Source organism: Lactuca virosa, chromosome 3 (genome assembly GCF_052849685.1).
Source record: "Lactuca virosa cultivar CGN04683 chromosome 3, Lactuca_virosa_CGN04683_v6, whole genome shotgun sequence".
NCBI classification, from domain to species: domain Eukaryota; kingdom Viridiplantae; phylum Streptophyta; class Magnoliopsida; order Asterales; family Asteraceae; genus Lactuca; species Lactuca virosa.
This window is the reverse complement of record NC_136428.1, coordinates 354,126,314-354,414,671: the sequence shown is the minus strand read 5'-3', so window position 1 is coordinate 354,414,671 and position 288,358 is coordinate 354,126,314.

The following is a 288,358-nucleotide window of genomic DNA, read 5'->3' as shown; positions in this document are numbered from 1 at the left end:
CTGAGTCTTTGTGACTTTTGTTCATAGTCATTACAAGAGGATCAATGCATATAAGTTTAGAACGAAACAAATTTATGTAAATGACAAGAATTTGGTATTCTTACATTTACGATAAGGATTTGGAATTGTGAAATGAGCATCATTGAAATGTTGTCAATTGATCTATTCCACAAAGAAAGGACCATAGGAAAACATAGTGTGCATGCTTGGAGCATGGCATAAGTATTGTTTTAATTCAAGTATTAAGTTCATAATTCGAAACATTATACAATGAATAATGCGTAATCAATATGCTGATTAAATAGAAGGTGTTTTATTTACTCTCAAAATTGTTTGGGGGCCATAAAGGATTAGTATTATTCTTGTGTTTCACTTTGCATGTTTTGAATTCCCGAATAACTAGGTTATTCAAACTCTCCACAGTCAATCATACTTAGGAAGTAGGTATCAATCAAGACTGTCATGAATTAGGCTTGTAGATGTCTAAGGTATTTAGACATAGAAAAAGTTGCTGCAACATTCATGAGTGCTCCTGGAATAAGATTCGAGTATTGGATTAAACCCACGCTCATTTGAATCACTTCGTTGATTTTATCACGAGTGATCATGAGACGATAATATCTTATATTCTTCAAACCTAGAGATATGAGTTGTTGACTATGAGTTGGTTGTACATTGATTGTACGAAAACGTATCAGTAACTTGATGTTATAAAACGTGCCTTTGTGTCTGATTCAACAAGTAGTTAGTACAGGCATATGAGTCGAAGTTTATCCATTCCTTTTGCCTTTGGAGGGATAAAAGCGATATTTGTCGGCCCCTCGATGATTTAGTGATGACAAACGTAAGTGCTCGGTCGGGCCTGGACTGATTTGATTTGTTCAAATAGCAAGTCGTCATAAATCAGAAATTGGGAAACAACAAATGGACAGAGAGAATGATTATAATCCATGTCTCAGTCCATATGATATCTAGAATGGAGGAATATATGATCACTTATCTAATGGACAAGTCGTTGACTAGGACAGAGTTCAACGACGGCTTTTAAGAGCTACGATTGCTAGTCGGGTTTTGGAGTCATACTTGCAATAATAGTTTTAGACTTATCCAAGTGGGAGACTATTGGATTAGATGTCTAAGCCCATAACTATTAATAGTATGTACTCGACCTGAGAGTAGCATGGTCCATTTGGGTTACATATCATCAGGACAATTTGTTAGGATAGACTCTTGAGAGAAGGTCATATATGATTTATTAATATATTATAAGTTCTAATATATTAATACGAAATCATATGTTTTAATTAGTATCAATCAAGAATTAATTTGGAATTAATTTAGTGATCAAAAGAGACTAATTAAATCTATGGGGACTAATTATGGTAATTAGTTATATTTCTATGTGTTGGGCTTATGATCCATGTTGGACCAAGTTTATGTATGGATACATAAAGAGTTGGGCCACATGAACCATGGATCATAACACCCATGGATATGGATTTGGGTTATACCCATGACCCTTGGAATCCTACATATAAATAGGTGAGTACATAGCCAAAAGGTGACTCATGATCTTGGAGTTCATATAGATGTTTTTTGGTGTATGAAGATTCTCTCTCAAATGTCTACCTTTGTCCATGATGTGTTGTGACTTTATTTGAGGCTTCCACGCTATTGGGGCTAAGCTCTTAAGGCCAAATACATGAAGACTTCAAGCTACATAAAAGGTTTGTTACCCTAACTAGTATCTTATATGGTTTATGTCAAATGCATGCTAGTTATAGGTTTAATGCCTTGGAAACCATTTGCATGTATAATTAGTGAAAACATATATCCAAGGTATTTAGGGTTGTATGTGCACCATAGGATGTTGTAGTATACAAAACCCATCAGTGGTATCAGAGCCTAGGCTTGGTTTGCAATTATACTTGATGCAAATTGCTGAAAAAATCGATTTTCTGGCTGTCTGGACTGTGGACTCGCCGAGTCCACTGATGGACTCGCCGAGTCCACGAACAAATTCATCCTACTCGTCGAGTAGGATCATACACTCGACGAGTAGGAGGCTCAGAGTGTAGATTTTCGACTTTTAAGGCTGGAATTGGTCTAGAATCCTTACCCTAAGCTGTTTTTGAACTTATAAACCTGTTTTTGATGTGGTAATGATCATTCTAATCCAATTCAAAAGATAATTGTCAAAAGTTTCATGTTTTGTATTAGTTTAATGGTTAGGCCAATTACATGAAAATTGTTTGATTTGAATTGTCTTGTTCATATGAGTTCAATATAGATCATAGTTTCCTTGACATGTTTGTTTGTTTATTAGATGATCTAAATGGCCTTTAATGGATTACATAACTTGTCCTCAAGTTATGGAAAACCAAAAGTTTATCTTTAAAAGAATTATTAAAGCCATAGGTTATAGGAACTTGAAGAGTCATTTTCTCATAAATAGTTTTATGAACTCCATAACTTGTCCTCAAGTTGTGGATGTTCAAAAGTCTCTTCATTAAAGTCTTTAAAACCCATATTAAACTCATATGTTATGCAATTGAAAAGTTTTTGAATTGTTCAAAACTTCCCCTCAAGTTTTGGAATTTGTAAAGTTTCCCCCCATGAATACTTTAATTCCAAGTTAAACCCTTAGGATTTTAAATGTTAAAATTCAACCCTTATACTATTATAATATTAATAATTAATATTTATATATATGTATAAGAACAAAGTCAGTCTTACCGTTAGTAGTCCTCATTCACGAAGCCGGTCTATAAGGGAGGTATAGGGTTACCGCCTATAAAATGACAGGTTAATGGGTGTCCACTCTCACCCACCGCTTCCTTGACTGGTGGAGGGCCGTTAGCCGAACGGGTGGGACAGGACTCTAATTCTCCCTTCATTAAAAGTATAATGATAAATCTAAAGTAACTAAACTTTATTAATTCCCAATCTTAGTTACTTTAGGAAAATGTGAATTTGGTGCTAACCCATGAAATTGCACTTTGCACCTTGTTAAATCGTTAGTAGAGCGTATGTGGTTAACCGAGACACTAATCTGGGACTGGCAGTGTGTGAAGAAGAGTAGCTCGATGTTAATCATAGATCAATGGATCGTGTGTGGTTAACCGACACATTGATTAGGTGGTTGTAACATTGGGTGTACCAAGTTAATTTGCATGGTTATTCACACCTTGTTTGTGATCCTTGGCATCACAGTCACAAACTTGAAGGGGTGTAATTATATAAAGTACATATGTAATTGTTTTACGTCATTATCATTATTATCCTCGAAAAAGGGGATAATTGCATATACAAACATTTTCATTAAAAAAACACGTACTCTCGTTGAACCTAACTAAGGATACACGAAAGTCCTGTTTCACAACCAGAATCTCCCGTAAGAGAGCGTGATACTTGTGAATAGATCTATACGGGTCTGATGATCCCACACCCTGACTGTTAGCTACAGTTAGACCAACAGGTTATGGGTGACAAATGTCATAAACGTTTCGACGCCTGAAGAAAGTCGAGCAGGCGAATTCATTTTTAGCACGGTTATGAGAACTCACATGGGGAAACGACTATACGTATATTTTACACGAAAACACATTTCTTCAAACGGTTTTATATATGAATAAAACTACATATTACTACTTTAAGTATGGAAAACACTGGTACATTTCGGTCTTGGAACATTTAAGTCTACAACTCTTTCCTATGGAAAAGATTGGATTTTCTGGAACAAACACCATCATTTTACAAGTGAACGACTTACATCTCATTTATTATAAACTATCAGATTTTCTGGAAACAAACACGATATCTTTTCACAGAAACGCATACTATTTTTCATACAAACTCTTATGAAGTCACCAACTTAATTGTTGACAGTTTTTCAAACAAATTGTATTCTCAGGGAATCAGTAAAACAGGTAACCACCAGCTTTTGAGGATGGGGTGTGTGACATCCCTATTTTTACGGCCAGAAAAGACCGATTTCGTTTATGCTTTTATAATAAAATCAGAGTAATCTTCCAAATAAAAGTGATGCAGAATTTGTTCCCAAAACAAAATATGATAAAATTTATCAAAGCATTTCTTAAAGAAATGTATTTTCATTTTTATTACAAAACCTCGGGATGTCATGTTCCGATACAGACTAAAAGCATAAACAGTACGATATAGGCCTTACAACATTTATTTACATCTACAGGCCTATAATCCAAAATCCCTCGTCATCATCCAACTATGCTCTTGTTCCACTACCTGTAATACAGAAAGCTGAGTGGGTCAGACTTGGGAGACTGGTGAGCACATAGGGCTTTCAACCCACAATAAATAAATTTATTAATTTTATCAACCAACAATAAATTTATTAATTTCATTAACCAATAATAACCCTGATTACCCATTCCTGTTATCCTCACTTTACGTCCCTAAACACCTATCATAATGGACCTAGCCTAAGGATTATTATCGGGATGGACACTACTGCTAAGGGGATTCCTCAGCCATATATGTCCGTAAGGCAACCATGAGGGGGATGGAGTACACTGGTGAAGACATCGTTCACAAACACCTACAGATTGTGAGTATGCTAACGTTCCACTGGACTGTCTAGAAAGGTCCGTGGTTGTCATATATACTCCACTAGATGACTGAAACAACAACAACATCGAGGCCTCTCATCATTTTATCACACATCAACTATTTCCTCTACCCATGTTTTACCCAACATATTTGTAGATAAAAAAAATACATATACAGTTTAAAACCTGTATAAAACATCCATTCAACACCTATCTCAAGTAAACAAACAATATATATACACAAAGCATGTATTTTATAAAAAATACTTCATATATATGTGTAAGATGAAAGTGACTATACAGTCACTTGATTTGACGATAATTGGACAACACTTCGTCCCTTAAAACAATCTTTTTCGATTCAACCAGGATGTTTTCACAAAAACCGGGCTCTACGCGGGCATAGTTCCGACTCGAATGTCACACCCCCAAACCGAAACGGCGGAAACGTTCGGGGGTGGAGGAAGTCATGTGTAGTATCACAACAATTGCATCACACTAATCTAAGTAAACACAACCATTACATTGAATATATACATGGTATATACATCTGTTTAATTCATACTTATATACATCAAAAGTAGCAAAAGATAAAGACGTGACTCTATGCGCTTCGTGTTCTCCAAAAGCCTGCATGGGTACCTATCTATTGATTACCTGAGAATACAAGTGGTTTTGAAAGAGTACCAGCATTAAGATGGTGAGTTCATAAGCATGTTTTTGTATTGAAAACCTGTTAATAAATCAATGAAGATGTTTGTGTGTTTCCAAGAAAATCCAATATTTTCTAACATGTGTGTTTTTGTTACGGTATCCCATAATGTATTAGTTCGTATGCCTTGTTACCACTAGATGTGTTGTATAATGTTGTTTTGAGTGAAAAACACTTTTACATGAAAACTCTGGCTATCACCAGTATATATAATAAGTTATGAAAACTCTGGAATCCTCCAATATGTATAGTAGTTCTATTACTTAAAAATAAAACTAATTGAAGTTGTTACCATTCATACATTAATCGTATTATTTAGTACCAAATTTATGAGTTGTTATAACCATACTTGACCATTGAATTGCCTGAACGACGTTCTTCAGGTGTCGGAATCGAAATGACTTTGTCACCCGTAGACCTGCCGGTCCTAATATAGCTAACAGCAAGGTGCGGGGTTGTCAATCCCGTATAGATCTATACACAAACTCACGTTCTCCCTCAAGGAGACTTTGGTTATAATCTCAGGACTTTTGTTAGTACTTAAATAATTACACGAATATGTTCGCTCATAAAATGTTGTACTAACAATTAGGTGTAGAATAAAATGAATCCCTTGAATTTAAATGACTGTTTATATGACTCAAAAACTATACCCTAAATAGTTTATATGTTCGCTCGTATTGAATCGGTGTTTCTTGCATTGATAAGATAATTGTTCATAAACTATACCTATCATAGTTTATTCGTTTTTTAATGTATTCAATTTGTGTTTTACGCAGAAACTCTACAATTATGTTGAAAACTTCCCTTATTCTCGACATTTTACAAAAGGGATAAATCGTCTAATTTTAATCCTGTTTAAATCCTATATATAAGTCATTAATTTTTATTTGTGTCTTGCTTGTATCCTCCCCCTAAGAACGTTAAAACAGTAAAAGTGTAGGGGTATGAACTCACCTTGAATGCGCGTCAATCGAAATTAGCGAATTGTAGCGACGATTCCCGGGTATGCGTACGCGCTAATAACGTTGCCCTAAAATAATCATATTTGACGTCGCATTTAAATTAATAATAATATTCATTCAAATATAAGACTAGATAATTATGTAATTAAGTGAAAGAGGACTTACAAATAAATTGGAATTATAAGGGATTTAATTGGAATTGTTGGAAAAATTGGGTTTATGGTTGAAAAAGGGGTTTACGGTTGGAGGCATGGAGTTTACGGTTGGCTCATATGGAATTATTAAGATTTGAAGGCCATATGAAGATTTGAAGGTGAATATTAATGTTCTTGGTGGATTGTTTGAAGATTTGAAGGAATAGGACCGTAAACACTTGAAGATTGAGAGAATTTGACACTGTTCACACTTGAAAATTGAGAGAATTTTGAGGGTGTTTACGGTTGAAAATGGGTGAAATGAATTAATCAGAGTGTAAACCCATATATATAGAAGGTTTTTACGGATGAAATGAGATTGGGCCTAATGTGTTTACGGTTGATTAATGGGCTTAATTTGGGTTTTTAGCCCAATAAGAGGGTGTTCACGGTTGAGTTTGACTATGAACTCCTTGTTTTCTTTTTGATTTTGACCGTAAACACACCATGGAATGACTTTTGGACCGTGAACCATCTTTGATCTTTGAAATTGGACCGTGAACTCCAATTTGGGAGTTAATGCTTGACCGAGAACTCATTTATTCCCTTAGTTATTTTAGGTGAAACTCATTTATTGGTTATATTTATGTTTTAAACCCCTAGTCTTTTAATTTATGTTTATTTATAACACTCTAAATTACCTTAGTTTTCAACCGATGCTTCTTTGTTAACACTTTAAACAAGCCTTTTAAACCTTGCATTATCTTGTATTAACTAGGTTTCGGACTTGTATTTGTTTGCATTAAACCTATTTTGTATATATATATAACACTCTAAATTAGCTTAGTTTTCAACCGATGCTTCTTTGTTAACACTTTAAACAAGCCTTTTAAACCTTGCATTATCTTGTATTAACTAGGTTTCGGACTTGTATTTGTTTGCATTAAACCTATTTTGTATATATATATATATATATATATATATATATATATATATATATATATATATATATATATATATGTATATATATATATATATATATATATATATATATATATATATATATATAGGTTTAAATAAACATGCACACTAGGCATTTAAAGATCTTATAGCAACAATTTAGACTTTTATTGATTCCGAAACAACAGGTTGTCACATCATCCCCCCGTTAGAGGGAATTTCGTCCCGAAATTCAAACATAGAATACGAATCATGGACTCGGAAAAGATGCGGATATTTTTGTTTCATCTGATCTTCGCGTTCCCAAGTGAATTCAGGTCCCCGCTTGGCATTCCAGCGGACCTTCACTATTGGTATGCGACTTTGTTTCGTTCGTTTGACTTCCCGATCCATGATTTCGACTGGTTCTTCCACGAAATTAAGGTTCTCGTTGATCACGATGTCATCAAGAGGGATCACAAGGGTTTCGTCGGATAAACACTTTTTAAGGTTCGATACATGGAAGACAGGATGAATGTTGCTAAGTTCTTGGGGTAAACGAAGTTTGTATGCTATGGGACCGATCCTAGCAAGGATCTCGAATGGTCCAATGTATCTCGGATTCAGCTTTCCACGCTTTCCAAAGCGTATCATGGCTTTCCAGGGTGATACCTTCAATAAAACTCGGTCACCAACCTGGAACTCCAAAGGTTTTCGTCTTTTATCGACATAGCTCTTTTGTCTATCTCTTGAAGCTTTTAATCGTTCTCGAATTTTCACGATCTTTTCTATAGTTTCTCGGATGATTTATGGGCCTGTGAGATTGCTGTCAGGGACTTGACCCTTAGCTAGTTGCGTGTCATCCACCTCAGCCGAGCACAGAGGGGATCTGCACTTACGGCCTTAGAGGGCTTCAAACGGCGCAACCTTGATGCTAGTCTGATAGCTGTTGTTGTAGGAGAACTCGACCAAGGGCAAATGGGTATCCCACGACTTGCCAAAGTCTATAACACATGCCCTTAACATATCTTCCAATGTCTGAATGGTTCTCTCACTCTGCCTGTCTGTCTGTGGATGGTAAGCTGTGCTCATATCTAGCTTAGTTCCAAGAGGCTTCTGCAATGACTGCCAAAATCTCGAGGTGAACCTGCTATCCCGATCTGAGATAATGTACACAGGCACACCATGCACACGAACTATCTCTTGGATGTAGATTCGTGTAAGTCTATCCATCTTGAATGTTTCTTTGATTGGCAGGAAGTGGGCGGATTTAGTCAGTCGATCGACAATTACCCAGATGGCATCGTACCCACTCGGAGACTTAGGTAACTTAGTGATGAAATCCATCGTAATCCTTTCCCACTTCCACTTAGGTATTTATGGCTGCTGAAGTACACCTGAGGGCTTCTGATATTCCACCTTCACCTTGGCGCAAGTGAGGCACTTGCCTACGAAGGTAGCGATCTCTGCTTTCATGTTTGGCCACCAATATAGCTTTTTGAGATCCAGATACATCTTATCCGAACCTGGGTGAACGGAGTATCTAGTCTTGTGAGCTTCGTTCATGACAACCTCCCTGTAACCACCAAACTTTGGGGTCCAGATCCCATTCATGAAATAATAAACTCCGTCTCCCTTGATCTCTAGGTTCTTTTCCATTCCCTTCAATGGTTCATCTGACATGTTCTCTGGTTTTAAGGCTTCCAGCTGAGCCTCTCTGATTTGAGCGGACAGATGGGAATGGATGGTCATTGTCAGTGCCTTCACTCTACGATCTGAATACTCTTTCCGGATGAGAGCATCTGCTACCACATTGGCCTTGCCGGGATGGTAGCGTATTTCACATTCATAATCACCGAGTAGCTCTACCCATCGCCGTTGCCTCATGTTCAACTCTTTCTGGTCCAAAATGTGTTGTAGGCTTTTATGGTTGGTGAAGATGGTGCACTTGGTTCCGTATAGATAATGTCTCCAAATTTTTAACGCAAAGACCACTGCTCCCAACTCCAAATCGTGAGTTGTATAATTGACTTCATGTGCTTTCTGTTGAAACATAAAAGTGACCCTCTTAAACTTGAAGAGATCCGAAGCCATCAACAAGATCCGTAGTCAAGCTCCACACCGCAATCAAGAACTGCATCCGCAGTTGAAGTCATCTATCTTAGTTTTAGTTTTATCTGTTTTATGTCATTACACTTCTTTGTCCAGTGTGCCTTGCATGGCAACCATTAGACAGATTCAACTTTGTAATCTTAGAGACTCTATAAATAGAGCTCTCTCTTACTGAATGAATATCATCGATCATTTTATCTCCATCTTGAAATATCGCATTCTCTCTTACTTTCTCATCTTAAAAGATCTTCAGATTCTAATATTAAGATCGTTATCTCTTCGGTGAAAGTCAATTTTGACTTAATCATTAAGTTTGATCTCATTTACTAACTTGGGTTGACTGCAAACCTTGTTAAGAATCAGCTTAAGTGTCTTCTTGATATAATAATTGTTGTCATTTATATTTTCTTATATTTCCGCATCTAATCATCTAACTATATAACTCTAACTTATTATTATTGTTGAGCTTTATGATCCACTGAGTTAAACTTCATTCCGCATTATTACTTGTTCTAACGTTTGTTCAAGTGTGTTACTCAAGTTTTTCTCTCAACAATTGGTATCAGAGCCAAAGTGGTTGCTTTTTAAACAAGAACTCTGATTTTTAAAAGGCCTTCTATACCACTGGAGCTCATTTCTTAAAAAAACGAAATCTTTTCAAAAACAAGGAAATATGGCACAAGCATTATCTCTCAATGTTTCCAACAGTCTTGGAGGTTTGAATAGAACTCCAATACTAGTGGCAAACGAATATCATCACTGGTCTCAAAGAATGGAGAGGTATCTGCGAAGACTTGGAAGAGATGTATGGAGATATGTAGAAGAAGGACCTCATGTCCCTGTTCTTACCCCAATTCAGAACAATGGCACTCAAGCTAGAGTGGGAGGAGGTCAACCAACCATAAATCATCCCACCAAAGATGATCTTGATAAGATGGAAAACGATGTTGTTGCTTTTTACGAGATATCTTGTGGAGTTGCTCCTGACAACTTCGACATCATCATAAATTTCAAGTCAACCAAAGAAATCTGGGATGCTCTCAAGAACTTGTATGAAGGTACAAAACAAGCTCAAGATAAGAAGCTTACAACCGCACTCAATGAATTCAACAACTTCAAAGCTCATGCTGGTGAAAGTCTGGAAGACTCCTTCAAGAGGTTCAACTTAATTGTCACAAAGCTATCAAATGCTAGCACCATCCGAAGTAACCATGAGACCAATCTTCAATTTCTCAATGGTTTTGGTAGACATTGGACTACGGCAAAGATGATAGTCCAAGGAGATAAAAAAATTCATTATTTATCTATTTACAAACTGTATGGTGAACTACAAGGAGAAGAATCAACCGTACTCAAATACTATGCTGACTTCGGTGGACCACTTGCTCTCGTAGAAAAAGCACCTCACACTCAATCTTATCCACCCTCGTATGACAACCCTCCGCAGTGATACGAAGCAAACTCAGAATATGATGATGAAGAAGAATTTCAAAATGTTGTTGCTCTAGTTAGTCAACAATTCAACAGACTACCACCCTCATCTTTTCGCAAAAATCAGCAGTTTACTAAACCTCCCATCAACCGCAACTTTAATCCTCAGAACACTCACGATATCCCAAAAATTGTGACAACCCGAAACTTCGTCCGTTTCCGTTACGCGATTTCCATTAATAAAAATTTGAATTCATTAACTTTTCCGTCAAACTTCTTGGTTTATAAAATAATCTAGTTATATATAATTAAATTATTTGCGAGTCGGAACCAAAAATCGCACGAGAACCCGAATATCTCGAAAAACCAAACATTTCCGGTCTAAGTGAGGTTACGACCGTAAACTAGTTTACGACCGTAAACGCGTTTACGGCCGTAAACCCGTTTACGGCCAGTAAAGAGTGGACCCCACCACCGACCACAAAACCCCTATAAATACGAGACGTCCACCTTCATTGGAACATTTCTGGCCAAACCTCTCTCCTTCTCTCTCTAAGAACCTTGACCGTAAACACCTAAAAACACCTTCAAATTTCGGGAAACATCGAGAAACACCGTTTGGAGTTACTTCGGAACGTCTGGAAACACTTATCTCTTCGAAATCAGCACAATCGTTCTTGAGTTTACGGTCCATCTTCAAAGACCGTAAACCCTGTTCTTGAGTTTACGGTCCAAGCCTTCAAAGACCGTAAACTCTGTTTTTGAGTTTACGGCCGTAAACTCACCAAGCCTTCAAAAACCGTAAACCCAGTTCACGGCTGTAAACCTTGTTTACGGTCGTAAACTGTCTGTCGACCGTAAACCCTTGTTCACGGCCGTAAACACCTTTTTAAGTGGTGCTTTTGGCTGAAAACCCACTTTCATCGATTCGATCAAGTCCCGGATTCCGTTAAGTGTCACGTGCAACAACTCGAGGATCTTCATTTCAGTCAACACTTTCACACAAGAACTGTGAGTTCATACCCCTACATTTTCTGTATTTTTAATGTTTTCAGGGGGGGAATACAAGCTAAACACAAATGTTTTCAAGAATATACATAAAACTTATGCAAATCTCATACTTTAAATCCCTTTTGTACTGTGTTGAGCAAAAGGTACGTTTTCACTAAAATTGCATAGTTTTCTGGACACGCTATTCACTATACATGCAAACTATAATCGGTATAGTTTGAGATTTTTCTAAAACATATCAAGTATAGAAAGTTTCACTACTGAATATGTGCACTAAGACCGAAACAGTTTACAAATTACATCGCTACTTATTCATGGTATTCATAACTGTAATTATCACTACCAACGGTATACATACGAATTTTCACTATGGTAGAACGCTACTACCCTACATGTAAACTAGATTGTACGATACTGTGAGGCGCTACTTCACTACTGTACCCTTATGTGTACAGGGATAAATACTACCACTGTATAACCAGAGTCTCCTGGAGGGAGAGCGTGAGATTTGTGAATAGATCTATTCGGGACTGACAATCCCACATTTGGACTGCTAGCTACAGTTAGGCGGGCATGCCTGAGATGTACAAATGTCATTTAACTCGACGCCTGAAGAACGTTGGAAAGGTCTCTAGTCATATCAAGCATGGTTATACGACTCACGATATGTATAAATCACCTTTAGTTTACAACTTAACACTCTTCAACATTTTTATTAACATTAAATATAACTAATACACACTACAACTGGAGAACTTTCAGGCTTTTCAAACCAAAACGAGCATACAATGGTTTCACGCACAAAATGCTATTACAACATGATTAGCATTAGCTAGTCACATAAAGTAATACTTTCTCATATCAATACAGTTTTCAGTGACAAACATTCATGGTTTTATACAGAATTGAAATCACTACTTTCTCACTAAAGAAAATATCAGATTTTCTTGGAATTATACAAATATTTTACGAACTCATCAACGATTTTCACTACAAATCACCGCTTATGAACTCACCAACTTTATGCTAATACTCCTTCAAACTGTTGTATTCTCAGGAAATCAGTAAACAGGTACTTGTTGGATTTTCGAGGAACTGGAGCAATAAGAGTTTTAAGTTTATACTATACAAAGCTATTAAATGTAATTCAAACAACGTTTCAAACTGATGTAAACATTTTTATTTTGGTATTCACTGTACTGGTTGTGTTGCTATGATTCCTATTATTCATTGGTTGTGATGGTACACATGACGTCCTCCGCCCCGAAACGTTTCCGTCATCAGTTTCGGGGTGTCACAGATTGGTATCAGAGCCCTTGTTTATAGCGAACTAGTATACCGAACCTTACGTGGTATACAACTATAAACAATAAGGGGCCTAAGTGCTCTACGCTAAAAGTATACTTTCAAAAATATATGTATTTTTATAAAAGTATACGAGCATGCATACATAACAAAGTTCGTGTCTCTAGTAGAACAAAACAAAAAGTATTTGGATGTTGGAACGCTGCGGTTAAACCTGGGCAGTTATGTGATCATGTCTAGGGTGAATATAGCCTGATCAACTATATTCAGTCGAGACATGACCAACATGTGCTTGGGAGTGACTGTGGTGTTACAGCAGGCCTAAAACTTACCAAAATCATCCCACATAAAATACTATAGGAGTATCTTCGCTAGAGCCAAACTCAGTATACAGATTCACTCTAAGTGTTGCTACCTCTTCTCCCTTAAGCGATAACTTACTTGCGTTAGTAACCTTTCCGTGCTTATCGCCCGGTAGTATACTTTTATTATCAGGATGAGATATATTTTGTTTTATATATATCTCGAGGACTTACCGTCCTCTTCTTCCTGACTGTTTTCTAAGAACGAGATCCCTCCTCGACCAACACCCATCAGAAGGAACGACGACACTCCGCCACCACCACCACCCCCTCAGTTCGACCCTGTCATGTTTCAGGCAACAGTTACAGCCGCTGTGACTGCAGCAATGACGCAAGTGAATGCTGGTAGGGCTGGAGGTGGAACCGACCCACAGAGACCAGGTGGAAGTCAGGGACATCAAAAAGAATGTTCCTACAAGGACTTCATGACTGCAAAACCCAAGTCCTTCGACGGAAATGGAGGTGTCATCGCCCTGACTCGATGGTTCGAGAAGATCGAATCCATCTTCGAAATTTGCGTTTGTTCTAAAGCAAACAAGGTGAAGTTCGCCGCGTGCACCTTCACCGACAGAGCCTTGACCTGGTGGAATGGTCGAGTCAAAACCCTAACCCTGCCAGTGGCTAACGCCATGGGTTGGGAAAGACTGAAGGAGCTCATGCTCGCGGAGTACTGCACGAGGGGCGAAGTGCAAAAGTTGGAACACGAGCTCTGGAACTTGAAGATGAAGGGTTCCGACATCGCTGCCTACACCGCGAGATTTTGTGATCTGGCTCTCATCTGTCCGGGAATGGTCACCCCGGAAAGCAAGAAAATCGAAAGGTACATCTGGGGACTGACACAACCAACAAAGGGGAATGTCTTGGCTGCTAGACCAATTACTTTTGAAAGCGCCAAGGATCTGGCACAGACTCTGATCGATCATGGAATCGATCTGGATGAGGTGGCAGCTGTCTCCGAGCCACAAAAGGAAAGCGGTGGGAAGAAGAAGAAGTTTGGTAACAAACGAAAGGGTCAGTCTTCGCAGGAGCCCTCCAAGAAACAACAAACAGTGGCAGTTCATGCTGTTACTGCTCCTGCTGCTGCTCCCACTGCTATTCCAACCACCCAATCTCCTACCGGTGGTTATGCTGGAAAACTACCCCGGTGCAACAAGTGTAACTTCCATCATCACGGACCCTGCCGTGAGTTGAGTTGCAACAGCTGTGGAAAGAAAGGACACAGAGCTCGATACTGCAAGGTGCCAACCCAACCAACCAACCAGGCTCCGGGAGCAGGCGCTGGTCAATCTTGTTATGGATGTGGAGAGGCTGGGCACTTCAGGAGAAACTGCCCCAAGGCAACAACTGGTGGCAATACAGGGAGAGTTCTGGTGATGGGCCAAGAGGAAGCAGTTGCTGATCCTACCGTTGTTACGGGTACGTTCCTCCTTGACAACTCTTATGCATGCATTCTCTTCGATTCTGGTGCGGAAATGAGTTTTGTTAGTCATACATTCAAACATCTAATCAAATGTAAATCCCAACCTCTAACCGAAACATTTACCGTCGAGATGGCTAACGGAAAGAAGGAGAGCACTAACGACATATTCATAGGATGTACTCTTACTCTATACAATTATTCGTTTCCCATCGACATTATGCCTGTGTCCATCAAGAGTTTCGACGTTATTATCGGCATGGAATGGTTAAGCTCCAATCATGCTGATATTCTTTGCTTCGAGAAGGCTATCCGCCTCAATCTTCCTTCTGGCGAAACCCTCATGATTTACGGAGATAAGCCTAGCTCAAACCTCCGTATCATTTCGTGCATCAAAGCTCAGAAGTATCTGCGGAAGGAGTGCCATGCATTCCTAGCTCATGTTGTCGACAAAACGCAAAAAGTTAGAGACCTTGAGAGCATCCCCGAAGTCTGTAACTTTCCTGACATTTTCCCCAAAGATCTCCCAGGAACCCCTCCCAAGCGCCAAGTCGAGTTTCGTATCGACTTGATCCCCGGAGCTACTCCTGTAGCTAAATCTCCTTACCGTTTAGCGCCAGCGGAAATGCAAGAATTATCCAGTCAGCTCAATGAGCTGATCAGCAAAGGATTCATAAGGCCGAGTTCCTCACCATGGGGAGCTCCGATCTTATTCGTGAAAAAGAAAGATGGATCCTTTCGGATGTGCATTGACTACCGAGAGCTGAATAAGCTTACCATCAAGAACCGATATCCCTTACCCAGAATCGACGATCTCTTCGACCAACTTCAGGGAGCCAGTTATTTCTCAAAGATAGATCTAAGATAAGGGTACCATCAGTTGCGAGTTCATGAGAATGATGTACCCAAAACAACATTCCAAACTCGCTATGGACACTACGAGTTTGTAGTAATGCCCTTTGGTCTAACCAACGCACCGACAGTATTCATGGACCTGATGAATCGGGTGTGCCGTCCTTTCTTAGACAAGTTTGTGATTGTGTTCATCGATGATATACTTGTATATTAACGGAGTGAGAATGATCATAAACAGCACTTAAGGCAGGTGTTGGAAACATTAACGGCAGAAAAACTATACGCGAAATTCTCGAAGTGCGAATTCTGGATCAGGAAGGTAAATTTCCTAGGAATACACGTTGACCCTTCCAAGGTCAAAGCGATTGAGAATTGGTCTGCACCAAAGACACCCACGGAAATCCGACAATTCTTGGGTCTCGTGGGCTATTACCGCAGGTTCATCCAGAACTTCTCCAGAATCGCTAAGCCTTTAACTACCCTGACAAAGAAGGGTATAACCTTCAGTTGGGAAGCCAAGCAAGACACTGCATTTCAAACATTGAAGCGGGCCCTGTGCAGCGCACCTATATTGTCCTTGCCCGAAGGGACGTAAGACTTTGTAGTTTATTGTGATGCATCCAATCAGGGCCTAGGGTGTGTGCTCATGCAGAGAGGAAAGGTCATCGCCTATGCCTCGAGGCAGTTGAAAACACACGAAGTCAATTACACAACTCACGATTTAGAATTGGGAGCAGTGGTCTTTGCGTTAAAGATCTGGAGACACTATCTCTATGGAACCAAGTGCACTATCCTCACCGACCATAAGAGCTTACAGCATATTCTTGATCAAAAGGAGTTAAACATGAGACAACGCTGATGGGTAGAGCTACTCAGTGACTACACGTGCGAACTTCGCTATCATCCCGGCAAGGCCAATGTGGTAGCGGATGCCCTCAGTCGAAAGGAGTATTCAGAGCGTAAGGTGAAGGCACTGACCATGACTATCAATTCCCATTTATCCGTGAAAATCAAGGAGGTTCAGCTGGAAGCCTTAAAACCAGAGAACATGTCGGGTGAAGCATTGAGAGGAATGGAAAAGAACCTAGAGATCAAGGGAGACGGAGTCTATTATTTCATGGACCGTATCTGGACCCCAAAGTTCGGTGGTTATAGAGAGGTTGTAATAAACGAAGCTCACAGGACGAAATACTCCGTTCACCCAGGGTCGGATAAGATGTACTTGGTGTTGGATTAATGTCTAAGTCCATAACTATAATTGGTAAGACTTGACCCGACCCGGCATGGTCCATTTGGGTTGCATGGCATCATGCATTTGGATAGACTATAATGAGAGAAATAACACTTAAGGTTGGTTAATATATTATAAGTTCTAATATATTAATAAGGTTATTTAATTAGTATTGATCAAGAATTAATTTGGAATTAATTAAGTGATCAAAAGGAGACTAATTAAATATATGGGTTGATTGTGTAAATCATTCATTCTTATATATGTGGGCTTGTGATCCAAGATTCCTTATGTTGGACTAAGTCCATGGGGTGACCCATGGATACTCCATGGAGGTTAAAATCCATGGAGCATAAGGAATGGGTAAAGTTATGAGTTACATGGTGTAACCCTAATAGCCACCATATAAAGGAATCCCATGGCTCAAGAAATCGGGCACTAATGGGTGAGTGTGAGGGCTAGACGATTTCAAGGAGTGTTCAAGTTTCTCTCAAGTTATTCCAAGTGTATTTGGTGTTGTGTGAACCATTTGAGGTGTCACACTTGGGGCACTAGGCACTCAAGCTTCATGAAGACATTCTACATCAAAGAGGTATGTATTCTATCTTGTTATATTTATTATTTTGTATGCTAGATTAGGATAATACCTTGGATGTTCATAATTGTATGTATAATAGTGAAAACATAGATCCAAGGTATTTAGGGTTGCATGTACACTTAGGAGTGTTAGAATGCTCATAACCCAACACTTGGATCTCAAACAACTCTATTGGTGGCCAAACATGAAATTAGAGATTGCTACCTTCGTGGGCAAGTGCCTGACTTGCGCCAAGGTGAAGGTCGAATATCAGAAGCCCTTAGGTCTACTTCAGCAGCCAAAAATACCTGAGTGGAAGTGGGAAGGGATAACCATGGATTTTATCACCAAGTTACCCAGATCTCCGAGTGGGCACGATGCCATCTAGGTAATTGTCGATCGGTTGACGAAGTCCGCCCACTTCCTGTCAATCAAAGAAAGCTTCAAGATGGAGAGAGTCACACGGATCTACCTTCAAGAGATAGTTCGCCTTCATGGTATACCTGCATCCATTATCTCCGATCGAGATAGCAGGTTTACATCGAGGTTCTGGCAGTCACTACAGAAAGCTCTTGGAACTAAATTGGATATGAGTACGGGTTATCATCCGCAGACTGATGGACAGAGTGAGAGAAGAATTAAGACATTGGAAGACATGTTGAGAGCCTGCGTCATCGATTTCGGCGCATCATGGGACACTCATCTTCCTTTGGTTGAATTTTCCTACAACAACATCAACCATACCAGCATCAAGGCTGCGCCGTTTGAAGCCCTCTATGGCTGTAAGTGCAGATCCCCTCTGTGCTCGGCTGAGGTGGGTGACACACAGCTAGCCAGGGGTCAAGTTCCTAACAGTACTCTCACTGGTCCTGAGATCATCCGAGAGACAACTGAAAAGATTGTGCAAATCCGAGAACGACTGAAAGCCTCACGAGATAGACAAAAGAGCTACGCCGATAAGAGACGAAAGCCCTTGGAGTTCTAGGTTGGTGACCGCGTCCTTCTGAAGGTCTCACCCTGGAAAGGCATGATACGCTTTGGGAAGCGTGGAAAGCTAAACCCAGGGTACATTGGACCGTTTGAGATCCTTGCTAGGATCGCTCTCGTAGCATACAAACTCCATTTACCGCGAGAGCTCAGCAACATCCACCCTGTTTTCCACGTATCGAACCTAAAGAAGTGTATGTCCGATGAGACACTTGTGATTCCTCTCGATGAGATTGAAATCAACAAGAACCTCAACTTCGTGGAAGAACCGGTCGAAATCATGGACAGAGAGTTCAAATGAACGAAACAAAGTCGCATCCCGATAGTGAAGGTTCGCTGGAATGCCAAGAGAGGACCTGAATTCACTTGGGAGCGCGAAGATCAGATGAAACAGAAATATCCTCATCTCTTTCCTAACCCATGATTTGTATTCTATGTTCGAATTTCGGGACGAAATTCCCTCTAACGGGGGGATGATGTGACAACCCGAAACTTCGTCCGTTTCCGTTACGCGATTTCCATTAATAAAAATTCGAATTCATTAACTTTTCCGTCAAACTTATTGGTTTACAAAATAATCTAGTTATATATAATTAAATTATTTGCGAGTCAGAACCAAAAATCGCGCGGGAACCCGAATATCTCGAAAAACCAAACATTTCCGGTCTAAGTGAGGTTACGACCGTAAACTAGTTTACGACCGTAAACTCGTTTACGGCCTTAAACTCGTTTACGGCCGTAAACCTATTTACGGCCAGTAAAGAGTGGACCCCACCACCGACCACAAAACCCCTATAAATACGAGACCTCCACCTTCATTGGAACATTTCTGGCCAAAAACTCTCTCCTTCTCTCTCTAACAACCTTGGCCGTAAACACCTAAAAACACCTTCAAATTTCGGGAAACATCGAGAAACACGGTTTGGAGTCACTTCGGAACGTCTGGAAATACTTATCTCTTCAAAATCAGCACCATCGTTCTTGAGTTTACGGTCCATCTTCAAAGACCGTAAACCCTGTTCTTGAGTTTATGGTCCAAGCCTTCAAAGACCGTAAACTCTGTTTTTGAGTTTACGACCGTAAACTCACCAAGCCTTCAAAAACCGTAAACCCCAGTTCACGGCTGTAAACCCTGTTTACGGTCGTAAACTGTCTGTCGATCGTAAACCCTTCTTCACGGCCGTAAACACCTTTTTAAGTGGTGCTTTTGGCTGAAAACCCACTTTCATCGATTCGATCAAGTCCCGGATTTTGTTAAGTGTCACGTGCAACAAATCGAGGATCTTCATTTCAGTCAGCGCTTTCACACAAGAACTGTGAGTTCATACCCCTACATTTTCTGTATTTTTAATGTTTTCAGGGGGGGAATACAAGCTAAACAAAAATGTTTTCAAGAATATACATAAAACTTATGCAAATCTCATACTTTAAATCCCTTTTGTACTGTGTTGAGCATTAGGGACGTTTTCACTAAAATTGCATAGTTTTCCGGACACGCTATTCACTATACATGCAAACTATAATCGGTATAGTTTGAGATTTTTCTAAAACATATCAAGTATAGAAACTTTCACTACTGAATATGTGCACTAAGACAGAAACAGTTTACAAATTACATCGCTACTTATTCATGGTATTCATAACTGTAATTATCACTACCAACGGTATACATACGGATTTTCACTGTGGTAGAACGCTACTACCCTACATGTAAACTAGATTGTACGATACTGTGAGGCGCTACTTCACTACTGTACCCTTAGGTGTACAGGGATAAACCCTACCACTTTATAACTAGAGTCTCCTGGAGGGAGAGCGTGAGATTTGTGAATAGATCAATTCGGGACTGACAATCCCACATCTGGACTGCTAGCTACAGTTAGGCGGGCACGCCTGAGATGTACAAATGTCATTTAACTCGACGCCTGAAGAACGTTGGAAAGGTCTCTAGTCATATCAAGCATGGTTATACGACTCACGATATGTATAAATCACCTTTAGTTTACAACTTAACACTCTTCAACAATTTTATTTACATTAAATAGAACTAATACACACTACAACTGGAGAACTTTCAGGCTTTTCAAACCGAAACGAGCATACAATGGTTTCACGCACGAAATGCTATTACATCATGATTAGCATTAGCTGGTCACATAAAGTAATACTTTCACATATCAATACAGTTTTCAGTGACAAACATTCATGGTTTTATACAGAATTGAAATCACTACTTTCTCACTAAAGAAAATATCGGATTTTCTTGGAATTATACAAATATTTTACGAACTCATCAACGATTTTCACTACAAATCACCGCTTATGAACTCACCAGCTTTATGCTGATACTCTTTCAAACTGCTTGTATTCTCAGGAAATCAGTAGACAGGTACTTGCTGGATTTTCGAGGAACTGGAGCAATAAGAGTTTTAAGTTTATACTATACAAAGCTATTAAATGTAATTCAAACAACGTTTCAAACTGATGTAAACATTTTTATTTTGGTATTCGCTGTACTTGTTGTGTTGCTATGATTGCTATTATCCATTGGTTGTGATGCTACACATGACGTCCTCAGCCCCGGAACATTTCCGTCATCGGTTTCGGGGTGTGACAAAAATCCTCATCCAGCACCGCAATCTTAAAACACTCAACCCAAAGAGGCACCGCATCCTATCAAGACAACTGTGTCCGGTACCTCAGCAGAAGAAAATTCTAATGTTGTAATTTGTCACTAGTGCAACAAGGAAAACCACTTTGCTAAAGATTGCAAAGCAAATATAGTAAAAGACAAAGCATTCTATCTCAGAATGGCTCAAGAAATGGAAGAAAAAGAGAAAGCAAGGGCATACGTAGCCCAAGTCAACAGAGACCATCAAGTGTGGTCATCCGGAGATGAGGATGAAGATATCAACAACGTCATGGGTAAAGGCAAAATCTGCATGATGGCAACTGCGGACGAAGATGGGTCAACCAAACTGGAAAATAGTTACTACTACATGGCAAAAGATGGAACTCTGAGCATTGTTGAGCAGGTAGAACTTATGATCCAAACTCTTAATTATAGCATGCATGATTGTCAACCTTTCCTTGACAACCTTAATGACACGTATGCTGCCGTCCTTTCAGACTATAACAAAGCCTTAGATGAGAAGAACATTGCGTCCCAAGAAATGTTTCATGTTAGAGGACGTCTAGAAGACAAAAGACTCAAAGTTTACATGCTAGAAAAAGACTTAGGATTAGAAAAGGATGCAAGAATGTTATGTGAAACTCAATTAGGCATAGCATTAGATCAGAGAGATTTAGCTCAAACTGAAATTGTATGTTTAAATATTTTAATAGAAAAATTGTTCAATGAAAGTGAAGCTATTGAAAATCTTGTGAATAATGGAACCGTAGATAACACCTATAATTGGGGTTGGTCCAATGCGTACTCCATCAAGGACTCATCACCCCGATTAAAAAAAGATCGTCCCTATGTTCCTTCGGACCGAGAGTTCCATTTCCCAGTCAATGACAAAACCTTTGCCGAGGACATCAAAACTCACTTTGGTCGAATTCATAATCTGAGTAACAATTGTGTTATTGAGGAAATTCTTCCTGAAATTTCGGGTCACTCAAGTGATCAAATTCCTATCTATGGCACAATTTATCCCAACTCTCAGACTTCATCCGTTGCTGATGAAGAAATTCTTATGGAATCCGAAGTTCACATGAACTTCCCATCACTGTCTTCAGACTGCAATACCACTCACTACAATTCTGAACAGCAGTCAGACCAATTTCCTCTGATCAAATGTCCCACAAAGAAAACAACTCAGACTTATGCTGCGGTAGTCCAATCTTCCTTACCGCAGCCCACAGTTAAGAGTTCAGTGACCATTCAGCCAATTCATCATGAGTTGCCTATAGAGAATTTCAAGTATGGTCAATGTTCCCAGAATCCTGAACTTTCTAGTTCAGATGAATCAAGTCCTCGTATTCAAAAGCAATCTAATGGATCTAAGAAACCGCAGTTGAATGTCAATGATTGTGGTTCTCCAAAAACTCAGGAAAAATGGCCTTCAAAGAGGAACTTCAATTTTGTGGTAAAAAGCGGGAAATCTTTTCAATAAACAAAAGACAAACCAAAATTTCAAAACCCAAGAGTCCAGAAAAACTTGTTTTCTCAAATAACTTTTCTAAAAACTCTTCAGTCAAGAAAACAAACAAAAAGGGATGTACAGTTTCTAAAACCTTTTCAAACGCCTCTGACACAATCCAAAAGAAAGTAAAGTCTTTTCGAAGCAATGGTTTTTAGATCTATTCCTCAGATGATCTAAAATAGAAAGGGATTTTACCAACTCCAACACATTTAAAGTCACATCCTAGGAAATCTACACGTACTCACACACGCTCAAATCGTACTTTTTCAAATTCCAAGAGCACCACTTTCAGATCTCACTCTTCTCGGACTGGTCAGAAAAATGTTCCCACACACTTCAGACCGCTGACCAAGCAGAATGTCAGGGTAAATGACAAAATTTTTTCATGTAAATATCATTGTCAAAAGGGATCATCTCAAGTCAAATCTCGCACTTTTCAAAAACCTCGTAACTTTTCTATACCTCACAACACTTCAAAAGTTCTCAAACATGCAGGACTAGGTCTCAAGATTGACGTAAAACCTGTCCCTACAACCTCGGTTCATGCATCTTTGAAAAACCCACCTGTCATCTCGGACTCCAAACTTGTTTGGGTGCCCAAACTAACCATGTAATTTTCAGGCAATGTGCAAGGAGGATCAAGAAGATGAGTGATTAATAGATAGTGACTGCTCCTTGCACATGACTGGAAGGTTAGAATACCCTCGGGATTTCAGGCCTATTTACAATGGTGGAAACGTCGCATTCGGCAACAATGCGAATGGAATAATCTGAGGTTACGGTGTGCTTACTACAGGAAACTTCTCTATTGAAAAGGTAGCATACGTAGAAGGTCTTAAACATAATCTCATCAGTGTATGCCAACTGTGTAAAGCATGCCACAGGGTTGAATTTGATAATGAATACTGCCAGATAATGACATGCGATAGAAGCACCTGTTTGATCAAATTCAAGTCTGAAAGGACCATGTATCCTTTGGAAGTTTCTCGGATCATTGGGAAACCACATTTGTGCTTTCTATCCAAAGCAGTATCCGAAGTCAGCTGGCTATGGCATCGAAAGCTAGCCCATCTTAACTTCAGATATATTAACAATCTGGTCACCGGAGAACTCGTCCGAGGTCTTCCCATTCTCAAATTCAATAATGATACTCTCTGCTCAGCCTGCGAATGTGGATAACAGTCAAACGCAAGCGATCCTATGGTGATTGATTCTTAAATTTCTGAACCACTGGAACTCTTACACATTGATCTTTGTGGCCCATCTACCGTAGCCAGTCCCCACCACAAAAAATACATACTGGTTATCGTTGATGACTTCACTCGTTTCACTTGGGTCTTCTTCCTGAGACTCAAATTAGAAACTCCGCAGGTGCTGATCAATTTTATCAAAGAAATCGAACTTCAAATCAAATTACCAGTGCGCCACATCCGAAGTGATAATGGAACCGAGTTCACTAATCATTTTCTAAACAGTTTCTTGGTTTCAAAAGGCATCAGTCACAATTTCTCAGCTCCTTACACCCCGTAGCAGAATAGAGTAGTAGAGAGAAGAAAACGAACTCTGGTAGAAGCAGCCAGATCTATGCTTAACTTCGCGAATCTTCCTCTCTATTTCTAGGCCGAAGTAGTGGCCACAACATGCTTTGTTCAAAACCAAAGCATTTTTTGCAAGCGTCTCAACAAAAATCTGTATGAGGGCCTTAACAACCGAAAGCCATATGTCAGATTCTTTCACATCTTTTGGTGTAGATGTTTTGTGATCAATAACAAGGATCACCTTAACAAATTTGCACCGAAGTCAAATGAAGGCATTTTCCTTGGCTACTCAACAAACAAGGTAGCCTATAGGGTTCTCATCAGACGCACGAGACTAATAGTTGAAAGCTTCGACGTTAAATTTGATGACTATTACGTCCGCAACACTGCTCCTTCAAATGAAACGAAAGCAATCCTGGAAGGTGATATCCCAGCCTCACTTCAACATTCACATCCGTATCAACACTTACAAACTCCCATCCAATTTGGTCCCAGTCATCAGCAACCAATCTTCTCCGCAACCCTCTCCCAAAAAGAAGACTCCTGTGCCTTCTCCTCAAAAAAGTCAAATTCACTCCACTCATCAGTCTCCTCCAAAACAACAAGAAGTTCAACAAACTCAAGATGTTCAACATCCCTCTTCATCGCATCATGAGACTCCCCATCACTTCAGAAACTTAGCCCTAACGATGTCATCCGAAAACTCCTACGACTCTTCTAAAAACCAAACAAAAGAAAGTTGACTGGAGAGCAGCTAAGTTAGCAGAAATGATTTGGAGAGATCATGGATTCGACATCACAATGGATGAATCCCTCATCCTTTCCTGGGTTAATCCCATTCGAAGATTACTTGATGACGACTACAAGCCCTATCTCACCTTTGAGGAACCCCCATCAGACGGTATTGGGTCATTCCCATCTCTCCCAATGCAAAGTTCATTACCGTCTTTGAATCGTTTTACCACAACCTTCCAGATGATCAGAGGTTGCCACTGGAGTTTGAAAGACTCAACAGATTCCATGCCAAGCATGGATCTGCAATCGAGAAAATCTGGTCGAACGACAGACCCACTGCAGTTAAGAACTACAAGCCCAAAAAATTTATGAAAGCATAATTCATCCAGTATACTCTCACTAGAAGAAATTCAGACTACATCTGAACCCAAGCTGATTTTCGTTGCATGAACCCGGAGGAAATCTTCCTGATTTCAAAGGTATTTCAGAACAAGTGTGAGAAGCATCCAAAGATGAAGACTGCATATGAAAGGGCCTATATCTTTCTAAAAGAGACTGTTTGTGACTTCGCAAAGATTGACGCGGACATCCACCCAACACTTTCTCAGAAGTTCAACCTTCCTCCTCTCAACCCAGCTCCGGTGCTGACTGAAGGTTTTCTAGAGCGATCCCTTGGAGCAACTAACTTCCCTGACCTTGGAGTCATTTTCAAACGGGAGAATGATGAAACCAAGTACTTCATCCCAATGATTGCAATGAATCGCTTAACCCGAAGGCAACCTGAAGTTACTCAAACTGCAGTGAACAAGTCAAAACACACAACTACAGAAGTTAAGTTTGAAATCTCCAGGAGGATTGTGTGGCTTAGTGAAGTCAGGAAGTTTTGGTGGATTCTCATCAATTCCTTAGACGCGACAAATGAAAGGAAAGTTGAAGATGTCACTTATGGGGAAATTGTTGAAACTTAAAAGTGACCCTCTTAAACTTGAAGAGATCCGAAGCCATCAACAAGATCCGCAGTCAAGCTCCACTCCGCAATCAAGAACTGTATTCGTAGTTGAAGTCATCTATCTTAGTTTTAGTTTTATCTGTTTTATGTCATTACACTTCTTTGTCCAGTGTGCCTTGCATGGCAACCATTAGACAGATTCAACTTTGTAATCTTAGAGACTCTATAAATAGAGCTCTCTCTTACTTAATGAATATCATCGATCATTTTATCTCCATCTTGAAATATCGCATTCTCTCTTACTTTCTCATCTTAAAAGATCTTCAGATTCTAATATTAAGATCGTTATCTCTTCGGTGAAAGTCAATTTTGACTTAATCATTAAGTTTGATCTCATTTACTAACTTGGGTTGACTGCAATCCTTGTTAAGAATCAGATTAAGTGTCTTCTTGATATAATAATTGTTGTCATTTATATTTTCTTATATTTCCGCATCTAATCATCTAACTATCTAACTCTAACTTATTATTATTGTTGAGCTTTATGATCCACTGAGTTAAACTTCATTCCGCATTATTACTTGTTCTAACGTTTGTTCAAGTGTGTTACTCAAGTTTTTCTCTCAACACTTTCAGTTGTCTCGAGGCATAAGCAATAACGTTTCCCCGCTGCATGAGCATACAGCGTAAGCCCTGATTAGACGCATCGCAGTAGACGACAAACTCCTCCGTCCCTTCAGGCAGAGACAGGATAGGTGCGCTGCATAGGGCCTGCTTCAATGTTTGGAATGCAGTGTCTTGAATTTCTCCCCAACTAAAGGTTACACCTTTCCGAGTCAGGGTGGTTAAAGGCTTAGCAATCCTGGAGAAATTCTGGATAAACCTGCGATAGTAGCCAGCGAGACCCAAGAATTGACGGATTTCTGTGGGTGTCTTCGGTGCTAACCAATTCTCAATCGCCTTGATTTTGGAAGGGTCCATGTGTATGCCTTCCTCACTAGCCACGTGACCAAGGAAAGTTACTTTTCTGATCTAGAATTCACACTTAGAGAATTTTTCATACAGTTTCTAGCACTAGCCTCAAGTTCTGTTTGTGATCTTCTTCACTCCGAGAGTAGACAAGTATATCATCAATGAATACTATCACAAACTTGTCTAAGAAGGGGCGACACACCCGATTCATCAGTTCCATGAATACCGCAGATGCGTTTGTCAAACCAAAGGGCATCACTACAAACTCATAGTGACCATACCGAGTCTGAAATGCTGTCTTAGGAACATCACTTTCATGGAATCGCAACTGATGGTACCCTAATCTCAGGTCTATCTTTGAGAAATAGCCAGCTCCTTGGAGCTAATAAAAGAGGTCGTTGATTCTGGGTAGGGGATAACAGCTTTTGATTGTAAGCTTGTTCAATTCATGATAAGCTATGCACATCCGAAAGGACCCATCTTTCTTTTTCACAAACAAGATCGGGGCTCCCCATGGTGAGGAACTTGGTCTTATGAATCCCTTGCTGAGTAGTTAATTAAGCTGGCTGGATAACTCTTGCATTTTTGTCGGCGCTAGACGATAAGGGGATTTAGCTACGGGGGTAGCTCCAGGGATTAAGTCGATTCGAAACTCGGGAGGGATTCTGGGAAGATCTTCGGGGAAGACATCAGGATAGTTGTAGAATTTGGGGATGCTCTCGAGATCTTTAACTTCCTGCATCTCATTAACGACATGGGCTAGGAATGCATGGCACTCAATTCGCATATATTTTTGGGCTTTGATGCATGAAATGATACGAAGATTTGAGCTGAGTTTATCACCATAGACTATGAGGGCTTCGCCCGAAGGTAAATTGAAGCGAATGGCTTTTTCATAACAAAGGATATCAGCATGATTGGGGCTCACCCAATCCATTCCGATGATGACATCAAAGCTTTTTATGGAAACTGGCATAAGGTCGATTGGAAAGGAATGGTCGTTAAGGGTAAGGGTACAGCCTGTAAATACGTCGTTAGTGCTCTCTTTCTTTCCGTTAGCCATCTCAACGGTAAATGTTTCGGTTAAAGGTTGGGATTTATGCTTGAGTATATGTTTAAATGCATGAATGACAAAACTTCTCTCCGCACGACTATCGAAAAGAATGCATGCATAAGAGTTGTCGAGGAGGAACTTACCGGTAACTACGGTGGGATCATCGACTGCTTCCTCCTGGCCCATTGCTAGAACCTTCCCTGTGTTGCCAGCAGTTTTTGCTTTCGGGCAATTCCTCTTGAAGTGCCCGGTTTCACCACAACCATAGCAGGCTTGGCTTACTCCAGCTCCAGCTCCAGAGGCCTGATAAGTTTTCTATACTGATCAAGAATTGGATATTTTCGAGCAAGATATATCTTAATCCTACAGCGATAACAGAGATCTACAATAAAGGTTTAGTATCGTAAACAAGGAATTGCAGGTCTTTCATTTGTGAGGATTAGTACTACATGTAACGACTATGTGCAGTGATATAGTGTTATAAAATACTCCTATAGTATTTTAACTACGTGCTTCATTAGTATTGAATTTGGTGAGTTTTAGACTTGTCGCGACACCACAGTCACTCCCAAACACATGTTGGTCATATCTCGGACGAATATAGTTAATCAGGTTATATTGGCCCCACATATGATTTCATAACTATTCAGGTTTAACTGTAGTACTCGACTCGTCCTAAATACTTTTATGTAGTTCTTAATATGTTACAGCTTCTTGTATGTATGTATACTTGTATACTGCTTGTAAAATTCATAAATTTTAAAAGTATACTTTTAGTTTCAGAGCGCTTCGGCTCCTCTAGTGTTTATAGTTCTATACCATGTAAGGTTCGGTATACTTAGTTCACTATAAACAATAGCTCTGATACCAATCTGTCACACCCCCAAACCTAAACGACAGAAACGTTCGGGGGTGGAGGACGTCATGTGTAGTATCACAACAATTGCATCACAGTAATCAAAGTAAACACAACCATTACATTGAATATATACATGGTATATACATCTGTTTAATTCATAATTATATACATCAAAAGTAGAAAAAGCTAAAGACGTGACTCTATGGGCTTCGTCTTCTCAAAAGCCTGCAGGGGTACCTGTCTACCGATTGCCTGAGAATACAAGCGGTTTTGAAAGAGTATCAACATTATGATGGTGACTTCATAGGCATGTTTTTGTAATGAAAACATGTTAATAAATCAGTAAAAATGTTTGTGTGTTTCCAAGAAAATCCAATATTTTCTAACATGTGTGTTTTTGTTATGGTATCCCATAATATATTAGTTCGTATGCCTGGTTACCACTAGATGTGTTGTATAATGTTGTTTTGAATGAAAAACCCTTTTGCATGAAAACTCTGGCTATCACCAGTATATATAGTAAGTTATGAAAACTCTGAAATCCTCCAATATGTATAGTAGTTCTATTACTTTAAAATAAAACTAATTGAAGTTATTACCATTCATACATTAATCGTATTATTTAGTACCAAATTTATGAGTTGTTATAACCATACTTGACCATTTAATTTCCTGAACGATGTTCTTCAGGTGTCGGAATCGAAATGACTTTGTGTTAGAAATATGGTTTTGTGGCACTTGGAAATCTGAGAATCGTGATAATCACTTTCAAATTGAAGTATCTGGGTGGTACTCCCAAATCCTCAATTGGATAAGACTCAGAGAAAATCAGAGAGAAAGAAAGAGAATGAGATGGTGTAATTTCGTGAGTACCAGAAAAAACTGACTAAAATTTGGTTATAAACCTTCCTTATCTGGAAAAACTATCAAAACTGTCATATAACAGTTTTTTATCAACAGTCAAACTATTATAAATCTGGGTTTTGTATAAGGATTAATGCTAAGTCAAAACCGGGTCAAATATTCAAAGTTTGGATTTTCGACGCTAGCCAGGGGCTGCCACCCCTTGGACCCCGCTCCCAGGGGCGCTGCCCCCGGACCCCTGTTCGTTCAGGGGCTTCGCCCCTAAATGACAGTATACTTTGATACTTGATCAAACTTAAACAAGTGTGTACTCCACACTTTCCTTACTTGTTTAATATTTATCAAGATCATTTTTAGTCAACAAAGTAATCCCATTACACTTAAATAACCTTGATGATAACAAATCACCAACAAACCTCCCCCATTTAAGTGTAATCTTGATTAACTTAAAATGAAACATAAAACCAACAAAACGGATGCATAAATGAAATATCGTGACGATTGAATTTCACATTAGTATATTATTCATTCCAAATATTTGAATATTAGGGTGTCACTAAGGATTGAACCCTTTCTATTCTAAGTAAATACATGAAGATAATATACACAACAGTTTACGTTCTCAAAGTTCTAACTTGACACTATATTTTACTAGCTTGTGTACCATCCTTCAATAAGCATATCAAAGTCAAGTCCCAACTTCTTGAAGCAGCTAAACTTCATGCTTATATAGGTAGTTCTTTTGTTCTTGCACCTGCAAATGCAATTTTTCAAAGAACTATTAAGAAATAAAATTTCAACCTCCTTAACTTGCAGTACTGAACACATACCTTGGGATGATAATAAAATGTGTTCCAATCTTCAAATATCAAGCTTTCCACATTGAATTCAGCATCTAATATTGCATTAGATGGGAATTGGGTATCTCAATATAAAAGATTTAAGTGGACTTTAAACCCATCCCTACAGCCGCCTTGTGCACAAGATTTCTTGCTAACCGTTTGGTTAGATGATCGGCTAAATTCAACTGAGTTCTTACAAACTCCACAGATATCACACCAGTCATGATGAGCTCACGAATCATGCTATGTCTAACACCTAAATGTCTAGGCTTTCCATTGTACACTTGACTATAAGCCTTAGCCAAGGTTGCAGCACTATCACATCTGATAGAAATGGTAGATATCGGTTTGGGCCATAAGGGAATTTCATAAATCAAATTCCTTAGCCACTCAGCTTCTTTACCAGCAGCAGACAAAGCAACAAACTCAGACTCCATGGTTGAGTTAGTAATACAAGTATGTTTCTTAGATGCCCAAGAAATGGCACCTCCTCCAAGAAGAAACACCCAACCACTAGTAGAGGAGTGATCCTCTAAGTTGTTAATCCAGCTGGCATCTGAATAACCTTCTAAAACAGAAGGATATCCACTATAAGTTAAACCATAATTCATGGTCCCTTTTAAGTACTTGAATACTCTACTCACAGCTTGCCAATGATGAGAACTAGGATTACTAGTATATCTACTAAGCCTTCCCACAGCATATGCTATATCAGGCCTAGTACTAGTCATGGCATACATTAGACAACCAATAGCCCTTGAGTATTCTAGTTGAGACACTGGAGATCCTTTATTAGGTAGAAGCTTAAGACTAGGATCTATAGGAGTGCTAACAGGAGAATGATTCTCAAAGTTAAACTTTTTCAATATCTTCTCAATATAATGAGATTGAGAAATTGAAATCCCATTGTTTCCTTTTCTAATTCTTATAACAAGAATTACCTCAGCCTCCCCCATGTCTTTCATATCAAAACTAGATGATAAGAATTTCTTGGTTTTATGAACTTCTTCTAAATCAGTACCAAAAATCAACATATCATCTACATATAAGCAAATCATGACTCCTTTACCAGAAGTATCAAATTTGCTATATACACACTTGTCAGCTTGGTTTAATGCAAAACCATTAGACAAGACAACATCATGAAACTTTTGATGCCATTGTTTTGGTGCTTGTTTCAAACCATATAATGATTTCTTCAACGTGCACACTTTGTGTTCATTTCCAGGCATCACAAACCCTTCAGGTTGGTTCATGTATATTTCCTCATCCAAGTCACCATTCAAGAATGTAGTTTTCACATCCATTTGGTGAATCACAAGATTATGTATAGCTGCAAGAGCTAATAAGAATCTAATAGTAGAAATTCTGGCAACAGGAGCATAAGTATCAAAGAAATCAATGCCTTCCTTTTGTCGAAAGCCTTGGATAACCAATCTGGCTTTATACTTATCAATTGTGCCATCCACCTAGATTTTCCTTTTGAGGATCCATTTACATCCTAATGCCTTGCAACCAGGAGGTAAATCAGACAATACCTAAGTATTGTTATGCATGATAGAATCAATCTCATCATGAATTGCTTCTTTCCAGAAATGAACATCCCTAGAATCCATAGCCTCACTGAAAGTCTTTGGATCCTCTTCAATATAAAAACAATATTGATGTTGAGAAATAGTCTCATTCCTTGTTCCTTCAACTAAATATAGTTGAAAATCAGATCCAAAAGACTTAGCTTTTCTAGCTCTCGTGCTTTTCCTAGGTTCAGGTACAAAACTTGCACCACCAGAAACATCTTCAGCTTGAGTAGTACTCTTGCTGGAAGATTGATGAATTATGTCCCTTGGTCTAGGTATAGATGTAAATCTTTCTTCATCAAAGATAGCATCTCTTGACTCTATCACTGTGTTTATAGACACAGAGTCATTAGATTCTAAAACGTAGAATCTATATGCTTTGGAATGCTCAGCATATCCAATAAAGATACAATCTATACCTCTCTCACCCAATGTTTTCCTCTTGGGTTGAGTGAGCCTTACAACTGCTCTGCAACCCCAAACTTTGAGATAACTCAAATTTGGTACCTTTTTACACCAAAGTTCATAAGGAGTATTCTTACTCCTTTTATTTGGAGTTCTATTCAAGATGTAACATGCAGTTAACATTGCCTCACCCCAAAAGCCTTCACTTAAACCAGAATATGACAACATGGAATTAACCATTTCTTTCAAAGTCCTATTCTTCTTTTCAGCTACACCATTTTGTTGTGGTGTATATGGAGCTGTGGTTTAATGTATGATTCCAGTTGATTCAAAATAAACTGGATCATAATACTCACCACCTCTATCAGTACGCAATACTTTTATTAATTCATTTTTATGAAGCTCAACTTGTTGTTTATAAATTTTAAATTTATCAAGTGCTTCATCCTTAGAATGTAGCAAATAGATATAACAATATCTAGATGCATCATCAATAAAAGTAATAACATACTTCTTGTTTCCAAGGGAAGGTGTTGCATGGAAATCACATAAATCACTATGTATAAGATCCAACACCTTGCTTTCCCTAACAACATCTTTGAAAGGTTGTCTAGTGATTTTAGTTAGCATGCATGTTGTACATTTTTCATTATTTTGCATATCAAAAGCAGGAATTAAACTCATTTTAGACATGTCTTTTAATCTATTGTAATGAATGTGTCCCAAACTAGCATGCCATAATTCAGATTTATGAAAATTATTGCTAGTACTACTAGAAGCCATGCAAACAGAATTATCACAAAAGGATAATTAATATTAAGCCTAATCATTCCATTACATATATAGCCAAATCCTATAAAAGAACCATGTATTGACAAGATATACTTGTCACTTTCTAACACTTGTTTTTACCCACAATTATTTAATACAATTTCAGCCACGAGATTCTTACGAATCCCTGGAACATATAAAACATTGTTCAAACACAAACATTTCCCAGAAGTAAAAGTAAGTAAAACAGATCCTATGCCCTTGATTGGTTCAGTTGTAACATTTCCCATCTTCACAACAGATCTATCTTCAATTGGTTGAAAGTCCTTGAACCAATATAGATCTTTGCAAACATGAATTGTTGCTCCCGAATCAACCCACCATGAAGATTTGAAGGTGAATATGAATGTTCTTGGTGGATTGTTTGAAGATTTGAAGGAATAGGACCGTAAACATTGAAAGATTGAGAGAATTTGACATTGTTCACACTTGAAAATTGAGAGAGTTTTGAGGGTGTTTACGGTTGAAAATGGGTTAAATGAATTAATCAGAGTGTAAACCCATATATAGGATGTGTTTACGGATGAAATGAGATTGGGTCTAAGGTGTTTACGGTGTATTAATGGGATTAATTTGGGTTTTTAGCCCCATAAGAGGGTGTTCACGGTTGAGTTTGACCGTGAACTCCTTGTTTTCTTTTTGATTTGACCGTAAACACACCATGAAATGACTTTAGACCGTGAACCATCTTTGATCTTTGAAATTGGACCGTGAACTCCAATTTGGGAGTTAGTGCTTGACCGAGAACTCATTTATTCCATTAATTATTTTGAGTGAAACTCATTTATTGGTTATATTTATGTTTTAAACCCCTAGTCTTTTAACTTATGTTTATTTATAACACTCTAAATTAGCTTAGTTTTCAACCCATGCTTCTTTGTTAACTCTTTAAACAAGCCTTTTAAACCTTGCATTATCTTGTATTAACAAAGTTTCGGACTTGTATTTGTTTTCATTAAACCTATTTTGTATATATATATATATATATATATATGTATATATATATATATATATATATATATATATATATATATAGACTTATATAGAGGTTTAAATAAACATGCACACTAGGCATTTAAAGATCTTATAGAAACAGTTTAGACTTTTATTGATTCCAAAACAATGGATTGTCACATCGAAAAACTCTTTTTCTTGGAGACTTCGGGCAATTTGGGGCTTTCTTATGATGTTAGGAAGGTATTTTAGGCTTGGGGTATTTATTGCAGCTTAAAAGAAAGAAAAAGGTGTAAAGGAGTAAAATTTGTAAGCAAAAAATCGGACTGCCTCACATTCTATTTATAGTGGACGAAGCCTTGCTTTATGCGGGGCGTAATCTTCATGTACGTGGGGCGTACTGCCTAGTTCAGCTCTTCGCTAGGCGTACCTACGCTGGGCGGAGGAGCGGGGATCATGACGCCTGATCGAATTCGGAGGCTTGGACTCATTACAGCTACGAACACGTGTGCACCATGCGAAGGAGTAGGCGACGTGGCCAATCTCAGACCATGAACAAGAGTACGCTGTGCATACTCCCCTAAATTTTATTTTTCAAACTTAAAAAATTTATAACTTTCGCATACGGGCTCCGTTTTCGACATTTTTTATATCCACGCGTAGGTATGACTTTGCTCTATGTGAGAACAAGATCGATGCGCGGGGACAAGGTTTGAAAACTCAAACCTTGAATGAATGCTTAAGATCAATGTCTGCTTACTAATAGATGTTCAAGTCAAGGCTGGAAAGACCAGTCAAGTCTTGGATAAAATGTTCAACAAACAATCAAGCCATTCAATGAAGAATAATAGTAAATGATCAAGGTAAAGCTAATAAATGAAGAACAAGAAGAATGTTTTGAATATGCTTAGAGTAAATGCTAAAAAGTGAGTAAAAGATCCGTAGACAGCCTTCCGGAGTTTATAACAGTAATTCGGAAAGGAAGGATTAATGAATCCGGGGGGCTGTTGAAGGTACACTTCAGTGTCAAGTTCACCGTTAATAAATGCACTCTTAACATCTATTTGGTAAACTTTGAAGCCTTTATGAGCTGCATAAGCAAGAAAGATTCTGATGACTTCAAGACGTGCAACAGGAGCAAAGGTTTCGTCGTAGTCGAGCCCTTCTATTTGAGTAAAACCTTTGGCCACCAGTCTTGCCTTATTCCGGATGATAACTAATTCATCATCAAGCTTGTTTCGGAATACCCCTCTTGTACCGACAATGGGATGATTCTGTGTCACACCCCAAAACAGGAATGGCGGAAACGTTCAGGGGTGGAGGACGTCATGTAAAGTATCATAACAGTGCAAAATAAACAACCAGCAACAACATCATCCATTGCATTAAAAGTAAAGTTTTAATACATGAGTGTTGTTTCATAGTAATAATACACCAAAATATGTAATCAAAATAAAAGACGAGTCTTGTCTGTGCTCCGTCTTCTCAAAACCTGGTCATCGTACCTGTCTACTGGTGACCTGAGAATACAAGTTATTTTGAAAGTGTAGATCAACATAAAGCTGGTGAATTCATAAGTATTATGGTGCCATTGATTTGAAAAGTTGTTATGAAAGACTTGTAAATATTTGATGAAACATTTAGTATAAGTGTGAAAACCCTAGAAAATTCCATATTTCCTACTAGTATAAAAAGTAGTCTTTTACCAAGACCCGAATGTTTTGAAAGTTTGAACCTCTACATAAGTGAAGGGTTTTCCTTGCACAACTATTATTATTCAAAGTTTAATCTACCTCATCGGTTATGTGTATGTGCCACAAAATAAAGGTAATAAGGAAAATAATATAATCATTTAAGTATTATCCTTTGGTACTAGGATAAACAACCTAATCTACCTCATCGATTATGTGAATGCGTCACAAAATAAAGGTAATAAGGAAAATAATATAATAACTGAAGTATTATCCTTTGGTACTAGGATAAACAAACCTAATCTACCTCATCGATTATGTGAATGTGTCACAAAATAAAGGTAATAAGGAAAATTATATAATCATTTAAGTATTATCCTTTGGTACTAGGATAAACACGGCATAGTAATTGCCGAATAGTATTAACCGTAGACATCCGTAGATGTGCATTTTCCTCTATAGCTAACAGCTGGGTGTAGAATGGTTAGTCCCGTAAAGTATATATATATATATAATAGTATCTACACATATAATATGTCATAGTATCTCATCATATAGTATCTATGTAACAGTATCCATGTAAAAGTATTCATGTAAGGGCATCTCTTCATATAACATTTAGTATAGACTCATGAATGAAGTGACTCTGGTGTAATTCCTTGTAATAGGAATAGCATTTTGTATCCCCTAGACTATACTTATAATAGTTTACTGGAATGTAGATTTAATGTCCAAGTAGGCTTATACACCCTTGCTACACAAGAGTGTTGGAACTGAAGAAGGAATGAAAGCTCTCATATCAATACATATGTATATGAAACATAAGTGTATAGATATGGTTTTTAACAATAAGTTGAAAGAGGTTTTGTAAAACATTTAAGAGTTTTGAACAGTAAATAATGATGACTTGATGTCAGTTTATAAAAAGATTCAAAAGTAAATCATTTGATAACAAAGTATAAAACAGCCGAAAACTATTGTATTTATCACATTTTGAAGTATGTGAAATCAGTTGGTTGAAAACACAGTTATAAATCACATGTGATTGATTCTATAACTTCCTGTTTTCTACTTGTATTCCCCCCCATGAAAGCATTTAAAATCATTTAAAAGATTGATTAAGGGGTATGAACTCACCTATAGTGAGTGGTTTGGATGAACGGATGATATCGGATTGCTAGGTGTCAAGTGAAGACTTGTACACACACAATGATCCTAGTTAACATATAATAACACATATATGTATCCCATTAGTCTTGAAACAACTAATTAACAAAGTTAAGACATCCTAGGACATGTTAAACACCTTCTATAAGTGTTATAAGTGCTAAGGATTGCATCTAAGTGTTGTAGGACATTGGTATTGAGTTTAGGGTTCAAGGGTAAACTCCCCTTGAGTTTACGGTTTTGTGACCATCACTCAATGAGTTTACGGTCGTAAACCCATGATTTTATGGCCGTAAACTCATGTTTCCTTGACCATCTCGTGTTTTGAAGCTTTACAAGTCCTTAGAAGTATTTCTACTTGAAGTATAAGCCTTAGGAAGAGATTAGGGCACCATTTCACTCCTAAATGGAGTTTACGGTCCCTGGACCACTTCTCCTTGGGTTTACGGCGGTAAATCCATATGGTTTATGGTATTTTGATGTTTTCAAGTACTAAACTCATTAAGGAATGGATCTAAGCAAGTATCCAAGGCTTAGAAGGGACTAGGGCACACTTTGGCACCCTTTCTAGGGTTTACGGTCCAAGGTGTTCTGGGACCGTACACACCTTTGATCCTTGGTTTCCTTGGTGTTTTCTTGATGTATAGAAGTGTAACAAGCCTTATTATACTCTAGGATAGAAGTACTTACAAGATAGAGGCTTGAAAAGGTGCTAAAAGTTCAAGAACACTAGTGTGTGTTCTTGGTGTTCTTGGTGAAACTTGAAGATCTAACATTTTGGAATGATTTCATGGATGGAAGTGTGTTAAATCACTAGATTAAGTAATATATCAACTTATTAGGGCTAGAAACACTTACAAGTTGATGATCTTGAAGAATTGTTGGATGATACTTGAGAGGATTTGAGTTTGAATCTTGGAAAAGTGAAAAAAGTGATAAATAATGACTAAGTGTCATATTTATACTCCCTTTTAAGGTTTACGGCCGTAAACACCTTTGTTTAGGCTGTAAACTCCAAACTCTTGGAGTTTTGGGACATTATTGTTGCACAATAAACCCTAGGGCATCCTCTCTCCTGATAGCTATTGAAGTACTAACTTTTAAATACTAAAACTTAATCCAAAAAGCTTGAAAGTTAGCAGCAACTGTTTTGACCTTTATTTAAGTAAATCATTGTACATGATAGAAATTGCGGGTTGTCACATCATCCCCCCGTTAGAAGGAATTTCGTCCCAAAATTAGAATTTAGGTAAAGGAGTAGGCATGAATAATCGAGACAAGAAGTGGGGATACTTCCTATTCGATTGATTCTCGCGTTCCCAAGTGAATTCAGGTCCTCGGTTGGCATTCCAGCGAATCTTCACTAATGGGAAGCGGATCTGAATCGTTCGTCTCACCTCTCGGTCCATGGTCACTACAGTTCTTCCATGAAAGTGAGGCTCTCGTTGGACCCGATCTCGTCGAGTGGGATTACAAGAGTCTCGTCGGACAGATACTTTTTCAAGTTCGAGACGTGGAGGGTAAAATGTATTTTACTGAGTTCACGAGTAGGTTGAATTTGTGAGTTACAGGGCCGATTCTGGCAAGAATCTCGGAGGTCCTAACTATCTTGGATTTTAGCTTTCCACGCTTTCCGAAGCGTATCAAGCCTTCCCAGAGTGAGACTTCCAAAAGAATTTGGTCTCTCACTTGGAATTCCAAAGGTTTCTTCTTCTTGTTTCTCTTCCCAGTCAAGGGCCGCTCCCTTCTGGGTCAAAGTCGTAAGAGGTTCCGTAATTTGCGAGGAGTCCTAAATGAACTACGATAGTAGGTCAGCGAGACCTAGAATTTGGCGAATTCCCGTCGGCGTTTTCGGTGTTGACAAATTCTCAACGGTTTTGATTAATTGAAAGGGTCCTCAAGAATTCCCACATCACTAATAGTGTGTCTTAGGAATTTGACTCTTCAATTCCAAAACTCATATTTAGAGAACTTCGTGTAAAGCTTTTCTGATCGTATTGTTTCCATGGTTTGTTGTAGCTGCTCTTTATGAATTCCTTCTTACTACGAGAGTAGATAAGTAAGTCATTTACAAGGACAATGACGAACTGATCCAATTAAGAAAGGTGTACCCTATTCATTAAGTTCATTAGTACTACGGGCGTATTGGTCCTATCCGAGGGGTGTCACTACGGACTCGTAGTGTCCGCATTGAGTTTGGAAGATTGTCCTCGGGACATCCTTCTCTAATACTTGCAATTGGTGATATTCGGATCTCAGGTCCATTTCTGAAGGGTACATCGTTCCTTGCGGTTGGTCGGCCAATTCATCTATGCGAGGAAGATAGTAATGATTTCTACTGGAGATATTGTCGAGGTCTCTGAAGTCGATGGACCTACGAAACAATTCGTCTTTCTCCTTGAAGAACAAGACCGGAGCTCTCCATGGTGAGGAGCTTGGTCCTTCAATTCCATTGATGAGGAGTTCGTTAGGTTTGACCTGACAGTTCTTACAGCTCGGTGGGTGTTAGAGTGTAGGGCAATCTGTTTACAGGAGTCGTACTGGGTTCTAAGTTTTTTCGCATGACGATGCGATTACTCATAGTCCTGGGCAGTCTCCGTCCTGAAGTTCATATTAGAATTCATACATGGTTCATCAATCGCAGTCTCGTGTATACGAGTCGTATATAATTAAGATTGAAAAGGTAGTCAAATAAATGATTCTTCCTTAAGCTCACATCCCAACGAGGAAAAGAAGTTAAAGGGGAATCATCAATTCTAAACTTGTAGAACCTTGATTATATACCACCCTTGTTTATACATTCTTCAGCAATAGATCAACCGTACGGGTCTTTGGATTGAACTTGACGTACTGTACGAGTGATACTCTGGGGAGGTTTGCTGAGGTTTCTTCTGAAAGGATAAGAAACATAAGGTACTCTATGCATGAGTACTTCGGAGTTCTGAAATGACGGCTTCGCTAGAAAGACGATTTTGGAGAAAGATATGTGCGCACGAAACTGGTATTGTGAGGATCAAATGGACTCTAGTTATATGATAAAATCAAAATCACTTGGAAGTAAGGGCACTAGATTTGATCATAAAGGCGTTACAGACAAAACACAACAGTGCAACTTTTAATAGAGTTACAGTACTTCAGATTAACTACAAGACTACTGCTGCGAACAAGGTATACTACAAAAGGCAAGTATACGCAGCACGAGGGTCCCTTTAAGTGGCGGGATCTCGCAAAAGATGAGACTCGAGTTGCACTAGTTTTAAACAGTTTGAAAGCATACAAAATACTGCCGATTGGAAGCGTTCCTATACTATAGTAGGGTCCTTTGTTGTCTTTTCCATTCTGAGGTCAAACTCCTCCTGTTCCCCCGTCACCCTTCTCTGTTGGGCAGTCCCTTTTCAAATGTCCCATTACACCACATAGATGGCATATCCGAGAAATTTCGACATTGGTGGTTGAAGTAATGTGTTGGATCCGAGTCTTGCAGTAACGGATGGTGTGTCCCTTTTTATTGCAGTTTACGCACTGCATTTCCCGACAAGGTCCATGATGGTGATAGTTGCATTTGTTGCACTCTGGGAGATTGCCAGCATTCTGTCTGGCTGGGTTAGGGATAACTGGGATACTAGAAGGAATGGCAGTAGAAGGTACAGATATCGTGGCCGCGAAGGCTGCCACAGGTTGTTGTCTTTTGCTCGCCCCTTGGGGTGATTTGCCTTGGACTCTATCCCTGAACTTTCGTTTGTTATTCTTGGGCTTGAGATTCGGAGTGTTGTGGTAGTTCGTTACTCGGTGATGTACTTGGTTGTTACCTTCATTGGAATTATTGATAACCACTCCACTAACATTTGCGTTGTCAGCGTTAAGGTGAGTCAGAACAGCTGTCATGGCAGCTGAGACTGCAACTTGAAAGGTAGCTGCATCAATCTGAAGAGTCGGCGTTTGGTTGATGGGTTGATTACTTTTCTTTGGCGACATGATTTTGTTACACGGGAAGAAAATGAATTGGTGAGCGATTATGGTTGAACCTAGATGTATTTCGATCGTTCATGCAAAGAATAGAAGTATGTTCTCGAAGGTTTGACCTACATCCCTATGATGCAACCCTAGTACATAGTAGAAGTAAGTTCGTAGTATGGTCTCATGACGTTTGTCGTTCAAACCGAGGGTACCATTGGTTGGTGAATAGCATGATCCAACCTTTGAAAGAGAATCGGGAATGATACCTGAGCTAAATTACCCTAATCCAATAACTTGACAAGATGGGGTTTCAGATAGACTCCAACGATAGAATGATGAAAGTATTTGGACAATGGGTGATACAGAAATTAGCCGACTGTCAATATCATTGATATTTATGATGTAATATGTTCGGGAAAAATTGACCTTGTAGAAGGTCTTACATCATATCCGGAGGAGAAAGGTTTTGGCCGCATAAAGGCCTAACTAAAAGTACCTACAGTACAAGATAGTTTCATAGAAAAATGCCACATAGGACATATGTCACACCCCGATCCTTGTCGGAATCGATCAAGGCGTGATATATTGTTCAAAGTCTCATGACAATTAGGTTATAATGTGATTAGATTCAATTAAGTACTAAGTATGCAAACAAGATCCACAACATACAAGTACAAATACAAATGCAAACCACATTTATTACATCAAATTTAAATTGTCTTGTGGATTTCTAAGGCACAACCTACTTTTCATCATTCTTCATTCTTCAAATCTGCATCATGGGTAAAAACAGGTCAACTACGAGAGTTGGTGAGTAATCAAATTTTAGTAGAGAAAATTGTGAAGTTGAAACATTTATAATTTGAAATCTGATTTCTTTTGAAGTCGCCAAACAATTGTACTTGAGATAACGGTTTATAAATCAAAAATTGATTAACAATTGATAACAACAACAATAAGTCCTCACCCTATATATATACATATGTATAAATATAAATAGATATAGGATGGAGCATCTAATCATCATACACACTCAACCACGTGTGATCAATCACCTTAGCGTCCCAAGGCGGGGTGGTCAACCCAATAGCGCTATTATTGTCCATAACGTACCTCAAGAATACGGGCATAGTCATGGAGATTAGACTAAAAATGGTAATGCACTACAAGTACATATAGCGTAAACAAACAATAGTTATACAATTAATGACTCACGTATAAATGTCCCAACAATGTCTCAATTGTGATAAAACAATAAAATGAAGTTGGAATATATTAGAACCACATGATACACCCAAAAGTATTGAAAATTATAAAGTATGGGGTAGATTACTCACATTAGTCCCAAAACGAAATGCGTGTGTCGTACGATAGACGATTCGGGTCAAAATGGCGTAGAACCTAATATAATTAATAGTTTTGGTTTAGGAACTGCTAAACGAGAATGGAGTATTAATAAATAATTAGACACATATTCTTATATTTGATGAATTAACAATAATTCATTTTGATTATAATATTAAGGTATTTATTTGTTAAATGAATTTTAAATTGAATTACTTACTTTGCATAATTAATTTATATTTTCAATTTAGGCTAGATTTTAATAATTTCTTATTAAAATAATAACTTGCCCAATTATAATTATTTACAGATTTTAACAATTATTTATATGAAATAATCATTAAAATGCATTTTTACATGCTTAAATACTTAGGAAAATAGTTTTAAATAGTAAACAGTATTGAAAAATTATGAAATTATTAGGAAATCATTATTTCATACAATATTAATTACTATAAAATTTGTATATTTTTCTGAACTGTTTTAGTATTTATTTAATATTTTAATGATTAAACAACACAAAATTCGGGAAAAATAGTAAATGATTCTCAAAAAATCTGTAAAATTAACCATAGTTTTATAACATGATGTAGAGCCCAGTGTATAAGTTTCAGATATTTGTGACTATGGGAAATATTTTTTATATATTTCATTATTAATTAATCAATAAAACCATAAATAATAGTAAACAGTAATATAAATGCATGAAACTTCATATATCATGTTTAATCAGTATAGAGGTCATCCCAGAAGTTTCTCAGAATTTATTGAATGAAACAAGTATTTTATGTGAATTATTGCCCTACTTTATTGCAATAATTATGATAATTCAATAAAAATAAGTTATTTTCTGAAAATTTCCAGAACTTCTTATTTTATTGATGGTATTATGAGAAAAATCATGTTTATGCAAAAAATGAGTTTCAGATATTTTGGTGGATTTAATTTGTTTCTTGTATGAATTTGTAACTTTTAACAACATACCTTGATGAATGCTTCAAGAGGGATGAAGATTTGAGTATAATAGATTGTTCTTGGATGGAATATGAGTATTCTTGGAGGAAATTTCGAGATTGAGAGTGAGAGAAAGAATAGAGAAGATTTAAGTGGTGAAGAGAATAATGTGTTGGGAGAAAAAGGAAAGGAAAGTGGATGGGAGGTGTGAGTGGGAGATCATGGGAATAATCTTTTTGCTTTTGGTGGTCTTCATAATTTCCCACTAACACAAGCATCTTTTACATAATTAATATAAGAGTTTTATAAAATTTAAAGTAAAGTTTATAAAAAATAGAGTTTTATAAAATTTAATGTAAAGTTTATAAAAATGGAGTTTTATAAAAGATAGGTTATTATTTGATTATAGCAATCTACTTTGATTTGAAGTTTAATTAGAGAATTCAAGTTTGATTCTTTTAATTTAATTAGAGCATTATACTTTGATTTGATTTTAATATGGTATCATAATTTACTTTGATTATAGTTATAACGTTGTACAATACTATGTTGCTATTAACGTCAAGTTATATCGTATTGTATGGGTTTTGATCCTATTAGCGTCAAGTAATCTTGAGTAGGGTTTATTAAATTTCTAATTGGGTTGGGTTGACCCGAATCCATTTTAGGCGGATGTCACAACATAGACAGGAAAAACGATTCCTTTTAACAGGGAAAGAAAGTAAGGCATCTACTATTGGTGACGGTCATCCCTCTGGTGAACCCTTAGTTCAGCCAGTTGACGTTCCATGTCAAGCAGGTGTCTTTCGTACACCCTCTGGCGTACTCGGAGTTCTATGACTTCGGCTCATGATTCAGCCAGTGCTTGCAGCAGGGTTTCATGGTCTCTCTCAGATCTCTCACGAGCATCTTCCAGGCGAATGGTGCAGATCGTATGCATTCTCGCATTAGTGGCAACTTCCGTGATTTGATGGAGGGTTGTCCTGCCTTGAATCTCATTTCAGGCCACTCTGCGGACCAGGATTGGCAAGACTCTGTCTGCTGAGCCCCCCTCACTTAGGTCATAAAAGCTTCGGTCTCCATTAAATGGCATGGGTTGATCCTGTCCTTGGCTCCACGTTTCCAAGTTTTCCACCCACGGAGGCGTCGGGCCTTGAAAAGCCGGACGAGGGTTAGGATTTGGAACAAGAGCCATCGGGGGTAGGTTCTCCACTTCAGGTTCGGAGTCAGAACCATCAGCAAAGCCTTCAGCTTGGTGACCATCCATAGGGATTGGGTGATCATTCTCTGGCTCCTCTCCGAGCCATCCAGCATTGACGTGGTTAGGGTAGTATGGGTCGCCGTGGGGATGGAATCCAGCCATGATATCTACGCGAGAAAAGGGATATATGAAATAACTAAATAGACGTACTAATTAGATAATTATTAGATGATCTTTATCAGTTACTTCAATACTTGTTTAGTGCATACTAGTTATATGTATTCAGGACAGGATAGACCTTCGAATAAGTGACCCTAACTCTAAGCCCACAACCAAACAAGGACAGGAAATAAAGCAAATATTCACATATTCTAAGTCTATGACATCCTAGATACATATAATCTTAGTGTATCCACTTTGCAACTATTGACCTATTGATAAAGACCTTTAATTCTCATATAAGTAATTATAATAACACCAAATACCCCTATGGTATTTTATTGTGGTAGTGTTGGTAAGGTTTTAGCCTTGTTGCCATATCGCAACCATTCTTGGGCATGTGCCAATCACTCCTCGGACCAGCATAGTTGATCAGACTATGCCAGTCCCGGGACTGACCATACATCCCCGAGCTTACTTGTGATATTCAATAATCGTAATACTTTTGTTCTTATCATTGTGACACTGATTTTAGTATGAATGCAGGCATGTATATTCGTTAAATATTTTAGTATTTAAAAGTATAAACTCTTGGTCAGAGTATTTTAATCCCAATGTATTTATAGTCTGTATATCTTTTATGGGTTGATATACTCAATTCACTATAAACAAAGCTCTGATACCAATCTGTCACACCCCAAAACCGGAACGGCGGAAACGTTCAGGGGTGGAGGATATCATGTAAAGTATCATAACAGTGCAAAATAGTCAACCAGCAACAACATCATCCATTGCATTAAAAGTAAAGTTTTAATACATGAGTGTTGTTTCATAGTAATAATACACCAGAATATGTAATCAAAATAAAAGACGAGTCTTGTCTGTGCTCCGTCTTCTCAAAACCTGGTCATTGTACCTGTCTACTGGTGACCTGAGAATACAAGTTATTTTGAAAGTGTAGATCAGCATAAAGCTGGTGAATTCATAAGTATTATGGTGCCATTGATTTGAAAAGCTGTTATGAAAGACTTGTAAATATTTGATGATACATTTAGTATAAGTGTGAAAACCCTAGAAAATCCCACAGTTCCTACTAGTATAAAAAGTAGTCTTTTACCAAGACCCGAATGTTTTGAAAGTTTGAACCTCTACATAAGTGAAGGTTTTTCCTTGCAGAACTATTATTATTCAAAGTTTAATCTACCTCATCGGTTATGTGTATGTGCCACAAAATAAAGGTAATAAGGAAAATAATATAATCATTTAAGTATTATCCTTTGGTACTAGGATAAACAACCTAATCTACCTCATCGATTATGTGAATGCGTCACAAAATAAAGGTAATAAGGAAAATAATATAATAACTGAAGTATTATCCTTTGGTACTAGGATAAACAAACCTAATCTACCTCATCGATTATGTGAATGTGTCACAAAATAACGGTAATAATGAAAATTATATAATCATTTAAGTATTATGTCACACCCAAAAACCGGAACAGCGGGAACGTTCTAGGGTAGAGGACGTCATGTCAAGTATCACAACATAGGCAGTATAGTAATCAAAGTACAACAACCATTGCATTAATAGTAATAATTTTACATAGGTTACATTTAGCAACAACATCAAATTAAATACAGAGAATAACATAAACAGCAGCTTGGTACTATGCTGACTTCGCAAAAGCTCCCGGAGTGTACCTGTCTACGGATGACCTGAGAATACAAGTTATTTTAAAAGCGAGTATCAGCATTTTTTAAATGTTGGTGCGTTCATAAGTATTTAATGACATTGGTGTAAATACGTGTTTTTCTTCAAAATAAACTCATAAAAGATGGTGGTTTAGAATCTACAGAGTGTTAGAATTCTTTCCAGAAAATCCTATATTTTCTAAAATAAAAGCAGTCTTCTACCAAGACCCAATTGTTTTATGTTTAAACCAAGGAGTATCTCTATTAAAAGCAGTCCTCTACCAAGACCCAACTGTTTTATGTTTTAAGGAGTAATTTCCCCAAAAAGTACTATCATTATCAAAATATAGTTCTTACTTTAAAGGAATTGTGAGAAAAATCACAAGTAAAAGTAATAGGGGAAAATAATATTTTACCTCAGCAGTAACACTGCTGACTAGAAATAAATAAGACATAGAATCCAGGAGGGTATTAAATGGACAATACACCTGGCTAAGTCTAAAGGTGAATAAAACATAGACTCCAGGAGGGTATCGAATGGACAATATGCCTGGCTCAGTCTAAAGGTGACTAAAACATAGACTCCAGGAGGGTATCGAATGGACAATACGCCTGGCTCAGTCTAAAGGTGAATAAAACATAGACTCGAGGAGGGTATCGAATGGACAATACGCCTGGCTCAGTCTAAAGGTTAATAAAACATAGACTCCAGGAGGGTATTAAATGGACAATACGCCTGGCTCAGTCTAAAGGTGAATAAAAGGGTTAAATAAAAGGGTTGAATGTGAACTCGTATGTAACCATGCTGATTGATGATCGAATACCTGATGACCCTCCAGGTCACGCGTAGTGTTGGTGACATTATGTCACCAATGGGCCTTACCGGCTCGGACTGTAGCTAGCAGTCAGGATGTGGGAGTGTCTGTCCCGTATAGATCTATACACATGATGTCCGCTCTCCCTCCAGGAGATTCTGGTTACACGGTGATAGCGCTAGGAGCATCGTATCGGGACGTAGTGCGTCACATTCTATTTATAGTATTAAAATAAAGGTAATGACTCACGAATGAACTGACTCATGTATACTAGAGAGAGAGTAAATAGAATCTCCTAACTATTCCTATAATAGTTACTAATGTTTCAGGTATATGAATAATGGAAGGATGCCTTTGCTACCCAAAGGAAATGAACTGGCTGAGAGAACTTTTATGACTATATATGTATACATGATATATAACTAATAATTAAACGACCTTCGGACAGATAACCGATACCCTAGAACCACATCCAAACAAGGAAAAGGAGGTAGGGCGAGCTAGCCTTCCTAAGTCCTTTAAACATTACTTATATAACTATACATATACAGGCATGCATTTAACAATATAAAAGCATAAAAGAAGTTTTGGTAAAACCTTTGGAAAATCTTTAATAATCTAAAAAAGGATATTCATACTTTAACGAGATTTGAAAACAAGATTTGAAAACCTTTAGCTGGATAAAGCAGTTTAACATGCAAAAACCTATTTTACTATACAGTTATTAATCACATGTGATTGATATAATAACTCTATAGTTCAACTTGTATTCCCCCCATAAAAGCATTTAAAATCATTTAAAAGGTTAATTCAGGGGTATGAACTCACCTGACGTGGGTGATTCGGATGAACGGACGGTATAGGATGCTAAGTGTCAAGTGAGGACTTGACCACACACGCGAATCCTATTTAACATGTAGTGATACATTTAAGTATCTAATTAGTCATTTAATAACTAATTATGCAAGTAAGGACATCCTAAAGCATGAAAACATTTTGCTATAAGTGCTAGGACTACCAAGGGTTGCATATAAAGAGAGTATGGCCTCACATTGGAGTTTACTCTTCAAATGCTGGCCCTTAGGGGTGTTTACGGTTTTTAGACCACTTCCCCCATGAGTTTACGGCCGTAAACTCATGGAAGTGGTGCCATTGGGTGTTTGAAGGTCTTATATCACTCAAGGAATTAAGCTAGACTTGAATCAAGGGCTAAGGAAGTGACTAGGGCTCAAAATGGACACTTTTTGGAGTTTACGGTCCTTGGACCACCCCTTTGGGAGTTTACGGTCGTAAACACATGGGTTTATGGCCGTAAACTCATGTTTGTCCATTTCTTTCGAGTTTAGGTGTTTCTATCTTATGCATGCAAGGTTCTAGTCACTTATCCAAGCATTGGAAGGTATTAAGGGCACTTAAACACCCTTAGAAGCTATTTACGGTTTTGGGAGGCCTTCCCAAACTGTAAACTCATGTTTTCATGGGTATCTTGATGTTCTTCAAGGGTTTAACATGTATTCTAAGTGAATAACTTGATAGGAGGAGTGTACTTACGATCTAGGAGCTTGAATGATCGATTTTGGTCAAGAACACTAGTGTGTGTTCTTGGTGTTCTTGATGAACACTTGAAGATCTAAGAAAAAGAAGATTTCCATGGATGAAATCGAGTATAAACACTAGCTAAAGTGTTATATGAACAAATCTAGGCCAGAAACACTTACGTTTTAGCGGATTTGACGGAATGATTTTATGATAGTTGAGAGAGAATCTTGGGTGTTCTTGAAGTTGAAAGTGAAAAATGAGTTCAAAATGACTAAGTGTCATATTTATACTCTTTGGAGTTTCGCGACTTACGTGATACACGGCAAACTCTAAATTATACTTCCTTATTTTTGTTCGCTTGACGAATATAATTTAAAATATTCAAACGGGCTTAAATCCGGCCAAAAATATTTTGAGATAAATTTGGTTAATTTTTGAAGTGCTTGATTGCAGAGTTTATACATTTGAAAATTTCGGGTTGTCACATCATCCCCCCGTTAGAGGGAATTTCGTCCCGAAATTAGATTTTAGGCAAGGAAGTAGGTTATGAACAATCGAGTAAAGAGATGAGGGTACTTCCTATTCGGTTGGTCCTCGCGCTCCCAAGTGAACTCCGGTCCACACTTGGCGTTCCAGACAACCTTCACTAACGGGAAGCGGATTCGTTTCGTTAGCTTGACCTCTCGGTTCGCGATCCCTACAGGTTCTTCTACGAATTTAGGGCTTTTAATGATTTCTATCTCAACGAGTGGGGTTTTCGAGAGTCGCGTCGGACAAGCACTTTTTCAAGTCTAAGACGTGGATAGGTTTAGGTGGAATTTATGAAATTACCAAAAGTAAATGAGGTCTGACGGATGCTGGACTAATTCTTATAAAGAATCTCGGATGGTCCTAAGCTCTTGGAAAGATAGAGCTTTTCAGTACTTAGAACATAATGTACTTCTATGGTGAGATCATCACTGGCGTGATCGTCATTTTGAAGTTCCAAAAGTTCTCTCTTACTGGGGTGTAGTCCTCCGGGTTGGTTCTTAGAATGCTCAGGTCGTATTCGGATTCGTACTTCCTACTGATTGGCTTTCGGAGGTTTTCTGGATCATCGGATGTATTGGCTAAATACAGGCCTCTATCGGTTACGGGGCATCTATCTCGACCTAGTGCAAAATGGACCTGCATTTCTAACTCTTGTGTTGTTTCTAACGGAAACTCTCAAAGTCGGTGAGATAGGGTTTTACCAGACGATGTTTAGAAAGTTTTAATTTTCATCATCGTCTAACAGATGCTTTCACAGTATGATTCCTAACTGGAAGGAATCATTCTCTTACTTGCTTCGCGGTTTCATGGATAACAGTCTCTGGTCAGGGCTAACTTCGTCCTTAGGGATTTTTGAAATGGTTGGCTATTTCCGGAGGTGGTTCTACTATCCCTTTAGAGATAGTATTCCTTGGAAAACCTTGTAGACCAAAAATCTCTAAGACATGCCCCATTTCCTAAGGTGTTGGTTTCCTCCAGTTCGTAGGAAGCGCGTGTTCTTGTATAACCCTTTGACTAACACCTAAACTGGTGTCGAGTCTACGATCTCTTCGTGATCTGGGTTATAAGGCTCAACGCAACATACCCTTTTACTTTATTCAAGTATTCTGGTTGCGGAGGTGGTCATGTGGTTCTTAGCGTCCTAGTACTAACTTCGGAGAATGCAGTCTATCGTCTACAGGGCGACGTTGACTTTTCTCGCATGAGAAGGTGGTGTGTCCTAGGCACTACTCGTCTGTAACTGGATGGACGAAGTGCCTGAGTAGTGCGAGTATCCCTTGCGACTACTCTTCCGGTATTTCAGAGTTTCCTCGATATAGATTAAATCTAGAGAGTATAGGGTTCCGTCACTCGGAACTTCTAATTTCCCCATTCACTCTTCTCATAGTTTAACCTGTCACAGCTTCCAGGTTTCTGGGATCTCTGTTGATGTGCTTAATTCGTGGGATTAAGCGTGAATGGATGGTCGTAGTCAATGTCTTTGACTCTTACGACTTGGGTTACTTTTCCTAACTGAGGGTGTTAGCTACTATGTTGGCTTAACCGGGATGACAACAAATTTCGAATTCGTGGTCATTTCAGTAGCTCAACCCACAGTGGTTCTCTTGACTCCAGCTCATTTTCTATGGGATAGGATGAAGGGTCCTATTTTAAGGTTCGTGGTAGACCTCATACTCGGCTTAATCACTAATACTCGGTGTATGCAAGTCGTATATAATTGAGATCGACGGGATGTTCAGTTGTGTGGCCCCACCCCAAACCCACAACCCAACGAGGAACAGGGAGTAGGGAGGAAGCACACATCTTAAATCTTATAGCTCTAAATTATATACCACTTAAAGCATACACTCTGTAGTAGTAAGTTAATCCAATGAGTTCTTCCTCTTGATTCACGAACCTGATCGCGCGGTGCAATTGGTCTTTCTGGGGAATCCACTGAGTAGGTCTCGGGCGGTTGTTGTCTTCTGGGATACCTGCAGTGCCTTTCGGTTCGGGTGCTATCTGTCTAAGGAGGGGTTGGTTAACAGCATGTGGTACCCTTCTCCTGGGTACTTCGGAAGGCTTGGATAAGAGAGACGACTGACAGTTCACGTTAGGTTTTATTATTAGGTTCGGAAGAACCTTTATTTGACGCATAGGATATGGTGAAAGTTCTCTTTATATAACACTAGGAATTTTCACATGGTCGCACCAAGTCGAACCATGATTGACGGTAGTGTCGAATTTAACAACATCGACATGATATGGAATGAGGATCAATAGGACCATGTGCTGAACAGGGCACACAAGTTCTTAGCGTCTCGGGTTTCGTCCATGGTATCACTGTCGCGGATACTTGGACCGATAGAATTGAAGTGGAACTCTAGGGGGTTCTTATGTTTCGGAATAATGTACTTTTCATGAATGGATTTCTCACGAGGCCTCTCTATAATCGCCTAGTATACACTAGTCATGTATAATTAAGGTAAAAAGGACTGTTGACTGAGCGACTCCGCCCTAAATCCACAACCCAACGAGGAACAGGAGATAAGGCAGCATCACTCACTCGAGGTCTATCAATTCTTAATTATAAATGGCCTTAACGTATATATCAAGCCATCATAGTTTTACCTGATGGATTTTTAAATTTTACAACCGTGCTGCGACTTTCGCCTTAACGAGAGAGTAATTACAATTAGAATTGACTTTTTAATGTTTTCGGTTAACTACTCAGGATCGAGAGACGTACCGAAATTCTACCAGGTTCCTTGATGTTCTTCTCAAGCACTAGGGTTAGACTGCTCCTGCGCCCTTGTCATTTCTTTCAGTTGGGCAGTCCCTCTTGAAGTGCCCAATTTCACCACATAGGTGGCATACTGGACTGGTCCCCACATTGGTGGTTGATGTAATGAACTCAACCGGGGTTCTACAGAAGCGAGCGATATGCCCCTTCATGTTGCACCTAACGCAAAAGAGTTCTCGACAGATACCATGATGATGGTAGTTACACCTGCTGCAGCAGGGGAGGTTTCCTGGGTATGGCCTTCTTGGAGTCGAGGCGGAAGGGTTGACAGGGGTATTGAATACCTCAGCTCGTTGCCCTTCGGAAGGTCCTTGAGTCGAGGTACTTCCCTCTTCGTTCTTAAACTTTCTCTTCAGTGGATTTGGTTGGGGTTCTTGGGTGGCTTTACACACTGTTGCTGGTTGCTGCTATCCATTGCTTTGATCGGAAATCCCGATAGGGCTCCTGCTAACATTGGCGTTGTTAGTCTTCAGGTGAGCCATGACAGCTGCCACGGCTGCTGAGACTGCAGCTTGAAACGTAGCTTCGTCGAATAGGAGAGTCGGTGTCTTGCCAGCGGGCTGGTTACGTTTCTTTAGAGGCATGGTTTTTCCTACACGAAAAGGAAAACAAGCTGATGAGAGACGATGGTTAACCCTAGACGTATCTTTCTTTACTACGATAGGCATAAATTTTCCCGTTCCTCGGGTTATGGTTATCTGAGTGTCGACCTACATCCCTATGATGCAGTCTGGGTAACAGGGTAGGAGTGAGTGTATCGGAAAGCCATAAGATGGGAGTCGTTCCTACTAATTTATCTTTATACTGGAGAGATTCGCCCTCCGGCTTTGGAAAGATTTGAGGACAGTTCAGAACGAAGATTACAGAAGAAAAGGCTCATGAGGACTTATGGCTAAACACTCTCAATCGAGGTTTTGAGATCCGATCTATTCGTATTAATTGCGACGGGAAAGACGATTTACCTAACACATAGTGTGAGTAGTGTAATCACTAACTCCATAAATTGTATTATTTTAGGGATTTATTAACGTGACGATAACGAGGAAAAGACACTTCTCGGGTTCCCTGTATCGGATCCCTCTGTCCACCTCTTATCCTTGACTGGAACCGGCGTCGGTTTTCTTCAGGTATTTTCCTAGGGTTCTCTTCTCCTGCAGACATATTGACTTTCTACTCCGTCTCACTTTCGATTCCGACTCTGAGTGTCATCACTTCGGGATGGATGACTGGAATCTCGGAAGTTCAGGCGAATTTCCCACCGATGTCCCTAAAAGGTATAGGCCCATGGTGATTTCAATAGTCTCGTCTCTGTTCATTTATTTCCTGAATGGAAATCTTCTCAACGAACTTCTTCCGGGTCGGTATCGAATCTCCTGCCGATCACTGAAGTGGATAAGGCTTTCTAAAGGGGTTCGTGCGAGAATGGAAATGTCTAAAGAATCCTAAGAGATTATTAAACATTTCACTGGGTGATCCATATCGAGTCCTGCTATTATTACAAAGTGTACACAAATCATATATAACTTAGATCTGATAGGCCTTCGAATATGTGATACTACTCTAAATCCACATCCAAACAGGGAAAAGGAAGTAGAGCGAAACCACACATTCTTAGCCTATGAGATCCTCACTATATATAACCTTGGAAGTATACACTCTGTAATCATAGGTCTATCAATAAGGATCTCTTTTAGTTATTCACACAAGGTTAATTATGGTTCCTAAAATACCCCTATGGTATTTTAATTTCATGTTTGATTCTTAACTTCTCAACATGCTTCTGGGATTATTGTAAGTATTTTAGTATCCTAAAATACTCCTATAGTATTTTAAACTTTATGTTTGGCTCTAGCATTCCTATTTGGTAAGTTTCAGATTTGTTGCAACACTACCAACACTCCCAAGCACACGTTAATCGCATCTCGAATAAATATAGTTGATCAGGTTATATTTATTCCAGCTTACGATTACATAACTGCCCAGGTTTGACGGTAATGGTCAACATCCGAAGACTTTTATTCTTATTCTTCTTGTGATACTTTGTTCAGGAGTTTAGATTCTGGATGTTCTTATACTTTTGTAAAATATGGTTATATTTTAAAGTATAATTCTTGGTCAGAGTGTTTTATCCCAATGTATTTATAGGCTGTATATCTTTTATGATTTGATATACTGAGCTCACTATAAACAATGCTCTGATACCAATCTGTCACACCCCAAAACCGGAACAGCGGAAACGTTCTGGGGTGGAGGACGTCATGTCAAGTATCACAACATATGCAGTATAGTAATCAAAGTACAACAACCATTGCATTAATAGTAATAATTTTACATAGGTTACATTTAGCAACAACATCAAAGTAAATACAGAGAATAACATAAACAGCAGCCTGGTACTATGCTGACTTCGCAAAAGCTCCCGGAGTGTACCTGTCTACGGATGACCTGAGAATACAAGTTATTTTGAAAGCGAGTATCAACATTTTTTAAATGTTGGTGAGTTCATAAGTATTTAATGACATTGGTGTAAATACATGTTTTTCTTCAAAATAAACTCATAAAAGATGGTGGTTTAGAATCTACAGAGTGTTAGAATTCTTTCCATAAAATCCTATATTTTCTAAAATAAAAGCAGTCTTCTACCAAGACCCAATTGTTTTATGTTTAAACCAAGGAGTATCTCTATTAAAAGCAGTCTTCTACCAAGACCAATTGTTTTATGTTTTAAAGAGTAATTTCCCCAAAAAGTACTATCATTATCAAAATATAGTTCTTACTTTAAAGGAATTGTGAGAAAAATCACAAGTAAAAGTAATAGGGGAAAATAATATTTTACCTCAACAGTAACACTGCTGGCTAGAAATAAATAAGACATAGACTCCAGGAGGGTATTAAATGGACAATACGTCTGGCTAAGTCTAAAGCTGAATAAAACATAGACTCCAGGAGGGTATCGATTGGACAATATGCTTGGCTCAGTCTAAAGGTGAATAAAACATAGACTCCAGGAGGGTATCGAATGGACAATACGCCTGGCTCAGTCTAAAGGTGAATAAAACATAGACTCCAGGAGGGTATCGAATGGACAATACGCCTGGCTCAGTCTAAAGGTGAATAAAACATAGACTCCAGGAGGATATTAAATGGACAATATGCCTGGCTCAGTCTAAAGGTGAATAAAAGGGTTGAATAAAAGGGTTGAATGTGAACTCGTATGTAACCATGCTGATTGACGATCGAATACCTGATGACCCTCCAGGTCACGCGTAGTGTTGGTGACATTATGTCACCCATAGGCCTTACCGGCTCGGACTGTAGCTAGCAGTCAGGATGTGGGAGTGTCTGTCCCGTATAGATCTATACACATGATGTCCGCTCTTCCTCCAGGAGATTCTGGTTACACTGTAATAGCGCTAAGAGCGTCGTATCGGGAAGTAGTGCGTCACATTTTATTTATAGTATTAAAATAAAGGTAATGACTCACGAATGAACTGACTCATGTATACTAGAGATAGAGTAAATAGAATCTCCTAACTATTCCTATAATAGTTACTAATGTTTCAGGTATATGAATAATGGAAGGATGCCTTTGCTACCCAAAGGAAATGAACTGGCTGAGAGAACTTTTATGACTATATATGTATACATGATATATAACTAATAATTAAACGACCTTCGGACAGATAGCTGATACCCTAGAACCACATCCAAACAAGGAAAAGGAGGTAGGGCGAGCTAGCCTTCCTAAGTCCTTTAAACATTACTTATATAACTATACATATACATGCATGCATTTAACAATATAAAAGCATAAAAGAAGTTTTGGTAAAACCTTTGGAAAATCTTTAATAATCTAAAAAAGGATATTCATACTTTAACGAGATTTGAAAACAAGATTTGAAAACCTTTAGCTGGATAAAGCAGTTTAACATGCAAAAATCTATTTTGCTATACAGTTATTAATCACAAGTGATTGATATAATAACTCTATAGTTCAACTTGTATTCCCCCCCACAAAATCATTTAAAATCATTTAAAAGATTAATTCAGGGGTATGAACTCACCTGACGTGGGTGATTCGGACGAACGGACGGTATAGGATGCTAAGTGTCAAGTGAGGACTTGACCACACACGCGAATCCTATTTAACATGTAGTGATACATTTAAGTATCTAATTAGTCATTTAATAACTAATTATGCAAGAAAGGACATCCTAAAGCATGAAAATACTTTGCTATAAGTGCTAGGAGTACCAAGGGTTGCATATAAAGAGAGTATGGCCTCACATTGGAGTTTACTCTTCAAATGGTGGCCCTTAAGGGTGTTTACGGTTTTCAGACCACTTCCCCCATGAGTTTACGGCCGTAAACTCATGGAAGTGGTGCCATTGGGTGTTTGAAGGTCTTATATCACTCAAGGAATTAAGCTAGACTCGAATCAAGGGCTAAGGAAGTGACTAGGGCTCAAAATGGACACTTTTTGGAGTTTACGGTCCTTGGACCACCCCCTTGGGAGTTTACGGTCGTAAACACATGGGTTTACGACCGTATACTCATGTTTGTCCATTTCTTTCGAGTTTAGGTGTTTCTATCTTATGCATGCAAGGTTCTAGTCATTTATCCAAGCATTGGAAGGTGTTAAGGGCACTTAAACACCCTTAGAAGCTGTTTACGGTTTTGGGAGGCCTTCCCAAACCGTAAACTCATGTTTTCATGGGTATCTTGATGTTCTTCAAGGGTTTAACATGTATTCTAAGTGAATAACTTGATAGGAGGAGTGTACTTACGATCTAGGAGCTTGAATGATCGATTTTGGTCAAGAACACTAGTGTGTGTTCTTGGTGTTCTTGGTGTTCTTGATGAACACTTGAAGATCTAAGAAAAAGAAGATTTCCATGGATGAAATCGAGTATAAACACTAGATAAAGTGTTATATGAACAAATCTAGGCCAGAAACACTTACGTTTTAGCGGATTTGACGGAATGATTTTATGATAGTTGAGAGAGAATCTTGGGTGTTCTTGAAGTTGAAAGTGAAAAATGAGTTAAAAATGACTAAGTGTCATATTTATACTCTTTGGAGTTTCGCGACTTACGTGATACACGGCAAACTCTAAATTATACTTCCTTATTTTTGTTCGCTTGACGAATATAATTTAAAATATTCAAACGGGCTTAATTCCGGCCAAAAATGTTTTGAGGTAAATTTGGCTAATTTTTGAAGTGCTTGATTGCGGAGTTTATACATTTGAAAATTTCGGGTTGTCACATATTATCCTTTGGTAATAGGATAAACATGGCATAGTAATTGCTGAATAGTATTAACCGTAGACATCCGTAGATGTGCATTTTCCTCTGTAGCTAGCAGCTGGGTGTAGAATGGTTAGTCCCGTAAAGTATATATATATAATAGTATCTACACATATAATATGTAATAGTATCTCATCATATAGTATCTATGTAACAGTATCCATGTAAAAGTATTCATGTAAGGGCATCTCTTCATATAGCATTTAGTATAGACTCATGAATGAACTGACTGTGGTGTAATTCCTTGTAATAGGAATAGTATTTTGTATCCCCTAAACTATACTTATAATAGTTTACTGGAATGTAGATTTAATGTCCAAGTAGGTTTATACACCCTTGCTACACAAGAGTGTTGGAACTGAAGAAGGAATGAAAGTTCTCATATCAATACATATGTATATGAAACATAAGTGTATAGATATGGTTTTTAACAATAAGTTGAAAGAGCTTTTGTAAAACATTTAAGAGTTTTGAACAATAAATAATGATGACTTGATGTCAGTTTATAAAAATATTCAATGGTAAATCATTTGATAACAAAGTATAAAACAGCCGAAAACTATTGTATTTATCACATTTTGAAGTATGTGAAATCAGTTGGTTGAAAACACGGTTATAAATCACATGTGATTGATTCTATAACCTCCTGTTCTCTACTTGTATTCCCCCCCATGAAAGCATTTAAAATCATTTAAAAGATTGATTAAGGGGTATGAACTCCCCTGTAGTGAGTGGTTTGGATGAACGGATGATATCGGATTGCTAGGTGTCAAGTGAAGACTTGTACACACACAATGATCCTAGTTAACATATAATAACACATATATGTATCCAATTATTCTTGAAACAACTAATTAACAAAGTTAAGACATCCTAGGACATGCTAAACACCTTCTATATGTGTTATAAGTGCTAAGGATTGCATCTAAGTGTTGTAGGACATTGCTATTGAGTTTAGGGTTCAAGGGTAAACCCATGAGTTTACAGCCGTAAACTCATGTTTCCTTGACCATCTCGTGTTTTGAAGCTTTACAAGTCCTCAGAAGCATTTCTACTTGAAGTATAAGCCTTAGGAAGAGATTAGGGCACCATTTCACTCCTAAATGGAGTTTAAGGTCCCTGGACCACTTCTCCTTGGGTTTACGGTGGTAAACCCATATGGTTTATGGTCTTTTGATGTTTTCAAGTACTAAACTCATTAAGGAATGGATCTAAGCAAGTTTCCAAGGCGTAGAAGGGACTAGGGCACACTTTGGCACCCTTTCTAGGGTTTACGGTCCAAGGTGTTCTTGGATCGTAAACACCTTTGATCCTTGGTTTCCTTGGTGTTTTCTTGATGTATAGAAGTGTAACAAGCGTTATTATACTCTAGGATAGAAGTACTTACAAGATAGAGGCTTGAAAAGGTTCTAAAAGTCCAAGAACACTAGTGTGTGTTCTTGGTGTTCTTGGTGAAACTTGAAGATCTAACCTTTTGGAATGATTTCACGGATGGAAGTGTGTTAAATCACTAGATTAAGTAATATATCAACTTATTTGGGCTAGAAACACTTACAAGTTGATGATCTTGAAGAATTTTTGGATGATACTTGAGAGGATTTGAGTTTGAATCTTGGAAAAGTGAAAAAAGTGATAAATAATGACTAAGTGTCATATTTATACTCCCTTTTAGGGTTTACGACCGTGAACACCTTTGTTTAGGCCGTAAACTCCAAACTCTTGGAGTTTTGGGACATTATTGTTGCACAATAAACCCTAGGGCATCCTCTCTCCTGATATCTATTGAAGTACTAACTTTTAAATACTAAAACTTAATCCAAAAAGCTTGAAAGTTAGCAGCAACTGTTTTGACCTTTATTTAAGTGAATGAATGTACAGGATAGAAATTTCGGGTTGTCACATTCTGGGGACGGGGCACGAAAGTCCAAACTTTATTTCGGTCAAATTCTGCCAGTTCGTCTTGCATGGCTGTAATCCAGTCAGCATGCTCTAATGCTTCCTTGATGGATTTGGGTTCAACCATGGATATGAATGCTGAGAAATGACATTCGTTTTGAATATTTGTAGCAGACCAAGTGTATACACCAGCATTGGGGTTACCGATTACTTGGTTCGGAGGATGATCCTTCGTCCAAACATGTAATCATGGGAGTTCTTGTGCAGTCGTCGAACCGATATCGATAGTGGAATTGAGTTGCTCCTCCTGAATGGTTTGAATGTTGGGATGATGCTCCCCCTGAACTTTTGAACCAGAGAGGTCAACATCATCATCAGAAGGGAACTCAAAGAAGTGTTCATTTTCATCATTGTTGAGCGGATTGGAGTTATAGAACTCAATAACTGCATCTTGAAAGTTGTTCACATTTGATTCGAGAGAGGGATTGGCATTATTCTCCCCCTCAACCTGAGAAGGTTGAAACAGATTGGAATCAAATAGAGAGAGGCTTGGGATCGGACCGGAGACATTATGAGAGACTGGAACTTCCGAAGAGGGGATTGGAATAAGCGGAGGTCTTGATCGAGATTCCGAATCAAGAGCAGTTTCGGAAGGACCAAATAGATTTTCAAAGTCAACTTCAAGAATTGTCTGAGGGTTCAGACATCCTGGCGGAGGAGCATCAGACTCCATAATATGAGTTGTAATGCTAGTAGGGCCATAATTCCGAACGAAGTTGTCATCAAAGGTAATGTCGAAGCTTTCTTCCAGAACACGAGTTCGCCGGTTAAGAACTCTATAAGCTTTCGATTTTGAAGAGTACCCAAGGAAAATGGCTTCATCATCTTTGGTTTGAAACTTGGTAAGCTGATCACGGTTGTTCTTGATGAAGCATCTGCTTTCGAAGACATGTAAAAACGAGATAGTTGGCTTCCGACCATTCATTGCTTCGTACGGTGTCATGTTGAGACGTCGATTGATGATACTCCGATTTTGAGTGAAGCAAGCGGTAGATACGGCTTCAGCCCAAAGGTAGAGTGGTAGATTTGCAAAATTCAGCATGGATCAAGGAGCTTCAACGAGAGTTCTATTGCGTCTTTCGACTACACTGTTCTGTTGTGGAATATAAGGAGCTGAGAAGTTGTGGTCGATTCCTTTGTCTGTGAGAAAGTTCTCATTGGTGGAATTAGTGAATTCCGATCCATTATCACTCTGAATTCTCCTAACTGGGAGTTTTGTAAGAACTTCTATTCCTTTGATGAAATTTATGAGCTCTAAGGCTGTTTCAGATTTCAGCCTTAGGAAGAAGACCCAAGTGAACCTTGTAAAATCATCAACAATCACAAGAATGTATTTCTTATGATGAAGACTTTCTATAGTGGATGGTCTACATAGATCAATGTGTAAAAGCTCCAATGGTTCCGAAATGGACTTTTCGATGATGACAGGATGACCCTTCTTCTATTGCTTACCACACTCACAAGCAACACCCAAATGATCATTTTCGAATTTGAGAAGAGGTAAACCTCTTACCATTTCGCCAGATACAAGATCATTCATATACCGAAAGTTTAGATGAGCGAGCCTTCGGTTCCACAACCAACTGACATCAGGAATGGCTTTGGAGAGAAGGCAGAGTTGCGGTTTGCCAATAATCATGTTGATGTCGAGCGGGTACATGTTCTTGTTGCGAAGCGACTTGATTAAACACTCTTTCCGATCTTCGATCATTACATAGCTGTACTTTTTGCAAAATTCAACACGTCGATTTGAATCAGTGAGCTGAGCAACACTTATCAAATTATGTTTTAGATCAGCCACATAAGCCACGTGTGAAATAGAGAAATTTCCGTTGGTGAGAGTTCCATAACCACAAATTTGAGAGTTGGAGTTGTTGCCATACGTCACGTAACCAGCATTTGGAGAAAGCTTTAAATCTCACATAAAATCTTTCTGCTCCGTCATGTGCATGGAGCAAGCACTATCGATATACCATATTGTTTCTTGCTCCGAAGCACAAAGTGCCTGCAAAATTAGCGAGTAATGGAGTTTTTAGGCTTCGAATTAGACTTTGGGACATAGGCATGGGCTTTGGACTTTGATTGTGACTTAGGAACAACTTTGTGTTTCAGGGTGATGTTCCTAGAATTCCTTGGAAACAGACAGAATGCTAATGTCTTTTCATCTATCCAGTAGTCATATTCAATGACTTGAATGTTCCGAACTACCTTCTTTGGAGTTTTGACTTCCGGAGGGTTGGTATCATTGGTTTCCTCCAGAATTGTTGTTTCAAAAATGGGAGTTTTGACTTTCTACACACAATTTTCCTTGGAAGGTTTTGAGGATGTTTTCTTTTCATTTGTGGATTTTCTTGATGACACATTTGTTTTTGAAGGATTTGGTTTAAAAATTGTGCCATCAGATTTTGCAATAAGGACAGATGAAGCATTCCGAGATTCTATTGGAGTATTTCGAACGGGTTTGGCAGCTATATGAGCTAGAGACTGAGATGAGCTAATGACTTTCTTCGGTTTAAGATGACCAAGAGGTTCAGAAGGTCTTTTGAGAATCTTAGTGGGAACAAAGGTGTTTTGACTATGAGTGGATACATGAGAATTCCGGGATGAACTTGGTTTGGAGTTAGCAAGGAACCTGGAATTTTGTCTAGTCTTAACTTCCTTTTTATGAGCATTTCGAGCTTCTACTTTGGGATCTACAATATCCTTCCTATTCAGCATTGGTTTTCTCTTAGGATGAGATGAGGATTTTGAGGTTTGTCATACTGATGGATTCTTAAACATAGGAGTGATGGGAACCAATCTAGTTTTTGAGATGACTAAGGAAACCGATTCACAAGAATCAGAGGACACACAGCTTGAGACTTCAACTTTATCATCTAAGGATGCCCATACAATCTCAGAAGCAGTGGGTTCAGTTGTCACCGGATCAATTTATTCAATCACACAATTGTTCACGTGATTACTTTTAGGAACATAGTCTACACAATTTGTAAGACTATGATGAAAATCCATGGTCCGATTCAGGTCCAGGTTTACACTCAGGAATTAGGGACTCAAAATGGTCTGTAGTCTCCGGAAGGGGTGACAAGGGAGAAACAGGGGTGTCCGAATGTTTGATGTTCGGAACCTCTCCCATAAATGTCAAATGTTGTAATTCCTTTAGGGGACTAGCAATTGGTTTCGGATACTCGCTTCCGAGACCAGGTGCTTTAGACCATGGATGACGAAAGTTATGACTCATCTGAATGTCCGCTTCAAGCATGTCAACAGAATTATGCAAAGCATCTATTTTTGCATTGAGACGTTTGTTATCAGCAATTAAAACATTTCGTTCAGAATAAGTGATTTCACATTTATCTTTCAAAATGATACATTCATCGTTTGACATTACAAGCTCATGCTCTAAAGACTCGATTTTCAATTTTTTGTCCTCAAAACGTAACCTAAGACGATTTAGTTCACAATCCTTCTTCTCACTGACTTCTATGGCAGACTCATAGGCTTTATAAATGGTGTTCATATCTGTTTGGATTTGGATCAGATAAGGTTCACAAAGAGATAAATCAAAATTATTATCATAGATCATAGATTTTACCTGTTGAACGATGCTTCGGCCAGGTGGATCGTTGGTGGCCATGTAGCTGTAGTGAGGTTCAGTAACATCATCATCATCTTCGGACCCAGAAGACCAGTATCCTTCATCACATTCAACCGTTTGTCTTGCCATCAAACACATGTTTCTTCCACTTACCATGTCATCATCATCTCCGGATGACCAATATCCTTCAACATCTCTTGAAACAGTTCTAACAAATGCTTTCTCACTTTCAGCCATTTCTTGTGCTTTTCGGACATAGCAAGCTGAATCCTTGACTTTTGGTTTTTGTGAAGCATCAGCCAGGCAATCTTTGGCAAAATGATTTGCATGTCCACACTTATGACACACAATCTTTGGTTTGTCCGATTTGGAATTTTGAGAGGGTTCTGGAGCAGTGTTTGGTTTATTGATGTTTGGTTTATATGTTGGAGGATTTTCGGAAGTTGGTTTAGGTTCCGGAGCAGAGTGATGTTGAGGATTGTTATGGTGAGGAGCATTAAATCGGTTTTGGTATGGTTTGTAAGAGGAGTTTATTGGACGTTTGTACTTCATTGAGAGTTGGGCGAACTCCTGTTGAAAACGGAGTTCAGAGTTCATTGCTTCAAATTCTTCAACCGTTAAGGTTTGTGTGGGTAAGGTAGGTGCGGATGTTTGAACCAATGGAACAGTGGGTGTGAAGGAATCCGAGGTAGATGAGTTCGGAATTGTTGGTTCAAAGGAACTGACAAGGGCAAGAGGACCTCCGCAGAGTTCCCTTATGTTCTGAGCAACATTTGATTCATGTCCTTGAAGTTCATCAAAAAGTTGATAGAGCTTCAACTTTTTCAATGAACCATTGCTTTGGAGACAAGATTTCACATTTCCCCATCCTTTGCCAAGACTGTTGATAAACTTGAGATTGTACTCCAAAGGAGTTCGAACAATCCCATGAGCAGTCATGTTGTTGACAACGATTCGGTAACGACTGGAAGCGGAGGCCACAGATTCACCCTGAGTGGTAGTGAAGGTGTCGAAGTCGTTGACAACTGAGGTGAGGCGCTTGTCCTTCATGTTTTCGGAACCTTCAATTAGGTCCTGAAGAGTGTCCCATATCTCTTTGGTATATTTGCAAAGCTTGATATGCTCGAAGAGTGAGGGAGGAACACCAAACACCATTTCTGAGAAAGCAACTTGATCAGCATGCAGCTTCTCGATATCATCGGTAGTTAGAGGAGCTGGGCGAGTTTCATCTTCACGCATGACCTGAGCAGCTGCATCTCTTACAATTGTTCTTACAGGAACATGTGGACCTTCAGTGACGGATCTCCATATTTCTTCACCTTTATCTTTGGCAATTAGAAATCTTTCCATTCTAACTTTCCAGTGATCATATTCTTCCACAACTAGTAATGGGGCACGTGTAGGGCCATCCACACTATTTGCGATTTGCATTGAAATCATTTGCTGAGGATTAGAAGCAGCCATTGAAGTTCAGATATCTTCAAGCTAAAGTGGTATATAGAAGAACTTTTATCCTTGATACAAAAATGATTGAAACACCAAGGTAATTTCAAATCAATTATAATCTGATCTTTATGGATTCAAAGGACAACCACTCAAGCTCTGATACCAATTGTGAGAACAAGATCGATGCGCAGGGACAAGGTTTGAAAACTCAAACCTTGAATGAATGCTTAATATCAATGTCTGCTTACTAATAGATGTTCAAGTCAAGGCTGGAAAGACCAGTCAAGTCTTAGATAAAATGTTCATCAAACAATCAAGCCATTAAATGAAGAATAATAGTAAATGATCAAGGTAAAGCTAATAAATGAAGAACATGAAGAATGTTTTGAATATGCTTAGAGTAAATGCTAAAAAGTGAGTAAGAGATTCGTAGTTGACTTGTATTGAATACTCCTATAAATAGTAGTGAATGTTACAGCGAATTAACCCAAGTGTTTACATAGGACCGGACAATAGACATAAGTCTGACATTCTGATTGTCCAAATACAACTTTAGACTAAGTCCTATGAAACGCTACATCAAATACAAGACAAAAGTAATAAATGCACAAAGGACAAAATGACTTCATTTCGGACAAGTATTATTTCGGACATGAAGGTTGGTTCCGGATCAGCATGCATTCCGGACTTGAGGATCAGATCCGAAATGCCTTCATTCTTCTTTCCTTCTAACTTGGTCCTGACAGGTTCTAGACAACTCTTCTTTTCTGAATTCACACACTTCGGAATAAGGAGTTAGGATTGCTAGAGGTTCACTTTCAGGTTCCAACAATCTCCCCCAAAGCGCCTCGGGTATGGTACGAGACCCTCACTGATTTTATCAAACGCTCCGGTTTTCAAAGAGGAATTCTCGATCCCACGCTATTCCGAAGATCGAATGGAAAGCATCTCATGCTGGTACAAATTTATGTGGACGACATCGTTTTTGGATCTACGGATTCATCTACGGTTGCTGACTTTGCTAAACTTATGATAAATCGATTCCAAATGAGCATGAATCGGGAGTTAAGCTTCTTTCTTGGCCTCGAAGTCAAACAGACCAACCGAGGAATATTCATTCACCAAGAGAAGTACATCTCGGAACTCCTCAAGAAATACTCAATGGACACATGTGCCTCTGCCAAGGTACCAATGGGCTTCGGACACAAGATTTTTGCCGACCCTTCCGGTGTTCCTATTGATGAAAAGAAATATCGCGGAATGATTGGATCTCTACTCTATCTCACAGCAAGTCGTCCGAACATCATCTTCTCAACATGTCTATGTGCCAGATTTCAAGTCAAGCCAAAGATATCTCATCTTAAAGGCACAAAAAGTCTCGGACTCTAGTACCCAGCAAATGAGAGCTTCCTTCTTCAAGCCTACTCAGATTCAAACTATGGTGGTCTTCAACTCGGCAGAAAAAGCACTTCAGGGGGTTGTTAATTCTTAGGTGGTCGTTTGGTCAGTTGGTCATCCAAGAAACAAAACTGCATTGCACTCTCTACAACCGAAGCTGAATAGATTGATGCTGCCAGCTGTACATCTCAAGTTCTGTGGATGAAATCTCAACTCTTGGATTATGGTTATCGCTTTCAATGCATTCTGATATATTATGACTCTCAAAGTGCTATTGCAATTTCTCATAATCCAATTCAACACTCCATGACTAAGAACATTGATATAAGGTACCATTTAATAAAAGACCATGTACTTAATGGTAACATTGAACTCATTTTTGTTCCATCTGACGATGAGATTGCTGATGTATTTACCAAGGCATTAGACGAAACCAAATTCAATGGTTTTCTCAACAAAATGGGTATGATGATACCAGATCCTCCATTCTTTCAAGAGACTTGTTCTCTTTGATAGACGTATTTTGAAAGAAAATTAGTTCTGATCCTCTTTTTCGGAACTGCTTTCTCTCTGAATACATAGCATCATTTTACTTGTCTTTATCTATGACCTTCACTTGAGTTTGTTAAACTGTACCGTTCACCTTGTCTGTTTGCTATTCATAATCCACCTTGTCTTGATGATCAGAATATACTTCATAATCGAATTCATGAATTCCTCCCCCGGAAAATGTGTCCCATTATGCGCTCCGGACTTTCAAAACTTGCTCCGGAATTTCAAAAATTGCTCCGGAATTTTTCAAAAGTGCATAACCTGCAACAAGTACAAGACAAAAGTACCCCTACTCCAAAAACTCAGCAGTTGCATCTTGAAAGGAAGAAATGAACTAAGCCTGCTGGATTGCTAAGTTCACTTAGGGGGAGATTGTTGGAACCTGAAAGTGAAACTCTAGCAATCCTAACTCCTTATTCCGAAGTGTGTGAATTCAGAAAAGAAGAGTTGTCCGGAACCTGTCCTGACCAAGTTAGAAGGAAAGAAGAATGAAGGCATTCCGGAGCTGATCCTCAAGTCCGGAATGGATACTGATCCTGAACCAACCTTCATGTCCGGAGTAATACTTGTCCGGAATGAAGTCATTTTGTCCTTTGTGCATTTATTACTTTTGTCTTGTATTTGATGTAACGTTTCATAGGACTTAGTCTAAAGTTGTATTTGATATAACCTTTAGAGCTCTTGGAGGATTTATTTCTGGCAATGGACTTCTTTGGAGTAGGGGCAGTTTGAGTGTGTTCTGGAGAGGACGCCATTGTTGCAGGTTATGAGTTCTTGAAGAACACGAATAACAGTGAGAGAGTTTAGGATATTTGAGGGTTTTGAGAGCGTAAAGAGATAAAAGGGGTATTAAAAGGGGTATTGAATCAAATGTGAACAACTTTCAAGATGCAGCTGCTGAGTTCGATGATTCCAATCCTCGGTGACAGAACATTTCCAATCTACAAATCGACCTTTCTCAAGGCGATTGGTGTTAAGGCTAACCCAAGGGGTTTCAAAGTTGTTGAACCAATGTCTGAAGAGTTTCAGATGTTTCTGAACTACATTGGATATTCTCAAGACTACAGAGCGAAAGATTTCAAGAAGACTGCTGTGTCTGGACTATGGACTGTATTGATGCATTTCATCCTCAGAGGACTGTCCGGAAAGCATGGAGGAACGGACACCTTGAGCAAGGACTGGCTCAATGTTGTATTCAGCATCTACTCCGGACGCGAGAATGCTGTTGATCTTCTGGAAATCTTGTGGCAAGACTTTTGCAAGTTTGCTACCAAGAGGAAGCCGAATGAAATTTCAAGCCCTAGGTTCTGGGCTCTGACAATCGAACAAGTCTTCAAGGAGCTTCTAGAACCACTTCCGGTTAACACCATCCCTCCGGAGGTATGTGTCTCGTTTAAACTTGTTAAATCTTATAGGATTCCGGACCAATCTTCTTTTGGTCCGGTCAGACGACTTCTGGACCACATGTTGGCCCTCATTCCTTCCGAGTCCCCTTAGTTAAAACATCATCTAGAGACTTCGGTTGTGTTCGACCCAACACAACCTGCCCCTGTCTCTGTTGAGCCCATCTCGGAAGAGGCCAAACCAACTACGTCCGGACCCAAAATCAAGAAACCCGCCAAACGAAAGGCTTCTCCTACCAAGCCTAAGACCAAAAAGAAAGCCAAAGTCAGTGCCCCCTTTCAACAGGAGGGTACCCATGACATTCCGGCTGGTTCTGGCCATCCGCTCACCCCTCCTACCCACTCATTCGAGGCACCCCTCGATGTTTCAAAAGCACAAACACACACTCATGGGGAGTCACCACATAATCCACCCTCACCCTCCCAAAAGGGTGATGTCGTTGTTGAACACAGTTCCTTGCAGCCCCCTGGAACACACCCACGGGTCACTTTTGTTGATCCCATTATCTCTTCCACACGCACACACTCCGGAACCACTGTCCCGGACCCCAATCTGTCCGAAGCTGGAGTAGTCCCTCCTCCACCGGAAGCCTCAACTGGTCTGATACCCAGAAGGCGTATAGGACGACCAGGTGTTAACGATCCCCTATGGGAAGATTTTGTGAATAGGGCTACATCCAAACGACCAGATCTCACCAGAGCTCAGGTGGAGTCCACACTTATTTCCATGAGGAACAGGGCCATCCAAAGCAATCTGCCCTATTATCCTCCCACTAACGTTGATGCTATCAAAGAGCTCACCTCGGAACTGACCCCAATCACCACTTATCAAAGTTGAGAAGATGAGACATCTTTTTTCTTCACAGCCAAAAGATGAGACATCTTTGGCTTGACTTGAGATCTGGCACATAGACATGTTGAGAAGATGATGTTCGGACGACTTGCTGTGAGATAGAGTAGAGATCCAATCATTCCGCGATATTTCTTTTCATCAATAGGAACACCGGAAGGGTCGGCAAAAATCTTGTGTCCGAAGCCCATTGGTACCTTGGCAGAGGCACATGTGTCCATTGAGTATTTCTTGAGGAGTTCCGAGATGTACTTCTCTTGGTGAATGAATATTCCTCGGTTGGTCTGTTTGACTTCGAGGCCAAGAAAGAAGCTTAACTCCCGATTCATGCTCATTTGGAATCGATTTATCATAAGTTTAGCAAAGTCAGCAACCGTAGATGAATCCGTAGATCCAAAAACGATGTCGTCCACATAAATTTGTACCAGCATGAGATGCTTTCCATTCGATCTTCGGAATAGCGTGGGATCGAGAATTCCTCTTTGAAAACCGGAGCGTTTGATAAAATCAGTGAGGGTCTCGTACCATGCCCGAGGCGCTTTGGGGGAGATTGTTGGAACCTGAAAGTGAACCTCTAGCAATCCTAACTCCTTATTCCGAAGTGTGTGAATTCAGAAAAGAAGAGTTGTCTGGAACCTGTCAGGACCAAGTTAGAAGGAAAGAAGAATGAAGGCATTTCCGATCTGATCCTCAAGTCCGGAATGCATGCTGATCCGGAACCAACCTTCATGTCCGGAATAATACTTGTCCGGAATGAAGTCATTTTGTCCTTTGTGCATTTATTACTTTTGTCTTGTATTTGATGTAACGTTTCATAGGACTTAGTCTAAAGTTGTATTTGGACAATCAGAATGTCAGACTTATGTCTATTGTCCGGTCCTATGTAAACACTTGGGTTAATTCGCTGTAACATTCACTCCTATTTATAGGAGTATTCAATACAAGTCAACTACGGATCTTTTACTCACTTTTTAGCATTTACTCTAAGAATATTCAAAACATTCTTCTTGTTCTTCATTTATTAGCTTTACCTTAATCATTTACTATTATTCTTCATTTAATGGCTTGATTGTTTGTTGAACATTTTATCTAAGACTTGACTGGTCTTTCCAGCCTTGACTTGAACATCGATTAGTAAGCAAACATTGATCTTAAGCATTCATTCAAGGTTTGAGTTTTCAAACCTTGTCCCTGCGCATCAATCTTGTTCTCACACTCTAGAACTTCTGTTTAGACTCCGTCGGCTAAATTTGACTTTTTTAAAGTTATATTTTTAACAGGCCAGGACAGGAAAAGTCCGTTAAAAAATTCATAACTTCTTCATCCGACGTCCGTTTTCATTTGTTTTTTTACCGTTGAACTACTATCCACGAGATCTTCGATTCTCGTTTAGGTTGTGTCGGCTAAAAATCGATCGATCTATAACTCGAGTTCCAGGCTGCATACTGTTATGCCAAATCTTAGAAAATTCATAACTTCCTCATACGAAGTCAGATTTGGACATTCTTTTTATGCACGCTCTCGGTTTAACGTGTACTATGACTTTCATTTAGAACTATAAGGCTAAAATGCACATTATTGTAAACTCACTTTTTATGTCACACAACGTCGTGTCGGTTCTGTCGCGAAACTTTGACGGGTCATAACTTCTTCGTTATAACTCGGATTTCGGTATTCTTTATATCTCCGGAATCCTTGTTTCGACCACTACAACTTTCTTCATAGATATCGGGTTTGTCTAACATTTATTTAAATCATGGTAATTAAGTATAAAGCACATAATACTCAAATAATACACTTTTATTACTAGACTATTACATCATCTTTAATGTTTTAGCCCAGAAACACGGGTGTTACAATTCTCTCCCCCTTAGGATGATTCTGTCGCCAAAATCATACATCAACAAACAAATGCGGATATCGACTCATCACGTCACTCTCTGTTTCCCATGTGAGATTTGACCCATTCGTATGTTTCCATCGCACAAACACTAAATCGACCATCTTGCGTCGCAACTTCGTAGTCTTACGGTCAAAAATTGCCTCCGGTTCTTCAATTAACCTCTTGATTTCATCCAACCTTAATTCAAAAATTGGAATTATGTCGGGAACTTCTCCCGTGAACTTCCTCAAGTAACACACATGCAAAGTGTTATGAATACCATCTAGTTCTTCTGGTAGTTCTAGCTTGTAAGCTTGGTTCCCAATCTTCTGAAGAACTTTAAACGGTCCAATAAACCTTGGACTCAACTTCCTCTTTTACCAAATCTAATAAGTCCCTTCCACGACGAGACTTTAAGTAAAACCGAATCTCCAACTTCGAATGCTATCGATTGTCTTTTCTTGTCAGCATAGCTCTTTTGACGATCCTGAGCTGCTAACATCCTTTCCCTAATCACTTTCAGCTTTTCAGCAGTCTGATGAACTATCTCGGGTCCCATAAACTGCTTTTCCCCAGCTGCAAGCCAACATCATGGCATTCGACACTTTTTTCCATACAAAGCTTGATAAGGTGCCATCTTGATGCTCGAGTGGAAACTATTATTGTAGGAAAATTCTACCAGATGTAAATGTTCATCCCAGTTACCTTGCAATTCCAAGGTACATGCTCTTAGCATATCCTCATACATTTGAATCGTTCTTTCGTTCTGACCAGCGATTTGGGGATGGTAGGATGTACTTAGACACAACTTCGTACCCAATTCCTCTTGTAGGCTTCTCCAAAACCTTGAAGTGAAACGACTATCTTGATCTGACACAATCGTCAGGGGAACACCATGAGCTTTCACTATCTCTTTCACGTAAACCTTTGCAAGCTTTTCCATAGACCACTTCTCATTGGCTGCTATGAAATGTGTACTTTTTGTGAACCTATCAACGACCACCCAAATCATGTCGTAACCGCTCTTTGTTCTGGGCAGTTTAGTTACAAAATCCATGGTGATGTCTTCCCATTTACCTATGGGTACAGGTAAAGTTTTTAAGCTCCCATACGGTTTCTGATGTTGTGCCTTAACCCTCGCACATGTCACACACTCGGCCACATACTTTCCAACATCGAGTTTCATCGTCGGCCACCAGTAGTAGGGTTTCAGATCCCAATACATTTCATGCTGTCGGGATGAATCGAGTACATGGTCTTGTGAGATTCTTCCATCAGAAGATCTCTTATTCCTCCCATTTTAGGTACCCAAATCCTATTTTGGAATACCTTCAGTCCTTGACCGTTTGTTTCGAACACTAACGTTTTGCCCAAACGTTCTTCCTTTCGGTTATTTTTCTCTAAAGCTTCTTCCTGAGCTTTCTTGATATTTTCTACAATCGTTGAGACAACTTCAATTCTCAACACTCTTGACCTTTTCCTTTCAAGGCTCACCTTTCGGCTTAAAGCATCAGCCACAACATTTGCTTTACCACGGTGGTAAAGTATTTCACAGTCGTAATCCTTAAGCAACTCTAGTCAGGGTCGTTGTCTCATGTGTAATTCCTTTTGATTAAAGAGATATTGAAGACTTATGATCAGTGAAAAGTTTACACTTGATGCCATAAAGATAATTCCTCCATATCTTTAGGGCGAATACTACCGATGCCAACTCCAAATAATGAGTGGGGTAGTTTTTTTCATGTTCTTTCAATTGTCTCGTTGCATATGCTATCACTTTATCTCTTTGGGTCATAACACAACCTAACCCAATTCCATACGCGTCGCTATAAACTGCGAAGTCTTCAACTCCTTCGGGTAAAGAAAGAATCGGTGCTTCACACAACTTCTTCTTTAGCTTCTTAAATGCTTCCTCGTGTTTTTCACTCCATGTATAAGTGGCACCTTTGTGGGTCAAAGCTTTAATGGATCAGATATCGAAGAAAAGCCTTGGATAAATCTTCGGTAATATCCGGCTAATCCCAGAAAGCTTCGGATCTCCGTGGGACTATTTGGTTGTTCCCACTTTATTATAGCTTCAATCTTAGCTGGGTCAACCATTATTCCGTCTTGCTTAACAACATGACCCAAAAATTAGACTTCTTGAATACAAAAATCACATTTAGAGAGCTTTGCATACAACTTCTCCTTTTTCAGAACTTCTAACACTTCTCGCAGATGCTTGTCATGCTCCTACTTGCTTTTTGAATAAATAAAAATGTCATCTATGAACACTATCACAGATTTATCGAGGAATGGTTTACAAACCTTGTTCATCAAATCCATGAATGCTGCTGGAGCATTGGTTAGTCAAAACGACATAACCAAGAATTCATAGTGTCCATATCTTGTTCTGAATGTAGTCTTCTCAATATCCTTCTCTCTTACCTTTAGCTGATGATATCCTGACCTAAGATCGATCTTCGAGAAATAGCACGAACCTTGCAGCTGATCGAATAGGTCATCAATCCTTGGCAATGGGTACTTGTTCTTTATTGTTGGCTTATTCAACTCTTAGTAGTCTATACACATTCTCAAGCTTCCGTCCTTCTTTAGCACGAATAACACCGGAGCTCCCCAGGGTGATGAACTAGGTCTAATGAAACCATTGTCCAACAACTCCTGAAGTTGCGTCATGAGCTCCTTAATCTTTGTCCGTGCTAACCGGTATGGTGCTTTCGCTATCGGTGTTGTTCCTGGTAACAAGTCTATTCGAAACTCCACTTGTCTATCAGGGGGCAATCCAGGAAGATTTTCGGGAAAAACTTCTGGATAGTCACACACCACTGGTATACTTTGTATATCCTTTTTCTCCTTCTTAGCATCGATCACGAATGCCAAGTATGAGGTGCATCCTTTAGATAAACATTTTTTGGCTTTCATTAGGGAAATGATTCAAGAATTTACTCTTCCCTTATCTCCACACACCATAAATTTCTCTTTTCCAGGCGGGTTTACCCTCATTATCTTTTTCTTGCACAATATCTCTGCATCATTGGCGCTAAGCCAATCCATTCCCAATACTATGTCAAAGCCGTTTAACTCAATAGGCAATAACTCCTCGTGGAACTTATCCCCATTCAAGTCAATGACGCTTTTCTTAAGGCAATCGCTAACAGGTATGAATTTGCCACTAACAATTTCTACAATTAGGGCATCATCAAGTTTGTCTATAGGCAATGCTAGTCTTCCACCAAATTTATGTTGTATAAAGGAGTAATTTGCTCCAGAATCGAATAATAAATTGGCAGGCAATCCATTTACAATAAAGGTACCTGAAGTAACATCTGTTGCATCCTTTGCGGCTTCAAGTGTCATTTGGAAAGCTCTTGCCTTCGGCTTTGGTGGGAGATTGGGCCTTGCTGCCTCCTTCTTCTTCGGGCAGTCCCTCAAAATGTGACCCTCTTCATTGCACCTATAACATACTTTCTTATTGAGGGTGCATTCATTGGTATAGTGCCCAGGCTTTCCACATTTAAAACAAGTGACCTCCTTGCCACATTTCCCAACATGTTTCTTCTTACACTTGTCACACTATTTTTCTTCGCCTCTTCTTCCTCTCGAATCAGACTTCGAGAATTTACTTTTCTTGTTGGACCTCGAAGATCCATCGAACTTTCTTTTCTCACCAACCTGACCTCTCCTGACCCCTTTCCTTTAACTTGGCCTGCACATTTTTAGCTGCTCGGACTACTAACTTCAGAGTAGTTGCCATCTTGACCGTTAGGCCAAATTCGGCTGGCAGTCCGATTGCGAACCTCTCAATTTTTTAGAGTTCAGTTGACACTAAGTATGGAAATAACTTCATCTTTTCGGTAAACGCAGTAGCATAGTCATCAATGATTATTTTCTGTTTCTTCAAGTTATGAAATTCATTGTTTAGATCTATCAGATCTATCTCTAAGCAGTACTGCATCTTCAACTGCTCCAAGAACATTTCCCAAGACATTTTCAGGGCTTCTCCATGTGGCATCGTGTCTGCCAATAGCCTCCACCAGCTTAAAACTCCGGTCTTCAGTTGTCTGACCGCAAAAACAGTTTTCTGCTTGTCGCTACAGTTGCAGCTTTCAAATACCATCTCCATTTCGGAGATCCAGTCCATAATCTCTACATGTTTTAAGCTTCCGGAAAGACTTGGCGGTTTGGCGCCCAAGAAATTCTTATACATACGCCGATCTCTATTGATTTCCTTCTCTGGGTTATTCCTTTCTGCCACTGTGGGTAACGCTTGACTGACAGTACGGCTGTAATTTGCTTCCTCTGACTGTCCGTCAATTAGTTCAGGTTGTTCAACAGGCATTGAAGGTTCACTCCTGTTGTTCAGAAATAGTTGTCTCATTTCTTCCATTTGTTCAGCCAGCATTGCCTGAATCATGGCTTGTACTCCAGCCATTGTGATTGGTTCTAGTGCAGCTTCTGCTATAGGCACCTGTTCCATTACTTGGGGTTGAGGTTGCTGATTTCTATTTGCATTTCCAGCTCCACTTCGGGTTCTTTCCATTTGATCTATACACCAAATCATGCGAGTTTAGATCTTTATTCACGATAGATATTTAAATTCTCCTTATCACTCCGAAACATTGTTAGGTGCAATTTGTGCACCTTTTTGCACACCTTTTAGTCCCATTTCATGCATCTATTTAGCATAATTGTTCTTCCTTTTTCTTGCATTTCATCATATTCATGTTAGTCTCTAGAACAACCTTATTTGCACACTTTCATGTCTTTTTCAGGTAAACCGGAGCTTGGAATGCGCTTTGGGAGGTGCCGGGAAGCATTGGTGAAGATTTCGGGATGATCGGGCGAAGAACGAAAAAGTTGGAAAAATCAAGTTTGGATTCGGAGTCAGAGGGGTACACGGGTCGTGTTGGATTTACACTGCAAAATCAACATGGGCCGTGTTGACCAAAATGGGAGCTGTTGACCATGCTGAACACGGGCTGTGTCAGTTTAGTGCAAATCAACAAGGGTCTTGTTGGCTGCTGAACACGAGCCGTGTCAGTTTAGCCTATTTTAACACGGGCCGTGTTCGACCCAAAAACCAACTTTTGACAGTTTTTCCTATCTTTCATATTACGGGTTGAGGGCCATTTTGAGATACACAGAACACACCAGAGCACTTTTGGAGAGGATAATTCAAGGGTTTTATCAAGGGTTTGTCCGTTAATCATTGGGAAACATTTTAATTTCTTCTTTGTAAGCACTTTAGCACTTAATTTCATCTTTTAAACTTGTTAATCTTGTTCTAGCCATGTGTGGCTAGAACCCTAACTTCTCTAATTTCATGTTTTGACTTTTTGGTTGTGAATCAAATCATATGACCTGATGTTTGTGTTTAATTTCTATCTAGTGAATTTGATTTTGATTTAATCGAATGTTTGATTCTAATAATGATTCTTATTGGCCATTTGAATTAGGGTTAGGTCATTCAAGTTATTTATTTTGCAAAATACGTAATTGTTTTGTGAATTGAACTAAGTAACAAGCATTAAATTGATTTCTTATGAATGAATTTAGTGTAAATCTTTTCACACATTCTTACGCTCCCGAGCTTGTGAGGAGTATTGGGTGTTGTTGGGAACATTCACAATAAGCTTAATGCAATCTTTTAATCTAATTCTAAGAGCTTGTTTAGATTAGGTTAGCAAGGTTAGGATTAATCAAAGAGCTTGTTTTGATTGATTCATGTGGTGAATGGAAAGTGTTAGAGCTTTTTAACACTTTCAAATACCAACTTAGATAGAATGAAACAAATGTCTTGTCATCTTTGATTCACATTGCTAGATTGTCATACATGAAGTTGGAGTCCTTACAAAAATCTAAACTTAATTCATTCGTTTAGTTGTTTATTCGTGTTTTAAATTTGTTTGTTTAATCATTGCATTCAAAACCCCCCTCTTAATCTTTTCTGAACAAATACCTTACGCAAAACAGGTATAGACTGATTGTCCCGTGTCTTTGTGGATCGACCCTACTTGCCTTGTACTACCTTTCTAGTGCAATATAGTGGGATTATTTTGGAGTATATCGTACCCTTATTATTTGTTGGGTTTGACACGCCTAACAAACATTTACATGCTAGTTCTAATATCGTAGTCATACGTTTAGAATCCTAAACACATAAGGTTTCCAGATTCGGTCGGATCAGACCATAGATTCGAACAAATAATGGCATATATGGAAAACATGTAGCATTTAGCACATAAAAGCATTTTAGGCACCTTTCCTAAAATATACTAGTGCTCGTGTCTAAAATATGGTAGACACTCATCGCACGATCATCACTTAGCATTCTAAGTTTAAGTTTAGAAATCCTACAAATTCCTAGTTCGCTTAAACTAATGCTCTGATACCAACTATGACATCCCCATTTTACGGCCATAAAAGACTGATTTCGTTTATGCTTTTATAATAAAATCAGAGTAATCTTTCAAATAAAAGTGATGTGGAATTTGTTCCCAAAACAAAATATGATAAAATTTATCAAAGTATTTCTTAAAGAAATGTATTTTCATTTTTATTACAAAACCTCGGTATGTCATGTTCCGATACAGACCATAAGCATAAACAGTACGATATAGGCCTTACCACATATATTTACATCTACTGGCCTATAATCCAAAATCGCTCGTCATCATCCAACTATGCTCTTGTTCCACTACCTGTAATACAAAAAGCCGAGTGCGTCAGGCTTGGGAGCCTGGTGAGCACATAGGGTTTTCAACCCACAATAAATAAATTTATTAATTTCATCAACCAACAATAAATTTATTAATTTCATTAACCAACAATAACCCTGATTACCCATTCCCGTTATCATCATTTTACGTCCCTAAACACCTATCATAAGGGACCTAGCCTAAGGATTATTATCGGGATGGACACTACTGCTAAGGGGATTCCTCAGCTATATATGTTCGTAAGGCAACCATGACGGGATGGAGTACACCGGTTAACACATCGTTCACAAACACCTACATATTGCGAGTATGCTAGCGTTCCACTGGACTGTCTAGAAAGGTCCGTGGTCGAGGCCTCTCATATTTGTAGATAAAAAAATATATATACAGCTTAAAACTTGTATAAAACATCCATTCAACACCCATCTCAAATAAACAAGCAATATATATACACAAAGCACGTATTTTATAGAAAATACTTCATATCTATGTGTAAGATGAAAGTGAGTATACACTCACCTGATTTGACGATAATTGGATAGCACTTCGTCCCTTAAAACAATCTTTTTCGTTGAAACCAAAATGTTTTCTCAAAAATCGGGCTCTGCTTGGGCAGATTTTCAACTCGAAAAACTCTTTTTCTTGGTGACTTCGGGCTCTCCGGGGCTTTCTTATGATGCTAGGAAGGTATTCTAGGCTTGGGGTATTTATTGCAGTTTAAAAGAAAGAAAAAGGTGTAAAGGAGTAAAATTTGTATACAAAAATCGGAATGCCTCGCATTCTATAGTAGCCGAAGCCTCGCATTACGTCGGGCGTAATCTTCATGTACGCGGGGCGACTGCCTAGTTCACCTCTTCGCTGGGCGTACCTTCGTACGTTGCACGGATTCCGAGCCTCAGACTCATCACAGCTATGAACACGTGTGCACCATGCGAAGGATTATGCAACGTGGCCAATCTTGGACCATGAACACCTGTACGCTGGGCGTACTCCTGTATGCTAGGCGTACTCCCCTAAATTTTATTTTTCAAACTTCAAAATATTAAAACTTTCGCATACGGGCTCCGTTTTCGACGTTCTATATATCCACGCGTAGGTATGACTTTCCTCTACAGCTTTTGTTTAGACTCCGTCGGCTAATTTTGAATTTATTTTTAAAGTTTTATTTTTAACAGGCCGGGACAGGAAAAGTCCTTTAAAAATTCATAACTTCTTCATCTGACGTCCGTTTTCGTCTGCCTTTTTACTGTTGAACTACTATCGACGAGATCTTCGATTCTCATTTAGGTTGTGTCGGCTAAAAATCGCTCGATCTATAATTCGAGTTCTGGGCTGCATACTGTTATGCCAAATCTTAGAAAATTCATAACTTCCTCATACGAAGTCATATTTGGACATTATTTTAAGGCACACTCTCGGTTTGACGTGTACTACGACTTTCATTTTGATCACTAAGGCTAAAAAGCAAATTATCGTAAACTCACTTTTTATGTCACACAGCGTCTTGTCAGTTTTGTCGCGAAACTTCGATAGGTCATAACTTCTTCGTTATAACTCGGATTTTGGTATTCTTTATATCTCCGAAATCCTTGTTTCAACCACTACAACTTTCTTCATAGATATCGGGTTTATCTAACATTTATTTAAATCATAATAATTAATTATAAAGCACATAATACTCAAATAATACATTGTTATTACTTCAAAACAAGTTACAAAGGTTGACCTAGACTATTACATCATCTTTAATGCTTTAGCCCAGAAACACAGGCGTTACAGGGCGCTAAGGCGTTAAACAAATCTTTTGTCATCATATTATAATTGACTTTTGAAACATGTAGCACTTACAATGATGTAACTTTTTCAATTATATATATGATGGTTATGTTTTCTTTCTTTACTTTTACACAATTCTTATGATACAATACATGAAAGTCATCCAGCCCGGACATTTCCGCCATCCTGGTTTGGCGGTGTGACAGATTGGTATCAGAGCATTGTTTATATTGAACTAAGTATATATCAAATCGCATAAGATATACAAACTATAAATACAATGAGACTAAAACTCTCTGACGTAACATTTTCGTACAAGTATACTTTAAAATATTACGATTATTTTATAAAAGTATAAGTACATTCATACCTACTAGTTCATTGTCATAACAGTAACAAAGACAAAAAGTATTAAGATAACTTGAACACTACGAGTAGGCCTCGGGGTATGTAATCAGATATGGGATGAATATAGCCTGATCAAGTATATTTATCCAGGATGTGACTAACGTATGCCGAGGAATGGTCGTAGTGAACGACGAGTCTAAACTTACCAACAAACCATATAAAGAATCTCTAAACTTAAAATACTATAGGAGTATTTTGTGATACGATAAAACCACACACTTATATTCTTTATGTACCTCTTACCCATATTTTCGAATAGACTCTATGGCAGGATTCCACCTACCCGGAGATCCCTACCCTCCTAACCAGGGAAACGAAGGCTAGATCGTGGAAGATCCAAAGGAGGATTCTGAAGAGATTTCAAAAGAAGAAGAGGATGAAGAAGTCGAGGAAGACACCGACTCAGAACCCGAAGTTTACAATCCACCGCACGTCGTCCAAAAACCCAGACAGAACATCCATGGCTCGACGCCTCAATGAGCAGTAGATTTAAGAAGATGGAGCCAAGAACATGGCCAACGCCCACCCTATGGTATGGAACGAGGTTTCTACAATCTCGATAGAGGGGGTTTAGCAGACAGGGTTCTCCCTGTCATAATTCGCCACATCTCTCACCAGGGTGAACAAGCAAGGGCATCCACTAACCATATCATGGAGGTTGGCACCAACACTGAGGTCACCGCAGTCCGTCTTCGTCGTTTGGACAAAGATCATGATCGAACACGAGATCATACTGAAGCCCTTCAGAGGGAAGTTACCGCGACTCGAGCTGAGATGAGAGAATATCGGGAACGTCAGGCCATAATGGAGAGGCGCGTATTTGCGACTGAGCACTGAGTGAAGGAGATGCATACCTTCATGACTTCATCTCGTGGCCCACAGAAGATTAACCACCGCGAGTAGTTTCCTATACTACTCATGTTTTGTTATAGATTAGGTGCTTTTCTTTCTGTATGTAAGTACGACCCTACGAATAAGTTATTACACTATTCAAGGGAGTCGATATGCTGTCAAAATTTGCCCTTACATTGATGTATTGTATACCTGCTTAAAAGGCCAAATTTTCCCAGTATTATGTACTAAAATATATCAATGAAATTGAAAAACATTTTATTTCATTGGGATGTCACTATTAAATTCATAAATTGATTTTATTCATTTAATTTACTATAGTAGACTTCCATCACGAATCTCTTACAATATACACTAAAGTCAGAACATAAAATGCATAGAACTAAAATAATCCAGTCCGATAACACCTGACTTGTAACCACTATTGAAAACTCATCATCGTTTCATCTATAAACTTTATGGCAGAAAAATGCCACCGTGCAAATCTAACAGGCGTTACAACAACACAACAACAGCACCACCACCGCCACCACCTCCACCACCACCGATGGATACTGCTATCTTTGAAGTTGCTGTAACAGCCACTGTAGCCGCTGCCGTATAACAAATTAGTCCAACGATGCCACTGGGGCTGGAATTCGTACTAATAGTTCTAACCAAGGCGACAACCATGGTCGACCAAGATGATGCTCCTATAAGGACTTCTCGAACTGCAAACCCAAATCTTTCTATGGCGACGGAGGTGTCATCGCCCTGAGAAGGTGGTTCGAGAAGACTGAGTTAATGTTTGAAATATGTGCCTATTCGGAATAGAGTAAATTCAAATTGGTAGCCTGGACATTCATCGACGGGGCCCTCTCTTGGTGGAACGGCCATGTCAAATCATTAACACTCCTCGTGGCCAACGCTTTGAGCTGGGAAGACCTAAAAATCATGATGCTAGCAGAGTATTTACCAAAGGGCGAATTTCAAAAATTGGAGCAAACTGGAACCTTACAATGGAGGGTTCCGATATAACAGCATATACCACCAGGTTCAGTGACTTGGCAGTGCTTTGTTCTGGGATGGTCACCCTGGAAAACAAAAAGGTGGAGCGTTACATCTGGGGACTATCCCCAAATCCAAGGAAATGTGGTATCTTCATACCCCTCTACCTTTGATAGTGTCAAACGCTTGGAACGAACGTATGTAGATTATGGAGTCTGCCATGGCTTTATGACGGCCATTCCTAAACAAGCAAAAGGGAGTGACAACAAAAGAAGACCCTAGAACAAGAGGAAGGGCAAATCAATGCATGAGCCCGCCAAGAAACAACAAATAGTGGCAGCCCACACTGTCACTGTCCCGGCTGCCCCATCACCAACAAAGCAATATGCTGGAACCCTACCCAAATGTAACAAGTGCAACTTCCACCATGTTGGAGCTTGTCGAGAAATGTATTGCACAAATTGAAACAAGAAAGGACACACTGCCTGTTTCTGTAAGGAGCCAGCTCAACAGACTGTCCCAACCACAAATACCAGAGTGAGACGAACATGCTACCGGTGTGGGGAAACATGACATTTTAGGAGAGAATGCCCAAAAGCCAATAACAGGAATGCTGAGGGTACAGGAAGAGTTCTGACATTAGGGCACGAGGAAGCCCTGAAGGATCCCACGGTGGTTACCGGTACATTCCTTTTCAATAACTCTTATGCATGCATCCTCTTCGATAGTGGTGCAGAGAGAAGTTTCGTGAGGACAAATTTAAACACATACTCAACCAAAAACCACAATCAGTCAACGAAATATTCATAGTAGAAATGGAAAATGGTAACACTGAAAGCACTAAGGACGTGTACATAGGGTGCACTCTAACTCTAAACAATCATTCCTTTCGAATCAATTTTATGTCGGTTATGTTGGGTTTTATATACTACAACATCCTATGGTGCACATACAACCGTAAAAGCTTTGGATCTATGTTTTCTCTAATTACACATGCAATATTGTTTCCAAAGCTTTAAGCCTACAACTAGCATACAATATGACAATTTGAACAATTCAACTAGTTAGATGACTTACCTCTTATTAGGACTTGTAGTTCTTGGCCATTGAAAGCCTTAGCACCTTAAGTGTGATGCCTATAATGTGTCACAAACACCATATGCAATAGGAAGCTTGAAAGAATAAGTTATCTTGTACCAAAATCGTTTCTCTCTTTCTTAGAATGTATATGGCAACGATTTTGTCTTCAAGGGGGTCTTTATATAGTGTTGCAAAGGTTAGGGTTTCATCCATGAAACCCTAAAGCTCCACGACCTTCCATATCCCTTAGGCTCCATGGGTTAAAGCTCCATGGACTATCCATGAACTATTTAGCCCATCCTAATGGATCATTGGCCCACACTACAAGAATGATTGATTTATATAATCAACCCCTTATATTTAATTAGTCTCTTTTGATCACTAAATTAATTACAAATTAATTCTTGACTAATACTAATTAAATAATATGATTTCTTAATTAATATATTATACTTATAATATATTAATCAATCACAAATAACCTTATTCTCAAAAGTCCATCCTATCAAATTGCACTGGTGAAGGCAACCCAAAAGGACCATGCTACTATCGGGTCAAGTACATACCAGTTATAGTTATGGGCTTAGACACCAAATCCAACAGTTTCCCACTTGGATAAGTCTAATAACTATAACTGCAAGTACGAATTCAAGAACTGATTAGCAATCGTAAGCTTTCAAAAGCCGCTCTCTGACCTAGTCAGTGACTGTTCTTAGATAAGTGATCATATATCCTCTGTTCTACAAGATATCAGGCGGACAAATACATGGAACAATGTCATACTTGTTGTCCAGCAGTTTGTTTCCCGATTTCCGATTAGTTTGACATAGAACATAATTGAACACATCAATTTAGTTCTGACCGGGCCCGGTACATAGGTCAAAACAAAATCATCGAGGGGCCCAAGATATCGCTTTTAATCCTCTTGGGATAAAAGGAACAGATAAACTTCGACATTATATGCTTGTACTAACTACTCGTTAAATCATGCACAACAATACGTTTTATAACATCAAGTTACTGATGCATTTTCGTATCATCAATGCACAACCAATTCGTAGTCAACAACTCATATATCTTGGTTTGAAGACTATATGATATTATCATCTCACAATCACTCGTGATAAATTCCATGAAGTGATTCAGGTAAGTGCTGGTTGATCCAATGCTTAAGTCTTATTTCACAAGAACTCATGAATTGTGTAGCAGACTTTTGCTATGTCTAACACCTAGACATCTACAAGCCAACTGATGACAGTCTTGCTTCATACCTACTTCCAAAGTATGATCGACTGTGGATAATTTGAACAATGTTATTATTCGGGAAGTCAAAACATGCAAAGTGAAACACAAAAATAATACTTAATCCTATATGGCCCCAAAACTTTTGAGTGTAAATAAAACACCTTTTATTTAATCGCCATATTGATTACTCATTTTTCAATGTTTTCTATTATCAACTTTATACTTGAATTAAAACAATAGTTATCCCACGCTCCAAGCATGCACACTATTTTTATCTATGATCCTTTCTTTGTCAAATAGATCAATTGAAAACATTTCAATGATGCTAATTTCACAATTCCAAATCCCCATAGTAAGTGTAAGAATACCAAATTCTTGCCTTTTACTATAATCTGTTTGATTCTAAACTTAAATGCAATAATCCTTGCACAAAGTCACAAAACTATGCCACTAACTTTACAAAGTATTCCCTTTGGACATTGGTTATTGAACCAATTCCATGGAAGTAAAGTCTCATATTCAAAGTACATTCCTTTGAACATCCTTCTTGCATTAAGGTTTCTAATCTTACACATGTTTTACGACTAACTTCCACTTATGGAACATTTCCATAATTCCATATGACTAGCACTTATGAACAAGAGTTACCTCTTTCTCAGAACTTGTCAATATGGACCTTCCAAAACTTATACTTCCAACTGTCCATAAGCAACCAATCTTTGGTAAACCTCAGATTATCCTCGACAATTACTTAACCATTTTAGTCATATCCAGTTCTGCTCCTTTTTCCCTTTTAATGCCTAGGCATTTAGAAAATTCAGAACACATAAATATTATAGCATATGCAATCGATCCTATACCCGAAGCATATGGGATACGATTCATAATGTCTCACATAAAGACATGATACCTGACCAGTCTTTTGCAATAATGTTTTTGTTTGCCATGTTCTCACAATTCGAACTATGAAGAGGGATGTCGTAATCATAATCGAATCTGAGAACGCAATTAACATTTCCATATCTAGAATTTCCTTATGTTGAACCATTCCAACATAACATTCATATATATACTTGACTAAATTTGAATAAAATCTCAATCTAAGCTTTTAGAATTGGAATGAAGTATAATTTCCTCTCCCTTAATTATAGCAAAAACAACTTTTCAAACCCTACATCTTTGCAAATTGAAACTTTTGCTTTCTATTATTAACATTGCTAACTTGCAACACTTACCATAATAATCATGCTCCCACTAACATGATAATTATATCTTTACCAACATAACACTTATGCTCCCACTAGCTTTGACATGTACCCAGAAATCAGCTGGACTTCTAGAAATCAATACTTATTGACTTCCTTACCAAACTTCAGATTTCTGATACTCGGTGCTTTGATAAGTCTATACCAGACTTCTCAAGCCCATACACCTTTTAGAATAAATTTCACAAGTGTGTGTTTGAACTTTTCAGAACTTAACCTAATATGTCCCGAATGTTCAAACTATTTGCTATTTCTCACAATTCGAACTATGAAAAGGGATGTCGTAATCATAAACGAATTGAAGAATGCAACTATCACAATTGCTAACTCTAATCCTTTAAAATGTACTTAGTGAAAGCGTTTCCTCACAATCATTTTCATGAATTGGAGAGAAACCTTATGACACTTAGATTTAATGGTGTATGTGTTCCTATCCATATAAATATGTCATTTTCAACCATTATCCCAAGATAAGGTTTATGACAAATCCAAACTCATATGGACTGAACTTGTTTAATCTTAGTTTCTTGCCATCTAGTAGCACAAGGGCCTACCATGTCTTCTAAGTTGTTTAGCATCTCACCCTTACAGATCAATGTACCTTCCACCGATTAAGGTGCTTTGCCTTATGAAAACAAATGAGAACTCATAGAACTCTCCTGCATATTCAACTTTCATTGGAATGGGCACAGAAATAAGAATATGTCAACACGATAGGTTATAAACCTCAAGTCGTGTGCTAGTGTTAACTAACAGTTTTATTCTTGATTAGTACTTGAAACTATTCAAATATCTTAAGAATCACACTGGCCTCTTGACATATAAAATTCATTTTGTCAAGGAACACTACTTGACAAACAAATATTCAAGAGTTGGTGTGGTTTCTTATCAAGACTAACACTTCTAACAATTGGTCTTAGTTGGTCTTTGTTTTATCCAAAACATCACATCTTACCAATTTCAAATGTATAATAGTAAGAAAAATTTTACTCTACATTTGATAAGTGTTATAAACCTTTCGTAAGATTATGTCACTCAAGTTACAATCTTGGAATACAACTCTAAGATTTGATTTTGGAAAAAAGTATGATTCATCTAATTGATTTAACCATTCCAACAATTCACGATTCCTCTTCTTAGCCGTACAAATGCACTAAGATGTCCTGAGTGGATCAATTGTGATATGGTTTTCCATAATCATTAAGATAATCATAAAACATGATACTAAAGTACTCTCCCATCTTTTCAAATTGAAGAAACTTTTATCTTTCTGCGTAATTTGATTCTTCTTATTCGTCCTGCTATACATTAAAACCCTTCCAATGATTCAGAATTACTTAAACTTGTAAGTATAACCATATTTACTAAACTTTAGTAAATCATGACGAATAGTCTTATCGATCTTTGTGGTGGACCTAACCAACACACAACCAAGTGCACCAGCTCTCGCAGTCCTTCACTTGACTCACATCTTCATGTGAACAAGGAATTAGTCTTAATTTTCCAAAGATGAAAATTCTCATTCATCATACAATACAATTTGCATGATTCCAAGTTTCTATCCAATTGAAACTTGGGTGATGAGAATCTTTCCTTATTTGGTAAATTTGACACTACCACAAATAAAAGAATCAAAACCACTTTTTAATATTGCCATCAATGGAATCACATAAGCAACAATTTTTCACAAATGCCATTTTAAGGATACTTTTAAAATAAGATAAAAACAAAACTTTTCCTTTATTTATAAAACTGCGGAAAACTTGTCCTTACAATGCAAATACAAGTGAAATTATGTTGTTATCTATTCCTAAGCAATTTATCATAACTCTTTAAGTAGCAACTCATAAATCTGATCATCGAACCATGCAATCGAAATTCATTTCTTCACGATTAGACTCAACATATTCTTCCTTTAAGCTTTGTTTGATTCTACAAAACATCAAAATGCAATCTTTTCACATCATGTATTAAGCATCAATCATTAGGAACTTAATAGAGTTAGATAGTGGACTTATCTGAAATAGAGTCAAACATTTTGACTTTACCATCTCGTAGATCTCTCAGGTAGTCAGGGCAGATTCGCTTCTAATGTCCCTTCAAATGGCAATATAAACAAATGGCTTCGGGAAGTAGATCTTCCAATCAAGTTTGCTTTACCAGTGTGCCAAATAATTTCTGATTCAGCAGCAACAAGCAAATAGGTAATATCAATAAGGGTCATGTTGTGGTCTGTCATATAATAGTCCTTTATAAACCCTCTATATGACCCAGGAAGTGACTGAAGAACCTAGTCAACAACTAACTTCCTTGAGACTTCGACACCTAGCTCTCCCAGCATATGTCAACTTTCCATCCTTGGATTTGTTTGCCAATAGGGATTGAGTGACCTTGAAGTTTTCAAGTCTTTAAACGTGTGGGTTAGGGAGAAGAATTGGAGGAGGTGGAGGCAGTGATGTATGATTTCCAGTCCCACTAATGCACGACAGAGGGATTAATCTTTCACCTTGATTGCCATGTAGGATATCATCTTTATTAGGAAATTCTTTTCCAAAAGGATAAGGAAGACCATAGTTGTCAGAACTAGAAATCTATGAGGGGGAAATTCAAGTTAGTTGATTTAAGTCCTTAATATAACACCCAAACTGAAATATTAAGGCTAGGACCCAGCACAATATTCTACAATTGTGAAAAGGGATGCCATAATCCAATTGTAAAATATTTAAAGGTAGGTAAATGACGATTTACCAATTTCCACCATGAAAACAAAATAGATTATTAAGTTTTAATTGGATTTGAAATTCCTAGATTCTTTTGAGATTCATTGAACTTTCAATGGCATGTTTAAATCTCGATTGTGCCCTCTCAAGTTTGTGACTAGGATGCCGAGGATCACAAACAAGGTGTGAATAACCATGCAAATATACTTGATACTCTTAATGTTACAAATCACCTAACCAATGTGCCGGTTAACCACACACGCTTCATTGATCTATGATTAACATTAAGCTACCCTTTACCACTCTTTATTAGTCCTAAATTAGTGTGCCGGTTAACCACACACGCTCCACTAACGACTTAATAAAGTGCAAAGTGTAATTTCATGGATTAGCACCTATTCACATTTTTCCTAAAGTAACTAAGATTGGGAATTTAATAATAGGTTTAGTTACTTTATAATTTCATTATACTTTTAACGAGAATTAATGTCCTGTCCTACCCGTTCGGCTAACGATCCTTCACCAGTCAAGGAAGTGGTGGGTGAGAGTGGACACCCATTAAACTGCCATTTTATAGGCAGTAACCTTATACCCCCTTTATAGACTGGCTTTGTGAATGAGGCCTACTAACGGTAAGACAGACTTATTCTTATATATATAAGTATTAACTTTAAATATTATAATAGTATAAGGGTGTATTTTACACATTTAAAATATTTAGAGGTTTAATCTATTAATTAAACTATACTCTTATTTTAATTAAACTTAAACCATGTCATTATGGAATTATTAATTCTCCTTTAATTAAACACTTCAATTAATTTAATAAAATCCATAAGGTTTGAATTTTAACTTTTAAAACTCTAGGGTTTGGAATTAAAGTGCTCATTAGTCTGACTTTAAAAATTTCAAACCTTGAGGGCAAGCTTTGAAACTTTTCAAGACCTTTCACATCCATAACTTATGAACAATTATGAGTTTTAATACTCATGAATGTGACTTTTCATATAACTTGAGGAGAAGTTACAATAACACATAACATGAATAATTAGATCAAATTTTTGAATCAAACACAGTTATCATATAATTCTTCCTATTGATCTAAATTAACTCATAACAACAAGATAATTCGTATCAACCAAATTTCATGTAATTAGCATAATCATATAAACAAATACAAAACAGGAAACTCTGACAATTATCTTCTAAATTGGATAAGCATGATCATTACCACATCAAAAATAGGTTTATAAGTTCAAAAACAGCTTAGGGTAATGATCCTAGTCCAATTCTAGCCAAAAACATTGGAAATCTGCATTCTAGAGCACCAACTCATCGAGTGCAAGAACAAACTCGGCGAGTTGGTCAGAATTGTGCTGGGACTCGGCGAGTCCACAGTCCAGAACAGCAGAAAATTGACTTTTCAAGCTTAAACAACAAGTAGCATCAAGTATAACTGAAAACAACCCTTGGCTCTGATACCACTGTTGGGTTTTATATACTACAAAATCCTATGCGGCGCATACAACCCTAAAAGCTTTGGATCTATGTTTTCTCTAATTATACATGCAATATTGTTTCCAAAGCTTTAAGACTACAACTAGCATACAATATGACAATTTGAACAATTCAATTAGTTAGACGACTTACCTCTTATTAGAACTTGTAGTTCTTGGCCATTGAAAGCTTTATCACCTCAAGTGTGATGCCTCTAATGTGTCACAAACATCATATGCAAGAGGGGGCTTAAAAGAATAAGTTATCTTGTACCAAAATTGTTTCTCTCTTTCTTAGAATGTATATGGCCATGGTTTTGGCTTCAAGGGGGTCTTTATATAGTGTTGCAAAGGTTAGGGTTTCATCCATGAAACCCTAAAGCTCCATGACCTTCCATATCCCTTAGGCTCCATGGATTAAAGCTCCATGGACTATCCATGAACTATTTAGCCCATCCTAATGGATCATTGGCCCACACTACAAGAATGATTGATTTACATAATCAACCCCTTATATTCAATTAGTCTCTTTTGATCACTAAATTAATTCCAAATTAATTCTTGACCAATACTAATTAAATAATATGATTTCTCAATTAATATATTATACTTATAACATATTAATAAATCACAAATAACCTTATTCTCAAAAGTCCATCCTATCAAATTGCACTGGTAAGGCAACACAAAAGGACCATGCTACTATCGGGTCACGTACATACCAGTTATAGTTATGGGCTTAGACACCAAATCCAACAGGTTACAATAAGGAGTTGCAACGTTATCATTGGTATGGATTGGTTAAGTCATCACCACGTCGATATCTTATGTTACGAAAAAGTCGTCCGACTGAACTTACCAAATAACAAAACCCTCGTTATCTTCGGCGAGAAACCTAGCACAAGTCTAAAAATCATCTCTTGCATCAAAGCTCAGACCTATCTGCGCAAGAAGTAACACGCATTCCTAGCACACGTTGTTGACAAGAAGGAGGTAAAGGATATCAAGGATATTCCAAAATTTTGTAACTTTCTCGACGTATTCCCAGAAGACCTTCCGAGATTACCTCGTGTGCGACAAGTGGAGTTTAGAATCAACTTAATTCCTGGAGCCACACCCATAGCCAAGTCCCCATATCGATTGGCTCCGGCCGCACTACAGGAATTATCCAGTCAACTAAATGAACTGCTGAACAAAGGATTTATCCGACCAAGCTTCTCACCTTGGGGAGCACCAGTTTTGTTCGTTAAGAAGAAAGACGGATCTTGTCGCATGTGCATTGACTATCGTGAGTTCAACAAACTCACTATCAAAAACCGATATCCCCTACCCCAAATCGATGACTTATTCGACCAACTCTAAGGAGCATGCTACTTTTTAAAAATTGATCTGAGGTCGGGTTACCACCAACCGCAGGTCCAGGAGGAAGATGTTTCCAAAACGGCGTTTCGGACTCGCTACGGTCACTACGAGTTTGTGGTGATTCCCTTCGGATTGAGGAATGCAACAGTTGTGTTCATGGACATGATGAATCGAGTATGCCGACCTTACTTAGATAAATTCGTCATAGTGTTCATCGATGACATATTGATCTATTCACGAAGTAAGGAAGAGCACGGTCAACATCTACGACAAGTCCTGGAGATATTGAGCACGGAAAAGCTATATGCCAAGTTTTCCAAATGTGAATTTTGGATCCGAGAGGTGGAATTCTTGGGTCATGTTGTCAGCAAAGAGGGAATACATGTGGACCCCTCCAAAATCAAAGCAATCGAAAACTGGAAAGCACCAAGAACACCGACGGAGATCCGCCAGTTCTTAGGCCTTGTTGGCTACTACAGAAGATTCATATTGAACTTCTCTAAGATCGCTAATCCACTCACTACCTTGACACAAAAAGGAGTGACCTTCAACTGGGAAGATAAATAGGAGGCTGCCTTTCACACACTAAAGCAAGCCCTATGCAGCGCCCCGATCTTATCTCTCCTAGAAGGGATGGAAGACTTTGTGGTCTACTGCGACGCATCAGAGTAGGGTCTTGGTTATGTGCTCATGCAACGAGGAAAGGTCATTACCTATGCCTCGAGACAACTTAAGACTCACGATGTTAACTACACCATGCATGACCTTGAATTAGTAGCAGTGGTGTTTGCTTTGAAAATGTAGAGACACTATCTTTATGGTACGAAGTGCACAATCTTCACAGACCATAAAAGTCTCCAGCACATCTTCGATCAAGAGGAACTCAACATGAGGCAACGACAATAAGTGGAGCTACTAAACGATTACGAATGTGAAATTCGTTATCATCCAGGAAAGGCCAACGTAGTAGCAGATGCCCTCAGCCATAAAGAATACTCAGGCCGTCGAGTAAATTCGTTGACCATAACTATCCAATCACACATGTCCACACAGATCAAAGAGGCTCAACTGGAAGCCTTGAAACCTGAAAATGTCACAGGTGAATCCCTGAGAGGAATGGATAAAAATCTTGAAGTCAAGGGTGACGGAGCTCGTTATCTCATGAATCAGATCTGGACACTGAATTTTGGTGGGTACAGAGACGTTATTTTGAATGAGGCTCACAAGGCCAAATACTTTGTTTATCCCGGTTCAGACAAGATGTACCTGGACCTCAATAAATTTTATTGGTGGCCAAATATGAAGGCAGAAATCGCTACCTATATGGGCAAGTGCCTGACTTGCACCAAGGTTAAGGTAGAATACCAAAAGCCCTCGGGTTTACTGCAACAACCAAAAATACCCAAGTGGAAGTGGGAACGGATAACCATGGTCTTCATCACCAAGTTGCCAAAGACGACAGGCGGACTTCACACCATCTGGGTGATCGTTGACAGGTTGACCAAATCAGCGCACTTCCTGCCAATAAAAGAAACCAACAAGATGGAGAAGCTATCCAAAACCTACATTAGAGAGATCATATGATTACATGGTGTACCAATATCCATCATATCTGACAGAGATAGTAGATTCACCTCACGGTTCTGGCAATCACTACAAAAATCCTTAGGAACCAAACTCGACATGAGTACAACGTACCATCCCCAAACTGATGGGAAAAGCGAAAGAATCATACAGACGTTGGAGGACATGTTGAGAGCTTGTGTGATAGACTTTGGTAAAGCTTGGGATACCCATTTACCACTCATCGAATTCTTTTACAATAACAACTATCACACTAGCATCAAGGTCGCACCATTCGAAGCCCTCTACGGACGCAAGTGCATATCACCTCTGTGCTGGGCTGAAGTGGGTGACACGCAACTAGCAAAGAGGCAAGTTCCCGACGGCACTCTTATTGGCCCCGAGATCATACGGGAGACTACTGAGAAGATTGTTCAAATCCGTGAACGGATGAAAGCATCTCGGGATCGACAAAAGAGCCATGCAGATAAGCGACGCAGACCCTTAGAGGTCCAGGTTGGGGACCACGTTCTGTTAAAGGTCTCACCCTAGAAGGGAATGATACGTTTTGGAAAATGTGGAAAACTGAATCGAATGTATATCGTACCATTCCAGATCCTTTCTAGAATCCGCCTGATAGCTTACAAACTCCATCTACCACAGGAACTTAGTAACGTACACCCCACCTTCCACGTGTCCAATCGAAATAAGTGTCTATCAGATGAGACACTTGTTATCCCACTCGATGAAATCGAGGTAAATGAGAGTCTACACTTCATCGAAGAACCAGTGGAAATCATGGATAGGGAAATCAAGAGGACAAAGCAAAGTCGTATACCAATAGTGAAGATCCGTTGGAACGCTAAGTGGGGACCTGAATTCACTTGGGAACGAGAAGACCAGATGAAACAGAAGTACCCACATCTTTTCCCCAACCCTCGAAGTCCCACTCAATATGCTAATTTCGAGACGAAATTCCCTATAACGGGGGGATAATGTGACAACTGGCAAAGTTGGAATCAAGAAATGTCTAAGATATATTATGTATAAGTGAAACCACATCTTAACCTTGTTGAAATGGATCATCTATAGCCAAAAGGCATCATTTGTATAAGTAAATATATAACTTGAAAACGATGTTGTAATGAAACTTTGAAAGTTAAAACAATCAACATAAGACCACATAAGACAAAACAATATAAAACAAGTCAACACAAGTCAAATAGATAAGTCTGAAAGCATAAAATGATACTTTACTTAAGGGATTTTGGTTTTAGGAATGAAGAACAAAAGGGTTTTCGGTTTTGTGGTGGTCAAGATACCAAGATATTGCCGAAATCTCAAGCCTAAGGACCACTAGAACCGAAATCACAAACCTAGGGACCACTAGGACCGAAATAACCCTTTCTTGGGTGATGGTAAACCGAAATCAATGGGATTTCAGTCATAGCTTGGCCGAAATCCTCAAACATAACCCACTTGGTCCACTAGTGTTGCTACTTGATTGGTCGATTAGCTTTCCCAAGGAGATAATTACACTTACCAAGGCATATATCACATCACCTTCACTCCATTTATCAATATATATAATCGAATTCACCATTCCATTTCTTCATTTTACACTTCGATACTTTCCAGTTAAACCTTTTCACCACATATTCTCTTAAAAGATCAAGCTCATTTCTCTCCAAGTTCAATTTCAAACATTTCCAGTAAACAAGTTCTTCAAGATAGTTCCTAAATATTTGTCGTAAGTACTTTTTATTATCTAGTGTTTTACAACGTATTCTTAATAGTTTAACTAAATTACACACATTATCATGGGATTAAAACTCATAGGATTCAAACAACGCCACGTACTCTAACTCGAAGATCATCGTTTTCACCTCATTTTCCAAACGCAAACAACCATAAGGTGAGTTCATACCCCTACATTTTTCAAGACTTTTTCTATATTTTAGGGGAGAAATACAAGTAAGACACATGAAAATTTATGTTAACACGCAAACATTTAAATATGTTATTTTACTATTTTTACGAAAAGTGTTAAATACGTAAAACGACTTTACTGCCAACCTCGTATATTTTTACATACAACATTTTGATAAAAACGTAAAGATATGAAAAATGGTTACAAAATACACTACATTATTATGATATATATATATATATATATATATATATATATATATATATATTGAGTACAAAACGTTAATTTCATTTAACTATATAAATATAGTTTACGAAACCTTACCACCTTTGTAACCCATTGAGCAAAGGGTGTAATTATATAAAGTACATATATAATTGTTTTACGTCATTATCATTATTATCCTGGAAAAAGGGAATAATTTCATATACAAGAATTTTCATTACAAAAACACGGACTCTCGTTGAATAAATTTGTCAGACATTGTCTATATCGTACCTAACTGAGGTATACACGAAATTCCTATTTCATAACTAGAATGTCTGTTAAGAGAGCGTGATACTTGTGTATAGATCTATACGTGACTGATGATCCCACACACTGACTGTTAGCTACAGTCAAACCGGCAGGTTATGGGTGACAAATGTCATAAACGTTTCGATTCCTGAAGAATGTCGAGCAGGCGAATTCATTTTTAGCACGGTTATGAGAACTCACATGGGGAAATGACTATACGTATATTTTACACGAAAACACATTTCTTCAAACGGTTTTATATATGAATAAAACAACATATTACTATTTTAAGTATGGAAAACAGTAGTACATTTCGGTCTTGGAACATTTAAGACTACAACTCATTTCTATGGAAAATATTGGATTTTCTGGAATAAACACCATCATTTTACAAGTGAACGGCTTACATCTCCTTTATTAGAAAATATTGGATTTTCTGGAAACAAACACGATATCTTTTCACGGAAAGGCATACTATTTTTCATACAAACTCTTATGAACTCACCAACTTAATTATTGACACTTTTTCAAACAACTTGTATTCTCAGGGAATCAGTAAAACAGGTAACCACCAGCTTTTGAGGATGGGGCGTTAAGGCGTCAAACAAATCTTTTTTCATCATATTGTAATTGACTTTTGAAACATGTAACACTTACAATGATGTAACTTTTTCAATTATATATATGATGGTTATGTTCGCTTTCTTTACTATTACACAATTGTTATGATACAATACATGAAATTCATCCACCCTCGGATGTTTCCGTCATCCTGGTTTGGGGGTGTGACATCAATTCATACCAATAATGAAATTGATACATCTGAAGATTGTAGACATAAGATTGTCATAAAAGATGTTTTTGTTATGTGTTAAGACACCAATTTATTAGAATTTCATATGTAGACTTCTGACGGTTCACTAGTTGTCTCTAATCCACAGGTTTCCTCCAGTCAACTATATTCATGACGTAGTATATTTCTAAATTCATGGTTCATAAAACTCCTATGCACATCTGAATCAAAAATTACAGTTTCATATAAGTTTTTAATGAGGAAGATACCAGTCACTTTCGACCCTTCGTGGATCGTGTCTCTTGCTCTAACTACAATACTCTAATTTGAGATTCACTTTTTGGTTCTTCACCTTTGGGCATCTTCTCTTGAAATGTCGGATTTCCCCATAACAATAAGAAGTTCGTTCTCTACTGGTACCTGCTATTGTGCCCACTCCCTGGTTTTTTGTTGCTCCTACTAAGCTTTTATAAAAGTTTACATTGTGCCCATTTGTGTTACATTTCTTGTAGGTAAAGCATTTACCCTTATGATGGTGGTTACACTTGTTGCATAGTGGGTTCTTTCCCATGTATTGTTTTCGTATAGTTGTTCCACCAGGCAAGGGATATGTTCATAAAAGTGCAGGTAGCAAACTTTACACAATAGTTTTCTGCACAGGAATTTACGAGGAATATCGATTTCATACTTTCAATCTGTAGGGTCAACCATATAACTCCTTCCTTGTTGTGGAAGGATTTAGGTTTGTAGTTCATGAATTATTCGTATGTGCATGTTGTTGGATTGTCACTATTACTTCCATCGATACTACTTCCAACTCCACTTTACTCAGGGATGTTGTTCTTTTCAGTTTCGTAAGCGAGAAAGGTGTTTCTAGGGTCTGGGTGTGAGCCATTACACGCAGCCATATTTTTGGAGCAAGATTTTGGAAGCAAATATGAGGATTCAAGAGTTCTACATATAACTGTAACACTAATGGTATGTAATCTAACATATTGATTTCAATCTAGGCTAGGGTTTATGATTGGTTCAATAGTATGTTGTTATATTGAGAAAAGACATATATCTCTAGGTTGTATGTGTCCACAATTAGATGTTATGATGTTTTTTCTATGCAATTAAGTTTAATTTAACATAGAAAACCCATTAAGTAGCACGTGGTCAAAGCCTTTTGAACGTTGGAGACTATCGAAGAAACCGGGTCAATCATGGATCAAGCAAGATCCCGAGAATGTCGAAATATTTGTTATTATCATTGTGTATAAAAGCCTAGTTGATCATCTTCTCACAAAAGTTCTCACTTCCATTCTCACTCTGATTCTCTTGACACTTGAGCACTTTTACACAAATTTTAAGATCGGTTAGCACCTATAATTTTATTTCGATTAATATAAGTTCTAAGGAAGGTGATTTTATCACCTCCTGAGGTTTTATGCTGGAGATCCAAAATGATTACGAGCTTCCCTCCTACGACGTTGTTTTCTTGCACTTACTTTCATTTATTTATTGTTATTTGATCGATCACAATCAATTTTCTTACTCGTTTGATTGTTAATATGTTTTCATTGCTATTAATACTAAGATATTATGTGATATCTTGGAAAAAAATTTGAGCATCTTGAGTTTTATTATACAAATTCACTAGCCTACTTAATTCAACACTATATTGTCCAAAAGCACTTTAGATACGTTTATTTACATAAAAAATAATCCATTCTTAATCAACAGTTTCCTGAATATCGTTATTTTCTTCCCTGCATCTTGGGCAGGACCAAGATCTTTAGTATATTTCAAGATCTTAATCTCTTCAATTGTATCCATCTTATTTTAAGCATCACACCACACTTACTAATTTGGTTACAAAATTTACTTATCATTTTTTTGCACTCATATTGATGAGTTCTTCTTGATAACTTCTAGCAAATCTACCAACTATCAAAAAGCTATATCAGACTTAGATTCATGAAAACTGAGATGTAATCCATGTCTAATAATCATGTATGGGATTAATTAATCTTCCTATCTATATTAAGGATAGAATGAGTAAGTAATTATTTTAGAAAGAATACATACATGGAGATCTATACGCATTTAGCAAGATTTGCTGTTAAAGGCTTTAATCACACTCATGTGTGTGACTATGATCAAAACTTTTCTCAAGTATCTATTATTAGATAATGTGACAACCAGGAAAAAATTTTATTTTAAAGCCCAGTCAATCAACTCAAATGAGTGTCAAACTCATTAGTAATGAGTTCTAGCCTTGTTAAAGGTCTTTCTGAGGAGTTTTAGCCTATTACACTTAAGGAATAAGTGTTGGATTTTATCTGCTAAAGCCACAGTACAAGAATCAAGCCCTAAACTCCATCAAATGGAGTTTACGACCGTAAACATGGAGTTTACGGCCGTAAACTCATGTAGGCCGTAAACTCCTCCGTATAAGTTCATTTCCTTCATTTTTCTTCATTCTTTCACTTTCCCTTCAAGAACACATGAGTTTTCTCTCAAGTATCATCCCGATCTTCATGCTTGATCTTCAAAAATCGTAAGCATTCCTTCTCTAGTTTGTTGATAATCCTTCTTAACTAGCTTTATCCTCATGATTCATCCATAAAAATCATGTTTTCTTAGATCTTCAAGTTTCACCAAGAACACAAGAACACACACTAGTGTTCTTGGCCAATATCAACCATTTCAAGCTTCTAGATCGTAAGTACACTTCCCTATACTCCATATCTAGTTAGTATCCATGCTTAGAGGCTTGAAAACACCAAGAACACAAGATCAAAGGGAGTTTACGGCCGTAAACTCCCAAGACCATAAACCCCTTTTTGGTGGCCATTAGGGCCATAAACCCTATAGGTTGCAAGGCAAGTGACCCAGAACCCTTCCTTGAAGTGCTTAGGACCTTAAACATCAAAAAGACCATGAACCATTAGAGTTTACGGCCGTAAACTCATTGAGAAATGGTCCATGGGCCGTAAACTCTACAAAGGGGTGAAATGATGCCACAATAACTTCCTAAGGCTTAGACTTGAAGTAGGATGCTTCTTTATGGCTTAAGAAACTTCAAAACACAAAATGGTAGAAGTACCATGGGTTTACGGCCGTAAACTCATGGGTTTACGACTGAAAACTCATGGGTTTACGACCGTAAACTCCATGAGAGTTGGTCCCTAAACCGTAAACTCATGTTAGTGCCATTTCACTTTCCTTTGTTGAATCACATGTGATTCCAACACTTGATCAAGGTGTTTCCTAGTCCCGGAAGGTGTTTCCTTTCATATAGTTGGCTATAAACACTATATTCATGTCAATATGTGTCCTTATATGTCATTTAGGACTTATTGTGTCTCGGGACTTCATTCGTGGAACTTCCCATCCTCACACACATGCCCGTTTGAATCACCCACATTAGGTGAGTTCATACCCCGTAATGAATCTTTTAACTATTTTAACTTTTTAAGGGGGGGGGGGGATACAAGTTGAACACAATGATAATTGTGTAAATGTTTGTTATAAACATCTTTCAAAATGTTACTTATGTTAGTTATAAGTTGTCAAAACATTTCAAAAACTCTTTTAAGGTTATGTTACTTTATAGTTATACAAAACTCTGTTTTTAAAGTACAAGCATAACTTAGTAGATAAATGAGTCTTTTCAGTAACAGCCCAAGTTGAACATCAGTAAACTATAATAGGTATAGTTTAGGAGAATGCTATTCATTACTTCTAGTACAATGAAACACACAAAGAGTCAGTTCTTACATGAATCAAACAATACCATACAGAACATATAGTGAAGAGAATCAAACAATACCATACAGAGAGAACACACATACATGCTAGACAGGGAGAGAACACATAATACAGCTAGCACATACATATAATAGAACATTACTACAGTTATGTGAGCCACGTAACGGGGTATGGCACTACCTGTCATGACTGTTTTGTATCCAGAATCTCCTTAAGTGGGGAGCGTATGAGTTTGTGTATAGATCTATACTGGATTGACTATCCTACACCTTGCTACTCGCTACAGTGGGACTTGCAAGTCTACGGGTGCTAAACGTCATTTCTTCTGACATCTTACATTGTCGCGTTCTATAGTCGGTAGCAGGATACAGGCCGATCACATGGTACTTTAAATAACAATTGGTTTAAGGTAGTTAGTACAGCAGTAGTTACTTAATACAACACTACATTACTATTTCATTTTCCCATTACATTCAATTTGTGATATTCACACAATAAACAATAATGTAAAAAAAACTATATTTTTGGTTAATGATAGTCAGATTTGGGAAAATATACATTCTTACAAACGACAAACGGAACAGTCGAGTCTAGCACATAACAGAAGATGCCTTGGTAGAAGGATACGAGTAAAGGATAGGACCATAATGCTAGTCTTATGATTCCTTAATGTATACATAACATGATATATATATACTAATAGGGTCCGACAGGAAATAGGATGTGTGCTCTCCGCTTCTTTTCCTGTTCCTTGTTTGGTTGTGGGCTTGGAACGAATTCACCCAATCTATTTTCTACCCGATTCTATATACATACATATATATATATATATATATATATATATATATATATATATATATATATATATATATATATATGTATGCTTAGTATACATTAAGTCATCATAAGGGTACCAGGTATGGGTCAGGTTATAGGTCATAGAGTCAAAGCACAGTTTTTCTAGTACAAAACATATTTTCAGTACTTTTGGTATACAAAACTAGAAACTTCCCAGTAAAGGGTTTAATCCATTTTATTAAACCAGTACAATTTAAAAGACCTTAGGTGAGTAACTCTGTAATACCTTAGTTTATACACCATGTTTATGTATAAAAACTAATACCCAATAGGTAGTTGGATGTGTGTTTTCCGCCTTACTTCCTGTTCCTCGTTTGGTTGTGGGCTTAGGGCAGATTCGCTCAATTAACTTTCTATCCGATATTAGATTATGTATAGCAGTATAAACTAAGCTATTATAAAAGTAGTCACTATGGTCACCATTTTATTATAAGAAATAAGGGTTTTCTTAAAGAACTTTTTCATTAGATACAAAGAAACCCTTACAATTAACTCCTTGAGTAACAAGTGAATACACCAGGGTTATATATGACAATGATCTAACAACCAATGGAATGTGTGCTATCCGCCTTAATTCATGTTCCTTGTTTGGTTGTGAGCTTAGGGTAGATGCGCACAATCGATTGTTTGTTTACTTTGAGTCTTATATAACTTGTATCCGCTTAGTACCCATAGAAAGGGTTGTAGTGTCATTTTACTTAAACTTCCATCAAAGTAGGAAATATATGATTTTCTAGGGGAACAGGCGAACTTTTCAAAACAGAACTTACAACATTTTACAACTACATGTTTCAATTACATTTTTAACATTATTTTACATCTTCATTTCAACCACACTTTTCAACTTACTCATATCACTAAAATCTTATGAACTCACCAGCTTAATTGCTGATCAACTCTTTCAAATAACTTGTATTCTCAGGAGACTATTAGACAGGTGCTCGTGCTGGGGATTCAGAAGATGAAGCATTATAGCTTCAAGTTTTGTTTTGTTATTTGTGTATGAATTCTATGTTTTGTGAACACACACATTGTAAACACTTTCTTTCGAAATGAAATGGTTGTTCATTACTTGCTTACCATATATATATCTCGTGATACTAAACATGACGTCCTCCACCCCCGAACGATTCCGCCGTTCCGGTTTTGGGGTGTGATAGATAACCAAGGACTTTATTTATGATAACTACATATTATAATTATGAGATATGGAAAGTAGGCCTTAAGATCCATTTGTGGATATAAAGAAGACACATCAAGATTGGAATCATTAAAACAAGATTGAAATCATCATTTTAATATGAAAACACAAGGTATGCTTTTATATCAAAATGAAGATAACATTTGTGTTTACTAAGAACTAGTGGGAGAATTGTGATATTACAAATCTTATATGAATGAGACATACTCAATCATGAGAAACTACATTCCAACTATGCAGGGCTCTTTCTCCTTGACTCAAAAGTGTTTCTAAGATGAAAGACTTAGGAAATACATGATACGTTCTTGGAATATAAAATTAAAGGAGATAGATTAAGATTATTGTTAAAGCTTTAACTCTTTTTGCATATAAAGACAATATGTTGAAAGAGATCAGGATTTAACATTCCTTTGGAGGACTCCTGGCATTGCCACAATGCATTAATTTTGAGCTAGCCTCAAAAGGACCTAACACACATAGCTTTGAGCTAGATAAAATGATTTATATTCTATTTGTTTTTCAGTTAAATTCATCAATTATGGCATAGTATGCAAAAGACAAAGGTGTATGATTATTTTGTGAACATATCATACGATAACAATTGAATACATGTGTAAGTCACTAGATTAGTATAAGGACATTCTAAGAGTACTCAAGAAGAACTAATAAAATGTATATGAGATAATTAGTTTAGAAGAAGATCTTCATGTAAAGAGCTACAAAAGATTCTAATTTCAAAACATATAGATATAATTATGAATTATAATTATATTATGACTTCATTGTGGAATGAAGAGTAAGTTTTATTAGAATCAGGACAAAGCAAAAAAAAATAGCACAGTCTACTACAAAATTAGATAACACTTACTTCAGAAGATGTAATCAAATATGATTGGATGAATAGGTTCAGTAAAAAAAACTATGTTGCGTCCTTCTATTCGAGGATAACCTAGAAATCTTTTATAACTTCAAGAGTCTACTTAATCAAACTAAGAGACTATATGTCAGATCAGAATACCAATCATATTCTCCAAGATATTTAAATATACTTAGAATAAAGTTAAATATGGAGATGATCATATTCGTGGAATTCATTCAAATTAAATTTAGTCAGACCCATTAATAAAGTCTTTCTTTTAAGCTAAGTATGAATGGTCACACTTCAGCTATAAGACTTTGTTATTCAAGAAATGGTAATTGATTTGGGTTTATGTCACACCCCCAAACCAGAATGGCGGAAACATTCAGGGGTGGGTGACTTCACGTAGTATCATAACAGTTGAATATTGTAAAGAAAGTAAACACAACCATCATAAATATAATAAAAACTTACATTGTTGCGTGTAATACATGTTTCAAAAGAATATTACAAATATGATGATTTTAAATGTTTTGATAATAGACGCCTTAGCGTTCCTTCTCCAAAAGCTGATGGTTACCTGTATTACTGATTCCCTGAGAAATACAAGTAGTTTTGAAAAGTGTCAACAATTAAGTTGGTGAGTTCATAAGCGTTTTTGTACTGAAATTTGTATGTCCTTTAGTAAAAATAACTGAACGTGTTTTCCAGAAAATCCAATATTTTCTACATATAGTTTGAAATAGTTCCAAGGACTAGAGTACAATAGTGTCGTTCGTGCTCAAAATAATGAAAATGTATTTATACTCAAATAATGTATTTACTGAATGCATTCAAAAGTCTCGTAAATCAAACTTATTCTAATACTTCCGTGTGAGTTTTATAACCATGCTATTGACCCAGACTGCCTGTAACAACGTTCTTCAGGCGTTGTAGTGTTATGACGTTTGTCACCCCAGACCTGCCGGTCTAACTGTAGCTAACAGTTTAGGTGCGGGGTTGTCAATCCTGTATAGATCTATACACAAGTATCACGCTCTCCCTCCAAGAGATTATGGTTTATAATACAGGACTTGAAATGCGTACTTGTAAGTACGTTGAAGTTGAATGTCTCACAACACTTAGTATTAATAGATTTACGAAAAGAAAGTCTATAACTCATGTAGATGAAAGTATTTCATTTTCACAATGTTTACGTAAAGATGTAATGAATAACCCGCAAACTATACCCATTATAGTTCATCAAAAGCGTGTTCCATTGGATAACACAAAAAATTGGTGTAATATCAACTTTGCATGTGAAGTATAATATTAGTATAAATGTTGTTTATCATCCATAACAAAAATCTAGATAAAGTATTTAAAAACATTTCTAACGACGTGTATTTGAAGTATGAGTTTATCTCGTGTTTCACTTGTATTCCCCCCCTCTAAAACATGAAAAATGCGTGAAAATGTAGGGGTATGAACTCACCTGAAAAGTGTGGTGATTCGAAAAAATCAAGATTTTTCACGGGCAGCGCTTCAACCGGAAAGTGGTGAGATTCTCGGGAATCTCGGGGCTTCGGACCTTCGTCGGGGCTGAGGTATGAAAACCGGGGCTTCGGGATATTTCTTGCAGAAACGGGCAGTGTGCCCTTTTCTGTCGCAGTTTTTACAGTGCATCTCCCAGCAATTGCCGTGGTGATGGTAATTGCATTTGTTGCACTTTGGCAGATTCCCCGCATATTTTTTTGTCGGTGCGGGGGTAGCAGGAACAGCGGTGGGGGTAGTAGAGGCATGGACCGCCACTATTTGTTTCTTTGATGGCTCTTGCGAAGTTTGACCTTTCCTCTTGTTCCAAAACTTCTTCTTGTTGTTGTTGTTGGCATTGCTGTCATTGTTGTTGCTTCCTTTGGTTGGTTCCGGGACGACGGTCGTGATACCTTGGCAGACTCCATGATCGACGAGACATTGTGCCAGTTCCTTGGCGTTGTCGAAAGTCGTGGGTTTGGAAGCTAGCACACTTCCTCGAAGCTGGGGCGACAGCCCCCAGATATACCTTTCCACCTTTTGGCTTTCCAGAATCATCATTCCTGGGAATAGTATCATCAAATCACTGAACCTATTTGTATAACTTTTGATGTCCGAGCCTATCATCGTAATGCCCCAAAGCTCCTGCTCGAGCTTCTGAATCTCGCCCCTTGGGCAGTACTCTCGTAGTAGCATCCGTTTCAGGTTCTCCCAACCTATTGAGTTTGCCACCACCAGAGTTAGTAACTTGACGTGGCCATTCCACCACGTTAGGGCTCGCTCGGAGAAGGTACAGGCGCCAAATTTTACTTTGCTTTCCTCGGGGCATGAGCATATCCCAAACACAGCTTCTGTTTTCTCTATCCATTGGGATAGAGCCATCACTCCCCCAGTTCCATTAAAGGGGATGGTTTTGCTGTTGGAGAAGTCTTTGTAAGTACATTCCCTGGAGCGACCTTGGTTTTGGCCATTAGTAGTGCTATTTATCCCTCCTCCTGATCCATTGTTACTTATTTGCGCCATTGTTGCGGTTACGGCAGCTGTTACGGCAGCCTTAAAGGTAGCAGCATCCATTGATGGAGGGGGTGGTGGAGGTAGTGCTGGTGCTCCGTTTGTATTGAAACGTTGGGGATTTCTCCTTGGTGGCATGATTCTGCCACAAGTTAAGAGACTAATTCTTGATAAGTCATTAGAAATGATTATGGAAGGTTTTAGTATTATCAGTTTTAGTTCTGAACATTTCTGGTTTTCGCATGTCAATAGAAACTTTCAAAAATAAGTGTATGCTTCTTTTAAGAATTTTAATGGAATACTCAAGGAAATAATAAACGCGTGTCAATTTCATTGATATTAGTATATGATACAACGATCAGGAAATTTTGACCTTATATAGGTCTAGGGTACACCAATGAAAATGGGAAAATTTGACCGCATTCCGACCCCCGAACTGCTTTCTCACAATTCGTCGGGTTTACATTCTTAAAGAAAAGAGTAGCACCAACACTTATTTAATAGGTATATAAATAGCGCCGAAAGTACGCACTCTACTCTGAGCGGGTGGCACGCTGCGGACCATGGGATGTGGTTGTGGAAGCCTTAGCTCGGGCTACTTGACGTTCGGCCTCGATGACGCGCCTCTCCATTGCGGCTTGGCTCCTATGGAGCTCCCTCACTTCGTTTCTTGTAGCAGTAATGTCCCTCTGCAGGGAAAAGGTGTGCTCTATTGTTCGCTCATGTTCTTCGTCCAGACGACGAAGACGTACCGCGGTGACAGCAGCGGTGGCCCCAATGTCCAAAAGATGGTTGGCATTTGCTCTTGCTTGCTCGCCTTGGTTGGCCATGCGTCGGACCATGACAGGGAGTGCCCTGTCAGCCGAACCCCCATTGCGGAGGTTATAAAAGCCTCGCGCCATGCCGTAGGGTGGGCGTTGCCCTTGTTCCCTGCTCCATCGCTTCAGATCCACAGCCCAGCGAGGCGTCGAGCCCTGAAAGTTCCTTGGGGGATTTGCTGTTCCTCAGGGAGGATTGTAGGTCTCGGGCTCCGAGTCTGTGCTCCCACCATCTCCTTCCTCTTCTGTATCTTCGTCTGGGTCTTCCTTAGGATCCTCTTCGGATTCTTCTTCGGGTTCTTCCTTGGGAATTTCCTCTTCGGAATCCTCTTCGGATTCTTCTTCGGGGTCGTCCTCAATCCAGCCTCCATTACCCTGGTTAGGGTAGTAGGGATCCCCGGGAATGTGAAAACCTGCCATTTCGTCTGATCGAGAATAGGAGCAAGAGAATTATATATAAAACTCGGGAGTAGGAAGGAAAATTTTCGATAAGGATAATTTTTATTCGACGATTTCTATTTTTATTTTTATTTATTTATTTATTTATTTTTTATTATTATTATTTTTTTTTTCATTAGATACCAAGGTTCGTCTGATTATAATAGTTCTTTTAGTTTTTACAAAATACCCCTATAGTATTTTAAATTTGTAAGCTTGACTCTAGTATTTGATTTGGTAAGTTTTCGACTTGTTGCTTACTACGACCATTCCTCGATATACATCGGTCACATCCAGGATAAATATAGTTGATCAGACTATATTTATTCTCGATTTGATTACATACCCCGAGGCCTACTCGTAGTGTCGTAACTTGCCTTAATACTTTTTACAAAATTTTGCTATGATAGGAGACCGATGCATGCGTGTACTTATACTTTTATAACAAAAAATGTATATCACTTTAATTTACTAAAAAAGTATCGTTTATGAAAACGTTTTGTCAGAGGGTTTTTGGTCCCTTTGCATTTATAGTTTGTATATCTTATGTGGTTCGATATACTTAATTCACTAAAAACAATGCTCTGATACCAATCTGTCACACCCCCAAACCAGAATGGCGGAAACATTCGGGGGTGGGTGACTTCACGTAGTATCATAACAGTTGAATATTGTAAAGAAAGTAAACACAACCATCATAAATATAATAAAAACTTACATTGTTGCGTGTAATACATGTTTCAAAAGAATATTACAAATATGATGATTTTAAATGTTTTGATAATAGACGCCTTAGCGTTCCTTCTCCAAAAACTGATGGTTACATGTATTACTGATTCCCTGAGAAATATAAGTAGTTTTGAAAAGTGTCAACAATTAAGTTGGTGAGTTCATAAGCGTTTTTGTACTGAAATTTGTATGTCCTTTAGTAAAAATAACTGAACGTTTTTTCCAGAAAATCCAATATTTTCTACATATAGTTTGAAATAGTTCCAAGCACTAGAGTACAATAGTGTCGTTCGTGCTCAAAATAATGAAAGTGTATTTATACTCAAATAATGTATTTACTGAATGCATTCAAAAGTCTCGTAAATCAAACTTATTTTAATACTTTCGTGTGAGTTTTATAACCATGCTATTGACCCAGACTGCCTGTAATAATGTTCTTCAGGCGTTGTAGTGTTATGACGTTTGTCACCCCAGACCTGCCGGTCTAACTGTAGCTAACAGTTTAGGTGCGGGGTTGTCAATCCCGTATAGATCTATACACAAGTATCACACTCTCCCTCCAAGAGATTATGGTTTATAATACAGGACTTGAAATGCGTACTTGTAAGTACGTTGAAGTTGAATGTCTCACAACACTTAGTATTAATAGATTTACGAAAAGAAAGTCTATAACTCATGTAGATGAAAGTATTTCATTTTCACAATGTTTACGTAAAGATGTAATGAATAACCCGCAAACTATACCCATTATAGTTCATCAAAAGCGTGTTCCATTGGATAACACAAAAAATTGGTGTAATATCAACTTTGCATGTGAAGTATAATATTAGTATAAATGTTGTTTATCATCTATAAGAAAAATCTAGATAAAGTATTTGAAAACATTTCTAACGACGTGTATTTGAAGTATGAGTTTATCTCGTGTTTCACTTGTATTCCCCCCCCCCCCCCTCTAAAACATGAAAAATGCGTGAAAATGTAGGGGTATGAACTCACCTGAAAAGTGTGGTGATTCGAAGAAATCGAGATTTTTCACGGGCAGCGCTTCGACCGGAAAGTGGTGAGATTCTCGGGAATCTCGGGGCTTCGGACCTTCGTCGGGGCTGAGGTATGAAAACCGGGGCTTCGCGATATTTCTTGCACGTAAAACGGAGTAAAAACGCAAGAGGAAAAGAGGAAATGAGCACTTATGCCCGAACCCTCGTATCGTTTTTATGGTGGCTGAAGGCCCTCGGTACGTTGGGCGTACGTGGGTACGCGGGGCGTACTCGGACGTCATGTATGACCGCATCTTCGATTGCCGGACTTCGGACGGGACGGCGTAGAGGCGTAGGGGGCGACGTGGATGATCCGGAGCCTAGCATCCGAGTACGCTGGGCGTAAATCGTCTCCTTTTGTGCACCTCGAACTTGTAATATCCGTAACTTTCGCATACGAGCTCCGATTTTGACGTTCTTTATATCCACACGAAGGTGAGAAAATACTCTACAACTTTCATTTAGACTTCGTCGGCTAATTTTGAATTTATTTTTAATTATATTTTATTTAATAGGCCGGGACACGATAATTCCGTTAAAAATCCATAAATTCTTTATCCGACGTCCGTTTTCGTATGTCTTTTTACCATTGCACTACTATTGTAGAGACCTTGAACTCTCGTTTAGGTTGCGTCGGCTAAAAATCGCTCGATCTTTATTCCGAATTTTTAGCTGTCTACCGCTGTTCCGAAACTTAGAAAAATCATAACTTCCTCATATGAAGTCAGATTTGGGCGTTCTTTTTATGTATACTCACGGTTTAACGTAATCTACGACTTTCGTTTAGATATCTTAAGGCTAAAAAGCATTTTATTGAAGTTTCACTTTTTACGTTTAGCAGTGTTTTACCGGGTGTGTCGTGGATTTTCGATTGGTCATAACTCCTTCGTTATAACTCGGATTTGAGTGTTCTTTATGTTTTTGGAAACCTTGGCACGATATCTAACACTTTATGCATCCCAATTAAGATTTTAGAACACTTCATTTTTTACGCTAATTTCGTTGATTCCAAATAGTTCATTATATTTGACTTTTTGAATGTTACATTTGACTTAAAATATCGGGTTGTTACAATTTAGTATTTGAATATTGGGACATTGTAACAACAACTATTATATTGTTTTGATATATTGGGATATGATGTTCACATCATTATTGTTGTGTTCTATATTAACATGTTTAATCCATGAATCATATTATCATTCTAAAAGTTCATAGTCAGTCGTGATTGTGGGAACAGTTATGAAGTAAGACTAATGTGAACTAGATTGGTTGACTCTCATTATATGAAAGTAGGCAATGGGTTGTAACTAAGATTCATAGGTACTTGTTAGATAACTGGTATTGGACGGACCCACATCAAGATCATCTCATGTATCATTATCCTGAGTAATGATTGATAAAATGTACTATCTTGGTATCCTTAATACTTCAGTTACATATTTTGACTTAAGTATATGAGTGTTATGCTTTGATGTGGTCAAACACTGATCCTTAACCAGACAGTTATAAAAACCATTATAAGGTATGTTATGAACAATGTAATAGTCTTACATAGTAAATATGGGATTTGTTCCTCTTATATATTGAGAGCGAGACATCAAATGCACGTTACCAAAAGTTAAACATCAAATACAATTGATTGCGATCAAATTCTCATTTTCAACTGGATGTATGTAACAAGGGATAACTAATACACTTTCCTTATACATTAATAGCAAATTTGAGCTTCTGGGAATTGGATGTTGATAGAATGGCACAAAGTTATATATTAATTGGGGCAGTGAAATGTTGCCAGAAATTAACCACTGTCTATATCAATCTAACACGTGTCTTGTGCAAGTCGGAGATTGAAAGATCATTATACCCAAGAAGCATTATAGGATGATATTGATAGATAATTTATTATCCTAGAGCGTAATGCTAACTACAACTTGATGTAAATATATTATTTATAATAATTTCATCCTTGATAAAAATTTATATTTACTGATGTTTCTTGTAATTAATTGGAAAATAATTATTTTATGACAATAATAATTTTTCAATAAAAGGTATCAAATAAAATCATTTAATATGATTTATAAAAGTCACATGTTCTATATAAACTAAATGGGCTTTAGTTTTAATAAAATATCTAGGCTAGAATTTTATAAAATAATTGGAAGAGTGTTAAATACTTCTTCCCTTTTCTCATTCCTTAAAACCGAGGACATCCCCTCTTAAAGGGGATGTGGGGGTTGCTTGTTCTTAATTGAAGTCAAAGTCATCCATGCCTCTTAAGTGTATCTTACTTCATGTCATAAATAAGTATTGATCTTGAAATCATTTGTGACTTACACGTTGCTATATATATAGAGGTAGAATGCTTTCGTTTGGTTGTTCTTTTGGATACCCAAAACCATAGCTAGCTTCTTCATTCTTCTTATATCACTTAAAGTGTTAAGATATTGTAATAAGAAGGTAATATTTGCAAAGTTTCTTTAAGTCATTACTTGGGTTTTGACTCAAATCGGAAAAGTGTTCTTTTGTTACAAGAATCAAGACTAACATATTATCAAGTTGAAGTATTGTTGGTGTCTCTAGCTAAGGTGGAGTTCTAATCTATATTCTTCATAAACTTCCAACCTCCATAGATGATCAAAGTCTTCAAAGGTTGTAGCTCTTTCTTTCTAATGTTGTGTTAGTCTTTCCATGCTTTGTAAAATGACCCTTGGTGGTTAAAAAGTGTCTTATGTTTATTCATAATTTTAGACTTCTGTTCTTGTTTTTAGTTTTTTTGGAAACCGACTTTTGAATAAAACCCAACAATAATAATGTTGACCAAACCCTGCTCAGTTCAACCCAATCAACCATACAAGTTAATGTGATACCCCAAACTGAATAGTACACAAACCCATAGCCTCACATAAAGGATTTCCTGATGAAACGCCGCTATGACATATGAACTTCTATAATATCATGCCCTTAAACCCTCCTCTATATACAAAAGTCTAATATAATCATTAAAACCAATCGATCCAATCATGAGTCAGATAAACTCATTCCAAAAATATCATAATAATCCTACTAGTGCACAAGGATTCCTATATTACATATCTACGTATCGTTGCAGTTACAATCTTTTTTGAAGGTTGCCCACAAATATCCTCTTTCATACACACAATGATGATACCTGAAAAAATGATTTACTATAACATCCACATGATCTGATCTTAAACTAATAAACAATTGCCAATACTTGACAATAGCTCAATGATCCTTACAGCGAGCTAACCCAACTCTCTAAATCTGATACACAACCTGGACCAACAGTCTTACAAAAATACTCGGCTCTTCCAAGGGGAACTACTTTCCATAGTGGTTTGTTTGACCAATATCTCCCTGCTGCGAGGAAAACGCATGCTTTCCTAAAGGTCTATAACTATCGGCTACCCGTGTTCCACCCAGTATCTGACCACTTCTTGAATTCTTCCTGGCGCTTGAAGGAATTTTGACGGATTGTTGAGAAACATAACGAGAAAACTTTGTAGTACCAAGCCCTATGCCAATAGAATGCCCTCAATCCCTTCTTACAATCTCAAACCAATAAATATATCAACTTGAACCGCTGATTATTTTGACCATGAATCTAAGACCGAAATTCAAACTATATGTTGAAACTTTAATTGGAATACTCAGTTCTTCACCAATTAGATTTTGAACTACCATAAGCAGTTGTCCACGACCATTAGATTCCCAAACATTCCTAACTAAATATTGTGAATCCCAAAACGAAATGATGAGTGCGGAATTAGAATAACAATCATGAATCAATCACCATAAAGTTGCAAGTAATTTGTAAAGCTTTTGTATGTTATTTATTTAGAAATGGAACATACAAAGAAACTTTTTGAGGAAAAATATTACCTAACAAGCTAAGCTATAGGTTATATATAGGATAAAATAAAACATGTGGTAAATAACAAAACCCACTAAAAAGACTAAAAAGTCTACAATAATCAACATGAAATGCCAAATCAGTTTATATATCTCCAATACTCAACAATCTACCCCTAGATGTTGAAACTGATGACGATCACGATTTCCAATCTTCTTGGCATTTCTCCCCCTAAATTATGAGACTCATCAAAACTTGGGGTATTCAAAGAGAGAAATCAGATCTGAAAAATATCATCTTCAAGGCATAAAGATCTAAAAATATGAACTCCCCCTTGAATCTACAACAAATACTTTGGAGAGAATCTGGAAAGTTAAGAAGAATCACCAGCAACCTACTCTATACATGAAAAGCAAGTTGAACATGAAAGCTTTCCCAAGGCTAACATGAATTCTTCAAAACACATCAGATCTAAAGAAAAATCAATATCCCGTGCATAAAAAGATTTGACTCTGAAATGTTCCACTCTTGTACCCAAACATTCACTATAACACCATAATCTTCAAAGAATAAGCGAATTTCGGAACATCTTGCTCATGAATAGTGTCATTTCGGAACCAAACAACAAAATATATTCTTTTTGGGTTTTCGGGTTTTTCTGAAATTAAAAACGGAAAAAGAACAAAAATCTTTTTGTATTTTTCTGTTTTTGAGGTTTAGACAAAATGAAAACGAATAAGAAACAAATATTAGAAGGGTTTGGAAAGCATTAGACCAAGAAAAAGATAGGAAACAAAAATAACTTGAATAGAAAGGGTAAAAATGGTTAAAACCCAAGAAATTGTAGACAATTCTGAAAAGGGTTTAAAGCAGCCAAGTTCTTCAAACAGTGGGGACTAAAATTGTAAACCAATCTTCTTCTTCAATTGATCTGGAAATGAACACGCTTGTTTGATTTGAGAAAGTCAAAATCATAAATTCCTTAAAAAAATAATAATTCCGATGTGCTGAATTGATCTTCCGAATCGAGATATCTGTTCCGATTTCGGTTTTTGATTTGATGTTGATTACCACACAGAAAAGTTCCGATTTCAGAATTCCGAAATCGATTTCGGTTGCAATTAAATCCGATTGGGATTGTTCCGATTATGATGTCAGTTCCGATTACGATTTCGGAAATCAAATTTCGATTTCTTTATTCAATTCCGAACACTTCAATCTCTAAAATCCCATTCTGAAACCTCAAATAACACTTCCGATTAACTATGTGCTTCTGATTGCAAGATTCACCAAAATTTATTCCGAACAATTCCAATTCCGAAATAATCCGAATAATTCCGATTTGATTTATCAATTCCGATTCCAAAATTTTTCCAATGTTTGAGTTGTCAGAATTATGTTCCGATTTCTTTGTTCCGTAATCTTCCGATCAAATTCCATCATTGACCATAATTCTGAATTTGAACCCTTTAAAAAGCCTTTTAACATCTTGCATCCCTTCTTTTTGCAGTAAAAGGCAGATTTCAGCCCCTCTTTGACTTTTTGACTTTTTGGCAGCTTTCATATCTTTTTAATTTAAAACTTTTGGGATCCATTTGAGATTTAAAAATGAAGAAGGTTTCATAAAAATCCATTTCTTTGGAGAAAAACATTGATCTGAATATATATCATCTTCAGAATATTGAGAAAAAGATGATATCGACTTCTTAGTTGGAAAACAAAAATTACCAAATATCTCATTCAAGCAACCATAAACCTTTTTCTCTTTTCTCCGACTTTGAACAAATTTTTGAGAACAAATTTGAGAAATGAAATTTCTTTTAACATGTTTGGTTTCAACTTTTTGAACTTTTTCACATTCAGGAGAAATTTTCACTTTTATCATCCAAACCTTGTTCACTTTTCTCTTCTTCTTCTTCTTCTTCTTCTTCTTCTTCTTCTTCCTTTTCAAATTTTGAGACTTCAAACTTGATTTTCGGATTTGAACATGTTCATCACATCTCATGATGTGAACATTTGAAGTCTTTTGAACACAATCATTTGGAGTTCCAATAGAACAAAACATCTTCACTTTCATGATTTCTGAATTTTTGCATTGAGATTTGTCTTCAGAACAACTAGATTCGGAATGTGGAATTTCTGAAAAACTTGAAACTCTTGACTCCCCCTCAACAAATGCATCTGGAGTCATATTTTTCTCAGAAACTAGAAGAACTTCATGAACTTTATCAGAAACACCAAGAACACCTTTTCCTTTTTCTTCTTCTTTTCTCATAACATATTCTTATCGTTTTCTTTCTTTCTCTAATTGTTTTTCATTTTCCAGATCTAAATGTGTTTTGATAATGTGAAATTGTTCCATTAAAACTTCTTCATTTCGTAAGATACCAGTCCCATATTGATTACAACTTGTCTACTTTATCTTCCCATCAACAAAGAGATTATACATCTCAGTAGCATCCCGATCCACATATAGATTATACAAACGCCAATATTTTCTTAATTCCAGATGAAAATTTGGATCAATGACCTTTAATCCAAGTTCAAAAATAGAAGATAACAACAATGAGTTTGATGAATCCATTAGATATTCAACAAGAAACAAAACTTGAAGAGAGAGAAAGTAGATCTGATAAGATTTCTAGAGAGAGAAAACGGATCTGAGCACAAATCTGAGAATAAAACATGAATTTCTTCTTCTATTTCACTTCTACAACACGAATCAAGAACAAATCAAGTGGAAGAATGTGTAGAAACTAACAAATCTGAATTGAGTTTTGCAAATACAAGAGATATTTCACTTCCTCTTCAGAAAACTTACAACACTTGAAGAACAGAGTGAGATTCATGAATAAATTTCGCCATTTCTTATCGATTCTTGCAATAATCGCTAAGATCAACAAGATATGGTTCTGATACCAATTATAAATCCCAAACCGAAATGACGAGTGCGGAATTAGAATAATAATCATGAATCAATCACCATAAAGTTGCAAGTAATTTGTAAAGATTTTGTATGTTATTGATTTAGAAATGGAACATACAAAGAAACTTTTTGAGGAAAAAGCTTACCTAACAAGCTATGCTATAGGCTATATATAGGATAAAATAAAAGATATGCTAAATAACAAAACCCACTACAATGACTAAAAGGTCTTCAATAATCAACACAAAATGCGAAATCAGTTTCTATATCTCTAATACTCAACAAATACATTTCAACCTAGATTCTCATGCAAAAAATACCCATAAGGGCCACTACAAGTATTTTTGTAACGAAACATATGGATACTGATTAGAGCTGAATTAATGTAACGTCCCGATTTTCATAACAATTTTTTCATTTTTATTTAATCATTTAAATCTGAGTATAGTTACATTATGCAGAAAACATGATGCCAATGCGCACGTGTACACTCAAGCCTTGTCCTTCTGATGAATAGAAGAGGTACCTGAAAACATTTATAATGAACTGGGTAAGCACAAAGCTTAGTGAATTGCCCAAAATACCATATAACACAATACATATACATGAATACAAATAATGGCTCGTGACCTTTTGTTGATTCACCAATTGTCTCGCGACCTTTTGTTGATCCACCAATTGACTCACGACCTTTCGCCGATCCACTAATAATATGTGTATTTACACTTACGACCAACTTGCCATTTCGTTGTCAACACGTGGGTCTATAGGCTCCCGACCTATCACCGTTCCGCCATCAACCCTTATTCTAATAGTAATGAATAATTCCAGTATAATAACATTTAAGCACATAGAGGCTATACTTTTGGCTCTACTAGTATAGACACATATGGACTATACTTTCTAGTCTACTAGCTTCAAGTATATTAACTTTAAACATATAGAGACTATACTTTTGGCTCTACTCTACTAGCTCTTATATCCTAGCATACATGGAAGTATATTGTAATAAACATTATAGTGAGGTAACTTCCCTGATTGAGGTGGAAGATCCTCGGGAAGTACGAGTATTATTGTGCTTCAATAATTGTTTGTATTTATACTATTTCCTAGATTCCTCAACAATCCCACTGAATACATCGAGATCAATCAAATAAATAACAACCAGTTAAGATTATATTAGAGGTAGGGTTCATTTCGTATACAAAGTATACTGTTTGGAAAACCCACTTTAATCACCTCAATAAATCAGTTGGTGCCACGTGTCGCATTCATGTTGGAATCGAGCTCTATTTATAAGGAATTACTCAAGGCGTGCTGCCCCATGCTTCCAAGATGTGTCGCGTCTTTAGCTGGTATGCACAGAATCGGATGGTGCCACGTGTCGCATTCCTGTTGGTCTACATCCCCACTTTTAAAACGTTGGCACGTGTCCGATTCTGTTAGGACATATATTTGTATAGATTTGATGATGCAAAATATTTACATGGTAGTTATGATTTATCTACTCATTGTACGCAGTTAGTCTTGTCTAAGTAAGTGTAAATAATTCACTTATACAAGATGATATGTCAGAGTTTGTTTAGTTAGTTAAATCTAAAGATATGCTAATGGAAGTTCATATGTCGATGACTCAAGATCATCCCCTGCTGAGAAAAAGACCCTAAAGACTCTATCAGAATCAAAGTCACTAAAAGTATCATTAGCACGGAGACTCTATTCATTGAAGATTGATCAATATGCCCAGATGCTGATGTTCTTACACAAATGACACACTAATCTATACAAATATGTGTAAATAATACACTTAGAGAAGCTGATCTGTCAGAGTTTGTTTAGTTAGTTAAATTTGAAGATACGCTAACTAGGTGAGATGCTAATGATACACGTTGATGGTTATACTCTACTAAAGCTAAAGCTGATTAGTATGACTCCCTGACGTTAACTCTAAATCTAAAGCCGATCAGCGTATGACTCCCTGATGACAGCGCCAATGCCCTTGATCAACTTTTGAGGTACTGATGCTGATGTCCGACTCTGGAGCTGATCAAATTTACTTGGTAAAGAAGTATTCTACTGTAACACCCATAAAATTTACGCCAAATTTAAACTTTTCAATCATAAATAAAACCCAATAGTATTGTTTACAAAAAAATTTTCAAATCTTTATTCGATAAGAGTGTCCCAAAAGCCAGATCATAAAGATGAGGAGCGGTACGGTCACGCCTTCGCCTTGCCATGATCTCCTGAAGTACCTGAAACAATAAACTGAAAACTGTAAGCCCGAGGGCTTAGTGAGCTACCCCCAAAATACCAATACCACACTGATAATACCATATCCGTAATAATCAATCAATCAACATGCATACTGGGTCATCGGCTTGACTGCACCGCCCTACAGGGCCTACAGTCTCCCCGGACCGCTCATAGGGTGTGTTGGCCTTCAGCACAAAGCATGACTGCCTCAACCCAAGCAACAAGCAATTAACCGTGTGCGCATAACTAACATATACCGGCATATACAAACATCAAACATATCTATCTCACTGATCACTAAACATAGCAATCTCTCATAACTAGAGCACTGTCCTAGCATGTCACTAACATATTAATCCCTACGGATCATAAGAGCATAACATACTGTCTATCCTGATTCCGATCTAACAGATCATATCCACATGTAACATACCATAACGATAACAACTAAAGGGTTGGCCTTGGTGCCTTAGACCCTATCGATATAGTGATGATAACTCACCTTGCAGATGTCGTCTCGGTAGATAAACTTCAAACCTCGGATCACTGCCACAAACTCCACCACCTATTACCATAGTATAAACATACCCATAAGCCAACTAATCAAACCCTGGTTAAAGTCAAAGTTATCAGTCAAGGTCAGCACTCCATGTTGACCTTGACTCGCCGAGTACCCTGAGCTACTCGCCGAGTTCCTTGAAGTACTAACTCACTCGCCGAGTCACCTGAGTGACTCGTCGAGTTCCTTTGGTTTACGATCGAGACCCTAAGGCCACTCGTCGAGCTTCCTTCTTGCCACTCGACAGTTACCCGCGCATACATAAATTGGGGCAACCTCAACCGACTCGCCGAGTTGTTCATCCACTCGTCGAGTCTACGGCAATCTTCATCGGACTCGACGAGTTGTTCTTCCAACTCGCCGAGTCCATGCCTATCTTTATATGACTCGCCGAGTCCCTTCAGTCCTTTTTGCCATACAGACTCATTTGAGGCATGCAGCAGCTCCAAACTACAGATCCAAGCTTCTAAGGCATGCTTTTCACGTAAAGTTGCAAACTTTACATGCATGCATAGCTACAAAGGCTACTAATGTCAAATTCAAGCTCACAATGGGCGTTTCATACTCAAAGAGGCTTCATACATGACCAAATTCGGGGCTTTATGACTATAGAACCCCAGAAGGGTCCAGATCTGAAGTTACAACTTCAGATCTAGCCCATATCCCACTTCATCTTCTTAATCAAACCATAAGAACCCTAAATCTCAACCAAAAGAGGTCTAGAAGGAAAAGAAGAAAAGGTGACGACTTGATACCTCCAAATGATGCTATCTGAGGTAGATTTCTGATTTCCCACACTTCCTTGCTCCTAGCCTTTTGTTCTCCAAGCTCTTCTTCTCAAAAGATCTCATCTCCAAAGCTTTAGACACACAAGAATGAAACACCACACGAATTAGGGTTTTCTGAGCTCTCAAAGGACTGCAAAGAGGCCAAAGGAGGCTTATGCTTCCTTAAATAGGGTGCAAAACCCCGGGATTTAGGGTTTCATCTGCCAGCTCCTACTCGTCGAGTCCCTTCATGGACTCGGCGAGTAGGCCATTAAATACGCGAACCAAGCCCGCTGCTACTCCACGAGTAGGGCAACCAACTCGTCGAGTAGGCCTTGAAACCAATTAAATTCTTACTTAAGCAATACCTGAGAATCGGGGCGTTACAATTCTCCCCCACTTGAACTACACTTCGCCCTCGAAGTCTGCTGGAATAAACAACGTCGGGTAATGCTCTCGCATTTCCGCCTCCGGCTCCCACGTCCACTCGGATCCTCTCCGGTGCTCCCACTGCACTTTTACCAAAGGTATTTCTTTGTTCCGCAAAATCTTCTTCTTCCTTTCCAAGATGGCTACAGGCCTCTCCACATAATTCAGGCGCTCATCGACCTGTATATCATCCAGCGATACTACTGCCTCCTGATCCATAATACACTTTCGCAATTGCGAAACATGGAACGTGCTATGAATTCGGCTGAGCTCCTCAGGTAGCTCTAGCCTATAAGCCACTCTGCCAACCCTGGCAATGATCCTGAATGACCCAATATAACGGGGACCCAATTTTCCCCTCTTCCTGAAGCGGACCACACCCTTCCAGGGCGAGACCTTCAGAAGTACCATGTCACCAACCTGAAACTCTAAATCCGATCGGCGTCTATCAGCGTAACTCTTTTGCCGACTTTGAGCGGTCTGCAGCCGTTGTCTGACCTGCTAGATCTTTTCGGTAGTCTGCAAGACTACCTCCGTCCAACCCATCACTCTGTGTCCAACCTCACCCCAACAAACTGGGGTTCTACATCTCCGACCATACAACAGCTAAAAAGGCGTGGCGCCAATACTGGAATGGTATCTGTTGTTGTAGGCGAACTCTGCAAGCGGTAGATGGGAATCCCAACTCCCACCGAAGTCAATGATGCACGCCCTCAACATATCTTCGAGGGTCTGAATGGTTCGCTCACTCTATCCATCGGTCTGCGGATGGAACTATGTACTAAAGTGCAGCCGCGTACCCAGTTCCTCCTGGAACTTTTGCCAAAAATGGGAAGTAAACCTGACATCCCGATCAGAAACAATGGAGACTGGACCCCATGGCGAGAGACAATCTCGCTGACATACATATCGGCCAATCTCTCAACCGACGAACTCTCCCGTATGGCCAAGAAATGGGCACTCTTGGTCAATCGATCCCCGATGACCCATATAGCATCGAATCCCTTCTCCGTCCTCGGCAATTTCGTAATGAAGTCCATCGTGATCGGTTCCCATTTCCACATGGGAATCTCCAGAGGCTGCAGCTTACCATGCGGCCTCTGATGCTCGGCCTTGAACATTCTACAGGTCAGGCATCTCTCAACATACCAAGCGATTTCTCGCTTCATACATGGCCACCAGTAGCTCAAACTCAGATCGCGATACATCTTGGTGTCCCCCAGGTGTGTAGAAAAGTGAGACTTATGAGCCTCCTCCATCACTGTCTGCCGGACCCCTCCGGACATCGGAACCCAAACCCGACCGTGTCGGGTCAATAATCTGTGGCTATCCTGAACAAACTGGGTGCTCTCGCCCTTAATCCGCTCCAACTTCAAGTTCTCTGGTCTCATGCCCTCAACCTGAGCCTCCCTAATCAAACTCACAAGCGGGGAATTCACCGCTATCCTCATACACCTTGTTGGGGTAGTAGACCCAACTGACTTACGGCTCAAAGAGTCCGCAGCCACATTCGCTTTACCAGGATGGTAAAGGATCTCGCAATCATAGTCCTTGACTACATCCAGCCACCTGCGTTGCCTCATATTCAGGTTCGGCTGATCCACGATGTGCCTCAAACTCTTGTGGTCCGTGTATATAGTACATCGGACCCCGTACAGATAATGCCTCCAAATCTTGAGAGCGAATACCACTGCTCACAACTCAAGATCGTGCGTAGGGTATCTCGTCTCATGCGGCTTCAGCTGCAGCGATGCATAGACTATCACCCGTCCCCTCTGCATGAGGACCGCCCCCAGACTTGTGATGGACGCATCACAAAATACTACGAAATCCTCGACTCCCTCGGGGAGCGTCAACATTGGCGCCTCACATAAACATCGCTGGAGGGTCTCAAACGCCCTATGTTGCTCAAGGCCCCACCAGAAATCCACCCCTTTCCTCGTTAGACGAGTGAGGGGTACTGTAACCTTGGAAAAATCTCGAATGAATCTCCGGTAGTACCCTGCAAATCCCAAGAAACTCCTGATGTCTGAGGGAGACTTCGGAATCTCCCACTGCATAACTGCCTCGACTTTAGCCGGGTCGACCAAAATCCCCTCCTGGTTAACGAGATGTCCGAGAAACTGGACCTCTCGTAACCAAAACTCACACTTCGAGAACTTGGCATACAGCCGTTCTCGTTGCAGAACCTCCAGCAGCTCCATAAGGTGCTCCTCGTGCTGGTCTCGGGTCTTGGAATACACCAAGATATCATCTATGAACACAATGACCGAGCGATCGAGCATCGGTCTACAGACCCGATTCATCAAATCCATGAACACTGTCGGCGCCTTGGTGAACCCAAACGGCATCACCACGAACTCGTAATGACCATAACGAGTCTGTAACGCGGTCTTCTCCACGTCTTCCTCCCTCACCCTGACCTGGTGATACCCAGATCTCAAGTCGATCTTGGAAAACCAAGATGCACGCTGCAGCTGATCGAAAAGATCATCTATCCTTGGGAGTGGATAACGGTTCTTCACTGTTAGCTTGTTCAACTCCCTGTAGTCGATGCACATCCTGTGCGAACCGTCCTTCTTCCTGACGAAGAGGATCGGTGCTCCCCATGGGGAACTACTCGGACGAATAAACTGCTTACCCAGCAGCTCCTGCAACTGAGATGATAACTCCTGCTGTAACACCTTGAATTTAGAAGGCTTGGAAAGAGAAGGAAGTCTCTTTTGAGGAGTGACTGGTCGAGTAGATGGGTGACTCGACGAGTTGGGACGCGATTTGGTCGCGAGTTTAGTGACCTACTCGACGAGTCAGAAGACTGACTCGACGAGTTGGCCAGGTTTTGGGAAAACCCTAAATACGGGACTTGTACCCTATTTAAGCATCTCATTCTCTTTCTATCAGCCTCATTTGTAGCCCCCATTGTCCAGAAGCTATCCCACGAAACCCTAGTGCTCCCTTTGAGTGTGTGAGCCATTATTGAAGGATTTTGAGTGTTCTTGGAGTCTAAAAGAAGAAGAAGGAGTTGAGGGTTCAAGAGGAAGGTGGTGGATCCAGAAGATTCATCTCATTTGCTGCTAATTTTGGTAATCAAGTTCCTTCCTTGCCTTGTTATTTGTTAGATATCTTCATGTCCCTCTTTATGAAATATTGGACCAAGATTGATGCTTTGTGGGATTTGGACGTCCCCAGGCTGGATCCCTTCAGATCTAGAGGTGTTTGGAGAAGGGAAAGCATAAAAGTGGGAGCTTTATGCCCCTAGGACTCCCCATGCAAGGTTTAAGGGGTTGTTTTGGCCTTTTGAGCAAAAAGGGCCATGCATGGGTGCAAAGGTAGTGACTTTGTGTGATATACTAACCCCTAGAGGCTAGATCTGGATCTTGGATGCATTGAGCTTCTCTGAAATCGTCTGAATAGGGTTGGACATAAAGGGACTCGGCGAGTCCGTTCTGGGACTCGGTGATTCGGACCAGTTTCTTGCCCCGAAACCCTTTTGCTAAGGGTGTGAGTTGAGTTGGTTAAGGACTCAGCCAACCTGAGTCCATAATGGTCTTGATGATCATCGTACTCGACGAGTTCAAGGAGGAACTCGGTGAGTCCGGGGCAATCTCCCTTGTTATGAAGGCGGACTCGACGAGTTGTTCATACAACTCGGCGAGTCATTGTCTAGACATTCATGGGATGATGATGAACTCAACGAGTTCAAGGATGAACTCGGCGAGTCGGTTGAAGTTAGTCCTGAGTGTATGGTTGAAGGAGGACTTGTTGAGTTGTTGCTAGACTCGATGTGTAGAGTTGGGGTTGTTTTGGAATTGGAGGACTAAGGACTCGACGAGTTGGTAGAACAACTCGGCGAGTCGAGTCAACTGGAAGTTGACTTTGACCGTTGACTTTGACCAAGTTTGACCAGGGTTGACTTTTAGACTATTGTGGTCTGAATGTTGTTTTGGGTATTGATAGTTCGGGAAGCCGAGGGATCAGCAGTTCAGAAGTGTCGGTTAGTAGTCAGAAGTGTTCAGCAAGTCTTTAGCGGTGCAAGGTGAGTTTCCCTTTGTGTGGATGGGTCTACGGCCACAATGCCGGCCCATGTACTTATGAGTAGGAAGACCCGGGGGTTAGCCCTAGGGCACAGTATGCTAGTATGACATTCGGGACTAAGGTCCAATGTTAGCGGGCGGGTGCCGAAGGAATGGTTTGTATGATAGTTACACTTGTTGTCTGTGTGATACATGTATGTGCCTGGTAGGGAGGTAAGTGTGGGCGAGGTCCCGTATCTCACCAATAGCAGAGTGTCGACGGTGTTCCATACCTCATTAGCAGCAGAGCAGGGGCGAGGCCCAAGTTAGGAAAAGAGTGAGTGTGGGTTGGGCCCGCATCTCACTATCAGTAGGAGCGTGGACGGGGTTCCTTGATTCATCAGTAGCAGGACAGGGGCGAGGCCCAAGATAGGCGAGGCCTTAGTATAGTAATCCAGTAGAGTATGTTAGTTATGTGTTGTGATATGATTGTATGCTAGTATATGTTAGCGGGCGGGGCCTGGAGACAGGCGGGGCCTAAGGAAAACAGATATGTACGCCGAGCGGGGCTCGAAGCTAGGCGGGGCCTGGTGACAGACGGGGTCTAGGCGGGGCCTGGTGACAGACGGGGTCCGATAGCGGGCGAGGCCCAATGCAGCGGGCGGGAGCCCAGTATATGGTTATGTTCTCAGGATTATGTATGGATCAGTAGATGTGTATGGTATGTGGTAGGTTGTGGAACTCACTAAGCTTCGTGCTTACGGTTTTCAGTTTTGGTTTCAGGTATTCAGTTTTCTGAAGAGGAGCTCGGGAGGGTTGCAGTGCACACATCATGAAAAGTTAGCCTGGGATGTTTACTCTGATAATTTAACAAGTGTTTTGGAAATGAAACTCTGATTTGTCATAAAACCCCTTTTAGTATGTTTGAATGACTTAATGCTATGGATTAGTAAAGTTTTTAAAAGAAATTTTTGGACCCGATTTTTGGGATGTTACACCTGCATCTCTGGCGGTGCCAGTCGGTACGGCGCCTTAGCGATAGGGGCCGCACCCGGCACCAGATCAATCCTGAACTCCACCTGCCTCTCAAGAGGCACTCCAGGTAACTCCTCTGGAAACACGTCAGCAAACTCTCTAACCACCGAGACCTCTGAAACTGAAGTCTGATCCCTGACCCGCGTGTCCACCACACACGCTAAATAACTTGCACATCCGTGCTGAATATACTGTCGAGCCCTGGCGGCCGAACAGAACCCTGATCCTACTCTGGTGCCCTCACCATATACCACCAGTTCTCCCACACTTGGGGATCGAACTACTACTCGTTGTCCCTCACAGTCGATCATGGCGCCAAACCGGCTGAGCCAATCCATCCCTACGATCACACATACTTCCCCCATGGGAATAGGAATCAAATCTATCGGAAATGATACCCCGAAAATCTCGAGCTCGCATCCTCGATAAACCGAAGAAGCAGAAATCATGTGCTCGTTGGCGATCGAAACTCGCAACGGAAACTCAAGCTCATGCATCGACACACTGAACTCTCTACTGAAAGTCTGAGATACAAACGACTGACTCGCCCCCGAGTCGAATAAAACCAATGCAGGCAAAGAGTTTAATAAAAACGTACCAGCAACCACATCCGGTGCTGCCTTGGCCTCCTCGGCCGTGAGCTGGAAGGCGCGCCCATGAGCCATTGGAGGCTCCACCTTAACTGGCCTCCCATCTCCCATCCTCAAAGTAGTCGGTACGGATCCCTGCGCCGGCTTGGCGGCGAGCTGCGGGCAGTTGGTCTTCACGCGACCAACCTGATGACAATGATAACAAATCCTCATATCTGCTGGAGGGGGGGACTGGCGACAGTCCCTGGCATAGTGCCCCTCCTTGTCACATTTTTGGCAACCACCTCCTGCTCGACAAATCCCAGAATGACCCCTGCCACACTTTCCACAAGTGCGGCTCTGCTAACCCCCGGTCCGAGTATCAGTGGTCTTGGACCGCTTAGGTGCCGGCTGAGACTGTGTCGGAACCTAACGCTGCTCCTTCAACTGTAGCTCTATCTCTAACTCACGCCGCCTCGCGGCTTCCTGAAGATCCAAAAGAGTCTCACAACGTTGCGTAGCAACAAACTATCGAATATCAGTCTTGAGCATACTCAGATAACGAGTCATCTAAGACTGCTCTGAAGCAAACTCCGGGCAGAACATAGCCCTCTCCGTGAACATACGAGTGATCTCAATCACTGACTCTCCATCCTGTCTCAATGTCAAAAACTCCTGAGCAAGCAGCTCCCGCTCAACGCGTGGAACATAGCGGGTGCGGAACATATCCCGGAACTGCCCCCAAGTTACAGCAGCTCGCTGATCATCAGTGTACGACCCTGTCGTCAATCTCCACCAGTCCTTTGCCCCAAGCATCAGCAGGTTCAGGGCACACCTGACCTTCTGGTCAGCAGGACATGAACACGTGAAGAAACATCCCTCCACGTCAGATAACCACCTCATAGCCCTGATCGCATCCTGTGTACCATCAAACGTCGGGGGCTTCGTGTTATCGAAGTCCCGGTACTAGAAAGCCCTGCCGACTCCTCCTCCAACCCCTGCCGCAATTACAGCCGATGTGGCTGCAGCGGCAACTGTCTTTGCTAGAGCTGCATATCGCTCATCAAAGTACTCAACCATCGCGGTCTTAATCGACCCAAACATCTCTGGCAGCTGCGCTCGGAATGCCGCAGCAATCTCGTCGTGCATAATCTCCCGGATCCTGGCATCCAACTCCTCTGTCCCTATCTGTACCACGGGCTCATGTGCTATCGGCACCTTCGACCCTCCGTCTCCCGATTCTGATCCTGATCCTGATCCTGACCCGGATCCAGTAGTAAAACGTCTCGTCACCACCATACTGAAAAAATGTACTCAAGTCACCGGATAAATAACATAATATCGGGAGACCAAAACCCACAAACCCTAGAGCTTGTGACTTCCTTGCTACGCGTATGGGTCCTGTGCTTTCAGTAGTACGGGCCCATACTACCTTCCACACCTACTCATATTTGTCTCAAGTATCACCACAACACCCTAACACTATCATCAACATACTATACGCTCAAACCTTACTCCTAGGGAACATCGCCTATCCCACAACTGATCTCACAGCTCCTCATAACCCACATATCCATGAAACTTTCATCAACCCCTGCAGTGCTAGTGCAGGCTATTCGCACATAACACTGGACCCAATAGACTTTCGAATATCCAATCCTATCCGAAGACTGAATCAAACATTCTCAGGCTATAAGATCTTGATTGCGCGCAGCCGTGATGCCTACACTAACGACTACAGTAATGATGCCAATTCCATATACAAGAAACCCTAGGCTAGTAGGCATCATATAATCAGGCAAGTCTATCATGCGATTCCTAAAGATCCCTAGCCTAGCATTGGCATACGGTTCTAACATATCATAATATCAATAATTGTATGGTATTTTGGGGTTTACTTACAGGCACCGGCTGATCGTACCCTCTGCATCCTCCATCCTTTATACTGAAAACCATTTTAGAATTTATTCCAAAAATTTCCATGATTTGAGACTGGGTTCACACGTGTGTTTCCCCTAATTCACTCAAAACAAGGCTCTGATACCAACTTGTAACACCCATAAAATTTACGCCAAAATTTAAATTTTTCAATCATAAATAAAATCCAATAGTATTGTTTACAAAAATGTTTTCAAATCTTTATTCGATCAGAGTGTCCCAAAAGCCAGATCATAAGGATGAGGAGCGGTACGGTCACGCCTTCGCCTTGCCATGATCTCCTGAAGTACCTGAAACAATAAACTGAAAACTGTAAGCCCGAGGGCTTAGTGAGCTACCCCCAAAATACCAATACCACACTGATAATACCATATCCGTAATAATCAATCAATAAACATGCATATTGGGCCATCGGCCTGACTGGACCGCCCTACAGGGCCTACAGTCTAACTGAATCTATACTGATCCTTCGGCATGACTGGACCGCCACGTGGGCCTACAGTCTCCCCGGACCGCTCATAAGGTGTGTTGGCCTTTAGCACAAAGCATGACCGCCTCAACCCAAGCAACAAGCAATTAACCATGTGCGCATAACTAACATATACTGGCATATACAAACATCAAACATATCTATCTCACTGATCACCAAACATAGCAATCTCTCATAACTAGAGCACTGACCTAGCAGGTCACTAACATATTAATCCCTACGGATCATAAGAGCATAACATACTGTCTATCCTGATTCCGATCTAACAGATCATATCCACATGTAACATACCATAACGATAACAACTAAAGGGCCGGCCTTGGTGCCTTAGACCCTATCGATATTGTGAGGATAACTCACCTTGCAGATGTCGTCTCGGTAGATAAACTTCAAACCTCGGATCACTGCCACAAACTCCACCACCTATTACCATAGTATAAACATACCCATAAGCCAACTAATCAAACCCTGGTTAAAGTCAAAGTTATCAGTCAAGGTCAGCAGTCCATGTTGACCTTGACTCGCCGAGTACCCTCGGCTACTCGTCGAGTTCCTTGAAGTACTAACTCACTCGCCGAGTCACCTGAGTGACTCGTCGAGTTCCTTTGGTTTACGATCGAGACCCTAAGGCCACTCGTCGAGCTTCCTTCTTGCGACTCGACAGTTACCCGCGCATACATAAATTGGGGCAACCTCAACCGACTCGCCGAGTTGTTCATCCATTCGTCGTGTCTACGGAAATCTTCATCGGACTCGTCAAGTTGTTCTTCCAACTCGCCGAGTCCATGCCTAACTTCATATGACTCGCCGAGTCCATTCAGTCCTTTTTGCCATACAGACTCATTTGAGCCATGCAGCGGCTCCAAACTACAGATCCAAGCTTCTAAAGCATGCTTTTCACGTAAAGTTGCAAACTTTACGTGCATGCATAGCTACAAAGGCTATTAATGTCAAATCCAAGCTCATAATGGGGGTTTCATACTCAAAGAGGCTTCATACATGACCAAACTCGGGGCTTTATGACTATAGAACCCCAGAAGGGTCCAGATCTGAAGTTACAACTTCAGATCTAGTCCATATCCCACTTCATCTTCTCAATCAAACCATAAAACCCCTAGATCTCAACCAAAAGAGGTCTAGAAGGAAAAGAAGAAAAGGTGACGACTTGATACCTCCAAATGATGCTATCTGAGGTAGATTTCTGATTTCCCACACTTCCTTGCTCCTAGCCTTTTGTTCTCCAAGCTCTTCTTCTCAAAAGATCTCCTCTCTAAAGCTTTAGACACACAAGAATGAAACACCACACGAATTAGGGTTTTCTGAGCTCTCAAAGGACTGCAAAGAGGCCAAAGGAGGCTTATGCTTCCTTAAATAGGGTGCAAAACCTCGGGATTTAGGGTTTCATCTGCCATTAGGTCAACAACTTAGTGCACCTCGTTCTCTTGGTGAGAACCTTTCTTAGTGAAAGATATCTTCATGATAATCCTTTGTTTTTCTATTTTACTTTCTTATTTTTATCCGATCTACGAATCTTCAAAGGGGTTGGGACCTTTAAATTCCCGTGGTGCCACATGTCACGCTCTCGTTGTGCCATGTCGACGTGTCAATGAAAGGTCTGACTTTCTCTTTGCCATGTGGCGCACTTTGGTGCCACCACGTCACCCTCATCAGGTATTGTCACAAATTTTAGAACAACCATAACTTTCGCAGACATGCTCCGTTTTCGACGTTCTTTATATCAACGCGGAGGTAATTATGAGTACTACAACTTTGCTTTAGACCTCAACAACTAATTCTCAACCTATTTTACATCAAATTTTTATAGAGATTACATTGTTAAAGTCCGTACGGAAATCATAACTTCTTCATACGAACTCCGTTCTTGACTGTCTCTATATCGACGGATTCGTATTTACGAGATCTTCAACTCTCATTTACAATGTTTTGCTTAAAATTAACCGATCAAAATTTCGACGTCTGTGTCGCACGCTATTGTACTATGTTGCATCGAAACTTTGAAAAATCATAATCTCTCGTACGAAGTTAGATTTGGACGTTCTTTATATGCATGTTTTCACTTTTACGGATTCTATGAATTTTGTTTAAATTACTTAGGTTAGTAAGCAACCTATCTATGATTCACGTTTTATGACACAAATTTGGTTCAGTTGTGCTCTAAGAAAATCAGGGATAGGGCTTCTACTTTATTATGTGAAGATTCTTGGTTGAGAGGTTTTCCTCTTAAAAATTAATTCTGAAAACTTTTCTATTTGGAGGCTGATAAACAAATTTTGGCTAAATCGAAATTTTAGCATGAGTCACTGTTATCTTCTTTTCAACGACGTCCTAGGGGCGCGAAGACTCTTAATGGGAGTCTATGCTATCATTTCTTCAGAATGTTTATCTTTCTAGTATTCCTTAAAGGTGGTTTTGGTCTTTATCAGGTTTTGGAGATTTCTCTGTAGCTTCTCCAAGGGCTTATATTGACGAGAAGAGGTTACCATTGTCAAGCTCTCTGAAAATGTGGATTCGTATTAATCCTATACAATTTAATATTCTTGTGTGGCGCTTGGTTCTTCATTGTCTTCCTACTAGAGTTATCATTGATAATCGAGGTGTTAATATGCCGTTTTATAGTGTCCCATTTGTGATTTGGAGTTGGAGTCACCATACAATTGTTTTTTTTTGTGCTCTTTGGCTTCTAGTATTGTTTCTCTAGTTACGAGATGGTGACCTTCCTTTGTATGTTGTTTCGTTGGAGCGGCTCATGGCGCTTCGGGTTTTACGTATGGTTCAGAAGTTCTTGGAAGGGATTTTTTTATGTTTGTTGGTCGCATATTTGGAATTTTAGAAAGATTTGTTTCTTTGGGCTTCTAAACCGAGTGCTTCCGTGCTTTTTTTTTAAAATTGTTACACAATCTTGCTTATGGTGTAGTGCTATACTGATGAAAAAAAAAACATTAATCGTGTTGGGTGGCTTCAAAATCCTCAACTCGCTATTATGTAACGTTTTTTTTTGTCTTAGCTAGTTTCTTACTAGTGTGATTTTTTAATAATATCAAGCAGTTTGAGCAAAAAAATTTAGATTGACTCGCAATAAAAAGTAATCAAATTTTAGAGAGGCATGTACCTTCAAAATAGTCTGTGATATAAATAATAAGATCCAAGTTTTATATACAAGGGTTGAAATGACCCGAGTTACACCTCGAGGTATCATAATTTAAACAATCCTAATCTTCATTAAATGGCATGCGTTGGTTGGGCTAAAAATACAGCGGCATAATTAAATTGATAATCCATCTGTTGTCACTTGTTAATCAATCAATTAGTTTACTAATTTGAATTTGTTGTTATGTACAGGTGCACGTGAGATCCGAAAATAGGGGTATCATGAAAATATATTTATTTTTGAAATTTATTCTCAGATACAATGCTTCAATTATTGGTGGCTAAGTTGTAAGTTGTAACTTAATAAGTTATTAGCTAATTTTACGTTTATATAAATCATTAACAATGATATTCTGAGGGTTAGTCATTAAAATAGCAAAGCAACTAGAAAAGAGGGACATTTCCGTCGGTCAGTTATGTCTTCCGCTGGAGAAGAATTTAAGGCTGTCATGTTTTAGCGTGCGGGTAAGTTTTATCAATGGATTACTGATGGGAATCGCCGGATGTGTTCGTCGCGAATTCACCGATGAAATACCGACGGATTTCCGACGAAACATCGTTTGACTTTGTTTGACCAATTTACCGACGGCTCTAAGACAGAAGGTTTTGCTGACTGATCAACGAAGAAATAGTGGCGGACCTATGTTGACTTTGTTCGACTCGTTTAACGATGGAAAACCGATGAATCCGTTTACTGACGGAAATTTCATCACCAATACCTGTAAGGGTACGTGTATATGTATGTATGTTTCTATGATTGTATCTGTACGATAAATATGTGAAAAAATAAAGCGAAGAAAACTACGTTTAACATTTGAATAATGGAAAACGATAATAATAATAATAATAATAATAATAATAATAATAATAATAACTAGGGAATGATCCCCACGTTCCGGGGATTAGAATGTATTCCATTGTAAAACATGTTAATTGATTAAGTATTTAAGCTCTTCAATAATAAAAAACAAAAAACGCATTAAAATCAAATTTATAAAACAATGTATTTGGAGTTTTGGTAAAAAAATTAAACAAATTGCAAGAAACAGAAAAAAAAGATGCAAGGTGAAAGGACCTTGCTATTTACTACATATACCAAAATTAATTTTTATGCTCACAAGATGGCTAGGGTGGATAACATTGATATGTTTGCTCTGTTGAATGAATGCTCGACTAAATTTTGCCATGATAGCAAAATCCTATTTTATTTTTTGTCCATTTTCCAGTTCTTATTCTAGTGAAACTTGAGAATGTAACAAAAAAAATGTATACCTAAAATGTGTTTTGGCCTTATCATGAGTAACCAATGTCCATCAGCGGAGGCAAGAGCTTGAGCAAGTTTGGTAGATAGACATTATGTTTTTCTTTCTTCTTTCTTTTGACGAATAGCAACATTATATTCTACCATTATTTTTCTAACTTTGTCAACGTGTAAACTCCATGTTTCTGCTAACTCATTCAGATCAAAGAAGAGTTTACTTTTCTTTTTAGGAGGAGATGCTGAAAGATCACCAGCAGCAGTAGAAGAGCTTCCAACTTTAGCGTCATAAGCTCCTCCTAAGAAGGAAGCCTTCCTATTTCGAGGATTGAGCTGATCATTGTAAAAGTCAATATCAATATCAATTCCTTAAGGAACAACAGCTTGTTGCATGAAACCAAGATCAAGAAACAAGAATAAGGATAGACAACATTTAAGGGAACAACAGCTTGTTGCATGAAACCAAGATCAACAAACCCTTCATAGTCATCGGTTTCTGATTGGTCACCAGTGTCTGGAATGGGCTGATTAGTTGTAGCATCAACATCTGGAATATCAGGAACAACAATCTTCTTTTGAGGATCAGCTTCAGCTTCAACCCTTCCAGTCATCTCTGGCCGAGATGCAATCACCACCTGCATTTGTATTGGCTGAATCACCACCTGCATTTGCATTGGCTGAGGATCCCCTTAATTATTCTCCCCATTTTTGGCAGCATCAGATTGGGGAGGAGAGTTAGGAGGAGTAGACGGAGTTCTTGTAGGAGGATTAGATGGTGGAGGAGGTAGTGGAGGAAGATTTATTAATGGAGGTGGATGTGGAGGAGGTTGATCACCTAGAGAGCTTGGCGGGGTGTCATCAACAACTATATCATCATCATCATCACCCAAACCCACACATCGCTTCATTGTGGCCACATGCTTTTCAACTTTTGTCAATCTGTTATCCATTGACTGAGTTAACTGCACAATTAAGGATAATTGTGAAAGCACAATAGTTTTAATGTTGGAGTTGGATTCTCCCTGATCACCCTGATGAAGAGCAGCAGTAATAATGGGTGTTGGCGTTGGAGGAACCGTCTCACCTTGAGGAGAAGGAGACGGTTTCGGAGAAGGTTCATCTTGGATCGTTGGCTCAGTAGTATCTCCAACAGGAAGGGTTGATCCACAAGGTACAATGTCATCCCAAATTTCCAGACCAAATTTTTTGTTTTTAATTAAGTAACTTGTAAAACAATTTACTGAAAAAAATCATTGATTCATATCATTTCATAAAACATAGTCATGTGTCTCAAACTACATCATCAAATAGTAATAATGTCAGAGTACAATCCCATGGATCTCAAAATGCGGAAATCATATGTGTGCGATGCGCTGCTACCGTGCCGGCTCCTTCCCCTGCGCTGAAGAGGTACCTAAAACAAAACTGAAAACTGTAAGCACGAAGCTTAGTGAGTTCCCCCATCATACCACATACCATACGACATACATATTGACGGGAAATTCTGGGGTGCCCGACCTATCCTGCCAGGCATTTCTGGGGTGCCTGACCTACCCATGTCAAGCAGTTCTGGGGTGTGTGACCTACCCTGTCAAGCAATTCTGGGGTGCCCGACCTACCCTCATGTCCTTACGACCGTGTTACGGGGATTATTCCCCCTATTGCTACTATCACATATCCTCATATCATGCTAACACATAAAACATATCATAGATAATTATCACAAAGGCAATCATCTAATCAACAACTCCTACTAGAGGGCTGGCATTGTGGTCGTAGACCCACTTCTACTGGAAGGTAACTGACCTCAATGTCGTGCCGAAACTGAACTGTCCTCGATGCTGGGATCAACTCTTCTCAAACTCCTACACATGACATTCTTCCTTAATTACTATCTCATACTCTTTACCCTTCAAGGGTCAACTTAGGTCAAAGTCCAAGTCAAGGTCAACACCTTAGTCAAAGTCAACTTTTGGTCAAAGTCAACATCTGGTTGACTCAACTCACCGAGTTGGTCCACCAACTCGTCGAGTTCCATAATCCAACAAACACTGGGACTTCGATCCTACACGTCGAGCCTTTCAAGAAATCGTCGAGTTCCCCTCTATACAGAATCGGGACCTTTTGCCTATGACTCCCCGAGTTCATCATTGAACTCGGCGAGTCCTTCTTCATGCAAGTTGGAATGTTAGTCCTTGACTCGTCGAGTCTTTCCTTGACTCGTCGAGTTCTTCTTCACATTCATTGGGACATTGCCTTGAACTCTCCGAGTTCATCCTTGAACTCGTCGAGTTCCTCGATCTTCATGTCCATATTCAAGTCCATCTTGTTGAGTCCTCTTCTATACTCAACCAGATCAATCAGAAACAGAAAATGTTGGGGAACCATAACCCGACTTGCCGAGTCCTAAGAACGACTCGTTGAGTCCCCCATGGTCAAAGTCTACCAAGACGATCTCAGTCGGGCTTACTGCATCCAGAACATACATCTGGCCTCCTAGGGTCCATATTACACGTAAAGTTACAAACTTTACGTGCATGTAAGGCATCATGAGCCAAAAACACCATTTCCAAGTCCAAAATGAAGTCTACAAGATGCATGGGACTCCCATGGTCATAAAGTTGGCACATTTATGCCATAGGAACCCTTAACGGTTAAAGATATGAATTCCAACTCCATGGATACTTATAATCCTGAATATGGCTTCACTAAGACCTAGAAAATGTGAAAAATAGCTCTAAATGGAGATCTAAGAAATGAATAGTCAAGGTATCAGCTTTATACCTCAAATGAGCTGGGAATGTGTCAAAACCTCTGCATCTTCTTGCTTTCTCTTAATCTCCCAAGCTTCCTTCTTATTCTCAAGCTTCAAATACACACAAATGGCACAAAAAGCTCAAGAACACTCAATATTCGATTAGGGTTTCGTGAATAGAGTCTTAGGGTGATGGAGGCTGGAGTGGAGACCCTATAAGTCGTTTAAATAGGGTGCAAACCCTAAATTTTAGGGTTTCATCCAGACAGACCTACTCGTCGAGTCGGGGCTTCTGACTCGGCGAGTAGACTTTTCCACCAGCATCCAAACACTCGCACCTACTCGACGAGTTGGGCCTCCAACTCGTCGAGTCCCTGTGTAAATATGTAAAAAAACTTGTAATAAAAATACGTACCGGGAACCGGGCGTTACAAATCTCCCCCACTTATTTTAGACTTCGTCCTCGAAGCCTGCGGCTGCATCTGGAAAAAGCTCGGGGTAGTGCTCCCTCATCTCATCCTCCGGCTCCCAAGTCCATTTCGAGCCCTTGCGGTGCTGCCATTGCACCTTCACCAGCTTGACCCTCTTGTTCCTCAGATCCTTCGACTTCCTGTTGAGGATAGCTACTGGTCGCTCAATGTAGTTCAGGCTGTCATCCACCTGAATATCCTCTAATGGCACCACTGCATAGTCGTCTACCAGGCACTTCTGCAGCTGAGAGACGTGAAAGGTACTATGAATCTGGCTAAGCTTGGCTGGCAGATCCAGCCTATGCGCCACCTTGCCCTCCCGGGCTGCAACCTTGAAAGGACCGATGTACTTGGAGCCTAACTTGCCTCGCTTCCTGAGTTGGATGACACATTTCCACGGTGACACCTTCAGGAGAACTGTTAGGGTGCAAAGTCACTCTTGGATGTTTTTTTGCTTTACTCATTTGTATGTGTAAATGAGTTGTCTTTCCTATAAATATGAAGTGAGTGACACTCATATTTAAGGATGATCATTTTGGAGTGTTAGACTAGAGAGAGAAATTTGTACAAACCCATTTTGTATATCCTTTCTAGATCTAATATGAGCTTATAGAGATTTGTTTACTCCCTGTATTCTTGAGTTTACATGATGAATCACTAGATCTTTTCTAATTTCGCGCATGCCATCATAATGAACACTACTATAATTGGTATCAAAGCGGGTGTTCTTGATTGGATCAAGAATTGATCCTTGATGGCTTTCTAGATTTGGTGATTCTTCATTTTTGATCTTTGATCTTCGTGTTTTAGAGAGTTTTTGGATTCTAGAAATTGAATTCATCTTTGATTCTATTCATAATTCGATTTTCTTCACTAGAATTCAAGTGATTTTTACTTTCTCTCTCTAGAAAACCCATTCAAAATCACTTTCTCTCTCTAGGAATTTTCAAGTTCTTGTGATCATGGTGGATTTGCCATATGATTCTTGGATTGTGATCATTGAAGATATCAAATACAAAGTCAATGAAGATCAATTTTATGGGTTGGTGTTAAGCAAATTGATTTCATGGGGTAATATGTTTTCTTATGGAGATTTGAAGGATGATAATGGAAGCTTGATTTTTCAACCACATTGTAAGATTGTATGGTTGAATAAAATTGCATTGTCCATATTAGTCCATAGTAGAAATCAAAAGGAAGGAGAAGAAAGAGATTTGTTTAATAAGAAATACATTTCTCTAATTGAAAACCTGAATGATCTTGCTCTTAAGTTTGTTGAAGTTCAAGACAACGGAGTTCAATATGATGTTCTTGATGTTCTTGATTTTCTTGAAGTTCAAGAAAAAGGAGTTCAAGTTGATTCTCATGAAGATGGAAAAGTTTTTTGCTCGATTGGAGTTCAAACTGATGATATTTTGTGTTCTTGTGATTCGTTGGAAGGAATGATTCCTTATCGGAAGCCGGTGATCCAAGAAATTCACAAGTATCAAACTCTAAAAGATTTGATTCAAATTCACAATGTTGAAGTTGTAGAAAGTGGGTTTGTTCATGAAATCAAGTCTTCAAGATACAAAAAGATGAGAAAGAAAAAGAAGAAGAAGATTAAACGGAAGAACAAGCGGGTTTATTTACAAAAATCGTCGAATGTTGTTGTGAATCCAAATTCCGTGAAGCAAATTTGGGTTCCAAAGCAAAAATCTCCAAAGGTTGCATTAAATTTGAAGTCAAAACCCAAAAGTGTTGGTGGTTCTTTTGAAGATGTTCTTGGATCGTTGAAGAACATGAAGAACACGAAGAACGAGTTGTACATCACGCATAGTGGGTGGTATAATGTTCAAATTGGAGATTTCATCATTCCAACAAAAGAACCAAGATCTTCTAAATTCGATTCTTTTGTTGAAAATGGAACTCGATTCGTCAAAAAGTTAACTCAAATTCTCAAATGGATTCCAAAACGTTCATGATTTCGATTCGTGTTTCTTGTTTTTCATTTTTGATCGATTTGTCTCATTGGATCTAATCTGTTTCAACCCCATTGTTGATCCAATTATTTTTTGTTTAGATCAATCCAAAACAAAATCATATTATCACAATTACTTTTTAATTTCGAAATCAATATTTTTACCCAATTGTTCGAAATATTCACTGTTCATACAACATTTTTTTTTCAAACTCAAAATTTGTTTGCTATTCATCTTATATCATCATTCGAAAATTGAGCCCAAAGTCAAATGTCCATTACTGTTCATCTTGAGCCCAAATCTTGACATTTCAATTTATCAGTCCACTGAGCCCAACTTGATATCAGTTCATTCTTCATTTTCTTAGTCTCGTTATCTTGCGTTCTCGTATTTCTTGATTTCTAGATGAATCAAAAGAATTTTGAGATTAATGGGATTTGATTTCTATTCGTTGACTGATTCAAAAGCATCGTTGTTTGAAGTCTAACTGATTTTGTTTGACTTTGAATATTCGAATCTTATGTTTGAATCGTATGTGGTTGAAGTTCTAAATTGAATCACAGAATTGAGTGTGTGTTAATCGATTTTGAGTAAAAAGTCTGATGGAGTAATGGAATCAAAAGGAGTCGAAATTAGTTGGAATGGTGAAATCGAAATGGATCGGAAAATCAAAGAATCTGCATCAGTTTCGATGGTTGAAAGAAAAGTCAAACTAATCAAGTCAAAATTGATTTCTAATGTTGAAGAAGGAATTGACATCAAAAGTTGATAACGAGTTTGTGTTATCAAAGGATATCGATGTTATTCGATTGTGAATGGAAGATGAAGTTCAATTTTGGAATCATATGGGTTGCTAACGAATTAGGATTTCAACGGTGAACTAAGTTTGAAATCGAAATTGACATTGAGTCTGATATGATGGGTCTGTTTTTCGAATAGTAACGAAGTGATGAATCGATTTGAAGTCGATGTCGATGGCAAATACTGATATTGAGATCGACGGTGGCATTGACAGCAGGGTATTTGTGTTGATGAATGAAAATCGAATGAAGGATTGGAATCGAATGGTTAATAGTTGATGGTTTTGGTATCTATGATCCTCACTGTGTTCGAATGTTTTGAAAATGAGTGACATTTTGATTTGGGAAGGCTATATGTTTGATAACAAATTCGATTTTGGGTTGATATCGTGTAATTGAATCAAAAAGCGAAGACTATCAAAAGCATCGAGCTGTAACGAAGGATTAATAACGAAGACCTGATACTTTGTTTTTGGCTAATCGATTTGAGGTTGGGTAACTGATAATGAAAGGCTTGAGATAATATCGACTTGTTGATGTCGATGTGGGTTATTGATTTGGAATAGATTGGGGTATTTTGGGGATAAAGAATGAAGATTTAGATTTTGATGTTCTAATTTCGAAAGTAACACAGTGAAGACTTGTTGATGTCGATTGTTGTGAGCCCGATTTCTAAGAATTGATGTTGGTTTCGAAAGTTTGGTTTTGATGAATTTGGTTTACTTTCAAAAATTTGATAACGAATTGGGAAGTGGTGATAGTTTCGAAGGTTTCTACCGGGTATCGACTAACGAAAGTTTTTTTCTCTTGGTATCGACTCGTGACTGGGTGACTGGAAATCTTCCTTACCTGGGTACCAAATTGAAGAAGAAAACAAAAAAATTCGAATTGGTCCCTGCAACTTTCGAAAGTTTGACAGTTTATACCCATATTCGAAAGTTGGACTGATTTTCGAAAGTTTGGAAGTGAAGAATGCAGAAGTTTCGAAATGAGTCCCTGAAGTTTCGAAATGTTGGCAACAAATACCCAACTTCGAAATTGGGCTAATTATCTGAGAAATTGAAGAATGTTCATTTCTGGTCCCTGCAGTTTGTGCGAATTTACGCTTTATGCCCATTTTCACAAATGGGGTAGAGTTTCGCATGTTTGGATGTTTTTGGCGCAACGGGTCCCTGCAGAATTCTATTATTGACAGTTTTTACCCGGTTTTTGGAAAATCTTGCAAATTTCACCAAAAAAGTCCAAATTTTTCACAAATTGGAAATTTTTTGAGGCTTTTTCATTGTTTTTCCGTGCAAGATTTTTGGTGATTAATTTTTGGTACACATCAAGGGGGAGTATTGTGAAGTTTATTCCTCGGGCGCTTCTCACCCTTAATGGGTTTTGTAATCATTTTTTGATTATAAAAAGGGGGAGAATGATGGGTATTCGAAGCGGGTTTTTCGGGTATTCATTTGCGGATTTGAAGACCGGTGTTACTTCGAGGGGGAGTTTAGTCTTGGTCGCGCGAGCTCGTTGGATATTGAAGTCGGACATCCAATCCTAACTTTGAGGGGGAGAATGTTAGGGTGCAAAGTCACTCTTAGATGTTTTTTGTTCTTTACTCATTTGTATGTATAAATGAGTTGTCTTTCTTGTAAATAGGAAGTGAGTGACACTCATATTTAAGGATGATCATTTTGGAGTGTTAGACTAGAGAGAGAAATTTATACAAACCCATTTTGTATATCCTTTCTAGATCTAATATGAGCTTACACAGATTTATTTACTCCTTGTATTCTTGAGTTTACATGATGAATCACTAGATCTTTTCTAATTCCGCGCATGCTATCATAATCAACACCACTACAAGAACCATATCCCTGACCTGGAACTCCAGGTCCGAACGGCGCTTGTCGGCATAACTTTTCTGCGGACTCTGAGCAGTCTGTAGCCTGCTCCGGGCCTGTTGGATCCTCTCCGTCGTCTTGAGTACCACTTCGGTACTCCCCATGACTCTCTGCCCAACCTCACCCCAGCAAATCGGGGTCCTGCACTTCCTCCCGTACAACATCTCGAAGGGCGGACGGTCGATGCTCGCGTGGTAGCTATTATTGTAGGAAAACTCTGCCAAGGGAAGGTAGGTATCCCAGCTACCACCGAAGTCTAGAACACATGCCCGCAGCATATCCTCCAAAGTCTAGAACACATGCCCGCAACATATCCTCCAATGTCTGGATGGTCCGCTCGCTCTGGCCATCCGTCTGCAGGTGAAAATAGGTGCTAAAGTGCAGACGAGTGCCCAACTCGTCGTGAAACTTCTTCCATAATATGGAAGTGAACCGTACGTCTCTGTCAGAAATCACGGAGACTGGCACTCTGTGTCGAGCTACTACCTCTCGGATGTAGATACCAGCCAACTTTTTGGCCGAGATACTCTCCTGGATCGGGATGAAGTGGGCACTCTTGGTCAATCGATCCACGATGACCCAAATCGAATCCACTCCACATGCGGTCCTGGGAAGCTTTGTGATGAAATCCATACTAATATCTTCCCATTTCCACATAGGGATATCTAACGGTCGTGTCTTTCCGTGAGGCCTCTGGTGCTCTACGTTGACCTTCCTACAGGTCAGGCACCTCTCGACGTACCACGCTACATCCCGCTTCATGCAAGGCCACCAGTAATCACGTCGAAGATCTCTATACATCTTCGTCGCCCCGGGATGAATAGAAAACCAGGATTTGTGCGCCTCCTCCATCAGAACCTGGCATACACTTCCCTGATATGGAACCCACACCCTGCGATGTAGTGTCAACAACCATTGGCTATCATAGTCGAAGGAGGAAACCTAACCCACAATACACTCACTCTTCCGATGTTCCTCCTTCATAGCCTCCTGCTGAGCCTCTCGGATCTGCTCCAGAAGTGGAATCACTACTGTCATCCGTAGGCGGATGTCTCTGATCGGGGTCGCCTTGTGGCTAAGAGCATCGGCCACCACATTGGCCTTCCTTGGGTGGTCAAGGATCTCACAGTCGTAATCTTTCACCACATCTAGCCACCGATGATGCCTCATGTTCAGATTCGGCTGATCCATGAGGTACCTCAGACTCTTGTGATCTGCGTAAATGGTACAACGGACCCCATAGAGGTAATGCCGCCAAATATTGAGGGCGAAGACGACCGCCCCCAACTCCAAATCATGTGTCGGGTAGTTCGCCTCATGAGCCTTCAACTGCCTCGAGGCGTAGGCGATGCCGTGCTCTCTCTGCATCAGTATTGCGCCCAAACCCGAAATGGACGCATCGTAGTACACTACAAAATCCTCCACGCCCTCTGGCAGGGCCAGAATCGGCGCCTCACACAACCTCTGTCTCTGTTTCTCGAACGATGCCTGCTGCTCAGGCCCCCAGCGAAAGACCACAACCTTCTTCGTCAACCGGGTCCAGGGTACGGCTATCTTGGAGAACTCCTGAATGAATCGCCGGTAATAGCCCGCCAATCCAAGGAAACTCCGAATCTCAGATGGGGACTTCGGAACCTCCCATCTCATCACAGCCTCTACTTTGGCCGGGTCAACCAAAATACCGTTCTAGTTGACAAGGTGCCCAACAAACTGCACCTCGCGCAACCATAACTCACACTTGGAGAATTTGGCGTACAAGCTCTCCCTCCTCAAGGTATCCAACACCTCTCGCAAGTGCTCCTCGTGCTGCTCCTGCGTCTTGGAATAAACCAAGACGTCATCAATGAAAACTATCACAGACCGATCCAGCATCATATTGAACTCGGCAGGAGCGTTGGTGAGCCCAAAGGGCATCACCACGAACTCGTAGTGGCCATAGCGAGTCCGGAAAGCATTCTTCTGTACATCCTCATCTCTGACTCTCATCTGATGGTAGCCTGAACGCAAATCTATCGTGGAAAACCAAGATGCTCCTTGTAGTTGGTCGAATAGATCATCAATCCTCGGGAATGGGTAACGGTTCTTCACTGTTACCTTATTCAGCTCCCGGTAATCTATACACATCCAACGCGACCCGTCCTTCTTCTTCACGAACAGAATCGGGGCACCCCAGGGTGAACTGCTTGGCCTGAAAAACCCCTTGTCTAGCAGCTCCTGCAGCTGCGTACACAACTCCTGCATCTCGGAAGGAGCCAACCGATATGGTGCCTTGGCTATCGGAGCCGCACCAGGGACTAGGTCGATCCTAAACTCCACCTGTCTCTCTGGAGGTATCCCAGGAAAATCCTCTGGAAACATATCCAAGTAATCTCGCACCACTGGCACATCACTCACAATCGCCTTACCCTCCTCCCGGGTATCCATGACGTAGGCGACATATCCGGCACAACCCTGCTGAAGGTAGCGCCTAGCCCTCGCTGCTGAGCAATAAATTTGGTCCATGTTGTGGCATCTCGCCCTGAATCACCAGCTCTCCCCCACTTGGGGTCCTGACACGTACCAACTACTGCGCGCAGTCGATCACAACCCCATTAGGGCTCAACCAGTCCATACCGATGATAACCTTGTTCCCACGCAATGGTATGGGAACCAAATCTACCAGGTAGCACTCCTTAAACAGCCTCTTAACACAATCTCTGAAAACCTCTGATGCTCGTATTGATCGGTCGTCAGCAATCTCGACCTCTAGAGGGCATTCCAACATGCCTGACGACTCAGGGAACCTCTTGCTAAGTGCAAGAGACACAAATGATCGGGTAGCACCCGAATCGAACAACACCTGAACTGGAATACCATTCACATGGAACGATCCTAAACAAAACACATAACATGGCACATAAATATCATAAACAACATATAATAAGAGCTAGGGAGAAGAAATCATACCCGTCACCACATCAGGTGCGGCGCGTGCCTCCTCGGTAGTCAACTGGAAGGCTCGGCTCCTCAACACTGGAGCCTCTGACTTGCCCTGCCAACCATCAGTAGTCCGCAGGGTCACTGGAGCTGGCGCCACCACTGGCGCTGTTGCTGCTGTCAATCTCGGGAAATCAGCCTTTTGTGTCCCTTCTGATTGCAATGGAAGCAAATCAGGTCTAATGTCTGGAATGTGGGGGTAAGGGCAGTACAATCCCTGCAGAAGTGCCCCGTTTTGCCACACTTATAGCAGCCTGATGATCCCAATCTACAAGCTCCCTCATGCGGCATGCCGCATTTCTTGTAGTGGCTCTGGTCTGGCTGGCCCTTCGACCTAGTGTCGGATCCCTTGGTTTTCTTCCCCGAAACCCCAATAACCTGATCCGTCTCTGCCTTCCTCTTCCAGAGGTGCTCTAAATCAATCTCCCTCTCCCTCGCCCTGGCAATCATGGAATCCAGGGTCGGGCATGCTGACTAGCTGACATGCTCCCGAATATCAGCTCTCAACATGTCATGATAGCGGGTCTTCCACATCTCTTCATCTCCTGCATAATGAGGCACCAATAAGGCCCTCTCCCGAAAATTGGCGGTAATCTCCACCACCGTCTCAGTAGTTTGTCTCATGTCAAGAAACTCCCTGGCCAGCCGTTGTAGCTCCACAGCCAGCGCAAACTCAGCCCTAAACCCTGTCACAAAGTCAGACCAAGTTATAGCCTCGATGGCTGAGGCTCCCAAATAATCACCAACTGACTCCCACCAATCTCTAGCCCTGTCCCTCAAACACCCTGCAGCGTACCGGACCTTTGACCCCTCAGGGCAGAAGCTTGTCAACCGGGCAGACTCCATGTCTGCAATCCATCTCCTGGCAATAATGGGGTCCTTCACCCCGTGGAAGTCTGGTGCATCGAATCCCCTGAAGTCCTTAAAGGGCAGTGTGCGCGCCCCTGACTGGCTAGACGCCCAGTCACTCCTAAACGCCCTGAGATGATCCTCCCTCAGCTCGATAATCCCTTCCTTGATCGACCCGAAAATCACCAGGGTCGAATCAAGGATGCCTCTCGTGATCTCAGACGCGATGAACTCCCGTAGTCCCTCATCCACTGGCTCGGATCCCGAACCCGAACCTGATCCTGACCCTGAACCTCCTCCTCCGTGTCGCGTAATCATCACCATTCTGAAACAAAACACATAATCGTTAGGGTCACACATAACCTCGGGAGGTCTCACATACTACAAGTTCCCTGGTTCTATCTCAGCCCTCCTTGACTCGAGTACGGATCCTCTGCTTTCAGTAGTACGGGCCCATACTACCTTCCATATTTATCCGTACTTTCCTCAAGGATTTCCTTGTTCACCAAGTCCCTTCTACTACTACTGCTCGCTGCACTATTCTCATCCTAAGCTTACCCTAGGGTAACCCTCAGACCTACTCTCCGCCATCAGCTGTGTGACATCCAAAATTTTCGAGCCAATTTAAAACTTTTTAAAATATTTCAGAACACATGATTATTACAAACTTGTTTTCAAAATAGTATATTGTTAGAGTATCCCAAAATCAAATCATAAAATCATAAAATGTGAGGAGCGGTACGATCACGCCTTTGCCTTCCCGCGATCATCAGAAGTACCTGAAACAATAATCGATAAATGTAAGCACGAAGGCTTAGTGAGTTACCCCCAAAATACCAACGCCGTACAGATGTAACCATATCATATAAATGTATAAGCAAAAAACATGCATAATGAGCCATCAGTCTGACTGGACCGAATCCCGGTCCTCAGTCTATCTGGACCGCTCTCCGATCCCTCGGCACGTCTGGACCGCCCTCCTCGGGGCCTTCAGCCTATCCGGACCGCTCGTTGGGCCTTCGGCCTAACTAGATTTGCCTGGCCCGGGCCTGCAGTCTACCCGGTCCGCCCAGGGTGTCTTGGCCTACTGCACACAGCAAGACCTGCCTCAATCCTTTCCCCAAACCATCAAACATGTGCACCTATATATATAAACAAGTAAACAAGCAGATCTAACAAATCACTAATCATGGAAACCATCCTATAACCAGGATACCGATCTAACCGATCTCTAGCATAGCAACCATCCTAAACCAGGATGAAACCTAACATAGCAGTAACATAACGACCATCCTAACCCAGGATGTAAATCATAAAGGGCCGGCCTTGGTGCCATAGACCCTGTTGATATAGTGAGGATAACTCACCTCCCAATTGTCACACTGAAGTGATAGGCTCGACACTCGAATCACCAACACGAACTCCACCACCTATATTTACCATAAAACCCTTTTCCATATATTTCCAATTTACCAAAATGCCCCTAGAGGTCAACTGGTCAACCCTTGGTCAAAGTCAAAGTCCATAGTAAAAGTCAACAGTCCATGTTGACCCGACTCGTCGAGTGTAGTTCACCGACTCGTCAAGTCCTTCCTGAACTCGAGAAGTCGTGAAATCCTTGGTTGACTCGTCGAGTTCCCCTATAACTCGCCGAGTTCATGCGTGTCCAAAGGTTTGGGAAGAACCCTAGCCGACTCGCCGAGTCATTCGACTGACTCGCCGAGCCCAAGGCAATCTTCATCGGACTCGCCGAGTTGTTCATCCAACTCATTGAGTACAGGACCATCTTCATGTGGCTCGCCGAGTTGACTATGCAACTCGCCGAGTCCCTTCAGACCTTCTTCCATACAGGTACTTTTTAAGCCACACAACGGCTCCATATTGCAGATCCAAGCTTCTAAGGCATGTTTATCACGTAAAGTTGCAAACTTTACGTGCATGCAAGGCCTTAGAGACTCTAAATGACCAATCTAAGCTTCTAATGGAGCTTTACACCTTAAGAGAGTCTCATTCTTGCAAAGGCTAGAAACTTTATGGACTTAGAGACCCAAGAGAGTTCATATCTGAGGTTGCAACCTCAGATCTTAGCTCAAACACAAGAAAGGCTTCCTAATAAGCTAGAAAAGTCCTAAAATCCACCCAAAATAGAACTAGAATGAAAAGGGGGGGGGGGTAGGATAACGGCTTAATACCTTCCAAAATGGGTGCCAACTAAGGTAGATTTCTGGTTCCACACGTTCCTTGCTCCTAGTCACTTGATCTCCAAGCTTCTGCTCACCAAAAATCCTCATCCCAAGCTTAAGAACACAAATGGAGTACACTCACACGAATTAGGGTTTAAGGGTGTCAAGTAACTATAAAGGGGAGGCTGGGGAAGACCAATGATCCTTTAAATAGGGTGCAATACCCCGAGATTTAGGGTTTCATCTGCCAGCTCCTACTCGTCGAGTCCCTTCCTGGACTCGGCGAGTAGGTCACTAAAATACGTGGACCAAACCGCTGCTAGTCGACGAGTAGGGCAACCAACTCGTCGAGTAGACCTTGAAATCATAGAAATTCTTATATAAATGAATACCTGAGAATAGGGGTGTTACAAGCTGCATAAGGAATTCCTGCCACCTTTACCTAACTAGCTTGCGAATACCATTACATATCACTAAGACCAGATAATTCTTCGAATGAGAGGTCCTACCCTACAACGGTTGGACTCAAACAAGAGCTGCGCCATAGGGCTAGACCTAACCTTATGAAATTATTTAGTCCTCGCAATATGTAACTTAACGTATCCGTTTACTAGTTAGCTAAAGATAACTAGACCTCCTAATAGCACAAAGCAAGCAGCATTCGGACATTGAGTAACCATACCAATCATATCCTATACAGGCCATCGTATTACTGACTAATCAGTTCTAACATATAACTCAATAAGCACATATAACAGGCACGTAAGGCATCTTCCTACATCCTTAGCCCTAATCTAGCATGCAGTTCTCATAATCGTATCATAACATAACATCTATGGGTATCTTGGGGAAAACTTACTTGAGCTCGGCCGGTTGCACGCATCACACACCTTGTTCTTTCTCAAAACCTTTTTATTTTAAATTTTAGAAAAATTATTTTCTTTTAAAAATCTTTAAACCCTCGATTTTAGTACAGGCACCCCCGAAGGTGCATAAGAATCCCTCAAACCAAGGCTCTGATACCAACTTGTAACATCCCAAATTTCCAGATCAAAATTTTTGTTTTTAATTAAGTGACTTCTAAAACGATTTACTGAAAAACATCATTGATTCATATCATTTCATAAAACATAGTCACGTGTCTCAAACTACATCATTAAATAGTAATAATGTCAGAGTACAATCCCATGGATCTCAATATGCAGATATGTGTGCGATGTGCTGCTACCGTGCCGACTCCTTCCCCTTCGCTGAAGAGGTACCTGAAACAAAATTGAGAACTGTAAGCACGAAGCTTAGTGAGTTCACCCATCATACCACATACCATACGACATACATATTGCCGGGCAATTTTGGGGTGCCCGACCTACCCTGCCAGGAATTTCTGGGGTGCCTGACCTACCCATGTCAAGCAGTTCTGGGGTGTGTGACCTACCCTGTCAGACAATTCTGGGGTGCCCAACCTACCCTCAGGTCCTTACGACTGTGTTACGGGGACTATTCCTGTTACTGCTACTATCACATATCCTCATATCATGCTAACACATAAAACATATCAAGTAGTAGCAAACCTAGATAATTATCACAAAGACAATCATATAATCAACAACTCCTACTAGTGGGCCGACATTATGGCCGTAGACCCACTTCTACTGGAAGGTAACTCACCTCAATGTCGTGCCGAAACTGAATTTTCCTTGATGCTGGGATCAACTCCTCTCAAATCCTACACATTACATTCTCTCTTAATTACTATCTCATACTCTTGACCCTTCAAGGGTCAACTCAAGTCAAAGTCCAAGTCAAGGTCAACACCTTGGTCAAAGTCAACATCTGGTTGACTCAACTTGCCGAGTTGGTCCACCAACTCGTGGAGTTACATAGTCCACCAAACACTGGGACTTCGATCGTACACTTCGATCCTTTCAAGAACTTGCCGAGTTCCCCTTTATATAAAATCGGGACCTTTTGCCCATGACTCGCCGAGTTCTTCCTTGAACTCGTCGAGTCCTTCTTCATGCAAGTTGGAATGTTAGTTCCTGACTCGTCGAGTTCTTCTTCATATTCATTGGGACATTGCCTTCAACTCGCCGAGTTCATCCTTGAACTCTTCGAGTTCCTCGATCTTCAAGTCCATATTCAAGTCCATGTTGCTGAGTTCTCTTCCATACTAACCAGATCGATCAGAAACAGAAAAGGTTGGGGAACCATAAGCCGACTCGTCGAGTCCTAAGAGTGACTCGCCGATTCCCCCATGGTCCAAGTCTACCAAGTCGATCTCAGTCGGGCTTACTGCATCCAGAACATAGATCTGGTCTCCTAGGGTCCATATTACACGTAAAGTTACAAACTTTACCTGCATGCAAGGCATCATGAGCCAAAAAACACCATTTCCAAGTCTAAAATGAATTCTACAAGATGCATGGGACTCCCATGGCCATAAAGTTGGCACCTTTATGCCATGGGAATCCTTAAAGGTTCAACATCTGAAGTACAATTCCATGGATACTTACAATCCCGAATATGGCTTCACTAAGACCTAGAAAAGGTAGAAAATAGCCCTAAATGGAGATCTAAGAAATGAATCGTCAAGGTATCAACTTTATACCTCAAATGAGCTGGGAATGTGCCAAAACCTCTGGATCTTCTTGCTTTCTCTTAATCTCCCAAGCTTCCTTCTTCTTCTCAAGCTTCAAATACACACAAATGGCACAAAAACCTCAAGAACGCTCAATATTCGATTAGGGTTTCGTGAAGAGAGTCTTAGGGTGATGGAGGCTGGAGTGGAGACCCTATAAGTTGTTTAAATAGGGTGCAAACCCTAAATTTTAGGGTTTCATCCAGACAGGCCTACTCGTCGAGTCGGGGCTTCTGACTCGGCGAGTAGACTTTTCCACCCGCGTCCAAACACTTGCACCTCCTCGACGAGTTGGGCCTCCAACTTGTCGAGTCCCTGTGTAAATATGCAAAAAAAACTAGTAATAAAAATACGTACTGGGAACCGGGCTTTACACATCAACAGAGGAAGAGGATGAAGAAGTAGCTAAAAAACGAATGTGCTTGTTCAACCTTGGAGGAGAGTTCGTTTTCTGAGTGAAGTCTTCTCATATGTCAGCTGTTGATTTTTCTTCATTTTTGTCAGTGTCTTCTTTTGCATCAGCCCCTTCTTTATTACCAGCTTCTGAATCATCACCATTCTCATCATCCTTATCTTCTTCATCACCAACATCATCATTATCGTCATCCTCATCAGAGTCTGAGCATTCAACCACATAGGGTTTTTCAATCCACTTTTGCATCCTTGCAGTAATAGGTAAGTCATCCTGAGATGGAGCAACATCCATAAATTTTGAGGAGAGGGCAAGAATTGGAATAATAATTCCATGACTTTCAACATAACCTTTTGTTCGAGACAATGTCAGACCAAGCCAACGTGTATAAGGAACATTCAATGGCTTCTTGTTCCCAGTTGTGCTGTCAACCATTTGATCAAGAAAAAGCTGAGCAAAGTCTTGTTTCTTGTTGTAAACGATGGAGCATAAAATCTGTAGCTCAAATAGGTTCAGTTGATCTAAACTCCTAGTCTTGTGTCTAAGACATTTTCCAATTACACCTTTTAAGTACTTCCACCCTACATTAAAACATTGACGAAAACTATTCTTGTATGGATCATGAGTGAGGCCTGGATTCCGAAGGAGTTTATTCAGAGGGAGTTTCAGAGTAACTATTGAATCGAGGAAGACGAAGAGTAGTTCGAAAGGATTCCACATCAATGGTAACCCTAAATTGACCATCTCCAATGGTTCCAGTGATGGTTCGAGGAACAGTATCAACAGTGCATGTATAATAAAACTCACATACTTGTTTAGGGTAGAAAGTGTCCGGGAAATCACAGAATGCATATCATAGAGGGAAACTTTTGACATAGTCGACAAAGTCTTCGATTCCTGAGTTTGCGAACTGCTTTGGGATTTCATCCGAGAACGCCACATTGGTGGATTGAATGATGATGGTAGAGTAAGGAGCATGAGGACCTTTGATGATGTTAGCGTTGGGGGTAAACTTGAACAAGGGATTTGACATAGTGAAAGCTTTGAGGAAGATTACGATTGGGAGTGTTTTTGAGAAAGAGTGTCAATTGATTTTGAATCGCTTGTAAAAATGTCTACAGAGGCAAACTTCCAATATATACCCAAAAAGAATTCTTCATTTTTAAATAATCATGACTAAAGAGGTATTCTCCGTAAAAATCTCTTAACCCAAGATAATGATAGACCTTTTAATCGTCATTCAAAAAGCTACAGTTTCGGTAAGATAAATACTTTAGATACGTCATCAGCATCAGCGTAGTCGATTAGCGAGTGGCTTGTGTGACATCCCCTAATTTCTCGGCCAGAAAAGACCGATTTAATTTATGCTTTTAAAATAAAATCAGAGTAATCCTTTTAAAAGATGTTGCAGAATTTGTTCCCAAAACAAAACATGATAAAAATTTATCAAAACCTTTCTTTAAGAAATATATATTTTCATTTTATATCAAAACCTCGGGATGTCATGTTCCGATACAGATCAAAAGCATAAACAAGACATTATAAGCCTTACAACAGTTATTGAAAACTACTGGCCTATAATCCAAAAATCTCTCATCGTCATCCGACTAGGCTCGGGGTCCACTACCTGTAATATAAAAAGCTGAGTGGGTCAGGCTTGGGAGCCTGGTGAGCATATAGGGTTTTCAACCCACAATAATAATAAATTTATTAAATTCATCAATCAACAATAACTCTGATTACCCATTCCCGTTATCCTCACTTTACGTCCCTAAACACCTATCACAATGGACCTAGCCTAAGGATTATCATCGGGATGGACACTACTGCTAAGGAGACTCCTCAGCCATACATGTCCTAAAGGTAACCATGAGGGGGATGAAGTACACCAATGAACATATAGTTCACCAACACCTACAGGATGCGAACCTGCTAGCGTTCCACTGGACTGTCTAGAAAGGTTCGTGGTCGTCATCTATACTCCGCTAGACGACTACAACAACAACAACAACATCGAGGCCTCTCATCATTTTAACACACCTCGACTATTTCGTCCACCCATGTTTTACCCAACATATTTGTAGATAAAATACATATACAGTTTAAAACTTGTATAAAACATCTATTCAACAGTCACCTCAAATAAACAATTAATATAATTACACATAGCACGTATTTTATAGAAAATACTTCATATCTAGGTGTAAGATGAAAGTGACTACACACTCACTTGATTTAACGATAATCGGGCAGCACTTTGTTTCCTAAAACAATCGTTTCTGATAAAACCGGGAGTTTTATTGAGAAACCGGGCTCTGCGAGGGTTGGGCTTCAAAACCGAAAAGATAAAATTTTCCGGTTCTTCAGGCACTTTGGAACGTATTTTGGGTGTTCGGTATAATACCGGGGCTTTGGGGGAAGTTGAAATGAAAGAAATATGGGTTTAGGGGCGTAAAATGGCAATTTTACAAATTATCCCTGGGAAGTCTCGTACCCTTATATTTATAGGGGGGGCCTCGGATCCGAGGGCTGAGAAGCGACCACGTGGCAGCAGATGCGAGGGGCAGGTGGCACGCATGTGAGGCTCGGACACCTGGTGCGACACTCGTCGGATGCGAGGTGAAGGGGGCTTCGGATGCGAGGAGTCACCGGGCACGCATCAGATGCCTATTGGACCGCGCATCGGATGACTAAGCTGCTTCGGACACGCGTCTACTGACTCACCGAGATCGGACACGGGGCGGGTTCCGAGTGAGGGTGACGTGGCATATTCCGGACAATACGAAATTTCTCGGATTTCGTGTTTTTCTTGATTTTTGAGCCAAAAACTTCTAAAATCCATAACTTTCGCATACGGGCTCCGTTTTTGACGTTCTTTATATGCACGCATAGGTAAAATTACGCTCTACGACTTTTGATTAGACTTTGTTGGCTAATTTTGACGTTAATTTTAATATTATTATTTTTAACAGACCGGGATAGGAAATCCGTTAAAAATTCATAACTTCTTCCTCCGACGTCCGTTTTCGTCTATCTTTTTACCATTGTACTACTATTGACGCGACCTTCGGTTCTCGTTTAGGTTGTGTCGGCTAAAAATCACTCGATCTAAAATTCAAGTTTTTAGCTGTCTACTGCTAAGCTGAAACTTAGAAAAATCACAACTTCCTCATACAAAGTCTGATTTGGGCGTTCTTTTTATGCATACTCTCGGTTTAACGAACACTACGACTTTCATTTAGATCACCAAGGCTAAAAAGTAGTTTATCAAAAACTCACTTTTTACGTCATTCGGCACCGTGCCGGTTTTGTCGCAGAACTTCGACAGGTCATAACTTCTTCGTTATAACTCGGATTTCGGTATTCATTATATATCCGGAATCCTTGTCACGACCACTACAAATTTCTTAATAGATATCGGCTTTATCTAATATTTATTTTCGATGCTCATTTTTATTCTTAATTAATTAAATCCTAATAATTAAGCATAAAACACATAATTCACATAATAATCACATAATTCCTCTTCATTTCTTCAAAATGAGTTACAAAGGTTGACCTAGACTATTACATCATCATTAATGCCTATCCTGAAAACACAGGCGTTACAATTCTCTCCCCCTTAGGATGATTCCGTCCCCGGAATCACACATCAGCAAACAAATACGGGTAGCGACTCATCATGTCACTCTCCGTTTCCCAGGTGAGATTTGGCCCATTCGTATGTTTCCATCGCACAAGCACTAAATCGACGATCTTGCGTCGCAATTTCATAGTCTTATGGTCAACGATTGCCTCTGGTTCTTCAATTAACCTCTTGTTTTCATCCAACCTTAATTCGGAAATTGGAATTATGTCGGGTATATCTCCCGTGAACTTCCTCAAATAACACACATGGAAGGTGTTATGAATACCCTCTAGTTCTTCTGGTAATTCTAGCTTGTAAGCTTGATTCCCGATCCTCTGAAGAACTTTAAACGGTCCAATAAACCTTGGACTCAACTTTCCCCTTTTACCAAATCTTATAAGTCCCTTCTACGGCGAGACTTTAAGGAAAAACGAATCTCCAACTACGAATGATATCGGTTGTCTTTTCTTGTCAGCATAGCTCTTTTGACGATCTTGAGCAGCTAACATCCTTTCCCTAATCACTTTCAACTTTCAGCAGTCTGATGGAGTATTTCAGGTCCCATAAACTGCTTTTCCCCAGCTTCCTGCCAACATGACGGCGTTTGACACTTTTCTCCATACAAAGCTTGGTAAAGTGCCATCTTGATACTTGAGTGGAAACTATTATTATAGGAAAATTCTACCAGAGGTAAATGTTCATCCCAGTTACCTTGGAATTCCAAGTTACATGCTCTCATCATATCCTCTAACGTTTGAATTGTTCTTTCGCTCTGACCATTGGTTTGTGGATGGTAAGTTGTACTCAAACACAACTTGGTACCCAATTCCTCTTGTAGACTCCTCCAAAACCTTGAGGTAAAATGGCTGTCACAATCTGATACAATCGTTAACGGAACACCGTGAAGCCTCACAATTTCCTTCACGTAAGAATTCGCAAGCTTATCCATAGACCATTTCTCGTTGGCTGCTATGAAATGCGCACTCTTAGTGAAGCGATCAACGACCACCCAAATCATGTCGTGACCGTTCTTTGTTCTGGGCAGTTTAGTCACGAAATCCATGGTGATGTCTTCCTATTTACCCATGGGTATAGGTAAAGGTTCTAAACTCCCATATGGTTTCTGATGTTGTGCCTTAACCCTAGAACATGTCACACACTCGGCCACATACTTAGCAACATCGAGCTTCATCGTCGGCCACCAGTAATAGGGTTTTGGATCCCTATACATTTTTGTGCTGTCGGGATGAATCGAGTACATGGTCTTGTGAGCTTCTTCTATCAGAAGATCTCTTATTTCTCCTGTCTTAGGTACCCAAATCCTATCTTGGAATACCTTCAGTCATTGACCGTTTGTATCAAACACTAACATTTTGCCCAAACGTTCTTCCTTTCGGTCATTTTTCTCTAAAGCTTCCTCTTGAGCTTTCTTTATAATTTCCACAATTGTCGAGACAACTTCAATTCTCAACGCTCTTGGCCTTTTCTTTTCAAGGTTTACCTTCCGACTGAGAGCATCAGCAACAACATTTGCTTTACCATGGTGGTAAAGTATCTCACAGTCGTAGTCCTTGAGTAACTCTAGCCAGCGTCGTTGCCTCATGTTCAACTCCTTCTGATTAAAGAGATATTGAAGACTCTTATGATCAATGAAAAGTTTGCATTTAGTACCATAAAGATAGTGCCTCCATATCTTTAAGGTGAATACTACCGCTGCCAACTCCAGATCATGAGTGGGGTAGTTCTTTTCATGTTATTTCAATTGCCTCGATGCATACGCTATCACTTTATCCCTTTGGGTCAGAACACAACCTAACCCAACTCCAGATGCATCGCTATAAACTGCGAAGTCATCAACTCCTTCAGGCAAAGAAAGAATCGGTGCTTCACACAATTTCTTCTTTAACTTCTCAAAAACTTCCTTATGCTTCTCATTCCAAGTATAAGTAGCTCCTTTGTGGGTCAAAGCTGTTAATGGAGTAGCGATCGAAGAAAAGCCTTGGATAAACCTTCGGTAATATCCAGCTAATCCTAAAAAGCTTCGAACCTCCGTAGGACTTTTCGGTTGTTCCCACTTCATCACAGCTTCAATCTTCGTTGGGTCAACCATTATCCCTTCTTGGTTAACCACATGACCCAAAAATTAGACTTCTTGAATCCAAAATTCACATTTGGAGAATTTTGCATACAACTTATCCTTTTTCAGAACTTATAGCACTTCACGCAGATGCTTGTCATGCTCCTGCTTGCTTTTTGAATAAATCAAAAAAATCATCTATGAACACTATCACGGATTTATCAAGGTATGGTTTACAAACCTTGTTCATCAAATCCATGAAAGCCGTTGGAGCATTAGTTAGTCCAAACGACATAACCAAGAACTCATAGTGTCCATATCTTGTTCTTAACGCAGTCTTCTCAATATCCTGCTCTCTTACCTTTAGCTGATGATATCCTGACCTAAGATCGATCTTCGAGAAATAGCTCGAACCTTGCAACTGATCGAACAGGTCATCAATCCTCAACAACGGGTACTTGTTCTTTATTGTTGCCTTATTCAGCTCTCTATAATAGATGCACATTCTCATGCTCCCGTCTTTCTTCTTTACGAATAACACCAAAGCTCCCCAGGGTGATGAACTAGGTCGAATAAAACCTTTGTCCAATAATTCCTGAAGTTGTATCATAAGCTCTTTCATCTCTGTTGGTGCTAATCGATACGGTGCTTTTGCTATTGGCGTCATTCCTGGTAACAAGTCGATAAGAAATTCTACTTTTCGATCAGGGGGGTATCTTGGAAGATCTTCGGGAAAGACTTCCGGATAGTCACACACCACCGGAATATTCTGCACCTCCTTCTTTTCCTTCTTAGCATCGATCACGAATGCTAGATATGATGAACATCCCTTGGTCAACCACCTTCTGGATTTCATTAGGGAAATGATTCCAGAGTTTACTCTGCGTTTGTCTCCATACACCATAAACGACTCTTTCCCTGGCGGTTTTACTTTTACTATCTTCTTCCTACACAATATTTCGGCATCATTTAACTCGATAGGCCATAATTCCTCGTGGAACGTATTCCCATTCAATTCAATGAGGATGTTTTTCATACGATGGCTAACAGGTATAAACTTGCCACTAGAAACCTCGACTATTAAAGCATTAACTGGTTTATCAACAGGAAAAGCTAGTTTTCTACCAAATTCATGCGAAATAAAGGAGTAATTGGATCCAGAATCAAACAAAATTTGGGCAGGCAATTTGTTTACGAGAAAGGTACCTGAAGCGACATCAGCTTCTTCTTTCGCAGCTTCAAGTGTCATCTGAAAGGCTCTCGCCTTCGGCTTTGGTGGAAGATTGGGCTTTGCTGCATCCTTCTTCTTCGGGAAATCCTTCAAAATGTGCCCCTCTTCATTGCACCCAAAACAGACTTTCTTAACAAAGGTGCATTCATTGGCATAATGCCCAGGCTTTCCACATTTGTAACAAGTGACTTCCTCGCTGTATTTCCCAGCATGTTTCTTCTTACACTTCTCACACCACTTGGCTTCGGCTCCTCCTCCGAATTTCCTTGAACGAGTCTTCGAGAAATTGTTCTTTTTATTGGAACCTGAAGTTCCTTCAAACTTTCTCTTTTCGCCAACTTCAACCTTGCTGGCGGCTCTCTCCTTAATCATATCTTCAACAGACTTGGCAGCCCAGACAGCTGCCTCCAATGTAAGTGCCTGACGTACTGGCACCACGTACTCCCATGGAAGTCCCTTTGCGTACCTGTCAATTTTTGTCAGCTCATCTGGGACAATACGCAAAGCAAACTCCATTTTGTCTGTGAAGCTATTTGTGTATTCATCAACGGTCATACTTCCCTTCTTCAACGTCAGGAATTGGTTTTCTAGCTCAAACACATTTTGGACTGCGCAGTACTTGTACTTGAAGTTCACCAAGAACTCTGCCTAAGTCAGCTGCAGTGGCTCATTAGGGCTTAGGGTTTTCCCCAGAGTGTTCCACCAACGAACAGCGCTACCTCTGAACTGACGCACTACAAATGTGGTTTGTAACTTGCCTTGGCAACCACATGCCATGAAAGCCAATTCCATTTCCGAGATCGAATCCAATACTCCGACGGGATCTTCTTTTCCACTGAAAGTTGATGGCTTGCAAGTCATAAAGTCTTTATACTTGCATCCATTTCTCTCCACTCTATCCTCATGGTTATTTCTCCCAACCATAAGCGGATCAGTTTGACCAACATATCTACTGTTGTTTCCTTCTTCAGACTGACTCTCATTTAATTCAGGTTGTTCAATAGGAATTTAGGGTTCACTCCTGTTGTTCAGCAACATTTACCTTATTTCCTCCCTTTGTTCAGCCATCATTGTCTGAATCATGGCTTGTACTGTAGCCATGGTGACGGGTTCTGGTGCAGCTCCTGCTATAGGCACCTGTTCCATCACTTGGGGTTGAGGTTGCTGGTTTCTATTTGCATTTCCAGCTCCACTTCGGGTTCTTGCCATTATAATATATATACCAAATAAGGCGAATTTAGATCTTTATTCACGATAGACGTTTAAATTCTCCATATCACTCCAAAACATTTACATGTTAGTTCTAATATCGTAATCGTACGCTTAGAATCCTAAACACATAAGGTTTCCAGATCGGGTCGGCAAACAGACCATAGATCCGAACAAATAATGGCATATATGGCAAACATATAACATTTAGCACATAAAAAACATTTTAGGCATCTTTCCTAAAACATACTAGTGCTCGTGTCTAAAATATACTAGACACTCATCTCACGATCATCACTTAGCATTCTAAGTTTAAGTCTAGAAATCCTACAAATTCTTAGTTCTCTTAAACTAATTCTCTGATACCAACTGTGACATCCCCTAATTTCTCGGCAAGAAAAGACCGATTTTAATTTATGCTTTTAAAATAAAATCAGAGTAATCCTTTTAAAAGATGTTGCGGAATTTGTTCCCAAAACAAAACATGATAAAAATTTATCAAAACCTTTCTTTAAGAAATATATATTTTCATTTTATATCAAAACCTCGGGATGTCATGTTCCGATACAGATCAAAAGCATAAACAAGACATTATAAGTCTTACAACAGTTATTTACAACTACTGGCCTATAATCCAAAAATCTCTCATCATCATTCGACTATGCTCGGGGTCCACTACCTGTAATATAAAAAGCTGAGTGGGTCAGGCTTGGGATCCTGGTGAGCATATAGGGTTTTCAAACCAAATTAATAATAAATTTATTAAATTCATCAATCAACAATAACCCTGATTACCCATTCCCGTTGTCCTCACTTTACGTCCCTAAACATCTATCACAAGGGACCTAGCCTAAGGATTATCATCGGGATGGACACTACTGCTAAGGGGACTCCTCAGCTATACATGTTCTAAAGGCAACCATGAGGGGGATGGAGTACACCAATGAACATATAGTTCACCAACACTTACAGGATGCGAACCTGCTAGCGTTCCACTGGACTGTCTAGAAAGGTCTGTGGTCGTCATCTATACTCCGCTAGACGACCACAACAACAACAACAACAACAACATCGAGGCCTCTCATCATTTTAACACACATCGACTATTTCGTCTACCCATGTTTTACCCAACATATTTGTAGATAAAATACATATACAGTTTAAAACTTGTATAAAACATCTATTCAACAGTCACCTCAAATAAACAATTAATATAATTACACATAGCACATATTTTATAGAAAATACTTCATATCTAGGTGTAAGATGAAAGTGACTACACACTCACTTGATTTAACGATAATCGGGCAGCACTTTGTTTCCTAAAACAATAGTTTCTGATAAAACTGGGAGTTTTATTGAGAAACCGGGCTCTGCGAGGGTTGGGCTTCAAAACCGAAAAGATAAATTTTTTCGGGTTTTCGGGCACTTTGGAACGTATTTTGGGTGTTTGGTATAATACCGGGGCTTTGGGGGAAGTTGAAATGGGAGAAATATGGGTTTAGGGGTCTAAAATGGCAATTTTCCAAATTATCCCCAGGAGGTCTCGTACCCTTCTATTTATAGGGGGAGACTTCGGATCCGAGGCTGAGAAGCGACCACGCGGCAGCAGATGCGAGGGGAAGGTTGTGACAACCCGGAACTTTTTCCGTTATCCTTACCCAGTTTTGCGTTAATAAAATTTGGGTTTTTATTTAATTTCGTCAAATTTCTTAGTTTGGGAAGGACATTACGTTTTAAATAAATCAATTCGGATTTATTTCCGTTCACGTTAATATTATTTTTGGTCTAACGGAATATTCTAAGCTCAGTTCAATCGAGTTTTGGATTCGAAAACGAGGTTTTCTAAGTCAAAGCATAGCATCCGGGCCAAACAACCCTTCGAGAGGAGTTTACGGCCGCAAACTCAGTTTACGACCGTAAACCCTGTTCACGACCGTAAACCCTCCACCCCACCCCTTGGCCGTAAACTCACCCCTATATAAGGGATGAGTGGCCTTCATTTCGCACTTTACACATCTCAGGAGCCTTCTCTCTCTACTCTCTCTCTCTCTCTCTACAAACTTCGAAATTGCTCAAGGACCCTCAAGAATGTAAGTGATTCTTCACTTTGATTGTGTTTTTATCTCACTTCTAGTGGTAAATCCATGTTCCTATCTCATGAATCTCATCTTTTTCTAGATTTTCTCTCTCACCAAGAACACCAAGAACACACACTAGTTCTTGGTGGCTAAAAACCTCATTCCAAGCTTCTTAACAGTAAGTAACTACCATCTGTACTTGTTATCTACTAGAAACCATCGATTTTCGCCGAAAAATCGACCTGAAACGCATGAACATAGGGGTTTACGGCCGTACACCCTTCAATGGCCGTAAACTCCATTTTGGTCGATTATTGGCCTTTAAACTCTTCCTTGAGCTGGGCACAAGGCTTAGGACACTTCCAAAAGGCTAGAAAGGACCCTGAAACACCGAAAATCGCACTTTTCCTCAAGTGTTTACGGCCGTAAACCCATGGGCCGTAAAACCATGGACCGCAAACACGTGGGCCGTAAACATATGAGCCGTAAACCCTGTTGGGCTGCAAACCCTTGACCGTACACTCATTTGACGACCGCAAACTCCCCATTTTCAAATCACATGCGATTCTAACACTTAGTTTCAAGTGTTTCCTGGTCCCTAGGATGATTTCCTTCCATAACAAATAGTGTTATGCCCTTACCTAATGCATATATGTACTTTTACATGCTAAATAGGATCCGTTTGTTCCCAAGGCTTTACTTGACACTCAGCACTTCCTAGCAGCTTACACTCGAATCCCCCATCAAACAGTGAGTTCATACCCCTACGCTTTTCCGAGTTTTTCCATGTTTTCAGGGGGAATACAAGCAAAAGTACAAGGAAACTTGTGCTCAAAGTATATTATTTTATGTTCAGAATGCTTTTCATACAGAAAACAGTTTTACCAAATGATTAAGAAATCAACTCGTAGAAACAGTTTTCAAAACTAAAGCAACGAATTTGGGAATCATATGGTAAAATGTGTTATTTTATAAAGGATTCATACAAAACGTAAACAGGATTTTTAGTATTATTACATGCAAAATTATTAGTCTAAAGTTGGAGACACGTCCTTGGTAATACTCCCCCCGTATTCGAGAGTGTAGGACTAACACTTGTAACCAGAATCTCTTGTAGGGAGAGCGTGACTGTTGTGTATAGATCTATACGGGACTGACTATCCCGCACCTCGCTGCTAGCTACAGTGGGACCGCCAGGTCAAGGGTGACAAAAGTCATAAAACGATACTGGCCCCGTTACGTGCCTTATCAAGTCTAAGTACGGTTATGACACTCACAACCTAGATAGCGGAATGTACTTTTGTAATGATGAAATGAGTGAAATAACCTCAAAGTAATAACCGATTTGATTACTAGAGGGTGTTAAAAATACCCTTATGATTTAGTTCATCACTTATTTATTAGTTTTATTTATGTAATAAGGCTAATACACCTCACAGGGAACAAACAGGGTTTTTCAAGAAAACTACGTCTAACGATACAAGTATGGTAGATACTTGTACACCTCAAACAAGAACAGATAACCAACTATCAACTTTTAAGGAAAATATAGGATTTTCCTCGGATAACTCGACCTTACATAAACAAGTTGTTAAACAAATAACTAATGGATAATCAAACATCTTTCATAAGAAAATCTAGGATTTTCTTGAGGAACACTTTTCAAAAGGATCAAAGAACGTTTCCTACTAAAAACTAAACGCTTATGAACTCACCAGCTTTATGCTAATATTCTTTCAAAACTGCTTGTATTCTCAGGGTATTAGTAGACAGGTACTTCCAGGAGTTCGGAGAAGTTGGAGCGTTAGAGTCACATATTTACTATTGTACTTTTGCTATGAACAAAAGTATGTAAAAAAAACAATGTAAACCTTTTTCACATATGTATTAAATGTCTGGTTATGTTTACTATGCTTGCTATGATACAATTGTTGTGATACTATGCATGACGTCCTCTGTCCCAGAACGTTTCCACCGTTCCGGTTTTGGGGTGTGACAGATTGGTATCAGAGCTATTGTTTATAGTGAACTAAGTATACCGAACCTTACATGGTATACAACTATAAACACAAAGGGGCCGAAGTGCTCTGAACTAAAACTATACTTTTAAAATATAAGTATTTTTACAAAAAGTATACCCGAATACCAGAATTCGTGTCATAGGTAGAACAAAACAAAAGTATTTGGATGTTGGAACGCTGTGGTTAAACTTGGGCAGTTATGTAATCATGTCTAGGGTCAATATAGCCTGATCAACTATATTCATTCGAGACATGACCAACATGTGCTTGGGAGTGACTGTAGTGTTACAACAAGCCTAAAACTTACCAAAATACAAGTAGAGTTCCAGAACCGAACATAATGATTCAAATACTATAGGAGTATTTTAGGATGCAATTACAACCGAACCGGAAACTTACCCAGGAGAATCAATCATGTAACTATAATACATTGGAAGTATTATAGATTCGATGCTTATTATCCATCCCTTTACCATCACCTCGCGTAGATAGCATGGCTGGATTCTATCTCCCTGGCGACCCGTACTTTCCCAACCAAGGAGATGGCGGATGGATCGAGCCAGAGCCAGAAGGAGACCATGAAAATCCTTTGGACGATGATTTTTCCGAACCATTTCCTGAAGAGACTGACTCGGAACCCGAAGTCGAGAACCTACCTCAAGTGACCCCAATACCAAATCCTAACCCTCAAGTTGGATTCCAAGGTCCAACTCCTATGTGGGTCGGGAATTTGAATAGGTGGAGCCACGAGCAAGACCAACCCCTCCCATACGACGGAAACCACAACTTCTACAATTTGAACTAAGGAGGCCCCATGGACAGGGCCCTTCCAATCATGATACGCTGAGTGGCTCCCAATGAGGAACTGGGTGTGGCAACCCTTCAGCGAACTATGGAGCTCGAAGCGGATTTGAACGCCAACCCGGACCGCATTCCTCGCCTCGAGATTTCCCATGTGAGAGCTGCAAGGAACAATGAAGCTCTACAGCGAGAGTTAGCTACAACCTGAGCTGAAGTCATAGAGCTCCGAGCACGCCAGTCAGAGTACGAGAGACGCCTGCTTGGTGTGGAACGTCAGCTGGCCGAATTAAGGTTTCACTTGAGGAGTACCAGTCGCCGATAGGGGAATGCTCTACCTAACCTTCCTTTTCGGCCTAGGGAATGACTTTCATTTTTATGTTCTAAGTAGATCTATTCTGTAAACATCTATGTCCTTCATGTTGCTAATAATCTTTCTCAGTTAGAATAACTTAGGCCTATTTTAGATCAAGGGTTCTGAAATATGTGTAATCTTAGTTTCGGTCATGATGACAACAACCATATTTCAGTTAAAGATGATCTTTGTCAAAAGTATACCTTAGATCGATAGCATGAAAATTAAGCAATTTTATCAAGGTCCTATCACTGTTTTGTCTTCAAAACACGTATCATAGGATGTACCTAGACGATCATTCCTTTTCCCCATCAATTTCATATCAGTTTTCATGAAAAAATTCGATGTCCTGGTCAGCACGGGATGGTTGAGCCCCAAATTGTGCTGATATCATTTGCTTCGAGGAAGCAATTCGTCTCAATATTTCCCTCTGACAAGATCCTTCCTGGTTATAGTGATAAAAATGTGTTCAAACCTTCGTATCATTTCCTGCGCCAAGGCCCAAAAGAATCTGCGAAAGGGATGCCAGGCATTCCTGGCTCATGTGGTTGATGAGACGCAAAAAGTTAAAGACCTTGAGAGCATCCCCGAAGTCTTCAACCTTCCTGATAACTTCCCCAAAGATATTCCAGGGATTTCTTCCGAGTGTCAAGCTGAATCCCGTATCGACTTGATCCCCAGAACTACCCTTATAGCTAAATCACCATATCGTCCAGAGCCGACGAGAGTGTGAGAGTTATCCAACCAGCGCAATGAGCTGAACAATAAGGAGTTCGTAAGTTTATTATACGTGAACTTTATTGCGTTCAAATCTTTTTCTATTCTTGCTAGGACCACATCATGGGGATGTGGGTCGAATCGATGAGAGTCAGATAGCAAAACGGGAAATCCCAGTGCATAGATAAATATTTAGGATTCATCCAAAGGCAACCGTTGTTGCCCACAAGCTTCTTTTATTGACATATAGCAGATCATGCCTCCGAAGGAACATAACCAACCCACCAGTAAGACACCAGTCCTCCAGATGGACTCAACTACGTTTCAAGCTGCTGTCACAGCAGCCGTAGCAGCCACCTTAGCTGTTCTTAGCACTAACAACCAAAATGGGAATGGGAACGACTTCCACACCTCAAGCTGTAACAACACACCAGGAAATCAACAAGGGCTTGTCCAAGAGAACATTCCAACTCCCAAACCTAAGAGCGCCAAACGGAAATTTTGGTCCGAGAGGAAGAACAAGTCGTCTCAGAAACTTGCCAAGAAACAACAACTCGAGATAACTTCTACAGCCACCACATCCGCCCAACCAATGCCAACGCCAATGCGGCAATATGCTGGAAAACTTCCATATTGCGAGGAATGCAACTTCCACCACGTAAGAAAGTGCTGCAAACTTCGATGTGAGAACTGGAATAGGCGAGGACACACCACGCGATGCTGCAGGGCACCTGTACAGCCAAACACCTCGATTCCTGGCATACAGATGGGCCAGGTTTGCTACAATTGTGGTGAATCCGGACATTACAAAAGAAATTGTCCAAGGATTAAGGATGGACAGGAAACTTGTTCCGTACAGACCCCAACTCAACACATCACTTCCACTACCGATGCTAGCATAGTTCAAGTGTGCGGTGCATGTGGCGAAACGGGACATTTCAAAAGAGACTGCCCAACAGAAAAGAACAATGAGGAAATAGGAGGAGTCTAACCTCAGGGGATGAGGAAAACATCAATGAAAACCGCGTTGTTTTGGTACGTTTCCGAAAACCCCAATAATTGTTCATAATTGTGATTACTTTCTCGTCCGGATTGAATCACGAAATCCTTATAAGTTTTTAAAGCCCTAATAATAAAATCATGATAGCTTAAGTAAATATGCTAGATTCAATTATAGATATACATGACTTGTATGCACCAAACGATCATAGAGAGATCTAGTAAGAACCGTTTCATCAAAGTTCATAGTTTCAAAACATCAGAACATTCGGGTAAGTAGTACATGTTAACCTCTAGTCAAACACAACAAACACCAGAGACATTCATCCAAGGGTTGCAATGTCCTAACAAAACGATCCTCCCAAACTAACTTAACGTGTGATTCTACGACGTCGTCCCGCTTAGTTCGACTAAGTCTATGTTATACCAAACCCTTTTGTCTTAGATCGTTCGATCGCAAAACTCCCGTCACTCGTAACGACAAATTAGATGCGAACTTCAAAAATTCATCACTCTTCGAAAAACCCGAAAGTATTCATACGAAGAGTACCACCCACAAGGACATGGACATAGTAAGAGGGTTATCCGGATAGTTGGAAATACGTCGTGGGACACTCAACTACTCTTAGTTGAACCTTCTCGCAACAAACGGCGACCTATCCAGCATCAAGGTTGCGCCGTTAGAAGCCCTATATGGCCGTAAGTATAGATCCCCTCTGTGCTGGGCTGAAGTGGGCGACACGCAACTATTCAAGAGTCAAGTCCACGACAATACTCTCACAACTCCTGAAACCATCCGAGAGACGACTGAAAGAGATCATACAAAAAGACTACGCCGATAAGAAGCAAGAACCCTTGTAATTCCAAGTTGATGACCCCGTCCTATTAAAAGTCTCACCCTGGAAAAAGCTTGATACGCTTCGGAAAGAGTAGAAAGCTAAATCCAAGAATACGTTGGACCATCCGAGACCCTTGCTAGGATAGGTCCCGTAGCTTACAAACTTTGTTTACCGCAAGAACTTAGTAACATTCATTCTGTCTTTCACGTTTCGAATCTTAAGAAATGCGTATCCGACGAAACCCTTGTGATTCCTCCCGATGAGATTGAAATCAACGAGAACCTTAACTTCATGGAAGAACCGGTCGAAATCACGGATAGAGAGATAAAACGAACGAAACAAAGTCGCATCCCGATAGTGAAGGTTCGCTGGAATGCCAAGCGGGGACCTGAATTCACTTGGGAGCACGAAGATCAGATGAAACAGAAGTATCTGCATCTCTTTTCTAATCCATGATTTGTATTCTATGTTCGAATTTCGGGACGAAATTCCCTCTAACAGGGGGATGATGTGACAACCCGAAACTTTTTCCGTTATCCTTACCCAGTTTCCGTTAATAAAATTTGGGTTTTTATTTAATTCCGTCAAATTTCTTTGTTTGGGAAGGACATTACGTTTTAAATAAATCAATTCGGATTTATTTCCGTTCACGTTAGTATTATTTTTGGTCTAACGGAATATTTTAAGCTCAGTTCAATCGAGTTTTGGACTCGAAAACGAGGTTTTCTAAGTCATAGCATCCGGGCCAAACAACCCTTCGAGAGGAGTTTACGGCCGCAAACTCAGTTTACGACCGTAAACCCAGTTTACGACAGTAAATCCTGTTCACGGCCGTAAACCCTCCACCCCACCCCTTGGCCGTAAACTCACCCCTATATAAGGGATGAGTGGCCTTCATTTCTCACTTTACACATCTCAGGAGCCTTCTCTCTCTACTCTCTCTCTCTCTACAAACTTCGAAATTGCTCAAGGACCCTCAAGAATGTAAGTGATTCTTCACTTTGATTGTGTTTCTATCTCACTTCGAGGGGTAAATCCATGTTCCTATCTCATTAATCTCATCTTTTTCTAGATTTTCTCTCTCACCAAGAACACCAAGAACACACACTAGTTCTTCGTGGCTAAAAACCTCATTCCAAGCTTCTTAACAGTAAGTAACTACCATATGTACTTGTTATCTACTAGAAACCATCGATTTTCGCCTAAAAATCGACCTGAAACGCATGAACACAGGGGTTTACGGCCGTACACCCTTCAATGGACGTAAACTCCATTTTTGGTCGATTATTGGCCTTTAAACGCTTCCTTGAGCTGGGCATAAGGCTTAGGACACTTCCAAAAGGCTAGAAAGGACCCTGAAACACTGAAAATCGCACTTTTCGTCAAGTGTTTACGGCCGTAAACCCATGCACCATAAACCCATGGACCGCAAACACTTGGGCCGTAACCATATGGGTCGTAAACCCTGTTGGGCCGCAAACCCTTGACCGTACACTCCTTTTACGACCACAAACTCCCTATTTTTAAATCACATGCGATTCTAACACTTAGTTTCAAGTGTTTCCTGGTCCCTAGGATGATTTCCTTCCATAACAAATAGTGTTATGCCCTCACCTACTGCATATATGTACTTTTACATGCTAAATAGGATCCGTTTGTGCCCGAGGCTTTACTTGACACTCAGCACTTCCTAGCAGCTTACACTCGAATCCCCCGTCAAACAGTGAGTTCATACCCCTACGCTTTTCCGAGTTTTTCCATGTTTTCAGGGGGGAATACAAGCAAAAATACAAGGAAACTTGTGCTCAAAGTATATTATTTTATGTTCAAAATGCTTTTAATACAGAAAACAGTTTTACCAAACGATTAAGAAATCAACTCGTAGAAACAGTTTTCAAAACTAAAGCAACGAATTTGGGAATCATATCGTAAAATGTGTTATTTTATAAAGGATTCATACAAAACGTAAAAAAGATTTTTAGTATTATTACATGCAAATTGTTAGTCTAAAGTTGGAGACACGTCCTTGGTAACACTCCCCCCGTATTCGAGAGTGTAGGACTAACACTTGTAACCAGAATCTCTTGTAGGGAGAGCGTGACTGTTGTGTATAGATCTATACGGGACTGACTATCCCGCACCTCGTTGCTAGCTGCAGTGGGACCGTCAGGTCAAGGGTAACAAAAGTCATAAAAAGATACTGGCCCCGTTACGTGCCTTATCAAGTCTAAGTACGGTTATGACACTCACAACCTAGATAGTAGAATTTACTTTTGTAATAATGAAACGAGTGAAATAACCTCAAAGTAATAACCGATTTGATTACTAGAGGGTGTTAAAAATACCCTTAGGATTTAGTTCATCACTTATTTATTAGTTTTATTTATGTAATAAGGCTAATACACCTCACAGGGAACAAACAGGGTTTTACAAGAAAACTACGTCTAACGATACAAGTATGGTAGATACTTGTACACCTCAGACAAGAACAGATAACCAATTATCAACTTTTAAGGAAAATATAGGATTTTCTTGGGATAACTCGACCTTACATAAACAAGTTGTTAAACAAATAACTAATGGATAATCAAACATCTTTCATAAGAAAATATAGGATTTTCTTGAGGAACACTTTTCAAAAGGATCAAAGAACATTTCCTACTAAAAACTAAACGCTTATGAACTCACCAGCTTTATGCTGATATTCCTTCAAAACTGCTTGTATTCTCAGGGTATTAGTAGATAGGTACTTCCAGGAGTTCGGAGAAGTTGGAGCGTTAGAGTCACATCTTTACTATTGTACTTTTGCTATGAACAAAACTATGTAAAAAAAATGTAAACCTTTTTCACATATGTATTAAATGTCTGGTTGTGTTTACTATGCTTGCTATGATACAGATGTTGTGATACTATGCATGACCTCCTCCGCCCCAGAACGTTTCCGCCGTTCCGGTTTTGGGGTGTGACACAGGTGGCGCTCATGCGAGGCTCGGACACCTGGTGCGACATGTGTCGGATGCGAGGTGAGGGGGCTTCGGATGCAAGGAGTCACCGGGTACGCGTCGGACGCCTATTGGACCGCGCATCGGATGACTAAGATGCTTTGGACATGCGTCTGCTGACTCACCGAGAACGGACACGGGGCGGGTTCCGAGCGAGGGTGACGTGGCCTATTCCGGACCATGCGAAATTTCTCGGATTTCGTGTTTTTCTTGATTTTTGAGCCAAAAACTTCTAAAATCCATAACTTTCGCATACAGGCTCATTTTTGACGTTCTTTATATGCACACGTAGGTAAAATTATGCTCTACAACTTTCGTTTAGACTTCGTCAGCTAATTTTGAATTTAATTTTAATATTATTATTTTTAACAGACTGGGATAGGAAATCCGTTAAAAATTCATAACTTCTTCATCCAACGTCCGTTTTCGTCTGTCTTTTTACCATTGTACTACTATTGACGAGACCTTCGATTCTCGTTTAGGTTGTCTCGGCTAAAAATCACTCGATCTAAAATTCAAGTTTTTAGCTGTCTACTACTAAGCTAAAACTTAGAAAAATCATAACTTCCTCATACGAAGTCTGATTTGGGCGTTCTTTTTATGCATAATCTCGGTTTAACGAACACTACGACTTTCATTTAGATCACCAAGGCTAAAAAGTTGTTTATCAAAAACTCACGTTTTACGTCATTCGGCACCGTGCCGGTTTTGTCGCGGAACTTCGACAGGTCATAACTTCTTCGTTATAACTCGGATTTCGGTATTCATTATATATCCGGAATCCTTGTCACGACCACTACAACTTTCTTAATAGATATCGGCTTTATCTAATATTTATTTTTGACGCTCATTTTTATTCTTAATTAATTAAATCCTAATAATTAAGCATAAAACACATAATTCACATAATAATCACATAATTCCTCTTCATTTCTTCAAAATGAGTTACAAAGGTTGACCTAGACTATTACATCATCATTAATGCCTATCCTGGAAACACGGGCGTTACAGCTTGAGATAGTCACCTAGTAATTTTGTGATGCCTCCTGATAGTGTGGGCTGAAACTATCATTCACTGACATAGTATTGCGAGATCTCATTAGTGTGTGGTTTCATACGCAGAATCATAAATCTCTTTTATTAGAATGAAAATGGCATGAGTGGATAGTGCGTGTAATATATCACGAACAATGATATACCCATCGGCATAGATTTGTTAAGCTCTCATCAGCGTATGGCACATTACGCTGAATCATAAAACTTTAAAGAAGAATGTAAGGGAAAGAATGTATTGGTGTGTGTGATAGTCAACGGTACATAGGCTAACCATCGGCACAAATTTCGAACTTTTATCAGTTGGTGGTTTTACACAGTGAATCATCAAGCTTTGTATTAGAATACTTATAGACAGAATGGATTGTTTTAGTCGAGTTGAGGTGAAATCAGTGTGAATCATTAACAATTTAACTCGTCAACAAGAAGTGGTTTAAACTTACGTATCGTGGAGTAAGTTGCAATCTAGAATCAAAGATTCACCGTTAAATCATAATGGTACCATGTCATACCTCAAACTAGGAGGTCAGAGACATGAACAACCCTTTGTCATATAAGGAGCAGCAAGTAACTCTTAACTCTTACGTTGATGACTATGCAATCAGGGTAAGCAATTGGGTTATGCTCAATGTTTTAGCAGAACATGAGACTTGATGCATTCGACAAGCATGCTTCCAGGGACAGGGTCAGGTAAAGATCATTAATTTTAAAATAAACACCCCAACCTTTCTATCAATGATTTTTTATTTGGACCTGACAATCTCATTTTGAGAGTTTACACAATGTTAGACAACCAGTATGAGAGGGTGACTCAATGTTCTCAGCAGATGGTCTCGCTGATGAGAAAGTTAGAGAGATTTTGTCACATACAGCAACATGCTTCTAGGGACGATGATGTGTCAAAAGTTGTATACTAGGCTCAAAATTGCCACCGTCGGATTCCTTTACAAAATGGTACAAAAGAATAAACAACATAAGAATACAAACAAAAGAATTAGTCAAACAAGAAAAAAGTTTAAACAGTGAAATATGTGTAGCTTTTTCAAAAAAGTGATAGCGACTCGTTCCATCAAATCTTTCAAATTGAATGGTCATTAATGCATTTCCATTTTCCAAGATATCTACCCCTTAAATTTTTAGCTATAAAAGAGAACAAACAAGATCAATCATATCACACAAAAACAACACAAATCAAAGAAAACAAGGAGAGAAAATGCCTTTAATCGTTGAGCTTCTACAGATTGATTCCAAGCTTCATGTTCACCAAGAACAAAAGAAGAACATGAACCAGTATGTGTAACCAACGAGTTAGAGGGATCCAATCATTGTAACCTTTGATTTATAAGAGTCACCAAGACAAAACTCGAAGGTTCCATACATTTAGATCCCCGAAGGAAGAGACGGTGGGATCACTGTCTTGTTGAGGACGCCTTTGGATCTTTAAGGTGATGGAGTGATGGTGACAACCTCAATAGAAATTAGTCTTGCCATGTCACCTAACTTCATCTCATCCTATTGAAACAGAAATAGGTTGTTCAAGACAGAAGAAATATGTGCCTAGAAGAACACCTGGTGGCATAGTTATCCCCCATCTGGTCTCATCAGCATAAAGCAACATTACATTCAGCGTGTGCATCAATGTTAGTGAGAGGGAAGTTGTTGTTGAAGAAAAGATGCAGCGTCAGCATCAACTGGCTCCAACAAGGAGGGTGATGTATTCAAGGATTGACACACTGATATTAATCAGTTAAGATCAATGTTGAGATGGATAAAGAACGTCCTGACACATACAGAGGAAAAGAGAAGAACAAACATTGATAATGTTAGAAGCAAAATGTATATCAACAATGTATACTCCTTTGATAAAGTTAAAAAGAATTTTTAATGCAAACAAACCAAAAATAAATTAAAAGTGTAGCAACTTATGTTCAAAATTTTAAGAGTAGCAAAAATATAAAAAAAGTAAAGTATCAGCGTCTAAACCAATAAATCAAACCATATTCATCTTCCTTGCTAAATCCTTAGATCAAATACTAGGTCACTTTATGAGTTGGATGTGGTTTGTAAACTTTGTATGAGTTTTAGGTCACATTTCTCCATTTTTGACCTAGTTTGAGTGATAGACTTGCATTGGACATGCATGTCTAAATATCATCGATTTTTATGTTGTGTTAGACCTTAGGAAGCTTTATGGGACGTTAGAATGGAGTGGATTAATGTATTGAGAGCTTAATCCATTAGGCTATGAGAGCCCTGTTTCCACGACGTGATAGACTGCTCGCCACGACATGGCGATTGGGGTTTGCACGACTGTTTATTCGAGAAGCGACCACGACATGGCTAAGGATGGCCATGGTGTGGCGACCACCTAGAGTTGACTTTTACTTGAACCGTTGACTTTTTACTTGGTTGACTTTTGGTAAATTGCCTAGTTTTATAAGGTGGACTAAGTGTTTACCTTGTGTGGTTTATTAGGAGATGTATAGCGTCGGTTCATTGGCTATGAGAGCTGTAAGCTGTTGACTACGTCTGCAAGGTAAGTTTTCTCACTATAATATGTAGGATGCTAGTTGTCTTTGTGATGCTTGTGTGGAAGACCGTAGGGGTAGCCCATAGTAACTATATGAAAGACCATGGGGGTAGCCCATGACACTTGGATGTACGACCATGGAGGTAGCCCATCACATTTCAGGGAAGCACCATGGGGGTAGCCCATGGTACTTGGATGTAAGACCATGGGGTAGGCCATGGAATTTCCGTAAAAGACCATGGGGGTAGCCCATGACACCTAGATGTAAGACCATGAGGATAGCCCATGCCAACTTTATGAAAGATCATGGGGGTAGCACATGGCAAATATATGTATCGTATATGGTATTTTACGGAACTCACTAAGCTTTGTGCTTATGTTTATGATTTAAATGTTTTCAGGTACTTCCAGTTCCAAAGGGAAATGCCCAGCTTGATTGTACTACATCCCCTAAAGGCTTTTTTCTGTAATGATTATTACTATTTTACTTTGATGTTTGAGAGATACATTTTATTACGATTTGTTTTGAACAAATGATTGTATGGATTTGGTGGTTTGATAATAAAAAATTTTACTATTATTTTTGGGATGTTACAAATGAGAAAAACATAGATCTCTAGGTTGTATGTGCCCATAATTATATTTTATGATAATTTCGTTGTGCAAATATGTTAGATATAACCTACAAAACTCATCAGTGATATCAGAGCCTAGGGTTCTTTCCATTATATGTTTATAATTGAAACTGGAATAAAAAACCAAATAAAAATCGAAATCTACCTTTGCCACGGTGCGGTGCATCTTCTGCCACGGCACAACGCATGCCAAAATCTAATTCCAAATTTTCTTGCGTAATTTAGAATTGTAGGATAGTAACTAGATATTATGTTCTATTTTATTTAATTAAAATTAGAACATTAAGTCTAGGTAATAGATAAATCCTAATTCGAAAATCAAGGAAGATGATTATGAAATTTATATTATTTAATTAATATATTAATTAAGATAGCCATAATCCATAAAATGTTATTAATCTTATTATTTTAATATTAATAATTTAAAACTTAAATTAATTAATTAGATTCAAACCTTGAATTTTTAAAATGTTTAACGTACACCCTTATATATTATAAGAGTTTATAATACTATATGTATGATATTAATCATTGTCAAACAAACCTAGACTAGGCCTCATTCATGAAGCTATGTTATAAGAGAGGTATAAGAAGAAGACCTATAAAATGGTCGTCGAATGAGTGTCATTTTCACCCACCGCTTCTTTATGTAATGGATTGTTATTAGCCAAAAGGATTATGATAGGGCACTGATCACGTTAAAAGTATAAAATATAAATACTAGAACAGATATTAAAATCCTACTCTAGTTACCTAGGATAAAATCTGAAATTGTATGCTAATCCACTAATCTAGGACATGGAAAGATGAAAAGATGGTACATGCTCAAATTTATGATTGTTGATGGAACGTGTGTGGTTAACCGGCATGCCAATGTGAGATCATAAACAACATCGAGAGTGCCATACAGGTTTTAATGGTTATTCACATCTTATTCGTGATCTTCGGCATCCCAGTCATAAACGTAGTAGCATAATCTGAGATGAACACGCCATTGATAGTTCAATGAATCTCAAAAGATCTAGAAGTTTCATAATATATTGAACATGTGAATAATTATGGTTTGAATCGACTTCTTTAAACTTTATCTCATAGGTTAGATAGAAATCCTCTCCCACCTCCTTGCGTACTTTCAAATTCTAGCCTCTCGATGTTCTCCATCGGGAATAACTTATTTCCTATGGAATCTTCCTCGATTAAAAAATTATGAAAGATTTCCTCGATGAGCATACCCCTCAAATCAATGATGTGTCAACTCCGATGAGCATATATCAATGTCCTCGATGTTCCAAAATGATCTTTTATGAACATGTGAACATATGAAATGAATTTGCAATTAAGTGAAATGTTTCGCCAAACGTCAAGGTAAGAGGGATTTGAAAATGCTCAAAAAGATCCTTATTACTTGCAAGCTAAGGGGGAGAATTTTTTATGTAGTTAGTGAGAGCTACAAAGAGAAATATGAGAATCTCAATGTTCCCTTGACAAGAGTCTTAATATAGATCTTGTGCTTGGATCTATCAATAGTTCTTATGATAATTTAAACTTGATTGATCATATGAGTAGTATGGAAAAGACATTAACTGAATTCTTAAACCATCTCCAAACCGTGGAAACCAAAATAGAATTAGATTTCTTATCCAGTTCCAGTTATCGCCTTTCTGAATGCTGGCGGAAAGAAGAGGAAACCTTTAAATCCTAAATGGAAAGGAACAGTTTCGGCTGAAACTTCCCATTAATATAGAATGTAATTAGTTTGTTATATATTCCATGCAACCATGAATCGAAAGAGGCAACTTGAAATCAATGCAATGACAAGGGTCATAAGAAACGAAGTTGCCCTAAGTGCTTGAAATGGTAAAGTCAAATGTTTGAATCTACATCAAGTACTTGAATAATCAATCTCCAAATACATCCAATTCATGGATCTTTGATGCATGATGTGGTAATCATATTTGGATAGCATTTTAGGATCTAATGGAAGGAAGGAAGTTAAGAATCAAGAGTTAAAACAAATCCTTGGAATGGACGAGTGCCACATGTCTCGATGATTGAGGATTTTGTACTTATGCTTTGTAATGGAATAAGGAGAAATCTAGTTATTTGCTATTACTATTTCAAGATGTCTATAAAACAAATTTCTATTTATGTGTTATATAAACATTAATATCAATTTCATTTGATAATGGAAAGGTAATATTCTAGTTTATAAAGATGGTTGTTTAAAACATCTTCTTGCAACTGCATTCATGAAATTGTAGTTTATGTTTCAAATAATAGTAAGGTTAACTTAAATATTGACTCCTCTGTTATTTTAGGTAAGAATGCGCTTGTGGTATAATCTCCTTGGCCACATAAATAAGAATCACATCACCAAGCTCCAATTGGACTGAAATCAGAACCATTATACTTCGATTTGGATGATGTGTGAGAATCTTGTTGGAAATATGACTAAGTCACCATTCACATGGAAATTAGAAAGAGGTGAAGGATTATTGGATCTTACACACATTGATGTGTGTGGTCCCTTCAAATCTGCCATAAGGGATGAAAAACACTACTTTGTCATATTTACTGATCGTTTTAGTGGATGTGATTTTTTTTATGATTGAGCATAAGTCTGATACTATGAAAAGTTTGAAAGAATGTCAGAACAAAGCATGGAATCAATTGGGCAGGAAGATAAAGGTTCTATGATCTGAAAGGAAAGGAGAATGCCTTAGAATCGAGTTCTACGATCATTTTAGAGATTATGGAACAGTTTCTATAATTGGCTTCTCCAAGGATGCCATAATTTAATGATGTTTCTAAAAGGAGAATCAAATTCTATATGGTTCAATCTATGATGAGTCGTGCTTCGCCACTAATTATATTTTGGGGAATATACACTTGAAATAGTAGAGCATGTGTTAAACCTTGTAACGGACTAATTAGGTTTGTTGACACCTCGTGAAATGTGGACTTATAAAGTTGCTTCACATTTAAGTATGGTGTTGTGAGGTCTTTCATTAGAAGAGAAACCAATGACAAACTTAAATCGAGATTTGAGAAGTGTTACATTGTCAGGTATTCACTAAAGACTTTTGACATTTGTTTTAAAGGTACATGAGAATGTGGTGCTTGTACCTCAAAAGGATTGTTCCTTGAGAGATAGAACATATACATATCAAGAAGTCAATGTAAGTCATGTTGAACTTGAATATATTCAAGATGTGACCAACAATGAACCTGTTGTTAGAACCAGCTCTCAACCCGAGGTTGAAATACCAGTTGTGTCAAACGATATTGCCTTACATCTTCACAGATTTGTTAGAGTTACTGCAGCTCCCTAGTTTTATGAATTTCTTCTAACTGTGGACGAAGAAAAGTTGGTTAAGAATAAAACACTGATCAATTTGGATAAGTTAATATCTACTAGGAAGACATGGTAGGACATTAGGCTGCCAATGAGAAGGGTCTAAGGATAGAGAAATTTAGTCCATAAAGGATAACCAAGGTTAAAATTGGTTGATCCAAAGCCTAGTCTCATGAACATAGGTTTCAATTAGATCTTCAATATGAATTCTAACATGGATAGGAATGTACACACTTTCAAGGCTAGTATGGTGAAAAGGGTTTTGCTCTGACTGAAGAAATTAATTATGAGGAAACATTCTCAATAGTAACCGAGAAAAATGTCTATTTGGTTATTTGTTAGCATTGTTTCCTTCTTTATATGATATGGTAAAGTGGATGTTTCGGCGACTTTTATTAAGAGGAAACTTTCACTGATGATTGACACATTCTGAAAGAATTTAAACATACAAAATATTCAAATAAAGTGTGTAATCTTGAGAAGTCTATTTAAGGACTTTAACTAGAACCGCATAGCAAGAATCTATTCTTCTGTGAGAATAGTCAAATAGTATTTTCTTTTTAGAAGGCCAAACGAGTCTTTAGTACATCTCAAAGCTAGTGAGAGTATTTTTGTCTTCGTGGTATTGCATGTTGATGACAATACTGCTCATAAGAAATAATGTCCCTAGGTTGCGGAGTGTAAAAGTTTGGGAATTATTTCAATATGATGGAATTAGAGAAAGCAACATTGATACTTGGAATTCGGATTTAAAAGTATAGATCGAAATGTTTAATATGATTCAGTCAAATCACACATATGTATAATGTGTTGAAAGTTTTCAAAATGGAAAATTCCAAGAAAGGAATTGTTTATATGCATCATAGCAAGGAATTAAGTGAATCTGAAAGTTTTTTGTTCTAGTTATGAAAATGATAGGATGAGTCGAGTCTCATATGCTACAGATAAAGAATCGATCATGTATGCTATGACTAGTGCTTGTTCTGTTGTCTCAGATGTTTTAAGCATCGTGAGATTATATCAAAAAATTTCTCGACTGAATCGCTAAGTAACTGTTATGAACATTTTAAGATATTTAAGATATACCAAGGAATGGTTGCTTGTATACAATAGAGAACATGATTGAGAAAAGCTAAAGTAACACGGATTTTAGGGATGACTCTGAGTCATGTTCTAAATGGACAAGTCGAAGGCGGGAGATGAGCGGAAAGTCTTCAAACTCTTCCCACTACTGTCAAAACTCTCGGATCTCTTTCCCTAAAGCCTCCTATCAAGTAAGGCGTGTAAGTCAACTTTCTATTGAATGGGGCGAGGAGGGCAACTACTAAAGGGCAATCAATTTTGAACTATAGTGCATTAACATGAAAGGTTACATGTAGGAGTTGGTGGTAGACACAACAATATAACTCAAATTACTTTATTGCAAGTGAACTATCCAAGAAACATACCTGGAGTAGAAAAACTTCATAGTTGACCTTGGATTTGTTTTGTATAACAAATTTCCATTAGAAATATTTTGTGAAGGTGAAGTCCCCTTGACTAACGATTCTTCAAATCATAAAGGTCAATGAATAGAACGATGAAATTCCACCACATCCAAGATAGAGTTGAGGATGCAAATCTAAGTGTGAAATGAATATTTTATAATGATTCGGTCACGATAGTAATCACCAAGGGGAACCATGATATGCATTCATATAGCATAGGTATGAGAAATGAATAAAAAATTTAGTTGTTAAGTCGATTACCTTGAAACATTTAAAAACTTGTAATTGTATGGTGATTAGATAATAGGGATTTATTTATATTCAAAAGTATTATACCATATACAATTAGTTTGTTATTGTGTTTCATATTTCGTGTTTCTACCTTAGTAATTAATTTACTCGAAACGCCAGAGTCAGTCATACTTTTAGGAAGTAGATAATGATTTATGACTGTCATGGAGTTTTAGTAGATTGTCCATAATGATTAGACATGGCATAAATCATGAGTGCTTAAATAAGGATTTTAAGTATTGGTTAAACCCGTTCTAAAAGATTATTTCATGGATGTAATCACAAGTAATTCTAATATGAAAATACGTTTTATTCTTTTATTAGAGATGCATAATTCATAGTTTGCAAGTCTGTTGTGCATTGGTTCTACATAAATGCATCTGTAACTTGATGTTATAAAACATAGTTTCATGTATTGCATGATGAGTAAAGATTTTTATTATTTAGTTCATGTTTATTCATTCCATTTTCCTGTTAAAGGAAAAGTGATATCTTTGGGTCCCTTATTGATTTAATGTTGAAATTCATGTGCTAGGCCTAGCCCAGACTAAATTGATGTGTTCAATTTATAGTATGAATTTAGTTATCATAAATTGGATTCCAGGAAACAAATGCTTGGACTGTGAGATTGATTTGTATCCATGTCCCTTGTACACACAATATCCTTTAATATGAAAGAATAGTCGATCCCTTATCTAAGAGCCAATGTTTGATTATATCCGAGTTCGGCAGTGGCTTTGGAAAGCATACTTTATGTGTTATTCAAACTTTATATTAGAAATTGTAGTTGATGACTTGTCCAAGTAGGAGACTATTGGAATAGGTTTCCAAGGTCATAACTAAATTGGTATAACTTTATGGAAAAAAAAAAGTAAAGTCCTTTTTGGGTTGCCCTCGTAACCAGAAATAGCTAGGAATGATATTAGGATAAATAGTAAATGATTTATTAATTTATTATATGTTTAAGAAATTAATTAGAAGTTCATTAGAATTAATTTAGAATTCATCAGAATTAATAGAAAATTAATTTTGGATTAACTAGAATTACTTAAAGTGCAAGGGCTAAATAGTAATTGTTCAATAGTTGAAGAAAAGAAGCAATTCTAGGTTGTTCATAGGGGTGGACGGTTTTATGGAGACCTTTAGGGTTTCCGGAAGCCTCCTATAGTTGATTAGGATAACTACCTTGAATATATAAAATCTTATTGTTTTATTATTCAAATAAGGGTTTATCTTGGAGATCCCTAACTATAAATAGGACCGATTATGTGTCAAATTTCGTTGTTACTACCTCCCATAAGACATAGGCTGAAATTATCCTTCCTTCCTTCTCTTCAATTTGTTCCCTAGGGTGTCTAGGGTTTTGGTTGTTATCGATCATAGACATCCATAATTTTGGTACTAGCTTTCTGAAGCATATCGGAGGATTCAAGGTTATATATGATTATAACAGAAAGGTATGTATTCCAATCTATCAATCTCGATTATACCTAGGGTTTGTGATTGTTGCTATAATGAGAAAAGACATAGATCTCTAGGTTGCATGTCCCCATAATTTGCTTTTTTGATAATTCCCTTATGAAAATATGTTAGATGTAACCTAGAAAACCCATCAGGAGCTATGTAGGTAGGGAAACTGCTTGCCAGATTCAATATTATGAATCTCCTACATTTTTCGAGATTTATTGACTTATTCAATGGCATGGCAATTCCACCATGCAATGAACAAATGGTCTCCAGTCCAATTCGCCTCGAACATAATCGTACTAACACGTTAGCTATAGGCACTAACCCATGTCAACAGATTATAACGGAAGATAAGTGTATTCATAGTTATCATGAGATTACCATTTATAGAAAGGGATTTTATTTTATTTAGTAATAAAATTTTATTCTTTTGAAATGATTAAATTTTAATAAAATTTTGTAACTTTTATAAAAGATTGAGTTTCGAATTTTAAAAAATTAAAATAAGAAGCAACACACCAATATGCATAAAAATTTACCACCAATCTTGATCCTATATATGTGTCTCCCATATGAGCCATCAAACGAGAGAGAAATCATACTAAAGAGAATTTAGGGACACTTCAAAGCTTGCACTCAATCAATCACCAACTCTTGATGCCAACTCGAACTACGAAGGACTCCAAACTCCTAAAATATACTATTGTAAGGAAAATTTCCTAGCTAAACTATTAAACTTTAAAACAAAATTACATATTTAAAACATTAAAATAAATTACACGAAGGTCACAAAGATCAAAAGCACAACAAAACATACAACTCATAGGTTAAGTCGAGGCTCTGTGTATTCGATCCATAATTTTTTTTAAACTTGGGTTGCAACTTTTATATTAACTTAATAAACATAAATTTGAAAGTAATCCGACGTTCAATTATTTCTATGATGTTACATGCTAGGGATGACCCAAACACACAATGCCATGATTTTGTATTAAATAATAATCAGAATTAAGCAATTAAACAACAAGCCAAGTGATACCCAACTTTTGTATAACCATCAGATTTGCAGGTGATTATTTAAGAAGTGCCAAATGAATAATTTTGACCAAGGCATACTTGAATTAGAAAATTGGAAATGATTATGTAAACAATGACTACATGCTGAGAAGAATGAACCTTTGATCCGCATCCCAAAAACATAATCTTGGGTTTATATTCTAAAATAGTCTCAAAACAACGAGTTTAGCAACAGAAGCACTTTTAAAGAATATAATAAAACTAGCTTTATTTTCCAAGAAAAGGATCATCACGCAAGACATGAAAATATTATAACACAACCATATAAGTAAAAAGAACTACAACCTTTGAAGATGTTGATTCCTCTCGGGAGGTTGAATTTTGATGAAGATGACAAAAGACTCAAAATATAGTTTCTTTAGAAGTATCCACCAAGGAATGGTAAATCACTTCAAGATGATAGTCTTCACACGTATTATGTACTCCTTAAGCCTTAAAGAACTTATACCAAATAAGTATTAAAAGGATAATGACATTATGCACTTAATTCTACATTGCACAATGCAAGAGAGATGAGAGGGGAGAAGCCATAAAACCTACAACTTTATTGAAAGAAAAATGAAGAAAAACATCAAACCTTCAACTAGATATATACTTTATTATATAATATCACATAAGTACTAATGGAACATACCTTTTAATAAAGTCAAATCATGGTTTTATAGGAAGCATGGGAGCAAGAATAAAAGACAACACTCAACCTCTCCCATGCCTTGTATCATGAATTAAAGACAACACTCAACCTCTCCCATGCATTGTAAACCCACAGTTAAGAGGAAGGAGATAGGAGATTGGTGTGTGTTGCACTCTATCTCATTAACAAGCTTTTATGTATTTTATTTATATAACCTAAATTTATATAAATGGAATTGTAAAGGTCCAAAAAGATACACACTAGTTGTTTTTCTTTCTTAGAAAATATTACTTTTACAAGTACTAATTTTCCAATTAAATATAAGAGTTGATAATATTTATTAATAATAAAATTCTAATAAATCATTACTAAGTGATAACTTGCTATAAGGTGTGACCCTTAGGATCATATGTCATTAGTAAATATCATTCTAGAATGATTCTTAGTCATATAGATATTCCAATCTGCCACTTGCTTAAGACTTATCATAAATTGATATAGAAAATGATGAACAGTTAGCAATAATATATTTACCCTAACAACACATGACGAAAATTCCGTTCATCAACATCCAATTCCCAAAAGTTCAAAGCTACAATAGATGTATATGGTTAGTTTATCAGTCATCCCTTTTTTATAGTCATTTTGTTGAACATGAGATTTGGATCACAATAAATTTCATTTGGTGTTCAACTTTGGGTAATGCGCATTAGATGTCTAACTCTAAACACATAAGATGACAAATCTCATCTTAACTACATATGCCACTCATATAGTTCACACCATGCTTAATAATAGTCTTTATAACTACATGGTCACAAAATAGCATTTGGCCATATCATAGCATAACATTCCCTACACTTAAGTCCCAATATGCATCTCAGGTATTAAGGATACAAAGATAGTACCTTTTTCAAGAATCTTTAATGATAGCGATCCATGAAGTGAGCGTGATGCGGGTCATGTCCAATGTTTGTTCTCTAACAAGTACCTATGAATCTTGGTTGCAACCCTTTGACCATTTTCATCGTTTGAGAGTCAACCAATATAATTCATATTAGTCTTGCCTCATAATTGATCCCAAATTATGACCGACTATAAGCTTTTAGAATAAATAGATTACTCATGAATTAAACATGTTAATATAGAAAACAACAAATATTAATGTGAAGATCATATCCCAATATATCAAAACATTATAATAGTTGTTTTTACAATGTTCAATATCTAAATACTAAATCCAAATCAAATCCCATTTCTAGAATAATGAAGTCCTATAGCTCAAGCTTGGAATTTAATGGTTAACTTATAGAAGGATTTATTAATGGATATGACTAAATTTAATTTGTATAAATTCTGTGAATATGATCATTTCCATATATAACTTTATTATATTTATATTTAAATATCTTGGATAATATGATTGGTGTTCTAATGTGACTTAGAGTTCTTAGCTTGATTATTACACTCTTGAAGTCACAAAAGATTTCTAGGTAATCATTTAATGGAAGAATCAACCTAGTTCTCAATGAACTAATTCATCCAATTATATTAGATTAGAGCTTCTGAAGTAGCAATGTATTCTATTCTTCAGTAGAATGTGCAATTTTGTTTTGCTTGAAGCTAGTTTCAACAAAACTCATTCTTCATTCACAATGAAGTGATAACCAAATTATAATTCATAATTATCTCTATTTCTTGTTGAAGTTAGCATCCTATGTATCTCTCTTATATAAAGATCTTCTTCTAAACGGAATAACTCACATACATTCTCTAGTTCTTCTTAAGTACCTTTAAGTATTTCTCATTCATACAAGATTGGTAATATCAATATGCTCCCACTAGTTCCTAGTAAACACAGATGTAATATTCATTTTGATGTAAAACATACTTTATGTTTTCTTATTAAAATTATGATTCCAACCATGAGATGTTTGTTTTGTTGGATTAAGGAGTCTAAAATTGCTATATACTTGTAGTTAAAAGCAAAGTTCTTTTTGGGCTGCCCTCATAACTAGAACTTAGTTACAATCACATTTGTAAAGAGAGCATAAATTTATTAGTTTATTATATGATTAATAAATTGTAATGAATGATTTGCTAATATATTGTATGATTAATATATTAATTTGAAATTGATAGTTGATTTGTTAATTTATTATGTGATTAATAAATTAATATGAGATCAATTGTTAAATAATTGATTTATTAAATTATATGATTAACAAATTAATGTGAAATCAATGAGAATTAAATTTATTATTAATCACAATTAATCTCAAATTAATTTGGAATTAATTGGATAAATTAAAGGTGCAAAGACTGAGCTGTAATTGTTGAATAGTTGAACAATTGAGAGGATCTAGAAACCTCCATGATATATACAGTTTTGAGGACCATTTTAGGGTTTCTAGAAGCCTCCAAATGATAATTAGGAAACTAGATAATTGCATGATTTGAAATATATTATTATATGTTCAAATTTAGGGTTTCTAGCATTTCCTGGCAGCTATAAATAGGACCCTTGGGTCAGGTATTGTTTTGGACTATTTGACCTAGTGAAATCTGATTTTCTCGTTGCCTATCCTCTCACCTATCTTGTCTTCTAGTTCTAGGTTTTGGGTGTTAGACATTAGAGGAATCATCATTTTGGTGCTAATATTTCCAAGACCAACAACTACAATGGATTGAAGTGATTTGTTTACTACAACAAAGCAAAGGTATCTAACCCTAACTTGGTGGTTTGATTACATTAATATTCATGTTAGTTTTTTTGTTCATAGTTTGTTTCCTTCAAAGTGTTATGACATAGATCCTTATAGGTTGCATGTGCCCTCTTAATTATTAAGTGTTTTTCCGCATTTTACATGTATTTATAACCTATAAAACCCATCAGTGGTATCAAAGTTATCTTGTTTTCTAACATTGAAAGTTCATGAGATGAATTGAACAAAAAAATTTCAAAAACGGTATGTCACAACGTGACAAACTCTCTATCATGACACGACATTATCACAAAGCCGAATTTCAGCATTTTCTGCCCAATCTAATTTGTGTGGTTATTTTTAGTGATTTTCTGATTTTAATTTTGCCAAAATCCGATTTTTGAATGCCTTAGACAAATAAAAATAAAATCATAAATATTATGAGATAATATGAGATAGATAATTGATAATATTTAATTATAAGATTAATTAAATTGAATTATCCTTATGGAATTAATAATAAAACTAATTATAATATTAATTAAAAAATAATTATAAATCCATGATAGGTTTAATTGATTAATTAATTATATGATTAATTTAGATAACTAATATTTAAACCTTGTGTTTTAAAAAGTTTTAAAATACACCTTATATATATTTATTAAACGTTTAATACTATATATATATATATATATATATATATATATATATATATATATATATATATATATATATATATATATATATATATATATATAAGAAAAGTCATTCGAATCAAAAGTAGGCATCATTCACGAAGCCATACTCTAAGAGGGGTATAAGGAAACAACCTATAAAATAACCATTGAATGCATGTCTTTTTCACCCACCGCTCCTTTGTATGGTGGAGGGTCGTTAGCCTAACGGGTTTGGTAGGACATAAAATATTAAAAGTGTAATCTATAAAGTACTAGAACATTCATTTAAAATCCCACTCAAGTTACTTTAGGAAAATGAGAAATTGTATGATAATCCATGAAAACGCACATCATTTCTTTTGAGTCGTTAGTGGAGCGTGTGTAGTTGACCGACACACTAATGATGGACTATAACGATGAATGATGAAACATCTCGTGTTTATAACTATTGATGGAGTGTGTGTGGTTAACCGACACATCAATGGGAGATTATAAATCAATCGTGAGTGTTTGAGCGGGTTTGTATGGTTATTCACATCTTAATTGTGATCCTTAGCATCGCAGTCACAACTGGTGGGAGCGTAATCCGAGATTATACATGTCATTGATGTTTCAATGAAAATCTCAAAAGATCTAGGAGTTTCATGTGATTAAAATTGGTAAAATGTTTCTACTTACCTAAAATAGTTTGGTGATATGACTACAACATCCCTCTTCATATTATGAAATGAAAATATGGATCCTAGCTTAATTTAATTTTTGGGTTAATAATTAAGTATTAAAATCAACCAACTTGAATTTTTCTTTCTCCCACTTTTAGATGTCTAATGAAGATAAAAACGGTCTTCCTCATTGTTATGGAAATGGTTTTCATCAATCTTATGGAGATGGTCTTCCACATTCTTATCAAGGTGAGAATGTCTTTTTTTTGGGTAATGGTGGAATTGGAAATCGTCCTCCTTCAACTCTTTCACCTCCTCCTCATGTTAATCTACCAAAGTCATGTTTTTCTGAAGTTGAGAGATATGAAACTACTCAAGCCGTATTGGCATGTAAGCATGAAGATGAAAATTTTTTGTGTATGCATGTTCTGAAAATGAAATTGTACATTAACAAATTGGAAAGAATGGGTGTCGTATTCCTTAAATAGCAATCCATTGATTAGGTTCTTATCTCAATTCCAACCTCACAAGAGGATCAAAATCTTCAAAGGTTGTATTCTTTTCTTCCTATGGTTGTCTTAATCTTTCTAAGCTTTGATAAATGATCATTGGAGGTTAAATGGTTTTAGTTTATTCTAATTTATATAATGCATCCATTGCTAATTATGTCATATTTCTCACTATAATTAGAATATTTTTGAATAAAACCCTAACACCACAATTGACCAAAAAATCAAGGCTAAAACAATCAAAAGTCAACAATGTAGCAATAGAAATCAAAAGACAATTCAGTTAACCATAAAGGGAAACCAATATCCACAAAGTATGAAGATCAGTAAACCTATTGTTAAACCATACCAAAACTAACTAATAATCAACATCACCGCTTGCAGATGCATCTACTTCGGTATGACCAGATACAAAAGATTTATGCTTGACAACCTAACCTACAAAACAAGGTAAAAAAGGCATGTTGCATCCGTTTCATACGTGTATGGTCATAAAACGGAACCTCGACCTTAATAAGACCTAGGAAATGCTCTTCGTTAATCAGCTGACAACCCTGCCTTCTCCTAAACTCAATGCATATCGACTCGATTTCCCGGTTCACCTCAATCAAGGAAGAATCATAGAAAACCTTGTCAAACCAGTCATGCTTGATTGTAGGTCGATATTCTTCAACACTGATTCCCCGAGATCACTTTTTGGTTTTCGAACACCCAATTATATCATGGTTACTTTGTCAACATGACCAACTCTCTCCAACTATAACCAAGCCACCATTGTCACACCCCCAAACCAGAACGGCGGAAACGTTCGGGGGCGGAGGACGTCATGTTCAGTATCATAACAATGCACAACAGTAAAACAAGCAACAACATCATCCATTGCATTAATAATATAATTTAATACAAGTGTGTTCTGTGTGTAGTTCGAAAGACACCAAAATATGAATCAAAATATAAGACGAGTCTTGAACATGCTCCGTCTTCTCAAAACCTGGTCATCGGTACATGTCTACTGCTGACCTGAGAATACAAGTTATTTTGAAAGAGTAGATCATTATTTAAGCTGGTGAGTTCATAAGTATTTTAGTGTCAAATGTTTGTATAAGTTTCATGAAAGTGTTTGTAAGTGTTTGATGTAAATGTTTGTAAGTGTTTGACGTAAATATTTGTATATCTCCTAGAAATACCTATATTTTCTACTTATAATGAAAAAGTAGCCTTCTACCAAGACCCGACTGTTCTGTATGTTTGTTCTTTTGTGAAAGTGAGTGTTTTTCCCAAGTATGACTATCATTACCAGTTTACCGTTTACATTACCGTTTATGTGAGAAGATCACTATATGAATGTAATGGGAACATCACGATTTATAATAGTATTGTATATAGTAACTACAGATGTACTAACTACCTTAAACCAATTATTTAATTAAGGTAAAATGTGATGAGATTATAACCATACTTGATTGACTAGTAAAACACGACGATCAAAACGTCGAAATGGTATGACATTCGTCACCCGTAGACCTGCAGGTCCCACTGTAGCTAGTAGCAAGGCTTAGGATGGTCAATCCCGTATAGATCTATACACAAATTTACGCTCTCCCTCTAGGAGACTCTGGTTACAAAACGTGACACAACAGTATATTGCCATGCCATGAAGTAGTGGCTCACATTAATGTTATAATGTTCTTGTATTAGTGTAGTATGCTCCTTCTGTTCTAGTGTATAGTATGTTCCTTCTGTTCTAGTGTATAATATGTTCCTTCTGTTCTAGTGTATAGTATGTTCCTTCTGTTCTAGTGTATAGTATGTTCTTTCTGTTCTTGTTATAGTATGTTTGAACTAACTCATGTATGAACTGACTCTTGTAAGTTTCATTGTTTTAGAAATAGTGAGTAGTAATCCTCTAAACTATACCTATTATAGCTTACTAGTACTGTTGTTTGAATGACTGATCATGTTTGTACACGTTTGCTACCCAAAGGTATTGAACTGATTGGACGAACTTTTATATCTACATACATATACATAATATATAACTAAGATTTAAACGACACTCGAACAAACAGCCGATACCCTAAGTCCGCAACCAAACAAGGAACAGGAAATAAAGCGAGTTATCATTCTTTATCCCTTTCAACCTTATTTATATAACTATATCTATATAGACATGATTTTGACAATATGTAAGTTTAAAAGAGTTTTGTAAAACGATAAAGAGTTTATCATATAAAAGAGTTTTAACCACTTGAATGGTTATTGATGACTTAATGTCAGTTTATAAAATGATTTGAAATAGTTTGTTTGATAACACAGTTTTGAAGTATAAGAAATCCTCTTGTTTGATAGTTATAAATCACATGTGATTGATACTATAAGTATATTGTTTTCTACTTGTATTCCCCCCCCCCCCCCCTAAAAGCATTTAAAATCATTTAAAAGATAAGTTTAGGGTATGAACTCACCTATAGTGAGTGATTCGAATGTAAGATCGATTAGGATGCTAAGTATTCCAAGGGAAGTCTCGAGCACAAACGGATCCTATTAAGCATATAATGACACATATATGTATATAATTAGTATAGGAAACATTTGGAATGAAGTGTTACAATCACATATGATTGTACAAAGGGTGTTTACGGCCACACAAGGATGTGTTCACGGCCAAAGAGAGTTCACGGCCAAGGAGTTTACGGCCAACACATGCACTTGAAGGGTTTACGGCCATGGGTTGAAGGGTTCACAGCCAACTCATGAACTAAGAAGGGTTTACGGCCGTAAACTCTTGATGTTCATGCATAAAATGGTTGATTATTGGTTGCTAATCAAGTGCTTCTAATGGATAATATGTATATGTAAGAGATACTTACATTTTGGAAGCTTATTGGGTGATTACGACCCAAAGAACTAGTGTGTGTTCTTGGTGTTCTTCGTGATTTGAAGATCTAAACCCAAAAGAGATGAATTCATGGATGAAATCATAGGGTTTCACTTGAATAAGAAGGATACCAAGAAAGAATGGAAGAATCAATTACAACTTTGAAGAGAAATGGAAGTGTTCTTGATGATACTTGAGAGAGAAATGAGTTTTCAGCCTTGAAAATGTGAGAAATGAGGAAGAAATGAAGGAATTCTACACTAGTAGGAAGGGGTTTACGGCCAAGCTTGGGTTTACGGCCGTAAACCCACTTTGGGCCGTAAACATCCCTTGATGGATGAACTTGGCTCAATTCGAAACCTATAAATTCCTTACTCACAATACATAGCATTAAGTCCTATGGGCACAAGGCTTAAAAACTTCTAGAATAACCCTTAGCAAGGCTAAAAGGTAACAAAAACTAGTCTGACCTTTGATTGAATTGAATGGCTTTACAAGATAGAAATTTCGGGTTGTCACATCATCCCCCCCGTTAAAGGGAATTTCGTCCCGAAATTAGAGTTTAAGCAATTATAGATAACTAAGGAAAAAGATGAGGATATTTTAGTTTTATTTGATCCTTGCGCTCCCAAGTGAATTCAGGTCCCTGCTTGGCATTCCAGCGAACCTTCACTATCGGGATACGGCTTTGCTTCGTTTGCTTGACCTCACGGTCCATGATCTCTACTGGTTCTTCCCCGAAGTTGAGGCTCTCGTTGATCTCGATTTCGTTGAGTGGGATTACAAGAGTCTCATCGGATAGACACTTTTTCAAGTTCGAAACGTGGAAAGTAGGGTGTACGTTACTAAGTTCTTGAGGTAGTTTGAGTTTGTAAGCTACAAGGCCGATTCTAGCGATAATCTCGAAAGGCCCTACATATCTTGGAATTAGCTTCCCACGCTTTCCAAAGCGTATCAAGCCCTTCCAGGGTGATACCTTCAATAAAAAACGGCCACCTACCTGGAATTCTAAAGGTTTCATTCTCTTGTCTGCATAGCTTTTCTGTCGGTCTCTAGAGGCTTTCAATCGTTCACAAATCTGAACGATCTTCTCTATCGTTTCCCGAATGATTTTCGGACCTGTGAGAGTGCTGTCAGGAACTCGTCCTTTAGCTAACTGGGTGTCACCCACCTCAGCCCAGCATAGAGGGGATCTGCACTTCCGGCCATAGAGGGCTTCAAATGGAGTAGCCTTTTAAGCTCGTGTGATAACTATTATTGTAGGAGAACTCGACAAGGGGTAAATGAGTATCCCATGCCTTCCCAAAGTCTATCACACATGCTCACAACATATCTTCCAAGGTTTGAATAGTCCTCTCACTTTGTCCGTCGGTTTGCGGATGGTAGGTTGTTCTCATGTCCAACCTAGTTCCTAGGGAACCTTGTAGCGACTGCCAGAACCTTGAAGTGAATCTACTATCTCTATCAGAGATAATGGATATGGGAACACCATCCAGTCGTACGATCTCCCTAATGTAGGTTCTCGCTAGTTTCTCCATCTTATCAGTTTCTTTGATAGGCAGGAAGTATGCAGACTTTGTTAACCTGTCTACGATCACCCAAATGGTATCGAGACCACCCGCTGTCTTGGGCAACTTGGTTATGAAGTCCATTGTGATCCGCTCCCACTTCCATTCCGGTATCTCCAGTTGCTGTAGTAAACCTGAGGATTTCCGGTATTCGACCTTAACCTTGGCGCAAGTAAGACACTTACTCACGAAGGTAGCAATCTGTGCTTTCATGTTAGGCCACCAGTATAACTTTTTGAGATCTAGATACATCTTATCTGAACCTGGGTGTACGGAATATCGAGTGTTGTGCACTTCGGTCATGACCAAGTCTCTGAAACCACTGTGCCTCGGTGTCCAGATCTGATCCATGAGATACAAGGCTCCGCTACCCTTGACTTCCAAGTTCTTATCCATCTCTCTCAAGGATTCACCTGCCACATTTTCAGGTTTCAAGGCTTCTAGCTGAGCCTCCTTAATCTGTGTGGACGGATTTGAATGGATAGTCATAGTCAATGATTTGACTCTACGACCAGAGTATTCTTTCTGACTTAGGGCGTCAGCTACTACGTTGGATTTACCGGGATGATAACGAATTTCGCATTCGTAGTCATTGAGTAGCTCGACCCACCATCGTTGTCTCATGTTGAGCTCCTTCTGGTCGAATATATGTTGAAGGCTCTTGTGGTCTGTAAAGATAGTGCTTTTTGTACCATACATGTAGTGTCTCCAGATCTTCAGAGCAAATAACACTGCTCCTAACTCAAGATCATGTGTGGTTTAGTTGACTTCGTGTGTCTTTAGCTGTCTTGAGGCATAGACGATGACCTTTCCTCGTTGCATAAGAACACAGCCAAGCCCTTGGTTGGATGCATCGCAATAAACCACGAAGTCTTCTATCCCTTCTGGGAGGGATAGTATCGGTGCGCTGCAATAAACCACGAAGTCTTCTATCCCTTTTCTTGTTTCTCTTCCTAGTCAAAGGCCACGCCTTTCTGGGTCAATGTAGTAAGCGGTTTCGCGATCCTAGAGAAGTTCTGAATGAACCTGCGATAGTAGCCTTCGAGGCCTAGAAATTGACGAATTTCTGTAGGCGTCTTCGGTGCTGACCAGTTCTCAATGGCCTTTATTTTGGAAGGATCCACGTGAATTCCCTCTTCGCTAACCACGTGACCCAAGAATTCGACTCTTTGAATCCAAAACTCGCACTTACAGAACTTCGCGTAGAGTTTCTCTGATCGTAATGTTTCTAAGCCCTGACGCAGGTGTTGACTATGCTCCTCCTTACTTCGAGAGTAGATAAGTATGTCATCGATGAATACAATGACGAACTGATCCAAGTAAGGACGGCACACCCTATTCATTAATTCCATGAATACTGCGGGCGCATTGGTCAATCCGAATGGTATCACTACAACGAGTTAGGAAGGCTGTCTTCGGAACATCCTCTTCTAACACTCGTAACCGGTGATACCCGGATCTCAGGTCAATCTTTGAAAAGTAATTTGCCCCTTGTAGTTGGTCGAACAAATCGTCTATGCGAGGCAGAGGGTAACTATTCTTGACGGTAAGCTTGTTTAGTTCTCTGTAGTGGATGCACATACGAAACGATCCGTCTTTCTTCTTGACGAACAAGACCGGTGCTCCCCAGCATGAGAAGCTTGGTCTAATAAATCCCTTGCTGAGCAGTTCATTAAGTTGATCAGATAGCTCCTGCATCTCAGCTGGTGCTAGACGATAGGGCGATTTGGCTACTGGGGTAGCCCCTGGAACTAAGTCGATTCTGAACTCGACTTGACGCTGTGGTGGTAATCCTGGTAGTTCTTCTGGAAAGATGTCGGGAAAGTCATGTACTTCTTGGATGTTCTTTATGTCTTTTGTCTCTTGGCTCATATCAACCACATGAGCAAGGAATGCATGACATTCCTTTTGTAAGTACTTCTGGGCTTGTATACTCGAGATGATATGAAGGTTCGTGTCGGGTTTGTCGCCGTAGATAACTAGAGTTTCATTAGACGGTAGATTAAGACAAACGGCCTTTTCATAACACATGATGTCAGCACGATGAAGACTCAACCAATCCATGCCGATTATGACGTTGAAACTTTTAATTGAGACCGACAAGAGGTCGATTGGAAATGAATGGCTGTCTAGAGTTAGAGTACATCCTATGTATTAACTGCTAGTGCTCTTAGTCTTTCCGTTAGCCATTTCTACAGTGAACGGTTCTTTCAGTGCACGTGGTTATTGTTTAAGTACGTGTGCAAATTTCTGGTTCACGAAACTCCTATCTGCTCCACTATCAAACAGTATGCATGCATAAGAGTTATTGAGGAGAAACGTACCAGTGACCACTGTAGGGTCTGTTACCGCTTCCTCGTGGCCTATAGCCAAAACTCTTCCCACTCCGCCCACGTTCCCTGCCTTCGGGAAGTTCCTCTTGAAGTGACCCACATCGCCACATCTGTAGCAAGCCTGGCCCACACCAACGTCGGGGACTTGGGTGATAGGCCTAGCTGGAGACTTGCAGAAACGGGCAGTGTGCCCCTTTCTGTTGCAGTTAGCGCACTGCATTTCCCAACAGGGTCCATTGTGGTGGAAGCTGCACTTGTTGCACTTGGGCAAGCTTCCCGCATACTGCTTCATCGGTGCAGTGGCAGTAGGTGCTATCGCGACATGAATAGCCACGACCTGCTGCTGCTTTTTGGCAGAGTTCTGCGCCGTGTTGCCTTTCTTTTTGTTGTCCCAAAACTTTCGCTTGTTGTCGGTGGCTTTTGATGGTTCTGGGATGGCAAGGGTTGTTGTCGTTGGCGGGGTGCGGACTCCGTGATCAATGAGCCGCTGTGCCAATCGCTTGGCACTGTCGAAGGTAGTGGGGTTTGAAGCTAAGACATCCCCCTGGAATGGAGGCACCAGCCCCCAAATATACCTCTCGACTTTCTTTCCCTCAGTAAGGACCATTCCCGGACATAGCGCCACCAAATCGCTGAATCTGGCAGTGTAGGAAACTATGTCGGAGCCCTTCGTGGTTAGGCTCCAAAGTTCTTGTTCAAGTTTCTGAACCTCGCCCCTCGGGCAGTACTCTTCAATCATGAGCTCCTTCAAAGCTTCCCAGCCCATAGCATTAGCCACTATCAGGGTTAGTGACTTGACATGGCTATTCCACCATGTCAGGGCTCTGTCCGCGAAGGTGCAGGCAGCAAATTTAACTTTTCTCCCTTCCGAACAAGAGCAGATCTCGAAGATCGACTCCGTCTTTTCAAACCATTGTGAGAGGGCAATGATTCCACCAGTCCTGTTAAATGTCATGGGCTTGCAATTGGTTAATTCCTTATACGAGCACTATCTAGAGCGCATTGGAGCATCACTTTGAGTCGAATACACAGTTGTTCCACTCCCGCTGGTACCACTAGCACTAAATTGAGCTAAGGTTGTCGTAACAGCCGCAACCACTGCACCTTGGATAGCTACTGGATTGAATTGTGGAGGAGGTAGTGGTGGTTGAGTTGGAGTTATCGGAGGATTGCGTCTCGTTGATCGACGTGGAGGCATTTTTCAACTAAAAGTTTACAAAGATGAGGATGATAGTAAGAATTCAATTGTGAGTATAATGAGAGTGGTCCATGGACTAAGTCGCGATAGCCCAACAAAACAGATGAGAGTATGATTGGAATAGAGATCTAACAATAGAAGGATGAAAGCATTAGGATAAAGATTTCCCAATAGGTTAGATGTCTGTCAATAATATTGGCATTAATGATGTAACAAGTTCGGGAAAAATGACCTTGGAGTAGGTCTTACATCACACCATAAAGAGAAAATTTGACAGCATAAAGACCTAGCAGACTGAAAGTCCAAGGTTTTTAAAATAAGCGGGAAATTAACACTAAGGTCTATACATAGACCTAATTATATCCAAAAGACAAAGTAGAGTAGACTCTACTTGCGACGAGATCCGCTCGGATGAGCCTTTGATTCTGCCTGATGACGCACCATTTCCAGCATACACCTTTAAAATGTTTCCTGACGTGCTCGAAGTTCCCTGACTTCAGCTTGGGTTGCAGTAAGTTCTCTCTGCAGGGCCTCATTGTGGTCCAGAGTTCTTCCATGAGCAGCTTGTAGATGGCGAATGTGGACTGTATTGACTCCCGCATCGGCATCAACTTCCATAACCCGGTTGATGGCTGCCCTACCCTGCTCGTCATTTAGAGCAACCCCACGAACTAGGATAGGCAGGATTCTGTCTGCTGAGCCTCCCTCGCTCATATTGTAAAAGCTTCTGTCTCCGTTGTATGGTAAGGGTTGCCCTGCTCTTGACTCCATCTGCCCAAGTTCTCCGCCCACAAAGGCGTCGGGCCTTGAAAAGCCGGACGAGGGTTAGGATTTGGGATTGGAGCCACTAGGGGTAGATCATTGACTTTTGGCTCGGAGTCAGAATCCTCCGGGAAGTTTTCTGCGAAGTCATCACCTAAAGGAATTGCATGATTCTCTTCTGGCTCTGCATCGAGCCATCCACCATTTTCTTGGTTGGGAAAGTACGGGTCGCCGGGGAGATGGAATCCAGCCATGTTATCTACGCGAGAATAGGGATAAAAGAGATATTTAATAGACTTACTACTTAAGATAATTATAGGATGATCCTTACCAGTTACTTCAATACCTGCGTAGTGCATACCAGTCATATGTAACCAAAACAGAATAGACCTTCGAATAAGTGACCCTAACTCTAAGTCCACAACCAAACAAGGAACATGAAATAAAGAAAAGATCACAGATTCTAAGTCTATGACACCCTACTCACATATAACCTTAGCGTATCCACTCAACAACTATTGACCTACTAATAAAGACCTTTTAGTTCTCAAATAAGTAATTATAGTAACCCAAAATAATCCTATAGTATTTTAAGTTTATGTTCTGTTCTAAAGTTTTCATTGTAGTAGTGTTGGTAAGTTCTTAGACTTGCTGCAACACCACAACAATTCCTAGGCACATGCTAAACACTTCTCGGAAAAGTATAGTTGATCAGGCTATATCACTCCCAGATCTGATTATATGTCCCCTAGCCTACTTGTGCTGTCCAACAACTGCAATACTTTTGTTCTGTTCTTGTATGACACTGATCCTAGTATGAATGCTTGTATGTATACTTTAGTTAAATATTTTATTATTTAAAAAGTATAAACTCTTGGTCAGAGTATTTTAATCCCGATGTGTTTATAGTTGTATATCTTTTATGGGTTGATATACTCAATTCACTGTAAACGAAGCTCTGATACCAATCTGTCACACCCCCAAACCAGAACGGCGGAAACGTTCTGGGGCGGAGGACGTCATCTTCAGTATCATAAAAATGCACAATAGTAAAACAAGCAACAACATCATCCATTGCATTAATAATATAATTTAATACAAGTGTGTTCTATGTGTAGTTTGAAAGACACCAAAATATGAATCAAAATATAAGACGAGTCTTGAACATGCTCCGTCTTCTCAAAACCTGGTCATCGTTACCTGTCTACTGATAACCTGAGAATACAAGTTATTTTGAAAGAGTAGATCAGCATTTAAGCTGGTGAGTTCATAAGTATTTTAGTGTCAAATGCTTGTATAAGTTTGATGAAAGGGTTTGTAAGTGTTTGATGTAAATGTTTGTAAGTGTTTGACGTAAATATTTGTATATCTCCTAGAAATACCTATATTTTCTACTTATAATGAAAAAGTAGCCTTCTACCAAGACCCGACTGTTCTGTATGTTTGTTCTTTTGTGAAAGTGAGTGTTTTTCCCAAGTATGACTATCATTACCAGTTTACCGTTTACATTACCGTTTATGTGAGAAGATCACTATATGAATGTAATGGGAACATCACGATTTACAATAGTATTGCATATAGTAACTACAGATGTACTAACTACCTTAAACCAATTATTTAATTAAGGTAAAATGTGATGAGATTATAACCATACTTGATTGACTAGTAAAACACGACGATCAAAACGTCGAAATGGTATGACATTCGTCACCCGTAGACCTGCAGGTCCCACTGTAGCTAGCAGGAAGGTGTAGGATGGTCAATCCCGTATAGATCTATACACAAATTCACGCTCTCCCTCCAGGAGACTCTGCTTACAAAACGTGACACAGCAGTATATTGCCATGGCATGAAGTAGTGGCTCACATTAATGTTATATTTTTCTTGTATTAGTGTAGTATGTTCCTTCTGTTCTAGTGTATAGTATGTTCCTTCTGTTCTAGTGTATAGTATGTTCCTTCTATTCTAGTGTATAGTATGTTCTTTCTGTTCTTGTTATAGTATGTTTGAACTGCCTCATATATGAACTGACTCTTGTAAGTTTCATTGTTTTAGAAATAGTGAGTAGTAATCCTCTAAACTATACCTATTACAGTTTACTAGTACTGTTGTTTGAATGACTGATCATGTTTGTACACCTTTGCTACCCAAAGGTATTGAACTGATTCGAAGAACTTTTATACCTACATACATATACATATTATATAACTAAGATTTAAATGACACTCGGACAAACAACCGATACCCTAAGTCCACAACCAAACAAGGAACATGAAATAAAGCGAGTTATCAGTCCTAAGCCCTTTCAACCTTATTTATATAACTATATCTATATAGACATGATTTTGACAATATATAAGTTTAAAAGAGTTTTGTAAAACGATAAAGAGTTTATCATATAAAAGAGTTTTAACCACTTGAATGGTTATTGATGACTTGATGTCAGTTTATAAAATGAATTGAAATAGTTTGTTTGATAACACCGTTTTGAAGTATAAGAAATCCTCTTGTTTGATAGTTATAAATCACATCTGATTGATACTATAACTATATTGTTTTCTACTTGTATCCCCCCCCACCCATAAAAGCATTTAAAATCATTTAAAAGATAAGTTTAGGGGTATAAACTCACCTGTAGTGAGTGATCGAATGTAAGATCGATTAGGATGCTAAGTATGCCAAGGGAAGTCTTGAGCACAAACGGATCCTATTAAGCATATAATGACACATATATGTATATAATTAGTGTATATAACAACTAAGTATGTAAGGGAACAACCTTAGGGACTAGGAAACACTTGGAATGAAGTGTTACAATGACATATGATTGTACAAAGGGTGTTTACGACCACACAAGGATGTGTTCACGGCCAAAGAGTGTTCACGGCCAAGGAGTTTACGGCCAACACATGAACTTGAAGGGTTTACGGCCATGGTTGAAGGGTTCACGGCCACCTCATGAACTAAGAAGGGTTTACGGCCACATGAAGGGTTTACGGCCGTAAACTCTTGATGTTAATGCATAAAATGGTTGATTCTTGGTTGTTAATCAAGTGCTTCTAATGGATAACAAGTATATGGAAGAGATACTTACGTTTTGGAAGCTTATTGGGTGATTACGGCCCAAAGAACTAGTGTGTGTTCTTGGTGTTCTTCGTGATTTGAAGATCTAAACCCAAAAGAGATGAATTCATGGATAAAATCATAGGGTTTCACTTGAATAAGAAGGATACCAAGAAAGAATGGAAGAATCACTTACAACTTTGAAGAGAAATGGAAGTGTTCTTGATGATACTTGAGAGAGAAATGAGTTTTCAGCCTTAAATATGTGAGAAATGAGGAAGAAATGAAGGAATTATACACTAGTAGGAAGGGGTTTACGGCCAAGCTTGGGTTTACAGCCGTAAACCCACTTTGGGCCATAAACATCCCTTGATGGATGAACTTGGCTCAATTTGAAACCCATAAATTCCTTACTCACAATACATAGCATTAAGTCCTATGGGCATAAGGCTTAAAAACTTCTAGAATAACCCTTAGCAAGGCTAAAAGGTAACAGAAACTAGTCTGACCTTTGATTGAATTGAATGGCTTTACAAGATAGAAATTTCGGGTTGTCACAACCTTACACTACAAGAGCAACATCTCTTCTTTGAAACGACGATTCTTAGCTACCTTACTCTCTAATGTCACTTTCTCCTCCTTTAACATCCTTACTTCACCTTTCAAATAGTCTAACTCCGACTCAGGAACGATAGGAACACTTGAGCTCGCTCCATCCAACTCAGCAACCCTCTTTGACTAATCCACAAATTTATCTCGAAATCACTTAACATATTTAGATAGAATTGAGCAATGAACGATAAAAGGCTTAATAATATCAACTACCACCTTAAAATCATCTTTTAAATCATGATTTTCCTAGTGTAACTCTACATTTACATCACACCAGTTCATAATCTCACTTTGTAAGGTTAGATTTTCAACAAGCTTAACTTCAACCATGTCTTGGGAATGTTGTAACGTCCCAAAAATAAGACCATAAAATTTTCCATTTTTAGATTAATAAAACATCAAACCACATCACTTTCATAAAACCAATATTATCAAAATGTATCGATACATCATCAATATTAGAGTAAATCACAAAATATGGAATTCAGTGGTGTGTGCTCTGCAATCATCCCGAGCTCTTCCCTTTGGAACCAGAAGTACCTGAAACATAAAGTGAAAAAAGTAAGCACAAAGCTTAGTGGGCTCCCCAATATACCACATACCATACATAAATAATCACATAACGGGCCCCGCCCAATGAGTGTATCGGGAGCTGCCCACACTCCCATAATGGGCCCTGCCCACAGAATATAACGGGACCCCAAACTCATATAACGGGCCCTGCCCACTGAGTATAACGGGCCCCACCCAAACTCATATAACGGGCCCCGCCCAATATACAAATCATATAAGCACATACACATAGAAGAGTCACACAGACATCTAGTATCATAGCATCACTGATCATGGGTCGGCATTGGTGTCTTAGACCCGGTAAACATGGTGAGAAAACTCACCTCATGCTGTCGAATCTCACAGAAATAATCTCTGGCTGCTGGCTCGCTACAATCCCCGTGCTATCAATCACAAAACAATTATCAAATCAATAATCTGGTCCTAACTGACACATAGAGTCTAAACTAGGGTAAAATTCCTTTTTACCATTTTCCTAACTTAGCCCAAATCCTAGGCCCAATCCAATTGTCCAAAAGCCCAAATTCCAAACTAATCACCCAAGGCCCAATCATGGCCTAATTTTCCAAATTGGGCCAAAATCCCTTTGTGGATCTTTTTCAAGCGAACCCAAAACATGCATCAGCCCAAAAACCTGATGGTCCAACAAGGACCTAAACATCTAAGTCCAAACATGACCCAAACCGAAAGCCCAAGAATCTGAAGCCCAACCTGTTCAGTACGCGGGGCGTACTCAGCACCTAAGCACATCGTACTCGCTTTAGGGATTGTACGCTAAATGTAACTTCTTCTACGCACAGCGTACTTCCCTCATTTGGTCAACTTCCATTTTTCCAGCTCTTAATCGATTAAGAACTCAATCCAAACTCGGATCTGACTTCCTTAAGATGGTTTAGCACGTAAAGTTGCCTACTTTACATGCATATATGGCTTAATGAGGCTCTTAGAGCTCAAAAGAGCTTAATAAATGACTTAGTGCACACATGAGACCATATACACCATAAAGTTTGCACCTTTAAGCTTAAGGAACCTTCCAAACATCAAGATCTACAAGATTTAGCTTCTAAAACAGTCTTAACTTATCAAGACCAACCAACAGGGACTAAAATGGCCATAAACAAGTCCAAAAAAAGATCCATAAGAGAACTTGTCAATATAATACCTTTATACCTCAAATGACTTGGAAAAGGAGTGATGATTCTGGATCTCTAAGCTTCACACTAAGCAATGAACATTCAACCTTCTTCTATCCCTTCAAAATGAGCAAATAAGCACCAACATTCTTCTCAAGAGATCAAAGGCACAAAATGATGGCTAAGGGGTCGAGATTTAGGGTTTAGGAGGTATGGGGGCTGGTAAAGAGGCCAGCCCTATGGACTTAAGGAGTTTATATAGCGTGCAACACCCTAAAATTAGGGTTTCATTAAACCCTCGTACGCCCAGTGTATGAGGCTTGACTCCGCGATCAGACTTCCTCCTTAGTATGCTAAGCGTACCATGTGGTACGCCCCGTATACTAGCTTCTCAGCTAGTACGCTAAGCGTAGCCAATGCTATGCCCTACGTACTAACCCCAAGGACTAAATTGCAATAACTTAAATAAAAAGGGCCAAAAGAAAATATACCCAGTTCAAGTGTTACACATGTTCTCATCGTTACTTAACTAACCAAGCCAGATCCTAGGTGAGGCTAAATTCTCGAAAAACGACATAATGGCTTTACGATCCAACAAACATCAATAATGACAGTATTCCCAATTAGGGGCACAAACGGGCCCCTTATAATGAGGACCATCTATATAGAGAGGACTGATAGTGTTTAAACGATAAATATAAGAATATGTCATGTTTAGCATAATGCTACTTGTGAATGAGTATAAGCAGTAAGATCCAAAGAACGAGATATCTTTATACCATGACCGGAACTACCACTAACTCCAGCAAATACAGCTTCAACAAAAGCAGCTAAACCTACTGATCCTCTACCCTTCTTCTGAGCAAACCAAATTACTATCATTATCTTCATCATCAACAACTATCCTAAGACCACAACCACTTGGGGGTTTGATGTTACCGCCCATATCATAATTGTATGAATCATGAATGAGAATAGAAGAATGAGACTCTTCATCATCTTCACCATAATTATCCTCATAACTACCTACTTCGCAATCACCGCTCATGTTGTCGTCCATCATACGCAAATAAAAATCATCAGAAGCAATATCTTTAGAAAAAATCTTTCCCACAACAAAGTCACACAAGTGAAAGGGAAATCGATCACCATCTGCACAACAATACAACCATGAAACATCCAAGTGCTCGACTGACAATAAAAGCAAACACAAATAGTCAACCGAAAGGGAAAGAAGTAAAGGGAAAACCTGCCCATCGAATATATAAGGGTGGAATAGCCCCCATACAAACCCAATGTCGACTCATGTCCACTTGCCCCAATACCACTTAAGGAAAAATTTTCATCAACACACCCAAACTAGAGATTTTGGATATGTATTACGCAAGACCGGGGGTCCTGTCATGTTTTTGGTCCTTAATAGTAATAGGGAGATGAAAAACATTTGGATAAGTAACCCGTGAGACATCAACACATATAAACTCATTCATTCGTCTTTTGATGGATTCCAGAACACCCTCTATAAATCCTTTTCCCTTAGAACGGAAGTAGACCCAAGCACCACTACTACATATGTGAAAGAAGTATTAAAACAAATATATGGTTGGTACAACAAGAGAAGCATGACAGAACAACATAAAACAAATTATCTTTGATATAGAATTTAGCTTTAGTTGGAATGTATGAATCTTGTAAGCCTCGATAACCTGTCCAAAGACGTTAAAGGAGGAACCCTCATACTTGATTCAAAATAATAAAGATAATATCCTTTCGTACCAGGATGGCACCCACACCTGGAATTACAACACCATCTTCTTTAACAAGGTGATACTTCTTAGAAACCTAAAGTAGTCGGTCACGAGACACTATGAAGGGAAAAAGATGGTAAGGTGAATTGTGACATTTTTTGGGAGAAACTGAGTAAAAATGGCAGAATGAAGTAACTAAGAGAAGATAAATAAAACAACTTATTGGAATGACATTAATAAGAGCAAAGAGGTGGGAGTATAATTCCTCACGCATCAATTGCCATAGCAGTTACGTGAATGCGAAGGCGTGTATAACCTATCATGAACGATCCATTTCCCGAATAAATAAATGTGATCTAAAGCCTAATTATCAAAAAATGTTAAGTACCATCCTTTTAACAGTTAGGTTGGGGGCATAATGGTGTATGGTGGTTAGACCATACATAATAACCAGCAGCAGTAAAGTAACTCAATCAAGACGGTAAACCAATGACTAACCAGGCGGGTTTCCTTTATCAATCCAGATCAACTACACAACCGACAAGGCAATAGCTTATACCACTAAATTATTCAATAAAGTACCCATGCCATGTTGTAACGTCTAAAAATTTCAGAATAATTTATTCATTTTTAAAATTGAATAAACACTCATTTTTATAAAGTTACATTCTGGTCAAACCATTCGTTCATAAACCATAATTCAAAATCATAGTTGCAAGGAAAACAATGTGGAATCTCAAATCTTAAAATTGTTGATGTGTGTATCGTCCTACCTTCGCAATCCTATGATTATCTGAAAAACATTTATATCCACAATTGTAAGCTAAATCTTAACGATTTCCTCCAAAATAATCCACATAAAAATACATATACAATGCATGTACACATGAGCCTACAGTCTAATTGGACCACCTTGCAAGGCCTACAATACACTTCTACCGCTCTCTCGAGCCTAATGTTTAAATTCGAAGAAAAATTCCACAATTATCCAGAAATGTTGCCAACACCCTAGTTGAATCAAGCCAAATACCAACCCAACCGAGGCAACATAACAAAATAGGAATCTACGTAGGCCATAGGCACACCTGAGAAACCGACGCATAGCTCCGACATCCGAAATCCCAATAACCAAGGATAGCTTCCAACTCAAGCATAGTAGGAACAACAAATCAATAACCAAGTAGTCGAGAGTACTCATACATAGAGACCAAGATATATGTCTTACAGAACTTGACGAAGGGTTGACACATCAATTGCACCTTCAAAAAGTGTTGCTCGGAGACCTTCGAATGACTCCCAAATGCTAATGAGGAATGAAATGACCAATCGATCAGAAGTTGGTCAAAATCTAAACCCAATGTCCCACGTATACTTAATAAATCCTACCCGCGTACTTATTAAAATAGACCATAACACTAAATACTCGTCGATCCGTAGAGAAATGCAATAAAGCTTTGAGCTTTATGACATACCAAGGTCCAGAAGGTAGATGAAAATAAGATCATCAATTGCCAAGCTTGAAACAAAAGGATATTGTAGATTCTTCCAATGCATTGCACTAAGACCATAAAATCGAATCGACCAATGATCCTTCAAGCAGACTATCCTGTTCTCCCCCAGTTAGGGTTGGAACCACCACCGACTATGATTTACATTCTCAAGGCCTCAGACTAGGTCAACCAGATACATACCAACCTTGACGTTTGGAAAGGACAACACAACACAAGATTATCCCCCATATAACAATCAACCAAATCTCAAGAAAACTCTAAATCTCAGATGGAAACCTCGGAACCTCCCACAAAATTGTCGCCCTAATCTTAGAAAAATCGACCAGGATACCATTTGATGACAAGGCAGCTTACAAACTGAACCCCACACTATCAAAACTTTCATTCAAAAAAATGAACCATGTCCTCATACTCCTAAATTTCCAAAATCCCTCAAAAATGCTCTGATAACTGCAACGGAGACACCATGTCTTCTCAAAACTAGGTCGAAAGCTCTACATGTGACGTAATCTCCACTCTGGCCACTTAACTGGCGAATAATCATTCTCAAATGTCCTCATACCGAAATACAAGACAGGTTTATGTGAACCATACTCTACGTAATTTTGGCAGAAACTGATGCGAAAAACATTATCCCTTTGTTTATCAATCAGTCGACAAACATCCGATCACTTTCTCCCTCGAACATGGGAGGCTGGAAGAACATAACCTCGTCATTGAGAACCACATCTGAAGCATCGACAGACCCCCCAGTCTCAGTTTGCATTCTTCGAGGCGATCAACACAATCGCTTCCTCTTAATCCATGCGACTCGAACTATTGATGCCTCGAACCAGGTCTTCGACACCTTCAGATAAACTAACTTGTACTGATCTGCACCATTTACACCTGAACTGCCATGGCCACTTAGGCCCGAACAAGCATCAATTTTTTCCTCACCTAGAGCAACCATAACCGAAAGACCAACAACATGAGGAAAGGCTACAACTAACCCTAGTGTTATACCACACTACCTACCAATAACCAATTTCCTATCAGCCTTGTTAGTTTTCCTGATCCTCATACAGATCATATGCTTCTAGTTGTTCAGGCTCGTACTACCCTTCAAACCTATCCATATTTGACTCATGAATCATCCCAAAGTTATATGTAACTACACTCGATGACAGCTAGGTGCACCATACACACCTTCATGCTCAAAAGAGCCCCAAGATATACTTCCTAGATTCTCACCTTTGGATTCTTACCACACACATATGTTGTCATACCTTAACACCTTTTATAGGTCACTAGGAACTCCACCATACCCTATTATCCCGCTGGAAAGAAACTCTATCAATATGAATCAACTATCATACGAATACTAACCACATGCAACTACAATTAGGCATTCCTTCGATTGAGAGATCCAGCACTACAACCATTAGACTCAAAAAAGAGTTGTGAAATAAGCCATACCAAGCAATCTGGGACTATCTAATCCTAGTGGTATCCAATCCTATCTTAGTCGCATAAACGTTAACTAATATCAATATAGGTATCAAACATCACAAAGCAATGAACAGTAAAACAATAAATCAAACAGGCAATACCTAGGCTATAAGTCATCTCAAATATCAGGGAATTCTAACATGTAATTCCTGAAAGATTCTTAGCCTATCCACTAACATACATTTATAACAATTCTCGTATCAACAGTTATAAAACCATTATGGATATTTTGGGAGACCACTTCCATTGAGCTCCGTCTAACTATACACATCACATCTCCTTTCTTCTTTTAAGTCCATTATTTTTCAAAATTTTTATAAAAATTTCTCAGATCCTTAGTTTAAATTTCGAATCACACGAGTGTTCATCCAAATCCCTCAAAACAGGGCTCTGAAACCAACTTGTAACGTTTCAAAAGTTTAGAATAAATTTTTCATTTTAGAAATTGAATAAACACCCATTTTATAAGGTTACATTCTACTCAAACCATTCGTTTATAAATCATAATGCAAAATCATAGTTGCAAGGATAATTATGTAGAATCTCGAATCATAAAACTGTTTATATGGGTGTACAATCACACCTTCATAATTTGATAAGTAGCTGAAAAAAATTTAAATCCACAACTGTAAGCCAAAACTTAGTGAGTTCCCCCAAAATACTCCAGACAACAATACACATGAGCCTATAGTATACCTGGAGCACTCTCCCAATCCTACAATCTAACTAGAATTCGCCACGAGGTCTAAAATATAATTGGACCGCTCCTTTGGGCTTACAGTCTGACCAGACCGCCTCATAAGGCCTACAATCCACCTGGACCGCCAGGGTATCTTGGCCTACACAACAAAGTAGGACCGCCTCAACCCAACCATAATATGTCGACATATGCAAACAAATCAAAAATAACTAACCAATACAAGTAATCATATATATGTACCAATCTAACAGATCACTACAGCATACCAACATCCTACCCACAAGGATACATACTGCAGTACAGAGTATAGTGAGAAAATTCACCATGCAGTTTACAAGATACACAGTACAACTCACATGAATCCAAGAATTGGTACTACAAGCTACCTATACAATAATCAGGGTCCAAACCTCAATCTATAGCCCAAAACCCTCAAATTGACCAAAAGTCAACGGTCAAAGTCAACATGAAAAGTTACCACGTCGTGGCCAAGCACCTCCCACGACATGTGACTCTCACAACAAAACAGTCACAAAGAGTCCAATCGCCACAACGTGGTGATCACGTCGCCACGTTATGGGAACTGTACAGAAAACAACGTAATGGATTAAGCCCCTAATCCATTAAGCCACACGCTTGCCTTTTCCAAAAGGCTTCCAAATGTTCACAAGCTTCATAAAAATCCTTGTTTTATGGGCATGCATGTCCAATGCATGTCTTGAACTTGGTTAGGTCAAAAAAAGGTGAAAATGAGGTCGACCTCATGTATGGAACCAAAATTCAACAATTCTTCAAATCTGGAACACTAAACCTCAAAGGGACCTCCAAGATCCATAAAGTTCCCAACTATATGGTATCTATCCACTCAAACTCTCCAAACTTGGAGAAAAATGCTCAAAAGTCTAGGTTTCAAAGAATAGCACATAAAGATTGGAACTTGATGACTTACAATGGTCCAGAATCTGTGCAATAAGGTGGTGAGGGAACTTGCTTGCTGGATCTATGTTCAAAGGATATATTTTTCTCTTTCAAAATCACCAAAAACCACCAAGAAGCTTCAAGAACTTGAAAATGGAGGCTAGGGTTGCTTTGGGTCAAAAGGGAGGTGATGGAGGATGAGGTTGAGAAAAACCTAGCCATCACATTCGTTAAATTGGGATTTAAACCCGAGAAATTAGTGTTTTGCACTCTGACCACCACCACGTCGTGGTGCTCACAAAAACATGTGGTTCAACTTAGTTGTGACCATGTCGTGATACGTCCTCTACCACGTCGTGGTCACTAAAAAATTCCATTTTATGAAGGCCTGACATATATAATATTAAAGGAAGCAATCTTGTAATGAGTGTGACAATTCTCCCCTACTTGAATTAGATTTCATCCTCGAAATCAATCCTTAATCATTATTCCTTAAACATTCTCTGAACCCCTCGTGGGTTTTTCAAACCGCTCTTTTCTGAAGGAGACAACACAACTCTCGTAACTATAGTCTGTAACCATAAGCATATGAATTCCAAATCCATGCGCTTACCGCAGTTATTTGCAAAAAACTCCCAACGATAAAAACCCATTTCATTTCAACACCTGGAACATTTTTTTAACAGACAACCATGTACACAGACCCAAATGTTGATTCAATCCCCTAGTGCGAATATGCGATATTGTTGCCAATTGACGTTGACAAAAAAAACTAGTCATTTGAAAACATGCAAATGCAACAACTACCTCTCTCTCCCTAACTGTAAGAACCACTCATAACGATAACCACTCAAACTGGGAATCTCTCCAATTTGGATTTACTAATCGACCCTACCACCATGCTCTACGAAATCGGGAACCCATCAGTCTATACTTAGAATCCCTACCTAATGACTGATGATAATCCGTTCGACGTACCTAACCCTAGTCCCTGACTAAGAATACCACCAAAACATGCAGAATGAGCACCCATCTAATCTGATCGTGAAGTCAAACCCATCCCAAATTCAAAAATCTTGCCCAGAAGTCGTCAATTAAACAGTTGACTTCATGACAAGTCATCACTAACCCACCGCTCCCACGAGCATAATAGTGGTCAATCTATAATCTTGCATGGAAGCCAATATCCCCAACCAGATTTGGTTCACAATCTTCTGACGATTCATCCAAAAGATTTACAATGAGACCATCACTGGTAGATTAACTAACTTGAAACTACTCTCACAAAAACAAACAAAGATCTACTAAGGAAAAGCTCGACAAGGAACTACAAATAAATAATCGAGAATTTTCCAACAATTCAAAATCCTATAGACGTCTAACCCAATGTACCGGTCACTGAGCCACCAGTAACAACACCACACCACTTAAACACCTAACTATGCCAAACAACTAGCAAAACAACACACGGGTCTCCATTACACAACTATCTGGTCCAACTCACATAAGTGATATCCACGATGGTTCCTGATATGCCATGACACCATCAAACCACTGGAATGAGAAGCTCGCGGTTCCTCACCGTTCTTGCTATCACCACATCATAAACATGAGGGCTCTAGAACAGCACCCAGTGGGCCTATAGGAAGACAACCATAATCCCACCGACCGGCAGGAACCCAATTAATATCCCACTTAACACTTACCAAAAACCACTCGAGCCATACCATTCTCTAACTCTCAAACCCTTCATTAGTCTAGAATTCTACTGACACATCATCAGACAAAACATGCTTGCATGCAACTAGGAAATAACATAAACGATTGAATGCATGCCCCAATTCTCCTCAGACCAACTATGTTCCTTCTTTAACATAACCTTACCCAAAGCATGAAGTACAAGAGCATCAAAAGAAAATGACATGCCTCAACCGCTAATAAATATATTCTTCTAAAACCTGAAATAAGATGTCACACATTAAATGAAGCTGAGAAAATCCCACCAATGCGCAACTAGACCAAAAAAACCTTCCAAATTCGGAGAAGAATTCCACAATTATCCATAAATGTTGCCAATACCCTGGTTGAATCAAGAAAAATACCAACCCATCCAACACAACATGACAAAACTGGACTCTACATAGGCCATGGGCAACCCTGGAACACTAACAACGTCGCTCTGACATGAAAGCTCATACTAAACAAGGACAGCTTGCCAACTCAAGCGTACTAGGAACAACAATTCCACAACCAAGCAGTCAAGAGTACACTTACACAGAGACCAAGATATACGTCTTACAAAACTTCACGAAGGGTTGATGCATCAATTGCGCCTTCAACAAGTTCTTCTTGGAGACCATCGAACGACTCCTAGACGCTAATGAGGAAAGAAATGACCAATCGATCGGGAATGCATCTATAACTAAACCAAATGATCCCACACATACTGAACAAAGACCACACAAGAATACTCTTACCGATCTCTGAATCCGATCAAAAGTCAACGATTGCTCATCCCGAAATAAAATAACCAACCCATATTGCGAGCTAATCATGTTCTCTAAATTGTATATACAACTTAATCAGTTTATACGATCCACTATTAAATCACTGATGCTTATGAAGGAAGCTACTGTTCACAACGATATCCCTGCCCATCAGCTTCCTATTATGAGGACAACGTATGTACCTTAGAAGACTTAATCATGATAGAAACTTGTTTTGCACTCGATCTGACCAATCCTTGAATTTTGGCTGACCAGGAAGGATTCTAGCAGATTCTTGGGAAACACAACGAGGAAGCTTCTTAACCACAAGTACATCAATGGTAGCCTCGACTATGTCATGGTATGCTCTGTCCTAGCGACTATAAGAAGATTTAATCCATTAATTACAGGCTTCCGACTATCGGATTAGATCCCAACATCAATCAAAAGCTCAAAAGTTCTCCAAACCTTATGCAACAAGCTTCAAAAGGACCAAAACTCATACAAATAGACCATAACACTAAATACTCATCGATCCCTAGAGTAATGCAATAAAGCTTTGAGCTTTAGGACCTAACACGTCCAGAAGGTAGATGAAAATTGAGATCGCCAATTGCCAAGCTTTAAGCAAAAGGATACGGTAGATTCTTCTAATGCATAGCATTGAGACCATAAAATTGAACCGACCAATGATCCTTTAAGCATACAATCATGCTCTCCTGCACTTAAGGTTCAAACCACTATTAATTGTTGTGTATAACCTTAAGGCCTTAGACTGGCTCAACTAGATACATACCAGCCTTGACTTTCTGAATGCGCCACACAACACAAGATGATCCTTCGAATAGCAATCAACTAAATCTCAAGGAAACTTTGAATCTCAGATGGAGACCTCGGAACCTCCCATAACATTCACTACTCGAAAACAACCATTTAATGACACGCGAACCATGACACACACTGTTTTATGATACATAAAAGTGTGTGGCCTAAAAATAAAGTTGGCTTTCCCAAAATTTGTAGGACTTAGGAGGAGCATTTTTGTGTGCCCTAAAATTAGTGTCACAATAAAAAAAAAGCACGGAGGACACGTATCATAAAAAACTAATCGTGAAATCATGTCGTTTTATATTTTTTTAGTGAGGCGCACGAATCTTCATCTTTAGTAGCTAACGGGGGGAAATGCAATCAGAAAAAATTTGAAAAGTTGTATTAAACTCTACCTTCCCACCGTCTTTCTATCTCCACAATATTCTCTCTTCTCTTCCCGGTTGTCTGTCTTTCTCTCACTAAAATACCCAAAAATACATAATATCACAATCACTCTTCTTTATCTCAGTCGAATACCCAAAAACCATCGATCAATAGTAGACACTATTCATTTCTCCCACACTAGCATCGCACCACCACCAAACCTCTGATCCTGCACCACCAAGTGTCTCTAACGATCTTCTAGGGCTCAAAGGAACCTTCTCTATATTACACTGAAAATTGTTCTCCCCTCTCATCGTTCTCGTTCACTTTCACATTCATAGTATAACATTGTTAATCAATAACTCTCACCCCTTTGGTGTGATCTCTAGGGCTCGAATTAACATCTCTACTAAAGCTTCACTAAAGGTGCGATTTTTCCCCTGATTTGGTCATTGGTCCCCATTTCAACATCGAGGAAATTTAGGGAAAGGTAGTAATCATACCTGTTTTCTAATGTTTTTGCCGCAAGCGACTACTATCGTGTGGTTTAATGAAAATCCTAATTATTTTTGTTTAGTTTTGGATTCAAATTTGACACGCTTATTCTATTATCATGTGAAGAACAAATCCAAGGTCTGAAGTTGCACTACTTTTGGGTTATGAAAAATCATCGTAATTTTTTTTATCTTCCAAGAACATAGGAATTAACATCCTGATGTGGAATTTGAACCCACAATCTGATATTTTCAAGGGCCCTAGTTTCATTTCATAACTAATTGAGTTTTTTTTTTCTTTTAATGAGCCACCAATTGTTCGATCTATTAACCCAATGAAGATAGTGTATTTCTTGCGAACTTATTTTTCCTACTGGATATTCTAACTCCTTTTGACAGATCCCATTTTCTTTTCTGCATATTTAATTTCCTTTTTCAGATTACAAAAGTAACTTTTTTATCTCTTCCTTTCCATAAATCAGGCAAAAAGCAATCTAAAAGGTGTTCCGGCTTACAAAGGGCCAGTTCTCCTATTTGCATGCTCTATTAATTTGATGTCATGTTACTTGAAAATGGGCAATATGATGAGTCCATAAAAGAAGGTACTGAGGTATGAACAGGTGTTGCTCACTCAATTCTGAAGGAAGTGGAATTTGAGATTCCATTCCATAATGTGTTTGGTTTCCAGATGGACTGGAATTCTATTTTGCAAACATAATAGACTGTATATAGTACACCCAACCTACCGATTAAAGTGTAGCCACTGTTCAGATCAAATGTCTCTTATTAACAAACATAATAGACTATGTATAGTACACACATGGTCATGGTCAAGGTCAAGGTCAAACATACAACAAAACGGTCACAAGTAAGTGTGAGAGAGAAAGAAAAGAAGTGCACGGGACCACGAGAACCGATTCCAGCTAGCTATCTTCAACAATTAGGACTAGGAGAGTTGTGCAACTAAGTTCTTATAACACCAACATCGATGTCATTTCCCATTTTGGTGCATGTCGTACACTTTCTCAACTCTTACTATACATAAATAGAGGAATGCTATAGCCTTATATATTAGGTCTATTTCATCACTCACATAAATTGTAAAACAAGTAATATAACATTCAAAATTTTATTTTATTAATAAAGTCAATCTATTTATTAACATGGAATACTTTCTAGGTATCCGATGAGCCAATGCATATTTTCCTTGAAACACTGCAAGCAGTTGTGAAGGTAGCTTAGTAATTTTCTATAGTCGTGAGAATCTAGATTATGTTTATTTCTATGTTTAATTTTTCAATTTCCTAATGGAAGTTTCACATTATAGGTCTTAAATTTGCACTATCCATACAGACTGTTTTTTTTCCTATTGTACTTAACATGTGGGCTTTACATGTTTCAGACCCTTTCATTAGCATTGATGCACTTGATGTTCTTGAGGTAAGAAAATTGATTGTGTTTCTATTTGCCCATAGTGTGTGAATCAAAAAATAGGAACAATTACTTCTGAACAACTACACAACAGGCCACATCTGAATAAATCTAGTAAGACCATGTTTCTTTTTTTTCTTTTTTCCATTAAGTGTTGTCTTACCTCTTAATGGGGTATGAAGACATGTTATCACTTTGTATTCTATTCGAGAATTCAGTTGTTTAAGAAGTGTCAACTTTTAGTGTTTTTCTTTTATAGTTCTGGTGTTATTATCTCACTCAAGTTCATATTTACATGTTTTAGTTCCCATTAATTTGTTTTTGCTTATTTATATCTTTGTGTGTCAGTTTGATGCCCATTAATAGCGGGGCAGAGAAAGATTTATGGTTTGTTTATATTGCTGGTAAGTCCCTATGCTTCTTTCAGCCACCTGGATAATATTATTCCTTTTCTGGATTAATATCTCATTGTACCCAATTTATTTTTTTTAGTTTTTATTTCTTCTATGTTGGATGATTGGAGTGGAGTGATAAAGAGAAAGCCAAGAATTATGTATTGAGTTGTCAGTTATATATTTACCTTCTCAAGTGCCCAAATACCAAGATGATGTCCATGTTTTGTATATACTTTGTTTCGAACATCATAATTTCTTATTTTAAACTCTATATATAAATAAATAATTTAAACCCTTTTAATGTTTCTTGTTATTATTGTATGCATATGGCTTATAAGATGGTGTCACTACTAGAATATATTCCTTTTATGTCCTCAAGTGCAGGAAATAGCAATGTACTTTCCTATTTTTTGCATTTAAGCTTCTTTTACCACAAATAAGTTGAAGTAAGTTGTTATTTCATGCATTTAGATCTTTTTTGGTTAAAATGCAAGAAATAGTATCATGTTCAATTGATTTGACTTAAAGAAAATATAATTTACTCCTTTTACTACACAAGTCATTTTATATCCCCAAGTGCAAGAAATAACAATGTACTTTTCTATTTCTTGCATTTAAGCTTCTTTTACCACAAATAAGTTGAAGTAAGTTGTTGTTTCACGAATTTAGACATTCTTTAGGTAAAATGCAAGAAATAGCAGCATACATAACTGATTAGACTAGAAAAAAAACATAATTTACTCTTTTTACTACATAAGTTATTTTATGTCCCCAAGTGCAGGAAACTTGTTGAAAAAGAGTCAACACTTGAAGTTGCAAGGCTTAAAGCTACTATGAAGACTATCAAAGGAGAACTTACTCACGAGTTCCTTTTAATGTTGTGTTTTGTTTTTCTATAATAAATATTATACAATATTAGCAATTTATTACATTTAGTTACTATTGGAATGGTTATTTGTATTTGACATATTATATATTGTGCACTGAATTATCTTTCTTGTGTATGATATTTTATTTTGTATTACAAAACTTTAAATGTGACAATTTGTAAATAAGTACGTCTATTAAAAAAATATCTTTAAAACAATTAAAATTATGACATGCAAAAATGTGTGTCGTCTTTCTTTAGGACAGGGGATTTAATGACATACATTGCATGTCGTAAATGCGTGTCGTAATTTACGACACACAAATACATGTCATCTTCCTTTATGATAGGGGCTTCCTTAACACACATTTGTGTGACATTTGACCCTTTTATGACACGCAATGTGTGTCATTAAAGGGTATTTTTCTAGTAGTTATTGTCACCACAATCTTAGAAAAATTGACCAGGTACCATTTGAGTGACGAGGCACCTTACAATATTATTCCCACACCATCAAAACTTGCATTCAAACAAATGACCCACGCCCTCACAGTCCTCAACTTCCAAAATCCCTCACGAATGCTCCAAAATAGCTATGGAAACCCAAACATACCACAAAATTCTCTTACCTAATGATGGTTCCTGATCGTGCACCATCTCCCTCTTTTCCCGCCGAATTTCCTGCCTGGCTTTTGGAATCAATATCTCGATCTGCAACAGAGACACCCGGTTTTTCTCAAAACTGGTTCAAAAGGTCGACACACAACGTGATCTCCACTCTGGCCACTGAACCGATGAACAATCAATCTTGAACTTCCTTATATCAAAAGACAGGACGACTTACTGCGAACCATACTCTACCCAATTGTGGCAAAAACTGTCGCGTAAAATATCATCCCTTTGTTTATCTATCAACCGGAAAACATCCGATATCTTTCTCCCTCGAGCATGGGAGGCTGGAAGAACATAACCACGTCATAGAAAACAACATATCAAGCCATCGGCCAACCACCCATTTTTAGGTTGCAATCTTCAAGGCGATCAACACAATCGCTTCCTCTTAAGCCAAGCGACTCGAACTAGAGTTTCCTCGAACCAGGTCTTCGACACCTTAGGATCAACTAACTTGTACAGATCTACACCATTTTCACCCGAACTGCCATGGCCACTTAGGCCTCAGCAAGCATCAATTATGTCCTCATACAGAACATCCATAACTGAAAGACCGACAACACAAGGATAGGCTACAACTCACCCCGGTGTTATACCATAACGCCTACCAATAACCAGTTCCCTAGCAGGCTTGTGACTTTTCATGATCCTCGTACGGATCTTGTGCTTCCAGTAGTACGGACCCATACTACTGTCTAAACCTATCCGTATTTATCTCAGGAATCATCCCAAAGTGCTAGGGCACTACACTCGACCACATCTAGGTGCACCACACACACACACCTTTACGCTCAAAATATCCCTAAGCTATAGTTCCTAGATTCTCACGTTAAGATTCTTACCATACATATACGTTGGCATACCATAAAACCTTTCATAGGTCACTAGGAACTCCACCATATCCCGTTATCTTGTTGGAAAGAAACTTCTATCAATATCTACCGTGTATCGTACGAATACTAACCACACACAACTAGAATTATGAAGTCCTTCGACTGATAGATCAAGCACTACAACGGTTGGACTCAAAAAAGAGTTAGGCAATAGTCCAGACCAATTAATTTGGAACTATCTAATCCTTGGGGCATGCAATCGTTACTTACTCGCATAATAGTTAAGTAATATCAACATAGATCTCAAATAGCACAATGCAATCAACAGTCAAACAATCTAACAGGCAATACTGAGGCTATAAGGCATCTCAAATATCAGGTAATTCTAACATGCAAATCCTGAAGGATCTTTAGCTTATCCACCAACATGTATTTTTAACAATTCTCATATCAGCAGATATATAACCAGTGTGGATATTTTGGGAGACCACTTCCTTTGAGCACTGACTAACTGTACACATTACATCTCCATTCTTCTTTTAAGTCCATTATTTTGAAATAGTTTATAAAAATTTCTCAGATCCTTAGTTTGATTTGGAATCACAAAGGTCTTCATCCAAATTCATCAAACCAAGGCTCTGATACCAACTTATAACTTCCCCAAATTTCAGAATAATTTTTTTTTATTTTTAATATAAAATAAACACCCATGTTTATATAGTTACATTCTAGTCAAACAATTTGTTCATAAACCATAATCCAAAATCACAGCTGCAAGAAAATCAGTATAGAATTTCAAATCATAAAATTGTTGATATGTGTTAGATGCCATTTTATGCATCTTTTAGGGTAGTTTTCATTAGCATTTAGGATCATATTTTGTATATTTGCATGTCATTTGTTTAAATAATTTCAACTCATGTATTTTGTTAGAATTCCCGTACTGGTCATGTTTTTATGTCAATTGCAGATAGTTCGAGTGGACTAGTTCTTTGGGAGCAATTGGTTGTGTGTTTGGAGCATAAAATGGAGTTATAACCGAAGAAGGATGCTAAGGAATAACAAGGAATGCTTAAAACAAAGAATTGCGTCCGAAACAAGCAAAAAACACATATGCGATCGCATATAACGAACTTGCGATCGCAGGTAGGTCGCGGGTTGGTCACACTTTGTTCGCAGATCAGTTTCGAGGATTTTTCGTATCGATAATTCAAAAAAAGAAGAACCTACGATCGCATAAGGCAAACCAACGATCACAGCTTTGAGCCGCAACTCTGGAAATTTCAAATTTGACTTTGGGCTTCATTCAAACGCAATCCTGGAGAATTTTTAAGTATCTGCGAGTGCATATACATGGACCTGCGATCGAATGTTTGTCCGAAAAGCCCAGAACAACAACATACGTCGTTAAATCGGCCCAATACGTGTTTTTAAGGAAACCTACGATCGCATAGCGCCTACTTGTGATCACATGTTATTAGATTCTTCTTCCGGAAGCTACCACCTTGAGTATAAATACAACCCTCATAATTAGATGTATGGGAGACAATTCCAGACGACGAAAACCACTTCTGAATGCGATTTCTGATATATTTCAGTGACTTTTTGAAATCTGTAGACTGCAAATCATCTCATTCATTTAGTTTATCTAGATTTATCAATACATGTTTCTTTTATGTAATTTAGTTTCATTTTTAGTGATGTTTGGGTAAACTTTAGTTTTCAGTTTTGCATAGACTAGTACTTTTCATGTGATTAGTTTTCAAATATGATTTTCGTTTTGTGTTTCTATCTAGATTTTTCAGTTTTGAGCTTAGTGAATGTTTGGTTTTTAATTCTTGCTAATCTGATCACCTAGCTAAGGTTTTATTATTCCAGTTTATCAGTTAATAGAATTCGTAATTGTTCTTGTCAACTGGTAAAAGTAACAAGTATCATATTGGTTCCTTGTTTGAGATTTAACATTGATATAAACTGTCATACGTTTACGCTTCCGAGCTTGTGAGAAGTATTGAATATTGCTGGGAATTTTACACAGAACTTAATACAATTTTTCTAATTTAATTAAGAGCTTGTTTAATTGAACTGTAAAAAGTTTGGGTTAATTCAAAGAGTTTGTTTTGATTAACTAGTTTAGGTAAAAAAGATTATACTAGAGCTTGTTAGTTTTTCTCAGTACCAACTTAGATAGAACACATTCTAAATAACCATATCTGAACTGATTGCATGATTAGGAAAGTCACAGCAGAAATAAAATTGTTTTTATTATTGATTTTTGTTTAATTTAATATCACTGCAATTTTTGTTTTTTTAGTTAATTTAAAAACCCCATTCTTAATAATTTATTTTTGACTAGATTGCCCCTGAAGAAAAAAGGCATTGACGATTACGCTGTGTCCCTGAGGATTCGACCCTGCTTCCCTGTGCTATATTTTTAGTGCAACCAACAGTGATAGAATTTATTTTCTTAATACGCGCACGACATCGTGTTAACAAATTGGAGCCGTTGTCGGGGACACGGTGCTTTCTAATAGTTTTATGCCCATAATTTTTCGTTTAGGTACACCTTTAGTTTTGGATCCATAAATAGAAAGAACTACAAGGAAACTAAAGAAAGAAGCAGCAAAGAGAAAACAATCAGCTGGTTCGTCATCATCTTCAGTACCTCCAGAAGTCATCACACCACAAGGAACTCCCTTGTCGAATGAATCAGATCCGTTTTTTCCAAAAGTACCCCCATCTTCACCTTCTGATAGTCAATATAAAACATACTCTCCACCACTCTCAGTCAAATATGAACCCATAGATTCTCAGAATCTGAATATGAAGAATCAAACATGAGTGGTGACGAAGCAGAAAAGACTCTTAGAGAGTGGGCCACTCAAGAAGTCAATCAGCAGCCCCTCTACATCACTTTTCAAGAAGCCCAGAACTTTAAGGTTAGATCTTGGCTGATACAACTTCTTCCCATGTTTAGAGGTCTTGAAAACAAAGACCCACATAAATTCCTCAATAAATTTCATGTGGTATGTTCAGGAATGAACCCACATGACATCACTAAAGATTAGATAAAGTTAAGGGAATTCCCTTTTCCACTTCAAGATTCAGCAATGGAATGTTTATATGAACTCCCATATGGTTCCATCAGCACTTGGACAAAACTCACGAAGCTTTTCTTAGAGAAGTATTTTCCAGAAACGCAAGTCTCCAGCCTCAGAAGAGAAATCATTGGGATCAAACAAGGAAAAGAGAAGCTTTACGCACTTACTGGGAAAGGTTCAAGAAGCTTCTGGTTCAGTGTCCACAACATCTGATCAACAATTATCAACTCTACAATTGCTTTTGTAAAGGTTTGACACCCATGGAGAGGCGCCTGATAAATGCTTCCAGTGCTGGTTCCTTAGGATATATGACGCCAAACGAAATCCGGAAGCTGATCGAGAAGCTAGAAATAGAGTCAAAACATTATGGAAACAAAGACGAGTGGTATCCAGATCAGCTAAGGGGTGTCAAGGAAATCAGTAATGCTCATCTGGAGTCTCAAATATCTGAACTAACAAAGGTTCTTCTGTTCCTGAGAAAAGAAACAATAGTTGCAAAGAAACCATGTGGAATCTGCTTAAAGAAGGAACATCCAACTAATATGTGTCCGATTCCACAAGAGGATATTTCACCAGTCAAAGCTATCAGAGAATACCAGTAATAAAGGACTTATAATCAACCTCCAAACTATTATCAAAATAATAATTTTCAGTCAATACAGTAATTTCATCCACCATCGGGTTTTCAGCAGACGAACTTTCAGCAGAATTCTCATTACCAGCCCAACTTCCAGAATTTGAATCAACAGAGTTTTCAGAACTAGAATTATCAGAACTAGAAGTCAAATCAACAACCCAGTAGTTCCAGCGTGGCCTTAGAAGATATAGTGAAGAGTCTTGCCACGAGCACCCAAAAATTCCAAACATAAACCATAGCTAGTATCAAGAATCTGGAGCAACAAGTGTCTCAACTTGCCACTTTTGTGGGTCGTCTGGAATCTTAAGGAAAGTTACCAGGGCACACATAAAATAATCTGAAGCACAATGTTAGTGCTATTTCCTTGGTAAGTAGGAAAAGTTATGGAGGCCCAAACTCATCTAAACCAGAAAAAGAAGTTGAAGAAGAATATGAAGAAGTTCTGGTGGAAGAAGGAGATTTTAAAGAATCGGAAAACGAAAGAGAGGAAGAGTTTGAAGAGGTGTTGGTTGAAGAAGAATCTGAAAAGCTGGAAGAAAGAGAAACTCCAACATCAGGCTAGCCGAATCTGAAAGAATATAATCCATTACCTCCATTCCCATCAAGACTAAAGAATATGAAGCGCGAAAGACAGGATGAAGATATCATGTAATTTTTTCACAAGGTTGAGGTAAATATCCCACTTTTAGAAGTTATCAAACACATCCCTCGTTATGCCAAGTTTCTGAAAATTTTATGTATTTCTAAGAAAAAATGAAATTTAATGAAATGTCAAAACTGGCAAAAATATTTCGTTAATTTTGCAAAAAGGCTTGCCTCCAAAGTGCAGGGATCCAAGGATTTTCTCAATTCCTTGTAAATTGGGGAACCTTAATTTTCAAAATGCCATGCTTGACCTTGGTGCATCGGTCAATGTCCTTATCCATTCTGTTTTTGAAAAATTAAAATAGGGAACTTTACAAAAGACCGGGATAATTATCCAGTTCGCTGACCACTAGACAGTACACCCAAAAGGTGTACTGGAGGATGTTCTTGTCCAAGTGGATAATCTAAATTTTCCCGCTGATTTTTACATTTTGGACATCGGAAACTTGGACACTTTAGATACAAATTCTATCATTTTGGGAAGGCCATTTATGAAAACTGCAAAAACGAAAATTGATGTTTTTAATGTCATGATTTCAATGGAGTTTGATGAGGAGGTTGTTAATTTTAAAAGTAATGATGATAAATTTACTTCTAATAATATTTCTTTCAATTATATGGGTACCATCAGTCCTTTATCGAAGGCTTCTATGAGTTTTCTAATGTTTCTGTGCAAGAAATATTTGTAGACAGAAACTTATCTGCCACATGAGAAGTGCTAGAAAAAGGAAAACTTTGGGGAAAAAAAGGAGAATTTCGTTGCCGATAATAAGCTGAACAAAATAAGCTTGGGGAAGAGGAGGAGCTGAAATCTGCTAAGGAAAAATCAGAGGCGAATCAGAAAAAAATGGGTTGGAGAAAGAAAAATAGGGAAAGTTGATTTCTGGTATAAATCTGAAAAGAAAAGAATCTGAAAATTTAAAGAGGAGATTTCTGGGAAGAACAGAAGATCAGAAAGAGAAGGAAATCACATCAGAAGAAACACTTATCTGAAGACAATTTTGAGTCTTTCGAGTTTGCTGAACAAGTTTAAGATCCACCCATCTTGCCATATTTGAAGGGATCTGGAGAAACAAGGAAAAGAGTTGAGCTTCAGAGAAGTCCCAATCACACTAGTTAGTTAATCTAGTTGGGCAAAGTCGATCCAAAGACTTTAAAACTGCGCAGATTTCCGGGAGGCAACCCGATGAGTAGTTTTAGTTTTTTTCGCTTTCAATAAAGAGATGGTCGTAGTTCCAAGAAGCTTGGGGAAATCAGAGGATCGACAGAGTAGTTGAAATTCATATTTTTTGCCATATCTTCGTCAAAATCAGATTTCTGCAAACTAATCAGGTACATTCATTCGTACCTGAACCTTTTTCTATAAGTTTTATTGAGCTGTTCATTTCTCTATGAGCATTGATGACAATGCATCATTTTATCCTTGGGGAGGGGTTAGTGTAAAATTTACATTTTTTGTTAAAAAATTTAATTTTCAGTTTTTAGGCGAAAATTTGCAATTTTATTTTTCTTTTTGCGTTTTATTTCTGCATTGCATTTGCATTTAAAAATTCGAAAAATCTAGAAAATATTTTCCTTTTTATTTTTCTGCATTCATAAAAAAATCTGAAAAAGATTTTATTTTTAATTATTTTTATTTTTTATTTTCTGCATATTAAAAAACTCTTAAAAATCTTTAAAAAAAAATAGAAAAATTTAAAAATTTTACATGAGATGAGGATATTATTTACAATCGATAGCTTTGTTAAGATGAAGTGTGATAGTTATCGAAAATAACAATCTCATTACAATCAATTTTAAGAATTATATTTTTAAGTGCTTTAAATGTTTTCAATATGAACCAACATAAGAGTCAGATAATTTTTACATTAGAAGTGTGAGATGGAAAAACGAATAGTGTTTTGAAAATAATTTCCTTAAATGCCTTAAAAAGAACCTAGATTAATTTCCTTAAATGCCTTAAAAAGAACCTAGATTAGATAATCCTTATCATTCCTTGAAGTATCGAACCCTAAAGTTTATGCGCCTTTTGAGGCTGGGAGGGAACTCTTGTTATACCTACAATTTGTTATCATTTTTGAAGTATTGAAGATACGGTGGGCCTCAAAGTAAAATTTGCGCCCAGTCAATATATATGTTAGAAATGGTACATCAAGCTACTTGAAGAAATCTGCAATTCAAAGTCAAATCCAAGTCAAGTTCAAGTCAAAATCAAGAAGCAAGCAAGTTAAATCAGAAGATTTGATCACGACAAAGAAGATGTGTGGTATAATGAGATTGATCCCTCGATAGTGGAATCATAGGGGTAAGCTTCGATTTTTTGTCCATAATGGAGCTTACCGCGTTTACTGGACGAGTTCGGAAAAAAAGGAGGGGTTGGTCAAGCTAAGTTTTATAAACGAATTTTCGTGAAATTATTTTAAAAATAAACTATTTTCACAAATTTAATTCGGTGTAAAAATTATTTGCTCCAGCTGGGTTTGACTTATTAAATATGAATTATGAATCGTTAATATAAAGTATTGAGACTGTTATCTAGGAAGTGATTTCATTGGAGCTTCTTCGTTGTGAAATCTGATCATGTGACAAAAAAAGGAGTGAAGTATTTTTATTTTCCTTTATTTTATCCTAAATTTTTTTAGGTCATCTACATCTTTCCATATGTTTATAATGTTTTATCTTTTTCTTACTGGAGGGCACGTAAAGTTTAAGGTTGGGGAGATTTGTTAGATTCCATTTTATGCATCTTTAAGGGTAGTTTTCATTAGCATTTAGGATCATATTTTGTACATTTGCAAGTCATTTTTTTAAATAATGTTCAACTCATGTATTTTTGTTAGAATTCCCATATCGCTCATGTTTTTATGGAAATTTCTGATAGTTCGAGTGAAGCAGTGCTTTGGGAGCAGTTGGACGCGCTTTTGGAGCTTAAAATGGAGTTATAACTGAAGAAGGATGCTAAGGAATAACAAGGAATGCTTAAACCAAAGAATCACGTCTGAAACAAGAAAAAAACACATATATGCGATCGCATATAAGGAACCTACGATCGCAGGTAGGTCACATGTTTGTCGCACTTTGTTCACAGATGAGTTTCGAGGATTTTTCTTGTTGATAATTCAAAAAAAGAAGAACCGATGATCGCATAAGGAAAACCTGCGATCGCAGCTTTGGGCCGCAACTCCGGAAATTTCAAATTTGACTTTGGGCTTCATTCAGACGCAATCTTGGAGAATTTTAAAGTACATGCGATCGCATATACATGGACCTGCGATCGCATGTTATCAAATTCTTCTTCTGTAAGCTTCCACCTTGAGTATAAATACAACCCTCATAATCAGATGTAGGGGAGACGATTTCCAGACGACGAAAACCACTTCTGAAGGCAATTTCTGATATCTTTCAGCGACTTTTGGAGATCTGAAGACTGCGAATCATCTCATTCATTTAGCTCATCTAGATTTATCAGTAAATGTTTCTTTTATCTAGTGTAGTTTCGTTTTTATCCATGTCTGGCTAAACTTAAGTTTTTAGTTCTACATAGATTGGTACTTTTAATGTGATTAGTTTTCAGAACTGATTTTCGTTTTGTGTTTCTATCTATATTTTTTAGTTTTGAGCTTAATAAATGTGTAATTTTTAATTCTTGTTAGTCTGATCACTTAGCTAGGGTTTTATCATTCCAGTTAATCAGTTCATAGAATTTGTAATTTTTCTTGTCAACTTGTAAAAGTAATAAGTATCTGATTGGTTCCGTGTTTGGGACTGAACTCTGATATAAACTGAAAAAATCATACCTTCACGTTTCCAAGCTTGTGAGAAGTATTGGGTATTGCTGGGAATTTTACACAGAACTTAATGCAATTTTTCTAATTTAATTAAGAGTTGTTTAATTGAACAATAAAAAGTTAGGGTTAATTCAGAGAGCTTGTTTTGATTAACTAGTTTAGTTAAAAGAGATTATACAAGAGCTTGTTAGTTTTTCTCTGTACCAGCTTATGTAGAACGCATTCTGAATAACCAGATCTGAACTGATTGCATGATTAGGAAATTCGCAGCAGAACTGAAATCGTTTTTATTATTGATTTTCGTTTAATTTAATATCACTACAATTTTAATTTTTTTTTGTTAATTGAAAAACCCCCTTCTTAATAATTTTGTTTTTTACTAGATTGTGCCTTAAGCAAAAAGGCATCGGCCATTAGGATGTGTCCCTGACGATTCGACCGTGCTTCCCTGAGCTATATTTTTAGTGCAACCAACAGTAAATTTACTTGTTTAAATCGGGTACGACAACCCGTCCTAACAATATGTATGTATAATCCCGCCTTCACAAAGCTGATAACTACCTGAAAAACATTTAAATCCACAACAGTAGGCCAACGCTTAGCGTGTTCCCTAAAAATACTCCACACAACAATACACATACAATGCAAGCACACATGACCCTACAATCTGGCTGGACCACCTCGCAAGGCCTACAATACACATGGATCGCTCTCCCGAGCCTACAGTCTAATTGGATCGCCATTTAGGGCCTATAGTATAGCTAGACTGCTCCTTTAGGCCTACAACTTGAATGGACAACCTCACAAGGCCTACAATCTACCTGGACCACCCGAGTATCTTGGCCTACAGTACAAAGCAAGACCTCCTCAACCCAACCATGATATGTTGACATATGCAAATAAATAAACAAAAACAAGCAAACACAGGTAATCATACAGATCTACCACTCTAACAGATCACCACAACATACCAACATCCTACACATAAGGATACATAATGTAGTATAAAGTATAGTGAAAAAACTCACCTCTCAGTCTAGCAGATAAACAATACAGCTCACACAAATCCAAAAAATGGTACTACAAGCCACCTACACAGTAATCAGGGACTAAACCTGAATCTATAACCCAAAATCCGTAAGTTGACTAGGGATGGCAAAAAAGCCAGAACCCGATGGGGAAACCCGACACCCGATCATTTCGTGTCGGGTAACGGGTTATTATCGGGTTTTTTATCTGGTTCGCCCCGACCCGCCCCGCCCCGATTATCCTCACCCCGACCCGCCCCGCCCCGATTATATATATATATATATATATATATATATATATATATATATATATATATATATATATATATATATATATATATATATATATATATATATATATATATATATATATATAGGAGTAGGATCAAATGAGTACACCAAAAAGGTTGAGAATGCGAGAACAAAGTATATTCCTTTGTGATTCCATGTATTCATTTGTGGAGAAATGATAAATTTTTACGCCTTTAATTTCAATTGAAGAGAAAAAGCATATTCATGTTGATTGTGCGTAAAAATTTATCATTTCTCCACAAATGAATACATGGAATCACAAATGAATATACTTGTTCTCGCGTTCTCAACCTTTTAGGTGTTCTCATTTGATCCTTATATATATATATATATATATATATATATATATATATATATATATATATATATACTGTGGACAATCCGGTGTAAAAGATCATTTTTTTTATGTTTTGATGTATTACACTGAACTTAAATCAAATAATTTTTAATATAACGTCCAGTTTATTTTATTAAAGTGATGCATCATATTTTTAATTTAAAAGAGATGCTAGAACATATATTTTTTATAAGACATCGGGGTACCCTAAAACAGAATAAAGATTTCGTTATGAATTGTTGTAAACACGATAAGATACCCGAAACCCGACGGGAAAACCCGAAACCCAATGGGGGCACCCTGATAAGATACCCGAAAGATATCGGGGTGGGTTTGGGAAACCATGCTCCGCCCCGAACCCACCCCGTTGCCATTCCTAAAGTTGACCAGAAAGCTTCCAAACATCCATAAGCTCCCTAAAAATTATTAATTAATGGAAATGCATGTTCAATGCATGTCTAGGACTTGGTTAGGTCAAAACTGTGAAAATAAAGTCAAAACATCATGTATGGATCCAAAACTCAACCATTCGTTAGATCTTGAACACTAAACCTCAAAGAGACCTCAAGGATCCATAAAGTTTCCAAATTTATGCTATCCATCCACTCAAACTCTACCAAACATGGAGAAAAATACATAAGCGCATAGGTCTAGAATCATAGCACATAAAGATTGGAACTTGAGGACTTACAATGGTCTAGAACATATGCAATAAGTTGGTGAGGGAACTTGCTTGTTAGATCTATGATCAAAGGGCATTTTATTCTCCTTCAAAATCACATAAAACCACCAAGAAACTTCAAGAATTTGAAAATGGAGGCTATGGTTGCTTTGGGTCGAAAGGTAGGTGATGGAGGCTGAGCGTGAGAAAACTCTAGCCATCACACCCCTTAACTAGGGCTTCAAACCCGAGAAATTATGGTTTTGCACTCTGGCCGCTACCACTTCGCGACGAAGACCTTGCCACATTGTGTTGCGTACAAAAACATGTGGTTCAACTTACTTATGACCACTTGTTGATGTCGAAGTTAGTTGTGAGGTTTCGAAGGTCAAGGGATAGTTTCGTTATCATGTAATGTTATTATAAAGGTACTTTTGTGTCGAAGCTTTTCATGTAATTACCCATATATTTTTTGTGTGCTTTCTAGTTCCCTATAAATAGGTGATCAGTACTAGAGTTAGAGAAGAACTTCTCTGTAATTTTCTAAACACTCTGTACTCTTTGAAAGCATTAATCGAGCCGTACAGATGTTATTTAGATTTCATGTTCTAAATCAATTCATACTCTGATTCTATTTCATTACTCAATTCAATCGGAACTACATTTGGTACCAGAGCAGGAATCAAACTGTTTTGATCTGATTTTCATTTGTTTCAAAAGCTTTTTGAATCTGATTCAAGATTCAAAAGTTTCCGCACTTTTGATCCTGAAAATCTTTGTAGATCTTCAGTTTTGATTTGATTTTGTACTTCGATTGACTAATCGAGTGTTCGTTGTTAATTTGCTATTTGATTAGTCTTATTAATCTCAAATTTCTCAAGCTTTTCTCTGAAATTGTCCGTACATCCATGGCGAACTTCAATATGAATATGATGACTTCTTACTCTCATCTGCTAGGATCTTCAACTAAGATTCCTATGCTAATTCCAGATTACTACGATTAATGGGCGGATCGTATGGAGGATTACTTAAACGGAATCGATGAAGAGCTATGGAAGTGCATTACTGATGATGTTCATCCTCCGTCTTCTGTTCAAAGTGTCGGTACTTCTGCAACTAATCCAGATGTTGTTGATCAAACTGCAAGGCTGCTGAAAAACAAGAAAAGATGTACGAGAGAACTTCGTGGAGCTCTTCCTCCAGTTGTGTACAATTATGTTCAGAGATGAAAAACCTCAAAAGAGAGCTGGAACACGCTGAAAGAAAAATATCAGGGCAGCGAGAAGAGTAAAATCAGTTCAGTCAAGCAATGTCTGATCGAATTAAGAGAGTGCAAGCAAAAAGATGGAGAATCGATTGAATTGTTCTATGACCGTCTGAATGAGCTTATCTATAAGTGCAAAAGGGATGGCATCACCAGATCAACTATGGAGTTCAATCTTACTTTCATAATGGGGATTCAAAAGGAGTGGAGGAATGTGAGTTTGATGGTAAAGACACAACAGAGCTTCGATTTCTATACTCTAAAAGATCTGTACAACGTCCTAAAAGCTCACAAAGCTGAAGTGCATGAAATAGCTGAAGAGTCAAGGATCAATCTGGGTGGTCCATTAGCACTAGTGTCGAAGGTATCTAGAAGAGAAAATGCGAAGGAAGCTGCTGAGAAGGAAAGTTCTGATAATGAAGGTCTTATCGTCGACTTTGATGATGAAGCTGTAGCTTTTTACTCGAACAATAGAGTAAAGAAGTTTTACAAAAAGCCTTTCAACGTGAAGTCGAAATCTGGAGAAGCAAAATGTAACTACACTGGGAAGGTGAATGAAGAGAAGAAGTTTGATAAGAAAGAAGTGATGGGTGAAGAAACGAAGCAAGATAAAAAGCTTAAGGGGGATACAGGAGTTGATTGTCACTAATTCAACGGTGCTAATCATATGGCAATAGACTGTATGTTGAGAAAGAGAGAAGAAAAGAAGAATAAGGTTAAGGATGAAGCATATTATTCAGAAAAATTGGAAGAAGTGAGGGCTAATTCGAAGGGATTGTCATTAGTAGCAAGAGGAGATGATGAAGATGAAGGAAAATACCAAATATGGTCTTCAGGCTCGGATGACAAAGAAATGAGAAATCCGACGCATGGAGCTATGTTCGCGAGGTATGAGGAGGAAAAAGAAGAGAAAATCACTGGTAGCTGTTTTGTTTCGACTTCTGGAGACAAAGCACCAATGACATCGAAGGTACGTTCTCTACTTCAATCCTTTAATATTCCTTCAAGTGCTTATAATAATGTGTTAACTGAATTTGATGATGCAATTACTTATATCAATAATTTGGTTATTTCTGTTAGCAATGAGGCTAAAAAGTCTAGTACTCAATTACTAGAAACATAGAAGATGTTGGATTCGAAGAAAATGAAAGTAGAGTACTTAGACATGCAAATAACAAATTTAATGTGTGATAGAGATAGCCTAAGTGCAGATGTTAAAATGTTGTTAAAACAACGAAACATATATTGTAACTCTGCTAAAAGACTGTATGGAAAATTGACAGCTATACATCATTCTTCAGATATTAGCAAGGACCAACATAGGAAACTTTTGCCCTTTTTGGAATTCAAAAGGGATAAAATTGACTATATTTCCTATGATTGTGAACAAACTATTGCTGAATTTGATAAAGTTCCAGATAATCGATATGATTATGGTATTGTTAAAATTGAAGAATGTCTAAGTGATGATGAATTAGTTGACATTGTAATTGATACCTTGACCAAAGATGAACAAATTAAGATTTTGAAAAGAACTGAGAATTCGAAAACTGACCCTTAAACTAAGTTTGCTGATATCGAAGATGATTTTGATGATATTAGTGAAATTGAAGAGGAGGAAGTTATTGACTGTTCTCAGTTGTCCATCATAAATGTCACTTCAACGGCTAAAGGCAAAGAAAAATGTAATGATTCTCCTGTTAAAATTAACACTAACATACCTTCAACTTCGAAAGTTCATGATCATAACAATGTGATTGTTGAAGATAGTCAAACTGATAGTGATGATGATGATGATGTGTCGAAAACCAACACAAAACATGAAGATGTTCCAAAGGAAATTCCAAGGGTTGTAGTTGATCAATTTTTTGACGAAACAGAGAAATTCGACACAATTATGAAGGAAAAAGGTTCTCATTACCTTGAAACAAACATAGTTGTGTATCCGAATTTTAAATGCTCAGATGAAATTATCTTTCCAAATCAGGTTTTTGTCATAAAAGGAAATAGTGATAACATTAAACCTGAGATGCATAAATTGGTTGAAGAAGATAACAAGAAAGCATCAAAAGAAGGATTTTTCTCAAACCAAAGTACTATAGAAAACAACTTAACAAAGAATTCCTACACTTTTCAAAGACAAAAACCACAACGAGTTTGGGTTGAGAAATGTCAAAATTAATTCAAAGAAAGATGATAATGTTTCTCAAAATGTCAAAATTAATTCTCAGGAGTTTAAGGAACAAATTGAAAGATTTCGAAAGAAAGTGGTATTTCAAAAAGACAAGCAAGAAAGAAAGATTTTTGGCAAAACATTGAGTCACGAAAGAAATCAAATATTGTGCAAAACAAAACTTTTGAACAGAAAAAGTCTAAAATGGTTCAGACTTCTTTTCCAAAGGTAGATGAAAATAAGAAAAATCCCGCTCTAAAACAAAAAGATTTGTCTTCAAACACACCACCAAATGATTTTTCGAAGTCTAAATCACAAGAGTCAAAAACATACACAAAACCAAAATTTCAAACATCAAATGGAAAGAAATTTACAAATCAACAATCATCATGGAATTTCAATTCAAATCAACAAGCAAAGTTTTCACCAAATCATTTCTCTCGACAAAATCGATTTTTGAATAAACCAACGAATGTTCAAAATCGTTTTTCCTCTCATACGAAACCAGTATTTTCAAATCAAAAGTTGAATAAAATACATGCAAAAAGTCATGTGCCTTTCAAACCAACTCAACCACATTTTCCAAATCCTCCTACGAAACATGTTCCTAAAGTTTCGTATGTAACAAGCAAATCTGATGTGAAGAACATTAACCATTGGCTTAAAGAAAAAGGGAAATCATTTCAGTCAGGAAAGTTTTCTAAAGAACAAATCAAGGTTGTGTATGAACAATATTTGAATGAATCTTCGAATGGAAGTTCTTCATCCAAAGAATCAAATCCTTCTTTCAAACAATGGAGAGCCATTCCGAAACAAAAGGTTACTGAGAAATGAACTGAGACGTTAAAGGCAAAAGTCAGTGAAAATTCTAAACCAGAGAATACTTACTTTTCTGTGCCTTTAACTAACGAAGTTGATGTTATTGATAGTCTCAAATCTAAAGTTTGTATTTGGATTTTAGGATCTTCATTTCACAATGTTTTTCAAACTAATAACCAAGGACCCAAACAGCCTTGGGGGCCTAAATTCTTTCATTGATTGTAGGTGCTGAGTGACGAGCATTATGATGACAAATGGTACATTGGTAGTGGTTGCTCTCGTCACATGAATGGAAGGAAAGAAAACTTGCGTGATTATCGAAATTTGGAGAATGCTGGAATAGTGAAATTTCGCAACAATCACAAGTGTCAAGTCAAAGGTTATGGCAAAGTAACGAATGAAAAGTTTACGGTGAATAGGGTAGCTTATGTAGAAGGTCTTCAACACAACTTGATAAGTGTTTCGCAACTAGTTGTGGGCACTGGCAATCAAGTGGTGTTTAATGAAGAAGGAAGTATAATTTCGAACATTGTCACAAAGGTAGTTCTGCTCAAATCCAAAAGAGAAGGTGATATGTTCACTCTCGACATAAAACCCATTGTTGGTGTTCCTTCAGTATGTTTACTCTCGAAAGCTTCATCAGATATCAGCTGGCTTTGGCATTGAAGACTTTCACATTTGAACTTTCGAAATCTTAATAAATTGGTGGTAAATGATCTTGTATGTGGTTTACCTGTATTAAAGTTTGATAATTATACTTTATGTGCAGCCTGTGAGAAAGGAAAGAAACATAGACAAGGTCATCTAATTGTCATTGATTCGAAGATCGTTGAACCACTGGAACTTCTTCATATTGTCCTCTGTGGACCATCGACTGTTGAAACAATGAACAAGAAACGGTACATTTTGGTTATTGTAGATGATTTCTCACGGTTTACTTGGGTATATTTTCTCAGATTAAAATCCAAAACTGCTCAAGCAATGATCGATTTCATCAAGCATATTGAACTCAGTTTAAAAAAATAGGTTCAAAAGATCAAGAGTGACAATGGCTCTGAATTTAAGAACAATGTTCTTGATTCGTTTTTAACAGACAAAGGAATTTCGCATAATTTTTCTTCGCCATACACGCCTCAACATAATGGTGTTGTCGAAAGGAGAAATCGTTCAATTTGCGAAGCTGCAAGAACAATGTTAACATATACGAATCTTCCTCAATATTTTTGGGTTGAAGCAGTTTCCACTACATGTTTTACTCAAAACAGATCGTTTATTCATCGTCATTTCAACATCACTCCTTATGAAATCATAAATAATCGTAAACCTAATGTGAATTTTTTCCATGTTTTTAGGTGCAGGTGTTTCATTATGAATCTCAAGGATAATATTTCGAAATTTCAGTCTAAGGCTGATGAAGGCATATTCTTTTGGCTATTCACATAATTCGGTTGCATACAGGGTGTTGAATAAACGAACAAGAAAAATTGAAGAAACGTTCAATCTTACTTTCGATGATTACTATGTTAAAAGAGTTGACAAATCCTTATAACAAAAGCCAATTATTAATGAATCAACTAATGAATCTCAAAGTTTGAATTTTTAGATTTTGATTATGATTTAATATTCGGTGTTCCTGACAGGGCTGTTGATGTTGAACTTCATGCTGATGACAATCGAGTTCCTGAAGCATCACAACATACAGATGATTCGACTATTATTCAGTATGATGCAGATTTAAACTCGACAACAAATTCTCCAGTGTGTAACGAAAGTCTGTCAGTTCTACAATGTTGAGGGGGAGCATACTTTCGAGGGGGAGAGTGGGAGAATGAATGTTGAAGTCGAGGGGGAGCATCCGAAAGATAATTTTGTCGAGGGGGAGCAAAATAATCAAACAAATATTTCAAATATTTAAACTGAAAATTTTCATGATTCAACTGATAATGTGTCTATTGCAGGTTCAGAGAATGATGAAACATTCGAAGATGCACCATTAGAGTTTGATCCTGCAGATCCACCTTTGGAAAAATGGACACGAAATCATCCAAAGGAACAAGTTTTTGGTTATCCTCATGAAGGAGTGTTAACACGAGCTCAACTTCGTGCAAAGAATGAGGTACTGAATGTACATCAATAATTTTGCATGTTCATTGTTTTTTATTTCAAAAATTGAACGAAAATCAGTCAAGGCTGCTATGGAACATCCTGATTCGGTTGTTTCTATGCAATTTGAGCTTGCTGAATTCGAAAGAAACAAGGTATGGAGATTAATTTCCAAACCAAAAGATGTTTCCATAGCGGGCTTAAAATGGATCTTTAAAAATAAAATTGATAAAGATGGTAATATTGTTCGAAACAAAGCTAGGCTTGTAGTTAAAGGTTATTCGCAACAAAAAGGTATAGACTATGAGGAAACCTTCGCCCCTGTCGCAAGACTCGAGGCAGTTCGAATATTTTTAGCATATGTAGCGCACAAGAATTTTGATGTCTACCAGATGGATGTCAAGTGTTCGTTTCTCAATGTTGAACTCGAAGAGATGGTGTATGTTGAACAACCCCCAGGTTTTATTAACGAAGAATTTCCTGATCATTTTTATATCTTAGATAAATCTGTTTATGGGTTAAAACAAGCATAAAGAGCATGGTATGCAACTCTTACCAATTTCTTAAAGCAATCGAAATTTAAACAAGGATCAGTTGATCCCACTCTCTTTCGAAAGAAAGTTGGGGATCATCTCATGCTTGTTCAAATTTATGTCGATGATATTATTTTTGGCTCTACTGACCCTGCTTTGTCAAGAGATTTTGAAAATTTGATGAAAAGCCAATTTTAGATGAGTATGATGGGGAAGATAAAAAATTTTCTGGGATTAAACATTCGTCAGAGCAGAGAAGGCATATTCATCAATCAAGTGAAATATACATTAAATCTGTTAGAAAAGTTCAGAATGACGAATAGTACAAAGCTGAGAGTACCAATGGCTGTTGGAATAAGGCTTAGTCTATCATTGGATAAATCAGCTGTTGACCTCACATTGTATCGAAGCATGATAGGTTCGTTACTTTACCTCACGGCAAGTCGACCTGATATTATGTTTTCTGTGTGAAATTGTGCTAGGTACCAATCGAATCCCAGGGAGCCCCATCTAACTGCTGTCAAGAATATATTCCGTTATCTCAAAGGAAGAACTTCGTTAGGACTATGGTATCCTTTGAAGACAAGCTTTTTCATACAAGTATTCTCAGATGCTGATTTGGGAGGTTGTAATCTTGATCGAAAAAGCACAAGTGGCGGGTGTCAACTATAGGACGGGAAGTTAGTAAGCTATCAATAGAAAAAGCGAACATGTGTTTTGATTTCCACAGCAGAAGTAGAATATGTTGATGCTGTAGCTTGAACTTCAAAAATGATATGTATACAAAGTCAACTGCGTGATTATGAAATCAACATGAAGAAAATTCCGTTGTATTGTGACTCACAAAGTGCCATTCGCATCTGCCATAACCCTGTGCAACATTCGAAAACCAACCACATTGCTCTTCGTTACCATTTTATAAAAGATCACATTGAAGATGGAAACATAGAAGTTCATTTTGTAAAGACCACTGAGCAGCTTGCTGATATCTTTACAAAACCCTTGGATGAAAAATCTTTTGTAAGAATTCTAAATGGATTAGGAATGATGAATGCGAATTCTGTTCCTAGACAATCTTCGTTAGAATAACAAGCCAAAGTGGAGAAAAGATGTTGATTCAGTGGGAACTATTCATGATTCAGCTGTTAGTGTTCATGATTCAGCGGTTACAGTTCATAGTCAACGCTTCGACATGCTTAGCTTTCGACATCATGCACAATGGTTTGAAAAAAAATCTTTATTACTTTTGCTATGTTTCAAATTTTCGTTAGTCAGGTACAATTCTTTTCCTGTTTATTATTTTTTTCGTTATCACAAATCAAAAACAACCAAAAGATTTTCATTTTTGTTATAAAAAATCAAAAACAACAAAAATATTTTCATTTTTGTCCTTCTTTATCAAAAATCAAAAATACCAAAAATATTTTTCGTTATTTTTGTTATTTTCATTCAAAAATTCAAAAAATATTTTTGTGTTTTGTTAATTTTTACTAGTCCAGATTTTAGCGAAGATTTTTGGTGGTTCATGCTTTGCTTGAGGGATAGGTAACTTTTCGAAACTTTCTCCTAGTTAGGATGTCCCTAGAAGCATGCTGCAGCATGTCGACCCAAGCCTCCGTAACGCAATGCGTTTCGAAGCCTTAATGGTTTTCTCATCCTGAGGATTCCTTCCCAATCAGGCTATATTCACATTTGTTACTGAGCTACCTTACTCTTCTCATCTGAGTTAAGAGTTAACTGCTTGGTCCAGTCATAGCAGAGGTACGTTCGATTCTTAAACCCAACCTTTTTCATCCTAACGTTCTTTCATGTTCACACACAATGACATATGTCCATGAGATTTCTAGTATAAACCAATCAGGATCTAGACATATCAAAACTCTGTGTTTATGATCTGTGTTTATGATCTGATATCATGAGACCGTGATGGAAGTGAAACCAAAAATTTGGAACCATTCAAGGAATTGATGGGGAACTTTATTCCAGTGTTTAACAAAACTTTTGTTTCAGTACCATTTTTTTCGATACTTCAAATCATATTCTTTCTTTATGCGAGGTCTTGATAAAATGTTCGTAACCCACGACATTTTTACCCAGCAAGATCCAAGAATTATTTTGTCCCTGACTACACTGGTCAAACAAGTAATTTCGTTTATAGTATATCACTCTTATGGTTAGATGTGATATGTAACGAAATTTCAAGCTAACCCATGAAGCCATATAAAAATATGCCCTTCAATACTTATCAATAAGTATTCGATTTTAATTCACGAAAAACCACACAAGCTGTTGATTATTCTCTTGATAATTAGCGAAGTGATCTTTGCCTGGGATCTAGCTGCCTTTATGTCGAAATTTTAAATTTTCGACATCAGAGAATCAAATTTTTTTTGTTTCTTATCTTGTTCTTTGGTACACATTGAACTCACGAAATCCTTGAGGTTCTGAGTAACACCAACTCAGGCTGAAGATTTCGAACGTCTGGCACATGACTTCGCTTTTAAACCCAAAAGTGAAAGAGCCCTACCTCCATTCCAAAGGTTTCCAACGGTCCTTATCCACTGGGTACTATCGAAAAGAAATCTGATGTGACGGTTTGGTTACTGCGCGATTTTCTAGGCAAAAGTACTCATCACTTTTCCTGACATGGCGTGCTTTTCCGATGACTGGTATGATTTTCAAGGAGAAACGTGGAAATCTATTAATGACAACCGTTTGGAATTCAAAATGCTGATACATATAAAAAGGGAATTGCGGATTTCATTCCGAGTTTACGCTTACAATTTGATTCTCAGACGATTTGTGATCTTTTTATTACTATTCTTCAAGTTCTTTCACAAACCCTAACAATGGCTGCTAATCAATCGCATACCACTGAAGATGTTTCTTCTCAACCTCTTATGAAGATCCAATGCACAAACTATCAAGTTCAAAGCGATGAAAGCGTTTATCCTGAGGACTTACAGATGCTCATTGTTACCCTTAAGAGTTCTATACTATCAACTTCGATGTTCAATTCGTTTGCTGTTCCTCTTTCATGGTTATCTCTTGCTGGTTCTACAGCTACTTACAACAAGATGATAATCACAGTGACGTTTCAACTGTCAAATGATAAGAAATTTAAGCTGTCGAAGAAGGTCTTTGCTCAGATTCTCAGTCATCCTAATGTTGAACCCTTCTATAAGGTAACCAATAAACAAATCATTCATATGTTCAATGAAATATGTTATCAACCTTTGCTTACAAAGATTAGTGAATTCAAGAAATCGTCTTTGTCGTGTCTGTGGAATTTCTTATTTGGCATTTTTCTTCGATGCTTAGCTGGTCGAACTATGGGATTAGATAAAGGACGGTTGGAAGTTTATGTTATGGATGTTGGTCTTTATTACGACTTATCTGTTGATTATACAACTCAATTATGGAATGAGTTTGTGAAAAGTATAGGGAATACAAACGTTGTTGACGGGATTTTGTGTGCTCGATACTGGAGCTTAATTTTACAGTTTCTCTATGAGAAAGAAGGGATTATGGTTCCTGAAGGTGAAGAAATTGTTGCATTCGCCACATATCATTATCCCAAGACAGTAGAAGATGATCAAGAAGTGTTTCCTATTGTAGCTCGTATTCCGAATGCCATGCTTCAAAAAGTCGACCCAACCAACCCAATTTTGGTCGAATATTTGAAGACTATTAATATGTGTGTTGAGACTGGTGTTTTGTTAACAAAAAAAAGTGAAGGTCCTTCGAAGAAGAAAAGAGGATGAAAGAAGGATGTTCATCCTAGTCCTTCGAAAGTCGTTCCAGTTGAAAAAGTAGATAAGTCTCCAAAGAAAATTATTGTAGGAGCAGAATCTTCGAAGAAAAGATCAAAGCCTATAGTTCAAGAAACGGTTCTTCCTTCGAAGGAGGTGGTACCTTCAAAATCAGGAATATTGAAGAGACTCAAGAAAATGGCTCACAAACCTCGCCATTCTCCTGAAAGATCCGGAAGTTTTTCGCCAACTTTATTCGTAAGCCTCAATTGGGTCGAAATGGTGTTGTAATTCGCGAAATACCCTCGCCTGTTTCTCCACAATCAAAGAAAAGGCGTGCAGAGGATATGGCAAAGAAAGTCTCCAAGAAACAGAGGAAGCAGAGGAAGTTAATATTGCAAGAAGACTCAATGGATGATGAAGTTGTACCTGAATCTCCATTGACAAATGATCAGAAGGGCAATTCTTCACCTGTGAGGGATTCTCCAGTTAAGTCGAATTTCGAGGAGACTGGAAATTCTGATGGCACTATGAAAATTTCTAAAGTGAACACAACCGTCAATCACGGTGAACAACCAAAGATTTGTACTCCTAAGCAGACATCAGTCATACCACCCGAAGTTTCGACTATCGAATCATTTCATGAGGAGATTCGAACTTCAGGCATCACTACACACATATCTGATATGGATGAAATGTCAACAAGAGTGATGGAGTATCGACAAATGAAGCCCAAGGTAACTCTTCTCTTGTTGTATCATCTACTTTTGAAACCTCCATTATTGATACTTCAGTTTCTTTACCTCCATTCATTGTTCCCAATAGATTTCATATACCATCATCCACTCATTCTCCTACATTCGAAAACATCATGCAACAACCCATTACTTATTTATTCCCATCTCAATCCATCAAAGAACCCATAACTGTTAATGATGATGAAACAGATGATGGAGGGTTCGTAGGCTCGTTTGCTGGCATAGAATTTGATCCTAAAGAGGAAAATATTCCTGATCATATGCTGATGTCTGGGAAACAATTCAAGATTCTGAATCGTAAGCTTAACTCCTTACTCCAACTTCCAGCTGATGCAGGAAGTAAACATTCGGTGTCTGGTATCGAAGTTGATGTCATGCTAAAAGCTCAAGAGGTTCGTCTTCTCAATAAACTCGATCAGGTAGACAAGAACAATGAATTAAGGGTCAAAGTTCAATCTGAGTCCTTTAATCATGAATTGAAGGAGTTGAAAGCAGTTGCAAAGCAAAGACATGTTCTTTTTGTTCAAGACGTAAAGACTGTTCGAGAAGATGTCAATAGAAAGATTGAAGAATTCAGATCAGATGTTGAAAATGAGATAAAGGATTTTTCCAACAACTACTCTTCTATTCTCGAGAAGGTAGATATTATAGTTGGTACAGTAACAAAAATTGTTGAGTGTTACGATTCGATGCTTCCGAAGATGGATGCACAGGCTGCGGTTGAGTTAAAGAATTTTGGGAAGATTGATTGGGTTTTAGTTGAATTGAAAGCAGTGGTTTCAAAGTCTGGTTCTTCATATTTGTTCACTCCTGATTTTTTAACTCAGAAGTTTCGATTACTTGAGTCAAAAATTCATTCTGAATTGGCTCCACTTTCGAAACTCCTCAACTTACTACCAACGGATGCCCCGCTTGTTGTTACAGGGGTGCAAGGGGGAGAAAGTAAAAATGTTGGTCTAAGTAAAGGCTAAGGAGCATCTGGAAAGACAAGTGGTGATGCGAGTGGAGATGTAAAAGTTGTGGGAAAAGTTCTGACTACACAAATTCCGACAACTTTGTCAAAGACGACTGATCCAATTATTTCGACAACAACAACTGCAAGACCTTTGGCAAAATGGATTGTTATTGGTGGTTCCAGCTCTTCTTCGAAACCTACACCTATTGAAGCAGATAAAGGAAAAAAGGGAAAGTTGTTAGTGTTGAATTGGCGAAGGAAGAAAGAAAAGCAACTATTGAAGTTGAAATGGAAAAACAAAGTCATATTCAAAGTATTCTTAGACTTCGTCAAAATGATCCTCCAACGTTGAACAAAGGTGATCCAAGGAAAATACATAGCTATGAGAAAATTGAAGCTATGGTAGTACATGGAGAGATGCATGAGTTTGAGAAGAAACCAAAGAAGAGTTATGCAACTGAGAATGCGGATATGAATAAGTTGGACTCTCCCATCAACAAGATGATCTTTATTACTTCACAATATCAGATTGTTGACAAGTTCGATGATAAGGAAGAGTTCAAGAAACTAAAACTTCGATTTCATGTAGTACTTGGGAAAGAAGAAGAAGAAGTTTGGTCACTTATAAAGATAGTTCGAGTTCAGAGTATCTCCAAAGATGTTCTTTTCGAGGGTGTACTTCAAAATTTTCGATATCATGTGGTCAGAGCAAACAATACCAACTTCAACTTCTCTGTGGCTGACTTTACTCTGGTGAATCTGAATGACTTAATCACTGTCGCGAAGATTCTTAAGGTCAATAATGAAAAGAAACTTCAGGGTACAAGCAAAGAAGAGTATCTGCTGGGTCTTGCTCATATCAAGCTATTCATCGACAATTATTACGATTGTTTAGCTTTGATGGATGTCGAATTAGCTTTGACTATGGTTAAAGAGATTACTGTCCCTCAATCATTATTAAAGAGTAAAGCCGATTTGCAGCCTTATGATGATGGAGAAATTTGTCTGAAGCCACATGGGATAATTTTTGTTGGTAAAAGCAAAAAGGGGAGGAAGACAAAGTTTTTGTTCCAAGCATGCGATGTCGAAAGATATACTACTGCACAGTATACAAACTTGATGGTTTGTATGAATCACTATAAGAAGAACAACGATGCAGATAAGGCTGAATTGAAGAAGGTGATGAATTGGTTTATAGAGATTCGAAGTTCGTTGCATCAAGCTATCCAGATGTTAATGACCTAGGTTCGACACTTCTCACAAAAAAGGAGAATTTTAATGTCGAAATTAGTTGTGAGGTGTCGAGGGTTAAGGGATAGTTTCGTTATCATGTAAAGTTATTATAAGGGTACTTTTTTGTCGAATATTTTCATGTAATTACCCTTATATTTTTTGTGTGCTTTCTAGTTCCTTATAAATAGGTGATCAGTACTAGAGTTAGAGAAGAACTTCTCTGTAATTTTGTCTAAACACTTTGTACTCTTTGAAAGCATAAATCGAGCCATACAGATGTTATTTAGATTTCATGTTCTAAATCAATTCATACTCTGATTCTATTTCATTACTCGATTAAATCGGAACTACACCACTTCGTGGTGCATACTCTACCACATCATGGTCACCACAAAATTTCATATTATGAAGGTCTAACATGATCCAATGTTAAAGGAAGTAAACCTAGAACAGGTGCTACACATATCCTAGGAAATATGGAAAGAGCATTATTATTATATTAGAGGGTACTACCCTTATGACCTTCAGACAACATCGTCACCTGTCTAATGAATTAACCATGATTCTCTTGGCTGCGTATAAATACCCTTACAAACATCGGTAAGGTCAGAACACATACACTGCAAATTAACAAGCAACAATATCTAATAACTAATATAGGCATCAGAGAGAAATACCAGGGTCCATCCATTGGTAGTGCTTCCTAATCTTGTGTTCACCTATTTTGAAGCGAAACTTCCCTTGTGACACCATTAAACAAATTACCTAGTGCAATGAAATTTAGACAGGGAAGCTACGTAGCATCACAAGTCTTTATGATCAACACATAAATGATAAACTTCAAAAGTGAAGTTTCAACTTGTTTTCTCTCGACTGCTTACTCTTCTTGAATATCTGTAAACATTTAGAAATATTAGATCAGCATTAAGTATCAAGTACTCGAGTGCTATATGAAAAATTATAAGTTCTATCTTACATGAATTATTGGTCTAACAAGGTTTTCTCTAACAAGAGGACCAATTCCTATTCAACTGTATTGTTTCTTGAAAATAGAAACAAGATCCATCTTTATGGGCGTTTCTGGATTTCTCTGGCTTATAAGTATCCTTTCCATGAACTAAGCGTCTCTTAGAGCACACGGTGTGACTCTCTTCAACCTTGTTTCCATCCAATGCTTGAACATGTCTGAACCAGGTTCTACAATTCTAAAGGTTTATCCCCTGAACTTGACGGAACATCTGATATGCTTCTAAGTTTTCTAAGGCTTTCTATACGTCAGGATAACTTTTCCTAGTATAATGTCAGAAACATCTTCAACGTCACAGAGATACTTCCACTAGGCATCATGTTCAGATTTAATTCTTAAAGCAGGTTGTTCATGAATATGGCCTTTAAGAATATAAACTTTCGAATCTTTTTCGAAAATATACCTTAAGGTATGAAACCATTAGTTGAAATTATATTTGTCAAATGTTTTTATCTCTTTTAGAGCAACAAGAGAAAGATAATTCATGGTAATGGGTTTGGATTTTGTTTTCATCTACAAAATTTACCAGAATTAGTCCATTTAGTATTTTCAATATTTAAATTTGATTAATTAATACCCTTTAAGTTTCTAAAACATTAATTACCAAAGTCTAGGATACAAGTTGCAAAAGAAATAAATGGTTAGGTATTATCCCATTTATTGAATTCAACTAGGTAGATATTGATTATCAGTTATATATTATAATATATAATTCCTAGAGTTATGAGATCGCAGACAACTTTTATTAATTGACATGTTTGACCTCATCTATGCCTCAGATCGCTATTGCTTAGGTGACTTTTTTCACAACAGATTTCTGATCAAATCATCCAGTTTGAAAGACATATACAATGCACACATAACTAGAAGTTAGGTATTCTTTATCCTACAAGAAAGTTTGGAACTATGTCGACCATCAAGAGATAACACAAGTGGTTAGGTATCCTTTATCCCACAAAGTCATACAAGTGATGTGCGAGTATATCCAAAGTAGACAACATAGACCTGCATTTTAAAAGGGGACTTTATATGTTTCATAGTTCTAGTTTTAAAAACATATGATATCATGATTATTGCATAAATCAAATATGTCATGGTACCCTTTGATTAAAATCACATTTTATAGCAATGTTCTTTTATAAAATACAATTTTATCTAATCGACATGATCAAACATTAAATTTAATATATACTATTAAGATTTGAATTTGAGCACTTAAGAACATTTATAAACCTTTTAATAAAACTTCCTTTTATAATATAAGGTTTGGAATTTGATACGTTTCTAAAATCATCCTTTTAAACTTATAAATTTAATATTTCAAAATTTACTTATATTAATGTTTTTATAAAAAAATGTTTTTATTTTAAAATCACAGTTAGTTACATATTATGTAAAAGACAAATTTTATTAAAACCAAACTCCATCTAATGTTATTTATGTTTAAAATATTATTTTGCATGTGAAATTTAATTTAACAATTATAACAAAATATCAACATAAATATAAACAACACAAGCATGTATAATTGCATAAAACAAGCCATGATCTAGTGAAACTTTTGTGAGCCATCACAAAAGTTCCAAGTCCTTTCCTAAAGGGACAAATAGACCAAATATTCCACTTGTTGCTCTTTGTCCTCCCACCTGCTTTAACAACCCTTTGTAGCAAATCTTCAAAATTTATAAAAGTTATAAAACTTCTATAAAAATTCATGGGCTCCATGTGTTTCTCTGAAATGGTCATCATCTTCATCTTGTTATATTTTATATAAACTAAACTTGTCTAATACCAATCTATTACTTACAAATTAACACAAATAAAAACTAGTTATTTATTAACTACCATATGAATAAAAAGAATATTACAATCTTTTTTATAAATCAACACATACAAAAACAAAAATGGTCAACGACTTGTTTATGTACTCTAAAAATACAATAACATACAAAAACAACACTTGCTTTTCTAAGACAACTTTAATAACAAAATATGCATGTAAACTTTTGTCACAAAAATAACAATTATAAAGATGTCATAGAAAATACGTATGAACTCATTTAAAAAAAAGTTATCCATATTTTCCAAAAACCAAGATTATCCGAATAATAAAATATTCTAACCAAGATTGCAAAATGGATATGATACCAATTGTTGGATTTATATTCAAAATATTCTAAAATAGTCTCAAAAATACGAGTTTAGAAATGGAAGCATTTTCAAAGAATATCATAAAACTAGTTTTATTTCCCAAGTAAAGGATAATCATGCAAGACATGGAAAGATTAAAAAGCAACCATAGAAAAAGATAAGAAATACAAATTTTGAAGACTTTGATTCTTCTCGAGAAGTTGACTTTGATGAAGATGGCAAAAGACTCAAATTAGAGCTTCTCTAGATGTATCCACCAAACAAGGATAAATCACTTCAATATGTTGGTCTACACTTGTATTATATACTCCTTAATCCTTAAAGAGCTTGTAACAAATAATTCTTAAAATGAGAATCACATTAAGGAATCAGTTCTACACTACACAATGCAAGAGAGAGGAAAGGGGAGAAGCCATAAAACCTATGGCTTTCTTGAGAGAAAAAGTAAGAAAATGATCAACCTTTTAACTAGTTACTAATAGGTTTATAAATTAACAAAAAATGTGGCGGAAAACTTAACCCTAAGTTCACATGCAACCTATTAAATCTAAGTTTTCTCTATTGATTGCAACAAACAATTGAACATCAAGAACCCTAGGAATTCCCTATTATAATTGAAATTCAAAAAGGGTTTTAGGGTTTACATACCTGTTATTTGTTGTAGTAAATAATCAAACAATTCCTTCTTGAACAAGCTGCAGAAAGCAGGGACCAGAAATCTCGTGCCTCTAATGGTTTGTACCCAAACCCTAGCAATAAAAGACTTGAGACGAGATAGGTGGGAGGATGGAATTTTCGGTTTTTCTTCTTGAGAAAGTTGTGGCCGAAAATATGAGGTCAAAGGCTCCTTATATAGATGAACAAGGAATTTCAGAAAACCCTAGTTGGAATATAATAATATTATCTCAAATTAGGTAATCGTCCACATTCTTAATTATCCTTAAGGATTAATCTAGAAACCTAAGGAGGCTTCAAATTTTCGGCCATTCCTAGAATTCTAGAATCATTCTCCTATTTAACTATTAAACAATTACAACTTAGGTCTTTGCACTTTTAATTAATCCAATTAGTTTTTGATAAATTATTATATAAATAATACTATTTATAATTAATATATTAACGTCATAATATATTAATAAATTATTTATTTCTATTTATTAATCTTATAATAAACCAATAAATCAACCTCTTTCTCTCCAAAAAATCATTCTGTTAATTACTAGTCTTGAGGGAAACACAAAAGGACTTTGCTTTTAATTCACGTACATACAAATTTAGTTATTGGCTTAGACACCTAATTCAACAGTCTCCCACTTGGATAAGACTATAACTATAATTGCCAATATAACTTCTAAATCAAATAGCAAAGAGTGGTTTTCAAAGAAACTCAAGATTTTGATCTGATCAGATACCGGTCCTAAGATAAGTGATCAAATATTCCTCCGTTCTTCCAGATATTGTATGGACATGAGACATGGATTACAATCAATCTCTTGTCCAAAACTTTGTTTCCCGATTTCCAGATTTGTGATGACCATATAAGAATACTAATTTAACACATCAATTCAATCTCGGTCGGGCCCAACACTATAATTTCAACACGAAATCACCAAGGGGCCCAAAGATATCGCTTTTCTCGTTAGAGAAAAAGGAACAAATAAATTTCGGCTCATATGCTTGTAATTCTTACTCACCAAATCATGCATGACACTACAATTTATAACATCACGTTACCGATGCGTTTAGGTAACACCAATGCACAACCGACTTGTAAATTACAACTCATATATCTCCATTTCAAGAATATAAGATGTTGTCATCTCAGAATTACTCATCATATAATCCATGAAGTAATTATATAAGCGTGGGTTTATCCAATACTCAAAATCTCAATTTTCTAAGTACTCATGAATATTGTAGCAACCATTGCATTGTCTAATCTCCATATACAATCTACAATCCATTCATGATAATCTTGATTCACTGCTTACTTCCAAAATTATGAACAACTATGGAGTTTCAAATAATCAAATCATTCAGGAAGTAAAACATGCAAAATGACAGACAAGAATAAATAATTGAAAAAGGCAGTAACCAGACACATAAATAATATCTATTATTCAATCACTAAAGTTACACATTTATTTTGTTACAAGTTTCAAAATATCAACTAACCACTAAAACTAATATCATCTCTCAAGCCTATGCTCCTAGCATGTTGGTTATTCTTAACCCTACCCAGGGCCTTCGTGAAAGGATCTGTAGGATTATCTTATGAAGATACTCTCTTCACTATTAGATGACCTTCTTTAACCTTATGTTTGATGTAACGGTACTTTCTGTTGATATGCTTGGATATGCCATGATCCTTGGGTTCTTTGGTCAAAGCAACCACACCTTCATTATCATGGTAAAGTTCTGATGGCTCTTGAATGGTCGGGACTACTCCGAGATTACTGATGAAGTTCTTTAACCAAGCCGACTCCTTCGATGCCTCACTCGCTGCGATGTAATCTGATTCACAAGTAAAATTAGCCATTGTATCATGCTTGGAACTTTTCCAAGTCACTGTTTCACCATTTAACACAAACACCCAGATCTACTGAGAACAAAAGTTGTCTCGATCTATTTAAAAGTTGGTGTCCCTATATCTAGTTACTCTTAACGTATCACTGCCCCCAAGGACAAAAATCATATCCTCCGTCCTTCGTAGATACTTAAGTATGTTCTTTACTGCAGTCCAATGAGCTCTTCCAGGATTTCCCTAAAAGCGACTGACCATGCTCAAGGCATAAGACACATCAGGTCGAGTACATGTCATAGCATACATGATCGATCCTACAGTCGAAGCAAATATGACTCGACTCATCTTATATATCTCTTCATCTATACTAGGGCTTTGAGTCTTACTCAACTTAGCATTTCTCTGAATAGGCAGTTCCCCTTTCTTGGAATTTTCCATACTAAAACACTTTAATATTCTATCCAAGTAAGTACTCTGACTAAGACCAATAAGTGTGATCTCTCTATCCCTCAAAATCCTTATCCCAAGAATAGGCAGATTCCCCTAGATCCTTCATGGTGAAACACTTTCCGAGCCAAGATTTCACTTCATCCAAGGTCAGAATGTCGTTTCCCATAAGGACTATGTAATCAACATACATGACTAGCAAAGTTACTATGCTCCCACTAGATTTGACATACACACAGGACTCATCCTCGCTCCTAGAGAAACCAAATTCTTTGACTTTCTCATGGAAGCAAAGATTCCAGCTATGAGATTCTTGTTTCAATCCATAAATGGATTTCACAAGCTTACACACTCTCTTAGGAAACTTTTCATGTACAAAAATCTCTGGCTGGATTATGTAAAAATCCTCAGCCAACTTCTTATTTAGGAATGCAATTTTGACATCCATCTACCATATTTCATAATCATGAAAGACATTTATTGCAATAATAATCCTAATAGACTTGATCTTAGCCACTGGTGAAAAGGTCTCATCATTGTCAACCCCAAACGCTTGAGTAAATCCCTTCACAACTAGTCGTGCCTTGAACGTGTGCACTTTCCCATCCATATCGGCCTTCTTCTTGAAAATCCATTTTGCAACTAACTGTATTTTGACATGGAATGTGATCAACCAAATTCCAAACTTGGTTGTAGTACATGAACTGAATCTCACTGCCCATCGCCTCTTTCCATTTGGGAGCCTCAAGGCTTGCCATCTCTTCCGTGTAGTTAGCTGGCTCATCCAATGTAACATCCAGTTTCGAGAAGCTTCTTATTCGGGGATTTATGGACATTAATGGATCAAGTTAGGGCCCTTACTTCAAGGGTATAATGTAAAAATGATGCTTCAGGCCTTTTATTGAATTTAGGATTTAAGTTCGGATGATTTTATGTTGAAGGAGATTAAATGATATTGAAGGGTTTCCTATTACCTTTCCATGCATATAAAGAACGCCAAAAACAGATTAGGGATGCGGAAGTTGCGACCGTTAGAACTTACGATAATTTTAGGTTAATTCGAGTACGATGGGCGTACGTTGGGTGTACTAGGAAGGATTGATCGCAGAGGATAACCTGGTACACTGGGCGTACTAGGAGAACATTGGGCCTACGCGACCCAGACTCAAACCCTAACTTTTGGTCTTGGACCCTATTTAAAGGCCTTAACTCATTTCCAACCCCCTTATCTTAAGCCTCCGCCCTCTTAATCTTCTTCCTCGAAACCCTAGCCTCATTTGCAATTATTAAGCCCTTGAGTGATTTTGGTGGGTTTTTGGTGCATTTGGAAGAATAAGAACTCATTAGAGAAGTGTTGGTTTTCTTGGAGCTTGTAGATCCAGGCCTTGTTCACCTTGATCTATCTTCTAGGGGTATAAAGTTTCAAACTTGGTGGTTATTTGATGTAGATCTAGCCTTAGGTCATGATATGAGCATGTTTTGGTCCCATGGTTTGGATCTTGTGAGTAGAAGCTACTCCAGAACCTTTGAGCCTATTTTTAGTCAACTTTGAGGTCATTAAGCTATAAAAATTGGATCTTGATGAGTATAATCCTTCCGTGCTTGAGTTAGTGGTCTTTTGATGAAGTTAGAGATTTAGGGCTTTCGTTTGGACACCATTAAGCCATGTAAAGTCAAAAAGTCAGGAACTTTATGACTTACGACGTCCCAAATTGTCACACCCCCAAACCGGAATAGCGGAAACGTTTGGGGGCGGATGACTTCATGTACAGTATCACAACAATTGCATAATAGTAATCAAAGTACAACAACCATGCATTGATAAAGTATAAGTTTTTACATATGTGTTCAAATCATTGTATATTTACAGCAAAATGTATAACAAAAATTAAAAGACATGAGTCTATAATGCTCCATCTTCTCAAAAACTCGTGGATGTACCAGTTTACTGATTTCCTGAGAATACAAGTAGTTTTGAAAAGAGTGTCAACAATTAAGTTGGTGAGTTCATAAGCATGTTTGTAACTGAAATCTGATATTTGTTCGTTGTAAATGTAAGTATGTTTTTCCTAGAAAATCCTATATTTTCTGTTGTAATATATTGTACTCAAATCATATAAATTTTTTTGTACTCTGAGATAGTAAAATGAAGTTTTAGTTCACATAAAACCATGAAAAGTATGTTTTCTCTATACTGGAATAGTGTTCTGTACTTGTGTTTGTATGAAAACGGTGTAATTGTAAATATCTGATTTTACCAGCTGTACTTGTAAAATACTGTATTATAGTTTCATTATTAAGTAAAACCATGTGAAGTTGTTTACTTATTCATACACTAATCATATTGTTCAATACCAAATTGTGAGTTATCATAACCATGCTTGATGACCTAAGATGGCCTGAACACGACGTTCTTCAGGCGTCACTATCGGTATGACATTTGTCACCTCAGGCCTGCCGGCCTAGCTGTTGCAAGCAGCTCCGGTGCGGGATTGTCAGTCCCGTATAGATCTATACATAAGTGTCACGCTCTCCTTCTAGGAGACTCTAGTTATAATTTCAGGACTTGGTTGGTACTTATATATGTACATGAAGTGTGTCTCACAAATGCTATATCGATGATTATGTGTAAAATAATTAAAAGTTACGTTGTAATAGATAAACTGTAAGTATATCTCATAAACTACATTCAATATAGTTTATATGTTTGTTATCCATAAGTTATTATGAATATGTAAAGTAGTATATATGATCCATAAACTATACCTATTATAGTTTATATGTTTGTTTTCCGTATTGTAATCTAACTTTGAATAGTAACATGTAAGTTCCATAAACTATACCTATTATAGTTTATATGTTTGTGTTTTATTGAAAAGTAAACCTTTGTATTGTTAATAATTCGATAAGTTTAAATTGATTTTTAAACTTTTATTAATATAATATTGAAAACATTTGGATATTAACATAAACTTTCTTGTGTTATACTTGTAGTTCCCCCCCCCCCCCCTTAAAATATTGAAAAGACTTGTAAAAATATAGGGATGAACTCACTTGATAAAGGTGGTGATTTGGGCAGTACTTCGCTTCTAGAAATGATTTTCCTTGACGAAACCGAGAGTTTTTGTTGAAAATCGGGCTTTGCGAGGGCCGAGTTTCAAACCGAAAAGACTCTTTTTTCGGGGACTTCGGGTGCTTCGGGGCTTTCTTCGGGTGTTAGGGAGGTTCCCGAGGCTTAGGGGTGTTGTAGAATGGCTTAAGAAGGTGTAAAGTGTGAAAAAGTGTGTAAAGTAGCAACCAAAACCGGGAAGATTCGCACCCCTTATATAGGGGTCCGAAGTCTCGCAGCCAGCAACACGCGTCGGACTCTCGCAGGTGATACGTGGCTCGCTTCGGACGTGCTACAGCTAGGACACGTGTTGGATCTAAGAGGTGGCATGCTTCGGACGTGTCTCGTCTAGGGACACGCGTCGGACATGCGAAGGTATAGGCGACCTGGCTGATTCCGGACCTTGTATATGCGAAAGGCTTCAGATTTTGTGCCCCGAACTTAAAAAATTCATAAATTTCGCATACGAGCTCCGTTTTCGACGTTCTTTATATCCACGCATAGGTGAAACTGTACTCTACGACTTCCGTTTAGACTTTGTCGGCTAATTTTGATTTATTTTTAAAATTATATATTTAACATGCCAGGACAGAAAAAGTCCGTTAAAAATTCATAACTTCTTCATCCGACATCTGTTTTCGTCTGTATTTTTACAGTTGAACTACTATTGACGAGATCTTCGATTCTCATTTAGGTTGTGTCGGCTAAAAATCGTTCGATCTATAATTCTAATTTCGGGTTGTACACTGCTGTGCCGATTCATAGAAAAATCACAACTTCCTCATACGAAGTCAGATTTGGATGTTCATTTTATGCACACTCTCGGTTTAATGTATGCTACAACTATAATTTAGATTGTGAAGGCATACTTTTTTTTATCATAAATTCACTATTTACGTCACACAGCGTCGTGTCGGTTCTGTCGCGAAACTTCGATAGGTCATAACTTCTTCGTTATAACTCGGATTTCAACGTTCTTTATATCTCCGGAATCCTTGTTACGACCACTACCACTTTAATCATACAAATCAAGTTTATTTAACGTTTTATTTTTGATGCTTATTTTCATCTTAATTATTTTATATTTTTATTATTAATTAAATGCACATAATATTCAAATAATTTCTCTTTATTACTTTAAAACTAGTTACAATGATTGACCTATACTATTACATTGACATGAAATATCGGGTTGTTACACAAATGAATCAGATCTAGAAGTTATACATGTTGTCTTAAGGCATTCAGTGGTTTTGATTTAACTCTGGGCCTCAGCATCGTACGTTGGGCGTAACAGGTTGGTACGCGAGGTGTACAGACCTGAATGGCTCTTCGACCATTTTTTGGCCTTGAGACTTTTTTGGTTTGGGCCTTGCTTTGTTGGGCTAAGTATAGGAAGGGTAAATTATTCATTTACCCATTGGTATGATAGAATATGAATCGGACCTTGGATTATGGGAAATTGTCTTAATTATTGATTAAGGGTAATTTGGATGTGTTTAGTGTGAGGAGCCTAGTAGCAGCAGTGCGTGTAATTCGGTTATCTCTAGATTGAGGTGAGTCTCCTCACTGCACCTGTGGGTCGAAGGCACCAATGCCGGCCCATTAGGATATGTTATATGTTAGCTGTATTTATGACTCTTGCATTATATGTTGGGCTAGGCCAATTGTATATTGTGCGAGGCCAATCATATGTTGGGCTAAGCCCATCATATGATGGGCTAGGCCCATTTTTATGTTGGACTGGGCCAATTGATTAGGAAGGGCTAGGCCCATTATTATGGGTAGGGCCCAATGTGAGGGCTAGGCCTAAGGATATGTATGGAATGTGGTGTTTTCGGGAAGTCACTAAGCTTTGTGCTTACAATTTACGGTTGTGGTTTGAGGTACTTCCAGTTCCAAAGGGAAGGCCCGACTTGATCGCAGCGCATCCACCCATTTTCCGTACTTTTTGATTTTGGTATTGTACTCTGATAACTATTTTTACTTTGGCCTACTTTTGAATGGTTAATTAGAGTAAATGGTGGTTATATGTTGAAGGCACCAATGCTGGCCCACTAGGATATGTTATATGCTAGCTGTCTTTATGAATCTTGCATTGTATGCTGGGCTAGGCCCATTATATGTTGGTCTAGGCCCATCATATGTTGGACTAAGCCCATCATATGACGGGCTAGGCCCGTTTGTATGTTGGACTGGGCCCATTGATTAAGAAGGGATAACCCTATTATTGTGGGTAGTGCCCAATGTGAGGGCTAGGACTAAGGATATGTATGGTATGTGGTGTTTTGGGGAACTCACTAAGCTTTGTGCTTACAGTTTATGGTTGTGGTTTGAGGTACTTCCAGTTCGAAAGGGAAGGGCCCGACTTGATCACAGTGCATCCACCCATTTTCCGCACTTTCTGATTTTGGGATTGTACTTTGATAACTATTTTTATTTTGGCATACTTTTGAATGGTTGATTAGAGTAAATGGTGTTTATGTGTTGAATAAAAAATGAATTTTTTACCGTATAATTTTTTAGATGTAACAAGTTGGTATCAAAGGGTTGGTTTGAGGGATTCGGGCACACTCTTGGGTGTGACTGAACTCAAAGTGAAGAATTGGTAAAGTTTTGAAAGAAAACAAATTCTAAAAAAAAATTTATAAAGAAAAAGGGAGCGTGATGCGTGCAATCTGCCGGGCTAGAGTAAGCAATTCCTAGAATACCCATACATGTTGATATGTTATATGATATGAATGCTTGCATGTTAGGATAAGGCTAAGAATCCTTTCAGGAATTGCATGAAAGATTTTCCTGATATGTGATGTCTTGTAGCCTAGGAAGCATTGGATGCTTTGCTTGATTGGGAATATGTATTGGTAGCAGTAATAGCTAAGTGTTTGATTTAAAAACTATATACAATTAGGATCATATTTCCCCACAATGATTGATTTAGCCTTACTTCCTGTTCCTTGTCCGGTTGTGGTCCTAGGGTAGCGTCTTTTATTTGACAGTCTATTTGATCATGCAATGTGTATAATTTGCATGTATAAGGCAACCAACAATATGTAAAAGATCCTAGAATGGTAGTAGCAAGTGGGCTTGATATGTCTTTTGATTGGTTTATGGCTTAGAGTGCTACTGCATGAATGTTGCATGCTTTGTGCTTTGTGGGAATCTTGATGATATGAGTTAACTAGTAAGTGAATATGTTAAGTCACATGCTGCATAGGTTAAATAATATCATAGTGATTGATTTGGCCCTACTATGCAACTCTTGTTTGAGTCTAACCATTGTAGGGTTGGGTCTTTTACTCGAAGTATTATCTAAGCTTTGTTGCATGTGATTGTATTCATAAAGTAGTTAGCTGATATTAGTGGGAGTTCTTCAGCAGTTGATGGTAGGGTGATGTCGGAAACCTTCAGTAGTTGACCGGTTTTGACCGATTTTCTGTATATTAAATCCGAATCGGTTTAATCCAATCTGGTTTGGCTCCGATCCGGAAATTTGAATTTTTGTTTTTTTAGAGAAACTTTTTAACACTCAAATTTGACACAAAATGCAACATAGGTTCATTAGAATACTTAAAACATACATCAAACATGGAAATAGAAAGAGTTTTGATACTAATATAAACTAGTTAACTAATAATAAAAATAAAGTGGCATTATAACATTTTTTGCCAAATAGTCATTAATTTTTATGGTCTTCTACTTCTTGTCGCCTTCACTATATTGTTCTTCAACCACCAGGCAAATAGATAGGGCTCTCATCGATACCATTTTCTTCATCTTCGTCTTCATCTTCATCGTCATTGTCTTCGTTTAGTTCCAGAGGAATTGATAATACTTGTTCCATTATCCCCAATACGACATTATCCGGTAGTGGGCCTTCAAGTTGTAACACCAGTCAAAATAGGTCAACAACAATCACATGCGATTATACCAATCATGTAATGTAATTTTGTCAAAACAAGTAATGTAGTAAACTCACTATGTATTTCATGATAATTCTAATATAAATATGAACTTTCATACATACTTTATAGTATAAATCAAAGTATACGTCCATACGATTCCAAAAATATACAGAACGTCGAAATCTGGCTTCGCGTGAAGAAGTTATGATAAACTCGAACACTATAAAATCTCTATAACAAGAGGAATTTAAAATAGGCTTAGAATTAGCTATTGGAATCTAACATAGAGTTGTAGTACTCGGAATTACCTACGCGTGGATATAAATAACGTCAAAAACGGAGTTCGTATGCAAAAGTTATGACCTTTCGAAGATGCAGCTGTCTTAGAGCATGACACGTGGCAGGAAATCCTAGTTGTCTGGATTCACGACGTGAACCTTAGATTCACGACGTGAAATAGTCCAGGACACATTTCGGAGCTAGAAAACATGTGCGAAGTCTACAGGAATGAGGTGTTCAATCCTCACGACGTGAACATTAAATTCACAACGTGAAACTAGAATCGTGACACCTTCGGAAGCTAGAAGATGGATGGCAAGTCTACGAAGAGATAAGTTCCAAACTCACGACGTGAACAATGAGTTTCTCACGTCGTGAGGGCCAAAAATCTTCCTATAAATAGCAAGTTTGGCCATTTGCTTTCTTACACCTGATATCCTTCCTACTCTCTCATTTGCTGAAGCCCTCTTGCATCCCGAGCCCCGACGACCTCGTACCGCTGACCGTTTCTCCTTAGATTACATAAAATCATGCTATTAAGGTGAGTTTCACAGCCCCACTATCTAATATTTCGGGGGAAAACGCATGCAAATATTATATATACGTTATTATTATGTCTATATGACAGTATATTAGTATCAACGTAGATAGTTATAATAACTGGGATATAGTTATTTCGTATATGAAAATATACAACTATCATAAAGTTGTTAGCATGTTATTGTTATAGTAGTATACTAATGTAGATCTTGAGTTATACTTAGTATTCTGTATATATATTTTGTGTTCAATATAGTTCCAGAGTTATACTCGGAAGTTCTATATGTAATTGATAAATATGTTGTTATTGTTGGTTTTATGTCAAGATAAAACCAGGTATGTTATATGTTGTGGTTATTGGTTTTATGTCAAGATAAAACCAGGTATGTTATATGTTGTTGTTATTGGTTTTATGTCAAGATAAAACCTGGTTTTTAATTCTAGTTATAGCTATTATACTGCCTAAGTATTTTGAATATTAGGAGTAATGTTTAAAGCATAGTCTAATAACTTAGGGTTTTAGACACGAATATGATTTTACTACTAGAACTAACGGAACTCGACAAGTCTACATGAGTTATTGTCTTCATCAAATAAGATTGGAAATCTTAGGGAAAATCCTCTGACCTGTAACCGTTAATCCCGTGTGAGCGAGGAAGTCGTGTATGAGTAAGATACGGGTTGACAACCCCACTCGTGGTTGCTAGCTACAACACAACGGTGTGCGAGTGACGAACTGTCCTTTTGTTTATTAATTTTTCCGACGTTGATGAAGCGTGTGGAACTTATGTTAAGATGTGAAACTTGTAGCATGAAGCAGAGGTTTGAAACTTGTCATATAGCCGCGGTTACGGACTCATGGTAGCAAATTGTTAGAAGCATTATACTTTGTCGTTATACAAGTATTAATGTTAAGTATAAGTTTCCCAAACACTTATACTCTAGGTACAAGAAACTTGTAGGTATACTACTTGTATATTAAGTAGAAAATTATACCTAGCACACATACTCGTATAGAATTGAAATAGATTTATACGTAGCGATTTTACTCATATAGAATTGAAATAGATTTATACGTAGCGGTTTTACTCATATAGAATTGAAATAGATTTATACGTAGAGGTTTTATTCATATAGAATTGAAATAGATTTATACGTAGCATTTTTTACTCGTATAGAATTGAAATAAGATTTATACGTAGCAACCTTCGTTTGTATGGAATTATAAACACTTATATTCATAGTATATGAGACTTATAGGTATACTACTTATTTGGTTGGTAAACCATTATACCTAGGATATATATGATATATGTTAGAGACAAGTATGAGTCAATATGATATCTTCAAACTATATTAAATACTTTTCCAACTTGGGAAAGAGTACTATTTTTACTCAGAGCCAAAACCTGTGAACTCACCAACTTTATTTTAACGTATTTTAAAATGCATGTGTTTTCAGGAAGTTGATAACTATGATACAAGAAATGACGTTACACTGCCCGGTGTTTCCGTCGACGGCCAGGGTGTGACAGATTGGTATCAGAGCTATTAACTATAGTGAATTAGTACTTTCTTAGGAAAGCACGACTATAGTTTAGGGCTTACTCTGATAGGTTTAGGTATATCCCTTAGCCTACAAATAAAAAGTATTATTAATTATACTACAAAAGGACTACTTACGGGAGCGGTGACAGGATAGACATGTCGATTGGGATGCTGGATTTCAGAACGGCTATATGCTAAAATGATCATGCCCACCGACTGTCCTGACTGGCCGGTGCCTTATCAGCTTGACCTGAAGTAACAAACATAATTAATAATACTTGTAAATACAACAAACACAAAGATATAGAGATATGTATGAACTCAGTCCCGCGATGAGAACACATGTATAACCCAAAAATATAGAAAACCTAAACCCTCGATAGCAATACAACAAAATGTTTTAGGTCAAACTCCTTTGTCGAGTTTTATTGTACATGGGAAAAACCACAACTAAACGTAGACTGATCACCTATGTTTAATTATGGTTATACCGATGCACAACTAAAATTGGATACGGTGTTTGATAGACTAAAACACCTGAAGATTTTAGAAGATTAAAGATAGATCTCAGATCAGGATACCATCAACTCGGAGTACAAGAAGATGATGTTCCGAAAACAACATTTAGGCCTCGGTATGGTCATTATGAGTTCCTAGTTAAGCCTTTGGATTGACCAGCGCACCAACAATGTTCATGAACAGTGTTTGCAAACCGTACTTGGATAAATTCGTGATAGTGTTTATCGATGATATATTGATATATTCACGAACCAAGGAAGAACACGGTCAACACTTGCAAATAATCCTGGAAATACTAAGAAAAGAAAAGCGGTACACCAAATTCTACAAATGTGAATTTTGGATTAGATAAGTACAATTTTTAGGTCATGTAGTTAGAAACGAAGGAATTCATGTTGACCCCTCCAAGATTGAAGCAATCAACAATTGAGAAGCACCAATGACACCAACAGGAGATTTTGTCGTATACTGTGATGCATCAAATCAAGGATTGGGATGTGTGTTGATGCAAAGAGGAAAAGTTATCGCCTACGCATCACGCCAACTAAAGGTGCATGAGAATAATTACACTACCCATGACGTTGAATTGCGAGCTGTAGTTTTTGCACTGAGATGTTGGCGACACACAATTGGCCAGAGAACATATAGGTGATACCTTATGTGCCGAGCCAGAAATAATCCACGAGACAAACTCAAAAGATCGTGCAAATTAAGGATCGATTAAAGGCAACACGTGATCGTCAGAAGAGCTATGCTGACGTAAGACGTAAGCCTTTGGAATTCCAAGTTCGAGATAGAGTAATGTTAAAGGTCTCTCCTTCGAAAGCCATAATTTGATTCAGGAAACGAGGCAAACTAAACCCATGGTATATAGGACCTTTTGAAATTCTAGCAAGAATTGGTTCTATCGCATACCAACTTAAGTTACCTCAAGAGCTAAGCAATATACACGATGTTTTTCACGTGTCAAATCTCAAAAGATGTCTATCCAGTGACACTCTTGTTGTACCTCTCGACGAGATAAAAGTCAATACCAAACTCAACTTTGTAGAAGAACCTGTCGAAATCATGGATCGATACGCCAAACGATTAAAACAAAGTCGTATTCCCATAGTGAAAGTTCGATGGAACTCTTTACGAGGACCTGAATTTACTTGGGAATGTGATGATCTAATGAAACAAAAATATCTCCAACTATTTAACAAAACCCCATCCATAAGATAAATTTCGGGACGAAATTGTTCTAACGGGGGGAGAATGTAACACCAGTCAAAATAGGTCAACAACTATCACATGTGATTATACCAATCATGTAATGTGATTTTATCAAAACAAGTAATGTAGTAAACTCACTATGTATTTCATGATAATTCTAATATAAATATGAACTTTCATACATACTTTATAGTATAAATCAAAGTATACGTCCATACGATTACAAAAATATACAGAACGTCGAAATCTGGCTTCGCGTGAAGAAGTTATGATAAACTCGAACACTATAAAATCTCTATAACAAGAGGAATTTAAAATAGGCTTATAATTAGCTATTGGAATCTAACATAGAGTTGTAGTACTCGGAATTACCTACGCGTGGATATAAAGAACGTCAAAAACGGAGTTCGTATGCAAAACTTATGACCTTCCGAAGATGCAGCTGTCTTAGAGCATGACACGTGGCAGGAAACCCTAGCTGTCTAGATTCACGACGTGAACCTTAGATTCACGACGTGAAATATGCGACAACCTGATACTCAAAATCAATGTATTGTTCAAAAGTCACATGTTATAATCTATTTTGGAATCATTAAAAATAGCATAAAAAATAAAGTGTTCTAAAGTCTCATTTGGGATACATAAAATGCTAGATATTGTGTCAAGGTTTTCAGAAATATAAAGAACAATCAAATCCGAGTTATAACGAAGAAGTTATGACCAATCGAAAATCCGCGACACAACCGGTAAAACACTGTTAAGCGTAAAAAGTTAAATTTCAATAAAATACTTTTTAGCCTTAGGTATCTAAATGAAAGTCGGAGATTATGTTAAACCATGAGCGCGTATAAAAGAACGCCTAAATCTGACTTCGTATGAGGAAGTTATGATTTTTCTAAGTTTCAGATATAACAATAGACAGCTAAAAACTCGAAATAGAGATCGAGTGATTTTTAGCCGACGCAACCTAAACGAGAATTGAAGATCTCGACAATAGTAGTACAACGGTAAAAAGACAGACGAAACCGGACATCGGATGAAGAAGTTATGTATTTTTAACGGATTTATCCTGTCCCGACCTATTAAAAATATAATATTAAAAATTTAACTCAAAATTAGCCGAGGAGTCTAAACGAAAGTTGTAGAGTATATTCTCACCTACACGTGGATATAAAGAACGTCGAAAACGGAGCTCGTATGCGAATGTTACGGATTTTCAAAGTTTTGGGCACACACTTCGAGGCTTATCCGAAGGATTACGCCCCGCGTACTTCGGAGTAAGCCCAGCGTACCCAATGCACGACCTCGGATCAACCACGTCGCCCCTATACCTCTACTACTGTCTGATCCGAAGGCCGGCGATCGGACGTCATCGCTGACGTACGCCCCGCGTACGAGGGTACGCCCAGCGTACGAGGTACGCCCCACGTACTTCGGAGTACGCCCAGCGTACGAAGCCTGGCAGCCCTCCTATAAATAGCATACGAGACCTCCGACTTTTACTTGCTCATTCATAAATCTCTCTCCCTATTTTCATACTTCTACCATCCCGAGACTACCCCGACGCCCCGGTTCCATATCCAAGCCCCGACGAAGGTCCGAAGCTCTGAAAATCCCGAAAGATTCACCACTTTCCGGTCGAAGTGCTGCCCGAGAAAATCTCGTTTTCTTCAAATCACCACACTTTACAGGTGAGTTCATACCCCTACATTTTCACGTCTTTTTCATGTTTTAGGGGGGGAAATACAAGTGAAACACGAGAAAAACTTTTGTTAAAAATACACATCGTTACATATGATTTCAAATACTTTACCTACATCTTGGTTATAAATGCTAAACAACATTAATACCAACGTTACACTTTACATGCAAAGTTGGTATTACATCGAGTATTTATCACCAAATGGAACACACTTTTGAAAAACTATAATGGGTATAGTTTACGAGGTATTCATGACATCTCTACATAAACACTGTAAAAAAAAAGGGGAAACACATTCGTTTACAAGAAACGCGGACTTTTCATTCCGTAAATCTATTGATACTAAGTTTTGTGAGACATCCGGCTTCACCGTACTCTCAAGTACGCATTTCAAGTCCTGTATTATAAACCATAATCTCTTGTAGGGAGAGCGTGATACTTGTGTATAGATCTATACGGGATTGACAATCCCGCACCTAAACTGTTAGCTACAGTTAGACCGGCAGGTCTGGGGTGACAAACGTCATAACACTGCAACGCCTGAAGAACGTTGTTACAGGCAGTCTGGGTCAATAGCATGGTTATAAAACTCACATAGATTGTCGAAATATTTGATTTACGAGACTCTTAAATGAATTCAGTAATTACATTATATATGTAATAAATCCATTTTCATCATTTTAGCATGAAAGACACTATTGCATTCTAGCCTTTGGAACTTTTTCAAACTATCACACATACATAGAAAATATTGGATTTTCTGGAAAACACGTTCAATTATCTTTACCGAAAGACATACAAAATTTTAGTACAAAAACGCTTAAGAACTCACCAACTTAATTGTTGACACTTTTTCAAAACTACTTGTATTTCTTAGGGAATCAGTAATACATGTAAACATCAGCTTTTGGAGAAGGAATGCTAAGGCCTCTGTTATCAAAACATTTTAAAGTATCATATTTGTAATATTCTTTTGAAACATGTATTATTTGCAACAATGTAACTTTTTATTATATTTATGATGGTTGGGTTTACTTTCTTTATAAATATTCAACTGTTATGATACTACGTGAAGTCACCCACCCCCGAATGTTTCTGCCATTCTGGTTTGGGGGTGTGAAAGATTGGTATCAGAGCATTGTTTACAGTGAACTAAGTATATCAAACCACATAAGATATACAAACTATAAATGCAAAGGGACTAAAAACCCTCTGACAAAAACGTTTTCGCAAACTATACTTTTAAGAAAATAAGTACTATTTTTATAAAAGTATAAGTACCTGCACGCATCAGTCTAGTATCATAGCCAAAATTATACAAAAGTATTAAGGCAAGTTGCGACGCTACGATTAGGCCTCGGGGTATGTAATCAGATCGAGAATAAATATAGCCCGATCAACTATATTTATCCTAGATGTGACCAATGTATGTCGAGGAATGGTTGTAGTGAGCAACAAGTCAAAAACTTACCAAAGAAAATACTAGAATCAAACTTACAAATTTGAAATACTATAGGAGTATTTTGTAAAACTAAAAGAACTGTTATAATCATGCGAACCTCGATATTTAGTTAGAAATAGAAATCGTCAAATAAATAGAATTATACTTATCAAAAACTACCTTTTTACTCCCAAGTTTTTATAAAATTCTCTTGCCTCTATTCTCGACCAGACAAAATGGCAGGATTTCACATTCCCGGGGATCCCTACTACCCCAACCAGGGTAATGGAGGCTGGACTGAGGAAGACCCAGAGGAAGATCCCGAAGAGATTCCCGAGGAAGAGCCAGAGGAGGATTCCGAAGAGGATCCCGAGGAAGACCCAGACGAAGATTCAGAAGAGGAAGGAGATGGTGGGAGCACCGACTCGGAACCCGAGGTCTACAATCCTCCCTGAGAAGCAGCAATTCCCCGACGGAACTTTCGGGGCCCGGCGCCCTGCTGGGCTGTGGACCTGAAACGATAGAGCAAGGAGCAAGGACAACGATCACCTTACGGCATGGGACGAGGCTTTTATAACCTCAGCAACGGGGGTTCGGCTGACAGGGCACTCCCTGTCATGGTTCGTCGCATTGCCAACCAAGGTGAGCAAGCAAGAGTAAATGCTAGACAACTCTTGGACATTGGGGCCACCGCTGCTGTCACTACGGTACGTCTTCGTCGTCTGGACGAAGAACATGAGCGAACAATAGAGCACACCTTTTCCCTTCAGAAGGACATTACTGCTGCTAGATCCGAAGTAAGGGAGTTTCGTAAGTGTCAAGCCGCAATGGAGAGGCGCATCATCGAGGCTGAACATCAAGTAGCCCGAGCTCAGACTTCCACAACCACATACCATGGTCCGCAGAGTGCCACCTGCTCGGAGTAGAGCGTGTACTTTTGGCACTATGTATATACTTATCGACTAAGCGTTGGTGTTACTCTTTCTTTTTAAAATGTAAACTCGACGGATTGTAAGTACACAATTCGGGGGCCCGAATGCTGTCAAAATTTTCCCGCTTTCATTGATGTACTCTAGACCTATGTAAGGTCAAATTTTCCTGATCGTTGTATCAAATATTAATATCAATGAGATTGACATGCATTTATTATTTCTTTGAGTATTCCATTAAGTTCTTAAAATACTAAGGAAATCATACACTTATTATTGTGAATTTCCATTAACTTACAAAATACGGTAATGTTCAGAACGCAAAACATATAATACTAAGACTTTCCAAAATCATTTCTGAAGATTTATCAAGAATTCGTATCTTAACTTATGGCAGAATCATACCGCCAAGAAGGAATCCCCGACGCTTCAATACTACAGGAACACCAACACCACCTCCACCGCCACCTCCATCGATGGATGCTGCTACCTTTCAGGCTGCTGTAACAGCTGCCGTAACCGCAACAATGGCACAAATGAGTAACAACGGATCAGTAGGAGGAATAAATAGCTCTACTAATGGCCAAAACCAGGGTCGTTCCGACGAATGTACTTACAAGCACTTCTCCAACAGCAAACCCATCCCCTTTAATGGAACTGGGGGAGTAATGGCTCTATCCCAATGTATAGAGAAAACGGAAGCCGTGTTCGAGATATGCTCATGCCCCGAAAAGAGCAAAGTAAAAATTGTCGCCTGTACTTTCTCCAAACGAGCCCTAACATGGTGGAATGGCCACGTCAAGTCACTAACTCTGGTGGTGGAAAACTCCATGGGTTGGGAGAACCTTAAGCAAAGGCTACTGCGAGAGTACTGCCCCAGGGGCGAGATCACGAAGCTTGAACAGGAGCTTTGGGGATTGACTATGGTGGGCTCGGACATCACAACCTATACGAATAGGTTCAGTGACTTGACAATACTTTGCCCAGGGATGATGACCTTAGAAAGAAAGACAGTGGAAAGGTATATATGGGGGCTGTCGCCTCAGCTGCGAGGAAGTGTGCTAGCTTCCAAACCCACGACGTTCGACAGTGCCAAACAACTGGCACAGTCCCTCGTTGATCATGGGGTCTGCCAAGATGTCACGACCGTTATCCCAGAACCAACCCAAGGAAGCAACAACAATAACAACAATGCCAACAACAACAACAACAACAACAACAAGAAGTTTTGGAACAAGAGGAAAGGTCAAACATCGCAAGAACCTTCAAAGAAACAAATTCTGGCGGTCCATGCCGCTACTGCCCCCACTGCTGTCCCTGTTACCCCTACGCCGGTAAAACAATATGCTGGGAACCTACCAAAGTGCAACAAATGCAATTACCATCACCATGGGAATTGCCGGGAGATGCACTGTAAAAACTGCGACAGGAAAGGTCACATTGCCCATTTCTGTAAGGCACCGGCAAGGCCAATCACCCAAGTTCCTGGTGCTCGAGTGAACCAGGCATGTTATGGGTGTGGGGAAACTAGGCACTACAAGAGGGATTTCCCTAAGGCAAAGAATGTTGGCGGCGTAGGAAGAGTGTTGGCAATAGGGCAGAACGAGGCAATAGCCGATCCCACAGTGGTTACGGGTACGTTTCTCCTCAACGACATTTATGCATGCATACTATTTGACTGTGGTGCAGAGAGAAGTTTCGTGAGTCATAAATTCAAACACTTACTTAATCAAAAACCCCAAGCACTCAATAAGATGTTTACAGTAGAAATGGCAAACGGCAAAACAGAAAGCACACACGATTTGTATGTAGGCTGTACTCTAGCTCTAAACGAACAGTTTTTCCAAATCGATCTAATGCCGATCACTATAAGAAGCTTTTGTTGGATTAATGTCTAAGTCCATAACTATATTTCGTATGTACTTGACCCGACCCGGCATGGTCCATTTGGGTTGCACTTCACCGGCACAATTTATATGGATAGTCTTTTGAGAATAGTATATTTATGATTTATATTAATATATTATAAGTTCTAATATATTAATATATAATCATATTATTTAATTAGTATTGATCAAGAATTAATTTATAATTAATTAAGTGATCAAAAGGAACTAATTAAATATGGACTCTTAGATATATATGTGTAGTGGGCCAAGTTCATTTAGGTTGGGCTAAGTCTTCATGGATAGTCCATGGAGCTTTAACCCATGGATTCTAGGAAATGAAAGGTCATGGGTATTAGGGTTTAACCCTAATCCTCCACACTATATAAAGGGTGTTATGGTTCATGAAATTAGGCGAGTGGCTAGTGTGGATACACTAAAGAAGGCAATAACTGATTTCATAAGTGTGAGCCATGTATCCATATTCTCTAAAGTCTTCCAAGTTATTTTGGTGATTTGTGATTCCACTTGAGGCTTCCACACTATTGGGGCTAAGCTCTTAAAGTTCAAGACTTCAAGCTTCATTAAAAGGTATGTATTCTAACTTGTTATATTACCCAAGTATCAAGGATTGTATGCTAGATAGGGTAATACCTTGGAATATTCATATTTGCATGTATAATAGAGAAAACATAGATCCAAGGTATTTAGGGTTGCATGTACACTTAGGAGTGTTATAATGCTCAAAACCCAACAGCTTTGATGTCATCATCGGTATGGATTGGCTAAGCCTTCACCGTGCCGATATTCTATGTCACGAAAGGGCCGTTCGCCTTAATCTGCCAAGTGGCTAAACTCTTGTCATTTACGGTGACAAAGCCGATACCAATTTACAAATCATCTCCTGCGTCAAAGCCCAAAAATATATGCGCAAAGAATATCATGCCTTCCTAGCCCACGTGGTAGATAAGAAACGAGAAGCGAAAGACATTAAAGACATTCCGGAAGTCTGCAACTTCCCCGACGTCTTCCCTGAAGATCTTCCAGGAGTTCCACCAGAACGTCAAGTCGAGTTCAGAATCGATTTGATTCCCGGGGCTACCCCAGTAGCAAAATCACCGTACCGTCTAGCACCGGCAGAAATGCAAGAATTATCCAGCCAACTGAACGAACTCCTCAGCAAAGGATTCATCAGGCCGAGCTTCTCACCTTGGGGAGCACCGGTTTTGTTCGTAAAGAAGAAGTACAGATCTTTTCGCATGTGCATCGATTAACGGGAACTGAACAAACTCACGATCAAGAACCGATATCCCTTACCACGCATAGACGATCTGTTCGACCAACTACAAGGAGCGAACTACTTCTCCAAGATCGATTTAAGATCTGGGTATCACCAGCTGCGACTCTTGGAAGGAGACGTTCCCAAAACGGCATTCCGAACTCGCTATGGTCACTACGAGTTTGTAGTAATGCCCTTCGGGTTAAGAAATGCACCGGCGGTTTTCATGGACTTGATGAACCAAGTATGTCGTCCTTTCCTGGACAAATTTGTGATCGTGTTCATAGTTGATATACTCATCTATTCAAGGACCAATGAGGAACATAGCCAACACCTCCGACAGGTCTTGGAAACATTAAGGACAGAGAAGCTATACGCAAAATTCTCAAAGTGTGAATTTTGGATTCGGAAAGTAGATTTCCTAGGTCACGTGGTCAGCAAAGGAGGGAATACACGTGGACCCTTCCAAAATCAAGGCAATCGAGAACTGAACAACTCCAAGGACTCCAACGGAAATCCGACATTTCTTGGGCCTTGTCGGGTATTACCGAAGGTTCATACAAAACTTCTCGAAGATTTCTAAGCCACTTACTACCCTGACCCAGAAAGGTGTAGCCTTCAGTTGGGGAGAAAAACAAGACAGTACGTTCCAAACACTGAAGCGAGCCCTATGCAGCGCACCTATATTATCTTTTCCAGAAGAAATAGAAGACTTTGTGGTCTACTGTGATGCGTCAAACCAGGGACTTGGATGTGTCCTAATGCAACGAGGGAAGGTCATCGCATACGCCTCGAGACAACTCAAGACGCACGAGGTCAACTATGCCACGCACGATCTCGAACTAGGAGCAGTCGTTTTCGCTCTAAAGATCTGGAGGCACTATCTCTACGGCACGAAATGTACAATCTTCACCGACCATAAGAGCCTCCAGCACATCCTCAATCAAAAGGAACTCAACATGAGGCAAAGATGATGGGGAGAACTACTAAACGATTACAAATGCGAAATTCGTTATCATCCCTGAAAAGCCAATGTACTATCTGATGCCCTCAGCCGAAAGGAATACTCGGGCCGCCGAGTAAAATCCTTAACCATGACGATCCATTCGCACCTGTCCACGCAAATCAAGGAAGCTCAAATGGAAGCCTTGAAATCCAAAAATGTGGCAGGGGAGGCCTTAAGAGGAATGGATAAGAATCTTGAAGTCAAGGATGACGGAGTTCGTTACTTCATGAATCGGATCTGGACGCCGAAGTTTGGCAGATTCACAGATGTTGTCATGAATGAAACCCATAAGACTCGATACTCTGTACATCCCGGTTCAGACAAGATGTACCTAGATCTCAAGAAACTGTATTGGTGGCCAAACATGAAAGCCGAAATCGCTACCTATGTAGGCAAATGTCTGACTTGTGCCAAAGTCAAGGTAGAGTACCAAAAGCCCTCGGGATTATTGCAACAACCGGAAATACCCGAGTGGAAGTGGGAGCGGATAACCATGGATTTCATAACCAAGTTACCCAAGACAGCGGGTGGACTTGACACCATCTAGGTGATCGTCGACAGGTTAACCAAATCCGCGCACTTCCTACCAATAAAGGAAACGGATAAGCTGGAGAAACAAACTAGAACATACATCAGGGAGATTGTACGACTGCATGGTGTACCAATATCCATTATCTCGGACCGAGATAGTAGATTCACCTTGAGGTTCTGGCAGTCATTACAAAAATCTCTAGGAACGAGGCTGGACATGAGTACCGCCTACCACCCACAAACCAACGGTCAGAGTGAGAGAACCATTCAAACCTTAGAAGATATGCTTAGAGCTTGTGTGATCGATTTTGGTAAGGATTGGCATACCCATTTACCATTGGTCGAGTTCTCGTACAACAATAGCTAACACACTAGCATCAAGGTTGCCCCATTCGAAGCCCACTATGGCCGCAAGTGCAGATCACCTATGTGCTGGGCTGAAGTGGGTGACACGCAACTTGCTAGAGGTCAAGTACCCGATAGCACTCTCATTGGCCCGGAAATCATAAGGGAAACTACCGAGAAGATTGTCCAAATCCGAGAACGACTCAAGGCTTCAAGAGACAGACAAAAGAGTTATACGGATAAAAGACGGAAACCCTTGGAATTCCAGGTTAGGGACCAGGTGCTATTGAAAGTCTCACCCTGGAAGGGATTAATATGTTTCGGAAAGCGTGGGAAACTAAACCCAATGTATATCGGACCCTTCGAGATCCTTGCCAGGATCGGCCCGGTGGCATACAAACTTCGATTACCGCAGGAACTCAATAACGTACACCCTACCTTTCACGTGTCGAACCTAAAGAAGTGCTTATCCTATGAGACCCTCGTAATCCCTCTGGACGAAATCGAAATCAACGAGAGTCTCCACTTCATGGAAGAGCCTGTAGAGATCATGGATCGGGATATTAAGAGAACAAAACAAAGTCGCATACCCATAGTGAAGGTTCGTTGGAATGCCAAGCGAGGGCCTGAATACACCTGGGAGCGCGAAGATCAAATGAAACAAAAATACCCGCATCTTTTCCCTAGTCATTAAATATTTAATGTAGAATTAATTTTGGGACGAAATTCCCTCTAACGGGGGGATGATGTGACAACCTGATACTCCAAGTCAATGTATTGTTCAAAAGTGACATGTTATAATCTATTTTGGAATCGTTAAAAATAGCATCAAAAATAACGTGTTCTAAAGTCTCAATTGGGATACATAAAATACTAGATACTGTGTCAAGGTTTTCAGAAATATAAAGAACACTCAAATTCGAGTTATAACGAAGAAGTTATGACCAATCGAAAATCCGCGACACAACCGGTAAAACACTATTAAGCGTAAAAAGTGAAATTTTAATCAAATACTTTTTATCCTTAGGTATCTAAACGAAAGTCGTAGATTATGTTAAACCGTGAGCGCGTATAAAAAGCACTCCCAAATCTGACTTCGTATGAGGAAGTTATGATTTTTCTAAGTTTCGGATATAACAATAGAGAGCTAAAAACTTGAAATAGAGATCGAGCGATTTTTAGCCGACGCAACCTAAACTAGAATTGAAGATCTCGACAATAGTAGTACAACGGTAAAGAGACAGACGAAACCGGACATCAGATGAAGAAGTTATGTATTTTTAACGGATTTATCCTGTCCCGGCCTATTAAAAATATAATATTAAAAATTTAACTCAAAATTAGCCGATGAGTTTAAACGAAAGTTGTAGAGTATATTCTCACCTACACGTGGATATAAAGAACGTCGAAAACGGAGCTCGTATGCGAAAGTTACGGATTTTCAAAGTTTTGGGCACACACTTCGAGGCTTATCCGAAGGATTACGCCCCGCGTACTTCGGAGTAAGCCCAACGTACCCAATGCACGGCCTCAGATCAGCCACGTCGCCCCTATGCCTCTACTACCGTCCCATCCGAAGACCGGCGCCCGACGTCATCGCTGACCTACGCCCCGCATACGAGGGTACGCGCCGCGTACTTCGGAGTACGCCCAACGTACGAAGCCTGGCAGCCCTCCTATAAATAGCATGTGAGACCTCCGACTTCTGCTTGCTCATTCACAAATCTCTCTCCCTATTTTCATACTTCTACCATCCCGAGACTACCCCGACGCCCCGATTCCATATCCAAGCCCCGACGAAGGTCCGAAGCTCCGAAAATCCCGAAAGATTCACCACTTTCCGGTTGAAGTGCTGCCCGAGAAAATCTCGTTTTCTTCAAATCACCACACTTTCCAGGTGAGTTCATACCCCTACATTTTCACGTCTTTTTCATGTTTTAGGGGGGGGGGGGGGGGGAAATACAAGTGAAACACGAGAAAAACTTTTGTTAAAAATACACATCGTTACATATGATTTCAGATACTTTACCTACATCTTGGTTATAAATGTTAAACAACATTAATACCAACATTACACTTTACATGCAAAGTTGGTATTACATCGAGTATTTATCACCAAATGGAACACACTTTTGAAAAACTATAATGGGTATAGTTTACGAGTTATTCATGACATCTCTACATAAACACTGTAAAAGGGGGGGGGGGGAAACACTTTCGTTTACAAGAAACGCGGACTTTTCATTCCGTAAATCTATTGATACTAAGTTTTGTGAGACATCCGGCTTTACCGTACTCTCAAGTACGCATTTCAAGTCCTGTATTATAAACCATAATCTCTTGTAGGGAGAGCGTGATACTTGTGTATAGATCTATACGGGATTGACAATCCCGCACCTAAACTGTTAGCTACAGTTAGACCGGCAGGTCTGGGGTGACAAACGTCATAACACTGCAACGCCTGAAGAACATTGTTACAGGCAGTCTGGGTCAATAGCATGGTTGTAAAACTCACATAGATTGTCGAAATATTTGATTTACGAGACTCTTAAATGCATTCAGTAATTACATTATATATGTAATAAATCCATTTTCATCATTTTAGCATGAAAGACACTATTGCATTCCAGCCTTTGGAACTTTTTCAAACTATCACACATACATAGAAAATATTGGATTTTTTGGAAAACACGTTCAGGTATCTTTACCGAAACACATACAGATTTTTAGTACAAAAACGCTTATGAACTCACCAACTTAATTGTTGACACTTTTTCAAAACTACTTGTATTTCTCAGGGAATCAGTAATACATGTAAACATCAGCTTTTGGCGGAGGAACGCTAAGGCGTCTGTTATCAAAACATTTTAAATCATCATATTTATAATATTCTTTTGAAACATGTATTACATGCAACAATGTAACTTTTTATTATATTTATGATGGTTGGGTTTACTTTCTTTACAAATAGTCAATCGTTATGATACTACGTGAGATATTTCGGAGCTAGAAAACATGTGAGAATTCTACGGGAATGAGGTGTTCAATCCTCACGACGTGAACATTAAATTCACAACGTGAAACTAGAATCGTGACACCTTCGGAAGCTAGAAGACGGATGGCAAGTTTACGAAGAGATAAGTTCCAAACTCATGACGTGAACAATGAGTTTCTCACGTCGTGAGGGCCAAAAATCTTCCTATAAATAGCAAGTTCGGCCTTTTGCTTTCTCACACCTGATCTCCTTCCTTCTCTCTCATTTGCTGAAGCCCTCTTACATAAAATCACGCTATTAAGGTGAGTTTCACGACCCTACTTTCTAATATTTCAGGGGAAAACGCATGCTAAATATTATATATACGTTATTATTATGTCTATATGATAGTATATTAGTATCAACGTAGATAGTTATAATAACCGGGATATAGTTATTTCGTATCTGAAAATATACAATTATCGTGAAGTTGTTAGCATGTTATTGTTATAGTAGTATACTAATGTAGATCTTCAGTTATACTTAGGATTCTATATATATTTTGTGTGCGATATAGTTCCAGAGTTATAGTCAGAAGTTCTATATGTAATTGATAAATATGTTGTTATTGTTGGTTTTATGTCAAGATAAAACCAGGTATGTTATATGTTGTTGTTATTGGTTTTATGTCAAGATAAAACCAGGTATGTTATTTGTTGTTGTTATTGGTTTTATGTCAAGATAAAACCTGGTTTTTAATTCTAGTTATAGCTATTATACTGCCTAAGTATTATGAATATTAGGAGTAATGTTTAAAGCATAGTCTAATAACATAGGGTTTTAGACACGAATATGATTTTACTACTAGAACTAACGGAACTCGACAAGTCTACATGAGTTATTGTATTCATCAACTAAGATTGGAAATCTTAGGGAAAATCCTCTGACCTGTAACCGTAAATCCCGTGTGAGCGAGGAAGTCGTGTATGAATAAGATACGAGTTGACAACCCCACTCGTGGTTGCTAGCTACAACACAACGGTGTGCGAGTGACGAACTGTCCTTTTGTTTATTTATTGTTCCGACGTTGATGAAGCGTGTCGAACTTATCTTAAGATGCGAAACTTGTAGCATGAAGCAGAGGTTTGAAACTAGTCATATAGCCGCGGTTATGGACTCATGGTAGCAAATTGTTAGAAGCATTATACATTGTCGTTATACAAGTATTAATGTTAAGTATAAGTTTCCCAAACACTTATACTCTAGGTACAAGAAACTTGTAGGTATACTACTTGTATATTAAGTTGACAATTATACCTAGCACACATACTCGTATGGAATTGAAATAGATTTATACGGAGCGATTTGAATCGTATAGAATTGAAATAGATTTATACGTAGCGGTTTTACTCATATAGAATTGAAAGAGATTTATACGTAGCGGTTTTATTCGTATAGAATTGAAATAGATTTATACATAGCATTTTTTACTCGTATAGAATTGAAATAAGATTTATACGTAGCAACCTTCATTTGTATGGAATTACAAACACTTATATTCATAGTATATGAGACTTATAGGTATACTACTTATTTGGTAGGTAAACCATTATACCTAGGATATATATGATATACGTTAGAAACAAGTATGAGTCAATATGATATCTTCAAACTATATTATGTACTTTCCAGCTTGGGAAAGAGTACTATTTTTACTCAGAGTCAAAACCTGTGAACTCACCAACTTTATGTTGGCGTATTTTAAAATGCATGTGTTTTCAGGAAGTTGATAACTATGATACAAGAAATGACGTTACACTGCCCGTTGTTTCCGCCGACGGCCGGGCTATGACAGATTGGTATCAGAGCTATTAACTATAGTGAATTAGTACTTTCTTAGGAAAGCACGACTATAGTTTAGGGCTTACTCTGATAGGTTTAGGTATATCCCTTAGCCTACAAATATAAAGTATTATTAATTATACTACAAAAGGACTACTTACGGGAGCGGTGACAGGATAGGCATGTCGCTTGGGTTGCTGGATTTCAAAACGGCTATATGCTAAAATGATCCTGCCCACCGACTGTCCTGACTGGCCAGTGCCTTATCAGCTAGACCTGAAGTAACAAACAATAATTAATAATACCCGTAAATACAACAAACACAACGATATAGAGTTATGTATGAACTCAGTCCGGCGATGAGAACACATGTATAAGCCAAAAATATTGACAACCTAAACCCTCGATAGCAATACAACAAAATGTTTTAGGTCAAACTCCTTTGTCGAGTTTTATTGTACATGGGCCAAACCACAACTATACGTAGACTGATCACCTATGTTTAATTATGGTTATACCGATGCACAACTAAAATTGGATACGGTTTTTGATAGACTAAAACATCTGAAGATTTTAGAAGATTAAAGATAGATCTCAGATCAGGATACCATCAACTCGGAGTACAAGAAGATGATGTTCCGAAAACAACATTTAGGCCTCGGTATGGTCATTATGAGTTCCTAGTTAAGCCTTTGGATCGACCAGCACTCCAACAATGTTCATGAACAGTGTTTGCAAGCCGTACTTGGATAAATTTGTGATAGTGTTTATCGATGATATATTTATATATTCACGAACCAAGGAAGAACACGGTCAACACTTGCAAATAATCTTGGAACTACTAAGAAAAGAAAAGTGGTACACCAAATTCTACGAATGTGAATTTTTGGATTAGATAAGTACAATTTTTAGGTCATGTAGTTTGAAACGAAGGAATTCATGTTGACCCCTCCAAGATTGAAGCAATCATCAATTAAGAAGAAGCAAAGACACCAACAGAAGATTTCATCGTATGCTGTGATGCATCAAATCAAGGATTGGGATGTGTGTTGATGCAAAGAGGAAAAGTTATCGCCTACGCATCACGACAACTAAAGGTGCATGAGAATAATTACACTACCCATGACCTTGAATTGCAAGCTGTAGTTTTTGCACTGAGAAGTTGGCGACACAGAATTGGCCAGAGAACATATAGGTGATACCTTATGTGTTGAGCCAGAAATAATCCACGAGACAAAGTCAAAAGATCGTGCAAATTACGGATCGATTAAAGGCAGTACGTGATCGTCAAAAGAGCTATGCTGACGTAAGACGTAAGCCTTTGAAATTCCAAGTTCGAGATAGAGTAATGTTAAAGGTCTCTCCTTGGAAAGTCGTAATTCGATTCAGGAAATGAGGCAAACTAAACCCACGGTATATAGGACCTTTTCAAATTCTAGCAAGAATTGGTTCCGTCGCATACCAACTCAAGTTACCTCAAGAGCTAAGCAATGTACACGATGCTTTTCACGTGTCAAATCTCAAAAGATGTATATCCAGTGACACTGTTGTTGTACCTCTCGACGAGATACAAGTCAATACCAAACTCAACTTTGTAGAAGAACCTGTCGAAATCATGGATCGATACGCCAAACGATTAAAATAAAGTTGTATTCCCATAGTGAAAGTTCGATGGAACTCTTTACGAGGACCAGAATTTACTTGGGAATGTGATGATCAGATGAAACAAAAATACCCCCAACTATTTAACAAAACCCCATCCATAAGATAAATTTCGGGACGAAATTGTTCTAACGGGGGGAGAATGTAACACCAGTCAAAATAGGTCAACAACAATCACATTTGATTATACCAATCATGTAATATGATTTTGTCAAAACAAGTAATGTTGTACACTCACTATGTATTTCATGATAATTCTAATATAAATATGAACTTTCATACATAATTTATAGTATAAATCAAATGATACGTCCATACGATTACAAAAATATACAGAACGTCGAAATCTGGCTTCGCGTGAAGAAGTTATGATAAACTCGAACACTATAAAATCTCTATAACAAGAGGACTTTAAAATAGGCTTATAATTAGCTATTGGAATCTAACATAGAGTTGTAGTACTCGGAATTACCTACACGTGGATATAAAGAACTTCAAAAACGGAGTTCGTATGCAAAAGTTATGACCTTCCGAAGATACAGCTGTCTTAGAGCATGAAACATGGCAGGAAACCCTAGCTATCTGGATTCACTAGGTGAACCTTAGATTCACGATGTGAAATAGTCTAGGAGACATTTCGGAGCTAGAAAACATGTGAGAATTCTACGGGAATGAGGTGTTCAATCCTCACGACGTGAACATTAACTTCACAACGTGAAACTAGAATCGTGACACCTTCGGAAGCTAGAAGACGGATGGCAAGTCTATGAAGAGATAAGTTCCAAACTCACGACGTTAACAATGAGTTTCTTACGTCGTGAGGGCCAAAAATCTTCCTATAAATAGCAAGTTCGGCCATTTGCTTTCTCACACCTGATCTCCTTCCTTCTCTCTCATTTGCTGAAGCCCTCTTGCATCCCGAGCCCCGACGACCTCGTACCGCTGACCGTTTCTGCTTAGATTACATAAAATCATGCTATTAAGGTGAGTTTCACGGCCCCACTTTCTAATATTTCGGGGGAAAACGCATGCTAAATATTATATATACGTTATTATTATGTCTATATGATAGTATATTAGTATCAACATAGATAGTTATAATAATCGGCATATAGTTATTTCGTATCTGAAAATATACAACTATCATAAATTTGTTAGCATTTTATTGTTATAGTAGTATACTAATGTAGATCTTGAGTTATACTTAGGATTCTATATATATTTTGTGTCCGATATAGTTCCAGAGTTATACTCGAAAGTTCTATATGTAATTGATAAATATGTTGTTATTGTTGGTTTTATGTCAAGATAAAACCAGGTATGTTATATGTTGTTGTTATTGGTTTTATGTCAAGATAAAACCAGGTATGTTATATGTTGTTGTTATTGGTTTTATGTCCAGATAAAACCTGGTTTTTAATTCTAGTTATAGCTATTATACTGCCTAAGTATTATGAATATTAGGAGTAATGTTTAAAGCATAGTCTAATAACTTAGGGTTTTAGACACGAATATGATTTTACTACTAGAACGAACGGAACTCGACAAGTCTGCATGAGTTATTTTATTCATCAACTAAGATTGGAAATCTTAGGGAAAATCCTCTGACCTGTAACCGTTAATCCCGTGTGAGCGAGGAAGTCGTGTATGAATAAGATATGGGTTGACAACCCCACTCGTGGTTGCTAGCTACAACACAACGGTGTGCGAGTGAAAAACTGTCCTTTTGTTTATTTATTGTTCCGACGTTAATGAAGCGTGTCGAACTTATCTTAAGATGTGAAACTTGTAGCATGAAGCAGAGGTTTGAAACTAGTCATATAGCCGCGGTTACGGACTCATGGTAGCAAATTGTTAGAAGCATTATACTTTGTCGTTATACAAGTATTAATGTTAAGTATAAGTTTCCCAAACACTTATACTCTAGGTACAAGAAACTTGTAGTTATACTACTTGTATATTAATTAGACAATTATACCTAGCACACATACTCGTATAGAATTGAAATAGATTTATACGTAGCGATTTTACTCGTATAGAATTGAAAAAGATTTATACGTAGCGGTTTTACTCATATAGATATGAAATAGATTTATACGTAGCGGTTTTATTTGTATTGAATTGAAATAGATTTATACGTAGCATTTTTTACTCGTATAGAATTGAAATAAGATTTATACGTAGCAACCTTCGTTTGTATGGAATTACAAACACTTATATTCAAAGTATATGAGACTTATAGATATACTACTTATTTGGTAGGTAAACCATTATACCTAGGATATATATGATATATACTAGAAACAAGTATGAGTCAATATGATATCTTCAAACTATATTATATACTTTTCCAACTTGGGAAAGAGTACTATTTTTACTCAGAGTCAAAACCTGTGAACTCACCAACTTTATGTTGGCGTATTTTAAAATGCATGTGTTTTCAGGAAGTTGATAACTATGATACAAGAAATGATGTTACACTGCCCGGTGTTTCCGCCGACGGTCGGGGTGTGACACAAGTGATGCCAAGTGTTGTATACATTCCACCGAATCCAAGTAATCCTTCAAGCAAACACAAACCTCCACTGCAACCGGAGTAAGATTCATTCTCAACTTTGATAAAACTCAACCACTAAATGAAAAAGAAGATTTCGAATATACCTTGGAAGCTTGGAAGGTTATAAAATAGCGGGTCATGACGGAGAAAATAGGAAATTGTGCTTCCTTTTCTCTCCACCAAGCTAAAAGATCCAAAATTTTAAATTATGGTGCACTCATGAATTTTAAAAAATTTGAGCCCATATAAATTCCAAGTTCGCTACTAGGGGTTAATGTGCGTACTCGTTTGTTTTGTTCCTCAAAAAGGTAGTTATAGATGTCGATAGGAAAATTCGTTTGACCTCCACTACTACCTGATGCGCCACTAGTAGCGTCGGATACACCGGTAAAAGAGTGTGGCATTTCGCCATATATTCTTGCGTAAATATCAAACAAAATAGTAAAAATATTATTGAAATCATTGATTTGGTTACGAATGTAGTTAGAATCATCTTTTTGAAATTTAAAGAGATGAAAATTTTGGCAAGTAAAGCCTCTACGCCCGTAACATTGATACAAGGGTTTAAAGTCGCGACGCAAGTGAAAAGTGGTGGCATCTCCTTAGAATTTTTGACTAATTTTTCTCTAATTGGTTTCGTAACAAAAACAAATATTTCACTTCTTTGTTCAAAACGTTCCAATTGTGTTGACATAAACCATAACTCATTTAGAAATAAAGGACATGTAGGATAATACACGCACGATAAAAATTTTGTTGATTGTTTAAAAACTTTTAACATGTCCACAAACTCTTCCATCAAATCCCAATCAAAATCTGAAACTGGGTTTTTTCCTTTTGAAATTGTATCGTAAAATAATTGCAAAGAGATTATTTGACGTGTCAAACTTTCAAGCATCATGCATGTCGAACTCCATCTAGTGTCAACATCCCAATGAGGGTTATATGGAGTTACGCTGATGGAAATTGCAAAACATCGAAAATTTTCCATTGCCGCTTTGTTTTTTCCATAAACTCTTGTTAATACATTTTTGAAATTTTCAATCGTAGAATCTATTATTCTTAAACCATCTTGTACCGCAAGATTAATTATGTGACAAACAAATCGAGTATAAATAAACGAGCCATCCAAAATAGGTTTATATTTAGCAATTAATATTTTTGTGGTGGCGGTATTGTTACTTGCATTGTCAAACGAAATAGAGAAGATTTTGTCTCTAAAATTATAAATCTCTATAAAGCTTACTAAAATTGCAAATAACCATGCCCCCATATGAGGATGTGAAAAAAGTTCAAAAGAAATAACTCGTTTGTTCATTACCCAAGCAGATGAATCTATCCAATGTGTCGTGACGGCAAGATAACTTTTACGACAACTTCTGGTGGAGGACCAAACATCACACGTTAAACAAACACCAATTTTTATATTTAAAACTCTCAATTGCATATATTTTTTGGCTATACCCCAATACTTTATAACATCACGTCTAAGAGTAGTGCAACTTACTTGCCGGTACTGAGCTTGCATTTTTTCCCGCAAAATCCTTGTCAACCGTGGTTTGTCGAAGTGGTTGAAAGGCAATCCCTCTTGAATCATGAACTTGTAACAGTTTTCACGAATATCATCATTGTTGTACATAAAAATCGCCCTGTCTGGAGTAATATTCGGTTGATCCGAACCGCCATGACCTTTTATAACCAGACAAATTTTAATTGCATGAGTCTTCAAAGTACTATTGCCATATTTACCCATTAACGACCCACACTTCTTGCATCGAGCTTTTTCCTTCCTGTTCGACAATAGAACCATATCAAAATGTTCCCACACCGATGGCGGTAGAATTTATTGAGCTCATTTTTTTTAGTGTTAACAAACTAGAATATTTGATAATATATGTGGATTGAAATCTAGCAAATATCATCTATTTATATGTGCTAATTGGGTTAAAAAGACAAAAAAAAAATATGGCAGTATAGCTGTTTATTTAACGGTTATAAATTTTTTTGACAATTCCTGTTTTTTAATGGTAACAAAAAAAACCGGTTTGAAACTAGTTTATGATCCGTTTCGGCGAGAAACCGGTTTATGAACCAGGGGTGAATCCGATTTGGTATACGAAAGCCATAACCCGTTTGAATCCGGTCCCCGGTTTGAATCTGATCTTGTTCGGCCAAAACTGGTTTTGACCAAATCCGGTTTTCAGATCGTGAGGGTGAATCCTTCGTTAGACGACTGAGACTGTGGAAGAGATCACTGCCAACTTTCGAGATATGGCTTTGTTGGTTCCGCGGTATGCAACAGACGAAGAGATGAAGAAAGAAAGGTATCATGATATGTTGAGGGATGACATCAGGGAGTTTGTGAGCTTGTCAGGGTGTAAGACCCTGAATCATATGATTGCTAGAGCCTGATAGCAGGAGATTGATTTGGAGCACTTCAGGAAGAGGAAGTCAGAGCAGATTTAGATCATAGTGGGCTAGCCTAAGAGGCCCAAGACTCAGGATTCGATTTTGGTAGGCCATCAGGGTCGAGGCTGTTGTGCCAAGTGTGGTAGGACCCGCAGGGGAGCTGCAGTGAGAAAGGGAGGGGTTTCTTTAGTTGTGGTCAGACTGGTCTTTTAGCAAGGGTAATCCTCGATGATCAACTCCGATGTGTTTTCAGTGCAATCAGGCGGGCCACAAGAAGGTCGATTGTCCGAGGTTGATGGGTGGAGTAGTAAGTGAACCTGATCCAGTTACTTTGAGAGTCACTGACAGTCGTGAGGACAGGGCTGAGGCCCCGACAGTGAGGAGTCGAGCATTGTAGCTTCAGGCAGGGGAAGCCAGAGTTTCATCAGTTGCTATCGCGGGTATGTTATCGTGTGTTCTATTCGTCCCTTATTGTTTGTATTTATGTGCTTTTGAATCATGTGTTTGTATGTGTATTACATTATATTTGGTTTAGTTTCTCTTTAATTGCCTGGTTAGTAGTGTCAAGGGTTGTTATATGCCATTTAGCATGCTGAGAGTTATGAGTGGGGCTAATCTTGTTGAGCCAAATTTAGATTGTCGTGCATTTTGTTGTGGGCCTCGGTGGAAGCAAATTAAGGGTACTACTTGGAAGATCAGTATTTGGATCAATGTGTTACTTCAGCAATGGGGCAGTGAAAGTTGTAGCACAAGTTCATTTGATAATTGAAATTCAAGATATATGTGGGGTGTAAGGGATTGATCGGGATTCGAGTGCAAGAGAGTTTACGCCGGGTCGATATTCTCAGGACGTGAGGGTGGTCTTCGCATCAGAAGCTTTGAGGAAAGGATCTCATGGATGTTGGATATCCCCTATTGGGATAACGAAGTCAGAATTCAGAAGTACCTGCGTCTTCAGTATGGATAGTAGTTATTTACTAATGGACTCTTGGGTCTGATCGCTACCGTTGTTAGGGAAAGAGCGATAGTAAGTGGATGATGATGTTGGGTGCGTGGGTTTTTCAGACGCTAGAACTGTCAAAGGAATTACAAAATTGTATTAGTTGAAGATGATTAGAATGCATAAATCCTTCGGTAAGTGGGATGTTGGTTTAGTGATCCGTTAGTTCCAATAAATAGGTTCATTATTCATTATCTTTAGTAAGGTTAGCAAGGTGTAGTTAAATCCAAGTGGGGGAGAACCATTTGGATTTCCAGGGATAGAATTAGGTGCATAACAAGGAGGAGTTCCACATCCTAGTCGAGAGGGAAGCCAGTTCAAGTGGTATTCTGGATAGAGGATGTATTAGATTAGGGGTTCAAAAACTTTCAATGATAGGGTGGTGCATTCGTAGTTATGCATAGCAGATATGTCATTGGATCCAGGTTGAGTGTTGTGTGAGAACCTCTCTACATGTTCTTGTCATATGAAGGCTTTGGGATTCGAAGCATGACCTGAACACCTGATTGGGATACAGTCGATGTGGTTTTGAGTCGTGTTTAATTGTGGGTTGGTATGGTAGATATGGATCAAGACCATGAGTCGGGATCATTGTTGATATGGGGTGTTGTAAGACTACGGGGTATTCGTAGCATACTCAAGGATGATAGGCTATCAGGGAAGTGTTGTATGTCTATGATTGAGTCATATCATTCATCGGAATGGGGTAGGCCATTGCAGAAGTGTTTGTTGGGCTGAGGAAGGGTCAATGCATGCCTGGGTCGAGGTGGATAGTATCGATGGAGGACCACTACTTGTTTAGTATGAGGATCATTGGAGTTGAGCTGATGTGGGGACTGTACAACACTCGATTGGGTGAGACCCATGGTGAGGCCCGTATAATTATGTAGATTGGGTGAGACCCGTGGGTGAGGCCCGTTTGGTTGTGATAGCATGGGTGAGACCCGGTGGAAATTGACTGGAGTATGGTATTAGATCACATTTAGAGTGGGATGACTCTGTGGTCAGTGGTTGGCATCTGTGTGGTAGTTTGGCTACGGTATCCCTTATCAGTTAGACTCTTAGTCGGAGCTTTGTGGTGGGACTAGGTGTGAGACAGTCAGTCTCAGCGGTCGATTGGGGATCTTATATCTTAATTAGTAGAAGGTCACCATGGAATCTGTATATTTCGGATAGAATGTAAGTGTGAGTCTTTGGATTTCGGGATGTGAGTTATGTTTCGGGTTGGCACAAAAGGATAAGACTCGCGTAAGGAGTCCATTTGGTTATACGAAAGGTCTTTTCGGCAGCAATGTATGGTCAAGAATTCTGTCTGTCGGGGGTATCAGCAAGATAATGTAGGTTTGAAGGAATTCTTTGGGTTCAGTTTGCATACTGAGACCTTGATGGCTGTGTTCGAAATGGTCTTGCCTATGTGGAGGTCAGGCATGATTTTGGATTTTCGGGTCCTAGTAGGAAATGATGGCTATTCTTCCTTATTTGAAATTAGTGGAGCGATGATTCATTCTCTAGCAAGACGTGTGAGTCGTACTATGGTTGGGTTTTGATTGTAGCATTGGAAGATCGTCGCGTGTATGAGTCGTCCTTTGGCCGAAGCGAGATTCAGGGAGATTCGGCCGATCCATATGGGTGCCTGGTTAGTAACAAGAGGCGATTTCGAGGACGAAATCTAGTTTAAGTGGGGAAGAGTTGTAACATCCGCTTTCGAGAAGCTTCCTATTCGTGGATTTACGGACATTAATGGATCGAGTTAGGGCCCCGGACTTGAAGGGTATGATGGTAAAATTGATGCTTCAGGCCTTTTATTGAATTTAGGATTTAAGTTTGGATTATTTTAAGTTGAATGAGATGAGATCAGATTGTAGGGTTCTGTCACAACTAGCATGTCAGGGCTAGGAAATTATGTCCATGTGTATTTAACTTGTAGCATACATTATAACCCTAATGTTGATACAATGCAAGATATTCACTCAACAACGACAATTCGAATCAAAACTCACTCGTGAAGCTTTAAACCTAATTCGATACATTTCATACACTCAACTTTGGGATGTAACCCTAACTTCCCGGTTCAAACATATTATTGGGCCAAGAATCGTTTATTGGGCCTAATGGGCCAATAAACTCACAACTTGATTCTTTTGGGCTACGAATCCTCATTTGGGCCCTAATTGGACCCACATTCACTAAGTAATTCATTTTGGGCCATAAGACTCATCATGGGCTTTATTGGGCCGAAAACCATCTCCTTTGATTATAATGGGCCGAAAACCCAATCCTTTTATCATATTGGTCTGTAAACACCAATGTCGGCCCAATGGATCGAAAACTTCCTTATTTCACCTTATATTTTCGGTTATATTCAATACTATTCCAAATTTCTTTTCACCTCTATCTCCATTCTCTGTTTTCTAAAAAAAGATGGAGATTTATGGGGTGACACCTCATTATTATTTATTGGTAAACCATGCAAATGACCTCACATGTTTCTAAGATTAAACACTCTAAACCTTCATGCAATAACCAAGTTAAATCTTCTGACCTCTCTCTTCCTCTTCTTATTCTTGGCCAAGGGTCTCATTTCTCCACCACTCTCCACTCAAATTTTCTCACTTATTTTCCTTCCCTCTCAAACACAAGAAGATTCCTTCATCCATCACTTGCTATTTTCGTGATCTTGGGTGTGATATCAAGGGCTTTACATCAAGTATCATCTACTTGGTAAGTTGTCATCATACATATGTTATTGATTTCCATTATATGCTAACAAAACTCCCTTACATGGCCTCATTTCGTGTTCTAGCTCTCTAGAACCATCAAGATTCGAAAACCTCTTCAAGAGGTTAGCTAAGGCCGAAATCTCCTTCAATCTTATCTTCAAAACCGAATCCATCACCAATGTGAGTTCATACCCCCTTGTTTTCGGTTTTTACTATTTTTTGGGGGAGGATACAAGTTGCTTTTGTGTTATATCTATGTATTTATGCATGCATATGTGTGTTTTCATATTATATGTTGTGATTATGTCATGAAAACATGTTAAACCTTCACTAAACTCAAAATATCTACTAAACTTGGTGATATTTATAAACTAAACCACCTTATGTGATTTACTATGAAGTTGAAAGGATTAAACATGCTAAGGATGTTTGAAAACTAAATAAAACCGTATAAGAGGCCATTTTTGACACATAAACAAAAAGTGAGGTCTTTATGTTAACTCACGGTTTTGAGAGGACCAAAAGAGTCATTTTTAGATAAAAATGGATCTTTATGATATTCATGGTTTTAAAGAGGACAAACGTGTTGATTTTCACAAAATGGGCTTCTATTTGGGCCTTCACGGTTTTAATGGGCTAAAATGGTCAATTTTCATGAAAATGGGCCTTATTTAGAAATTCACGGTTTCATGGGCCTAAAATGTAGTTTTTGGTCTTTATGGACTTAAAATGTTATTTTTAATAAATTTGGGCCGAAAATGTCATTTCCAATTTATTGGGCCAAAAATGTCATTTCCAATATATTTAGGCTGAAAATGTTATTTCTAACAAAAGTGAAAATGTCATTTTATTCAAAATGGCCCTTAAATGTAAACTCTCGGTCTTAATGGGCCTAAATTGTCATTTTTATCAAAAATGGACCTCTAATGTAAATTATCGGCTTAATGGGCCAAGAATGTCATTTTTACTAAATATGAGTCTTTTATGTCATTTTGGTAAATAATGGAAATAAAACAAGTATTATAATAACATTCGGGTTAATTACGACATTTCCACTTTAATTGGGCCTTGTATACACATTTCATGTTTATTGGGTCTTAAATACCTAAATACATGTTTATTGGGCCTTAAATACCTAATTTCATGTTTATTGGGCCTTAAATACCTAAATACATGTTTATTGGGCCTTGAATACCTAATTTCATGTTTATTGGGTTAAATACCTAAATACATGTTTATTGGGCCTTAAATACCTAATAGCATGTTTATTGGGCCATAAACACCTAATTACATGCTTATTGGGCCTTGTGTTCTCATTACATATTATTTGGGCCTTATGTGCCCATTGATTTTATTATTGGGCCTCACGACACATTTTATGTTAATTTGGGCCAATAATAAACAATACTCGACACTTTGATAAAAACAAATGGTATTTTCCTCACCAATGTTTTGTAATCAAATGCATACTCGAAATATTATTTTTAAAACGATAAACAATGTGGTACACTGTCGCGTAAATTTAGTTAAGGTTCTTGTGAGACGTTCTTTCATTCGTACCTACCTAGTGTACAACTTTCAGTCCTGTAGTTATAACCAGAGTCTCCTGGAGGGAGAGCGAGAGTTTGTGTATAGATCTATACGTCGTTGACAGCCCCGCACCTGAACTGTTCGCTACAACTAGACTAGGCCGGTCTAGGGTGACAAATGTCTTACCTTAAACAAGTCGATGCATGAAAAACGTCACGACAGGCAGACCAGTCATATCAAGCATGGTTATAACGACTCACATAGAAATTAACAAACACTGTACAAATTTACGGAATACATATACGATACTTTTGATACACTTGCGAGCTATTCATTTCTACGACACTCGGGTGTTAGGGTTTTAAGACCACAATACTTTTACAAGCAGAAAATATTGGAATTTCTAGGAAACTTACATTATACATTACCTTCTACTTACAATAGAAAATATAGGATTTTCTAGAATACTCTCTTTATACATTTTCAAAACAGAAACACACATGCTTTAATACAAGATTTGATACAAAACTTTCAAACCATTTTTACAAAAAATATCGGATTTTCTGGTGTTTACAAAGTGATACAAAACTTTTCATACAAACATTCTTATGAACTCACCAACATTATATATGTTTACGTTTTTAAAATAACTTGTATTCTCAGGAAATCGTTAAGCGGGTTGGTCATCAAGAACACATGGACTTTGTTGTATTTTTGTTATCATCATACACTTATTATTTGGAATGTAATTTGTAATCCAAGACACTTATGTAAACGATGATGGTTGTACTATTGTATGTGTGATGATGATGTTGTCTTGATTCAATTATTTACATTGTGATGATATTACAAGATGAAGTCACCGAACCCCAGGACGTTTCCGCCGTTCTGGTTCGGGGGTGTGACAGATTGGTATCAGCGCAATGTTTATAGTGAACTGGCATATCTAATCATACAAGATATGCAACTATAAATACATTGGGACTAAAATACTCTTAACAAAAATAAAATACATACTTATGTGTGCATTTTAGGGTACTGTCACGATAAGAAACAATAAAAGTCTTTAGAGGAGTTGAACATCGCGGTTAATCCCGGGAAGTTATGTAATCGTATTGGGGGTAAATATAGCCTGATCTACTATATTTATTCAAAATAAGACCAAAATGTGTTTGGGAGTGACCATGGTGGGCAATGAATCTAGAAACTTACCAACCTCGTATCCAAGAAGCTTTAGGGAACTCGAACATAAACAATTAAAATACTATGGAAGCATTTTGGGATATCATATAACCGTCGCACATGCACTGTGTACCCGCTTCTCACGCCTCCATGTTCGCACATGCACCATGTCTGAAATTCCACAAGGCGACCTCTACTACCAGGCCTTAGTGGCCAATGGATGGATTGGAGGAGAACCAGAAATGGTTCAAGAAAAAAATCCAGAAGAGAGACCCGAAGAGTATATGGAACTGGACTGTGAGGATAGCGAATCTGACGAGGAGTCAGATAAAGGAGAAGACATTAAGGAAACACCTAGTAAACTCTACCCTTCGGGAATCATACCAGATCAGCACACAGTGCAGGGGAGCACTACTGACTGTATACGCTCTCTAGATGAAGAAGTAGCCAAACTAAAGCAACGACTCTTTGCGGCTGAAGCTAGGGCAGTTCGAGCAGAGAAAAAGGAGGATGAGATCACTCGTGAGATGAGTGAATTGGCCAAGCTTCTGAAGATGCCTCAAAGACCGATACGCAGAAACAACAACACGGCACCACTACCACCGCCGCCTCCGCCGAAGGTAAACTCTGCTGCATTCCAGGCAGCAGTATCGGCTGCGGTCACCGCAACATTGGCTCATATTCATAATGGAAACAATGGTGGCCGTAATGGTCAAGGAACTGGAAGCTCGAATCAAGGAATGAACCATGGACCTGCAAAATTTTGTACCTGCAAAGACTTTTCAAATGCCAAACCACGAATGTTCAATGGAACGGGAGGCGTGATAACTTTAAAGCGATGGATAGAAAATATAGAGTCAGTATTTGAGATCTGCGGATGTCCTGAAGAATGCAAGGTGAAATTTGCAGCTTGCACGTTTGTCGACCAAGCGCTGTCGTGGTGGAGTGGTCATGTGGAGGTCATGACACTCCCAGTGGCAAATGCTATGCCATGGGAGGAGCTCAAAGAAATGATGATGGCAGAGTACTGTCCCCGTGGGGAAGTACATAAATTAGAGCAGTAGTTATGGAAACTCACAGTACAAAACTCAGACATCGAGGCTTACATCTCAAGGTTCAGTGAATTAGAATTATTATGCCCGGGTATGATCACATTAGAGGGGAAGAAGATCGAGCGGTTCATTTGGGGATTAACTTCCCCATTTCAAGGAAACGTGATTGCAACAAACCCTGAGACTTTTGACAGTGCAAAGAGGCTAGCTCAGAAGCTTTACGATCATGGCAACAAGAAGAGTACCATAACTGCTGAGACTGAGACCAAGAAGGAAGGGAATAACAAGAAGAATGGAGAGAACGAATGAAAGGGGCGACATAACCAAGGATCCTCCAAAAAGCAGCAAACCGTAGCAGTTCACGCTACTACCGCTCAAGTTGCGCCAGCACCAGCTGCTCCAACCTCATCTGCGCAAACTACTACCAGGCCATACTCAGGAACCTTACCAAAATGTAACAAATGCAACTACCACCACAATGGCGAGTGCAGAGAAATGCAGTATACCAACTGCAACCGCAAGGGGCACACCGCCCGATACTACATATCTCAACCCCAACAGAACCAACAACAACAACAATAACAATAACAACAACAACAAGAACAACAATAACGCTGGGGCCAGTCATACTTGTTATGGATGTGGAGGAACTGGCCATTTTAGGCGAAATTGGGTCCTGACATTGGGTTGCCCCAAATCCAACAACCAAGGAGCAGGAGGATCAGGCAGGGTCCTGACATTGGGTCAAGGAGAGGCAGTTCAAGACCCGACGGTTGTTACTGGTATGTTTCCCCTCAACAACACTTACGCATGCATTCTATTTGATAGTGGGGATGAGTGGAGTTTCGTGAGTAATAAATTCAAACACTTACTAAACCAACAACCCCAAAAGCTAAACGAAGCCTTCACGGTGGAGATGGCTAATAGGAAAACCGATAAATCCAAAGATGTTTACATAGGATGCACATTAACATTAAACAACCACTCAATTCAAATAGATTTGATGCCAGTTAATATTAGGAGTTTTGATGTTATAATCGGCATGGATTGGTTAAGCCCCCCACCATGCTGATATTATGTGCCACGAGAAGGTCGTTCGCCTTCACCTCCCCAACCACGAAACCTTAATAATCTACGGTGATAAACCTGGCGCCAATCTCCGTCTTATCTCGTGCATCAATGCACAAAAATGCATGCACAAGAAAAATTATGCTTTCCTCGCCAACGTAGTGGATAAGGCAAAAGAGGAAATAAACATTAAAGATATCCCAGTGGCATGTGACTTTCCAGGCGTATTTACTAAAGACCTTTCAGGAATACCCCCAGAAAGATAGGTCGAATTTCGAATTGACCTAATACCGGGAGCCACATCAACTGCCAAATCACTCTACAGGTTAGCACCGGCCGAAATGCAGGAGTTATCCAGTCAATTAAGCGAACTTCTGAACAAAGGATTAATCAGGCCGAGCTTCTCACCCTGGGGAGCTCCGATCTTGTTTGTCAAGAAGAAGGACGGATCCTTCAGAATGTGCATCGACTATCGGGAGTTGAACAAACTTACCATCAAAAATCGATACCCACTCCCTTGGATTGATGATATATTCGACCAGCTTCAAGGAGCTAGTTAGTTTTCCAAAATAGATCTAAGGTCCGGATATCATTAGATGCGAGTCCAGGAAGAAGATATTCCCAAAACTGCTTTCCGAGCTCGAAACGGCCACTATGAATTGATTGTTATGCCCTTCGGTCTGACAAATGCTCCCGCGGCATTTATAGACCTCATGAATCGAGTCTGCCGCCCATTCCTCGATAATTTTGTAATCGTTTTCATTGATGACATACTCATATATTCTCGAAGCAAGGAGAAGCACGGTCAGCACCTACGTCAGATCTTGGAAACTCTTAGAGCTGAAAAGCTATATGAAAAACTCTCCAAATGGGAGTTTTGGATTCGCAATGTGGACTTCTTGGGTCATGTAGTCAGTGAGGAAGGAATTCATGTGGATCCTTCCAAGATCAAAGCTATTGAAGGCTGGATGATTCCGAAAACGCCAATAGAAATCGGGAAATTCTTGGGCCTTGCAGGCTACTACCGAAGGTTTATTCAGAACTTCTCTAAGATTGCCAAACCCCTCACCTCTCTAACAGAAAAGGCGTACCCTTCAACTGGACTGACAAACAAGAAGCTGTTTTTCAAACCTTGAAGCTAGCCCTCTATAGTGCTCCAGTGCTATCTTTACCAGAGGGAACTGAAGACTTCGTAATATATTATGACGCTTCGAATCAAGGGTTAGGTTGTGTTCTTATGTAGCGTGGAAAAGTGATTGCTTACGCGTCCAGACAATTGAAGACACATGAGGTAAATTACACCACCCATGATCTCGAGCTGGGAGCTATGGCCTTCGCCCTAAAAATTTGGAGGCACTGCCTTTATGGTAAAAAGTGCACCATGTTCACGGACCACAAAAGCCTCCAGCACATTCTAAATCAAAAGGAGTTGAACATGAGGCAACGAAGGTGGGTTGAGCTGCTAAATGATTATGAATGCGAGATCAAGTACCACCCAGGCAAGGCTAACGTGGTGGCAGATGCCTTAAGCAGGAAAGAATACTCGGTTCGCCGAGTGAAAACACTAAAAATGATCATCCACTCCCATCTAACTTCACAAATCAAGGAAGCTCAATTGGAGGCATTGAAGCTGGAGAATGTCGCGAGTGAAGCATTGTGTGGAATGGATAAGAATCTTGAAGTCAAAGGAGATGGAGCTTACTACTTCATGGAACATATCTGAGTCCCAAAATTTGGAGGATTCAGGGATGTAGTCATGAACGAAGCGCACAAAAAGTCGATACTCCGTCCATCCAGGTTCCGATAAGATGTACCTGGACATTAAACAACATTATTGGTGGCCGAACATGAAAGCAGAGATTGCCACTTATGTAGGCAAGTGTCTCACTTGTGCCAAAGTTAAAGTGGAGTATCAGAAGCCCTCGGGATTGTTACAATAGCCAGTAATACCCGAGTGGAAATAGGAAGGGATTACCATGGATTTCATAACCAAATTACCCAAGAGAGCAGACAGATCAGACGATATCTGGGTGATTGTCGATCGGTTAACCAAATACGCCCATTTCCTACCAATAAAAGAATAATTCAAGATGGACAGGTTAACACAAATCTACATAAATGAAGTGGTAAGGCTGCATGGGGTGCCGATATCCATTATCTCTGACCGAGATAGTAGATTCAGCTCTCGGTTTTGGCAGTCGCTCTAGAAAGGATTGGGAACACAACTAGATATGAGAACTGACTACCACCCCCAAACTGACAGCCAAAGTGAGCGAACCATTCAAATGTTAGAAGACATGCTCCGATCATGTGTGATCGATTTTTGCAAGGCATGGGATACCCACTTGCCCTAATCGAATTCTCATACAACAACAGCTATCAAACAAGCATTAAGGTTGCTCCTTTCGAAGCTTTATATGGTCGGAAATGCAGATCACCTCTTTGCTGGGATGAGGTGGGAGACACTCAGCTTGCAAGAGGGCAAACACCAAACAGCGCTCTTACAGGACCCGAGATCATTCGGGAAACGACAGAGAAAATAGTTCAAATGAAGGCACGACTCCAAACATCGCGAGACCGACACAAGAGCTATGCTGATAAATGGCGAAAGCCTATGGAATTTCAAGTCGGAAATCGAGTGATTTTGAAGATCTATCCCTGGAAAGGGATGATCCGATTTGGGAAGCGGGGAAAACTGAATTCGCGATACATCGGACCGTTCAAGATCCTTGCCCGGATTGGTTCGGTGGCTTATAAGCTACAGTTACCCTCAGAACTTAACAACGCACACCCCGTGTTCCATGTGTCAAAGCTGAAACGTGCTTATCAGAAGAAACCCTCGTTGTTCCCTGGATGAGATCGAGGTGAACGAGAATCTCCTGTTCGTCGAAGAACCAGTTAAAATCATGGACAGTGAGATGAAGTGTACTAAACAAAGCCGCATTCCGATTGTGAAGGTTCGATGGAATGCAAAGCGCGGACCGGAATTCACATTGGAACATGAATATCAAATGATGCTAAAGTACCTTCACCTTTTCACCAACTCTTAGGATTAACTTTCAAAAGAATTTTGGGACGAAATTCCCTCTAACGCGGGGTGATGTCACAACTATCATGTCAGGGCTAAGAAATTATGTCCATGTGTATTTAACTTGTAGCATACATTGTAACCCTAATGTTGATACAATGCAAGATATTCACTCAACAACGACAATTCGAATCAAGATTCACCCGTGAAGCTTTAAACCTAATTCGATACATTTCATACACTAAACTTTGGGATGTAACCCTAACTTCCCGGTTCAAACATATTATTCGGCCAGGAATCATTTATTGGGTCTAATGGGCCAATAAACTCATAATTTGATTCTTTTGGGCTACGAATCCTCATTTGGGACCTAATTGGACCCACATTCACTAAGTAATTAATTTTGGGCCATAAGACTCATCATGGGCCTAATTGGGCCGAAAACCATCTCCTTTGATTATAATGGGTCGAAAACCCATTCCTTTTATCATATTGGGCCGTAAACACCAATGTGGGCCCAATGGGCCGAAAACTTCCTTATTTGACCTTATATTTTCGGTTATATTCAATACTATCCCAACATCCAAATTTCTTTTTACCTCCATCTCCATTCTCGGTTTTGTAAAAAAGAAAGATGGAGATTTATGGGGTGACACCTTATTATTATTTATTGGTAATCCATGCAAATGACCTCACATGTTTCTAAGATTAAACACTCTAAACCTTCATGCAATAACCAAGTGAAATCTTCTCACCTCTCTCTTCCTCTTCTTATTCTCGGCCAAGGGTCTCATTTCTCCACCACTCTCCACTCAAATTTTCTCACTTATTTTCCTTCCCTCTAAAACACAAGAAGATTCCTTCATCCATCACTTGCTATTTTCGTGATCTTGGGTGTGATATCAAGGGCTTTACATCAAGTATCATCTACTCGGTAGGTTGTCATCATACATAAGTTATTGATTTCCATTATATTCTAAGAAAACTCCCTTACATGGCCTCATTTCGTGTTCTAGCTCTCTAGAACCATCAAGATTCGAAAACCTCTTCAAGAGGTTAGCTAAGGCCGAAATCTCCTTCAATCTTCTCTTCAAAACCGAATCCATCACCAATGTGAGTTCATACCCCCTTTTTTCGGTTTTTACTATGTTTTGGGGGAGGATACAAGTTGCTTTTGTGTTAGATCTATGTATATATGCATGCATATGTGTGTTTTCAAATTATATTTGTGATTATGTCATGAAAACATGTTAAACCTTCACCAAACTCGAAATATCTACTAAACATGGTGATGTTTGTAAACTAAACCACCTTATGTGATTTACTATGAAGTTGAAAGGATTAAACATGCTAAGGATGTTTGAAAACTAAATAAAACTGTATAAGGGGCCATTTTAACAAATAAACAAAAAGTGAGGTCTTTATGTTAACTCACGGTTTTGAGAGGACCAAAAGAGTCATTTTTAGATAAAAATGGATCTTTATGATATTCATGGTTTTAAAGAGGACAAACGTGTTGATTTTCACAAAATGGGCTTCTATTTGGGCCTTCACGGTTTTAATGGGCTAAAATGGTCAATTTTCATGAAAATGGGCCTTATTTAGAAATTCACGGTTTCATGGGCCTAAAATGTAATTTTTGGTCTTTATGGACTTAAAATGTTGTTTTTATTAAATTTGGGCCAAAAATGTCATTTCCAATTTATTGGGCCAAAAATGTCATTTCCAATATATTTGGGCCGAAAATGTTATTTCTAACAAAAGTGGGCTAAAAATTTCATTTTATTCAAAATGGGCCCTTAAATGTAAACTCTCGGTCTTAATGGGCCTAAAGTGTCATTTTTATCAAAAATTGACCTTTAATGTAAATTCTCGGCTTAATGGGCCAAGAATGTCATTTTTACTAAAAAATGGGTCTTTTATGTCATTTTGGTAAATAATGGAACTAAAACAAGTATTATAATAATAATCGGGTTAATTACGACATTTCCACTTTAATTGGGCCTTGTATACACATTTCATGTTTCTTAGGCCTTAAATACCTAAATACATGTTTATTAGGCCTTAAATACCTAATTTCATGTTTATTGGGCCTTAAATACCTAAATACATGTTTATTGGGCCTTAAATACCTAAATACATGTTTATTGGGCCTTAAAAACCTAAATACATGATTATTGGGCCTTAAATACCTAAATACATGTTTATTGGGCCT